Below are 232,986 nucleotides of genomic sequence, written 5' to 3'. Positions count from 1 at the left end.
AGTAGGTAAGTTACTTCCAAACCCTGAATTTCATTTCCAAAATGCCTTAGAAATTTATCAGTCTGTCATTGTAAGTCAGTGGGATGTAGTCTCCAATATTAGTTCTAAAAATGGTACTTAAAATTTGAAATTACTGACACTTGTTGAAATTTCTTTACCATCAGCTTTAATTGACAAACACACCTACTTGCAGGGCCAGGCTATGGTGCACAGGCATATACAAAATTGTCATGCTGCAGCTCCAGCAGAGCTCTACCTCACCAAGGGCAGTTACAGAAACAGCACATCACTTCCATGACAGCAATTCTCCTTTTTGACAGATCAGGTATTTTTTCACTGGAACAAATTGGTATGGTTTATACTTCCTTGGACTAGATTGCTGAAAAGTCCTTAACAAATTTCTGATGTCACAGACACCCATGACAAACAGGTAGCTAATATCTACAGTCTGACACATACTGCTTTTGTCAGCAGTGCTGACTTAAACCACCCTCCCTTGAGGCTCCTTGTTCCTCTCTTTTTATTTCTCCCTTGTTGCTCCCAAACAAGTTTGGAAGGATGGTGAAAAGGGTCTGGAGAAGAGGTTATTTTTAACCTATATCTACTCCCTACTCTGTTTTACCACAAAATTCCATGAACAATTTTACTGCCACAACAGAGAAAGTGATAAAGATGTGGGGAACGAACAATTGAGGAGCACTGACACAAAAATAGGTGTTCATCAAACTACAGCAGCCATCCTGTCTGAGCCTAAGATGTTTCTACTTATCCAGGCAGCCAATTAAGGGAGAATTCTTGGAAAGCAGAAAGGTGTCAGTTAAACATGGCAATAAAACTTGTCGTTTAAGTAATAAAACCCTCTTTTACACTGAAACCATAGGGGTGCCTTTAAATAGTCAGAGCCAAATTCAGTGACTTGCAAATCTGCACTTTTGGCTGCTGCTTTCAAATTCCATATTATAGCACATTTACAAAATATGCAAAACTGGGCTTGTTCACACAGGGCTTGTGTGGTAGAAATAGTTCTTAGTAAATTTAAAAATTGTTACAGGGCCACATTGCTCAATGTTACGTATTCAGCACTCATAGGTCAGGTGACATTTTGTCTGTACACAAACTACATGACATTGCCCTTTTCTTCCAAAAAAAGAACATCTACCTATAATTCACACTTGTGTTGTGAGGTACAGTGAGATAGCCACTCAAAAAGGGTCACACATAGTCAAGATCACATTGTAAGAAACTCACTCTGCTTAGTCTTCAAGGGGGTCTCTCACCGCAGACACTGTGGCAATTGCATATTGCTTTTGTATGAACAAGCTTCTTGTTACTGACTCTTGCCATTTATTGGAAAATTAAAAATGAAAATATGCAGACTATTTTATAACCACACATAAATCTACAAACTTCTAAGATCTAGTATGCTTGCCTGTTCCCAAACCAGATTACACAATACAGGTGTTTGTAGGGAAAAATTCATAGACAGATTTTTAAAAGCTCTGTAACACTCCGAAAAGAACTGTTAAGTAGATGCTTTTATGAATCCAGGCCTGAGTCATTACTCCCTATAATACAGTACTTGTTTTGGCATAAGGTAGGAGGTAATTCCTAATGCTTAGTCTGTTTACAGGTCATATCTGCTTTCTCAGTGATACTGCTGAAGCCTGGTAAATTTTCTGAAGGGCTGCGGGACTAGACAGTGTACCCTTCACATACTAATCAGTGTATATGTTCTCTTTAGAGATTCCAAAGAATATGCTTTTGTTTTAGGGAAGAGAGGGACATTTTTGTTTTGCTCCTCCCCTCTCAAATCTTTCCCTTTAGAAATGAGTCTTAGTAATCCTGCTTGTTTGGAGGGGGTTAATCTATAGACAAAAATATGGAGTGAGGAGTATCAATCTTTTTAAAGGAAATTCTATCCTACCTAAGCTTATACTGATGTAGCAGGAACATGGAGACTGGAGCCAGCCATACTGGTTTTGCCAATCTGCCTTCAAGTTCAACAGTGAATAATGTCAAAAAGCTTATATGCTTTTCCAGATAGCCATTATAATGATTCACAGATAACAATGTCTAGTTTGTCTGTCACCTGTCTCAGCAGATGTAAGAAGTACCTGGACCCATCAGAAAGACATCTTGTACAAAATGTCATCACCTCTTTAATTTAGAAAATAATAGATTTTCAGAAGCAGCATCAAAGAGTATTGAAAAAGGATTAGTGTGGATCCTGGAACAAGTTTTATTTCGATTATTTCCTCTGACCTTTGCCTTCTCCTTATATTTTTCCATGCCTTATGCCCTTTGGGACCAGCCCTGTATGGACCTTGGCTTCACTCCTAGCCAAGTAAAGCAAAGGATCAAGCTCATTTGCCTGTCCAGAGCAATCACAACTTCAGTTTATCATTCAGAGATCATATAAATGATAAACTGGGCATTTATTTGGCCTCCTTTTTTTTTTCTTTTTGAAAGAAGAATTGGTATCACAATACACCTTGAGGATGGAGTTTCCATCTCCCCTGCCTTGATCTGAGAGGAAGCACTACAGAACTTGAGGACACAGTCAGACTTGTGCAGCTGATCTCTGTTAAGAGGAGAACTCCTTCACATGGCCTGTAGTTGCCAGTCCTCTGCCAGTCTGGCTGTACATGGAGCCACTCCCTAATCTGGATCTGTCAAAATAATCTGCTTTTTTGTGGCAAATTATCAGACAACCATAGGAAAGGAATGAAAGAAAAATGTTCCTTTCATTGGCTCCTGTTACTCTAGGGACTGGACAATGTTCTCACTGACAGTTGGTTACCATGGCTATTAATACCCCGAAACAAAGTGAATGAATGCCATGATTTAGAAAAAAGGAGCAAAATCTCATTAAGAACCCCTAGGACTATCATAGCAGTAAGCGACAGTACAGCAGTTTCTTTAAAGAGAGAAACTGATGACCATCTGGGGAAAAAAAAGTATACATTTTAATGATCTGTAAAGTTTAGCCTCTGGCAGTTCTATTAAAAAAAAAAAAAAGACAAAACCCTTTTCCAATTAAAACCAGTTAACTCAGAAACTACTGAGAGATGAAATATATTTGATCTCTTGTCCGCGTTTTGAATTGCTGCAGACTAACCCCCCTCCAAATATTAAATGCTGTTATTTTATATGCATACAGAAGAGGCACTGCATCTGTTACTCAGTCAAGAAACAACTCTGCCTTGCTGCCAGGAAGGACAACTCACTTTGTGTAAGAATGCTGTTTGTCTGTTAGCCATGCACAAATCCACTTAGCTTCCATTTCAGCTCATTTGTAGCTGCCAGTATCTACTCTTTAAATACTTAACAGCTGCCACTCCTGTGTTGAAAAAGAGAGATCTATTTCCATCTTTCATTTAAGAGTGAGACACTGTCCAAAGCATTTGGTAATGTGAACTGTGGGGCCCTGCACAGCCCAGGAACTATCTAGCCTGGTTCAAAGTCATCCTAGATGAGAATAAGAGCATTTCATGAGCAGTTCCTCTGGCAGCAGTGGCCTTGGCTATATGATTATATGGTCCTGCTCTGGCAAGGGGGTTGGACTTGAAGATCTCCAGAGGTCACTTCCAGCCTCTACCATCCTGTGATCCTGGTCATCAAAAAATTCTACCCCAAAAACCACTCTGTTTTGCTGATTTGTTTTTACCCCAGCCTAGTTAGCCCAGTGGTTGCACACACATAGTTGCACTTGTAGAACTTGGAAGGAAATGCAATGGCAGGAAGGGATGTCCAGGATTACTCTTCTAAAACTGACTTCACAAGATGTGCTTGTAAAACTGACTTGACCACAGTGTCCAAACCACATAGAGAGGACTTCATCCTGTACAGACAGTAATCCAAATCTTTTCAAAAGCACTAATTACCTAGACAAACACATAGAAATGTGCTGTGGATCAAATAATTATTTCAAAATATCCCTCATCTTCAGGAAACAATAATGGAAGGTCAAAAGAGATAAAATAAGGTATTCAATTTTAGATTCTAGATTTGATTGAATTGTTTATCAGTTGCCATGATCCCTATTATGAACTAGCAAGAGGCTATAAAATATCTAGGGCTTAACAGTACAGTCTTACCTAAAATCACAGTCTGTGCTCAGAAATGGAGATTCCATCACAAGCTTGCATTGCTGCCATATGCATCAAAGTCAATGGGTAGTCCATCAGAATCACAACTATTTTACCATTAATGCAGATCCTAGCCTACCAAATTCTCCCATTGTGACTGAGAATGTATGAACACTGGAGGTGTTTTTAGAGCTACTGCTAACACCAGCAAAGCCAGCCTGGCCATAAAGCAGCTGTGTTAGCCATTGCTAACAGAACTCTTGCAGCACAGATTTCATTGCAGAGGTGCAGGATGTTCTATAAAACTGAATAAATACTTGAGAAGTTTACCCAGCCCTGAGATCTGTTTTGATCTGGCTGTTCTACCAGCAGCCAGTCATTTTAACTGGTATTTTAACAACACGACTTCAATTACATGGCAATAACATTTGTCTTAGTTGCTCTCAGAAATTGCAGAGCTTGCAAAGCCAACTGTTTATCAGAGTTCAGTGTTCTTATTCAGGAGGGATAATTTGAGGGGTAATTTGATCCCAAAAATTTACAACTCCCATCTGACTAATATGAACCCTGCTCATAAAGAAGACCCACAAATGCAAAGGTTAGCTGCTAGGAGGTGTCTTCCTGGGCCTGATGTTAATGGTTACACTAGCCTCTCCCAGGTGATGAATGCTTCAGCAGCCCCCATTTTCCCTCCTTAGACACTCTCCATTCCCAGGCACCCTTTCTTGCCTAGGTGCCATCCTTGCTATTGTGCCACCACTAATACTTGTGTAGTTCCAGAGTCAATCAGATCAGGGAACTGATTCGCCTGTAAAAGAAAAGCAACCATAAGCAAGGGTCTGTGCTGGCACAGAAAAGGAGGCAATAAATGATAGAGGTTGCAACAAGAAGCAGAGGGCAAAGAGTTGATAACCTGGTTTGAACCACAGCCTTGATAACCTAAAATGTCTCTATGCTAACAGAGGAACTGTAACTGTAAAGGGACGAAATTACTGAATAGCTCAACGAAAGAGCTCAGAACAGATGTCAAGTCAGCTTTCACAGTCACTGGACTTAAGATACATCTCCATACTTCCCAAGAAAGAAAGTGTTTAGTATGTTTCAATTCACTGCTACAGTAATTTATTGAGAAGCTTTAAGTGCCTCCAAGAATTGTGTATTGTCTCAGGAACAGTCCCAAGCATACACTGGCAACACAGTTCAAACACAGTATTCTAATACACGAGACTCATGGATAGGTAACAACTTCCTTAACTGACGGTCAGTCGATATCCCTTTCTGCCATTCTTCAGTTGGCCTCCCATCTCAGTAAAACAAAATACATTCCACAAGAAATCCCATGCAGTCCTCATGAAGTACTGGATACCAGATCCTTCTTTTAAAGCTGACAATTAAAAAATTTCAAAGAGAAGAGGGCTTGAGGCAAAATTCCTTGCCTAAACAGCTTTTAAGTTTGTGAGAACTTAGAACTAAAATATGTTGCTTTAATCCATCTAATTTACCCAGCATTTCATCCTTTATATGCAGTTCAGGCTAAAGCTTTATAGTTAACTAGTGAAAACTTGAAACAATGCCAATCTCCACTGTAAATAATCTCCTGTCAAGAATCACACATGAGAAAGTATGTTACTGCTTCCCATATTTGTAGTGGGTTGATCTGAATTCAGGACATTATCCAGCATCTCAGAACCATATCTAAATCACCAATAAAGGCACCTAGGAAAACAGTAAATCATTTTACTCTGACATTGATATGACTTCATGTAATCCCAGTTCCAGACAATGACTATTTTAATTTTCTTCTCACTGCTTTGTCCAAGAACACATTCCTTAAGCTGCTTTGTATTTTAAAGTCTTGGTTACGACATAAGCCTACTCTGAGTCCCTTGGCTTCCTCCTCCTTTACTACATCCATCGTTGTCTGTCACAGAGAGAACAAAAAGCATTGAATGATGTACTCCAACTTCTCTTGTGCAAAATGGGTCAGTCAGCTTTGTACTCCTCCCCACCTGCCACCTTTTGTACACGGTTATATCCTGTCTGTCCTAGCTTTCGTATCTGTTACTCTTAGGTGGTAAATTCTTCATAGTGCATGCTCCATATACTCCTAACTCTTAGCATGTTTTGGATGTTGCCATAATATAGTTAATCAAACTATATTCCACACAGACTTGAACTTCATCTCGCAACAAAAAAATCCAAGCCCAGTGCACAATTGTTACTGTTTTTAAGCCATAAAAGTCATGCTGGGATCTATTTTTAGATATTGTGTTAAGATTCACTCACTTTTGACAATCTGCATTTTCATTTTGTGGAGTTCTGTTTGGTTTATAGTTTAGAAATCGCGTGTTAGATCTCACATGATGACCTTTAAAGTAAACCGAGCTTAACATCTTGATATCCACAACGGCGTGGGAGTCTAAAGATGTGGTTGAAGATACTTGTTTCTCGTTAGGAGGAAACTAATGACAGATCATGCCACTTCCTCACTTATCAAAGGAAGATCCTCCTGGGGCTAGTTTTATGTTAAACTACTGCAGTTCACGATGCATTCTGGGTATATTTATAATATATATGCACATGTTGTTGACAGAGCTCAGTACCGTATACTGTTCATTAACTGACTAATACATTCAAATTTTAAAGCTTTTATCTGCTGTACAAAGGTCATGAACATGTCTACAAAATACTGAGCAGTCAAGAGATGGTAAGTATCCTGGATAGAAATACACCAGGTATTTTCCATTTCTTGAATCACAAGGAAGCATATCAGACAACTGCACATCCAGTTGGTCTCTATCTTCTCCTGACACTAACTTCTGTGCTAATTTGCATAGAAGTGCCAAAGTATGAAAATGAAGATATTCTTTTAGGAGATAGCTACATCACAGTCAGTAACAGTACAAACTCCACAGAAGCCCATATCACTGGCCCTGAGTCTTGATCTGGAGATACTGTACTTGAAAGGACTGAAAAATACTTGAATTGCCTGTTTCTTTTGCTGACACGGATACTTGTGCTGAGGTTGTCAACAGGATGTTTCATATGGAATTGAACTGTAACCAGCAGCTCATTCCACTTTAGTTAAAACATCCTTACTGCCTGCACAGGTATTATCATGAATGCAGGTTGTTAGAGCAAAAGGCTCCCTATCCAGGAGCGTTTGCCATCTTCATAACTCATCTGAGGTAGTCTCACTACACTGCTGTTCTACCCAATCTTTACATATTAAGCAAGGCACTTGAGGTGACTGACATGTTGTGGCAGATTTTGTTTAGGCCACTATCAGCTCTCTGTTCTGTCCCCGTACTAGTTGCCTACACTGAAAGAAAGTGTGCATGCTCTTGAAGGTCCCAGTGACAGCACAAGGAAGTAACATAATGAAAACCAACACTGACATCAGTTGAATGCTATCAGCTGTGCACTACTCAAGGAAGAAACATTTGTGTTTCATGGTCTCTACCTACAGAAGCAATCATTGCCAAACAAAGGCAGGAAGACAACAGATATACTTTTTTGTCATCCCTTCCTTCTTGAACAGAAGTCAACACCTGCACAATACTGTCCTAGTAACTCAGGTGTAACAGCTGCATCTCAAATTCATTTTAGTTCACCTAGAGATGCAAAAAGGCTTGCAATGGAAATGCAGGCATTAACAAGGTAATTTCATTCAGATAAAAAGATTGGTCACCTTGACATGCCTATTCTAAATATTGAGGTGTAAGAAAAGTGAGACATTTACAAAAGCTAACTTTAACTTAGTGAGGCTAAGAAAACAGTGAGCAGAAACCATTCTGGACTACCACTTGAAACCCCACCCACACTGACCTGAGTGAAGAGCAACCTCAGTAAACTAAGATTAGCTCTTGCCAGTATGCCACAATCTGTTAAAGTTACAGACAACTTCTCTAAAGGCCAAGCTCTATTTTGTGAAAATCAGTTTGTCACAGTTACATAAAGGCCAACCAAACCTACTAATCCTGCTTTCTGTGAATCCAGGAAGAACTGTAAAAAATAAAATAAAAAAGCGTATCACTGTAAACTAAACTGAGGAATGTCTGTCCTGTTTCTGATAGGCACTTTTATCTTTGCAACCAGAAGGAATAAACTAGAGATCTAGGTGAGAATTCTGGCCTTGGAACAGAAACATTTTCCATTAGCCCCAGGTACTCAATTTCTAAGAACATAATTAGAGGATTAAAATGTCCTAAAACAAGACAGCTACTGTGTTACCTCTCATTTTCCCAGAGGGGAAGTTTTCGTGGCTTGAGGATCAGGTTTAGCTTCCATAACTCTGTAAAATTTGTAAAGGAGAGTCTTCACTTTTTGTTTGTGCATTCAGACAGAAGCTTCATTATTGTCTTATTTTGTTGGGCCATATAGAACGTCAGCCCAATGCCAGCATGCATTGAGGTTCTAAAGCACAGGGGAAGTGAGAAGACTGAACTGTGTGGGCGAAATGTTCTCTCCGACTGGGTGATCCGGTGAATTCATGGGCTGGGCTGAGGGGAGATGGTACACATAATGTCAGTCTAGCAGTGATAGATGAAGATGTGAGATGTGTTTTAACAGGATGAGGTTAGCTCTTCCTTTCATGGAAATATATCAGCCCTTTCTGGAAAATCTCCTTTTCATCTTTTTTTGTTTTTAAATTAAGATGTATGAAAAAAATAACAAAGTGGGGGTGGAACAAATCTGTTTGTCTTCAGTGTGTTTCTCCACAAGAAGAAATTACATGGAAACTCTGTCCTCCATCATACCTGAGCTGCATTTGCTTCCATACTACAGCAGCATAGGGCATCATTTCAAATAAATGGTGTGTTATACACTTTGGTTCTAACGATGAACAGAGAATCCCTCTACTATGGACTCACAAGAGTTTAAACACTGGATACAAACATGCAGAAAATGGCTAAATGCTGACTCTGTGGGTAAATGTTGAACTGGTACTACTGTACAGAAAGATTTCGGTGTCTACTTGTCTTTTTTTTTTCCTCTATTTATCCTTCTACCTCAGCATCACTGCCATTATAGGATACCTACACCTTTTGGCTTCTCTGCATAGTCTTGCATGTTACCTATATTAGTCAGTGACTTTCCACTGATTTTACAGTCTATATTGCAATATTTGGCTTGCTGATGAAAGTTAATGGGAGAGAAGATAACTTAATAAATCTCTATTAATTCACTATTCATAATGAAGTATTTATATAGCCTGAGAGCTATAAACATTGTAAGTTCTACAAACTCTTTTCCATGCTAAAGCAGAGCAAAATATGAAAGTTGGTATTAGTTGTAACAGGCCAGTGAGACAGTAAATAAGAATTACTATGTCACTGATAGGTGATAGATAGGCATCATAGTCTAACCATACATGATTGATCCTGCAGTCTCAATGTTCCAGCTTTCTGAAACCATACCATTCTGATACTCCTGCAAGCATTCCCTCTGCCCTTCCCACTCACCTAAGGATCTGAATACTGAATGTTCAATTAACTTCTGAAAAAACCTCCACAAAAATAGCAGCATTGTATGCCATACAGGGAAATAAATGAATATTTCTGCTGAAGTGAAACTGTCCCATACTGTTTTTAACACTCTTAAGATCTCATGGGTTTTGTGGTTCATATAGGTACCTCTACCCAGACATGTTTACTTGTGCTCTGTCTGGTGTCCAGGATTTGGCTCTGTGTCAGCAAAGTGAGAAGAAAACACTTGCAGTGGTTTCAGCTTTTAAATTGTTTGTTGCCTCAGACTTAGACACGTATGCAACTAAAGGAGATACAAGGCCGGCCAGGAAATTTTTTTGACATCTTATAATGATTCAGAGAGCTATGAAACAGTGAAGTATAAATGGCACTCATGTCTTTGCTGTCTGAGAAGCTTTAAAGATAACTGCAGTAAGTCAATACGTGTGCACTGAATCAAATCAGGTAAATCACTGAGAAGCTTCCCAATTAAGTTTGATTAGAGCCTATTTTTTTTCCAACTCAAAAGAAGAATGTTGCTTGAAATTAATTAAAAAGTATTAGCCTTTAGATTACTATCTTTTAAAACCTTGCTTTTCTCAGACCACAATGAAGGAAACCGTTTTACTAGTTTCTGTTCAACAAGTCTCACATAAAGACCTATGATCAAATGCTAAGTCCTTGCTAACACCTGTGCACAGAACAGACAGTGACAAGGACACAGGCACGCATGGCACATGCAGCATCCTAACACTGAATAGATCATTTTACAGCTCAACAACAACAAAAAAATCTTGGGACATGTAAAATGTTTATACAGTTTTAAACCAGATAAAAAGTACAGATGGAAGATCTGTATTCAAATCTAGTTTTGTGGAATAGAATACTGCTCCCATGTCTACAACTATAGAGAGACTATAACCATTTCAGTTACAATCACCAAACAATGATTTTTAAAGGCAGTTAAACAGGAAGTTCATTTTTCATACCAAACACCATGACACTCTGAAGCATTAACAAATGTATGGAGACCATCAAGGAAAATTAAGTTAAAATGAGTAGTGTCAGATCTGTACTGCAGTGCATTGTAAACTCACAAGAGGGCATCTTGGAGACAGTAACTTTCTAAAAATGGAAAATAGACTCTCCCCCCATACTATGGCAATGGAATAATACTTATATTCATCTAATAGATAACTTCTATTAACTTCTATAATACAATTTAATTTGAGAGTTATACCATAGAACTGTATTTTTTAAGCCTGCTCTCATAAAAACACTGAGAGTAATGCTCCTTTCAGTAAGGATGACTGGACTAGACTCCCTCTGGACCTCATCAATTCTCCCTAACTAACCTAGCAACTGTTGTTTAACACTACATGAGGCATTCCCTCTCCACCAAAAGGTTTGCATCTTGCTTTTAATGTTTTTTAGCAGAAACTCTCAAGAGAAGGCTCAAACGTCAAGCCTCTGGCACTGTGGTACAAAAGAAAACTTAAGTCTTACAGGATTATCAACAGAGCTTCTTGACTTGAAGTCCAAATAGAAGCAGACAACAGCTCTGAAGTATGTTGAGCTTCTACATTTGACTGAAGAAGCAACGATAAAACACTTCTGTGAATGAAAACTTCCTTCTAGCTAACACCTGTTTGGGACCGCTTGCAATCTTGCCTGTTTGTGTCTTTGAAAAGCATGCCCTTCTGCAGGTCAGAACGTAAGTGAAAAACAAACCAAAACAAAACCCGTGCTACCTCCCCCTCCTGCCCAGCAACTCACAGCGTGCTTACTGCTTTGAATGGGAGAGCAGCTGAGCTGACATGTGCTTCAGTGGCCAGCTTTCTGAAATTGCAGAACTGGGGAACTCTAGGATTTTGACACTCAAACTCTGTATTTGCACCGCCAACATTTAACCTCGCATTCCAGGGCGGGGCTGGGCTCAGAGCCCGGGACATTCCAAAAAGCATTCCAGCCAGCAAGGCACTGGAGGTAGCCCCACAGTGAACACATCCATGCTAGAAGGCTAGTAAAAATATCTTTGCATTCCCATTCACATTTCTAACAAGGACAGCACTTGCAGGCAACAGGGGAAGACAAGTCACAGTTCTTCCCAAACCCATGGATCACACTTCAGCAGCTATTAATACAAGCAGTTTCTGCAGCATTGGTATCAAGAAACAAAACACAACTGTTTTTTGTTTGCTTGCTGTAGCCTTGTGACAGAGTTCCATGGGATTAACAGTGAAACATTTTCACTAGGCAAATACTTAAAATAGAGCACAGCTTCAGTTAGTATGGACCAAGTATCAGATGCTCGCCACAGTAAAATTAAAAAAACCCACAAGGTTTCTGAAAAGTGAGGCTAAACATCCTCCAACCCAACTGTGGTCTCAATTGCCACCCTATGCAAGAATGCAGAAGAGCAATGGCTGAATCATTAAATACTGCAGAAGCCAGCAATTTTCCTGGAAAAAAAAAAGAAAAATCTGCCACCTTCTGTTTAAGAAAGGTACAGCAGAAAAGAGAAGCACGGGAGGAACTCCTACAGATGTCACCCGTGCAATTCACTCTTTAAAGTCTATGTGAATAGAACATTTTCTGGGAGAAAAAAGCTGGTCACTGAGATACTTTAAAGCCAGCGCTGAGAAGGGAAGGTAGACAGTAAATACAATCATCCTATCTGCAGAACTGCTTAGGATGAATTGCATGATCAAAGTACGATAGTAAGTCACACATGAATTGTGAGAGCTAAGAGGAAGGAAAGCATGTAACAAAGTCATTAAACTAAAACACTCTTGACATGCACACACCTACGTATATACAGTTGCAACTCTTTCTAGTTCATTTTGGAACTGATGAAGGTCATCAAACACGTTACGCTTTCTAGCCATCTGCCAGAATTTATAGCCCTTCTATACTTAGCATTGATGTCCATTCCAACAGAATGACTCCTCATTTGCCTTTTCACTTGCTGCCTATGCCTGGCTGTGGCCAGGCATAATTACAGCACAGACAATCACATTAATGTATACAACTAATACAAGGAATTAAGAGAACTAAACTAAGCATTGGTGACCAGAGAATAATTTCAGTAAGGATTTGAAAACAAGGACTTAGGAGAGAACAGAAATACACTCCCCAAAACTTTTAGCACCCATCTATTTTAATATAAATAAATACAATATGTATCCTTGGAAGACTGGTGTTAACATGGTATTTGTTTCAGCTCACAAAGAAGTACATGTCCAGTATTAACCACTTCTCTCCATCAACCAACCAAAGGCACATATACTGTGACATGACTAGTGCCAGAGTATTCCTACAGTTTCTCTTTAGGTGCCTATCTTCAGCTACAGTTCATGTGAATTTTTGACAGCATGCTGCAGAAATCTGCTCAGCTGCTCAACAGAAAACCAAATTTTCGATGTTTTCCATTGACCACTGGAGTCACTATAATCTCTCACTACAATCACGTGCTCTGAACTGCATTTTAAGTCAATTGCTGGAAGGAAAAACGCAGAAAGTCTGCACAGGCTACACCTCACTTAAGGAGGCAGAAAGATGCATGGGTTCACATCACTCACCAAAATGCTGTTATAAAGATCTGGGCTCCTATAATGAATAATCTTATTTAGGCATCACTACCTGTAATAATTGGGGCTTATTCAAAGATTCAATTTTAGTTTTTGCTGACAAGAAATGAAGCCAGGTTCTTCTAAGTTGTGGGACAAGAGACAACAGGCACAAACTGAAATACAGGATATTTCATGTACAAACAAGAAGAACACAGTCACTTTTTTTTTTTTTTTTTGGTACAATAAGGGTGATCAAACACTGGAACAGGTTGCCAGGAAGACTTGTGGGTGGAGTTCTCAATCCCTCTTGGTAAGCAAAACCCAGCTAGACACAGTCATGGGAAACTTGTCTAGTTGACTTTGCTTTGAGCAGGAGGGCTGGACCAGATGACCTCCAAATACTCTATGAATTTCTAACACTCTCTGCTTCTATGATATCATATTTTGCAAGCTACATTGCTAGCGGGACCTCAAAATGTCTTTTTCTCTAGTGTTCTAGGGTGGCTCCAAATAGTCCTGAGAAAGACAAGATAACCACAACTACTCACAACTACTTCTGAAATTTCTAATACTGCAAATTCTTTAGCTGCTCCAGAGTAAAGTTCTAGCACTGAAGTTATATCAGATCTATTTAACTGCATTTACAACAATATACAAAATGAACAAGAAAAGCTTTCTTCTAAGACAGTAGAGATTTACTACAAATTACTCTGATTTAAAGAGAAGGTATTTTAAATATGAATACACTTGTACTTAAATTCACAAGTCTGAATGGTGAGATACTGTTCTTCTGTTGTAATAGAATAGTTCAAGACTGGCACTATTACCTGAAGAAAAAGGTGCAAACTTTTGAACAGAAAGACTGATTAACTACATTCAAACGAGTAATATTCTGTATGTTCTTTATACTTAAAGATCATGGCATGATATCCCTGTCATTTCGTTTTCAGACCAGAACTGAAAATCTGAAGATCCCTCACCCTGTTGAGGGAAACTACCATCATTTCAATAAACCATTAATAACCGAAGCCCCTGACTTTTCTTACTCTATTAGGATATTCTTTTGGGGATTTTACTAACTCAAAGCAGACAAGCTCAGCTGGATTTCCATGAAATCAGAATGGGTCTGCATATTCTCTTGGCATATAACATCTACTTGTAGTTTACTTTTAATAGGAAGTTATGATGATGGTAAATTCAGAAGACTACCAGTATCACCAACAGCTAAATACTGTGGCAAACTGGGTCAGCATTTCAAGAACAAACACATAATGCCATATTTGGATGCCCATCACTGCAAGTAATGTACATGTAGACCTTTACTAGAACTTCCAGTTCCAACAGTACAAAAATCTCAAAGGACATCCATTCAACAGACTTAACTCCACAATTTCTGACTGAAAAGACACAAATGTAACACCTAAAGCTGGAAATTATGGTTAATTCTATAGTCATATTTCTGGAGGGTAAAATGTAGTAGAAACTATGAAATAATATTTTTTTCATGCATAGTGTTATAATTTCTAAAGTCCTCTCTGCAAAAACTTTTTCTTGCTGTAAGATGGATGTAAATAAAGTCTGCAAGACGTGCATAAAACTCTTTTGACAAAACCATGTCTACTTGGCTACTAGCATTCTTCTACATTAATTTTTCTGATTAACTACACAGTTCTGTAATGAATTCATCTGCTTATGGATGATGTACTCAAACATCTCTTACCAGCACATTGTAGACTTCTTAAAAATAAAAAACAAGTAATAAAACCAATGACAAAATTGCTTTGAAAATATCTGATTTATTATTTAATTTATTATTTTGGGATAGCCTTTTCAGTGTTCTTTAAAATCAAGTTGCTAATTTATCCTGTCTGAAAGGCACCGTAAGGACAGTGGTGAACAGTAAACATCTTGTTGGCATTTTTCACAACTGGGAAATTTATCTGTCTCCGAGAGAATCCAAATGAAATGTGAACAGCAAGATATACAAATAGAAGCTAATCTGTAGCTGCATAGGTGTGAAACCACCAATTTCCATGCTATCGTGGCATCTTAGGCAATTTCATGTCAGAAGCTTCTTCAATAAAATTAGCTTTTTTCTGGGAAGGTTCAGCAGGATCTTCTCCACAGTCTCTGTTATTCAAGCGCTCCTGGTCTTCCCTCTTGCGTTTGTTAATCAGTTGATTTTCTCCTTCACACAGCTTTCCTTCAGGGACACCCAAGGTTCTCAAACAGACAATAGCTGCAGACTGTTCTGCTAGTTTCTTTGACTTGTCCCTGAAGAGCAAGCAGACAGAGCACAGGTAAAAGTAGAAAGTCAAATCTCTACACTGCCAAGAGACAACCAATTTCCTGCTTCTGATGCAACATCATGAAATAAAGAGCATCTGTAGTCTTCTCACAGCAGAACAACAAAGTCAGTCAGTTCCGGAAACTCAGTCTTGCTAAGTGTTGATGTTGATGGATCACTCCTGATGTAATACTCCTAGAAAATGTTTCTGCCAGGTCTTACATCTCAGACACTCTTCATTTCTAAGGTATGAAGTCAAAGTGTGTTTGGCCCAAGTGGCTGCAATTCTCTGGAAGTTAGCTTTCACAAATATGATCACAAAACTAAACAAATGGGGTTTTGAAGGATCACTTTTCTTGAAAGATAATCAGGCCTATATATAACCTCTAGTAGGCTTACAAGGTCATTGACACTGACAAAAGCAGGAACTATTCCATAAGAAGAAGTTAAAAAAAAAAAAAAAAAAAAGAGATTCTGTCACTTCTGAGGGGGATTGCAGATCACTTGTTTGTGAAATTCCGTATCTGAAAACACTTTCTTCTCAGCTTCATACTAGCTACTTAACTTTCTGAAGTCTCTGAACAGGAATGCTGCAAACACCAGAAATTGTTGTGTGTATTCGTCCTCTTTAAAATGTTCAATGCTGGACTCTAGCTTTGCTGTTATCAGCTTAGGTGCAAAAGCCTGAAGTCAACTCAAGTATTAATAGATGATCATACACAAGATGCCATAAAACTTCAGAGCCACTCTGGATGCAGCTGTTGATTAAGTGTGATTTCTGAGAAGCCAGCAAACAGTCCTCTGCTTCATTGTATATAGACACTTAATCCTGACTTGTTACTGAGGATTAATCTGCTGCAGTGGCAGAAGACATTACCTGTGCTGAGGCTCCCCTCTGCCTCTCTTGGTTAGTTTCTGAACTCTTCACAGACAAAATTGAATCTGATCACCTACACGCTCTCCTTCCAATACAATTTGTGGACTAGTGTACTAAGTGAATTAAAACCTGTAATGGGTTACTTGATTATGGTAAGGCTTACTTCCTCTTGTCACATTCAATTCTCAGAAATTTTTCATCCTTCTCCCTCCCAGAGGGAGCTTTAAAGAGACCTTTTAGTTGACTTTTATTGAGGTCAACTGGAAAAAACCAGAGCACCCTTTAACTGCAAATTTTAAGCAACATTTCAGAAACAACTACAACACAGCTACAGAAAACATTAAGGATAGCTTACCACAGTGTTGATCTGTATTTTTGCTCAGCTACTGTCACTACTGAACAGAATAACCTATCCAGTGGTCTTTGAACCTGGAAGAAAAAAAGTAATTAAAAAGGAAAGGGTGTCAAAACCCAGTCATGTCATTTACAGAACAACAACACTGGCAAGGTTCCTTGATAGTCTTGTCTTTATACCACAATTAAGTAACACATTTAAAATTACTGTAATTCACACCTCAAATATAACCTTGCATATTTAAGCCTAAAAAATAAGAAGAAATTGTCCAAACTCCAAGTATTTCTTCATTAGCAAAAACCTAATCAAATAATGTTCCTCTCCAGTACAGTTCCTAAATGTAACAGTGTAGAACAACAGAGAAAATATTCTGAATCTAAATTCTTTACTTCAAAGTCATGGACTCCTATGTAATGAGCTGTTGTGACAAAAACTTCCTTCACACATGAATCAAAAACAGAGCGAAGGTCTGACTTTAAATTTTCATTTCTAATAAAATAAGCTACTATTTTTGTACATATGTGTGTTGCCATTTCTGAAACAGCTTACTCAAGAGCCTGGGAAGCAGAATTTCCCACTACCCTGAGTCCTAAATCACTTAATTTCATAGAAAAGGCAGAGGAAGAGGTTTGAAAGGGTTTCTTCTTTAACTCACAGTTTCATAAACAGGCTGAGGATGCTTTTCTTTCCTACACCATTCCAGAAGACACATTTTTGGAGTAATCTGTGGTGGATATTCTCGCCTAGACAGAAAAATTTCTGGTCAAAAACTGTGTGCAGAGCTCTATTTTAAAACTTCTTATTATATTACTACCAGTGATTCTTTGTGGTCTAATTTTACAGCTCTAAGAAAAATGCTGCTTCTTTATAATTTGACTCATGTGTTGGACAACATCTAAAATTAAATCTAAACTTTCTATTAATTCTTCCCAAACATTCACATCCTGTAGTAATACAACTAGAAGAAAGATACTTATCAGAAAGAAGAGTCTACCTGAATGTATGATACAGAACAGAGATACAGTTTGGAACTGCTTATTATAAGCAACAATACAAGATTAAGCACTAGAAGCAAGAAAAAAAAAAGGTGTTTCTGTCATGAGACAGTAGAATTACCAAATAAAAAGGGTGGGAAAGGTAGGCATTGATTCATTTACTGGCAGAACTACAGCCTCATGTATTTTACAGAAAAAAGAAATACTGTAAAACCACTGTATTCAATCCTCAGAGGGCCAGCTAATAGAGCCTGTAAATATTAAAGCATTATGAATGGATTTGAGGAGCATTTTATATTACAGTTCTGGAGCTGACTTAATAGCAAATAGAGCAAAAATAGCAAATACAGGTATAATGTGGAAAATAACATCATTCCATGGGTTTCACAGATTATAATTAGAAAATAATACTGCACATAACCATGAATTAGTTTTTCAAGGAATACCTTATGAGTTCAAAAGAGCAATATGAAATTTGTGCAGAACTTCTTATAGAAAAAGTATTGGTTTAGTTAAATATAATTAAAAATAACTAAACTCTGTATTGCTGCAGACTCATATTCTTCTGTGTAAGGATGTTTGAATTTTTTTATGATCACTCAGCACTTCTAATAAGTTAAAAGAGAGAATTAAGAAGTCCCAGGAAGCCTGGACCAAAAGAACATCTTACGACATCCAAATGGCACAGAAAGAATGATGATGTTTGTGTTTAATTATGTACACAGATCTGCTTCATAAAAAAAACAGTAAGTGCTGTTATGCAAATTTTGTTTTCACAAAGCTGTAAGGCACTGTAAAATTCACATTTTCATTTACAGATGCAGGACAGTGAAAAACATAATTTATATGCTTACTTGTCAAATCTAACAGCCATTTTTATTACATCTGGATCTTCCATTTGGTCGTCTTCATCTTGTGTCTCAGTTTCTAAAGACATTTTCTTTGCTTCAAAAGTAGCTGTTGTTTCTTCATAGAAGTCAGCCATTTCGAAGGCTTCACTGTTCCAAAAGAATTACTTTGTGTTAAAGATCAGATCATGAATTCTTAGAGAAGACTAAGTATAGAAATCAACTGTGTTTAAATAGAGTATGCAACTACAAAGGAATCACATGAAAATGTGGCTATACTCTGCACAGCAACACATTGTTTCTCCTTCAAATCATATCAGATACTGTTGAGCTACAAGTAGAAAAAAAATGGTTTTATTTTCAGCATTATCTATTCAATTTGCAGCCCGAAGTCAAGGCATAATCAGGTCCAGCAACACTTAAGTTATTGGCTTAATTAATAACCTGCAGGTGGATGAATCAGCACAGAAAATGACTCCTGGTGCATCAGCTCCACAAGAATATGAGTGAAAAACAGTGACTGAAAAGTAGGAAATACAATTCTTCTAATTTTAGTTTTAAAAATACATCTAAACAATAAACACTGTAATAGCCAACACCTCATATAGGTTACCTTCATGCATTGTTCTGAGTTTATCTGTAGGTGTTTATTTATCTGTAAGTGTTCATTTAAAACAAATGTCTTGTCATAAATATTCCAGTAACATTGAAAACCCCAGATGCAAAAGGGATAGTTTAAATAAGTATCTCTGGAAGAAGACAAGTTTCCCAGTATTAACTTCCAGACTAACACCAGAGATGCTAAAAGTCTTTCATTATCCAAATAATGGACAAACACCTGTCACTCAGTGAAGCACCACTCAGATTAGTATGTTGAATATATAGACAGCTTTAGGGTTAAAGCTTTAACACCTGAGCATGGAGGACGCCTGGAAAAGGTTTAATGCATTATTTCACATCTCACTAACTGGATTGTTTTGTTTTGTTCATTTTGGGCTTTTTTGTAACTTCTGAAATGAAATGCCAGGCAGTGCTACAGACAGAAAAGTGGTTTGCAAGCACAACTTGTACTTCTGAAGCAGATGCTTACCAGATCTCCTGTGTGGACTGTGCAGCATGCAGCTTCTTACCCTGAGTAGTTTCCAACTGCTCTCTTAACATCTGACACAAACAGTATTTTGTGTTGGTGTAGTGATTATCATACCTCACTGCCTGAAGGAGAGAAGCAAAATACATAAATACACGTTTCTTCATGAACTTCAAAATCATTTTTGAAAGGCAAACCACAATGCACCATTTCCTCAATAACATATTCAAGACTACTCATGAATGTGAGGATAATTTGATTATTTTGGCATGCTTTTATGAATAGAATTCCACTTACTCGTACATTTATGAAGAAAGAGTTAACCAGTTAACAGAATTAACTAGCAATGCAGTGATATTTTAGTTAGCAATTAATTACTGACAGTTCAAACTTTCAAAACCCAAAGAATTTTGAATTGATATGATCAAACCCACAGATTTCTGACTAATTTCCTAATGTGTCATTAAAATGGTGTATTTTGAATAATAGAGAATGCTTTATATAATAGATGACTCATCTAATTAAGCTATAGTGCTACAAGACAGTATTACTTTATTGGCAAATCATTCCCTTTGCTTCCCTGCTGTTAAAAATCCTTGACAGTATTTGTGAAAAGCAATTAATTTCTGAAATTGAATCTAGCAGCAACCGAGTACTTAATATTCCTTCATTTTTCTGTTTCAACATTATTTGTAGCATCAAGAGTTGGCCAACATACCATTAACTTCAAATACCTAGGCACTTTTAGATAGCCTTGTGAGACTCATAAATGTTCACAGGAAATTAGGGCTAGAAAGCATGTTACATGAGAAAAAGAGCAATCAGAATATAGACTTCTGAACAAAACAAAACAGAAGAAGCAGTGGTTGATTTGCAAGGCTAGTGGCATGTATAGTAAGTTAAAATAACCCTGGAGCCTAAACCTTTGAAATGAAGAGGAGTTAAGATACTAGTAAGGCTTGGATTAACCATTCTAAATAATGTTAACTACAAGCAAGTTCTTCTAAAAACATACATATTTGATGTAATCTTGCATGACTTCCTTCAAGGGGAAGAAGCCTTCTTTTCTGAAGATAGATGGGTTCCACATGGCAGCCCGAGCTATCATTACTGATGAGGCAGCTGTTGCTTTCTGGAAGGTCTCAATGTCTGTATATTCTTTGATGAAGTCATGAGATCCTCCACTAAAAATTAACATCACTGTTATAATCACAACATGTGTATTTGCTATTAGTTTAACGCAGCCTTGCATTTTTTATGTGATACTGCATGACTCATAATGGCAGGCTAGGATACTATTACACAACTAAGAAAATAAATGGATCTAAGAGTTTTATTAGCAACGGCTCATTAGAACACTGATTATATATAATATTTTTCATTAACTGCATACTTATTTTTAAAACAGAAGATTGTTTTTACAAAGAAAAAAATGCAGTTTGAGTTTGCACAAACTGTGTGTTTTCACACAGCTGTAAAGTCACACAAAGAATCACTTCCATGCTGTTTGAAAAAAGATACTTAGTAAGTCTGTAACCTTCACAGTACCACAGTATCACAGTACAGGAGGGCGTGGAAGGGACCTCTGGAGATCTGAGATCCCTTCAACTGCATATTAATTGTGTTGGCATAAATGATACCAAAAACAAGTTAAGTAAGGATAGCATCATCACACTTTGGCACTAACATATGGAGAGAAAGTACAAGTAGTACTTCTGGATCAGTCACAAAGCACTTTAAAGTTAAAAGAAGGTTGCACTGCTTCTATTGTACTGTCTGCTTTCCATTTAGCAAATCAGACATGTAAATAAACAAAACCAACACTGAAACCACCTTTTTTCTTAAAAATTTCCCTATTTGAAATGTAAAATAGAAGTTGGGCTTTTAAACTATGGCATTCACAATGTGAATTTTGCTTGTTTTTTTCATTCTGTATTATTTTTAAAAAAATTCTGAAAATTATAAAGGAGAAGAACCACTGAAGAGTGGATCAACATCAATTATGAGCACAGAATATTTCCTTTGTTCAGTACAGGAACAAGTCTTCTAACAGGAAAAACTGATTTTCATTGTATTTCTACACAGACATGTGAACAGAAAAACAGTTCTCAAATTCCTGATCCAAGTATATGGTTTGTTGAGATACAACTTTTCCATGAAAAGATCAGCAAAGAATGAACTTTATTTAATGACCCTGCTTCTCTGGCCAAGGACATTCTACTGCCACGTATAAAGAGGTGAAGTATCTAAAGATGTTGGTCAGGCAGATCAGATACAATTCAGGACAGTTAAATACCTCTGCTTCCAAAACTGCTCTTAAAGCTTATCTGTTTGTAGCTAAACTTAATTCTAAGAGAGTTCCTTATTTTACTATCACAGAGTTACTGAAAGATCTGTCAAAACAAGCAGATTCACTGGGATCATGTCCTTACTAGAGGAGACTAGGGAAAACTTGAGACCATAGAATACAACAATGCTTTTGAGCAGCGGGACAGATCGTCTCTCATGTGCCCAAGATAAACAGAGGTAAGGTTATAGCCAGTCACTGCACAGGGCTTAAAAGCATAGAGAATTCAACAGCTGGATGCAACCAGAAACAACTTGCATGGCATAGACTGTGACACACAACAGCAGTGCTTTTGAAAAGTATGCAGAATTTTTAAACTAAACACTGAGGTATGGAGATATTTCACAAGGTTGTTTCCTGTCACTGCTACCTCCACTGAGATTTGATCTTTGTTAACAGGTCATGTTGTATTTGCCCTTCATGAAGAGCCTTTCTCATGCACTTGCAAAGCTTAAGTGAGGTACAGGCATCTATCAATAACCAGCTAATTAGTCCAACTTACTTTGCTATTACTGGAATGGAGACTGCTTCAGATATGGCTTTGATCACATCACAGTGGACAGGGTGCTGAGGCCTCTCCTCCTTCTTTCTTTCCAACAAACAAAAAAAAGACAAGACCAAAGATTTCCTATGGAATTTGCATCTATCTGAATCACAGCAGACATGACTCAAGGATTATTGGGACATACTTATCTCCACTTGTTTATTTTATATATTTGATATAATTTTCCTTTTTCATATTGTAACCACAGGAGAATCCTTTCATATCAAACACATTTTAAAACATTGTTACTGTCATTTCATATCCAAATAAGCATCACTCTTTAGATACAGAGTACTCAAGATCATTTCTAGTTTTATTCCACCTCTGAGACACAAATTTCAGAAAAATAGCAGCAAGAGGTTCAGTTCCCCAATTACAGAATTATAGAATGGTGGGGGATGGAAGGGGCCTCTGGAGATCATCTAGTCCAACCTCCCTGCTAACTCAGGTTTGCCTAGCTCAGGTTACACAGAAACACATCCATGCAGATTTTGAACGTCTCCAGGGAAGGAGACTCCACATTTCTGGGCAGCCTGGTCCAGTGCTCCAGTACTCTTCAAAGTAAAGAAGTTTCTCCTTAAGTTCAAGTGAAACCTCCTGTGTTATAGTTGGTACCTGTTTCCCCTTGTCCTGTCACTAGCCACCATGGAGAAGAGCCTAGGCCCTCATGACCTCCACTATTTAGATATTTATATGCTTTTATAAGACCCCCTATTATCTGCTCTTTTCCAGGCTAAAGAGTCCCAAGTCTCTCAGCCTCTCCTCACAAAAGAGATGCTCCAGTCCCTAAATTAATCTTTGTGGCCATCTGTTGGACTCTCTCCAATAGCTGCCTGCCCTCTTGAACTGGGAAGCCCAGAACTGACACCATATTCCAAGTGTGGCCTCACTAGGGCAGAGTAGAAGGGGAGGAGAACCACCCTTGACCTGCTGGCCACACCTTGACCTGCTGGCAACACTTCTTAATGCATTCCAGAAAACTACTGACCTTCTTGGCCACAAGGGCAGGGCACGATATTAGCTCATTGTAAATTTGTTGTCCACCAGCATTCCCAGGTCCTTCTCTGCAGAGTTTTTTTCCAGAAGTATCCTTAACATGTACTGGTGCAGAGGGTTATTCCTCTCCAGGTGCAGGACCCTACACTTGCTCTTGTTGAACTTCATGGGGTTCACCTCTGCCCAGCCCTCCAGCCTGTTCAGGTCTCACTGACCAGCAGCCAGGCCTGACTGGAGGAGCCAGCCACACCTCCCAATTTTACATCATCAGAAAACTTGCTGAGAGTACACTCTGTTCCTTCATACAGATCATTGATAAATACGTTGAACAAGACTGGACCCACTACTGACACCACTAGCCACAGGCATCCTACTAGACCCTGCATTGTTGACCACAACAGTGATCTGTGCACTCTGCCCTTCAGCCAGTACTCATCCACCTCACTGTCCCCTCATCTAACCCACACGTCCTAAGCTTCCCTATGAGGGTGTTGTGGGAAACAATCAAAGGCTTTGCCAAAGTCAAGGTAGACAACATCCACTGCTCTTCCCTTATCTACCCATCTGGTTACACCATTACTTGCCTGATTTTCTCTAACACTGTTTTAGTTAACAGCTGAAATCAGAACCACATATTTCATGTAGAGTATACTCTGGTCATACCTTACTGTGATATGTTCATCAGCAAACTACAACATCCTAAAATGGATTTACCTTCCATGGACTGCAATGGCAGCAATGCCAGTCTTCTCTATTCTCTTCACCAGATTCACAGTATCTTGAATCTGAGGGACAAGGAACGACATTTTAGTTCAAAGAAAAAGGAGTGACTACAACATGATCATTGCACAAACAAATGTTGGAGTATTTTCTCGTATGACTTCACCAGTAACTCCCAAAATGCGTAAGCATTTAATATACATTTCAATTTAAGAACTACATATTGTGACAAAAATAAAAAGTCCTTTTGAATGCCTGAAACCAAAGATCCCAATTCTTTTCAAATTAGGTATATAATACTGTAGTAGAAGAACATTTTCCAACAGGATTTTAGATTGTCACTTGAAAATGATACAGAACACTTTGTTAACAAGTACTCTCTGAAGACTACTCCGCAAACTGTAATGAAAATCCATCTTAATATGGGGATGCCTTCTGAAATCATTGCAACATGCAATCACACATCTACAAACATACTCCTGGATATGTCTCTAAAAAGTTAACTTACATCTAAACAATTCTATGATATTAATACATGACCACTGAATAAAAGGTACAGAGGAGAAAGGGGAAGCTCCCAGTGCATCTTCAAAGAGGTAAGATGCTGTTGCAAGGCAGAAAGAAATTTGGCGCACTGCTGGATTAGCCTGTTTTACGCAGCTTCAGAGAAAGAGAGAAAGAAAAAAGATAAGGCAAATTTTCTTTTCAAAAGCTGGAGAATCATTTGTGGTTCATTCACCAGCTGGCATGGACATAAGAGAAAGAAGCTCACCTGCTGTTCTGATGGATGGCATATAATGCAAAACCAGCTTGAAACAAAAAGGAAGAGGCTCTAGGATAGTTACAGAAAACAAAAAGGAGAGCTGGCAATTCTTTGATTTAGTACTTCAGAACCAAAATGATCGCAGAGATATTGATTCTTTTGACACAGGCTTCATTTGTTCATTTACTAATTTTAAGTGCATGTGTAAATGACTTTTGAACAATAACTTGCTCAGTTACAGTGCATCCATCTGCAGAAATAGCTATCCAGGTCATACGCAATCCTGGTATCTAGGCAGGTAATTAAATATACAATTGCAAAGTAAGTAGTCATTTAAAGAGATGCCACATCACCCCCTGGTAGTTTAAAAATATATAGGGAATTCAACTGGAAAAAAATATAAACCCATACAAAAACTACATCAGTTGTAAAAAAAGCAAAAACAATCTACATATTTTCAGTACATTCTTAACAGATACACTCTAGACAAATACTGAAAAAGTAAGATGTACCAGCTTTAGTGATGTCACATTCTTACAGAGTTTCTTCTAAATGACTGATTGTAGCCAAGAAACTACCCAGAATACAAGTCATGCTAACTGCAAGGAAAATGTTGCTTCTGAGAAGGAAGGTTATGAACCTCTTCGGTGCTTCAATCTATTGAAGAGTTTCTAAAAGAGCTGCAAAAGTTGTTTTTTAATTTGAGTATGGTTTGGCCCCCTTCTGAGATCTAATGCATTTGATATTGGTATCTTTACTGTGAATATACATATAAACATGCATATATCTGCTGTTACATTATTGATTTGCTTCACCAGTGGCAAGTTTGTACTAAGATATAACAGAGTATACTTGCTTGGTTGTTGCTATTATTGACTGTTGCTCTAATTGATTGCTGCCATACTAATCACTACTGTAACACTCCTGATTGTTACTACTACTAATTTGAAATAATTTGAGATAGACATGTCTATATCTAGCTTTATAAATCACAGATATATTTGCTATGGTGATTTTTGTAGTATTTGTGGTAATCTGTAATAAAGTTCAGAAATGTAGGGAATAAAAGCCTCTGTGAACTTGTGTCTTGTGGAAACCAACAAACCCACAATCATGATCTCTATGCACACACAAGTCACATAACCCTTTAGGCTGTGACAGCATCCCAAACAGAAATTATAATTCCAAGTGTTATTTCATAATAACAAGTCTCAAATGCCAATGTATTAGAATGCCATATATTCTAATTGATTTTAAATCACAGAAATAATAAACAACTAAACACTTTAATGATTAATGTTCTTACAGAGGGCAAAATGCGGATTTTGCAGGTTATTGGCTTGCAAATTCCTTTAACAAGGGTAGTCAGTATCTGTTAAAAGAAAAATAAAGACAAAAACATGATGAGAATGACATTAATAGTTCTTTCTCTCTTGAAGATATAAAGAAGTTACAACAATGTAACAGTAGCTACTGCTTTTCAATAAAGAATCTACATGCAGTCTGTAATTGAGTATATCACTTCATCCAATAAATATACAAACTTATTTCTAATCTAAGCCATTTTTATTTCCACTTCTTTTGGTTTTAACTGGATTTTTGCAGAACAATTAACTGCTGCTGGAGTTTCAACACCAGTTTTAATATGAAGTGACCAGTAAACTCTGATCATTTCAAACTAAACTGCAGAAGTTTTTCATTTTCATGCAACTGTTTCCACAGTCCTCTTTTATTTGAATTGTGAGTTTATGAAAACTAAATGTAAGCATACCTGATAAAGAGGGTTTTTTTGGAGAGAAGAAAGCATTTAAAATGAAAAAAAGGACAAAAAAAGATGAAAATGTCAAGTAACACCATTGAATCCTCTAAAGAAAACAAATATTGTAAACTGAATTCCATGCTTAAGAGAAAGCACATTTTATTCATTTAGCTCAGAACAAGCAGACAAACAAGCAGTTGTTTCTTTAACTATTTAAGAACTGAGATATGGGGAAAAATCTTCTTTTCACAAGCTGAATGTAAGTCCAACAGACCACACTTAAAAGGGTCATGTAATTGCCTATACATGTTTAAATACCTGAGAGGTGAACCGCAAACAGAGTAATAGAATATATAGAATATCTATATTATATATAGATATATAGAGAATATATAGAATATAATAGAAAAATGGTTATAAGAGAACTCAAAGATCATCCAGTTCAACCTTCAACCCAGGGTTGACTAAACCACACTAAAGGGATTCAGCCTTTTCATGAGCCTTGTAGCCCTTCTCTCAACATGCTCCAGCACCTCAATACCCTTCCAGGGTATTGTGAGGGGCCCAGAACTGTACACGATAAGCAAGATGTGGCCTCACCAGTGCTGAGTACAGGAACAGTACAAGAATTGCACTCAGAATTCTGAAGAAGGACACAGTGAGCTACTAAGAGCTAAGGGAAAGTAACACAAAGTTCACAGTCAAATCATCTGAACTGTGAAGAATCAGGTCTTTAAGAAGAAAGAAAATTATATGCAAACAATATCTCTGGAAATGCAGAGCAACCTCTGGACTCTGTTTCATATCAGGAAGCTTAGAAGTCTTTAGGGGGGAAAAAAAAGAAAGTATATACCTAAACCCTCCACATATTACATATCAATTTATGTTACATACAGGTAGATGTGCATATATGCATGTGCATCTTTTTCATAAAGGTTCATAGAGAGTTCTGTATGAATGAAGTATGTGCACATATACACCTATGTATGAACCTTTTCCCTACTAGTTCATGTAGGGTTTTACACAGATATATTACATATGCACATAAAACTCCTCCCTCTGCAAAAATAGCACCACATAGTGAAAGTTTTTAAACTGAAAAAGAAGGTGGCAACTTTCTAATTCAGCCAATGATAAGAAGTAAACAAGGATTCTTTACCCATAACCTTAATTTCAGTACTCAAACCTGATTATTCCACTCTAGCTTTTACAAATTTGTCTTCCATGCTTCCAGTAGAACACAATACATAATACTTTCCAAGGCAGTTCACAACACACAAGGTGATACTCACAGACTCTATTTTGTCAGGATCAGACAGCAGTGCTGCTCCCATACCTCCCTAGGAAAATACACACAAACTGTTACACACTAGGCAAACACATTTTTCACCTCAATTATTTTGCCTACTAGCAGACCACAACAAAAGCACAATGTTATATTGTGGAGGTATTTAAAATGCAGAAACATTAATGAACACTTTGCTGAACCGTTTCCTAGAACCGCAGAGCAGAAATTCAGGGCACCAACCCGCTCCCATTAAGGGGCAGACAAGATTTCAAAAAGCCATTTTTAGCAACTGCAATCACCCAGTTTCTGCTCAGTGACAGCTGAACAGATTTATTGTCTTAACATTACACACCAGATCTGAGAGGTCTTGATGTGAGTAGTTTCTGGATACACAACAGAAAATTATTCTTCAGGGGACAAGCCAACCTACAAAACTAAGAAGTACAGAAACAGAAAATCCCCTATAAATCAATCCATCCTATGCTCTTCTTGCAGCATGGCCCGGTACTTTCAACACTGACAAACTGCCAGACTGAGGATGAAGCACTATTAACTTAAAAGTGTAGATACTAAATATCTGAAAGGTCTCCAACATTCTCACACACCTCACATGCTCCAAAGGAAAATCAACCCTGTGATGGGAAAACATAATCCCTCTCATATACTCTGCATACAGTCATAAGGGCCCTTTGGTTCTTCTGTGTCAAAACTCCATGACATACTTTTATTTCTCTAAAGCGATGTGATCTAAACCAAACTCTTTATGAGTAGTCTTATCAAATAAATCCACTTAGACAAAGCATTATTTCATCTTGGGTGAAAAACAGGGTGGAGGATGACTCACTGCTGTGGAGATGAGTCTGTACAGCATAATGCATGGTACAGGCATGTTTGGCTGTGTCAGCTTTGGCTGTTACTATTCCCCTTTTAACAGTATTGCCTCCGTGCACCGGGTATCTCATTTCAATCAGCCATGTATTTATGCCCCATATATAATATATGGCCACAGAATTCCCTTTTTTTTTTTCCTACTGTGAAAGGGGAGAAGGGGGAAAAATAGTTTTACTTGGTCCGCAGGCAACTTGGTTTTCCAAAAGCAAATATGTAAGCTCTGTAAGTGCTTAGGCTGATACTAGGAATTAAGACAGATCTCAAGTCAGCATTTACATTTGTGCTCTTGCTTTAGTAAAAGGCCAGGAAAAAGCATCCAGATGTAAAGATGGTAACCCAGAATTAGGAAGTGAAAGTGCTGTATTTTTTTCTGTTTAAAGGATGAAACATTACAGCTTCACATGGCAAGGGACTTGCTCCAAATGCTAAAAATGCCAACACTGAAAAGACTAGAGAACAGAAAGCTTAAAGGAAATAGCCAGGCTTCTTCCCTGGAATAAAGTTTGAAGTCTTCTAAACTGAAGTTCTTTTTCTTTGAGAACAAGTGCAAAATTTTTCTTATCTATTCTGCAGGAACATCTGAAATAAAACTGATGCTCCATGGCCTAATATCTAATCCACTTGCCTTGGTAGAATATTCTTTCGGGCATCCCATGTTGATATCAATACCAGCTACATCACTCTCTCTAAAAGAAGAAACAATAAAAATATTTTTCAGCATATTAGAAAAAGAATCAGGAAATAAAGACATCTTTTCAAGAAAATTGTCCCATCATCATGAAGGCTTAAATGATAAGTTTTCATTTGAACTGCTGAATTTTTAGCTTCTCATTAATATATTGAACAGTGACCTGAAAATCAGTCTGTCCACAGGTTTCACCCAGTGCTGTATAGAAGCTGCAAATACTGATCTTAAATACGTTTATATAGGATGAAGTATATTCACCACCGCAGCTAAAGCAAGCCCTATTGAAACTTCCTTCTATTTAAAACAGAGGCTTGAAAACACCTTTTGAAAAGGTTTAAGACAGATTTTAAAAGAGATTTTCATTTCTGCACAATACTTTAAAGGGAGCTTCAAACCACAAATCGTAGGAGACATTTTCAGCCATACTGATCTTACTTGTAGCTGTGCAATAACCAGGGAAATTTCCTATTGGACAGATCAAGAACACACTCATTGCACTAGCAAAAAGCCATCAATGCCTGTATAGAACTTAAGCAGCTGCTGGTTTGAGCAAGAATTTAAATAGAAGCTGCAGTCACACCATTATTCCACTGGCCTTTTGAGATGCTATACTTTACTGTGCAGCTCCTACACTACTTTTCTTGATCTTATTAAGACCTACCATGACCTTCCCAATCATAAAAATCCATCTTCTACAGCAATTCCTCTGTACATAAAAAACCAAATAAATCCATGGTGTGAAGGGGTGAGAGAAGATGACTTACACAAGCTTAGCTACTGCCAGGGCTCTTTCAGCATCTGCTGAACCCTGTTGGTAAAACAAGAGGATTTATAATTATAAAATATGACCAGATCACTTGCCCACATGTACAACTATATTTTCTCTTAACAGTTTGTATAAAAAGACAGAGACCCATTCAAGGCACAACATTTAGCTAAAGCATATACTAGTGTCAGTCGCTGAATAATGAATGGTGATGCAAAAACGGTTCCAGAGAGGTCTGTCCACCTTCCTAACCTACAGCAGTATCAAATGTTCTCTGCCCCTCACCATCAGGTATTTATCATGTTTTTAAGAAGCTATAGTAGTAACAATTCCACAGCCTCTACATGCAGCTTACTCCAGTGATATTGTTACCTACAACAAAGGTCTTTTTCAGTATCTATTGCAGTCCATACTTCTCCCTAAAACCCTCACCATCTCTTGTTGTACACAAAGTGGTCCAAAAGAGCAAATTACTATCTATTTTTCTCCAGCAGCCTTTAACCCATTTGTGCACTGCAATGTACACATGAATCTTCTCATCTACACTAAACAATGCCATTTCATTCAGTCTTTTCGGGGCAACTGTTTACTGGGTGGTGCATGACTTAAATGTGATCAAACATCAGCATAATTTATTTTTTGTATCTGTATGTTTGGAAATCTATCAAAGATACCTATTACAAAGCCAAGCTGTGTCACAGAGCACAGAATTCATCTTAACCACCTCTTCTGAAAACAGCTCTACAGAGAGTTTATAGCATACTGTCCTGATCACATAGAACGGTTCAGGTTTGAAGGGACCATAAAGATCATCTAGTTTCAACCACATGCCACAGGCAGGGACACCTTCCACTAAACCAAGCTGCTCAAGGCCCTGTCCAACCTGGCCTTCAACACCTCCAGGGACAGGGCATCTACAACCTTCTTGGGCAACCTGTTTCAGTGTCTCCCCACTCTCACTATAAAGAATTTCTTTCCAATATCCAGTCTAAATCTACCCTCTTCCAGCTCAAAGACATGCTCCTTCTTAGCACTGCAAGCCCTTGTAAAAAGTTCCTCTACAGCTTTCTTGTAGATCCCCTTCGGGTACTGGAAGGCTACTATAAGGTCTCCCCAGCGCATCCTCTTTGCCATGCTGAACATGTGTACCAACAACACACACTTGTGGTGTGAAACTTAACCTCCACTTGAAGTATCAAGAACACTGCAGCACAGAGAGCTGCTTTAGACTTAATGTTGTTTATGTTGCCATTAGAAGAGCACCTGCAGTTGGTTTCTTACCATCTGAAAAACAACATGGTGCCTCTCCCTCTCACAAGTTCTGAAAACAACTCTTTCATTAGGTGCAACAAAGTCCACCGTTTCAAGCACTTCTATAGGAAAGAAGAAACAGACAAAAATTAGATACCAATGTAAGCACATAAGTCTAATCACTCTGCAACTTGTATATAAATGAAATGCTATTAAATAAGTTTTCTATAAACAGCAGAACTAATACTCTTGTCTGTCCTTGCAGTATTGCTGTTTCCCTCTCTTAGTGCTCCCTAATCACCCTGAGCCTATTTCTTGGGCAAGCATCAGCACCAGGTAAGTCTAATGATGAATCGGTCAGAGTGACCATAAAAGTACCACTTCTGGGAAGGACAGGAGAGGAAAGCAGATTTGTAGGGGCCTTGTGTCCCCCAGCAGGGACACTACAAAAAACTCTCATGCCACTCAGCTGGGAAGTCTCAAAGATGTCCTCTTTAAGAACTTTGTGAAAAATCCCATTAGGCTGAATCTAGCCCATGGAGCCCAAGATAATAAAATAATGCTAAACAGTGACATCCCGCATGTCTTGTTTCCTTATTGCAACAGACTAAAAAGTATGTACACTGTTGTGTCACAAACAGCTAAAATGTACAAAGTCTCGTGGTTGGAAACTGTCTCTGCTGCAGCCCTAATGAATTTTTTCTTGGAAACTATTAAACCGCTTTTCCCTCCCCAAAAAATAAAGGGCTTTGTAAGGTTAGTAGTTTTGCTCAGGAAATTTGATTTTCTATTAGCACATGTACACATAAAATTCCTCAAAAAAACCCCACCTCAAACAATAACAAAGAAGCCCCAAACGAGTTTTTACTGTCTGCTCTTTATTTAAATAGTACAGTGTTCAGTAGAGGCTGAAGCCAGTAGGTAGATCCAGAATTGAGGGAGGTTATCTGTTCATTACAATTTTATTAGTTATTTTAAAACTCATATAAAAAGCTTCAATGTGTTAAATAATATACTGGAACTTTAAAGCCCTGTCTATTCCCAGCTACTAGTTTCCTTCAGCTGCTGCAAAGCAGCATAATGCTTAAACATCAGCAATGAATTTCCAACACTGATCCCATTTTCCTTTTTAAAAAGAGAAAGATACAATGCCAGGAGCTAAAATTATGAAATCTTTTGCTTCAGAAGGCCTATCCCTGCACACCCAGTGACCTGACTTCTGTCAAAAATTTTAACAGAAAACTCATTGAATCCTTACAATAAACCAAGTCCAAAAACGTTTATGGTTTTCCTTGAAACACTAACTGACCTACTGCAAATCTTTAAGGGAAACTGAAAATTTCAAACTGCAGAGTAGCAGACAGATGTAAGACAGTGCTTCAAAGCTTATGTTTGGTCCCTACAGTTTAGAGATTGTAAGTACTGATACCTCCTTGTAAAATTACTTCAGAAAAATAATTCTTTTAACTAGGAAAAAAAATGCTTAGATATTAACAAAATAAATACTCTACTTGCCATTTATAACCCTTTTACACTGCAGCATCTTTATGTCAATCAGCTCCTGAGAAGAAAGAATATCTCAGTGAGTTGAAAGGTTTAAGACATCCAGCCCTAGCAGTTGCCCATTTTATGTAATAACTATCTGGAGATACCAAATATAGCAAAAGAATATAAATTAAACCAAGTATTTAACTATGCAACACACTCAACTGAAGTTTCAAAATATGAATAGAACATAGGAATATGGTATGTGTACACAATTCTAGAACTATCTTGTTCAAATACCTATCTGTCAAGCTGGAAACAAAGCAGAACCCAATCACCTAAAGTGAAAAGGGCAGTTAAGTTAATGCTGAAGAGTAAAGCACCTCAAGACTCAAGGTAGGTTTGTACTAGCCAAACACACAGATCAAAGAATTTATCTGGTTGGAAGAGACCTCAAAGATCATCCAGTCCAATACTGAAGGGTCAACACTTAACCATGACCCTAAGCACCAGGTCCACACATTGCTTGAACTCCTCCAGGGATGGTGACTCCACCACCACCCTGGGCAGACCATTCCAATGTTTGAAAACCTTTTTAGTGAAGAAATATTTCACAGTATCACAGTATATTAAAGGTTGGAAGGGACCTCAAGAGATCATCAGGTCCAACCCCCCTGCCAAAGCAGGATCACTTAGAGTAGCCCACACAGGAACGCATCCAGGTGGGTTTTGAAAGTCTCCAGAGAAGGAAACTCCACAACCCCCCTTGGGGAGCCTGTTCCAATGCTCTGTCACCTTCCAGTGCTCTGTCACTCTCACTGTAAAGAAGTTTCTCCTCATGTTGAGGTGAAATCCTCTATGTTAAAGTTTGAACCCATTGGTCCTTGTCCGGTGAAAAACTGAAGAGCCTGGCTCCCTCCACTTGACACCCACCCCTCAGATATCGATAGACATTGGTCAGATTCCCTCTCAGTCTTCTCTTCTCAAGACTAAGTAGCCCCAGGGCTCTCAGTCTCTCTTCATAGGGGAGATGCTCAAGTCCCCTATTCTTCCTCGTGGCTCTCCGTTGGATTCTCTCCAGCAAGTCTCTATCTCTCTTGAACTGGGGAGCCCAAAACTGGACACAGTATTCCAGGTGTGGTGTCACCAGGGCAGAGAGATAGTAGATCTTCCCTAGATCTGCTGGACACACCTTTCTTGATACATTCCAGGATCCCATTGGCTTTCTTGGCCACAAGAGCACATTGTTGTTCCATGGAGAACTTGCTGTCCACCAGCAATCCAAGGTCTTTCTCTGTGGAGCTGCTTTCCAGCAGGGCAGCCCCTAACCTGTACTGGTGCCTGTTGTTATTTCTCCCCAGATGTAGGACCTTGCACTTGTCCTTATTAAACTTCATGAGGTTTGCCTGCACCCAGCTCTCCAGCCTGTCCAGGCCACGTCAGATGGCTGCACAGCCTGCTGGGGTGTCAGCCAACGCCCCCAGTTTTGTATCATCATCATTTCCTAATACCTAGACTATCACAGGTGAATAAACCAGCAGTATTACTCTTAAGACTTTTTTTTTTTACCTCATTCCTGAGTTTTAACAATTCTCTGCATTTGTTAAAAGACAAAGCCTCATGTCGACCTACAACACAGTCACCTTTCTACAGCAATGTTATCAGGTAAGGCTGCCTAATCTGCCCATCCTTCATACCTCACAGTATACGATATCGGCACCATAGTCTAGAGCAAGAAGTCGCATTGGTAATGTCCCCACTCGCACCATTGGAGCCAGGATCTTCTTTCCTCTAAAGCGCAGCGGTGAGTTCACCGTCATTCCTGGTGCGGTACTACCTGGAAGAGACGATCCAGGGGCATGATCATGAATATAATTTCTCACTCATACTCCCCCAGAACTCTTTTTTTGTGGGAGGGGAGCAGTGCGTGATCGTGTCCCACCTGACAGGGTCTCCTTAGTATCAGGCAGCCCACATGCCGCACCACCGCGTTCTCACCTCCCGTGGCCCTGACGCCAATTGCTCGCGCCCCTCAGCGGCTCCCTGAGGCGGCGGTGCGACTGAGGGGTGTGTGTGTGCGCGCTTCCCGCCACACCAGCTCCTTCTCCAAGGTGGGGGGAGCCGGGCCGTGCACTGAACCCCTCTGATGCGACCGGGGCGTCTGTGTGGGTGCGCGCTTCCCGCCACGCCGGCTCCTTTTCCCGAGTCGGGGGTGCCGGGCCGTGCACTGAACCCCTCTGGTGCGACCGGTGTGTGTGTGTGTCTGTGTGCGTCCTTCCCGCCACACCGGTTCCTCCCCCGGAACAGGGGGAGTCGGGCCGTACACTGAACCCCTCTGGGCCAGCACGGGTGTCGGCCCCCACCCATCAGCTCAAACGGCGAACATGACGGGCCGCCGCCACCGCCGCTTCCTGAATTACCGGGAGCCGCCGCCACCGGAGCCTCCAGAGGTACCGACTGTCGTCACGGCCGCCTGAGGTACCGACCACCACCGCCAGAGGTACGTACCACCGCCGGAGATACCGGCCCCACACTCACCCTCCTCGCGTGGCTCCGCCGCGGCTCCTGGGGGCGGGGGAACCGGGGGAAGCGTCTCTTTACGGCGTCATCGGGAAGCGCCGAGGCCAACACGTGAGAGGCCGCCATGGCGCTGGGCTGCAGTGGGGCGGTGGTCATTCTCCCGCTGCTGCCGCGGCGCCTGGTATCCACCCGGGCGACAGAGGGCGCGCAGCCCCCCGGGGCTGTGGTGCGCATCCCCTGGGCCCTGCGCCTACGGCTGCAGCGGGGAGCGCAGCGCCGTCGGCGCGGGCAAGGGGAGGCGGCGGCGGCGGCGGCGGCGGCAACGCGGCCCGGGAAGCTGTTGCTGCGGAGCCGGCGGCCGGAGCTGAGCCAGCCCAGCTGGCAGACCGTGGGGCGTTGGGAGCGGCCGCAGCTGGTGTCGGCGGGCTGGAAGCACAGGAAGGCCTGCGGGGACTACTTCCAGCTGGAGCCCTCGCAGGAGGTGGCTCCTGCCCTGAAGGAGCCGCAGGCTGACGCTCCGCAGGGCCCATCCTTCGCCGAGATGGGGTTGCAGCCAGCGTTACTGACCGGCCTGGAGGGCCTCTCTATCAACCGCCCCACGGCGGTGCAGCGCCTCGCCATCCCTGTGCTGCGCCGGGGCCGCAGCGCCCTCTGCGCCGCCGAGACTGGCAGCGGCAAGACGCTGGCTTACCTGCTGCCGCTACTGGACAGGCTGCTTGCCTGCCCCGAGCTGCCGGCAGGCGTAGCGGGGCTCCCGTCGCCTCGCGGGCTGGTGGTGCTGCCGTCGCGGGAATTGGCGGTGCAGGTGAGCGCGGTGGCGGCGGCGCTGTGCCGGCCGGCGGGGCTGCAGGTGCGCGGGCTGATGGGCGGTGGAGCGGCGGGCGGGCTGCGGAGGCAGCTGCGGGCCCCGCCGCCCGGTCCCGCCGTGCTGCTGGGCACGCCTGGAGCGCTGCGGGAGGCACTGCGGCGGCGCTTCCTGACCTTGGAACGGCTCCTCTGGATGGTGCTGGACGAGGCCGACACGCTAATGGACGAGACCTTCATGGAGCCGCTGGAACAGATCCTGGCACACGCTCCACTCAGCGCTGGAGCTCCCGGGCCGGCGGGACCCGGGGAACCGAGGACCCAGATGGTAGTGGTCGGAGCCACCTTCCCCGCGGGGGTGACCGAGACGTTGGAGAAGTTCTCCGATGTGGGCCGGTTTGTCACCCTCACCACCCAGAGCCTGCACCGTCTGCCACCTCATGTCCAGCAGAAGTTTATCCGTGTCAAAGGCAAGGACAAGCTGCCTGAACTGCTGCAGCTACTTAAGGAGCGCTCAGCATCCAGCGGGGCTGTTCTCATCTTCTGCAAGACTGCCAGTACTGTCAACTGGCTAGGCTATATTCTGGATGACCACAAAATCAAGCACCTGAGGTTGCAGGGACAGATGTCAGCAGATGCTAGAGCTGGCATCTTTGCCTCCTTCCAGAACGGTGACGTTTCTGTCCTTGTCTGCACAGACCTTGCTGCACGGGGGCTAGACACCAGCAGCGTGCAACTAGTGGTCAACTATGACTTCCCAGACACAATACCAGACTACCTGCATCGTGCAGGGCGAGTTGGACGGGTTGGCAGCAAGGCGCCTGGAGCCGTGGTTAGTTTTGTCACCCATCGGTGGGAAGTGGACCTGGTACGGAAAATAGAGACTGCAGCCCGCAAAAGGACAGGTCTCCCAGGAATGGACTCTTCTATTAATAAGTCTCCACCTAAAGGAGATTGACTCAGATTGCTAAGCAGTAATAAATGGCCTCATAGGGACTCATTCACTGGCAGAGTGAATGAGATTTTGTAATTTAGACTGAAAGAAAAGAGAACTGAGTTTCAGAACCAGACAATGGCGTTAACTGTGTTAACTGTTCTGGAAGGTGCAGTAGTCGTTTTCATAGGCATGACAACTTTCTGTGAGTAGCAAAATGCCTTTGGAGAGGGCTGAGGAATCGTCAGGCTTTCTAACATAAATTCAAATGAGAATGAAAGTGTGCCTGCATGATGTGCAGCTCTGTTGCATTTCATCTTTCCCACCACCAGCAAATAAACATTAATTATTAAAACTTTAAAAATACTAATCTGTTAGGGGAAAAAAAATAACTAACTTCGATACAGCTTTGACCAATTCTAGATACATGTAGGTATGTATCTATCATGCTAAATGACAAATGTTTGATTTTCTCAGGATGTAGTGGTTCATTCAGAGAATTCTGGACCAGATGCCTCTAAAGTTTCATGGGAATGAGAAAGTACATAAAGCTTGAGGGTTTTTTAAGATCTTAATTTGTCATTTAATGGTTACCTTTCACTGGGAAAGGATCTTCTTGCTTCATATTCATAATTTAAAAAAGAAAATCTAGGTGTTTCTACTCATTTTTTTTCTGCATGCTGTAATGACATGTCTGGTCTCTGATTGTAGAATGAAACAAAAAAGCCAACCTGCCAAAAAATGTCTCCTGTTAAAGGAAAGAAGTGTGTTGAGTAATGGGGTGAATATGAGATTGCTTTTGAATGCTGTGTCATTGTTCTCTTCTGCTTTAAACTGAAAGGATTAAGGGTTATTTCCTGCTTAGCTGCTAGGTTGTATCCATGGTAAATAATAACACAAAAATAACATTTTGGCTCTGTTGCGGTGGTTTGTCTCAGCTTTTTCTGTTAGTGGTTGTTTTTCCCATGCTATCCACATAAGCCTGTGCTAAAAGTCCATCTGTAGAAATGGTAAGCTGTTAAATGAAAAGATCACACCATAGTAGCTAAATAATTGGTTTCAGAGGACATAAGATGCTGGAGCTACTCTTAGTAGACTGAAAGTGAAAACTAAAATAGGGAATTTGCAGAGATAATCACTTAAGGCTGTATACACTGTGCACGTGTCCTTCACATTGCATAGGTAAGGGGTTCTTAGGGGAAGTTAGAAGCTGCAGTAAAATTATTTAATGCAGTAAGAAAGCCTTCAGTTTTGGAGAAATGAAACAGAAGAGTGATCCACTCCGATACTGGAAACTGTATTTTGATCGTGTTCACTGCATGGACTACTTGCCTCTCCTCTGCAGTTTGTTTAACTAAAAACCAGGCATTTATGTGTTCACAAGTGGACACTTGCAATTCATGTATCATGTTACATGTTAATGTAGGGTAAATCCTTTAACAGAAATCTGGGGATAATGTTAATATGCATCTCCTATTGTATTGGGTCTTCTGAACTGCTGGGAAGTAGCTTCCTTTAACTGTAGACACATTAATTTAAATGAGATGCTTGGAGTTTCTTGAGTACAATTTAAAACGTTTTAATATTTGTCTAAGCAATTTCCAGCTGTCTCCATTTCAGCTGTCATATAATTTGAAAATGTTTCAAATTAGACAAGACAGTGAAATAATAAAGTTCCTTCAGACATAGGCTTCTTAATTTTGAAGTAATATGAATTTTTATGTCTTTACAAACCGTAACATTGAACTCAGTATGAATGCTCTAAACTGGTTGTTGCTAGGGCACTGTTCAAAAAAAGGCAACTTCCAACCCCAAATCTTTTGGCATTTACATACCAAAGTGGCCCATAAAAAGCTTTGGGTAGATATTCTCAGAGAACATTGTATTTACCAGTAGAGTCTTTTGTAAGCATTACTAAACCACAGTTCTTTTAAGCATATCATAAGAAATACCACTTTCCTATTCTGACTCACAAAGAGACAGTTACTAAAGGCAGTGATTAACAATAGTAGTTGCATTCAGGAGCACACAGACATTCAGATCCTGGGATATAGAAACTGATAACGCCACCAGATGCAGGCAGCCAGGTCAGTGACACATGTCATGGAAGAGTTTACTACCCAATAGGTATATACTATAGCAAAGCTTTCAAAGACATTTGGAGACCCTATCACAGCTAATGAGCTAAAAATATATGTAGCCCATCTCTGGCCAAACTTCTTTAAGAAACAAAGACATACTGAATGACTTGTTTGGGGTTTCCCCCCATGCCCCCCACCCTGAACTACTTTTCAGTGATCTCTAGACATCACATCACTCCTTGTTTGCATCCTAATAACTGTCTACACACGTAATTAACTGGTCTTTTCTTCTCTCTATATATTCTGCCTTCTGTGTAACTATTTTAGACTTTATGGACATAACTACATAGGAGTTCTCTCTTGTGGATGCTACAAAGGACATTTCAGATACTTCTGTTGTACATAGCCCAGTGTCTAGCAAGGTACCCTAGGACAAGCTCTGTCAAGTGTCTTTAACAGTCAGATAGAAAACCCCATCCTCCTATATTTCTGTAGGCTGCACCGCTCTTTTAAATGCACATGTATACCTGTTCTCCCAATCAGCACCCTTTCCCCTCTTCTCCCTCCTGAAATGTATTTGCTAGCCCAATTTACAGGTTAGTGGTCGAGTGTGTGGTGGATAAGTTCTCCATGCGTATTCTGACCAGTTTCTCACTGGGAACTGGCCGCAGGAAGAATTTGCGGGTGAAGACTTGCCGACAGGCCTTGCGGAAGTTTTCTGAGAGGAAAGCATAAATGATGGGGTTGATGCAAGAGTTCCCATAGGCTAAGCAGTGAGAGCTGATGCGGAAAGTGAAGGAGATGTTGTTCAGGGGAAACTGCCCAAACTCTGCCCACATCATGATGATGTGGTGTGGCAGCCAGGAGAGCAGGAGCACAGAAACCACAAGAAGCACTGTCTGCGCTGTCTGGAAAAGACAAGATCACAATGGTTGCAGTGATCAAGTGAGTCTGTGATACAAGTGAGTTTGCGTGTCAGTAGTGAAGGCAGCATAATGCAGGCACCACTGATAACTGCCAGGTGGGCATATCATGACAGTACAAAAAAGAATGCTAGAAAATAACTCTCCCTGGAAAACAAGGATTGCCCAGTTTTGGCTCAATCAAGTAACCCTATAGGCACTGGAGGTAGGATCCAAAAAAACTCAGAAGAATATAGAGACTGCAGCAGTATTGCTGCCTGTGTTACATGGAAGAGTGCAAATCTCTAATATTTGCAGGCAGAGGACCATTAAGGCTGTTGAAAATAACTGCAGAGGAAATCAGTCTGGATGCACCTGAGAGGAAGGAGAAGGAGAACATGAGACTGGCCTGTGTGCTGCCTGGGTTAGATACATGCCCCTGCAGCACTTGCTCTCCAATTAGGCTGGCTAGCCACCCTCATAAGCTGTCATTTGTAAACCCCAAAGCTCAACTTGAGGTAAATTTTTCTGGAAAACAGTGATTTTCGAAGTCACCCAAAACAAAGATTAACATGAGGTGAGCTGCTGACTGCAGATGTGGTAGTCCCACAGCTGCAGCTAGGGAGAAGGAAGAGGGTGAGGAACATGGTGGCACAGCATGAGAAGTGGTTGGGTGCTGCTAGGGTGAGAAGGGTGCAGGGAAAGGCAGCCTAAACCAAAAGTGACACTTGGTGGCACAAGTTGCTTGAGGTCTTTTGATGAGAAATTTAGCAGACTGTTTCTTTGGGATTTGTTCTTTTTTTGAGGTAGCTTGGAGAGAGGGACTCAGGCTGTGAAGCACCTGAGTGGGAAGAGAGCTGAAGGCAAGGACTGGGGTGCCTACATTTTAGGGCTGTGAATCCAGGCTGTCCACTCGCCCTGAAGTGGAGATCCATACCAATGCAGGCAACATCCCTTGCCCTATAAATATGCTGTGAATTTAATGTTTGGGGGATCTGCAGGATACATTCCAAGATATAACTTGGTCTTTATTTTAAAGATGTTTCCTTGCTCTATCTAACAAACACTTCTTAAACCAGTATAGTTAAGGGAGTGTGTTCCAACTATTTTTATTATTTTTTCCTGGAAATTTTTGAAAAGGATGAAAAATAACTTCCATTTACTGTAAGCTAGAGTAAAAAAAAAAATTTATAAGTCACTTCAACCTAACTTTTGTAGGACCCTGGGGCCTGTGGTAATAGGACCTCACTTGGCAAGTTTAGAAAGACTGAGGCTATTGCTTTCCTCTCTCTTTCTACTTCTAGCACACTCAGGGAATACCTAACAATGCTCAGAGGTTATTGACTTGAGGCTCCTCAGAGCCTTTCCTTATATTTGTGCAGGGCTAATTCCACCTGACTTCAGGAGTTTTAAAAAATACAAATAGTAATGCAAGTGAGCGTTTTTTTACGTATTTAATCCCTCCTTTTTGGAAGGGATTGCAGATGCACAGCAGATGACTTCCTTCTTCTCCCCCAGCCTGATTTTCAGCACAATGTGTACATTTCAACTTCAGTATTTCTCATTTGTATTTTGTCCTTTTTTTTAATAAATATAAATAATTTACGAATATGGACATTACTCTTCACCTAAAGAGAATTTTTGTACAAGTAGCAGAAAAGCAGCAGAGAAACATGAAAATTTAGGCTTCATTTTGGTTTAAGGTTTACAGCCCTGCTAGTCTAGGTCAGTGCTTCTGTCAATAATTCCCTTGCATGATTTCAAGTGAATAGAATACAATTACTTTCCTAGAAGAGGGATAATTTTTTTAAAGCTCATTTAATCAGTGGTTATAATGGCTACTTCTAGCAGTTGTTTTGTCTGCTAGAGAAGACCAGCAGGATTTTTTATTTCATTTTGAAGCACTCTATAGCATTCTGTCACCATACTTGTTATGCTGAAGGTTATATGTGTTAGATGTGTTACATATATCTAACATCAAAACATCTAAGCTGGAACGTGCAGGTAAAACATTACAATACAAGTTACCAAAAATAAAAAGGAAGTAAAAAACTATTTCTGTCCAACAGGTCTCTCAGTTAAGTTTGTATTCATTTTGAAAGGCAGTAACATGCAGGTTGACCCCTGTACTTGGCATATTTCAGGTGCTTCCTTGCTTTACCAACTAGAATGCAGTCTGACAAATGAGGTGGCAAAGTATGTTCATGCCAGTGAGCAACCTCAGCTCCCAAGTGTCCTCAAATGGAACCAGGTGCTGTCTTTAGAAATATTATGGTATGCTTAGAAGCTGATGGAACTGAAAGACACAGACAGTGGTCTTGTGAGGTCTAGCTTGCCAGTGTGGTATGATGGGTAGTAAAGAAATTATTAATAAACAGGTTCCATCGTTGGCTTTCACCAGCAATAGTTGTGCTTTTTTATCTTCTCTCAGTGTTAAGTAGCTTAGGCTTATTACCGAAGCAACTTTTAACAGCATCCTTCTGCTTAAATTAGGGGCCTACAAGCACTGAAATATTCTTCTGAATAAGGAATATATACCGAGATATTTTTCTTTTTGTTGTGAAATAATGAACAGCATATTTAATGCTGAGCTGGATATTAAAACACAGGTTTGCAGTTGCTATGTATTAGCACAAGGCCATTTCTGAGGTCCAGTTATTTGGGATTTTGCAGATGGAAAACACAGACAATACTAGAGCAATAATATAGATAATTCATGTCTGGTTTTACAAGTTAAGGAATATCTAGTTAAGATAGAGGCAACAGAAACAAAACATTAGCTTTAAATGTGGTAACTCCATTGTAGTTTAAACTAATGTTACTATAGACTGTGACCAGCTGCAGAGGACTGATCCAAATAGCTTGTATGCTGTTTGAGTTTGTTTGGTGGGCTGTGATAACATGCATTGTTAATGGATTGCTGTTGGTATAGCTGTGCCCAGTTAACACCAAGGTTTGGTTAGTCCATGATATGGACAATGGCCACTACTTGATTATCTAACTCTCTTTATACGCTAAGAATTCTTCCAAGCAGCTCCACAAAATAACTTAGTGCATTTTTGGTCATACAGACAAATTAAGTGTGCATAAGCTATACAGTGAATCAATAGCATGGTGGGAAAAAGATGTTGGGAGAGTCATACATGTTTTCTTGAAATACATAGATAACCTGCTCTCACTTCCCACCCTTATTGTTTCTACCATGTACAGATTGCCTAGAATTTACTTGCTTATTCTTTTGGGTTTTTTATAGGTGATCTCACTAATTTATGTTTTCCTGCTTTTTGTTTTCCCTTTGATTTCTTTTTTTCAGCCCTGAACAAGCTATTTCTTGCTTTTAGCCTTCCTCTGTCCTTCAAAAAGCAACAGGCAATGTTGGGAATGGACATGTTGTCCTTGATAAACTTCTAATGAAGCTGCCTCTACTTGTCAGGCAACTTGTCAAAGGCAAAATTAAGATTTCTTGTAATAAATTAAATGCTTTGAGTATTCCATGGACTTACCTATTTTTTCCAGAACTACCTAGTATGTTAGATTAGTCAACATTCCCAAGATTAAAATATATGCTAGACAGAGCAGTCTAAAGCTAGTTTGTCCCTTTCATGATCTATTCATAGTCTGACACAGCTAGTGCACATCTTTTTTTAGAGCTGGTCAGACCATCCATTTGTACTGTCTACCAAAGAACATTCAGTGAGAGATTTATTAAACAGAACATTCTCAGTTGTGTGCAGCAAAACTGAGCTTCATTAGTGAGACAGCCGCTGTTTTCTGAATATGATGGAAGGTTTATTTCCTCTCTTTCTGCACCGTCCTCCCCCCTGCCCCTCCAGGTTTATGAAGGAAGAAGCATCAAAAAGCCTTCTACACTGTCTTATCCGCAAATAACCACAGACCCTTCCTTTATTACTGCTCTCTGGGAAGATGTGGGATATAATGGACTTTGGGTCATCCTTCCCCTTACTCCCCAAAACTAGTCTCAATTAATAATGTTCTGCTGTGACTCCAAAGGTAGACTTATTCAATGTAGTGCTACCTCTTTGCACTATACCATAGTTCCTTAGCCTTCGTATGTGGGCTGGGACTTTTCTCTTGGCTTCTAATACAAAGCCTGTCTGATGATGTTTTTTATTTTCTCTTGTTACATGGATCTTGAACTTGCATTTCATTTTCTTCACAGCTTGAGAGACAATTGGTGCATGTTTTGTTTGCCCCAGACTTGATTTGGGTAAGCTACTGAGTTTAGAACTTGGCTATATATTGTACTTTTACAGTAGTGAAGGCTTGGCAAAAAAATGGTGACTCAGGGTGCCCTAAACTTTTACTTTTAGATACTGTCAATACACTATGTCAGTGCCCAGGAAGGACATGTGGCTTAGCACAATCTACCACTGTACTGATGGAGGTACTTAGTAGCTTCCAAGGAAAACAATTATTGTGGCTTTAGAGTCTCTCTGTTTCCTAAGACAGAATGCAGTCAAGATCCTCCTTTTTACTCCAGGTCTCTCTTTAAGCCAAAGGGCAAAGTAAAAACTGTCACTATCTTCTCTCCTCTTGCCAAGTTCTTCAGACCTTTGTTCACAAATCCAGCTCTCTCTGTTGCATTTGAAAACATTATTTTCCTATCTTCCTGTAAAGTTCTAACAGAAATATCCCAAAGCACCATTTGATCTCTAGAAACATGCTTATATCTTAGTGGTAAATGCTTAATGTTTCAAAGAGCTGGTTCAAAAATTGCCATACCTGTTCTTAACTAAATTTAAGTGTGGGCAGCAGCTTGCTTTGATTGACCACAAATGAATCTGTTAATGACTTCTAAAGCACTTCTCACTGTCCTTTGGTCTTACTACATTTGAGTGTAGTACTAGTCTTTAGTGCTCTGAAAACCATGCTTAAATTGTTCCTTTTCATTGCTCTGTATTTTCTTTTTGGCAATCAGAGGTGGCAATTGGCTGTCATGCAGAAGAGGAGGGATTGGATTTCAGATAGAATTTCAGTTGTTATTAGTTCATTTTGGTGATCCATGCTGTGACCTAAGAGATGGACCCTTTATTTCCAAGAAGCTTGATTGCAGTGTTCTAACCCCTCATCTGCCCATCTTTCGTTCTGTTATTATGTCACTAATCTCCTCTCTTGATGTCCTTTATACTTACTTTATATTCATAGATGCCTATGAGCATGATGATATTCCTATTATACACTAATTGGTAATGATGCTCTCTATTCCTGCAGCCCTGGGCTCTTGCTAGCAAGATGACTTGCAGGATTTCAATTCTGACTAATATCCTTTTGCTGGATGGATCTCAGGATCTCCCATGCTCATTTGCTGTACTTCCTGTTGTTAGAGTGCCAACCAAGGCCTTGAACATTGCATTCATTCTGTATGAAAACCTTGCCTTTGTGGGAAAAGGAGCTAAAGAAATAGATCAGCATATAGAAAAGCAGTTACAGCGCACTTTTTGTTTGTCTCTCTTGGCCAAGATCTTCAAAGAATATGGCCTGCCTTGAAGAAATTGTATTTTACCTCAAGCTGTTGAACGACCTTCAAAATGCAGTGCTCCAGGGAGTATCCCAAACGAGTTCTCTCTGTATTTGTGTGTACTTAGCTCTGAGAGCAATGAACACCTAATCTGCATGTATGTAAATGTAAGGCAGTGAATACATAAACTGAGGAAGAAAACTTCATAGATGTGCTTTGTACTGACCATTACAGTTTTGGAGCAACACCTTGGGCCTCTGCAGGTTTGTGAACAGCTTGGTTCTCACCTAGTGGCTAGAAGAGGAGAATTTTTTAAAAATAAGGCAAATGTTTGGGAATTATTGAGAAAGCAAAAGAGAACAAAAGAGGAGACACTACTCTTCTGCCAGGTAGGCAGGATACCCCTTTCTATTATAGCTATAAACACCAGAAAAGCGCAGTTAATTAGCTTTGAATGGCTCAGGTGGTCTGTTGATTTGAGCTTTTAACCTCAAGGTTCCACAATTCCTACTGTCCTTTCAAGGGAGCTTGCAAAATAGCTGTGACATTCACATCCTCAGAAACATTCTTACACTAGAAAAAGTGTTTTGGATTGTTCAGTTTGCAAGTCTTGTTATTTGTTCTTTAAAGATGTACAGGACAAAACCAAGAAAACATTGAGGAACCCTGGTGTGCACTCCAGAGGCCAGGAAAACACCACAGGGCTGTTTCATCATCAGAGCAGACCTTGGTTTGCATTAATTTCCATTGTTAAATCATCTTATTTACTGCAAACGTACGTTCAGAGTTCCTAGGGTTAGGCTCTTATGAAACACTTTTCAACACTGTCACAGGAAATTGTTAACTTTCCTTGGAGCCAAATCACAGACTTACTGTGTTCTGCATAACACAGAAAGCAGGAAATGTACCTCAAAGTAAAGGGGTGCACAGGATTTCTTAGTGCGTGATCTTGCTGGCTGGCCTCAAGAAGCAATTACCCAAAACTGCAAAGGGAGATCCTGCATCATCACACCATCTCAATTTTAAGGCTGCCAAACTTGTGCAGCTAGTATGGCGTTAAATGGAGAAACAGAGTCACATATCTCTTCTGCAAACACAGCGTCAGTGTCACACAGAATTCCACCCTAGGCTTGCAGTCCTAAACCTCTCCTTTAATCTAATGCACAGAATGAAATCCACACTGCAACCCCAGATATATCTTGTGGCAGTGTTTTCCAGGAGATGGCAGCAAGATCTTTAGATCCTGATGGAGGTGAAGCCTGGCATTTATTTAGAGAAGATGCTTTATATACCAGTGTGCACTGGGAACTTTTTGACAAGGCTTCCTTGAGGGGGAAGTTGGGTGGTAGCGTCTCTCTGTTTTAGGTGTATGTGTCAGAGCTCCTCTTCATTACACAGATAGCTAAAAAAATGACAATTAGTTTCACTTTCAGCTGGGTTTTGTTTCTGTACTGGAGTAACAGACAGCAGACATGCTTGCCTGCATGTGTAGTTCTGTTCAGTCCCTGGGCAGCTGGTGCCTCTTCCAAGTGCAGGCAGCACATACCAGGTAAGGCTGTGCAGGAGGCTGAGCACAGCACTCGGACAGGACCTGGAAGGCACACTATGCCAGAAAAGGGCAGTAGAAGCAGCAGAGAAAACAAGTGAGTTCTTGGAAGAACACTTGTTAGTTTCAGAAATGTCAGGATATTTTAAAAAATCTTGAAATAGTTCAAATGCCCTGCTAACTTGAAGTAATAGGAATGAAGCAGGAACTGAGGGGCCATAGTTAGAGAGTGTACTCTTTTGTGCCAGCATGACACTTGGGTTTCCATATCAGAATGGTAAAGATTAATTCACTCTGTGAATTAACAGATATGGATCAGGTGATTTTATCACCTCCTGTTGAAAGAGTTTGCTGTTATGCTTTCTTTTGATAGATCAAGGCAATTAGGGTTTAGCCACTGAAATCTCATATGTATTTCAGAACAAGCTTGATTTTTTTTGTATATGCTAAATTAACCTTCCAAATGTGGAGCAACTTTCATCTAAAGCAGGTGGTGTTCCTGTGGTAAGCAACACATAGCAGCTATTTATTGCATAATTTATTTCCTTAGAAAAGGTGATTAAAATAATGTTTCTTGGAACCTTCTTGAAATTAGACAAACTGACTAATAACATTAATAGCAACAAGGTTCAGGAACAAGCAGACGGACAAAGTGGTACTTGTGAGGCTTTATGCTTCTTTTGAGAACTCAGCAACCAAACAAAGTTTTTATAGCCTGAGTACCTTACTGGCTGCCAGTGTAAAAAGATAATATTTATGGGATTTTGTTCTAATCTAAATCAAAAGGCAGTTCAGCAGGCACATACAGAGCTTTCACAGCATTTCAATAATGGTATCATTAAGTACTGTGTCTATAAAAGTATAACAGACTGTCAACATGGATTCTGAGCTGAAAGACTTGTACATGAATGACAATATGTGGATGGAGCTTAGAAAGTCTTCGTTATTTCAGAAACCTGACACATAGATCATATTGTAGTCAGTGTACAGATGAAATCAAAGTTATTTACCTTCTTTGATCTCTCTGACTTCTTGGAAATGTTCTTTACTTTCATATGGAGATGATATAAAACCTTGCAGGGGAGAAAAGGAGCAATTTATTGAATGGAAAATTTAATTGTCTATATTAATATTTCAAATTCTTATATAAGCACCAAAAATTTAAATCCTTGTTTTATCAAGACTTCAACCTAAGTTTAATTTAATGCTCTCAGACTTTTAATTCTAAGCCCTCCACAGTCCTTTCTCCTTCATAAAACAAGGTTTGGAAGAAGCATTAAAACTGCTGTGTTTCTAGATGATGTAGTTAAGCGTATATTAAAAGCTCAGCTGGCACTATTCTGAAATCCACAGGAGTCTTTCCATGTATTTTGAGTTTTAGATTGTGCCTCAGATTATCCACATTTATTCTCTGGGCTGATTATGCAGAGAGGCAGAGAGCAGGCTGGCAGCATTGTGCCCTGATGTGACTGTCCTGCTGCTTCTGAACACAGCAATAATAATTGGGGCAGTCAGTGTGGGTTCTCCTTTCAGAAGGAGTCATAAGAAGTGTTAGAGCACTGTAGGGAAATTACCAGTTACCAGATCAAGCTTTTAAAACCTGATTACAGCATGGCAGTAACTCAGCAATACCTATTCTGTGTGCTTTGTAGTGAACAGACTAAATTTTCTAAAGCAATTAATGAACAAAAAAGGCCTCTGTTTAATGCAGCTGACCTTCCAGTCAGCTGCTGGAACTGCAGTGACCAGAGGTAAGAGTTGTAGTGGCTTTTTCCTATTGTGATAAGCAAAGCTTGAGGTTTAGCAATTTTTAGCTTAAATCTAACTGCATTGCCCTGTCCTTAGCATTGATGATAGCAGAACATAGTAGTATTGAAAGTAATGTAGTTTTTGATTAAACAGCATGAACTTAAATTCCAGGAATACACTTTTTTATTCCAAGAGGGTAGACCTGCAACTGAGTAGTGACAATGAAGTGACTGCAGTCTCTGGTAGTTCCATGGCACTCCACAGTAGGCTGTTAATTTAAAATTCCCAGGAAACTTATTTTGCATGCTAGCACAACTCCTAGACATCCTATCAGTCCTAACCATGCTAAAGATCTGTCAAGGAAACAAAAATTTGAGCAATAGCAATCCACAAAAAGACAGGAAGAGATTTCTTCACCCCAAAAACTGATTTGTTTTTGCAAGACACAGTGTCTGAGTTTCGTGTCAAAAAAGATATCATTTCTGTACACTCTCTGCATATGTGGTGTAATCACTTTTGTGACATAGGGTAATTTCATTCTCCATTTCCCTCCCCTTCTTTTGCCACAGGCAAGTATTCTAATACCAGGAAAAGTTTAGATCTGTTATTTATTGGCTGACCAGCTTGAGTGTACACATCCAAGCCACCAAGAGTTTGGGAGTGATCTTTCCCTTAATTTATATATTAATCATGTCCCTCTCACCCACCTTGGCATAGCAGCAGGTGATGAGCACCAGGGGCAAGAGGTATCCCACCAGCAGGATGGTAATCTTGTACATCCGCTTGGCTGTTGAACCATCTGCCCAGTGCTCCCAGCAGAAGGAGCTGTTGGGTGCTTGCTGATGACCATTCACAAGGCCCTGATGCTGGGCCACAGGGATGGCAATGAGAAGAGACAGCAGCCAAATGGCACCCACACCGAGGGCTGTGTTGCGCTTGCTGCGGATGTGGAGAGAACACTTGGCATGGACCATAGCAATGTATCTGTCCACAGACATAGCCACCGGAGTAAAGATGCTGACCAGCATTGTTGCCATGGCCAGGTAGTGAACCCACTTGCAAAAGAAGGCACCGAAGATCCATTCTGGCAGGGAGTAGATAGTGGCCTGGAAGGGGACACGGAAGAGCAGAAAAGAGAAGTCTGCAATACTTAAGTTCAGGATGAAGATGTTGGTAGCACTGTGTGATGCGCATCCCCTGGGCTGAAGACACCCCAAAACAACCAGCACCAGTGTGTTTCCCACCATTCCCAGGAAGAAAATCAACCCAAAAAGCACTGGTACAATCACCACCTCCGGGCCCCCCCTGGTTGCTTCTGACCAGCATGTTGGGGTCCCTGTTTGTTTAGTCTCAGGGCTGCACTTGCTGATGTTGGCTCCAAGGGAAACCACAAATTTGTCTTTCTGCTCCTCCATGGAGCCAGGCTGCTACCAGGCAGGTCTGTGTTTGCTAGCAGTGGCCAGAGGCTGAAAACGTGGTGGTTTCCAGTGCTCAGTATCTTCCCTTTGGGGAGCAATTTTCTTCAGATTATTCTTCCAAGCTCTGTCCTGTCTGTCTCTAGTGAAGATTTTTCCAGGTACTGGCAACAAAAAAAAAATGCTAAGGAATTTGTCTCATCCAAGATGTAAGTGCAGGTTTGGCAGTTGGTGCTGGAGAAGCTCTTATGGCAGAAAAGAAGTCTGTGCCAGAAGGACTGAGGATGAGGCTGCCCATGCCCCTCCTCTTCTGCTTCCCTCCCACACTAGTCCCTGGGTTTGCAGCTGTCCATACCTGCTTTCCAAGCTCCACTTGGTGCTGTAGCAGAGAGAACAAATGCTGTCTGTAACCTGAGCCCATCAGGAAACAGCCACTGATCAGCTCCATCCCCATACATTACTTACTGCTCCTGAAAAGGTGAAGAGCAGAGCAAAAGCCATTTCTCGTCCAGTGGGTTTGGGCAGAACAAGAAAAACTGTAGGATGAGTGGTTTCTGCTGTAGAGGAATCGAGACTATGCATACAGAAATTTCTGAACTGCATATATGTCACCTGAAGTACAAAAACTTCTTTGCAGATCTAAAAGATCGCGTGGCACACCAGATGGAAAATGAGCAGTGGGCAGAGCAATTCTAGCAGTAAGGAGGAACAGACCATAGAACTGTTTAGGTTGGTTTAAAAAGTGTCCAAAAATCTTATATATTGTTACAGAAGTGACATGACTAGCTTTTTTTCTCTATCTTCAGGGTTCTATTCAATTACAAAAAAAACCCCAAAACTGAACTGCTCCAGATTGGGTGGCTTTCAGATTTCAGTGAGATGCTGTTGCCTTTGAGTTGATGTAAGGCTAAATGAAATCATTGGACTCACATGCTAGGTCCTTGACTAAACAGGTGTCAGAGGTGTCTTGTTGAGAGAGGACAGCACTGTACCTCTATGGATAAATTGGTAATCCCATGGTTTACCATGGGAAAGGGGAAAAGAGTGACAATTGCAGCGCTAGGAACAAGGATAGAGGGGGAAAAACCCCAAAACATTAGATGGTTGTATTTAAATTGTAACATTTTTAGTCTGTGTAGATACAAACCAATTTGTCCACTTTTCTGATTGCTAATGGGTGCTTCAGCTCCTAATTACACTCCACATCAGGTATGTTGTAAATTACTCTTACTGTTTTGATAGTAGTGGCTCAGCTTTCTGATACTTGCAATTAGCTGTCTGAGCCTTTTGAATTTTGTGTGGAAGGAGGGCACTCAAGCATAACAGTGAGCAAGAACCTTACTGTCTCAGATACATCTCAGATCCATTTAAAGGAAAACAAACAGGCATCCAGCCCCCAGTTTGTGGTTTTGAGTTCTGCAACTTTGTACTGTGCTCTTCAGTAGACTGAGTGAGCTATCTAGATGCAACTCCTAGGAAACAAGCAATGGTAGGTCTGAAATCTCTGCACCTGAGTTGTAGCAACCCTCTCCAGTTGTTATCCTGATCTTGATTATATCCTGGTGAGGGAAGGTGCCAATATCCATTCTTCTTAAACTATGACCCCAAGAGGCCTTGCTGCCTGCTCTGCACATATCAGCTCAAAAAAATGAAATCCCAGATTCAATTCCTTTCCAACCCTGCATAATCTCTTTCCTGAGGAATGGAAACCTTTATCCCTTGAATACTAAGGTGCTTGTTCACCAGGCTATAGAACAAATTGTGAAGGGTAGTCTTGTTTGTGTAGGAACTATGATGAGTAGCTGCAACAAGTATAAACATCACAGCCCCAGAAGAAAAGAGACAGGCATTTGGTGGAGGAAAGAGGGGGTTCTGAAGTGTGACTTACCTACTTCATGAATTTTAAAGCTAAAAAGTCAATATAATGAATAATTAAATGCTTTCAGCTTCTGTACGGTTTGACTCTCTTGAGTGAAAGATTGGAACAGAACCTATGTGTCTCACTCTGGCCACTAAAATGTCAAACACTGTATGATTGGAACAGGCAGAAGCATCTTTTAATTGTTAGTGTACTTATGTGCACATGAGATTATCTAGGTTAACTATATGTACATGACAGGAACACTGGAGTACATTTTTCTGTGAAATCCAGTGAGTCTCTTCAAAAAGAGGTACAACCCAGCCCTACTGGCAGAAACCTATCCAAGTTGAATAACTGACTAGGAAGACTGAAACTGAACTGTTCAGCAATCTTTGATTTGTTGGTTTTAAACCTTTTAGTGAAACATTTCCCTTTTGGTAAAGACTCAGTTAAAATAAATTCCAATTACTTAAGAATAGGCTGCAAATATCCCCAGAGATCTTTTGCCACGCTGATGAATTAAACTGCCAGGAAATCCTTCAGTGAAAGTTTTTCAGCTTTAGCAAAATACTTAGTCAACAGTCTAAGTCCCACCAAATCCATTCTTGAAATAATGGCAACTTGAAAACAGTATGAATGCAGAAGTCAGTGACTTTTCTCTGTGTAAGGGGTATTACAGTTGCACATATGAATAAAAGCAGCAGTGTAGAAATATCATTGCTCTCTTTATCTAAACTGAAGTGTGTGATGCCACTGAATTCACTTTGGCCATTTTCACAGCCTCTTTGAAAGCACTGTAGACTAGCACTAAGAGCTATTGACTTCTCTGTCTCTCCTAAACTGGCTTTATCACAGTCATGATGAGGCAGGTCTAGTTAAACACACATCATTTTAGATCCTCCTTAGTGTGAGGATAAATCCTTCATGTGATGCTCCTCAGAGTGGGGATAAATCCTTCATGTAACTCTGGCAGGGGGGTTGGACCTGATGATATCTTGGGGTCCCTTCCAACCTCTGATATACTGATATACTGTGATACTGTGACTTTTTCATGCCTTCCTTACAGGCAGGCAGATGTGTGGCAGGTATTGCTGATTATAAATACTCTACAAATTACGTTTCCTTTCCTAGAGTTTGTAATAAAAATAAAACAACTCAATTTGAACAGCCAAAAGCATTGTTTCCACGCTTTGCAGACTTTCTTCTGCAGTTTAATTTTTGATAAGGCAGGTAGAGTTGTTTAATAAATTTGGTATTCATTTACAATAACAAAGTATGATCTTAGCTCTAATAGAAATTATATTGGAATAGAGCTACATAAAGAGAAGACTGTTGGGCATACGACGATGGCAGGTATATACAAAACTAGGTCAAGAAGATACCAAACCCATATTAAACCTCAGAACAGGATGCTTGTTGCTACTTTTTGCTTATTCTACAAAGTATAAGGAACGTGTCCTGGATTGTGTCACCAGATTCAAGACAAGACAACTCTTCCTGTGTGCTCCTGTGGTTTTGCACATAGCTTTTTTGTCAACTGCATGTGGTCAAAGTGATGCGAGTGATGTCTTGTGTTTTAGCCTTGCACGGAAGAAGAAGATATCTTGATTTGGGTCCTCATATGTGATGTATTTGTGAACATATATGTTATTCTGTGCGAAAGGTAATCAAATCCCAGTGCAGAGTCTGAGGAGACATACCATTCTGTGTGTGAAAGCTAGAAGCAGACCACCACCCCGGAGAGGCACTACTCCCTCTCATAAATACCAGACTTGCTGGTGTTTAGATAAAGAAAGGTGATAAGATATTGCAACTTCACTGGAGTTTGAGCTTGGTCTGCCCTGACTTGAAAAACAGATTCTATGACAGCATGAAAACACTTCATTATCTTCTCATGGTCATAACCCAGTTTAAAGGTGGTTCATAAAGCTATTTTACCAACTTGATCTAGCCGGTTACATAAGATCATTTGTTTGGTTCATCTTCTAATACTGCCCTTTCTGTAATAAGATAGACTCTCAGCTGGCCAGCTCTGGAGCATAACAAAATTCTGCAATAACTCTCCTGCGTAAATCCTGTTCTCATATTGTGTAAATAGCCCTTTTACTCAGTCACTCCAGACTGCATCAAATAATGCTGCTTAGTACAAAAGAGAAGATATAAGTGTACATGCTGCAATTTAATATCTTTGCAAAAAGTTTCCATGCTTTCCATATGCTTGAGCTTCATGTCAGATTCTTAGGCAGCTAACTTAAAATACTTGCAGCAAATATTTATTTATAATTTATTTATTTATAGATGTGATGTAATAACTTCTCTGAAAGCCTTTGACAGAACTTGCATGAGCGATTTTACTTAATTTCCAGTTTGTTCAGCACAATCTGAACAAAAGACACAACTAGTCAATTTATTTCCATGCTGCATTCATAAATAAGAACATAAGAAGTTCCATCTAAACATGAGGAAGTTCTTTACTGTGAGGCTGATGGAGAACTGCAACAGGCTGCTCAGAGATGTGGTGGAGTCTCTGTCTCTGGAGACATTCAAAACCCACCTGGGTGTGTTCCTGCTTGACCTTCTCTAGGTGAACCTGCCTTGGCAGGGGGGTTTCACTACATGATCTCCAGAGGTCCCTCACAACCCTTGCCATTCTGTGATTCAGGTTCATAATACTTCCAGGGTAGGAAAATAACCTCTACTTGTATGTATACCCAGTACAATTGTTGCACATGTATGGCCACAGCGAGGGAGATCATCTGTGAGATCTCCTGGGAGGAAGAGGAGGGAAAGAGACAGGGCAGAGGGACTGATGTCTGAGCTTGTGAATTCTCACTGTCTACCAAAAAGGCATGCTGGAGCTGACTTGAGTGGTTTAGGAGGGATGGAGAGGAGCAGTGGAACAGAGTATGTTTCCTTGCAATAAGTGTGGGGAAGTGGAGGTGAATTCACATAATGAGAATTTTCCTCCAAATTCTAGTCTTTGTCTAGTTTTCACTCTAGTCTTTACTCTGTGTTTATGTGTGTATAAATGCAAAAGCTATTGTTTTATTGGGAATATTAGTTTCAGGGTCAACACTTGAAACTAGAAGGAGTTTTAGAAGACCTTGGCTGCTTCAGTGTATTTTGTTAAACTGGAAAAAAAAAAAACAAAAAAACACAACACACACACACACACAAGCCCAAAAACAAACAAAACAAAATAACACCCCAAACAACTAAACACCGAAGTTTCTACTGTCTGCTTACCAGCATATTTCTGAGTGACTGATTTGGCTTTCTCCATGGAGCTGCATTTTGCATTGGCATCTTCAAAACACAAAGGGAGTGTGTGTGCTTAAGTGTTATACAGATGACAGATGACAGAACGCTACAATGAAAATCAATAGAACCTAGACTCTTCCAATCTTCTAGAGTATGCTGATGAGCTTGCAGAACGATTTTCTGGTTGAAATATCTGTTTCCCAAAAATTAAAAAAAAACGCTGCCCTGTGTGGCTGTGGGTGCCTGATTGTCACAAGGGCAGCTGCTACATTAAATAGACATGAGTGGCTTTGCTCATGCTGAAAAATTGGAATGGAAGGTGGCAGAAATAGAGCTTTGAGAATTCTGCTTTTAAACAGGAAAAAGTGCTTATATAGGAATCAGTCCAGAGTGGGAAAACATTTTTTTTCCTAAGTACTTAAAAAAAATAATTCTGGAAGCCTTTTCAGTTATAATTCTCAAACTGAGCAGGCAATGACAACTTCTGCTGTCCACAAGGCTTTGTGATCTCTTATATTGCTTTTCAAAAAGATTTTTCTCTCAATTTTATTACTGGGGTGGGGGGGGGGGGAAGAAACACAAAGAAACCCAAACAAAAACCTTCCTCATCTGAAGCAAGCATCCTGGTTCACAGAACTGGTTTAAAGTCCTGACAGTTGGTACTCTGCTACATCACAGCGTAGGTGTGACTTTTAGCTGGGAAGATCCTGCCACCTGGTGGCAAGAAATTTCGCCTTTCTTGATTCTAGAGAGTGAAACTGAATACCTGATACCTATGTAGAACGAATGTATAGAGAAGCAAACAGAAAGGAGACCAGACACTTCATTTGGTTTGCTTTGCCATTTGGGCATTATCACTTGTGAAATAAGCATCATTTAGATTAATAGATAGGCTTACTGAAACCCTTTTTTTTTTTTTTCCTTTATTTTTCCCCTCTACCTTTTCCTCTAACACACTATAGAAAATAATTCTGCAGAAGTAGAGCATTGAGCCAGGAGAATCCACAATGACTTTGTTATTTGTATGAACAGTTGTTTACAAGAGTCATTGATGGGTGTCAGCATAATACTAATTTGTGTTCATCCTTCAAGGTATCTGCTTTCATTATGCCACTATTTGCTTTCAGCTGTAGGGAACATTTCGCTATAGCTTTCTTCCTAGAGGCTACAATGCTTTTGTGACATCTTGATGTGCTTCACGAAGCCTTTTCTCTGTTCAGAACACAGAAAATAAACCTGGGATCTGTAAAGAGAAATATTTGATCTTTGTACTCCTTTCTGTTTCTTTTGCATTTAGCGATTGGTGCCAGATTATGTGGTTCTGTATGGACATATCCTGAGAGTACATGGCACAATCTAAACTGTTTTCGTGGATGCTGGTCAAACTAGAGTTATGAAAATGTAGCAGCTTCAGCCACCTACAAGACAGACTAACATGAGAAAAAGAGTTTTTCAGTAACTTGGTTGGGAACATTTTTGATTTCTCAAGTTTAGATTAATCCTTCTTGCAAGGTCTTATCTGAGAAACGTGTTTCAAACATGCTGATTTGAACAGATTAAGCCAACCAACCTCCTAGCACTACTGTCTTAAACTGTGAACTCACTCCATTTTAGGACCTACAATGAATACTGAGATCTGTAGAAGAAACAGATGGAATTTACTTTGCAATAGCTAAGACAATTGCTATTTTTATGCAAACAGAAATCTTGATACATGGAATTTCCTTTTCCTAATGTGTTGTAACAGTTTCTAATTAAAACTCTGATAGCTGTGCTCAAGAAATGCTCTACTGACAGTCTTGGAGATTTCAGTCTTTACAAGGAAGTAAGGCATGAAGTTTGGATACTTGATAAGCAGCATTTATAATACTATGATAATGTGGCTTGTCCCTAATCCATTTCGCTGCACCTAGGCCATATGCTGCAGTGCTGTTATGTAGGGTAGATGATGCCACAGGCTGGTAGAGTATAAAGATTTTATGGAGAAATCCAATGGCAGTTGAAAATGGCTGCTTTCCCAGCTGTAGTAATATACAGTTTTATCTGTGCTGGTAGTAAAATCACTAGTCCTTTGGACATGTAAGTACTGAAACAAGCAAGGCTGCTCTGACTAGAAGAAGCCTCCCTAGAGTGAAAGAGTTCCAACACATACTGTTATCCCTCGTGCCCTGACAGCAGCTGGTGTGAAAGTGCTACACTTATGTTGTAGCTTCTCAGCTTGCTCCAAAGCGTCTGAGGTGAATAGACTATGATATAAACATAGGAGTAGCTATTATCAGGGAGGGACAGCTGTGTAACAACATGCTGGACAATAACGACAGCTCTTAGGATATTTATTAAGAGAACAGTCTTGCCAGATGGACTCTGCAGGAAGGACATATATCACAAATGCCACATTATAGGAATTATTACACACAAACAGATGCTAAAGCTCATCCAGGGCTATTGGAATTAAAAGACAGAAGGAACGTGCCTGACAACCAAAAGAAGAATTTGGCTATAGGCAGCTTTAAAAACCAGTTACATCCTGAATCTGCAAAAAGGTGAGCTGTTGAAAGTCCAAGCAGAAGCTTAGTGGCTCAGCAAAAATTATTCTTGAACAAGGAGATTAGTTGTCCTGGAGGTTTGAGGAAACATGGACTTTTAGGCAGAAATCAGATCAGAGATTGAACTTGACTTGGTAAGCAGAGACAATTAAGAAAATAGGAAAAAGAAATTGCATGATGGCTATGTGATATTTACTTACTTTGGAAGAGCAAGATGAGGACTGGAAAAGTTGAAAACTGGCAAGGAAACATGAGCTCTAGAACTAGACTATAAGTGGGGAAATTAATCTAAGCCTGTTATTTCCTGCTTTAAATTTGGGAGATAGTTTCCTGTCACAGGCATAAGAACAGGCCTAGCCTGGATCAAGCTGCAGTTTAGGTAAAGGATATTTTCTAAAGAAAAAGATTGCCTTTTCCCTTGATACTACATTTGTATCATGTAGGGTTCTTCAGCCCACGTGATGGTAAAATATTTATGCCAAGTTCACCAAATTAGCAATGTACAGAAGAATTCCAAGTGATGTGTGGGTTTCTGTTTGCATTTTTTCAATTAGTGGGAACTAGAGGATTTGTGACTGAAGTATGTTCCAGTTAAGATATGACTTCTGCAACAGCTCTTTGGGCTTTTGATTGTGAGGCGTGGGGATTTTGATTGTGAGGCTTGGTGATTTCTCTGCAACAGAATCAGAAACAAAAGCATGTGGGCTTTTTGTTTTCTGTACAAAGTATGAAGTAAAATAAAACCAGTGATAAGCAAACCTAACTTCTTGCGAAACTGCAGGATCGTGTTTTTGCATGTATTCTTTGTTTCCAAACTGCCAGCTCCCACAAAGGGAGGGACAAGTCACAGTAGGTTCAGAAACATAAGCACCTCTGAAAGGTCACCTGTACCTTATAAGCCTTTTGATCTTTACAAGTATCATATAATATCAAAGCCCTGATTCAAATCCATCAGCTATAGTAATGAGGGCAAAATCAAGTTAGCAGTAAGGTGCACACCTGGACCTGTGTTTAAGTTCAAATCTAAGAGACTCTTAGAGCTCATCAGCAAGAGGATTAAGAGGCAACCATCACAGATTGCAGCAAGGGAGAACCCAGTTGAATGTAAGTGGAAAAAGAAAATAATCACAGTGTGAATAAGCAGCCACTGGAAAAGGAGCCAGGGAAGCTGGTATAATCCCTTTCCTTGAAGACATCAAAGTTCCAATGGACGAGGGCCTGAGCAACTTGATCTTTGAAGTTACCTTCAGCTGGATCAGCTGGCTGGACTATATGTTATCGCAGTAGAAATTCCCCCAAGCTAAATTATTCTGTGATGAGGGGCACCTGTTTCTCCACAGGACGAGGAGAGCAGCGTTACCCACCCTTCATGGCAGCGGGCAGATGGGCGCTGCGCTGCACGGGCAGCTCGCCTGCCGCCAGAGGGAGGAGGCGGCGGCTCCGAACGGCACAGCCCGGGGCGTGCGGGTACCCGGCTGGGCGGTAGCCGAGCTGAAAGCTCTGTCACAGACCTTGTATCTCTTACGGGGAGAATCTCCAAATGTCTGTTGCGTGTGAAGCTTGTGACGTTAGCGAAAGGGCTAAAGGACGCTTCCTGGTTGCTGCTCTGATGCCGGGGGGACCTGGTACCAGGCTTTAGCATCCAACACAGCAGCACGTGGATTTCGACCCCGCTGCATTTTCCCGAGAAGGTAACCTGCTGCAAGGAGCCTTTAGATAAACAAAGAAAAAAGCTGTACATCTCATGTCAACTTCCGTTTTGCAATTATGCTCAGTCAGCTGGGTGGGGTTTGTATTTTAAATGCTGTTTAATTAGGAGTGCCTAATACACCATGTTCTTAATTTTGTATAGTGCTTGCAATTCTCCTTCATATCTCAAGAAGTGTTTTCTGAATGACGATGTACTTATGTGTCTTTCTTTACCTAAACAGTTTCAAAGGCAAATAAGTCTGTCAAAGTATATTTTGCATGAAGCCTTAGAAGATACTGTTACATAGCAAATCTATAGGACATTTTCGTAGCTACCAAAACCAGCATTTTTGTTTGAATGCACAGAATGGAGATTTGGAAATATACACATAGTTGGAAATCAAACTGCTTAAAGAACATGTAGGTACAGTTCCTGCTTAAAAATCTTCATGAAAATGGCTATGGAATTCATATTGATGGAAAACCAGAAAATATTGGACTGAAATTTACAATGTGTAGCAGTTTTTAGAGCATCAGGACAGTGTTATTATGTGAACAATGCTTGCTACTTTCTCATTAAGCACTTCAAATGATGTGGATTTCTGGAAGAGCACTTACGCTGTACTATGCCATAGAGTACACAATCAGCTATAAAATCTTAGTGTTCCCTTTAGAGTCTTTTTGTCAGGATCTGGCACAATTCTAGAGATACAGGTTGCAGACCTGATCTACATTCTAATTTCAGGAATTTGAAACAAAAAATGTCTGCAGAAACTCATCTGCCATTGTAATGCCAGCTTGTCAGAATTCTGATGCTTGGGCAATTTTTTTTTAACTTTTCCTTTTAATATTTTGCATGCTGAGCTGTCCCAAGCAAATATAACATTTTCTAGAGTAGATACAAGGATTTTAAACTTTTTTTTTCATTGTGGTAACAAGGTCTGCATTTGTGGTAAAAAGTGAAGTTTGTATTTATGCTTTGACGTTTGAGGGAAATCTCTACAGTTGCCACAAAGCAGAAAGGAAACAACTTCTGATTGCTCTCTGTCCTTTACTATTCTGTAAAAGCGCTGTTTAACTGAAGTTTTTGGGTTTCACGATGCATGTGTATTTCTAATGCATGCTTATGGGATGAAAAAACTTCTCTGAGAGTGCACTCCCATCTCAGGAAGGATTTTGAGGATGATTGTTTCCAGTAACTGCTGTCCCTCAAAATCTTTTATTTCCATGCCATGGCTGGAAGAAAACAAAGTGCTGTCTTTTAGATTGGAAAAATGTGAGCACAAAAAAACCCAAACCAAAAAACTCTACCAAAACCATAGAGTTGTGTTTGAAAATGCTCTTTTTAAAACTGTTCATGGCCATTTCTACTGAGAGCTGTCACCTGAGTACTCAAGTACTCAAATGGGCTTTCTTGTGCTGAAGCAAAGTTTATTACCTCCTGTGAAAGCACAGTTTCCACAGGTTCCACCTATCATGGTAAAACTCAGTTGTTAATGCTTAGTAATGCTCATCCTTGTGGCCTTTGTCTGTCTCTCTCTTTTCCAGGAAGTTTGCTACAAGCCATCCTGCTTGTTCCTTTCTTATCCCTAGAAATCCTGGAATGCCTTCTGACCATTACTGTATTTATTCCCTTTTGTCCCTCTTTTAAGCACTAAGTTATCAGCACCCTGTAGTCTCGTTGCCTTGTGTCACTTCATTGCACCTTTGCACAGGCAGGAAAGGAGCAGAAGGTGTGAAATTATTAAATTCAAATACAGCACTAAGAAAATTTCTAAGCAGAGGAACAAGTAAAACTGACATTATTCACAGCTGGTGATGGTGGAAGGAATTGCAAACAAAAGTTGAGAGGGGTTGAAAGACTGTTTGGATGACAAGGTGAATTTCAGAGGGGTATGTATCTTTTCTTAAAAACATACTGTATGGTATAATGGGATGTTGCCTAGAATCCTGGTCACCTGCTGTTGTCTGCGCTGTTGCAACTAAGCTGCTGCCATGATCTGAGGTAGTTAATTCAGAACTACACCAGGACTATCTACATGACGTCTGAACATAACTGGTCTGTGGCAGGGGATGAACCCTCTCCATTTTCCAGGCTACGTTACTAACTTGATTGTGAGCTCTGTTTTATGGCACTTATATATTATATAAATTATATATATAATATATATAGTGTATATATATATAAAATTATATATATAATTCAACAGATTCAAGTATTAATATAATGGCTGTCATGAAGTGCCTTAATAAATAAAGACAGAATATTTGGACTTGACATGGGATGAAAGGAATGCCATTCTTAACTGAGATTTGCTGCACTTATATAGCAGCTATTTACTGAACCTTCTGCACTGTGGTCTGGCCTGCCTGCTGCAAAGGAGAAGAGAGGCTAGCAGCATGTCTGTACTTCCAAAGATGGTAAATGACAGAAGCATGCAGCAAAACATGCCTTTTTTTACTGTGAAACTTTCCATTAACTTATAGGGTAGATAGGACCATCTTGCCTCATTCTAGCTCTGTCGTCCCTGATATGGGAACACTCTGTGCAGTGCATGCTTTCTCAGAATTCATGTTTTACTGATAGCTGCTCATGAAGAGCTTAGGGAATGTCCCAGCATTAGAAGCCAACTAGGGTGAAGCAATATGCTTTGCGTGTCGCAAAGACTCACTCTGCACCTACTGCAGCTCTCCCGGGACTGTCACTGTTTATTCTGTTCTGTGGGCTGATGGCTTTTCTAAGCCAGATGACCTAAAATTGCTGTGTCTGTCCTGTGTGTAGGTATGGTGGGGATGAAAAGCAGTTATGCATGAAAGATGCAAAGGTAGATATGAAAAGATACATTTTGGCTCTGAAGTGTAATGTGGAAGAAGATAGAGAGCTGCATTTTGCACCTCCCTCCTTATCTCTGCCACACTCTGTGTGTCTATATGTTGCAAGCCTGTGGTATTTTGTGTAGCTTGGGGTGAAGCTGAAAGTAAGAAGGAAGTTTTCTTTGTACTCATTGTTCCTTGTAGTGTTACACATGCTCTTTTGGGACAGACTTTTGGTCAGTGGGAGACTCAGCTGCTGTGCCTAACTCAGAAGTGATGTATTTCATTTCCTGGAGTAGGATCATGAGGCTGCCTCTGGGAATTAATGGTGTGCTTTGCTACCCCAGGGCTGGGAGAGAGGAACTGGGCATGAGAAGTAGCAGGTGGTTGGGCCTGATTTACTATCTCGACTGCACAGTACCTTCCCATTTTCTGCATGAGGTTAATTAAAATAAATCAACTGTAAGCAAATGGATGCAGTTTTAAATGCAGGTAAGATTCTAGTAAAATTCTGGTTATCTTTTAATTTGGAATGTGCCCTCTTGCTTAAATAGATTTTATTGAAAAAAGTAAGAGAAGGAAATCAAAGACCATGTCATAGTAGCACAATAGGGCTCCTATTCTGAATGTGGGTTTTGCTGTACCCAAATGGAATTTAAGTTTAAGCCCATGTAACTGTGACCTGCCACATCTTGTCCCAAATATGTTATCTATAAATATTCAGTTTCTTTGAGTAAAAGTATTAAGAAAGGTCAACTTGTTCAGCATTGACATGTCCAATAACAGTTGTTTCCAATGACAAATCAAATATTTTTGTGCTAAAGGCAGCATTTCCAAAAATTTTATAGAAAAGGACCATCACAATAAATTTTTCCCTGTACACAAATACAAAGCTGTGGCAATGAACAAAAGGAGAAAAATCTCCCTTCAAGTCATGGGAAGAACACAGAAGGTTCCCTTGGTTATTGTGCAAACATGAGAAGACTAAGGGCTTCTTTCATCAGCTATGGTATGAATCCTGGACGTTAATCCTAAAATGTTGCCAGGGAAAAAGACAGTCTGAGAATCATAGAATTGATTAGGTTGGAAAAGACCTTTAAGGTCAAGTCCAACCATTAATGCAGCACTGCCAAGTCCACTACTAAACCATGCCCCTCAGCACCACATCTACATGTCTTTTAAATCTCTCCAGGGATGGTGACTAGGCAGCCTGTTTCAGGCTGTGACAACCTAGCATCCCGGTCTTGAAAGGTCTATTCCTTATTCTGACCCCAGGGCAAGTAGTTGTGCCTGCAGGAAACCATTCCCATGAGAAATCCCAGATGCATAGTCTTATGTAAATTTATTCTCATATTATCCTAATATTGGCCTAGCCAAAAACTCTTTAAGTTTCATACACATGAGAATAAGCTTGGAGTCAATGTGTCTGCTATGTTTGTTCATGAATGAGAAAATAGTGTGAAGCATCCTTGGAGGGAGAATCTCCTTCTAGAGTGCTTTCCTCTGTGTAGCACTACTTCACGAACACTCTCAATGCCATTCCGTACATTACTTTTTTCTTGAAGGAAGCATTAGGGAGTGAGGGTTATTAATTTCCTTTACGTAGTGCCACAGCTCCCTTGGTAGCATATTTGCATTGGATCTTCACTGGTGCCTGCATACTACTGTGTTTATTCAACTGTCCTCGCGCTGCTTTCTGAGACCACTTCAGGGCTGATTTTAAACCTGCCTCTCCATATATGCTCTCTTTTTATTAACTCGTATATTCTCACCGTTCAAAAGTACTTCCTGCCAAATGGTCCCACAGTTTAATGTGTTCTCAAATCTTGTGAAACAGAAAACACATGAACCAGATTCTCAAAAGGGGAACCTCAGGAATTTCTGTCAAAGAACTTTTTGTTCCTTCCACTAGCAGTTTGCAGCTTTCTAAACCAAAACCGTGAAGGCAATTTCTTAATAGTTTTCAATTTTGTTTTTATTTTTCCATTATTTTAATTTAGATATAAAATATGTGTAAAACAGACTCTAGTTCAAAAAATTTTAATTGCACAGCTCAGTTAAACTTATACTGGCTTATTAAATGTAAGGCCTTTATAAACAATACTTTTTACCAGGCATATGTAGGATAAATCAGCCAATCTTAAAAATATTATTTTCACTGTGGTGCTTTTCAATATCCTAGTTACAAGCCTACTCTTATTAAGGCTTGAATTTTTATAATCAAAATGTTCTAGTAAGAGGAAGAAAGAAATGTGTTTAGACAGGATGCCATCAAGAGGTAATCTGCTTAGCATGACTTGAATTTGCTTCCAATGCTACCATCACCTATAGAAGTCCCTTGAGATATCTGACCTCATTGATAAATATATGGCTTTCTATCAGGAAGCTGTTTCTGGGTTTATCACAGTATATCAGAGGTTGGAAGGCACCTCAAGAGATCATCAGGTCCAAGCCCCCTGCCAAAGCAAGATCACTTAGGGTAGTCTGCACAGGAATGCATCCAGGTGGGTTTTGAAAGCCTCCAGAGAAGGAGACTCCACAACCCCCCTGGGCAGCCTGTTCCAGTGCTCTGCCACCCTCACTGTAAAGAAGTTTCTCCTCATGTTGAGGTGAAATCTTCTATGTTCAAGTTTTAACCCATTGTTCCTTGTCTTATCACTGTGAACCACTGAAAAGAGCCTGGCCCCCTCCCCCTGACACCCACCCCTCAGGTATTTATACACATTTATGAGATCCCCTCTCAGTCTTCTCTTCTCCAGACCAAACAGCCCCAGGGATCTCAGTCCCTCTTTACAGGGTTTATGTCCACCTCCTGTTGCTGTAGAAAATTTGCTTAAATACAAGAGAAGCAAAGCATGCAGACAAGGTGAACTGCCTTGTAATTGTATCATATCTTGAATATCTGCCATTTGTTTTTACCTCTGCAGACAAGGAATACATAAAACCAAGTTCCTTTCCTAGTAAAACCAAACTTTTATGCTGTGATAAGAAAGTTCATAAATGTAAATTTCTCTGACTCATAGTGGAAAATAAATGAAAAGTCAACATTCTTTTATTCTTTTTTTTATTCTTGTTGTCTAACAGTTTGAGCATTGGCTCTGCAATATTAGAATTCTAGCCAAACATCTTTGATTTGAAAGAGTTCACAGGGCATATGCATCTAATTAGGATGTCACTCCAGTGAATGAAGGAGGTGTCAGTTCCTTAGCTTTACAGATAATGATGCCAAAACCTCTGAATGTAGGGGGGGAAAAAACCAAAACAACCTTTTCCCTGCAAAGGTGTGTTTACCTCCCAGTAGATCTTGTATTTACTTGACATAGCACAGCAGGTTTGTAAAAATGCACTTGATTGACATGTGAAAGACTGTTGTCCAAGTGTTTGAGTACTATATTTTGAAATAGAGCAGCAGGTGAAGTGACTTTCAGGTTTGGCACAAACTGGCCTTGCTGAGATGTGGGAAAGTGTTGGATTTCAATAGCTTTCTTCTGAAAATACTCTGACATGTTCTATGTTTTAACAAGACCTTTTACTCAGGAGCAGCTGATTTGTGGGATTTCTCAGAAACAGCTTCAGTGTTGACTTCAGTGTGAGGACTGCCAAATACTGACAACAAGGCAGTTAATGCAATGAGTAAACTATCTTGTTGTACTGTTTTGGGAGCTGCTTTTTGGGACACATGAGTCAGGGTCCGTTTGGCTCACCCTGCCAAATCTGACTGATGAGTTGGTTCCCTTCAGCAGTCAGCTGGTGGCAGCAGCAGCGTTTAAGGAGTGATTGTGCAAAACTACAGCCAGAGACCTTATGACCATTTGGACGGTAGTGGCTGGTTTACAGTTTTTGCTACCTTCCCTTCTGTTTACTGTTCTTTTTCTTCCTTTTCTCCTGCAGAATTCACCCCAGTCTTACCAAAAGGAGAGCTATTAAGCCTACAACTTCCACAGACCAGAAATCTTGCTGCTGCATTGCCATCAGTGAAAATTGTGGTATCTCTTTGCTTTAGCAAGCTGGAAAATGAAAATGAAGATAATTACAACAAAGTTGTTGTGGCTGTTGATGCTCTTCTCTGATATTGTGCCAATCAGCTTTGAGGAATCCATGAAAGAGCGAGCTATTGAGCTGATGCAGGATGCACGTTTAATCGATGGGTATATGAATTATATTAAACTCTGTTTGAATCTTGACAAACGAGAAGGAATGCTCAAGTATGTTTGGATCAGCAGAGCCATATACTAGCATATAGCAGTTAGTTGCTGCTGCATTGATTTATCCAGAGGTTTTGGTTCAGAGGATACTTACAACAGGATCAGGGTATTCTAAATGCATTTGTGATTTTCTGGTCAGGTTTCACCACTTAACTATTGTTGCCCTTTATACAATGTCCCTGTCTCCTCCCAGTAACTTAATAGCTTCTTTCATTAGCAATGATGTCTGTGCAGAGCCAGAAGGGGTTCACACCTTGAAAGGGTTCCCTCACAACCTGAAGGAATGGTGTCTGCAGTGAGTGTGTTTTGACATGGGAACACAAACACTCACTATTCTAGCACAGGCAGCACTGATTATTCTACCACAAGTACTTGCTTGTCAGGAGTGTGGTGGCTGATTTTGGGTCTTCCATTCCTTCAGAAACAATAGGGATATAAATAGATACAAACAACTATAAAAATGGGAGAAGCAAAAAAGTTGCTTGCTGTCCTAATTAAGAAAAAAATCTTGTTTGCAAAAGAAGGGAGAATTAGGCATATGTTACTGCAAGAATTATTGGCAATAAACAGTCTAGGGGACAACGAACACTGGCAGAAATTATATTTGAGTTAGAAGAGGAACAACTTATTTCTATCACAAGCCCTATTTGTTTTCAATTCTAGGCACAATGACTTTGTATTGCAGCTGAGAATATTTTACCAAAATAGACTCAGTGGAGTCAACTTAAGAACTCTCAACAAGACCCACACAAACCTTGCAAAACTTCAAGCTGGTTACGTGGGAGCTCAGGTATGTATTGCCATGGTTGTGAGTCTGAGAACATGTTTTTACATTTGTTGCTTTTCCAATCGCAAAAGTACTCCTGGCATTGGTTTTGGCTCTTTCTGCTGAAAAAGGAAAAACTATGAAACTAAAAAGCCGCAGACACTTTTCCATAACATTCATGTTTCAAAAGCTTGTGTTTTTTTAACCAGGTACCCTTAACCAAACCAGCAGCATTTGTTTTGTGATGAATATATTAAACTTATATCTGCTTTCCTGCATATACTGTGGAGTAGTGGAGCATGTCAGGAGGCTTTAATCATGTCTGGAGTGGATGCTCTTGCCTTGCATTGTAACTCTTACTTTGGGGTAAAAAACTATACTGGCAACTCCCTTGTGAACTGTAGGAATTTAATTTGGTCTGTGCTCATGAACTTCACTATTAGCAAATGAAAGTTCCAAGTTGAAACACAAGTGATCTGGTTTACTTGTCAATGTTTCTTTCAGTTTTGGTCAGTGTATGTTCTTTGCAGCGCTCAGAACAAGGATTCTGTGCGTCTGACCTTAGAGCAAATTGATGTTATCAAGAGGATGTGTAACAGCTATCAAGAGCTTGAACTTGTGACAACTTCCCAAGGTGATACTCTTTTTTGCAACAATCATTTTTTTAAATGGGACTGCAGGAGGTATGTGGAAAAGATAGAGAACTGCAAGTAGGCAAGTTACCCTAGTTTAAAGAGTAACTTTTACTTCATTTTTTGCACTGAGCCACAACTGGCTTTGTGCACAGTCCTGGCCCACTGCAGCCCTGAGGACAATTGTCATGTAAACAGGCACTAGTATAAGCTTCTGTTCTATGCAAACATCAGCATTATTCCTTGCAGTTTGCAGTAACAGTTGTGGCTTCTTATCAGTCCTGCAATGACTCTGGTATTATTTTCCTTTGCTGTTTTCAGGTATCGCTGACAGCAAAAGGATTGCATGTTTGATTGGGATAGAAGGTGGTCACTCCATTGACAGCAGCTTGGCAACACTGAGGATGTATTACGATCTGGGTGTTCGTTACATGACTTTAACCCATTCCTGCAATACCCCCTGGTAATTAATATGCATGTTTTTCTGTGACCATTTAATGCAAACTGGTGGCAGCTCCTAGATCTATGACTCTGAGTCAAGTCAAGGATGATAGGTTTTTGGGTTAAATCACTTGCCATGTGGCAAGTGGAAGACTGAAGGATCTGTTATGTAGTGCTTGTTATGCTGACAATTTGGGAACTTTTAAACCTTGCTACCAACACTAAGATGGTAAAATGGCTGTCCTCTTTGCTTTATTAGGAAAGTTGGGGTTTTTTTTTGTCTGTTTTGCCCTAAGTAAAAGCACTAAAAATACACATGATATATAAAAGAGAATAAATTCTGTGTAAGAACTCAGCAGCCAGCAGCCTTCAGCACTGTCCTGCCTGGCCATTTGAAAACTGTAGGTCCCATACGCAGCTGCACAAATGAGTACTTAATTGTTGTATGAGAATATTAGCACCTACTCTTTGCTGGATTGACAAAACCCCTTCTAGTACTGACTCAGGGGAAGGGAAAATGTGTGCTGAGAGGGCTGAAAAGCAGGATATGCATCTGACACGTAACTGACATTTCAGTGTATCCTCATTCTCTGATGGTTTGTTTAATCAGAAAACTTCTGACAAGCATCTCTTTGCTTTTCTTGCATTGCTTCACAAACACCCCACCCTCCTGAACCTTAAGGCACTGTGTGAACAAGATGCCTATTATATAGATCGTATCCCTACATTTGGCTATGTGATAAGGTAGTGATTTTTATTGTGTGTGGCACATGAAGTTACAGTTACTGATGTTGTCTCCACAACTATATGGTGTTTCTCCCTCCTCGCTCCCCCTTTTAAGGTCTGAATCATCATCTAAGGGAATACACAACTTTTACCCTGGTGTTACTGGTCTGACTGCATTTGGCCAAGTAAGGATTTCTTTTGAATGCTAACCTGATAATCAGGAGGTGATCAGGGTTCAGCCAGAACAAATGCCCTGTGCTGTTCCTTAGGGTAAAAGAAGGACTACATTTAATTATAACAATTGCTTTAATACAGATCAGATGTATGAATTAGTATGCATAAGTAGTGGGTTGTGAGTAACAGTTCAAATGACTTATCAAGGTCCTTTCAGTACTTAAAAGGAGCTATAAGAAAGATGAGGACAGACTTTTTAGCAGGGCCTATTATGATAGGACAAGGGGTTATGGGTTTAGACTACAGAGAAGAAAGCACTGCTTTACACTGAGGGTGGTGAGACACTGGCCCAGTTTGCCCAGAAAGGTGGTAGAAGTCCCATCCCTGGAAACATTCCATGTCAGGTTGGACGGAGCTATGAGCAACCTATTCTAGTGAAAGATGTCCCCACTGACTGCAGCAGCATTGGACTAGATGACTTTTAAATGTCCTTTCCAATCTAAACTATTCCATGATTCTATGATTTTAGACTGATGAAGTTTTAAGCATGAGCTATTATTACTATTAACTAATTGTGAGTGAATAAACTACAATAAGTAAATAGAAATAAGTAAATAGAAACCCATACAAGCATGGCATGTTTATGATTAGCTGAAGAATGTGCTTATCTCTTGACATGTATCAGCTAAAGAGTTTCCTTTAAGGAAACTTAATACTGACATTGTTGTCTGTAAATCTGTTTTAGGAAGTGGTAAAGGAGATGAATCGCCTGGGTATGCTCATAGATTTATCTCATACTTCATATTCCACAGCAAAAGCTGCATTGAGTATCTCAAAAGCACCAGTAATTTTCAGTCATTCCTCAGCATTTTCTGTTTGTAATCACTCAAGAAATGTTCAGGATGATGTCCTCCAGCAACTAGTGAGTGCTACAGGTTTCAGGGTGTTTTGCTGCTTTTTTTGGGGGGGGTGTTTGGGTTTGTGTGTTGGGGTTGGTTGGTTGGTTTTACTCATTTGTTTCAATGACAGATCCCTGAGCAGTTACATATTCGCTTCTGAGACATCTTCTTTGAGTTGTGTTTTGTCTTCAGTATAAAAATGAAATGTTTGCAAATACTTTGAAATTCTGGCAGAATTTGACATAGTCACTGGACCTCTGTTTACGTGAGAATATAGTGAATTCAGGGTAAAGGACAGAGAGGCAAAGCTTTGCATTGCCACCTGAGCTTTGACTTACAATGTTGTTATGCTCACTGGGGGATGGATGTAGAAGGATCCATATGAGATGCCTGTCTTCAGAACACACAAGTGTCCACTAATCACCTGTCTCTTCATATCTTTCAGAAAAAGAACAAGGGAATTATCATGGTGACTTTCAATGCAGATGTACTGGCCTGTGGCAGAAAAGTTGTTAATATTTCTACCCTTGCAGGTTTGAAGTTAATATACGGTAGTGTTTCTGGGTGGCTTCTATGACTTTCCTGTTGTCTCCATCATTTTTGAGACCACGTAAATTATACTGCTCATTTATTCCCTTCCACACTTTACCCTGGGTGTGGAAGGAAATAAAGAAGCAAAGTAATTCACATGATCTCAAAAGTACCTGTAGGTATTTTTGGAGCTAATACTCATTAAACAATTATTTACAAGGTATGTATCTGGAGGACATGATGCTCCTAAATGGAGCCTCATGTATTAATGGTACCATTAATCACAAAGTAGTTGTTACTTTCTGGAAAACAACTTAAACCTTTATAATTAAGAGTTGAAAACACAGGTCTGTAGTGGGTAACGTGTGGACTGCTTGTTGGGAATTTCTGTGCTATGATGATCATGTCTTTTTCCTCATTTGCATCTCATTAGTGTAGCTGTTATCTTGAAGATTGCTACCAATGTACTCAATGACTGATAATGTCTAGTTAAACATCAGCACATATCCAGAATAGGCCAGCTGCATTATGAAACTTCAACATGTATTTTCAGTATGTCTTCTGATTTTCTTTAACAAAAGAAAGAAAGATATTTGATTAAGAACCAAGAATGATTAAGGAGAACAGTCACCTAGTGCAAATAAGCCTGAAGCGTATTATTCCTTCTTGCAGGATGTTTAGACATTGTTTTCTTTGATTTTTTTTTTCAGATCATTTTGATCACATAAAGCAAATTGCAGGTTCAGAATCGATAGGAATTGGTGGTGACTATGATGGAGTGGAACGGTTAGTAAAACTGTACATATGCTGACATCTGCTACTTAAACTATGAAGATTTTGATTCCCTTTGGGGGAAAAAAGAAGACAAGCTAAAAGAGTTGTAGCAAATTGTCTTGGGATGAGTACTAAACCAAGTATGACAGAAGAGCAAAACGATTCATTTTTAGAACTGTATGAAGCACTACTATAAAAGTGGAGAGAGATCGTAATGCCCTGTGAACTCTGCAATTGTGTGTTGTCTGCAGTGGTTTGCACATATAAGAGCAGTGATAGAGGGTTCTGTCCTCCAGAAGCCAGTGATGAATGACAGAAAATCTGCCTCAACCTTTAGATGGTAAACGTGTCAGCTCAGGGAGATGCTGCAAAACTCTTTCCTCCGCTATTACTTTCTCGTACAGAAAGCCCAAAGCATTCTGGGGCTGTGAAACCACTCCAGCTGTTGGGGCTTGAGAAGTGTTTGAGGCAAGCTGAGTATGGTGAATAGTGTACAACAAAAGCTTTCCTGATCTTTCCTTGGCTAGTGTTGCTGGAAAAAAATGCAGATTGAGCGGCATTTGCTGGTGAAACTCTAAACCATTTTTTGTTTTTTTATCTTTCTGTTGAATCTTTTTTTTTTTTTCCAGACACACTTGGCTATGAAAGTCACAGTCAGGCCCATGTCTGTAAAGTAGGAGAACAGAAGCTGTGTGTCAGCTTCTATGAGAGTTAGCTAATCATAGCTCTGAAACTATAATGTCTAAAATAAAAACAGTTTGCCACAAAAGGACACATTTTATTGCATGCATTGTCACAAAGACTATCAGTTTAATTGCTGGAGGAGTTGTTTAACATCCTAAGTCCTGTGAGAAAATAAGGGCACAGATATCTGGAGATATGCCTATCACCACACCACCATGGAAAAGACAAATAACAGAAAATATTAGTTATCTCAAAACAAAATCAAAACCTCACAGAAATACAATTTAAAACAGCTGTTTAATGCAGGTTTTGCAGCCTCTTACTTCAAATTCCTTTTTATTCTGATAAGAATTTTCACAAGACGTAGGTAAATTTTGCGTATTGTAGTTTTTTTCTGTAGAAGATTCTGAATAGTTTTCTTTTCACTGCCTGAATTGCTGAGTTCAAAGCAGCATTATTATTTTCTTTGGAAAAACGACTTTGTAAACAACAGAGTACACAAGATTGCCTGCCACTCCTTGCTCATCAAGTTTTTGCAGGCTCCTTTTCTTCTCAGTTACACAAGTGGATTGCACCACCTCCATCTGTGATGCAGATGTTTCCTCTTACTTTAAAAGCCCAATATAAACAGTGGAATAACACATATATGAGTGTTTGTTTATTTTTTCCTTTTGTTTTTATGTCCCCCATGCTGTTCTGCCTACAGACAAGTGTATTTTCATTCCAGAATATGCAGTTTTGTTCTGATAATGGGATCCTCCGTGCAAAAAAGGAATTTCATTGTGTCGTGGTCCTACTTCTGTTTATGCCAGCTGAATTCTTAATTTTTTATTTATTTTTAACTCATCAGAGGAAGAACTGGTTCCAAAGTGAGCTCATTCCAAAAATGACTATGTGTAAAAGACTAATTAAAATGTTTTTCTACATTTTTTTAGTGATATGTATTGCATGTTCTTGTCTGACTTTTGCTAACAGCTTCCCTGAGGGATTGGAAGATGTTTCTAAATACCCTTCTTTGATTGAGGAACTTCTTAGAAGAGGATGGAATGAAACTGAACTGAAAGGGGTCTTAAGGGAGAACTTTCTCCGTGTCTTCAGGGAAGTGGAAAATGTAAGATTAAAAACTAAACTGAATCTTGATTCTAACCAAGAGGGAGAGAGGAACTGTTGATGCTTTGCTGCACTTTTTGGTTTTCTTTTTTCAATGAGGCAGCTATGAGGGAATGTAAGCGCTTAGTGCAAAAATTTCAAATGCTGTGAAAGAAACAAAGATGGCAATAGAGTGTTAGCAGAATAAAGGGAAGAGAGAGAGAGCAGACAAAGCTATTTGGAAGTTTTTCTCTCTGTGGTAATCTGATAAGTACACATCACTGACTTCTAAATAGAATCACTTCATGGTTTGGAGGAACTGCAGATGTACCAGCGTCACAGTCTGGCTGGCACAGTAAAGAATGCTGACTCCTGCAAATCGATTTAATTCTTCTCATGGGATTGGGCTGCTATCCAAAAGGCTCTTGTCATGACCAGATTACTAACAAGCCATAAACATAACAACTAGATCACAACAAGCTTTTCAAGGGTAAAGAGTAGGAGAAGGATAAGGGAAGGAGGGAAGGAGAGTGACTGCATCAGATTAGGGACCCCCAAAATAATAACCTTTTCAAATGCCTCTGTTGAAACTTGTAAACTGCTTGCCTCCTACTGTTTTTATTTACAGGGACAAGTAAACAGATATTATACACAAAGCCTTATAGACAACATATATTTTATAGTGATCTTATTTTTAGTTGCCTTTTGTGGGGGTATGTTAGATGAACAGAAATCAGGGAAGTTTGTGCTGTTCCGGTTAATCTGCCAAAATATCTGCCTACTGCCGAGTTGCATGTGGTAGACTGACATTATGAAGAGGCTGAAATTCATCACACTTAATCAATCTGTAAGATTTAGTAATTTTTTTTTCCTTTTAAATTTGAGATGTTTGAAACTCTCTCTTGAGACTGTAAGCTGACTTCAAAGAGAAAAACTTATCAGTGTTTTCGTAAGGTTTTCTAGCTAATGTATCCATATGTGGAGGGAGACAAGACAAACAACAGCCACACTTGTGACTCTTGCCTGAAATGTATCTGTACTGAATTCTGGGAAGTGTTTCACAGGAATGCAGACATCGGGATAATGACATTGATTTCCTCACTTTCAGACATTTTTGCAATACAGTTTGAGTTGGTTCACTTGAAATAGCATTGAATTTGATAGCTGCATTGAGCTTTCTGGTGTTGTGCCGGTCTGCCTTTCAGGGGTATCCCTTTGAATTTTTCTAGGTGAGGAACAACAGTAGACTAATGGATGTAGGTGAAAGTGAAATTCTGCAAGAAGAAGTACAAAATTCCTGTCGCCTAGACCTACATAATCATCAGCTTCAGAAAACCAAGTCCTTTGGATTCCCTTCTGTGGCACAACCTTTTAGTCTGATGCCTGTAATTGTATTATATTTAACATTGGAACTGCAATAATTGGAATTTATTTGGAGTCTAGGAAGAGATATATGGAGTAATCTGCAATGCAACTAGTTATCTCTTGGGGGTTTTGTTAATGTAAAGCTGTGCTAATGTTTAAAAATATAATTTTGATTAATTCACCAGCATACTTGAAAGTTAATGTAGATTTTAAATATTGTAGCAAAAGCATTTAGATTTTGAAGTGATCAATTCTGTGTCATCTTGGGTAAACCAGGACCAACATTGTTATTGGAAAGTATTCAAATCTAACGAATAAATTCTCTAATATATGAAATATATGACACATGTATTTGGTAAACATATTTTGGCACAGTGGCCATATTTTGGCAGTACTTTCACACAGAAAGTAGAGATTATGATTCAGGCAGCTGTGCTGAGATGTCTACAGATATTACTTATTAAATCATACAACTTTCATCATCAGTCAATGAGATCTAAGTCAGAGAAGACCCAGTCCCCTGGTATGTCTAGAAGAGATGGGTGATAAAATGGATGACATGGCTATTTCACTTCAGATTTCATGTCTACCACTAGCTTTAGGGATCCTTCTTGCAGCAGTAAACTCTTATTTTTGAACCCTGACCAGGACAATGGGCAACTGGAGAATTATGAAGGATGGAGTTAGAAGTCTTGCATTCATGTACAGGGGACTCAGAAATGTTGTATATACTTTGCTGTAATTTGGGGACTGCTGTTTGCAGCATGGTCATGAAGTTGGGAGCAAGAATAAGGGAGAAATAGCAGGAATTTTAACTACTCAGAGGGCAAGGGCTTGTTTTGATAATTTTATTGCAGTCTGAAAAGGATAAAATCAGTATTTAAATAAAACTTACTAGAATTTTTCAAGGCTTTATGGAAATTTTCATTTAATCGATGATCCTTATCAATAACAGGTTTAACTATTTTGTTTTTATTCTAGATGGCTAAAATCAGACCACTGTCAAAGGACTGATAGGCATGAAACTAAAAAGAAAACTTTTTATTATAAATCTTAGCAGTTTCAGCCTTTGGAACACATTTTCAAATACACAAGGTATGTGAGGTTAGAAGCTACTATTATACATACATTGAGATAGGCCTATTCTTGTTAGGCTGATACGGCTCTGATCTGAATTTTAATCAAATATCCTGAGATTCATGATGAAATTGTAAGGTGCTACATCTTTGTAGGATTTCCCAGTGTTTGCTGGTAAATGCCTTCTCATGATGCTTGCTGTTAATTGTGATTTCTATCCCGTAATATGTGCTATTTTTTACTGAGTGGACATTTATAGACTTTATCCTTAGTATAAAATGAAAGTTCTCTAACTGATCTAAGGCCAGCATCTGTAAACAAAGTATTTAACTGGAAGATAAGGCTATGCATGAACAGAATGGGAACAGCAAGTCTGTTGTTGGCTTAGTTGCTTGAGACTGTTCCTGCCATCCATTTCTGCACGTCATGTACAAGCAGGGATTCTGAAAGAAGACTGTGCTTATACTGCTTCAAAATGAAGCTTCATTAATTCTTTTGATAAGGTAGTCTCCTTGGTAAGTGTATTCTGGATATACTGCCACTTTACTGAGTTCTTTACAGAACTTGTTTAATAATCTAGATGCATACAAGGGCAAGTTTTTAAAAACAATTTCTCAATAAATGCTGATCCTGGTGATGCTTCTACAGTGGAGAACTGCTGCACAGACTCAGAAGTCTTGCATTCCTGGTACAGCTTGACTAGCATCAGAAATAGTGGTGTCCCCCAGGGATCAGTGCTGGGCCCCATCCTGTTCGATATCTATACTGATGATCTGGACGAGGGGATTGAGTCCATGATGAGTAAGTTTGCAGATGACACCAAGTTAGGAGCCCGTGTCAATCTGTTGGAGGGTAGGAGGGCCCTGCAGAGGGACCTTGACAGGCTGGATGGGTGGGCAGAGGCCAATGGGATGAGATTGAACAAGGCTAAGTGCAGGGTTCTACACTTTGACCAAAACAACCCCAAGCAGCTCTACAGGCTGGGGACAGCGTGGCTGGAAAGCAGCCAGCCAGAGAGGCACCTGGGGGTGCTGGTCGATAGTAGGCTGAACATGAGCCAGCAATGTGCCCAGGTGGCCAGGAGAGCCAATGGCATCCTGGCCTGTATCAGGAATAGTGTGGCCAGCAGGTCAAGGGAGGTTATTCTTCCCCTGTACTCAGCACTGGTCAGGCCACACCTTGAGTACTGTGTCCAGTTCTGAGCTCCTCAATTCAAGAGAGATGTTGAGGTACTGGAATGTGTGCAGAGAAGGGCAACAAAGCTGGGGAGGGGTCTGGAGCACAGCCCTATGAGGGGAGGCTGAGGGAGCTGAGGATGTTTAGCCTGGAGGAGGCTCAGGAGTGACTTCATTGCTGTCTACAACTACCTGAAGGGAGGTTGTAGCCAGGTAGGGGTTGGTCTCTCAGGCAACCAGCAGCAGAACGAGGGGACACAGTCTCAAGTTGTGCCAGGAGAGGTATAGGCTGGATGTTAGGAGGAAGTTCTTCACAGAGAGAGTGATTGCCCATTGGAATGGGCTGCCCAGGGAGGTGGTGGAGTTGCTGTCCCTGGAGATGTTCAAGAGAAGACTGGATGAGGCACTTAGTGCCATGGTCTGGTTGATTGGGTAGGGCTGGGTGATAGGTTGGACTGGATGATCTTGGAGGTCTCTTCCAACCTGGTTGATTCTATGAACTTGATTTACTAGTAAAATGAACAATTCAACAGGGCAAATAGATACTTCGGATCAGTACTTGTGCTAACAGCTTCATAAGCCATAGGAAACCTGTCATCCACAGTCTCTCTTCATAGAATTATTCCTCTGATAGTGAATTCATTGCATATTTGTAATGTAAGATGCTTTCTTACACCTTTTAGTCCTTTTCTTTCTAATGTGTTGTCACTTTCCTGCCTGCTATTGTTCTTTCATCCTACAGCATGGATTAAAAATTGATCATTTTTTTCTGAAAGATCAGGATAATACTTTTATATGACTTTTTATACCATAGATATTTGTAGCTTGTTTCCTTGTTTTATCTATAGTGTATTACACTTACTTGACTGCTTTGTGGAATGAGTAATTTGTAACCTTGTGGCAAAACATACAGATGAAATGTAAATAAAATACTGTCTAAAACTGTATATAGATACTGGTGTAATCTCACAAAAGAGTGTAAATGATCAGAATTCCAGGAAACCCTGAAAGTACCAGGAAACTGCTGCAGAAGGAACACAAGGATATTGTGAGGATTCTGGACCAGCTCTTCACAGGGAAGGCAGCCTCGCCCACAGCAGAAGAAAGTCAGGTTTAGCCCTAGAACATCCTGGATGTAGGCAGTCAGCCTTATCTTCACTCAGATACTGCCTAACCTCTAGAGAAGTCCGAGCAAGTGGGAACAAGGCTGACTTGGTCAGTGCAGTGAGTCCATGATGACAGTGCTACTTCCAGCAAATCACTTGGTCAAGGTAGTCAAGTTATAGAGAACAAGGCTTGTGGGGAGCTAGGCAGGTTGCCTGCTCTAAGGTTAGGATAACCTCTACCTCACAGCATTTCTTACAGATGTGTGATGACCTAAAAGCCTCTTTTCCCATTACTAATTACAATGTTAATTCAGGATGCTTCAAACAAGCTGCTTGTGTGAAACCAACCTCAGAGTGTAAAATCATCAAGAAATGAAATCTTATGCATCATGCAATAATTATGTACATGATATCTAACTTATCCAATAGATGCAATTAGTTTATTTTTCTTCAATGACCAAAATCACACAGGTTGAAGCATGGTAGCAAGGTGTCTCGTCAGAATTCCATTTCAAAAGTAAAATCATGTAAGATACGACTGTGACTGCTGCCAGGAAAAATTACATCGACCCCTCAGTCTAAGTGCTAGTGTCTCCAGTCCTGTCAACAGCAGCCTGTAGTAGCAGTCATCACAACGCTGCATTTCCAACAGCTCAAGCATAAAATGATTGCACTCTGATTTCTGCCTCCCAATGGAGAGGATGATTCATCATGAAATTGAATGCCTCTGCCCTGCACCAATTAATAAGGACAATTTGCATTGGTAATTTGAAATGCCTGCTAGCTCAGCTGACAGATTCCTTTGTGGCTAGTGATATCTGTTGAAGTATCAGATATAACTGAGATACAAACTTTGTATTGAGCTTTTTTTGGCTGCCAGATGGAAGAATGAAAGTCATTATTTACCTCTTCTAAATAATGAGTTGTGCTAACATGAATTCCGAAAAATAATTATTACTATTTCTATAAATCTCAAAATTTATTTACTATGAAGTACTTCAAGCTGATTTTATAAACAAGACCAAACTTCAAGGCATCTTGAACAATCCAAGGCTCATGCTCCGCCAATGTAATATGAAGAGCCAAAGACTACAGACGTAATATTGATGCACACTATTGATTTGGTTCCAAAAGGCTGACGCCAGGGCCCTGCCCAGTGCTATCCTTTTACAGACTAATGAGCTGTGGCATCCACAGAAAACAACTTCGGTTCTCCTTTGTCTCACGTGCCTAAGTGGTGATGCTAGAAACCAAGCCTAAAAAGTTTATTGCAGGTCTAACACATGTATCTGCTCTGTTACATAAAACCTGGGTAGTTCAGTTCACATATCTAACTTTTACTTCGTAGGTGACTCGTTTGGACCATGGAAGGACTTTTGCATGTTTTATGTTAGATATGGACTACTGAACTGTGCTGGTGCTTAACATCTGCATTCATTCTTGCGTATTGTTGTGTTTCTGTGTTTCAAGGCCAGGAAACACCATGCATTAAGTCTAACCACCTAAAAAGTTCAGTTGGCATCTGCATTACAGAATCAACTTTGAAAAGCTAGGTATCACTGCATCTCCATCATCTTATGGAGTGAAGTGCAGTGCCAGAGCAGCACACGCCAGTGTCAACTTCAGCTGCTGCAGTCCTACCTTTTTTCCCTGCTGCATGTTGTCTCCCACGTCTCTTGGGACAGCACTGCTATATGGTAAGCTGGTTCAGAGAGCTGATCTACCTGAAAACTTTTTCTTCCCTCAAGTCACTGGGGTAACCATGTTCAGAGTTAGGGGAGGGCAGGAGACGAAGAGCAAAGCGAGACTGCAGCAGCTTAGATGTCCTCCATTTGCTGTTTAAAGCAGCAGCTCCTCTGTTTCTCTGGATTTCTACATACAGAAATGGCCAAACTGCTTCAAATTCTGAAAATGTAATATTTGAATTACAAAAAGAATTAAACAGTCAGAAAAGTCTTCCCACTTAACAGTGCTTTTTTTTTGCTCTCAATATTTGATTTAATTTGCAGACCCAGAGCAGCAGGTTAGTGACTCTGCTGACCTGTGTTCAGGACAGATTGTGATGACAGATAACTCTTCTTGGAGTGTTTTGGAAGGTTTGATTCAGTGTTTTAAGAACTGAATGTTTTGTTCTTTTTAATTGTTTTTTATTTCCGTCTTGATATCTTACCTACAAACATGGAACAACCTTATAGGGTGGTGGCTGTTTGGTGCTCCTTTAACTTTAATTTTCAAACCAGAGAAATAGAAAAGCTTTTACTAATCTTCCTGTTTATTTATAAATTCATGATGTAATTTCTATCAGTAAAAAAAAAAAAAAAACCAAATGTGGCAATAGGAAGCATTTTCTGTATTTTAAGGATGATCTGGATCTTCAGTGATTAAGCTACAACCTCTCTTGGTCCAGTATGACCAGATGAGGTGTTCACAGCCTGTTTCAATTACTGGCACTCAAACTGCAGAGGTGGCAATTCTTCCTTCAGTCTCTGTGCTGTTTGAGAAATTATTACGCCCTGTTTTTTGTTGTTTTTTTTTTTTCCTTGCAAAGCAAAAACAATAAACAACCCCTCTTCTCTAAAGCAGTGACCTCAGAGTGATATTAGACTTGGTTCACCTGCTTCTGTCATGAGTCAACAAATAGTGGAGGGGCGGGGAAAGCTATGCAAACAAAGTTCATCATTTAGCTGACATCACAGAAATGCTGCTGCTTCTAATCAAGGCTTTAGCCCTTAATTTTGCTCTGTTTCTGTTGCTTCTCCTCAAATTGTTTTGTAAACTTCACTAGGATGATTCTTTCCCCTATATAATGGGTATTTTTCTTCAAAGCCTTTTCTCAGCAGCTGGGCTCACTGTTTTCATCAAGCATTTCTTTTGCTACTTCCGTAATGAGAGAAAAGCAGGGAGCCCAGGAGTGAGAATTCAAGTTCCCCTGGGAGTTGTTACTTAGAAACAAAAGAAAGATTAAACTAACTAAGATTAAAACTGAAGCTAATACAGGTGTTGCCAGATAAATCAAAAGAAGGTCCCTTTAGTCTGGAATACAAACATTTGGGAAAAAAAAGTTTAATACAGCTTTGAAAAGTCCATTTGGATCAACTTTCCCGAGTGTCCTACTGTAGTTAAATTCAATGTGTAAAGAATCTTGTCTAGGCCTATGCTCAGTTTCTTCTTTGAGCCCTTTATTAAAAATTAAGGAGACTGTTACAAATCTATCCGTGCTAAAAATGTAACCAACCAGAAAATAGATCCTTTAAAAAATTCAAACAAAACCAAACACAACAAACCACTGAGTAGTATTTTTGCAGTATCTTATATGTGCAGTATCTTAATCCTACCCTGAAAGTGACTGCAATGTTTAACTAGTGTAAAAAAACTTGATCCAATTCTTCCTATTTGAATTTATAGAATCTGATTAACCAGGAAAAAAAGAATCATCTCAAAGATTTGGTAACTTTGCAATCTCTAAAGATAAGATTAGGGTATCTCTGTAGGAATGGATATTCCATGCATCAAATACAGTTACGAGTAATTTTATAAGTGAGGCAGAAGTCCCTTGAAGTAAATAAATTCTGAAGTGGCACAATAGCGTCCTCTTGTGGTCTTTTAATGTCTAAGCTGTGACATGCTTTTCTAGGATAAGAGAAAAAATTTCAGTTGCAGTTAGCATATCAGCTCCTGTATAAATATGTGACCTCTCCTGACCTTACCGTTCTCCTGGAAATGGGACATGGAGGATTGCCCATTGCATCTCCCATAAGCTGTCTCCAGTGCTTTACATGTGGGTGTACATGTTGTAGTCCTCTCTGAACGACCTCTTGCAGTGGAATGCACCTTTGAAATGGATGAAGGAGACCCTGATCTCAGTTAGAGATCTTCGCAGCCAGGTTTCAGCCAGCTTTGTCTACAGGACTGGTGTGTTCCTCAGAGATAAAGAAGCAGGAATGGGCTGAAAACAGAAGTTCACTTTGGTGAAATACTGGCCACGAACTTGCAGAATTTTGGCCAAGCCTCACATCCATTGGCAGTGGCAATTTTTGTTATTTTTTCCAATGGTCAGCTCTGGGCTACTTGTAACCCACGGTCCACTCTAGTGGGAAAAAAAAAATCTTTCAAATCAATAAATAATAGCTCTGGATCCCCTCTTGTGCATATCCTAGCTTTTTTGCTTCAAAACTTGCAAGTATTTAATTCTAGGTGTCAGGGCTCCGCATCTAACCGTACAGGAGAGAAACTGAGCAGGGTTTCAGTTTCCCAGAGATTTCTTACTATGTCAGATGTATTCTGTCTATAAATCTGCAAACCTTTCTCTCATCAATAACCCTATTTCTATTCTAACTGGATTTTTTTTTTTTTTCAGGACCACTACCCTGCCACTAAGTTGATGACCCAGGATATCTCAGAAGTACTTTTCATATCATATGGTTCAAGAATTTCCCATGGTTCCAAAGCATCAGTTCACTGATTACCCTATTGTCAAAAAGAAGAGAAGCAATACTCTGGTCTGTATTAACAGAGCTACAATGATGGTTATCTAAAACATCAGCATGCACATATTCTACTCAAGAAGTTTTATGTATTTTGGATAAACACAGTTACAGATGTTATCTCTCAGGCTTCTAGGGTAATGCATCCTGTGCATACACCTCTAAGCAGGCCACTTATGCTGCCTGGGGACACGAACATTATGGTCAGCAGCAACAGCAATAACTGGGCAGGCTACTCTACCAATGAGCCATTTCAAAGCTTCATTTACAGAAAGTTAATGTAAACTTTGTAGAAAACTTTGTGGAGGTATCTTATTATCATAAACCACTCCAAACAATGTTAAGGACAATGTATTTTATAAATGAATTAAAAAAAGAAACCAAAACAACCCAACCAATAAAAAGAAAACAAAAAAACCCCAAAACCCGCAAACCAAACAACAACAAAAAAACAACACCAAAAAGTGCAAACCAAGGCATAATTTGAATTGTAATTTTAGGACATTTCTTTCTAAAGATGATACTGTTTTGCTTGGCCTTGTTTTCCCAAGTCAGAAAAAATAAACTAGCTTATTTAAAATTAGGCATCATCCCAAGAAGTTCCCAAGAAAGAAGGGAAGGTAAGAAAAACTGGCCTCAGTTTCAGATGCTGGATCTTTCTATCTTTAAACAAATGGCAAATCTCTTTCTGTGAGGAATTAAAATGATGTTATTTTTTGTTGTTTGATTAAGATTAACATCATCTGTTGCAAGTCCATAAACTAACAATACTCCAGAGATCATTTACAAGGGCCTTTCAATGTTTGTGAGGGCTGAGGCAGGCTGTTCCCTCTTCTATATCCTCAAAAGCCATCAGTAAAGCTCCTGTTAATCCTGTGTTCACTTTCTCCTAGGCTGACTGTAGGAGCAGCACAAGCTGTGAATTGCTGTCTATCAGGGGAGGGATGAAACTCCTTGCAGGTGTATCAGGCCTGTTTTATAGCTGATGCACCCAGTCTGATGCTGGGCTGCAAAACCAAACTGCCTTTTTTTTAATGCTTAAGTGGTGTCACCTGTAACACAAGATGTTAAAGGCAAGAACTTGACCTTGCTTGCCTGCCCTGAGGATTTATGTCAGGTTCTGCAGTTTACCCATCTTCTAGAAGACTCAGAGATTCTCTTTTCCAGAGTTGAATGGCATGGTTGTTTACTGGGGAAGCCTACTGTCTTCTCAGCTGGAAGTTTATACCTACTTAAGGCAGTTCACAAATACCCAGTAGCTTACTAATTAAAACATGAACTGTCTTCGCTTATATGATATGCAGGTAATAAACAAGCAGTTTTAAAAGCCCTTCCTGATCATGTATCAGAGAGGAGATAATGGATTTGTTGATCTTTAGGCTGCTGATTTCACTGATGCTGTTGATGTACTCTAGAGTACTGAAAATGCAGGCCTTTTCTCACCTTGGTTCTTCTAAGCTAGACTCAATGTTTTGTGCAGTGAAATCAACAGCCTTTTTCTTAGAAGTGCAGTTTTTCTCTCGGTGTGTGTGGGGTGTGGTGTATAGATGGAAAAAACCCAACAAACCAAACCAAAATAAAAAGGAAATAAATATTATTCTCTTTGCTGTTTTCCCTGACCAGTCTGTACCCACATGAAACTATCATCCCAAAGTCCATTTAGCTTTGTAGAAAACATGTAATTTTCAACCCTGTCATTTAATGAGATAGCAGTGTTGTCTTAAGTAAATGCTGTAGTATTGTAGATCACCTAATTTCATTTCAGCCTCACATTCTTACCAGGTAATCTTTAAGCTCATGATGGTGACTCATACCATTCCCAAGTAAAAATCAGTATTCATAGTCAGGGAAAAAAATGTGACCAAGGTTGACATTTCAGTTCTTTTACAAACCAGATGCTGAACAACAAAGTTGATACTGGTAGGTGACTTATCTTTTAAATACAGGCTTTCTACAAGGCAGTAAAGAACCATTGTCTTTAGATAAAAGAAATATTTTGCTTCAACTTGAATAGTTTCCTAGGACTAATTTCTCCCCTAAGACATTTGGATATAGTTTCCATTCCAGAGAAGGGAGCTGCTGGTATACTTGCCTGAGCTTGATTTTATTTATTTCTTCCCCTCCCTTTTGGAGTACAATTTCAGCACTATTGATTTCGTGATACTAAAACATTTTGTGGTAGCACAGGTGCATTTTTGGTGCCTGAAGAAAGAAAGCAAGCTCCTTGCCAGATCTGCTTTGAAAAGCAAGGTGAAGAGTAAGCATCCAGTTTAATTCTTCCTCCTCAATAGCTATGACTCCAAAAACAATATCTCGAGACTTACTTCTAATAAACTCTGTATCTTTTTTCTAGGACAGTTCATTTATATCAGACACTTTCACTCAAAAGCTTTTTAAAGTGGAAACCAGAGAAGAACAAAGATGACAGAAGACCAAGCATGAAGCAACTTGCTTAATGGTGAGTTACCACCTTGCCTTTTTTCCTATGTAAAATTATTCACCCCCTATCAATTAATACTTAATTTTCTTGGTGGATTCTAGCTTACTAGGTCAAATGTATTATGAACACTAATGAAACATAATTCAACCAAAGACTGATAAACAGGAAATGCTGCTTTTTGGCCAATTGTTCTACTTTGGGAAAAAAATATTGTTGCAGATAAGACAGTGGACTAAGTGGTACACCACTGTCAGAACCAGTGCTTCTAAAATCAGCAGGAATGCTTTCTAGATGATCAGAATTGGCCCAACCTTGCCTACAGACATTGCTCGTAAAACTTCACAGACCTCAGTGGGACTGTAGTTACAAATGGGCTCATCTTAGTGTTACCGAGGGAAAAAAAATAATAAACTCATCCCAGGTCTTCAAGACACCATGAGTTTTGAACTGAGAAAAATGTGGGGGTTTTTATCTCCTCCCAGACTGATGAAGCTGTTACTGAGATACATGACTGGGTGAAGATCATTGTTGTTCTCCTTAACAAAGAGACAAAACTAAAACGTAGGCTGTACAAAAACACAGGAGTCTTAGAAGTCTTTCCACCTGATCAATACTAAGAAGTGTAATTGCACTGGCTTTCCCCAGAGGTGGTCTACCAACAAGTTTCTGTTAAGTAAACTTGAGAGACCTGTACCCCCTTGGCAGCAGCCACTCCACAGCATGGATTCTTCTTATTTCAAACCCCAACTAATTAAAACTAACATATTACTCAGTTCTCATGAACAAAGCATTCTCCCTCTTGTCTTTCTTGTGCTCACAGCACATTCTTTTCTTCAGGTGACCTGGGGTGTGCTTTGTCAAAAGACACAGGACAAATTCAGAAAGCTTGGGATACGATTCTTCGGAGCACAGGAAATGTGTAGTCTTACCCTCTCCCTCTGCTCTAAGCTTTGTATCCTCCTACAGACTCCTGTGCAATCCAAGGACAAAGCATCAGTACTGGATGAATTGTCACTGTACACAGATTTTAGTCAAAAGTCTACTGAACTAGTTGGAATTAATATTCGATGGGAAGATCCACAAACTGTCCTCTAGAGTTTTTTTCCTGATTATTACATAAAGCATTAAAAAGAGATCATTTTACTTTTAAGGATAGCTTTCAAACACATAAATAGCATTATCAACGATTAATTCATGCTGAAACTCCACGTGAAGGCTACCGCATATAAAATGAACGGCAAGATAGCCATGGCTGGCACCAGCTTCTTCTAATGTAAAAGCAAAATTGATTTTTGCTCGCTCGAGAACAAGACGTTAAGGCAGGCATGCTCAAGGCTTTATGGACTCTACCGCCACCGAGGTGTCCGCCCTACCGCTGGGAGGGGTGGCACACCCCACTGCCCCCATTAACGGGACAAAACAATGGTGCAACGCCGGCTCCCAGGCCCCAGCCTGAACAGTAGGGCCACAGTTCATCTGCCCTGGCAGTCTGCTGCCTTAGCAACTGTCTGCTTTGCATATAACTAGAAATACCCTCGGCTCCAGCTAGCATGTAGATTTCCCCACAGCCGTGTTTCACCCCCACGCCTCGGCGCAGCACGTTCCCCGGGGCTCGCTCCTTGTTTCACAGGGTTGATGCAGACGGCGGAGGCGGGGGATGCAAGCGCAAGAGAACCAGCGCGCTGCCACCGCAAGCACAGGAAGCGGTGACAGCTGCCGCAGCTGAAGTTAACGATAACTTGCACAAAAATAGACCCGCTCCGCGTGGCTGTGCACCGCTCATCAGGTTGGTGTTGATTAGAAGCCTGGGATTTGGCAGGGCTACGAGTCGTCAAGAGTTTTTAATTGGCGCGTCCTGCTCCTTCCCAGCCCCGCAGCTATCTGGAGGCTCTGCCAGCTTACCGCTCGCTGATATGCTCCCCACACAGCTCTCTCCAGGCTTCTACGACCACCCCGCCTCTCCCAGGAAGCGCGGAGGATGCACAAACACCATTCCTTTCCCCCCCTTCCCTCGGCAGATCTGCCACATGGCCCGATGGTCCCTCCTCGAACTGCCCTGCCCGTCGACCCCGCAGCCACCCCCCCAGGCTTGGGTGCGGTGCGCCCACGCCCTCCTCACATCGCTTTAGCTCAGCAAATGGTGGCGGCGGGAGAGGGGGTCGAAGGCGGCTCGGGGCAACGGCAGAGGGAAATTTGCTTCCCAAGGCAGCCGAGCAGCGCCGGCGAGGGAGGGCCGCGGGTGGAGGTCGCGGAGGGGGCCCGCCCTTCCCCGCCCCGCTCTGCTCCCCTCCCAGTGCGCCGCGGCTGCTACCGCCGCCCCCGGGCCCGGCTCCTGTCATGATGACTGCGGGAAAAAGGCTCCCCCTTCCCCGCGCCGCCTCGCCGCCTGCGGCCCCTCCTCCGCGTTCCTGCTGCTGATCGCGCCCGCCCGGTGGAGAGACACCCCTCCCTCCCCTGCACCCGGTCCTCGCTGCGGGGCGGCTCCGGTCCCGGCCTGCCCGCCCGTTGGCCACGGGGGCGGCAGCCGCCGCGCCGCCTCACCGCCCCGGCGCTCGGAGGGGAATGGGTGGAGTTGAGGAGCGCGGTTTCCTGAGAGGAAGTGACCGCACGGGGCAGGAATGCGCCGCCGGCTCCGCGCCGCGTCCCGCCTGCCTCGCTGCGGTGCCGCGGGGAGCCCTCGCCGCCCCGCCAGCCATGCCGCACTTCACTGTGGTGCCGGTGGAGGACAAGCACCGCGCCGAGTATGACAGCGTAGAAGGGCTCAGCTGGGTGGACTACCGGGAGCCAGCAGCGGCGCCTGTCGCTGGTGACTCTTACGACACAGTCAGCTCCGACGGTGAGCGGACGCGGCAGGGGCGGGGGGGAACGGCGGTGCTGGCCGCTCCCGGGGGGATCCGGGACGAGCCTGGCTTCCCCGCTCCGCTTCGCTACTGCCGCCGGCGCAGACAAAGGCAGGGGCGCCGGTAGCGGCCCTCTAGGGCGGCGGGGAGCAGCGCGCCCGGAGGAGGAGCCCCCGCGAGATCCGCCGGGGCCGGCGGCGGCTCAGCAGTTGCTGGTGCCGGGACGCGCCACCATGGTGAGGCCCACGGGGGTCTCGGTCGCCGAATGAATGCTACCAGATGAATGCTGTGGGGGACTGTCATCCCCAGCGGCCCGGGCCGCGGTGGCTCCCGTGGGATGCGGGTGGACGGGGTGTCCTCCGGAGTCGGGGACAGCCTCCGCTTCGCAATCACTTGTTGATAGCCCGGGGGTGCAGCGACGTGCGGGGCCGGCTCGAGGAACGGGCCTTATCACTGCTCCCACAAACTGCAGCCTCCAAGAGGCGATAAGAGTATGTGGCGATGCCCTCAAATATTTTCAGTGCTGCACTGCCAAAATAAAGGAGTGGGAGAGGATTCAGTTAAAGTAGCCGAATTTTAGTGCTCTGCTTTTCTTGCTTATGTCATCTTAAAAAAACTCACCTGCCCAGCAAGGTCTCTCTCCCTCAAACCGGGCCTTGAGATACTACAACATGTGTATTGTGTCTGAGTGGCTTTTACAGCTGCCCGGGGAGACAGAGCTGTTAGTGCTTAATTTATTCCAGTTACAGAACAGGATCACGTAAATTGGAGGGGATTTTGGGTGGTGAGAGGTACATTCTTTTATCAGGCACCTAGTTGCTCTGCTCAGCCCATCTTTGTGTTTTGATGTGGCTTTTGGGTATAAATCAATTAAAAATCAGTTAAAAACCAGTGTTTCTAGTGATAAAATGAAGGAGACAGATTCAGAGTAGAGTAGTTCTGGTAAAAGATTGTTGTAGCTGTTTGTGAGATCTCTTCCTGTTTTCTGCCTTGGTTATATTTAGTACTGTAAACTTTAGGAAGAGGATCTTCCCATGGGCTCCGTGCATCTGACTTGCCCTCTGTGAATCATGTGTGATTCTAGGCAACAAAAGGAAAATCAGTCAACACCTGACCTATTCTTCCTCACCTTTGCAATCAGAGGTTTTGGAATACAAATGTTACTGGATGTACAATAATCCTTGAAGGGAGCTGGCACTGCTCAGGCCAATGCTTAAGGAAGAGAATAGCGTAATTCTGGGGAGCGATACTCAACTGTCATGAGATCGAAGTCCAGTGCCTGCCTTGTCACCTTACTCGGTCCTCTGAATCTGCTTCAGTCTTCAACATGTACCATTCTTTCATTAAATTTTATTTATTTTTCCTTTAGTTCCACAGTTTTCAAAGGAATTTTACATAATATGCAAAGTAACTTATGTAGGCCTCGTGTCCATTACAATTATTTCCAGATCTAGTGTGGGCATTTTGGAATGATGAAAGGTAGGTGCTTTTCTCAACATGTCTGTTACTGCAGACAATTTGGGACTCCAGCCCTAACGGCTGTGCGGGGCCTTGATTTTGTTTTGTACAGGCAGTCTGTTTTACTGTGGGGTTAGTTAACATAGAGCTCATATGTGTGAAAGTGACACGTGTTTTTCACCCATCTCAGCAGGTTGAGGTGGAGTACTTACTCCACTAGCTAGCTTTGTCCATGGGTTGGTATGTGTGATTTGGAGAAGCTACTGCTGCGGTGGATCTTTACTCAGGTCGATCAAACTGACTGTGCTTTGGATATGAGTCTACCTGTAGGATGTGTCCAAAAAATACACTTCAACGTACTCACCTCCCTGTCACAGCCTATCAGTAGCTGGCAAGCTGTGGCTGTTCTGACTGCAGCACAGAGCCATGCTGCTAGAAGTTAGCTAAGACTATTGTAAAACTGATAAATATCTACTAACATAGCTATTAATATACAGTATTTAGTTCTGTTTCTGTTTGAGGTATAACTGCCCTCTATTTTTTAATTTACTTTCAAAGTAATTAAGTGTTGTTTCATATCCCAAGGGTGTACATATAAAGATAAGCTGTCTTGGCTACCTGTCCTGAAAAGCGTGTACTTCCTCAGTAGCCTTTTCTGCCAGTTCTGGGATTTCTTGGGGTTATGGTTTTGTACAGGGGAATCTGAACTGTCTTGTGTTACTCCTTTGGGTTTTGGTGCTTCTTTCCATGTTGCATACAGAGACTGTAGCCTCTCATACTGGAGGAGTGTTGATAATACATCATGGTAGAGATTGAAGCTCTTGTTGAAGACTGAGGATTTCATATTTCACAGCTGATTAGTACTGCCTGGGAGGCAAGAGAGTGACCCTCCAGAGCCTTCTGTGCATCTCAGTACAGGGTTCTTGGAGGGATCTGTTGGTGTTGGTGACACTCCTGATTCCAGATGAGGCACAGTACCAGAATTTTGGGTTATGGCCCTATCAAAGTGCATATGATCCATGTTAGCACTGCGCAGAGCTGTCTGAACCATGTCGGTTTTCCAGACCTCCCATGCCATCCAAGTAGTGCCACTGTAGTCAGTATAAGGAATTGGCTGGAGTTGTTCTGGAGAATCTTTTCCTGGGAAGATTTTATCAGCTTGCCATTCAGAACCTTATTTAAAGACTTCTTCAGACTGCTCAATTTGATCAGAGATGGGTTACAGTGACTCAGTAATGGCATGGCCCTGCATGCCTATGGTCTGTCATGGTCATATAGCCATTTGTAGCAGCTCTGACACTGAGTAAAGCAGTGGCTTCATTGTCAAGTATTCCTTGCACAATCTGTTAGGCTGTTGCTTATAATTCTGACAGATTCTTAATTCACTGTAACCTTTTCACTCCAACCTTTATTTGTCGTAGCCTCAGTTTTGAGTGTTTTTTTCTGCATTTTGCTTTATTTGGGACATCAAGTGATATCTTGTCATCTAAACACTGCGGATGTGGAGCCATTCTGCAGAGACTTTATCTGTCAGCCATTTCCATCAGAAGACATTAGTCAGTGTGCAATAACTTAGCCTTCCCAGATAGCTCCAGTGCTTGCTTGTGAACAAAATCAGTCTTTATTTGCTAAGCAGGTTCCACCGAATTGCCACTGCTCGTAATAGATTTTGACATCTTCCATTTAGAAAAAGAAGTACAAAGAATTATCTTGTGATCCTGTGATAAACTTGTGAGTCTTGCTTTATGGATGGGCAGGGATGAGAAATGTGAATTTGGCATCTCATTGGTCTTTGAAATAATGCCAGCATGTTAGGTTCGGTACACAGGGTAAGAAGAGGGGCCTGACAGTGTGACAGTGGGGCCTTGAAAACTGTTTAAAAAACCAAATAAGCTTTGCTGTAATAGGACTCTCAGCTCCACAGTCATTGTGCACCCTCTTAACCAAAGTACAGCAACGTCATGTGCCCTGTGGGAAGTTATTTATCTTCCTGTGACTTTTGTTGGTGAAAACGAGACACTAATCAGCTTGGTGTCACTAACCAGCTTTGGTCAGCTGCCACCTTTGGTTTTTGCCAATGAATTACTCTGCTTATGTTCCAGTTATCACATGGCTTCTTTTGAGCCCAGAGTTGCTGTAACCAGACTTGAGACCTTTTCTTCATCTTTACAGTCTGCATCAGTATGTACAGTGTCCTTGTGCAGCTGCAGATTATGCTGATCATCTGCAAGAAGCTATTTTTGAGAAGACAGATGAAGAAAATTCAGTGCCCTTTTAAACTTGCTGCTTCACTGCTTTTTAGTATGTGGTAACTTACTAGTCTTTTTAATGTCTTTTGCAAGACTTGAAATAAAGCTCACATAAAATATATCTGAAGATACTTTCAATGGGGATACATAAATCATTCAAAAATTCTTTCTCAAAGTGCTTAATTCATATGTGTAGGTGTTTTGGCAAAGTCCAGAGATAAGATAAAATTAGTCCTATAACGATTTGGATGCTACAGCTAAAGAGGAGTGACAGATACATGTGTCCAAATATATTTTAGGTTATCTTAGATTCAGGAACTTCTGTTAGAAGCAGGGTTGGTAAACGGTGCTGTTACAGTATTCATAGCAGGATATTTTTGCAGAACTTCTGTAGCATGAGCGCCTTCAGCATTTTTCATATCGCCTCAGAACTGCAGAAGAATCATGGTGGAAGGAGCTTGGGGAGGAGTTGAGACAGAAGCTCTGAACTCTGTGGGAGGAAGGAAGGTAATCTGAGAGTAGAAATACACTGATGTCAGTGAATTGTCTCTTCTGGTGATTTGTAAATGATATGAAGACTGCATCTCCTTCAGTTTAGGTACATTTTGATAAAAAAGTTGGGCTTGTTTTCCTGTTTTGCTAAGCAGCTGTTTTCCATCTGTAAAGTTGAGTAGGTAAATTTGGAGATACTAAAGGTGTCCTGTCAGTGCTACATAAGTCAGTATTTGTTCCTATTCTATCAATACTTGCCAGATACACAGCAGTGGTTATAATTTGAAATCTAGATCCTGAAAAGGGTCTTAGCAGCAAGATGATCATTGTGAAGTTATTTTTTTCCTGTTTGTGCAGTTGGTATTTAGCAGGGCACTGATAACAAGTGCAAACTCCAGAATTGTTTTAATACAGGTGCATGGGTAAGTGGACTGTTGCTTCAGATAAGGAAAGATAAGAGTGAGGTATGTAAAAAACGAGAGTGGAGAAGTCTTTGTGACGTATTTATCTGTCCATAACACTTGAGCAGGTGAAAGAGGTGATACTTTCTTTGTAGCCTGTCAGCAAAGGAATTTCCTCAAGCTCATTTTAGTGGAATCCCTGGTAGACACCTCTGGTTTCTTTTAGCAGCAGGCAGTTTTGTAAGGTTTAATTAATCCATAAAAATGCTTCTCTAGGAAAAGGAAAAAGTTTATGTTGCTGCATAAACTGTTACTTTTGGTAAGCATGTCTTACATGTGCAGTGATTTAGAGCTGGAGAGGCTGCAGCTGTCGGGTACCAAAGGGAGCTTAGTGCTGACTGCTGTGGCCAGGAGACTAGGTTAAATATAGAAAAATATGGGCCTTTTTGTGGGTTCTCTGGTATTTCAGTTATTTGGAAGTGCTCTGGAAGAATCTTCATGATATATCCAAGTTATTTGAAAGCAGCTCCTGTAGCAGTGTGTGTCTCTGTATGGTGCAAGAAATGAAGACCATAACAATTTTCTTGTTGGTCTTCTGTAGCTGCTATTTTTTGTGTTTTGGAGGACACCTTTATTAGAAGACTAAGCAATTACACATGAAAAGACATGGATTTTCTGTTTAATTCTGCTTGTAAATGCCTGCTTCTTTGGACTTGCTAGGTGCCCATTTCCAGCTTGAGTTGAGACTAAGTTTGTGGAATTTTTTTTTATTTGCTGAGGCTATATGTTTAATTAAATCTCTTCACTTTTCTGAAGAAATTCAAATAAATTTTGGTGTTTCTTATGGAAAAAAAATGCACCATTGTAAGATATAGTCTAATGCCTGCTGGAACTGCATTTTAGGAACATTTCCATTGTCTTCACCAACCTTTGAATCAGAAATGTTGAATCTCTTCATTGTACTAAGCTGATTTTTAGTTTCCCAGATAAGAAAGTATCAGTATTTTTTTTGTTGTTTGATTTAGTAGAATCTCTTTATTACTAGTTTTCAGTAGGCATCTGTGTGAATGATGCCCTTGGCAATGAGTAGTACTGTTCCTGTTCTTTCAGTTGAGCTGCTTTGGACGATTTATTTCAGTATACTTGGATTTTGTCGTGCATGGAGAACTGTGCATCTTTCACAGGGGCTGCTGCAGTGAATGCTGAGCAAACAGTATCTGTTTTTTAAGCTATCAAGATAATCATAGAATCATAGAATAGAATCAAGAAGGCTGGAAGAGACCTCAAAGATCATCGAGTCCAACCTGTCACCCTAAACCTCATGACTATCTAAACCATGGCACCAAGTGCCACGTCCAATCCCCTCTTGAACACCTCCAGGGATGGTGACTCCACCACCTCCCTGGGCAGCACATTCCAATGGCCAACCACTCTCTCTGTGAAGAACTTTCTCCTCACCTCCAGCCTAAACCTCCCCTGGCTCAGCTTGAGACTGTGTCCTCTTGTTCTGGTGCTGGTTGCCTGGGAGAAGAGACCAAACCCCTCCTGGCTACAACCTCCCTTCAGGTAGTTGTAGACAGCAATGAGGTCTCCCCTGAGCCTCCTCTTCTCCAGGCTAAACAGTCCCAGCTCCCTCAGCCTCTCCTCATAGGGCTTGTGCTCAAGGCCTCTCCCCAGCCTCATTGCCCTTCTCTGGACATGCTCCAGCAATTCCACATCTTTCCTAAACTGAGGGGCCCAGAACTGGACACAGTACTCAAGGTGTGGCCTAACCAGTGCTGTGTACAGGGGTACAATGACCTCCCTGCTCCTGCTGGCCACACTATTCCTGATGCAGGCCAGGATGCCATTGGCTCTCTTGGCCACCTGGGCACACTGCTGGCTCATGTTCAGGCGGCTGTCAACCAGTACCCCCAGGTCCCTGGAAATGCCATACACAAAAAAATGTTAGTCTAAAAGCAAAATCAAATACTTGACATAAATGTAGTATGTTATGCCTTTAAATACAGAAAGTCCACGTGGCCAGGAAAAATACAGCTCTTAAAATGCATGTAGGGTAAACTTCTCTGGATCTTGAATATGATCTATCATAGCATTTCATATGCTGTAATGTGGTACAGCTCCCCTTTCTTCAGCCATCCTCTCCACACCTATGCAGAGGTTTGTAGGCTGCCCGCTGCCTATATGACCAAAGTGACGCCTATTTTAAACATTTGTTTCCTGAGTTTCTGTCACTTCTGAGCCATAAAAGAAGTTATTGGAGTAAAAGGAGTAGCATTTTTTGCCTGATAGATCGTATAATAGGGCTTTAGATTTTTGTGGTAGGTATTAGGTTTGGCCTGCAAAAGAAGGCGGTTTACTTTCCAGCTGCCTTAATTCATGTCTGAGCAGCAGGGGTACATGTTAGGACAGTTATGGAAATGTTTCAGGTTTTTTTTCCCCTCCAAATTTGTGTTGCTGTTCAAGGCACTTGGTGGAATTTTTTCTGAATCATCTTTTGGTCTTCATTGTGCTCTGTAGGACAGAGAGGTGGGGTTGGATGTGCAGGATCAAGTGCTAATTGCCCCAGAGGAGCTTTGACTTGGTTAGCTTATGGATGAATGGGGAAGGTTGGTAACTTGGCAGTTTTGCCAAGCTGGCTGTGCTTTGCTGACTGGAGGCGTCCTCAGACTTGCTGGAAATGTAGATGAAATGGCATTTTGTTGAGCAGAAGATGAGAGGCAGGCTGTGCTGGACAGCTTGGGGAAGGGGTAAGAAAAAAGATTACTGGTACTAGGGAGGAGATGGTCATCATCCCACCTTTGTATTGGTGATCACAGTGCTCTGACAGGAATCGGGGAAACTTGTTTGCTTAGGGCATGGCCTGGCAGCATTTCCAAAGGTATTTGGATTCTGGGTTTGCCAGTGTTCCCTGGAAGTTAGCCCCACAGGTCCATCCCTTTGAATCCAGAATGCTTCGTTTGGCCCCTTATCCCTGCTCCACCCAAGTGACCTACATTGTCTCTTTCATTGATTGACACGAGATCTGTAATATAATTATGATGCAATCCATTGATTACTTCGAAAATGAGAATCGGAGCTGATGTTGGAGGCTGCCTTGCTGGAAACCCTGACAGGGATTGTATAACAGGATCCTGGGAGAGAGGAGGTGACTCGGTGTGTAGGGCAGAGACACTCTCTGCTCTGTATAGGTTCAAGCTAATTATGCCAGAACAAAACTGTGTGTGTTTTTTTTTTTTCTACATTCTAATTACCAACCTTCATTTTCATCTCCTATCAGTAGCCAGCAATTTCTTGTGTTTATCTGAGGGGTTTAGAGTATTGCTCAGCCACTACAGTTACCTACTTACTGTGATGCAGGTTAGACTGTTCATACTTTGGCCTTTCACTTTCATGTCAATGGGAAAAAAGGACTTTTATGGTGTGCTATTAGAAGTGCCCATTTGCTGAGTTAGAGTAGTTCTTCAGGAGGGCAAACTTGTTGAGGCTTGCTCTTGGCATACTTGAAATTGCTGATTGATGCAGTAAAACAATTTTTATGCCCTGAAGTATGATTGTTTTTCATAAAATTATCTATAGCGCTGCTGCTGCTTTGTGTTATGCTCCTGTCTGTACTTGCAAGCTGAGCAGCCCTGGGTTTAGTTGCTGTGTACAAAGTCCACTTCTGGATTTCCATGTAGGAGGTCAGATCTCAGTCAGGACTTTTGAGTGATTCAAGAAGACGGTGTAACTGCTGCTGCCTCTGATGGAGGACAGCACATGATTGTTTCTCTTCTTCCTCCTACTTTTGCATTCAGGAGCTTTTCTTTCATGATCCACTTCTAAACAATAACTGATACCACTCTTACTAGTAATTGCTATAGGATATATTTGTACCCAGACCTGATGCAAATGACAAAGGCAGAAGTTCTTTAATAGTTTTGCAGGTCTAGTTTAAGAACCCTATTGCTCCCGAATCTTTTCAGCTTTCTTCTGCTAAGGTTTTTACTTTCCAGTCTCTGATTATACAATGTGAAGTGTTTAGCAGCAGTATGCTTGTCTGTCTCCCCACCAACAGGATCCTTTACTTCCCTTGATTGATATTTGTGTTCTGCACCATGTACTGGGCCTTGATTTCCAGGGCACAGCTGGTTTTAGAGCATCACAAGCCGAGCCTTGCCAACCTTATCCAAATTCTATTTCCACATGCACGTAAGTTATATCTTGGTTATTTTGCCTAAACCAGACACAAGCCATTCACTTCTGATGTGGAAGTTTGTTCCAGAGAATGTGGTGACAATGTCAGGGATAAATTTCATAGACATTGCAGCCAAACATGAAGGGAGGTATAGTTGAGCAGTGTTTGGTAAATCCCAATACTATGTAACTAGACAGTGGGTTGATTGTCTGCTTTGTATTAAGGTGTCTTCTAACATACATGGCAGGGAGCTTTAGAGCTGTTACTCATGGCAACACATGGAGAATAATTTAATTGCAGTATTTTGCATTTGCCCTGTTAGGAAATTGTATTCTGGGCTTTGTCATAGAAGTATGTGTTTAGCAGGAGTAAACTCACCCTTATAGGACCCTGAGTTTCTTTGGACTTAGATTCTTTTGCATTGATTTAATTCCTGACTGCTGGAGCAGAGGACAAGTGATCTAACATTGAAGAGTTTCTGTAAGAAAACACGCTGTACTCATTTTGCTCTGATGAACTTTTTGTAAAGTGATGATAAAAGCCACTGTGTCTTGATCTGTGCTGCACAGTGTGAAATATTTTGTGCTAATTTGGAAGACCACATGAGCTCTTTATGAATGTGTGTTTGAATATAAATGTATTTTACAAGTACTGTGGTTTGTTGTTTGTCGTGTGCAGTGTCAGAGCGCTCTCCACCCTCTAAAGTGTTCAGTGGGATGGAATGACTTCCTTTACTTGGAGAAGTTTCATGCTGACTTGTACTTTCTTTAAGTGTTATGACCCGAGTTACAGTGAGTTTTGGCTGTTCGTAGCACTTCACACTGAAAGGTCAGCTCTTCATCCTTGGAACGTATACAAGCTTAGGTGGTTTGTTTTGTTTTGTTTTGTTTTGTTTTTTGTCTTTTTTCCTGTAGTTAAAATCTGTTACTTTGTTTTCACATGGAACAAAGTAATTCTCAAATGTAAGAAATACCTGATATTCAACACTTTCCATGTGAAATAAGTAAAAACACTAATTCAGGGCTTCACAATAAGCAGGAACCAATCACAGATGGCTTCTTACTGTCTTCCAGCAATGGATAGTAGGTGGCTGTTAATGTATGTAATGCGGTGCCATTTTCAAACTAATTAAATCTCCTTTTTCTGTTGTGTTCAGTATGTCTGGAGATATTTAGCATCTTGGCTCATTTTTCAATTTCTTCCTTGTAGGAAGTGTTTTGAGCTGGTGGCAGTGTTGACTTGGGGGTCACTGTTCACATCTGCTTCCTCTAACTCCCTGGTTTGTGCCTGTGTACAATTGTTTCTGTGGCACATGGGGAGCTGGAGAAGGGAGCAGCTGTGTCTGAAATTATGTTCTGTGTTGTGGGGTGGGGTTGTTGAGTATGGATTTTTTTTGTTGTTGTTTTTCCCCATCTTTCTTACTGCACAGCCATGAACAGAGAGAGAGCTGAATGCAATTCTCTGTATTTGCTTTTATGAGAGAAAGGTGAATTGGTTATTACTTGGAATCCGCATGCTGGTCTTGTAGATGTATATTGCTGTCTCAGAGAGGTGTGAACACTAGACAGCAAGGTAAGAGGCTTTTCCTGTGGCAGGGAGAATGCTAGAATACTACTCCCTGTGCTGTACCAGAGGTGCCTTCATGCATGCAAGGGACAGAGTTTCAGGGAGGATAGTCATGACAGATTATTTGGAGTCATTTCACATGAAAGAATCTCTGAGGTGGATTATAGTGAAGTACAAAGGTTGTTTTTACAGTGTTTTGTTTGGTTTTGGGTTTTTTCTTTTTTTTTTTTTCTTTCAGCTGGCAGTGACAGGTTGTATAATGAAAGCTCCTAAGTGATGTGAGTTCCTAAATCCGATTTCTCAAAAGTGCCTTGGCATCTTTAATTACATAGGCAGTCTTGGTGACTACACCTACTGTTTAACCTAGGTGAGTGCCAGTGTGGTGTGTGCTGGTATCCAGTGATTTCCTCATGAAGGAGCAGAAGGGAGTGAGTTCAGGTAATTATGAACTGCTTAGAATCATTAAGTTAGTATTTACTTAAGTATCTTATATAAACCTTCATGCTGATGCCTTTTTTTTTTTTTTTTGTAATCTTGCATATGATTTGTCCATTAATGGATGAACATATTAAAAAGTATTGAAGATGGAAAGAAATGCATCACTGTTGTCACTTGAAAGCTGAAATGCCTGGAGGGCTAACGTCACAGAGCTACACTTTTCATGGCATTAGCAGGTTTAAAACGCTGTCTGCATCCACACTAGGCACACAGCAGATTTGTGGCACACACTTTCCTGACAAAGTGTGCAAACAGAGGGTAAGGTGCTTCTTCAATATGGCTACGTCTGGATTTCACAAATAGCATTTTCAGCAAGAACCTGACACTTGAATATTTTCACACTGTTGAAAGGATTATAATGCCTGGATTATATCAGTGTTAGTTTAGCTTTCTGTAAGAAACCATTTTGCTTCCTGAAAGAGATCAGTCCCATTCAGCATTGTAGCCAGCAGTCAGTTTGTCAGAGGAGGTGGAAAAAAGTTCTTTTAGGAATACAGTGTCATTAAACTTGTCCAATCCTCAAGACTTCACAGAGAAGGCAATTACTAGAGCATGTGCTAAGAGCAGAAAGAAGAATAATGGTGAACCAAATTACTGGAAAGGGCAAAGAGCTATTGCTAAAGGGTAAGTACTTCTTGTTGGTGTTAATACCTGCAAAAGATTATAGTGTTCTGAAAATACCAGTGTATCTTCACTGGGAATGAGATCATCACGCTTTCTGAAACACAGGATAATTGACTTGCTAAATCCTTGGAGTTGTATACTGTCAGTCAACTTAATTGGTAAAGCTGTTCTCTAATCTAGTTCTGCAAAGTACAGTAGAAGTCTGGTAGTAACTCCATACCTGTTTATCTATGCATAAATCAGCATTCTCTGCTCAGTTGTACACTTAATTCTGGACTGTGCTATTGCATAGGGTGTTGTCTGGGAAAGCTTTGGCTCTTTCTTTTGTACAGAACAACAACAAATGCAGTCTCTAAAACTCACATTGTTTCAGAGTGAAACTAATGTATTATCAGCAATATAGCTTTTTAGTTTACTTTTTGGTAAAAATCTGCTTTGTTCATGTCACTTCTGTAGATACCAAAGCTGATTATAACTATATTCATGGTATCTGCAGTGTACCATGCAAAGATCTTTAACAAGTGCACCTTGACTTTTTGGGTAAAATTCAGTTACCTCAGAACTTTAATGACAGCATCAATTTAACAGTGAAGTAAATAATATTATGTACTAGTCTTAACATTGTGAATGAACATACTGTATTCTTAAAGCCATGAATGTCAGTAGTTTGGCTTTTAAGCTTCACTTTCTTGTTGTGAGTGTGTGTTTGAGTCTGGCATGTGAGAGTTGGGTGTCATCAGTGTAACTGATAGTACTGCCTAGAAGTTATGCAGATAGAGGTCTGTCCTTTTATTCTGTTATTTTTTCCCTCTTATACAGCCTTATTGGAGCACAGGTTGTTACCTAGTGCAACGGTGGCTGTTAATTTCATAAAATACTGGATCTGCCTGGGAATCAAGCTCGTGCTTTCTGCCACCTTCATTGAAAAAGATCTGGTAGCCCAAGGTCTTAGGTGGATTGGTACTAACTAGCAAAGACCGAGGAACTTGTTTAGGATTTTCTATTCTTCAGCAATACTCAGTTCTGCAAAACGTTACTGCTGTGGGGGAAAGCAAGTTTTATCTCAAGTGCTTGGGAAAGGAGTACCATTGTTACATCTGAAAAGTGCTTTCTCAAGAACTGTAAGAACTGTCTTTTTTTTTTTTTTGTAGAAGCAGGCCAAAACAACAAAGTATAATAAAAATGGACATGTACAGCATTTTTTGTATTAAAACTTTATCCTTCAGGCTGTAAACATGTCTTTAGAAGTAATCTTGGGACTAATAAAATGACCTGGTGATACAGTGAAGAAATATTCTACCTGGAAATTATTCCAGTTTGCAGCAATCCCATTGTTCCTCTAACTCTCCCCTGGCCCTCCATGGAATACCTGTCTTGGGTGTATTCATTTGCCTCTAGGTCTTGTGAGAACAGTAAATGCAGCAAACCTACTTTCTTTTTGTGGTCAAAAAATGAAACTGAATAGTGGCCTAATTACCAGTTGTGTCAAAATTTGCAGAACATTTCGACACATGAAAATCTGGAAAAACATAAATACAACAGAACTGACTTGCTCTCCAAAATGGGATAAATTTTGCGTGTCTTAAACTGTCTATAAATTAGGGATTTAAGTTAGCTCTGTTTAGACGTAATTTGTAGCATGCCAAGTTGCATGCACAGGAGAGGCACTGGGGGGGGGAAAATCAGCTAATTGAGCCATCTCTGAGTAAGACAAGAGCCTACATGATTAGTTGACTATAACTGCCTGCTGTTTAGATAGCTGAAATCAGGTTAAAGCAAGTCTGTACCAACTGCTTGGGTATCAACTCTCTTTTCTGATCTTAGCATATGAATATTTTTTTGTTTTTTAAATATTTTTAATTAAAAATAATTCTAAGCTTAAGTGTTTTCCACAAATGAAAATGGCTCAGTTTGTGTCTGCCACTGTCACAGGCTTTGTGGCCAGGGATGTCTGTAAAATAGTATGTGACTGACAGAAAAAGGGGTGCTAGCTGCTATGCACACTATTACAATTGTTTTGTACTGTGGTGTACACAAAGGAGTCTGTACATGCATAGTGCACTTAACAGTGCAATATTAGCTCTTACGCTGCTCCAGAAATTAAATTAAATTACATTGAAGGGAGGAGTGTTGGGCTGTCCTTTGAGATGGTTTTCTAGTAAATAACCTGCTGTTTGTCAGTAATAAAGAGGCAAATAAACCACCAAAGTTTCTTTTTTTTTGTCAGGGTTAAAGTTCTAATTCTGATTTGTACTGATTCTTCATAAATCTCCTTGGAGAAATGTAGCCCCTCCGTTAAGATTTAGCTGTCAAGATTCCAAGTAGGAAGGATTAGGGCAACTCTGCATGCCATCATCGCAGGTCATAGCCACATCTGGAGCTTTGTCCAGCTTTGCCCAGCAAAGCATGTCTGAGAGTCTGTGTTCTGCTTTAAATCCATAAGCATGGTGTATGTGTCTCTACCAACTTGCATTTAATTAGCTGAGATATCTGTCTGTAAAAGCAAAGTGGCAGAAACAAAGTTAGTAATCAAAGTTCAGCCCTCTTGGGAATACTTCTAATATTTTAAACCTTACTGCTGCTTACGTAGCACTACTGTATTTTTCACTTCTGTTATCTGCTGTCTAAATGAAAGCTAGTCAGACTATGACCATCTGTGCCTTCAGGGTCTCTTCTCATGTAGGTAGGGCCTCCATAAGAACAAGGTGAGCATCGCTCTACATTGGTCATGTCCAATGGAAATACCTGAAGTTGTTATAAGACATACGAGTTTCCCCTTATTTAACTGAATATAATGAAGTAGGGGTGTGGTGGTTTTCTTTAAGAGAGTTCAGAAACTGACAATAGAGGAGAATAAAACGTTGACAGGTTGAGTCATGCAACCTGCTCCTACCTACCACCTTCTCACAGGGCTGATGATTCTTTTAGTAGTCTGGCTGAGTAGACTTTATCACTGTAAAGCTCCTTGGTCTTTCTTAATGGTAGTCTCACTGTGCCTAATTGTTCATCTTTCATTTATCCTCACTAATCTGTCTTCTGTTTACTTTCATATATGTGTTTTGCCTGCAATTCTATCTAAATTCTGGGTTTCATCCCTCAGACCAAGGAAAATACAATGGCTTGTGCAGAAGACTTACACTCAACATGTTCAAGCAGTGAAATTGTCTCTCTGGCCTAATACCCTTCCAAAAGGAGAACAATAATGTAAACACTGTCCTCTGTGTGCTTAATCTTTTTCTTTTTCTGTTTTATTTTTGTTTTGTTGGTTTTGAAGTAAAGAAAACACAAACCTTCAAGAGAAGTACAAACCAGAACCAGTCAATAGAATATCTGCTACAGTTTTCCACGGTGTTTTATCTTGGCACTGAGATAAAAGTTTGGACATCCATTTACTGCTTTTATTCTGTCTCTTGGGCTTGTGTGCTTGTATGTGTGGGAGTATGCACATTTATGATTTTTAGGTTTTGTTCCATGAACCGTCTTTGATGTTTTATGGAACTCAGGTCATCCACACCATGCTGAACCTTGTTCTGCAGACCTGAGTCTGTACCTGAGCAAGGGAACATTAAAAACTCCAGGGAAATGTTTAGATAAGCTGTGTAGTTGTAGTGGTGGCTACAAATAGAATTATTTGGTTTGGAAGAGAACCGGTAGTGTTCAGAAATAAAATGCCTTACTTATTGAAAGATAATGAACAATGAGAAGCGATGAAGCAAATGAAGAGGAAATCTTAACCTACTTGGAATATAGTTTGCCTGACTTAAAAATTGCAATTCATTAGGGACTAAGGCAAATAAATTATTCTCTGTTGCAGAGTGTATAGCTCCCTCTTTAAGAAATGTTCCTTGCATAACAGTGTTGCATGATGAAATCTAACACCACATAGCTCCGGTCCAAGACCAAAGACTTGATTTCTAAGAATGAGGAAAACTGTACGCATGTCACAAGATGGGCCTTGCCCAGGAGACTTCATGCTTCAGAATGTAAACTGTCCTCATGTGAAGCTGGGGCAAGAATTCCCCGGAGTAGCTTTCCGAGGTCACCTCTGCTCTCCTCCAAAACTGATGGAGATAACAAGCTCTTCCCATGCAAGTAAGTCTCTTTGAAGCTGCTGGTATTGCTCATTGGCAGATTGAAGACCGCAGACACATTTTTATTGCAGTACATATTGCATAGTGTGCTGCAGTCTCTTCTGTTTTGTCAAAGCACATTTGTGATCCTTGCTGAGGAAACAGTCATCTGACATAGGTTTTACTTGTGAAACTGGAAAAAGAATGCAGAAAGAGAGTAAATAAGACAAATTCTGACATGTTGTGATTTTAGGACATGACCGAAAAGTAGAGGTTGCACTGAACGTGCAACTGTAGTGAAGGTGATTTTGATCGTCTTTTAATTATCTGTGCTTAACTTAGCCATGGAGAATTCTTCCTGAATCCACACAGATCTCTACAGCACACAGTTGTGCACATCTGTGAAGTTAAAATCAGATGTCATTGCGAAGAACATACACTCCTTTGCTTCCTGTTCAAGTGTACAGGGTTTGAGAGGGGGTTAGTGCAGCACTTTGTTGGCTTAGCAGAATCATAGAGTTTGGAGGTTCGCCTTGATTTTTGCATTTTCCCCAGCAATTCATGATCCTTAGGTACTTGGAGGATAGTGGAGCTAGTGCTGTGAATGTGATAAAAAGCCAGCTGCATTTCTCCATCATCTGAATTTTTTTGCATTGAGAGAAAAATATGCCCTAGTAATTAGAAGAACAGTATTCTATTTCCAGTCACTGGCTGTGATTTGTCTGTTGCAGTTTGCCTTGTTTGGGCTTCCTGTGTGCAGGAAGATGTTTAAAGTAAGCACATTAAGGAATCAAATTCAGTGGGAAAGTCAAATGGGGGAAGGTATTGGGTAATGCTTGAAAATACAGGGAGAGAGAGAGAGAGAAGCTGGAAGCTCTGAGAGAGAGCTTGTGAAGAGACTGATTGTGAAGAAATTACTGGAGGCAAAATGAAAATATTTCCAAAAAAATGCCAGTTAACTTGAAGATTCATCTGGAGTCACTGATCTTTGTCAGGCTCGGGCGGTATGAAGTAATCTTTCTTAACTGGGGATAGGCTATACCAGTGGTGGTAATGAGAGCCTTGGTATTTTGAAAGAGCAAACCAATTGTCATCATGTATAGAAATATGAGCTTGAGTGTATGAGTTACCTTGACAAGAGTCTGATTTTATACAGGGTGAGAGTTTCTGTAAGCATTGCAAATAAGGGAACGCCCATTATACTTTTTTGAGACACTGGTAAGCTTCATCTGTAAGGTAAGGTTCCTGATGGAAGAACAAGGAGAACTAAGACAGCAGAGAATTGATTTAAAAATCACTCAGTGTTTTGAAAAAGAACAGGAATCAGTTTGATTTTTTTTTTTTAAACATTTAATTACCAGAGCTAGTATTTAGGAAACGAGAAAGCAAAACTAGGTTACTCATGGTCTTGCTGTATTTGCTAAGTTTAATGATAAGATGATACTGCACAGACCAGTCTTGATCAATCAGGTAGCCAGTATTGCTGTGGACGTCACTATTATTTGTGTCCAATTTAATGAGTAAAACCTATATGTCAGGAAATGAAGTTCCATTTCCTCAGCAAAAATTGCAAATGCTCTTTCACCGCATTCATACAGACCAGACTACAGCAGTGCTAACAATACATACTGCAACAAAATTCATCTTGCATATGCCTTCTGCCTTCTGTAGACAGAATAAATACAGCAAACGTGCTGATTTTTAATAAATACTTGCCTTTGCTGCAGTTGATAAACATTTTATTTTGAGGCTGCGTTGCTAAGCGTACTGATACTTTTCTAGCTGTGTGAACAATTCTACAATGTACAGCAGTGTGAACGTCTCTTGCATGTAGGTGAGGTCAGCCAACAAGCTGAGCCCACTTGTGCAAGGCAGCTGCTAATTAACATTTTGGTGTTAACTTGTCAGAGCTCTGAGAAAAGCAGCAGGCATGGAAATGCAGCAGACTGCTCTCTGCAAGTATTTTTGGTCAACTAAGTATTTCCAGAAGCCTAAGAAGACCTCTGTTCATGAATCTTGTTTTTTGGAGTTTTGTTCAAAACACCTGTGAGCAATGTCAGGAAAATTGTCCTGCTTCCATCCTCCCTGCCCCTCAGCAAGAAGAGGACTGAACTTTCTCATCATTGTTTTGCTTATTGCAATTAATTTTGTAACAGTGTTATATATGCTGATCACTGTAAGTAGGGGAGGAGTCTTCTATTTCCTATTAGCTTCATTTTGTAAGCTGATTCAGATTTCAGAATGTAGCAATACTTCGACTGGGATTATTTTAAAATAATTTAGTGTAGCCTTGTGGAATTGTTTAACTTAATCATTGAAAACATGCCCTCAAAAATCCATCTGTTTAATCTCTTGCCTTTTATATAGTCAGCATACAATACTTCTTTAACTTGCTATATTTTCATTTGAGATAATAAGGTTTTTCTTTAATTTTAGACTTTTTTAGTGGTTACTTTTTTTTTTGTAAATAGAAAAAAAAAAACTTATTCCTTGGATTAAGCCTTCCTTAAGGAGATACTCTTGGAAATCTCTTTAGTTTGTGTTGGCTGAAAGAGCAGAGAGTGAAGAGGCAAAAGAAAGGCATCTTTGTCAACCAGAGTGTGATGGGGGCCACAGGTCTGAGAATGCTGGAGTCAATTTAATCTTTTTTTTTTCCCTTCATTTTTTTTTCTTTTTTTTCTCCAGAGCTCATTTTACACTATAGTACCTTTAATTTTTTTTCCTACGTTACTACCTGTTAAAAAAAGCTGTGTTGGTCTTCACTGCATATATTAATGCTTTGCTTTTGCTGTGTCTAATGTTAGGCTATAACTTAAAAGCATAAGGAGCATGTGTCTAAAGAACGTGCAGTCTGAATGTACAAAACGCAGTAAGGTAAAGGCATCGTGAAGTGAGCATGTTTGGTGCCTGGGATTAGTGGGCATAGTGGAAAAAAACCCACATCAACAACAGAAGGGTGGAGGTTTTGATCGATAGTTGTATTGTAATAGCAGAATCTAGTCTTTGAATTGCTCGGTCTGACTAAATCTACTTAATCAGTTTGGAGTTACTGCTCAGAAGTTGTTCGAGCATGAGTAACGAATTTGAAGTGCTTGAGAACTGTCTTGTCATCGTCACTGCTCCATATAAGAAATAGTTAGGAAAAGGAACATGAGAGTAGTGTTGTAGCTGTGACCCTACCTGTAAGGTGACTTTTCGTTTTATATTAATAAAAACAGAGCAGTAGAAATAGAAAAGGCTCTATCTTGGAAGTGTAATACCTTTGCTATTACTAACATCACGTAACTTTAGATATTAAAAAGAATTAGATTTAATTGACCAAACAGTTTTATCCCCTACAGCTTTTGTAAAGGTTACAAAATTTCCTCAGGAGATCTATTTCTGCTCTTAATCAAAATCTCCTGCCTTTTTTTTTTTCTTTGCAGGTCATGGCAACCATAAAGAGAACAGTCCTTTCCTGAACAGTACAGAAGCTGGCAAGGGAGGTGATTACTATGACAGAAATCTGGCCTTGTTTGAGGTAATTTCTAACTGTTTTTCATACTTCTAATGTGATTTGTGATCTTCCAGACTGGGAGGGATTGAGCACATTGTGTTCAGTGGAGTACAGAGCATTGCAAAGATGCATGCAGTGGGTTGGTACCTAATTCTCACCTCAAGACAAGTCTAAAAGTCCTTGGTAGCAAATGTAATGGGACCTAAATAGTTTAAATAGTGAAGCTGTGGCACTGTTGGCTAATCAGTGTGGAAAATGAGCATGGGCTGATTGATTGTGATAAGAAGAACCATGTTTTTTTCTGTAATACAGTGCCTAAGTTCAGGTACTCAGCTTAGCCTGGGTCTCCTGTATTATTACAACAGCAGTATTTCAGTAATGCAGGTTTCTCCCTCGCATGCTTTTTTGTGTATGTCTGTCTGTCCAAAGTACCACTAGGCAGAGATACCCCATGTGGTGGTGAAGCTCAGGCCTTGTGAGGCAGAGAGTTACAACTGTTTCTGTGGGAAATGATGAGGACCAGAGTCTCATGTGGGAGGCCAGTTGCAGTCACAACAAGTTCAGCAGAGTCCTCCTCTCCTTCTTTACCTTGCTGGCACTGCATAAAGTACAGATATATCATGGTGCAAATATATAATGGTGGGGTAAGGCCAAGTCCCTGAAAAAATGTTTTCAGAAGCTTAGGTGCTGGGAAACAGTGTAGAGAGTCTCTGTATGGCTCTGCAGCTGGGCTTCTGAGCAGCTTCACAGCAAGACTGGAGGCATGTATCCTGTGTTTCTTGTTCTGGAACTTGATGTGGGGCGGCCTGAGCTGGCCCTGCACCCTGCCTGGCTGGCATCTGCAGAGCTCAGCTGTGTGGCATAGAGCCTGGACAAGTATAACCAACCAGCTGCTGGATAGGAACTCACTGGGCAAGTGCTGCAACCATGTCTGCAGGCAATGTGCTTGGAGATAAAGGGCTTTGAAGTGTGCTCCCAGCTGTGGTGTCTCCTTCCTCCAAGGCATGGGAAGTCTGTGATCAGGATAAACTCACTTGCAGGTCATGGAGGGTTGGCCTCTCGTGGCATGGCTGCTGCTAGTCAGATGCCTGCCTTTCTCATCAACAGTAACACAGTACCACAGCAGGGCTGCAGGCTCTTTCTTGTAGTAGTAAAGAGAGGGAGGAGCACCCCAAAGACCATGCTGCTCAGCTGAACAGCAGGCATCTTGCCTCAGCCTCTTTCTGGAAAGAGTTGTAATCAGGTTTTGAAAGATGTGAACTGCAGATGAGATCAGAAGGAGGAGTAAGAAAAGGGACATTCGGGGTCAGTCTCTGCCATTAGGTACCAAGCACGTGACACTACCAGAAACAGGAAGATAAGCTACAACTCCAGTATGATCTTCATTACTCAGGGTTTATTTCCTGTGTAGAAAGTGGTTTCTCTTTACCATGCATTACCCACTGTGCAGTTTACATGTAAGACGTTTCGATGCCCAAGACAAAGGGGAAGGAAGGGAAAAATTTTGTTCTGATTTTTTAATATTTATTTTTACTCTCAAACTTGCCTTCAGAAAGAGAAGTGGGATGGGATGAATGTAAAGGTTCAAGTACAGGTCCTCTGCACATGTGCCTTTGGGGGTTTTGTCTAGATCCACATCTATTAGATGGCAAGTTTGAAAAATGTAATAACATTATCAGAGTGATGCATGCCAACAATGAATAGAGTTTAATCACTAAATAAGATTTGTTTGGCAACTTGACCTTTGAAAAAGTCTGTCTGTTGATGGAAGCTGACATTAGAGATTTCCTTTACAGTCCCAAGGCTCAGGCTTCATTGCTACAACTCATGCTTTTCAGCACCTAAGGAGAAGGGTGCATAGAGTGCAGACTTGTTGGCATATAGGCTTTTCCTGTCAGAATTGCCCTTCTCTTAGAAAACTAAATCTTTTCCTCAATGGTTCAGGCACAATGAAATATTCTATCGTTCCCTGGATGATTTTTCCCTGGCATGCCAAGGAAAGCACAAGCCCAGATAGTCTTTATAAATGATGTGAATTGCAGAAGGTGACTAGTTGTCTTCTTCCACAGGAAGAACTTGATATACGACCGAAAGTATCGTCTCTGCTCGGCAAGTTGGTCAACTACACAAATCTTACCCAAGGTGTTAAGGAACATGAAGAAGCAGAAAGTACTGATGGCTCGAAGAAGAAAGTGTCAAAGGTAAGTAGTGATACTCTCCATGGCCAGCTGGTGAATGGAGTGATTTCCTGTGTGATTTCTGGAGACTGGGACTCCTTTGTGCTTTCTCTTAGCCTCTGTCAGGAGTGTTGCAAAGAAATAACATAAAACCCTGTAGGTAGCCAGACGTTACCAAAGAACTGGGGCAGATGTAGTGGTTTAAGCACTGTTCTCAACAGTGCAGCTTGGTGTGCTTGGGTATGGAGTTAGTTAAGGAGGGAGGGCTTTCAGCTGTGACCAAACAGCAATACCAAACACCTGCATTTTCTTAGTGCTGTTTTAGTTGCCCAGCAGTTATCTGACATAGCTCTGCAGGAGACAACGCCCTTCCAGAGTGGTGGGTGGAGGTCAGATTGGACACCCTGGGGCAGCTCAGGTGTCATTCCGGTGTTAGGCACTTAGGGAGCTGAATTCTGCCCCAGAGGATCTGAATTTAGATGGTTAGCCCATCTGGGCTGGCCTTGTAATAACTAGGTGGGATTTGATTGTTGGTAGTTAGAATGCAGCCCTCCTGATAAAACTCTTAACTGCTCTTACAGTGCTGTGGCAGCCAGGCAAATGTTTCAGTTAGTGCTAACTCTCAAGTGGAATGGTTGCATTTTATGGCACTTGCAGGCCTGTCACTTTGCATGCATGATTTTATCAAAAGAAAGTTTTCCCAAAAGCTAAGATAACACCTGAATTCTACAGGTTTTATAGTTTGAGCCATTTCAGAAAGAGAAGAAAGCCATAGTGTTGAAAACCAACAGGTTGTTCTCAAAAAGAATGCTTGTTACCCCATGCTGCATGCCAGATTCCAGCTCCTTTGCACCCCAGTTCTTTACTCTGCACTGTTTTGTTACTGGGGTTAATGAAGTTGTTTAGTCAACATGAAGCTTAAAATTCAGTTTTATCTGAGACCATGTGCAGTAGAGTGCTGTAATATTGTGGTTAATATGACATCATTGCAAGATGATGCATTCTTGTACTATAAGCTTCAAAAAGTAATTTAAATTTCTTAGTTGTGAATGTCTTTTGTGTCGTACTTGCTGAGTATGTCTGAAGTTTTTTTTACCTTCATGCCACTAATATATCAGCAGCATCACTGTTTTAGCATGCTTTTGGTAGGAATAATGTAGGCATCAGCACTAAATGTAGTGTTATTGCATAATCTAATTTTCAGCCTCTTCCTAACAAAAGTATATTGATTGTTACCCAATCCACGACACAATGCGGGGAGATAAAATAGACACCATCCTTACTATTTGGAGAAAGATCTGATCACTTTTTCTGTTTATTTCCTTATTAACTGCCTGCCCAGAACACCAGGGTGAGATGCAGTCTAGTGTGAAAGGGAGTCTCTTATGTCCCTATCGGAAAAAGCATTGGGAGAATTTGGTGAGGGTCTGCAGTGTAAAGTTTATTAAAGTAAATGCAGTATAGCTTCCTAAGGTAAAAATGGGGCAAGTAACAGGCAAGTTATACCTGAGAAGTTGTTTTAAATCGCTGGTAGAGTAATACATAACATCTAAGGTTTGCTGTTAGTGTTTCTACACCTAGGCATGATATCTGTAGACGCTTTCATATTTCCAAGCTGCTTGCTGCCATAAAAATGGACAATTGTCCTTGTTAAAGCTACAATTCTCTGTTAAATACAGCTTGGGCTTAATGCCTGGGTTGTCCTGAGTTATGCTTTCCCATGTCCCAAAGGAGCATGTTCACATACCTCTCTGGTGTTTTTAGTGGAGTGGGTTGGGTAACCGTTCCAAAAGTGACAGTACCCTCCTGTATTAATATCTTGGTGTTTTCTGTGTAAACGCTGCAGTGACTCTTTGCCTAGCATGTCAGTCTCTGGGATAAATTGCATCAGCTGCACTATCATAACTGTAGATTGAATTTCTTCTCCCTCTCTTGCCATAAGCAATAAGAAAATTTAAACATATTGTAAAATATAAGAAGGTTGAGTATTAATTTGGGCAATAATTATAACCATTAAACTCAGGAAATTCAAAAGCAGTAACTGTACAATGCTCTGGATTGAAGGTAGCCAGAAACTGTGTGGATGGGATTCTTCTACACATTTGTTTTCAGTCATCTTTAAGGTATAAATCAATGCCCTGCTGTTACTTTGTCCCACCTGACCATTAGTACAGAAATGGGACTATCCACCCCAGCACGAAGCAGGTCCTGGTCTTAGGTGGCAGCATTAGCTGACTCATTGAGTGCTGTTCTGGATACTCCCAGCAAATCCATTCCCAGCCAGTGTAACAAAAGGTAAGCTGCCTTGTTCTGGTGTGTCACTGTCATCTTTTAGACAAGAACTGGAGCAAGGAGGGTGAGCAGACTCTAGAACTGAATAGGAAAAGCAGTTCTTTCAGTCAGTGAATATGCAGTTCATCTTTCAGTGAATACCTTTTCGAGGCCTAGTACACCCCTGCCCACCAAATCATATCCACTCAAATAAAGAACAAGCAACCCAAAAATAAACAACCTCTAAACCACTAGAGAAACACAGTCACACATAAAAGAGACAAGACGGTTGTGTGCACATGAAATGGCCAATTCCCTGAGGGGCAGTACAGAAAACATGAGATCTCTCTTCCAAATTTTTAGATTAAAGGAGTAGAGAATGATGTGCTCTAGCTTATGGAGATCATAATTGTCAGCACCCGCTTTCTACAGTGGCAAGACCAAAAGAGACCTGAATCTTTCCACAAGTTCTGGAAAATATGTTGTGACTGTTCCCCTTCTAATGTCTTGGAATAATTGCTGCAGTTTGTGAAAGGTGCAAATGAAGATCAGGACAATTTTAGTGCAAAACAGCTTAATATTAACATATTGCCCTGTGTCAGCATTCCCACAAATGTTTTTCATAGTAGCATTTGGTGTTAGATACGCATCAGGTAAAAATCACACTAGTCAATGTAGTGTGATACCATCTTCTGTTGAAGCACTTAATAGATGCAGTGCTATAAAATACCCCCTTGTCATGCTGGAAAAAATTAAATTAACTATATTAGTTCATGTATCTTTAATAAGGCAGTTCGTTTCTGTACTACTGTCTGTCCTCACACTACAGAGCAACTGCAAGAGCTGTCATCACTGATCAATGTCCCTAAGCCCTGCAGCCAAGTGCTGTGATAACCTGTCATATTGGCACGATGGAAAGAGTGTCCTTCAGACTCAGATCAATATTTGTATCAATTATGTGTCTGCAGCTGATTAAAGCGAACAGACACATCATTTGCCTCACTGAAACAGAGACTGTTTTCGAGATGGTTCTCTCCCTTCTTGGTTGAGCTAACCCTGCATTCTTCAGAAGGTCTCTGTGTTCTTTTCTGCAGCATATGAGGTGTTTAAATTTTTCATTTGGTGTCTGTTGAGACTGAAGATAATGCCCCTTGTTAGGCCAGACTGTATGCTGTTCAGACCAGCACTGGTTTAGGATCACTCGGTGATTATAAGATGCTATTAAAAAAAATCGTCCCTGCAGGTTGCTGGTGTTAAATATTGCTGTGGGCAAGCTGGTTCAAGTAGTATTTGTGGATCGTTCTTTCATACCAGTATGTTTTATTGTACAGGGTAAGAAAATCCAGACTAAACTCTTATGCCTGAGGTGCAGTTACTAATGCTGTGGCTTGGGTTTTGCCTGCAGACAGGCACATACATTTCCTAGGCTGCTCCGCTCTGCAGTAGGCTTGCGGCTATACAATTTTTCTTCCTCTGTGGCTGAAGCTAGCCGGTAATTTGATCTGCGTAAGAGGCCGCTGAAGAGGGAGGGGGAGAAAAAGATGAACAGTAGAGCAAAGCTGCAGGGACTGCTGAGGGCAGAAGAACTGAGCTAAGGTGAATTCTTATGCAGGGGGAGCAGATGTTGGGATATGTGTAAAGGGCAGGCTGAAAACTCACCTAGTTTGCTAGTACTTGGAAGACTGTCATATAGAACATAAAAGAAATGTGCTCCACCTGCTTGTCGTGTGTAGGAGCAATAGCTTGAGCTTTTTTCCTTTCCTAGATGCCAGTTTTAACAAACCCTTAGAAACCCTTTACCTCTGAAAAAGCCGCTTTACTGCTGGGCTCAGAGACGGTGGAGAGGGGTAACTGACAGGTGAATGGTCAGAGAGATGACAAAATTACATGGAATATCTCTTTAAAAAAGGCAAAGAGAACATTAATGTGAAAATAGGAAGCCCTTATGGAAGGCAAAATTTGCCCACTGCCTGCCAACTTTTATTCCTTTCTCAGTTAGCAAACACTAATGTTGTTGATGAGACCATGTGAATCAGATGAAGGTGTTTGATTTAAAAGTATTTAAACCTTCCCTTTCTGAGGAAAGAGATACACTGTAAAGACTACCCTGAGAAGATCCTCCTCCAGTATAGTGCTGCAACCACTAATTTAAAATCCTTACCATACTCTGACCAGAATACTAATGTGCAAGTGTAATTTCCATTGGTATCAGAAGGCAAAATTATTTTTGTCCTTATGGATAAGCATGACAAAGCTGATGAGGTTAGTTGTGTAGGGTGGTAATGTTTGTACAAATGGCAGGTGATGTTTTAGGGTTTTTTAGTGCTGTGTCATTGGAACAGCTGAGTTAGAGCTCTCTGGCCCCACACTGGTAGGTCTCATAGGGTAAGTCCATCGCAAACTGTCAGTGTTTGTTGCCCACTTCAGGAGGTTCACCCGAGTTGAAATGTGTGTAGAGGAAGCTGATGTGATTTACCCTTAGTCACACAAGGAATTCAGCACTGACTTCAGAAAAAAACGTGCAGCAGTTCCTGGTGTTTCTAATAAAGAACTGTTTAGATCATGTTCTTGGGCACAGTGTTCGGTTGTCTCTAGTAGAGCAGATTCCAGATGAACATGAGGAAATTTCCATTTCTTACATGGAACTGCAAGTCAAAATACTAAATTCTGAGGCTGTTTATTTTGACCTGGTGATTTTGTAACCATTTGATTTTTCTAGGGTTTTGGTGTGTGTAATAAAATACACTCCTGACTTACCTTAGATAAATAATTTTTTTCCATAGTGAAGACAAGGCAAGAGCCAAGTTCTAGACAGCTATTTTATGGCTTTAAGAGCCATATGCTTGTCTTAAGTGCCATTGCATTTGATTCATGACTAATTTGTCTCTAATGGTGCATCTGACCTATTTATTTTCGCATTTAGTTAATGCTATGTGGAGTTAAATTTGAACAAGTGTTGTCATGTCCTCTTAATATCCTTCTCATTTAGATGACTGGTGATGGGTATCTTTAAATGCTATCTATCAGTAATATGTTTTGGAATTCATTTATTTATAGGTTTATTTATAGAAAGAAGTACGAAAAGCAATGAGCCTTTGAGAAGTTACACTCTCCGTTCCTGTGCTTCAGCATTCTGTATAATTTTAAATGCAAAAGAAAACTTCAGAAAGCAGAAGCAATGAAATGAATGAAATGTCTTGGTGTGAAACCATAGAGATCTGGGTCTCTGAAATGCTGAGTGTACCAGTGCAGGGAACGCTTTTGTATTCCTTGTAATAAAACCCTTAGCAGTGGCATTTTGACATCATCATTTTGGAAATGACCATCCTCTGACAAAAACTGTGCAAAAGAGTTTTACAAGATGCTGTGTTGAATGTCAGCTGTGTGCTTCCTGTGAATCCATGTAATTAACTTGGATTTTCCCAGTCACTCTCAGAAGTAATTCAGAGTCTGATGTTAAACAAACATCAAACATAAGAAAGGTTGGAATAGTTTGCTTTACATGGAATATATGAAATAGAACAAAATACATTAGACATAGCACCAAATTACATCCAGATCTTTTCTAGTTGTAATACTACAAAAGTATGTTTTCCATGAAACACAGAGATACCTCTGAGGAAGCTTAGTTGGGGTTGCACCACTCGGTTTTATACTAGAAACTCCCAACAAATGTGTGTGATCTGTTGTTATAATCAGTGTTAAATGCTGAGTATAATTACTTAAAATGTGAAGATGTGATAGGGTCAGCAGTTTGTTGAGAAATCTGTGGGTTTAGAGTTTGTTCCGTGTTCTGTACAGTATTTGTGTGTGTTTAGCTTATGTTTCCTAAATTTCTGCCATTCGAAACCCAAAAACTGTAGGGGTTTCAGTCATCTGTGTGTTGAATAATTCCAGTTAATGTATTTCAATGAACTTTCTTTTTCTTCTTTCTCAGTCACCCAGCATGGGCACCCTGATGGGTGTGTATTTACCCTGCATGCAGAATATCTTTGGGGTTATTCTCTTCCTTCGGCTGACCTGGATGGTAGGAATGGCTGGAGTTCTTCAGTCCTTCCTGATTGTGTTACTTTGCTGCTGTTGTGTAAGTATATAGGTAAAGTAATGCCTGTGACATAACCTCTGTGAAACTATGGAGGAAACTGGAGAGGCTGCATTGTAGATGCATGTGTAAAGAAAAGCCAGCTTTTGCCAGACCCTTCTGCTGTGTCTGTAGCCTTGTGCTAACTTTTTTTTTTCTTTTTTAAACTTGATTTTTCCTTCTGTTTTTGGTAGTATTTCTAAACTTGCAAGATGTATCTAGTGTAGATACAGTCTTAAAAATGGTGTTTATAAAGCAAACAGCTGTTTTTTGTGCCTGTCCCAGGTCACAGCTGCCTGCGTTGCTTGCTGGCCTAGCCTTTGTTGGATGTTAGCTCTGCAGATGGAGGGACACCTGTGCTCTTCTATCTTGTTTTGTCTGCAGGCACCCGTTGTTTGACCTGTTAAGGCAGTGGTTATCTCTCAAGCAAATGTCTTAGCAGCTTGATGATTAAAGTCATCCTACCCTTGTTTTCTTTCAGATGATGACCTGTGGAGGCAAAAGAAATAGAAATATTGTGTTGTGTAGGCAGTAGCAGCTTTGTTCCACCAAGAAATGAGTTCTCTTTTAAAAACTGTTACTGACACAATTGGTTCCTTTTCCTTGTTTTCTCCAGACTATGCTGACAACCATATCAATGAGTGCTATTGCCACAAATGGTGTTGTTCCAGGTAAGTCTAGTAAGCAAACCTCTCAGTTGTGTTTTAAAAACAACGAAAGAGTTGCTGTGAGCTGTTAACATGGCTTTATTCCAGATAAGTTTGCTTGAGCCAGGATACAAAATCTGAATTCCTATCTAGTGTGTCTGTCCATATCTAGTATGTCGTCTTAGCATCAGTTAGGGTAAAGGTTAATTTCTTTGGTTTGTAGTTGCCCTTGTGCTAACAAAAAATATTTCAATAGAACCCTCAAAAAATCAGACACACAATGTCAAATGTTGTATTCTTGCTGTGAATTTTTTATAATTTGTAACAATAAACAAATAAATAATTTTACTCTTTTGTTTTGTTTTATAGCTGGTGGCTCCTATTTCATGATTTCCAGGTCATTGGGCCCTGAGTTTGGTGGAGCTGTTGGGCTGTGCTTTTACTTGGGAACAACATTTGCAGGAGCAATGTATATCCTTGGTGCCATTGAGATTTTATTGGTGAGTAGTACTGCAGTACTCTTGCTTTTGTGACAAATAGCATGTGGAAATCCCCCAGTGTTCTTGTCCCACGTGTACGCACAGAAGGTCTCCGGTGTCTCAGTGTCCAGTTCTGTACCACAAGTGCTTCCCTTTGGAAGCTGTGCACTTTGTGGGTAGCCAGAGTGAAAACATAAATGGAGTGTGATTTAATCAAAGACACGTGCATATCATTGATGAAGCTGGCTCAGTTGTACTACTGAAATAGAATGGGCTTTTCCTGTAAAGTGAAGATTCCTGGTGAAGAGCATGTTACAGATTGGAAGGTGATGTAAATTTGTAGTGTAAATACGAGATCACTACAGTAATGTGGACAGAATTCTCTTCCTCTCTTCCTTCAGCTGGCTTTCTGCTTTTTTTCAGACATACATTGTGCCACAAGCAGCAATTTTTCATCCCTCCGGTGCCCATGATGCATCCAGTGCTATGCTAAACAACATGAGGGTCTATGGGACTGTGTTCCTCATCTTGATGGCAGTGGTGGTCTTTGTTGGTGTCAAATATGTTAACAAATTTGCTTCCCTCTTCTTGGCCTGCGTAGTGATATCCATACTGTCCATTTATGCTGGAGCTATCAAGTCCATCTTTGATCCACCTGAATTTCCGTGAGTAATACTTGTGGATGGGTAAATAGCTTTGACTACAGGTCTGGAAGGTGGAGTTCTATGGAAGTTATGTAAAACTTGTGCCTAATACGTTGTCGTAGTTACCTTTTTTGTGAATTATTTCAGATTTTTTTCAGCTGTATGTAGTGACCATGATAGTCTGCCATGTGCAGAGCTCATGGAATAGAAGTTTCGTAGGCTAAAATGAATGCATTATTATGTTCCCAAACTGTTTAGTAGAATGAAATCTTGTGAGTGTGTAGATTGATGGAGGCTGACACTTCTCTGCTTCCTGCAAAGATAATCCCATATCTTGGCCTACAGCTGTGGAGTTAAATTTTTGGCAAGAATTTTGCTGGGTTGTTTACAGCAGATGGCAGGAAGCAATTTGGCAAGTCCAGTTTCCCCAGACCAGTCAGAGATGATGTGCTGCCTTTGTGGTTGGAAAGTATGGTGGTGTGATGCAGCTGCTTGCTGAGAAACAGGGCATCTCTTAAGAATGTGGGAGGCAATGATGGGGCCATACTGAGGCTCCAGTGAAACTTTCCTAGTCTGAAAGGAGAGGCTGCATAGGAGTAGCTTTGCTCTGCGTACAGCAAGTGCTGCTTGACATGTTGGCAGCTAAACATGTAACTGGGTTTCTTAAACTGGGAGCTGTAGCAGCAATGTGGAGACGTGTGCTTGACCAGAAAGGCAAACAGCGTTTCCTGATACTGCTGACAAGAGGGGAATGGAAATAGAGAAGTTGAGTCTGCATAGTTACATCTTAAAATGCTGTGGCCATAACTAAGCACTTGCAACCCTTAAGTGCTCCCTTTAGATATTTAGGGCCCAATGATTATGATGTTTTACAGCAGTGGCGGGTTTACAGCAATAAAAATAAAACAATGTTTCTATCTCCCCCTCATTATCTCTTGGATTGTTCTCGAATGTTCTCCCTATCTTGCCCTTTTCTTCCTTGAGTTGTATTCCTTTTGTTTGAATGAAGTAACTAGATACTGTATTTATTTTTAATTCTGGAGAGGAAGACACTTCTGAAGTTACAGAAAAGTCTGAAAACCCAACAGAAAAGGACCTGTCTCTTCCATTTTCCTGGCCTTGGTGATTTATAAGACGTGTGAAACAATTAAACTAATTAAAATGGAAAAAAACAATATATTTTTCAATATTTTTTTCCTGTCAGTGTTTTCTGGCACTGGGAAGAGAAGTTGAATGGCAGCAGAGTGTGACGTTATATCACCATGTGCTGTGGAACCATCTTTGGGGAAGTGGATTACAATTCTTTAGTGCTGGAATAAACCACATTTGTGGTTAGGTGAAACAGAGCAGGCACAAGAGGATTTTAATGATTGTTCACAGTATATTATGACAATAAGAACATTTGCTTGTTATGATTGAAATTCATGTTTCTAATTCTGAAGCTAAAAAGTCAGCGATCATTTCAGTGCTGGTGTACAGAAACTGGGATAATGAGATTCCAAATATCTGTAGATACATTCAGTACCAAGTAACTGGAATGCCAGTTTGTCCTGCTGCCTGTATCTTTTTGAAACTGAGAAGTGATGTATGTAGCACACTAGAGCAATTTAAGGTCTTCATGATACGAAAGAATAATTATGGGGAAGGGTGAATTTTGCTTGCTTGGTTCCTTATAACACTGCTTTCCGTGTTTCCCTTCAGGATTTGTATGTTGGGTAACAGGACCTTGTCAAGAGATCAGTTTGATGTTTGTGCAAAAACAGTTGTTAAGGATAACATTACTGTGGCCTCCAAGCTTTGGGAGCTCTTCTGCCACACTACCAACTTAACCACCGAGAACTGTGATGAATATTTCCTATATAACAACGTCTCAGAGATAGCAGGAATTCCAGGAGCTGCTAGTGGCATTTTAAAAGGTATGATAGCATAGGGCTTTTTCTATTAGAAGAGGAGGCATGCTGAGCAGTTGAAATGGGTTGAACTGTTCCTTGCTGGTTCAGAAAGGACTGAAGAAACGTAATTACAGTGAAGAAAATTATCTTCAATAAAGAAACCCGAGTCATACAATCTTTAAAAAGAGCAGGGGCACTTTTGTCCTGATACAGTGTTTGTCTGCTGTAAAATTGATTAAATTTGCCTTGTATATCTCACAATTTCAGCAGGAAGTCAGCTCCAATTATAAGCTATACTATCATGAGCAAGTTGTTAGTTTTTCAGAGCTCTTTGTCACTGTGACTCTCTGTTTTAGACAGGTTAAGATCATGTCCTGAAAGATAAGAGTACTTATATAAAAACAAGTGTACCTTTTCTTTGCCTGCTCCCGATTATAATATCCTTGGAAAGCTCCTTGTTGAAAGGGGCTCCAGAGAACAGCTGCTCTGTGCCTGTGCTGAGTGCTTTGTGCCTGTCCTCACAGAGTGCAGAAGTCTGGTTTCTGAAACTGACTCAGCTTTTATTGGTGACGTTTCAAATGCCAAGTGTTTAATTCTGTCATTCTTTCACTATCTAAAAACAAATCTGTTTTCAGAACGCTAGTCGGTGTTGCTGCTTTGGGTTTTCTGAGCTCCTGCTCTGAAAATAGTCATGGTACTGCTTTGGGTTAAAACAGGTGTGAAGTTAAAATAAGGTTATGTTTAGTAATAATACAGGATAAAAAGCGCTTAGACTTCTGCAGGCTATCCATACATACTTACTGGCTTTGTTACAGGTTCCCTTAAAAGCCTGCAGCATAAATTTTCATTCATGTAACTTGTGTAGGTCTTAATGTGTGTTGATCACTGCTCGTGTAGTCGTGTAGTTCAGTTCTGGACCCTGATGATGAGAACAGGTTTGAACTAAAATGTGCTTTTCTTTTTTTTGTGGTGTGATAATAACATTGAAGACAACTTATGGAGCAATTATTTGGAGAAAGGAGAGATTCTGGAAAAAGCACATCACCCATCTGTTGATGTAGCAGGCCAGAAGAACAACCTTCACCTATATGTGCTTTCAGATATAGCTACTTCATTCATGGTGCTAGTTGGCATCTTCTTCCCTTCGGTGACGGGTGAGAATAATGGGATTGAGGGGGCATCTTGAGTCTCTCAGCTTTCTTTTCTCCCATGATCTTAAATACAAAATATATTTTCAGGTATCATGGCTGGCTCAAACAGGTCAGGGGACCTCAAAGATGCACAGAAATCCATCCCTGTTGGAACTATTCTTGCTATTGTCACCACATCACTAGTCTGTATCCTTTAAAAATGAGCAGAGTCCTGGCATGTCGTGACTCGGATGATTGACTGTGTATGATTTGTGGGAATGCTTTTCAGTGACTGTATGTCTGTGTGAGTAAGATTGGTCAGTGAGGAAAAGAGCAACCAGACCTGTTCTCTTGCATTTCCATTGCTTATCTTGGCTATGCAGTGATCTGTAGCTTTTCAGGCTGGTGGAATACAGGTATACATTTTTATTTAGAGTACCATGGACTATCAAGATGAGGGAAAGCTTTAAATGGGGAAAATAATAAATGTATTTTTCTTTAAAAAAAAACCCCAAACAACACAACAAAAAAAACAAACACATTTTAGTTGACTGACATCAAGGAGCATAGGCTTTCCTGAATGTTGGAAGACAAATGTGAATTAGAAATTCAATGAGATACTCCCCCCTGTGTGGGTTTTTTGGGAGGGATGGAGGAGAGGTTTGTGTGTAGAGTCAGCGGCTCACTGGTACCAGTGACATTATGTATTTATTTTGAAGTCAGTAAAACAAGATGATCTTGCATCAGCTTACAGAACTGGGTTGTTGGGTCTTTTCCCTCTTGGTTTTGAACACATTTGTCTGGTTTGATCCCGTTCCATGATTCTTACACACACTCCCATCTGGCAGGTGTGGAAGTGTTACACACACAGTGCTCAGCAGTGAGCTATGAATTACTTGTCCCCTGCCTGTTCCCAATGAGACTGTAGCACTTAACTTGCAGAATATGAGACAGTTTCTCATACCAGGTTTCTGGGTGTTGAGTGTGTGTTCAGAGGAACAGCCTTTGTCCCAGTTGCAGTTTCTGCATTTCATGTGTGGTTAGACTCGTGAGGGCTTAGGACCACAGGAACTTTGATTAAGAAAGACTGTCTTCATCTCTTGTGTCCTGCTAGGGAAGATGAAGCCAAGTTCTTTCAGCTTCATCTAGCTGTCTACAATTTACCAACTTAGGAAATTAGGAGAGAGAAGGAAAAAAAAAAGTGATTTATAAGAGCAAAGACTTAAAAGCTTACTTGTAAGAGCTTTCTGAATAATTCCCACCCAAAGGGCAGCTGGCCAAGATGGTGACTCCTTGAAATTCTGCTGTTTCAAACCTGTTTTCTGCCAAAACTTGCCAAGTTGTGAAGCAGGATCCCAACTGACTTGTCCCAGCTTCTTAGAAGCACAGCCTTTTCCACGTGTTGCTTTGGGAACTGACTCTGCATCAGGAGGCCTGCATTTCCTGTGAATGTAATAAATAATACAGCAGGTCACAGGTGTAATCCCAGCTTCAGCGTTGAAGTATTTGCAGCTCAAACCTGATTTTGTGGTGGGTAACTTTATACGTAGATATTCCTACGCCACCCAGTGGAAGGTTTACACCAAAATTCTCAGGCTTATTCATCTTCCCCCTTTATTACCCTTTGTACTTTACAATTGGATTTGTGGGATGGAGTTTGGGATTTAACCCTTCATGTGAATGTAAATCACAAGATCAAAAACCTCCCTGAAATGCAAGATCCAAAATCCTTCTGAAGTATTTCATACCCCTCAGCATGGAAATAGTACAACTTTGTAACTCAGTATTCAAAGACTTGGTGATGTGAATGCCATCAAAGACAACAGAATGAGAAAGTGCAAGGTGACTGTTTGCTGTGTGTTCAAAATAGCTTCAGACACAAGAGGAGGAGGGAGAAAAGGTATTTTAATACCAGTTTCTGTTCTACACCAGCTGATTAAATTGACATATCCTATAAAATTACTTCCTTTGAAGTTGTATCCCTTAGAACTTGTCTGTTGTAAAAAATGGAACTTAGAAAAGTAACTGTCACTGTGGTGTATATGAGTAGTAAGACATGAGTTTACTCACCAGTTTCACTGTGTACTTCTGGAAATGCTGCAGTGTGAATGCTCTAGGACAGAGGCATAGACTGAACGTTCCACAATACTTTGCCTGGTGGTTTTCATCTGCCTAATCAAGCCTGTTTCCTTAGCACTCCCTGTACTCCAGACTTCAGTTGTGTTTTACTGTTTGGAGCCTGCATAGAAGGTGTGGTCCTGAGAGATAAGTAAGTTTTACTTAAGTAAGTTTACCCCTCCCAGACCTATTCTCTTGTGTTGACATACACTTTTCACTTTCCAGGGTACTCCTTCAAAGATCAGATCCCTAGCAGAAACTAGAGTGAACTCTAGATTTTCACTCCTTCTCCTGAAAGAAGCAAGAAGCAAAACAACAAAATCTTTTTTTTTTCCCCACCCCTTTTTTTTTTTTTTTTTTAGCCCTCTTCTCCACATGAACCTTAATTTTTTCCCTTTGTTCTCATTCAGCAAAATTACTCTTTGCAAACTCTTTCCTGCCTTTATTGATATCTGAGGCACTACTCCTGACTTCTGTAAAGGTGCTGGTGGTATCAACAGTGTATGCCACATAGCTGAAATTATTTCAGCCTACGGTACATTATCAAATAGCTTGCAAAGCTGCTTCAGTCTTTCTTAGTTTGCTGACCGCAGTCCCCTAAGTCAACAGCCAGTACTTTCCCTGACCTAAACTAAAGAACAATGTGGAGACAGGCAGATAGCCCACATCTGTATCTCTGTATGTTGCATTGCTCATAGTGATACTCACAGGAAGTATTTTCTCACAGCTTTTCTGATTATTTTCTTGCATAGAAACCCAGTTAGACATCTGTAACTGCACAAAGTTTGGTATTGGGTTACCTCCATCTTCAGATTAGTAGTTATCAGATATTTCTGTCTGTAAAACCAGTAGCAGTGTGACCAGTACCACTGTCTGCTAGTGCTTTTTCTGTACACTTTCGTCACACTGATGGACTTTTTCCAGTGGGAGAAGCAATGTGGTGCTTGTGAATATAATTTTCTGGGGATGGGGGCGTGAAAGCCTGAACCAATCAAACTAAAAAATCCCAACGTCTTTTGTTGAGTTTTCTGATACTGGATTGTGTGGGCTGGTTTAAGCATTGTCTTGTTTGTTTGTTTGATTCTTTGAATTTTTTGTTGTTGTTGTTGTTAAGAACTGCATCTTTCCAGGTGAAAGTAGAAAATACTATTGTGATCATAGCATAATCAAGAGTGTTTGAATTGTTGAAATTTGGCTGCTGACACTTCCTGTATTAAAAGTAATTCAAATTGTTTGTTACTTTTATATTTTATAATCAAGTAAATATATTTAAATGGCATGTTAAACACTGAGTAAACAAAGTGTGAGTGTCAAGATCCTCCTGTGACTGTCTGTCGGCTGCTCTCTGCAGGTATGGCGATGCAGTGAACAAGAACCTGGTGGTGGGCACCCTTTCCTGGCCCTCCCCATGGGTCATTGTGATAGGATCCTTCTTCTCCACCTGCGGAGCAGGTTTGCAGAGCCTCACCGGAGCGCCCCGCCTGCTGCAGGCCATAGCAAAGGACAACATCATCCCTTTCCTCTGGGTCTGTACATGTTAAGAGGCAAAACAAATCCCCTCCAAAAGGCATTCTGTACTGACTAACTAACCGGCTATTTCACTTTATGCTCTTGGAAATCAGACCTAGTTTGCCTAGTTTGCGAGTATTGAAGCAAAGGTCGGCATTGTTTTTGGTTTTGTTTTTTTTTTTAATGCTTTGCTTTCTTTTGTTACAAGCTAGGAATATTTTTTAAGGAGTTTGAATAGACACAGTAATTTTATGAAGAAGTCTAATATTCAGTGAAGCACAGAAAGCCATTAGAATAATTCGATTCCTTACTCTAGGGAAAAAAAATAGGAAAATTACTACTATGTTTTTAAATGTATTTTTTTTTTCTATTGTAATACGAAATCCTTGGAAGATATGCTTAATGTTTCTCTTTCTTCAGATTTTTGGTCATGGAAAAGCCAATGGTGAACCAACATGGGCTCTTCTGTTAACAGCATTAATTGCTGAGCTGGGAATCCTGATTGCTTCTCTTGACATGGTGGCCCCAATTCTTTCAATGTAAGAAATAGAACAGTTACTGTTTAAGGGCAGGGAGGGGGGAAGAGAAGGAGTGATACTCTTAACTTTTGCTAATTTGAATGCTTTTCAGAACCATATCTTAAACCAATAATGCAAATTACTGGAGCCAGAGTTCCACTTTTATTATTTCTATGAGTTCTCTGACTTCAGGTTCCGCATACAAATCTGGTTCTGCTCTGGAGTATTCTGTGAATAAATATGGTTATAGTCTAGGTGGATTGTTACTGTCTGTGGGAAAACATTATTTTCATCACAGAGTGAAGGCCATGTTTATGTTATGGATAGATCGAACTCTATCCAGTCAAATAAACCTGTTCTAACTCCTTAGTTCGGGCTAATAAAAACCAGAGGGATGGTGACACATGGCGGAGCAGCTGTATTTTGACTGTAAATCATGTGTCTATAGTATGTGCCAGAACCTATAAATGTGTGTGCTAAAAGATTTTCTGCCTTTTCTTTCCTGCAGGTTTTTCTTGATGTGTTACCTCTTTGTTAATCTAGCATGTGCAGTACAAACACTTCTTAGAACTCCAAACTGGCGTCCCCGATTTAAATACTACCACTGGTAAGCAGAAGGCAGCTCTAACTTACAGCTCCTGTAACCTCTCTGTGGGGGTTGTGGATGTGTTTCATTTCTGTGGATACCAGTTCTAGACAACAGTACATCAATGTAATATTCATAGTGGACCAGAACCAGGTATTTTTATGGTGTGAGAGTTTCATTCCAGCAACTGTCAGGAACTGGGGAGATCCACTGGAAGCTTTACTTCGACTGCCAGCGCAGAATTGGCACTGTAATGAAAAAAGAGCAGTAGAATAATTAAATTGTTTTTAAGCTTTTCTGCCCCACTACTCACTAATTTAATTTTTGCTTTTTGTTTTAGGGCCCTCTCCTTTTTAGGCATGAGTATTTGCCTGGCGCTGATGTTCATTTCGTCTTGGTATTATGCTTTGGTAGCTATGCTTATTGCAGGAATGATTTACAAGTACATTGAGTACCAAGGGTAAGTATTAACTGGGTAGAAAAGGGCAGGAAAGATTTTTTTTGTGAATTATTTCTAGTTTTCACATTAGGAGAAGCAACTGTCCAGAGATAGGACTTAGTGTTTCCCATATGAGTTCACTTTTTTCATTGTTTTACTTGTGTCAGTGCCAAACAAAAGCCCCTGAAGTGCTTTTTTGTTAAGCCTCTAAATACATTTGGTAAAATTTAAGTAACAGGAAGCAGAAATCCTGGTTGAGATCTGTCCTTCTGCTGTCTATCACACATAATTACTTCAGGCCTAGAACTCGTGAAGGCAGCCAGTTTCTGTGGTGCAAAGGTCAGTCTGTCTAGAACAGTCCCTAAAAGCTGACTCTGCAGGTCATTCTTATCAGACAGAGTAGTCAGGCTGAAGAATGGTTGTATAACCTAATTTTAACAAATCAACTACTGAAGTTTCTGTTGTGTCTTCCTGCTTGGGAAGTGTTTCCTGCAGTGGGGTGTTGATTGCAAATTAAACAGGGTGGAGGTGGTGTGGTATACATTTGACTGAAACATTTGCATTTCTCATGTGATTTATGATAGGTATCACATATAACATGTACAAATGATAAACGTGCATTTGTGGCATGCTATGAATCACATTGTTAAACTTAGCATACGGTACTGATTTCTCTATAGCATGACTGTAAGTGTGCAATCAAATGCTCATGCAACCCCAGGTTGGCTAAGTGTGTGTTCTCCACAGTGCAGAGAAGGAATGGGGTGATGGTATCCGAGGCCTTTCGCTCAGCGCAGCAAGATATGCCTTACTGAGGCTGGAAGAGGGCCCACCACACACAAAGAACTGGAGGTACTCATTGTAGACTAAGAAAATGCACTGTCATGATTATCTGCTGACACTTAGGGAATTAAACTGGACTCCAGACAAGGTGCTGTGCTTAAAACAGCTGACAAAACAATGCAGCAGAATTCTCTGCCAATTAGAACCCCTCTGATGTGTAAGATGCAGAAAAAATGTGCTGTTCAGATTCAAGCACAATTGATGTGAGGAGAGAGGCAGATGTAATATAAATATCTGAGGGGTGGGTGTCAAGTGGAGGGGGCCAGGCTCTTTTCCGTGGTTCACAGTGATAAGACAAGGAACAATGGATTCAAACTAGAACATAGAAGATTTCACCTCAACATGAGGAGAAACTTCTTCAGAGTGAGGGTGACAGAGCACTGGAACAGGCTCCCCAGAGGGGTTGTGGAGTTTCCTTCTCTGGAGACTTTCAAAACCCACCTGGATGCATTCCTGTGTGGACTACCCTGGGTGATCCTGCTCTGGCAGTGGGGTTGGACTCCATGATCTCTGGAGGTCCCTTCCAACCTCTGATATACTGTGAGACTGTGATATTCAGAAGTGCTTTTTTTTAAAGACAGTGAAAAACATGTTTGCCTTTTGTTTTCTCCAGGCCTCAGTTGCTGGTGCTTCTGAAACTTGATGAAGATCTGCATGTAAAATACCCCAGACTGTTAACATTTGCATCCCAGCTGAAAGCTGGCAAAGGTTTGACTATCATAGGATCAGTGATCCAAGGGAATTTCTTGGAAACTTATGGAGAAGCCCAGGCTGCTGAACAGGTCAGTGTCTTAAATTGCTTAAGTGAAAAGGGGTGAGTGGGCAGGTAACTTAGAAGTTTCATAATCATACATGGGGGAAAAGCCTATCAGTAAAGCCTCCTTGAAATACAGGACTGGCCAGGTAATATTACAGCTCTTCAGGAAGGGCCTGCAAATGTATTTCAGCTGCCACTCATGGCTTTGGGAGTATAAGATCTATGCTTGCAACTTGTGTAAACGGCCTTACTGCATACAACTGTCCTAATTTATGAGAAATAATTAGTTGATGTGTGCTGATTAACAGAGGGAAGAGGACTAGTGAATTTTCTGAACATAAGAAGAAACATTTCAGTAACTGTCAGTTATCACAAACCTAGCCCATGCGCTGTGTCTCCTGCAGTGGGGATATAAATTTATTACACAAAGCATTGAAGGATGGTCCTGAAAATTAAGTAATAAATCATTTCATCTTCCTCACTATGTAAACATGACATCACAGCTCTGTTTATATCTGTATAGTGTCAGCCAGCACATCACTTTTTGTTCCCTAGGGGCATTTTTTGTACAGGAAATCTATTATAAACGGGAAACTAATTCTTAGGTCTATGTGTTGAACAAGTTTGTTTAGTTTTTAAACAAGTAAAGGATACGGTATTCCTGACAGGTATGTAGAGTTGGATGCTTATATTTGTAAATTGACTATAACACCACAGCATGTTCCAGAGAAATCTGAAACTGGAAATCTGAATGAAGTTAGCTTACCTTGGGTTTAAAATGGTGTTTTAGGATTGGAAAATGGAAGGTTAGATAGTAACACAGATATCACTAAGTACTGCTGTGAATAACAGCTTTTAACACAAACCAGAAAGCTCTTATCTTAATCTGTTGGGAATAATCGTGTTTGGAAGGGAATTATGAGTTTATTAAACAAGTATTGTTCAGTGAGTATTTTCTCTTCTGTTGTATTAAGGCAAGTGGATGAACAGAAATTTGAAATGCATTTTACCTGTCGACATGTGAACCAGGACTGTACACTGTAATCAGATGATGGAGAAACACTTAAGAGTCACTTTTGGTTGTGAGGTTTCCCCTTATCTGTCTTGCAGACTATTAAGAACATGATGGACATTGAGAAGGTGAAAGGATTTTGTCAAGTAGTTGTAGCCAATAAAGTTCGAGAAGGAATTGCCCACTTGATCCAGTCCTGTGGACTAGGGGGCATGAAACATAATACTGTGGTTTTGGGATGGCCTTATGGCTGGAGACAAAGTGAAGATCCAAGGTCATGGAAGACCTTTATAGGTGAGCTTTAAAGGTTATTTGTAATGAAACATGGTGAACAGAGATCTTTATTATACGCAGGGGATTTTAACACAATCCTTGTGAAATTGGTTTGGGTTTTTAGTCAGTTTTATCTAGAGTTGCTTGTGAAGTAGATCGTTTCCCTTAACACTGCTATTTGTTTGGAATATCAATTTTTTAAAGTAGAAGACCTGTGAAAGCTCTTCAAAGATTAATTTGGGGCTAAAATGCATCAGTCTAATGAATGCTTACAGAATTACAGACTTGAGAGAGACTGTTTTTATGGCGAACTATAAATTATTTCCTAGATAATGTCTGTCTTCACAGGTCCTAACCTATCCAACCCTCTTCACTACTGGAGCTAATGCTCTTCTTGCATAAGTCCCTGCCTTTTCCCTGTGGTCCAATTACTTAACTCTGTCAAATTAGAACACAGCAGATGCTTTCTCCTTATCCTTAGCTTTGAAGATTGATGCTTTTATTTCTAACATGAAACAGGGCTTTTGTTCTGTAATTCTGCTTTATCCTAACCTGTCTATCCAAGCATTGCTGTACGCACTTTTCTTAATGTAAGCAACAACTTCTATGGTTTGCTGACATTTTCTCAGTGAGTAACTTCTGTTGTTGTTTTAAACCATAGTTCACTCTTGCAGAACGGGAAGTAACTGTTTGTTCTTCCCCATTTTGGCAGGTACTGTTCGTTGCACAACTGCAGCTCATCTGGCTCTGCTGGTTCCCAAAAATGTGTCTTTCTACCCCAGCAACCACGAGCGTTACAACGAAGGCAACATCGATGTCTGGTGGATCGTGCACGATGGAGGCATGTTGATGTTGCTTCCTTTTCTTCTCAAACAGCACAAAGTAAGGAGCTAGCCAAAGAATGTTTGTCACCCAACTATGTCTGTGTGCATTAGCGTGAAGAAACATGGTGCAATAGTAGAGTGTGATGAATGAGAGTGGCTGTATTGAACAGTTTCTGTTTTGTACAGTAAAATATTATTAGTTCAAACATTGAGAGCTTGTTCCCTCACCAGGTTTGGAGAAAATGCAAAATGAGGATTTTTACTGTAGCTCAGATGGATGATAACAGTATTCAGATGAAGAAGGACTTGGCTACTTTTCTCTATCAACTCCGAATAGAGGCAGAGGTAGAAGTGGTAGAAATGGTAAGGCATTTGAGCTGGTTTTCATTTTATGATGCAATTGGTTGCTGTTTGGTTATGACCTGAGTACAAGCACAATTTTTTGTCTTATTTCTACAGCACAATAGTGATATTTCAGCATATACTTACGAGAGAACTCTTATGATGGAGCAGAGATCTCAGATGCTGAGACAGATGAGGCTGACAAAAACAGAAAGGGAAAGGGAGGTATGTCATTTGTGGTTGATTGCTATGAGCTGCTGAAGTGGATGGCACAAAGTGCCTTCCTAGTAGTGTTTTATATAGCTGCTCCTTAAAATATAAATCCTGTATTCCAAAGGTGTGCGGGAGTACTTTTAGCATAGCTTTATTTCCCAGAATTGTCTGTAGTCACTGAATAGCCTGGCTGTACCTGCAAAGCCATGCTAGAAATTACTAGCTTGGAGGGGAAATTATGGCAGTATATATGCCTGTAGAAATTATTTGTATTCCCCTTTTCCACGTAAATGATGCTCAGAGACTTGAGGATGTAAGTCTCAACCTTGCCCTGACCTTTTTATGTGATGTCCAGGGTTTGTCTCAATTTATAGTATATCTTATTTTCCTACTGAGGATTTCATTCCACTTTGGACTATTGGGACATGTAACTGTGAAAGGTGCAGGTGATTTAGTTTTTCTGCATGTGTTTGTCTAACTTTGTGAGTTTTGCATCAGCCCTGTTCATTGTTTCAGACCATGTATAGAATCATAAAATTGTTGGAAAACACCTCTAAGATCATCAAGTCTGACTCAACCAACACCACCATGGCCATCAAACCATGTCCTCGAGTGTCATGTCTACATGGTTTTGGTTTTGTTGTTTGTTTTTTTTTTTAACACCTCCAGGGACAGTGACTCCACAGCCTCCCTGGGCAGTCTGTTCCAATGCCTGGTCCCTCATGATGTGTGCTAGACTGTCTTTTCCATTTTTTCAGCTCTCTGTTAGTCCAAATTCTGCATGACTTACTCCCATCAGAGCTGTTTAAAGTCAGTTTAGTATGTCAAATTATTGGCTGTGTTGAATGCCTGGTATCAGAGCTGCCCTAAAGGCTGAATTGACTACAAAATAGAGGATAAAATGGAACAAAAAGTCTTTCATTGCTTAAACAGAACCAGAGAATGCAAAATCAAGTCTCTTGAGCTCACCTTGTTGTTCATGTTTAGGCTCAGCTGGTAAAGGACAGACATTCAATAGCACGTCTGGAGAGCCTCTACTCAGATGAAGAAGATGAAGGGGACCCAGTTCCTGAGAACATCCAGATGACCTGGACAAAAGAGAAGTGTGACGCTGAGAAGCGGAACAGAGGCAGTGCTGTGGGAAGCTTTAGAGATCTCATCACCATTAAGCCGTGAGTCTTGTCTAAGTCAACAGCTTGCACCTCCACAAACTCTAGATATGCTGTGCTTTTCTTATCTTCTGTCTCTTAATCCTTTTTTTAGGCTTGCATAGTAAACATTGAGACCTGAGTGCTGAGAAGTCAGCAGTTAACCTCCTTAGAATTCTGTAATCAATTGGGGCACACAGCCCTCAGTATTTTACTTGGTATAATCAAATTCTAAACTGGAGCTGTTAAATCCTGTTGTAACTTCCCTCATGTTTCCCAAGTACCTCAAGAAAACATATAATTAAAACCCAGGCTCATAATTTCACTGACCTAATCAGAATTAGAAACAAGACTAATTGAACTGTCTGATGTGTAGTGTGGATGTTTAATGTAGTGAGGAAGAGGCTGTGGAGATGGTGATGAGTGGCTGTGGATAGAGGATGTGTGTGATAAAAACCTCTAGGACAGATTTGCTGTTGCAGAAGCACTGACAAGAGCGTTAGTGTTGCCACATGTGCCACTTTTGACAGCTGAAAGTATAGCTCTCTTTTGGCTTTGCAGAAAAATGTGCAAATCTCTGAGACCCCTTTGGTGTACCACATCTTACACCAAGAGTTCACTCACTCAAGGTTTGCATACTTGGCATAGATCCAGATTTTTCTTCTTAATAGATTGGTGAGAATTCAAATCCAGTTTCGGCTGCATCATACTATAGAAGTTCTACTGAATTGGGTGTTAACTACCTGTACTTTTTCCTCTTCCATGCTTTCAGAGAGTGGGAAAACTTGTAAGTTTGTTATTTAAATTGGAAGTACATTAAGATGGCTGAGAGGGAAGACTTCACTTTCTCAACAAGAAGCAGAAAGCTGTATGTAATTATGGAAGAAAAGAAAAGGAATTATATTTGAGCAGTCTTAGCAATGTTTTTAAAGTGAGCAGGCTTAGTCACTTAAGCAAAGTATCATTATAAATAGCACATAACAAACTACAAGAGTTGTCCAGACAAGAACTAAGTTAGGATAGAAAACAATTACAGGTCTGAACCTATTTTCTTAAGCAGAATATGACACAAGAAGTGGGAAACATTACTCATTCAGAAAAGCTCTCATTCCCCAACACTGCTATGGTGTTATTTCTGGCAGTTTCTCGATGCTAAACATACCCTTTCTTAGAGCCTGCACTATCAAGTCACTGAGGAGATGCCGATTTTAAAAGTCACTTTAGAGAATAGCAAACCTTTAGTTTCCAATTCCTTTCCCAAAACTAGTAGTTAATAACAGCGTAGTTTCTGGTGCTGGTTTCTTCTTCGCTTCCTGTAAACACAATCTGGCCTCTGTGTTGTCCTTGACTTTCTGAAGCTGACATGGTGAAGACAGAGGATGTCCTTGCTCTGAATTAAATAAGAACATGAAATAACAGTGAGGAAATCCACAGGGGGTGAATTATGCTGTCAGTGTAATAATCATCCTTCTTACCATTACATCTTCTATTTTCAGTCTGTATAAAATATTTCTTTGCAAACCTAAATCTTTGTAAGAACAGCAAGGTTGCTGAAGACTTTATCAGTCATAACATGTAAAACCGATTTTAACAAAACTACAGGTTCATATTTGATTCCTTTCTACTAATACTTAGTTTTGATATATTAAAATGAAGAAGAGAAAGCAACAAGTAGAAAATCCTCAAAGCTGCAAATAGATTCTCCCTTTGATAAGTCTATTTCTGTGTTGGTTTTGCTTTTATGTTTCCAAAATAATGGTCGATTTCCTGAAGGAATGAAACATTCTCTGGCTGAAAGTCCCTGGAGGATACTTTCTACTTCTGTTCCTGCATGACTTTGTGTTGTTTTGAGATCATATATTCTGAATAATTCATCCTATTACCTCTCTTAGCCTGGATTCTTGAGGAGCAGAGGCTTACAACATCATGCTGTGTCTATTCCCTTTTCTCCCAGAACTTTTGAACCAACTGGCTACTCAAATTTGAATTTATGATTGAGGTGTTAAAGATACTTGGTTCATAAATGTTTTCTTGTTAATAGCCAAGCAGAGAGATTTATTGGTGTCCAGCTGAAGGGAAGGTTAAAATCCTTATTGTACACCTGCAGAAAGCCCCGTAAGGGAACCAGGTTTTCTCTGGAGCAGTCAGCTGCTGTTCAAGATGGAGATGAGTGTGCTCATGGGCAGTGTGGACTGACTGCAGCAGTGCTGGCCCCTGCTTGGTTCTGATGGGTCTCTGAAAAGGAGTTTTCCAGTATTGAGTCCAGAGAGATGCATGATCTGTGCTGCCATGGGAGTGAGGGGATCCAGAGCGGGCTGCCTGAAGGGAAGGCTCTGCAGTGACAAGTGTCTTGACTCCAAGAGTATTTCCCTCTGTGCAAATGCCTTTTAACTTCTTATACAAGACAGACTAAATAATCTCTGTTAAAACACGCTTCCTGAAGAGCAATATAACTTCACACACTGAAGACTAGGCTCCAGGGAATCTTAAAACCAATGGACTTGCAGTACCTCAACAACTCTGAAATGTCTTCTGTATCTTTATCATGAACTTTGGAAAAAATGTACTGTGTGTTGTGTTGACATTTAACAAGGTATTTAGGAGATTTAATGTGTGCTTCTAAAGGCCTTTTTTAAGTTATTCAGCTTTCAGAGGCATGTTTCTAACAGTAAGTCCAAATGTGCTTCTTTTGTAGGAACCAGTCTAATGTCCGAAGAATGCACACAGCAGTGAAGCTAAATGAAGTTATTGTAAATAGATCCCATGATGCCAGACTTGTTCTCCTCAATATGCCTGGTCCTCCAAAGAATACTGATGGTGATGAAAACTGTATCCTTTCAGGAAAGGCCTGGTCTACATAGAAGATTTTTCTTCAATCTGTGCTCTTGTTTTGCTACAAACACTGTCAGGCTAAGGTTTCTACTGAGTGGAAGGTTCTGGCTTGTGGCTCTCGTATAGCAATTGCCTAAAGCAAAAGTTGCCACTGGTTACTCTGGGAGCCTTGTAGGTTTGAATTCACTCTTGTCTAAATTCTTACTTGATTTTATTAATTTATTAAAATTAATTGCATTTATTTAATTGAGTTCTCAAGAGTGGGTGTAGCAGCTGCTTAAAGTGGCATTCACAGCAGGCAGTGCTCTGTCTGCACTGGAATGAACAGGAATTCCTGAAGGAGTGAAGGTAACTCAGGCATGGCTCCTAGTCATAGACATCACAGTTTGGGAGCTTAGCCCCCAGTGCAGTGCTCTGCTAAGACTGACATTCAAACCCACACTATCTAGGCACTTAGAGGGATGCTTGCACTGTGTCACTAAGCAAGGCCAGAGCTGTGGGTTGTTATCTGATGAGCATGTTGGTGTGGCAGTTCTCTGTCCACAGGTGCTCTTCAGCCTTGGTTTGTGCCAGTAAATTAGCAAGCCTTTCACTGGCTTGTGCTAATGTATGTTGGAAGTCACAAATCACAGACCAGATTGTTTTCTCCTAAATTACAGTAGTGGTAATGTCTGCTTCACAGTAGGGTGCTGGCCCAAGAAAGGATAAACACTCCTCTTAGCTTAAGGAGGTTTCATCCATAGCTACTACAGCTCAGGAGAGATCTTAAACTTGAGATTATAGGTGAGGATGCTTATCCCTCCACCCTTTCCTGGAGAGGCTGAGCCACCCTGACTGAAAACCACTCCATGTTCGTGGAAAGCAACCAGGAGGAACTTTGACTGTGTAAGCTGGTACCACCAGCACCACTGATGAGCTCAGCTTTGAATAGTGGCAGGTTTGATTTAGAGGTGGCTGAAACTTGCTCTGTTCTACATGGGGGCAGCCCTTGGTCCCTTCTCACAGAGGATGCCCCTGCAGCCTTCTGCTACCAAAACCTTGCCGCATAAACCTAATCCAGAGGCTAATCACTGTGCATTTTGGTTTTGACATTTCTTTTGTCCTTGACTTAACTGAAACAGACATGGAGTTTCTTGAAGTCTTGACTGAGGGTCTGGAGAGAGTACTACTTGTTAGAGGTGGCGGCCGAGAAGTCATCACAATTTACTCCTGATTTAGGACGAGCTTCTAATGCTGGTCTGCGTTTTCCTTCTTGGCGATAACAGACATTCCAGTTGTAAATGGAGAAGAAAAAAAGGTTTTTTTGCCTAACTTTCTCCTCATCCAGTCCTATTCATTGTCCTTCCATTTGCAACATAACATATCGCTTGGGATTGCAGTAGTGTTACACTACCAATTAGCAACATTGTTCATCGCAAAGCTGCCATGTTTCTCAGTTTCTGCTTTGGTACTCCAGCATTTGTGCATGTAGCTAACACTAAACCTCTTTTTAGTCAGCACTGCTATGTGCAGTATATTTAGTAACTGTATGTAAAGTTAGGACATGAAAGCCAGTTACTGTAAAATGATTTTAAAAGCTTTTTATATTAGGTTTGGGGGTTAAAATTACATTATATAGCAGCTAGTTTCTGCTGAAGTTCAGCTAAAAAGCGTTTTCTAAGAGCACACTAAATTGTAAGAGGACTGAAAACAAGCTCTGTTTTTCTGGGTTTATTTCCAGAACTAAACTCTCAGTATTGGGTAAGAATTTATACTTTTAATACATTTATTGATAGAGATTTAAATAAATTATGTTGATATAGTTGAAATTATGTATGTAGCTTGCTACAAACTGTATTGCTTCTGAGACTTGAGGTTCCGTGAGGCCAGATCCCTATTTATTTTTGTATTTATTTGTCAGAAATATTGGATATGCAAATGCAGACTGTTTAGGATAAGAGATCTCACCATAAAATTGGAATCATTAGTGGATTGAAGGACCAGTCCTGTGCAGTTCTTCCATGCTTTAAATTTCTTGCAGACCATCCATCAAAGTACATTGAGCATGTTGGAGTCCTGTCTATAGAGCGAAGTGCTATGCTGCACACACAGCGATGGGATTGCACTTGCACAAGTACAGGGGACCTGCTGCTTCATTGTATGCTTTATACCCTTAGAGGAAAAAGAAGAAAAGAAGACCCATATTAACCAATAAGTCTCTGGAGAGTTTATCAAGCCCATTAAGTTGTACTTTATGTACAGAACATTCGTATTTTTTCAATAAAATGTTGCATACACTTTGAACCTGTTCTCTGCTTTGTCTGCTGTGGTGAAGTCTGTAGGGAAGCACTATCTGCACTTCCCTGCTGTGAGCTCACCACAGTGTATCAGTGTTGGTGTGTGAGGGGAGGGTGGTGGGTTTGTATTGGTGCTCACTCAAATGGCACCTGTACTGCACACTAGAGGTGTCAGCTCAGTCTCTGAAGCAGCCTGGAGGTGTGCTGAAGTGAGTAAAGGCTCCTGGGTCTGGAGTTCTTACCATATGTATTAGCCAGGTGGACCTTCACACCTGTAGACTATGGAACACACAGGCTGGTACCCTGCCCAGATTTCCAGCTCTCTGGAAAAGCGCTAATCCTTTTTGAGGGATATACATGAGCTCACCCCTGTGGGGTGCATTTGTAGTATGGGAAGAAAGGTAGAGATGGACACATTTCTGACCCATGTGCTCATGGAGTTCGTATACTGGTTGCATCTATCCCTTTGTGACAGTACTCCTGGTTGTTTCACTGCTAACAGCATGGCCAATTTGTCTGAGATACAGAAATATGAGGCTTTTATCTTGGATAATGTAATTTTAAAATGCTGCTTGTGAGAGTTTTATAATTGGAGGCTAAGTTTGTTCTCCTGCAAAATGGAACCCACCTGATGGGAGCAGGATGGTTTTGGTGTGTGCAAGATCAACAGCCAGGAAACAACTTTAGGATGCTTGCTACTGGGTATTTATTCTTTTGTTTTGTTTTAAAGTCTGCAGTTTGTTTTGGGTTTTTTGTTTGTTTGTTTGCTTCAAAAGCTAAAATTCATTTTACTCATACTTTAAAACCAGTGTGAAGAATGAATCTTGCTTATTTGTAAATAGTGTGCTATTTGTAGAGGGATTGTTTTTACATCTTCAGAGGGGTGAGTAGTAATGTGTATGGGTACAGCAATTGTGACAGCTAACACCTGTTTGCAAGCATTCTTTTATAGGAGTCAAAGTTTATGACAACATTTTTATTCCTCAGACTTTTGTAGGTCTTACTTCATAACTTTCTAATACGACACGCACTTACCTATGTAGTTGGATGACATAACTCCACCTCACAAAGGATTTTAGCGCCATGTATTACCCGACCCAACAAACTAGTTTAGGGCTTGACTCTCTTTTTATCACCAAGACACCTGAGTGAGCATCCTCACAGATATATTAGGTGAGACCTTCAGAGGTGATTCTGTGCAGTGTAGATTAACACAAACCCAACTTCAGCACTGTGAGGACCTTAAGGATTTAATGGCCTCCATGTAAGACCTCTCTCTGTATAGAAGGCTGCAAGTTCCTGTGCGCCCTAGCTTATGCCTAAGGGCAGAATCTAAGGGTGCAAGTCAGTGAAAACTGGAAGTAGCATTGGAAAAGTTGTGTAAGCAAAAACATCAAGGGTAAAGATAATTTCTGGTTGAGACAGCTTATGCGAGGGTAACCAGATGGTCATCTTCAATTCTTATCCCTATGCTAACTTTTTTTAGGTGAGGAGATGAGAACATTGCAACTACATACAACCTGACAAAGTGGATTTAAGCTCTTTGTATATGGGTATAGAGAACTGCACTTAGTGGATTATGAAAAAAAAATCCTACGGTAGTGCAAAAATGTCACTACTTTGTCTTTCACCTCCAGAAAACTCGTTATCAAATAAACCTGGACTCAAAAAGCTGTTCGGCTTTGTGTGAGGGGCTGTGTGTGGCTCCCTGGCATTGCCTTAACCGCCGACACCCACTAGAGGGCGCTAGGCTGCTTCCTTTGGTGGCTCCCATCCCTGCAGACGCACCGCAGCAGATGCCCAGATGCTTCGGAAATGAACGTGGCGTGGTGGCTTTTCATGCTAATCATCTAAACAGTACTTCTCCGAATTCTAGGATGCATTGATAGGAAATGAAACGTGATAAATTTAAAAATATCCATTTAAACAATACATTCTCCTCCCCTGTCCCCATTTCTCATTTTTTTCAGCTGCATCATCCACAAAAATGTTTGCTTCATCAGTTGTTCCCTGAGGAAAGGCAAAACTGTCTTGTGCTCTGTGCTGAGGGTCAAAAGTTCCCGTTCCCTGCTGGAGTAATTATCCCCCTGTACAGTCCCAGGCCCAGGTCTGTAGGCAGATGCTGCCACTACAAAGTGCTGTTTTCTCCTGGGAGGAGGTACCCCTTTGCTGTAGATTTACACACCAGACAGCAGCAGTCAGTACTATACTGCAGTCTGACAGATGATGGGGTTTTGAAGACAATTTCCCATCAGAGTCCCAGTCTGTACTCCAGGCTCAAACAGGTCTTAAATAGAACGTGCCCTGCCAGTGGACAATCTACTAAAGTGGAGTCTGTGGTTTGCCACTTCTGTCCAGAGTTCTCTCTCCACTCTTGAAGGACTGCAGGCAGGCTTCTTGCTGGGAAAAGTGTCAGAAGGGCACATCTCCTCTTCTAGCTGTGGAAGATGCTGCTTACTTCTGGCAGGCCTGATGTTCATGTCTTCTGTCAGCTCCTGATACAAGCCTATCCTAGTGCTTCAGGAGGTGCTAGTGCATTTACTGTATGTGAGGGGCTAAATCTAAGCTGAGAAATGGGTGAGTACTGAGGTAACATGACAATTTCAACAGTAAAGTGGTACCTGGCTAGTGCTGAGTCGCAATGGGAGGCATTCCTAGTTTATCTCTGCACAGGGTGTTGAGGTTCTCTTTCACTTCTGTGTACCATCTCATGGGACTCCTGAGATAACTGTCAGTACTTGACACCATGAGGTCTGAGACTGTCCAGCTTGCAATGAGTTTTACTATTCCCTGGCAGCATCAATCATGTTAGGTGTCGCTATTGACACAGAAATGGGGCAGGATGTGTTGATGGCCCTATAGAGATGGCATTGCTATGGGCTAATAAAATTAGAGAACTCAGACAGGTTTAAACCTTTCAGAGGTCTGTATCCTGCAATAGGTTAGTGATTCTATGTCATTAAAAGAATGGATAGAGGGAAAAGATGGGTCTATGTGCTGCATCTTATCCTTAATAAGTAAAAAAAAAAAAATTAGCAAATAAAGTGTTTTTAGAGAACTGCTAGAAGAGGAAATACCAACTGGGCTGTTAATCTTCTAGGCACAGGCAGTCAGGAGCTGTGACAAGATGTTCTGGGTCAGCTTTAACAGGGAGATGAAAGAAGCAAGCTACGATTTTGATACGCAAATATCCCATGCTTGGATACTATTCATCTGCTTCCTTTAACCCAGCCCAGGAGATGCCTGTTTCTGCTCAATCTTGCTCTAGGCTGAAATCTAAGGAATTTCATGAAAGGTTTTGAACTGCCAGAGCTTGCTACTGCTTCCGGAGGCAGTCCTGTCTGGTCTCTCCTGCTGCACCTTGTGTCTTCTACCTCTGCCCATTTTGTGCTGGCAAAGGCAGTCATACAGCCATGCAGCAGTGGGATGGGAGCATGGCTTTTGGCAGTCACAAGTTAAGCCTAGCTAAACTGCAGCACTGGATGTAAGATGAAGTTTAAACACCTGGCAAAGTCAATTCTTGTAAAATAATGCTTTCAAAGATGAACCAAAGTAGACAAATCACCACATATTTTGCCTTCCAGCTCCAAGCTATGAGATGTCCTGTTGATGTAGGTTCTTTTCTTGCCTATAAAATACCACTGCCCAGAAGGACACAATGTTGTCCATACACCCCCCCAGACATAAGGTGATCTCCAAGGTGCAAATACAGTAATGTGTAGGAGGGATTCAAAGCCTGGCCAGCACAGTGGAGGGAATGTGACACATATACTCTTAGTGGGAGGGTTCAAGAGAACCACCATCTTTGTGTTTTTGTAAGATGGGTTGGCCTGTCCTTGGCACTTCTGTAGGAGGTCAGGACAATGAATCTGAGTGAAGTTCACTGCTTTCCAACCCAACCCAGATATTTAAGTTGCAAAAAGCAATACCTTTGAAAAGAATTCTCTTCATCAAACCGAAACATAGGAACTGAGATGACCTCTCAGCTAATGCTGTCTGCCATGTGACCATGCAAGAGTGTCTGTATCTATTCTACAGATTGTGACTTACACTGAGCAGCTGTGCATGTTGTGTATGATGTCAAAGAAGATGTGTGGTCACGGTCTGACATCTTAGTCCTTTGCATTGTGCACCAACAAGAGGCAAAACCGGCAACTAGAAGAGCATGTGAGTGAAAAAAATTAGTTTGCAGTAATAGAAAAAGAAATAAAGGACTGAAAGTCAAGAAGCTTATGAAATTATTATTGTCCTTAGGTTTCCATAATCTGTGGAACTTTTCTGATTGGGTCTTCCAAATGTCAGGCAGTTGCTACTTCTGCAGAAGACCTCTCAATCAGCAAGTGACAGTAAGGATTATAAGAATTGTATCTTAAAGTTGAGAAGCATAAATTCTAAATTCAGGACTTAATAGAGGTAATGATGTAGCAGGTTATATGCATGCAATACTTGGCCTAACTTGCCTATTTTACATAGCCAAATACATGGGATTTTCTTGTTACATATCTGAAACAATTTCCTAAGTGTAACAATTTAATTTGGCTTTTGAATTTACACTTATGCTAAAATACCTTTAATTGCTTTCTATTAGATTTTTAAAAACCCAACCAGTTATAATAAATCAGTTGCTGAGGCTTAAAAAAGAAATAAATAAATTCAACACAGAAACACTAAAGATCTAAATGGACTATGTAAATAGTCCCCACCAAAATAAGATGGATACAATCAGGACTGAATGTGTTTTAGGTTGGCTCCTTTCATGTCCCTCACCAGAGTCCATACAAGCTGTTCCCACAATACAGCTCTTTGTGGCTTATCTGCTCTTTTCTCTTTCAAGGACAAGTACAATGAGCTTCCTCAGAGGCCAGCTGTGCCAGGGCTGAAGCATGAGCCTGTTCATTGTTTAGGGACTTTAAAGTAGCACAACTCTTGTCAGAGTAGCTTCAGCTCTGCTTTCCTTAAAAGTGGGTTTGGTTGGGCTCCATTCATTACCATTTTCAACACTTGCTTGTGTTTATGAAGATACTCCTCACCTCAAACGAGCTTACTGAAGTGGTCAGCCAGGCCAGTTAGCTAAGTGAACACAGTGAAAATAAAAAGCAGAGGAACTTGACTCTGATGTTTCTTAGGTAGATTCAGTGTAACTTGCTTTTCACACACCAAATGTAAAGCTGGGCAAGATTCTGCTGTGAGCGAAGCTTAGCAACTATTTTGTTCCCAGAGTGGTGTATGGTTTCTGGTTTTGTTATTCATTTTTTCCTCAGATTTTAGAAACAACTTCTTTAAGCAGGCATGATTTACTCTTTATGTTTGCTGACAGAACACTCCCTATCAATTTTTCTGTCAGCTGTTATGTTAGTAATTAATGGAAACTGGCATAAAATCCATACCATTGGGTAAAAAAAGAAGTGTTTTACCTCAGCATCTGTGCAAACATGCCATACAACTTCATAATGCATACTGAGAGTACAAAACACTGTCCTGAAAGTCAGTATAGCTATATCCTGACATCCAATTCTGATGTTGGCATTTTTGCTGTCTTATGCACAGAATTACTTCTGACTTCTTGTACAGACTGTACCCTGGGCACAATGGCAGCCCAGAATGGTGTCTTTGGGGAAAGTAGGTTATTTTTCTGTAACAGTTAGAGAAGTTTCTCTAATCCCCGTGGATGTAAAGTTATATGCAAGATCAGGGAGATTAATTTGAAGTACAGCCTCTGATCTAAAGCATGTCAGTGTTTAATGTACATAAATAATTCTAGCATTAGTCAGAGTTAGTTACTGTCTCAGGGCCATAAAACCTTGTTGGAGAGGAGGTGGAGGAAGGATAGGTATGTCAGATGAGAATGCCAGGTCCTAAGTTTTAGACCAGGTGCCGTCTAAGAATTTATTTCCCCACATTTTCCCCTCATCTTTAGCTTTCCTCTGATAGCAGAATAGTGTTCACTTTCCTGAACCCCTGATTTTGCGTGAAGTTGGAATAAAAGTGGAGCAAGCCAGAGAAAACTTACTGGAAGACTGAAGTTTGAGGTAGTCTTCTCACCTCCTTCACCTCTGTCAGAGAAGTCTGCAAAGAAAACAATTTCTGTTAGTGCTTGTTTACTTGGACGTTTTGTGATTATGCCAAGAGTTCACTCTAGCAGGAGTATGTGTGGGGTGTCCTTTTGTCATACTGCAATTCAGTACTATGGAGTTACAAAATGAATATATTTGTGTGTGTGATTTCATAGCCAGCACAGCATTGTGCCAACATTTATCAGGCTACGTTTAGTGTCACAATCTAGTTAAAGAGAGGCAGCTCTTAGTGCAGAGTCTGTAAGGAGGAAAAAGTCACTCCTGTAATCTCTTCAAAGTCTAACATGATTAGGAGACTGACCCTTCTCACATCAGGCTTAAGGGTCAAAATCTAATTAGAATCTCATTTCTAACCATATGCCCACAATCAAATCCTGGGTACTACAACTTGCCTTTCAGTATTTTTAGGAAACTCAATAATGTCTTTAAAAAATGGGCAAGCAGAGAATGCAACTGAGAAAGTCAATAGTCCTACAGATAAAAGGTTTAGAAGAAAAAGCCTACATATTTTAGCAAAGTTGACCTTCTCTTGATGCTGACATTTATTTTGCCTTAAGGTCTATCTCACAGATACCAAAATTGGCTAAGAAATTGACCCTTTGTAACTAAAGAATTAGACATGCTTCAATCCCAGATTTCCATGTCATTTTGTATATTGGTATCATCAAAGACACCCATGTCAAACACTCATAAAGAGATTCCCAACCTGCTCCATTAACATACCTAGCCTGTGACATCTATACATTTCTTGGAGGTAATGAAGCTCAGGGAAGTTGTTGAACTCCTCAGGAAACAAGAACGAGATGTCATCCTGCTAGGCTGGGACAATTTTTCAGTTAGATTTTGGAGTTTAAAATGGACACCTGATGTTCAGTTTAAAATCAGAAATTACTCTAAATGTGATAATGTGAGTCTGAGTTACTGAATTAAAATGGAATTTGGATGACAATTTTGGAGGCTGAGAACACCTCCACAGGTTAGTTTTACCACAAATAAACAAAAAAAGAGAGAAACCTTAACAACATCCAGGTACTTCTGCTAAGCCAAAGCAGAGATTTTCTTTTGTTGAACTCCTTTCTTCATCAGAATTACATTTGGAAACCCTGTTTACTAGCACAAAGACCTGGTTGTTTCATGCTGCTTCTTTCACTGTTGAAAACCAAACAGACAGTAGCAACATAAAAATTCAGCTTCTATTTCATCAGCAGGTCCCACAGTCTTCCTGTGTTCCAATAACCATTCCTTTCAAAAGGACAGTTCAAATATTCTGGGTTTAATGTATTTTTGGCCATATAAGGAATGTGAAATAAAACTCATCTTCATCATTGCCTGATGGACCTTTTACATCCTCAGGGAGAAGTTGAGATTTTTCATCTTTGTTCTCAGCAAAAACAGCTTCTAACACCCACACAGATGACGTAGGGGCCACTATTAGTACAGGCACTAAATGAGTAAAAGAGCCTTTCTGCAGCCAGGCTCAGCAGCATGGAAAACCCCTGTGCTTTTTATTTGTTGGCTTGTTTTTGTAATAAACATGTTATGAATGGGCACGACTTCCACCGAGGACACTGGAAATGTGACATTACATATGTCATATCTCTAGCAGTGTCTTTTTCTACTTCTAAAATCTTTCTGAGTTATGAAAGAGAAGGATGTGCTCAATCTACCGAGTCATGTGTCTCAAGACATGCCATAGGGATAGGAACCTTGGGAATTTATGTAATTTCTCATTCACAACTGGAATTGTGCAATTGAATGTTGCTTATTCTTCCACATTTCAAGATGTGTTATTTATGTGTTTACTGGTAACTGCACAAAATTTCGTATTTGAACACCTGCTTTCTGGAAGAAGTTTGTTTTCCCCTGAACTGGTAAATGTCAGCATAAGGTCCCTTCAATAAAACTTGCCAGATGCTCAGCACATCACTGTGATAGAATGTGAACAGAGGGAGTCAGTAGTGCCACACTGTAGGGGCCTCTTTGCCTGGATACCACTGTTAAACTTATCAGGCTACTGTGTTTGTTTCTGTTCCAGTACATACTCCCAATAATATTAGTAGAAGGGCTCTCTTTCCTCAGTAGATGGCTGATCCTTCTCTGCTCCACATTTGCTTTTGCTGGGCCTCCAGCACTTCCTCTCCAGTACCTTCTCCATACTCTACGTTCACACTGTTGCTGAAATACCAAGGCTTACGCTGTGGCCTTCTGGTTGCACTCTGCATGTTACTTGGCAATAGGCCCTAGCTGCTCTGGAAGTTTTGGACCATGAGGGCAAATAAAATCAAGGATGTTTTGCTCTTTTGAAATTATGTGCTTTAGACAGAAGGAAAACAAGTGAGGACACTGTAATAAAAGGTAACAGAAGGGCTTTGCCTTGATTTGTTCTGGCTACCATAAAAGGGGAAATGAAATAATCCATTTGGGACGTATGTGCTTGAATTGCACTGTACATAATGTTGAATGAACTGATGAAAATTGAAAAGAAATTCCACAAATCTGAAGTTTGAAAAAAATGGACAGTACCTTTTAAATGATAAAGGGCTTCTGCTGCAGTGTTGGAAATACAAAAAGTTGACATTTAGAATGTCAGTAGTTGCAGCATTTGTCACAGAGTTCTGATGTTTTAATAGTCACTATTGGAACTTTTATTTATTCTAAAGTCTTCATTTAAATTTCCTTGGCAAATTATTGGCAATCTGGTCATCTTTGAAGAGTAGCATCCTCTTTTGGGACTGCAGCTATCGGGGAAATAGCTCTTAATTTTGTTTGTTATACTCAATGAAATAAGGTCAACTTTATAAAGGTGGCAAAGCTGGGCACTTATTTCCTACTGCTTGTATTTGCATTTTGCTCTGAACAGGAAGAAAAAGCTATTTTCTTATGTGGTTTATTTTCTTACGTGGTTATTGCTTGTTTGGTTGGTTTGGTTTGGTTTGTTGTTGTGGTTTGGTTTGGTTTTGGTTTTGAAAATGTGATGTGCATTAAAATCTTTCTTTAATGGCCAAAAGCAGTAGTCTGGGTCTTGGAGGGGATCTCATTCCTCCCTGAATTTGGCTGGCTTTTGCCAATTCCTTCCCTCTCTGTGGCTTAGTTTTCAAGATTTAAGAAGTTAAATGATAATTATTTTATTTATTTATATTTTAATAAAATCGTGTTGAAATTAGTGTCAGGAAGAAATTAATTTTTATGACATTTGTAGAAACTATAGAACTTCTCACAGTGTTTCATAAGACAGGTTTTGAAAGTCTCCAGAGAAGGAGACTCCACAATCTATCTGAGCAGCCTGTTCCAGTGCTCCATCACCCTCACTGTAAAGAAGTTTCTTCTCCTCTCTTCTGCAACACAGATAAAGAAAATGAAAGAAGCACACTTCTGAAGAGTGGGTGTCTGAACAATACCACTCATTTGTTTTGAGATCTTTATTTCTTTAGTTTTTCATCATCAGGGTAAAACTTTCTGCTGAGCCCAAATACATAGTATATACAGAATTTCGTATAAAACAAATAATTTCTGAAAATTTGGCATAGCAAAACACTAACCACATTCATGTGTGTGAGGTTCATACATTACAAGGGCAAGAAAGAGTTTGACTTGCTTTATTGAGGTCTTGTCCTGACATAGAAAGCTGTTATCTACCATGAGAGACAAAATTAGAGGGGTCTGTGTGTGCTGGATTATGGTAGATGAGAACAAAAATGTAGTTGAGAGGTCTGAATGGGAAACCAAACCAAGAACAACAGTAGGTAAATAGCTGGAATTCATGCACAAATTGTGTATGGGCCGAGGAAAACTGGGGTGACAACTGAAGTGACACAGAATTATCCTGGCTTCTTTGAAGAGACAGTTACAAGTATCAATGTGAGTAACAGATGAGAATGGCAGGTGACTCTGATTTGTTCATCTGGATCTGTCTGGGAAAACACGTGCTGCAGGTGGGCCACCTCTCTCTGAGTGGAATCAGTGAAAGGGAGCTGACTCAAACATTGACATTCATCCTCTAACTCCTTTGCAAGAGAAAGGGTGCTGGGTTTGTAGCTTCCCTCCCCTTCCACAGGCAATAAGTACTATAGCCTCGGCCTCTGAAATAATCTTAAAAATCTGAGGATACGCCAACATTCTGGTGCCTTGTCATAGCCCAAGTTCTGTTTGAAGTTTTATGTAACTGGCCATAGGATCCCTGAAGTGAAAGCTGTGCAACTTTATGTATTTCTCTGGCATTTTCAATTAGTTTGTCTCTTTCTTAAAGGCAAACAAAGCTTGGAGCATGCCTTCTGCACAGACCTTGGGGAGAAGTGGAGCTGGCGGAGACACTCATGCATGAGCAAGGAGCAGACTCCGTGCGCAGAATGTCATGAGAGGAAGGTCATTCAGGCCCATTTCTCACAGAGCTGTAACTGAATCTCTGCTTTATCCTGTTTCTCCCTTGATACTACTGTCCCCCACTTTTCCACTTGTTTGAAAGCCAAGGCAGCTGTGCTACACTGTAGATGTGATGTGAGTGCGCTGTGGTTAGAAGGGCAGCAGATAGAGCTGGGGTCGGATAACTTCTGTGGAATACACTTTGCGTGCACTGATTAATTGTGCTGTGTCAGTGGCCTTGAACTGCTGCTGGAGACGCTGTGGTGCCTGCAGGTTTTCCCAGCAGCTTTAGTCTCTTTGTGTCATGGAAAGATTAATGCTGTGAGACACATGATGTAAGGGTAGGAGCTGACCTCATATAGCCCATGATGACTTTTAGAATTGGTAGATGAGATTGTATTCCAGCTTTCTTGTATTTAATGAACTATTATCTTCCTGCAGGATCCTGCAAATAGTGCAATGACTTCTCAGTAATGCACAGGGGCTAAAAAGATGCCCTTTTATGGTAATCTTTTAGATATGATAGAGCTTTCAGTAAGGAGTTAATGCTGGAAGATTATTGTTACTGCTGCTGTGGATCACACAGGCAAGTTCCATTTTTTGGTGTCTTTGGTTATAAAATCCATAAGGAGAACAAAAACACCTGAAGTAAAGTTCTTGATGACATTAATACTTACATGACCTACTAATGACAGGGAAAAGGGAGTGTAAGCCTCATCCTCCAGACAGAGGAGTGAATACAACAGCTGTAATCAATTGTTCTCACTTATATTTTCAGAAAGTCTCATCCAAATCAAACTCTCTGGATGCTCACCCTTGGATAGAAGGCAAGGGAGAACCAGCTTTTTCTTGGGAAGGCCCTCAGTATACTAAAGGCATGATTTCTAGTGCTTTCTGTATTGATTATCAATACAAAACCATATATGACTCTTTTTTGTTGTCATTTTTCTTCTTGTTTTTTTAGCAAATGAGTGGGAAGGAAAGAGTTTGGAGAACTAGTCACAAATCTTACTGTGTTTTTAAACTCTTAGAATGCCTTTACCCAGCAGAACTATTTACAGTCTGTGATTTAGCAGGTGATAGCATACATTTTTTAATTTTATAAGGTGACGCTGCCACTTGCAGCTCTAGATGCTGTATAGTATGCAGTAAGTTCTGCTTATAAAGATTTATAAATCTGAGGAAAATTTCAACGTGAAGGGGCTGAATGTTGAAAAACAGTTTTCATTTCAGAACACACTTGTTTATACCCATATGTTTTTGCATTATTAATTTTTTTTAACTTCAGCTTGGTCAAATTCAGTCTGAAGGGAACAGATGATGACTTAGCAATCCAGCCTGTGATTCTCCCATGCTTTCCAGACTCAGCTGTTGTGGGTATTTCTAACAGTGGAGGAAAAAAACAGTGAGATGATATGGATCATAGCCATTAGTTTAGTTCCCACTTTTCTCTATTCATCTATTATGTCTGTTGTTTTCTCACCAGATGAAAGACCAGTGTCCTACCATCATGATGTAAATGAGTCTTATTAGCTAACTGAATAGGCAGTGAAGCTGTGACCTGCTGGGTTGTAAATACAATTTTGATTTGAACTTTCATATTCTTTCGTTGTGTCTAGAGTCCTGCAGGAATCTATATTATTTTTTGCAGGATTTTCTACTATTTTTTGTATTGGCTGAATTTACCTGTTGTTGAATAGATTGAACTGGAGGCTTCCCTACCTGGCTTGGATGTCAGTGCATGCCTTAGTTAAATAAGAGGACATTATCTGGTCTGAATGAAACCATATTAAATATTTGAGGTGATGGTTTTCTGGTGCTTTTGGCTTTTGCTTCTCACTTTCATTATTAGAGGTGTCAGGTGTTTCTTTGAATATAGAAATCTTGGTCTACACTTATTTTCCTGAAGGTACCACATTTCCTGCCTAGTAAGGATAGAAGATGCAGCACAGAGGAAGATTTCTGATTAATCCACCAGGAGAAAGGCACTGATAAGATATAAGAATAATTTTATGTGTAAACTGTTATGTAGGTGATCAGCAGATAGGGTAAAAAGAACGTACAAGTAATAAAATACATTTGCAAACGTACGGAAAAGAATAATCTGTAAGACCTTTGCTTGTATGTGAGAGAAAAGCAGTATTGCCCAAGTAGAAGGCTGCAGCTGAAGTGAATCTTGACTCAGTAGCAGCTGTGTGTTGTGTTATCCAGAAGAGCCAAGAAATTGTATTAAATTAACTGTTTTTCTGTTGGAAGGTTCATAGAACTTCTATGAATAAGCTTATTTCTGTGGGAATTAAATATCACAGCATTCACTTTATGAAGAGTGTTTAAGAGTAAGGCAGGGCAGAGTTATGTAAACCTGTGCCACAAGCCTGAAAGTACCTTCAGGTAACATTATGGATTTTCACAATAAGCATTTAAATTTGTGTAATACTTATTCCACAATAAAAAAACCCACATAACATTACACTGTAGGGTACTTCAGAGTCTGATCTAACACCAAATTTTGGTATCAGTGGGAAATGCTGGAAAGAAGAGCATCATGAAGCTAAAAAGTACTTATTTGTTATTGCTAAAGAGCTCTCTTCTGCCTCTAGATATTGTTGTCTAAATAGGTTTTGTAATAAAAAGCCCCAGTAGGTCATGTCAGGCTTGTTTATTATCATTACTCCTAAATTTTCTTTGCTGTTATTTCTATGAAGCCAAGCAGTGTCACAAATAGCTGTGGAGCCCTATGGTGCTAAGAAACTCTGAAAATGAGTCAGCCTTAAATAATTTTTAACAGACAACGATTGCTCTGTTTTCCAAATATGTGAAAACTATTAGCAGCTGTTACACAAGTTAATTTGACATTTAATTGCATGGCATTTGTCTGTGGGCCAGAAAATATATAGAGCAAGCTTTGTTTATTGTCATGCTATGCAGCAAAAGCATGTGTGATCAGCTTACCCCACCAGGATAAATACCAACTTCTGCAGCAAGGATTTTGCATTTGGGAACCATACTTTGTGGTGGAACTGCAGCTTGTAAAAACTTTGCTGTGTAGGAAATTACACATGACCTGACTTACTTTTAGTTGGCAAGACATGGGGAAAAGGGTTCATGAGTTGAAGTAAAATTGCTCATTGTAAGGGTTTTGCCATGTGGCTGTTTCTTAGGCATCACTGGTGCTGTGTCTTAGGAAACAGAAGTCACAATGTTTGTGTATCTTACACACCAACATAAAGCAGTGTCTATGTGTTGTGCTTATGTACCTATGTGCTCTTCCTCCTGGTCTAGCTGTGCCAGTTATACCACCGCAAGAATTTGTGAAGGTGATGGAGTTCAAGTATTGCCAATGCTGTTCTTTGGGACAGTGAAACCATTCTGCAGCTCAACACAGTCTTTATGTCTACAAACAAGTTTTATTTATTCAGAAGGAAGAGGGCATTTTGTTTTACAGGTTAGAATTTTTCTTGTGCTTCAGATTGGCTTGCCATGTCAGAGGCTTCAGATTCTTTGTCCAAGTATAGCAGGAATAGAGTTTCATGTGAGTTTCTAAACCCTTTAAAGATATCATTATGAACTTTTGGAAGCTCTGTTCATCTGCTTCATATATTAGGCTGCAAAACACAGCTGTCCAGCTGTTTGTGACTCACAAAACAACCCCTCACCTCCTCCCTTTCTTCCTGATATAAAACTTCTGTTAAAGAGAGAAAATCCTTGAATGATTTTTTTTTTGCTCAAAGTTCTTTCTCATTTTATGTTGTTTTTTTTTTCCCCAATTCCTTTAAAAATATTATTTGAAGTGGTTAATTCAAGTGTATCGTTACTTACCTGTATCACTCAGGAGAGTGCTTGTGTTCTCAGACTGTCCATGCCAGAAGTGATCTACATATCCAGCTTTTTCAAGAGGGCTGATGTTGGGGAAGGTAGCATTTGGTGGCTCAGTTAGGATGCTGTTCCATGTAAAACGTGAATCTCTCATACCCTAAGTGAGACTTGTAACTAGAGGTTCTAGTTGACGAAGAGCAAAAATATTTCCAAAAGGAATTCAGCCTATTAAAATTCTGAATCTTTAGTGCTCTCTGGTGATGCCTTATTCTGTGGACTGCAGAGGAAGTCAAAATGTATACATCACTACTTAAATTCATATCAGGATTACACATTTGATATATATTTATTTGTTTCTCCTCAAATGTTTCGGCTTGCATGCAGCGATATTAGGGCAGTCTTCAGTGCACCTTACCTTTTACAGTGGTGCCCAGATCACAGAGGTGGTGATCTCACTGTTTTCAATAAACCAGAAGATATTTGGCTTTTCTGATGATTTTAAAACTATATGTGGCATAAAAAATTTGAAAATCTTGTGGTCATCGAAGCTTGTAACCCCAGTTTTAGTGAGGTGACTGCAGAACTTTGGGGTCCTAAAGTATTCTGTAGGAGTTTAACATTATTGATTGGATGGAAAAGAGCCCTTCAGGAGCTTCCTTCACTCTTTGAGGAAAAAACCCCTTTCATCTTTGCAGAGACTTGTCAATTCATAATTTCATGTTGAATTCCAATGGATATTCATGCAAGACGTTCCCTCTGTATCTGCTGCCCTGTGTTTTATGTCTTTATGAACATTTCAAAGGAGATTGACTGTTTGGTGAACGACAAAGCCTGAGAATTTTCTGTAGATCTTTTAAATATATGGGTATGTTCACACAGCTGACTTCGGTTTTATTTCTGGGTGGCTATTTTATGAAATTATTGCTGCTGTGAAGATTTTTTGAAATAGTGAAAGCCCCATCTCTAGGGATGACACTAACTATGGTCAGTGGATTTGAGTTTATAGTTTATTACAGAGAATTATAGTTTATTGTAATTATTATCTTAGAGAACAAGTGTTAGGAGGAGCAGCTGAGGGAACAGGGATTGTTTAGCCTGATGCAGAGGAAGCTGAGGGGATACTTCATTGTTCTCTGAAACTCCCTGACAGGAGATTGTAGTGAGGTGGGAAGTGGTCTCTTCTACCTAGTATCAGGTGATAGAATGAGAGGAAATGGCCTGAAATTGTGCCGGGGGAAGTTTAGGTTGGGTATTAGGAAAAATTTCTTTACTGAAAGAGTGGTCAGGCTTTGGAACAGGCTGTCCAGGGAGATGGTGGAGGCACTGTCCCAGGAGGTGTTCTAGAAACATGTGGTAGCTTGATCGTCTCAAAACCGCTGTCACACGGCCTGATAGCGCCGCTTAAAAGAGGTTGTTTCTGTGGAGGCGGGAACGGCGCTTTCCTTGTTTTGGAAGCACCGCAACAGCGCCACTGAACGGCCGGTGTGCGCACCGCACTTTGCGCAGCTCTGCAGGCAGCGCCCCTACGCCGCAGGGTGTGATGGGGGGAAAGGCAATTTCCGCGGAACCAGGTGTTACTAGCGTGCCCGAGGGTTCCTCTCGGCCCGGTCTGCACAGTCAGCACGGCTTCGCTGCTCTACTCCGCATGGCCCGCGTCGGCCCGCAGTTCCGCACCGTGAGTACAGAGTTGTTTATAACCCTCTCAGTAGAGGATTAAAATCTGCATGGGGCCATTTTTTTTTTGTCTATGCAATCTAATAAGCATCCTTGTAGGTTGTTATCTCGTATTTGGCTCGTAAATGGAAATGTAGTATGGGTTAAGGGAACTCAGGATCCAGTCAAAGTCGTTTAACTTTATCATCTCTACTTATTCTGTGTAATATATTTTGGTCTTATTCAATACATGAGCAAAAATTACCTACTCAGTATACATAAAAGGACTATTTTTGCTGAAATTGTAGCAAAATGTTGTCCAGAAAGAAGCAGTAAATAATTTCTTCTTGGATTTGTAAAGAAAAAAATTCCGAAGTGAAATTTTGGGAGGGGTAGGTTAGTTTTCTTGACAGAGGCTTTGTCTTTTTGCCTAACAAAAACAGTTGGCATCTTACTAGTTAGTTATCTTATAAGCCTTTTGCTCACTATACTGAGGCCCTCATTTGGTCAGTTTGAATGTTCATCTTATGGAGACTGGTGTTGTTAAGCTTATTGTGGTGTGGCTACAGGATGTGGAGGTGGGTTGAAGGTGTTCCTTGAAATGGAGCTCATATTGCTGATGGATAGGTGCTAATGATAGCTAATGGAAAGTAGCAGTGATAACTCATTTGCCATGGATTAGAACTCAAAACCTAAGGAGGAGTAAAATAGGTCTCTTAAAAATATGAAGTATCTTAGAAGTCTTTGAGGCAGGTCCTGTATAATGCCTAAAATATGTTCGAAGGTTTATTCCTTAAAGGAAAACATCTAGAGTGGGTGGTAAGGTTTTGTCATAGGTGGGACTCTGATGTCTGAAAAAAACTCCACCAAAACCAATCCACAGAGCCTGAACTGAACTCTTCCTGACCTGAACTTGCCTGCTATCCTTATTCGTATTGTGAGAAATGTCAGAGCCAATGTATCTTCAACAGGGCTCTGCATGGAAGGGGTGAATGGGAGCAGAAAGGCTTGATCAGTATTAGTTTTTCTTTTCAGTTTCTTAATTGTATCTTAGCTTTGTATACAGTGACTTTTCAGTGCTACCTCTTTCTTGATGACAACAGCCTCATGTACTTAAAGGGTAATGTTATTTGGACTTTAGAAGGCATTGAAAAGTCAGTGGAAAATGTGAACTACTGAACTGGCACACTGTGAAGACAAAAACATTAAATGAGTAGAAAACAGTTTGTTCTGTTCTTGGATAACAAAGAATATTCTGCGTGCCTAGAAGGGACATTAGTATATCAGTTCTAATTTTTAAATAAAATAGATTTGAAAAATAAATAACAAAATAGTTCAAGGGATTCAGGGTCAGTTCAGTAGGTGCATTCAGTGATTTGCTCTATAGCTTACTTAACAAAAAGCAAAAGAGTAAAATAGTCACTTAAAGATAGAGCTTGCAATTCCTAGGCTTCTTAAGTGTTTTAGACTAAAGCAAGGCTAATGTGGGCAGGTGCATTGGCACTTAATCCACACCCAAGTCTTTCTTGTCATTCTTTGGATAAGACAATGAGAAATTTAAACATGATCTGTTCTTTTCCAGAATTAGGAAATAGGAGTCCTAGAACAGCAAACTTTCAGCCTTATTTATTGCCCTGATAGTAAAGGGGCTTACTGCAATAGGGAGCCAAATGGAGTATTTACATAATAAATAAAGCCAGCTCTTTCTGAAGTTCAAAGATAATAGTTTTCAAATGCAGAGCCTTATCTGTGGGTTTTTTAGATTATGGAATGTTCCGTGCTTCATTCTGTTTGAAAGGGATGGCAGGGATGACTGCTCTATTAACTGTACTTGAGCAACTGAACTCTAGGTTTAAACAGCATAAGTAACTTGAAGCCTCTTGACTAAAGAGGATTAGGAAACCCATACACAGGTTGCCTAGCTGGTAAACGAGAGGAGAGGCAAGGCATGTGGCATGTTGCAGTGCAGCTAGGGGACAGTACTCTCTCTGGTCTCTTCTCCCAGGAAAGCGGCAGCAGGACAAGGGGACACAGTCTCAAGTTGTGCCAGGGGAGGTATAGGCTGGATATTAGGAGGAAGTTCTTCACAGAGAAGGTGATTGCCCATTGGAATGGGCTGCCCAGGGAGGTGGTGGAGTTGCTGTCCCTGGAGATGTTCAAGAGAAGACTGGATGAGGCACTTAGTGCCATGGTCTAGTTGATTGGATAGGGCTGGGTGATAGGTTGGACTGGATGATCCTGGAGGTCTCTTCCAACCTGGTTGATTTGTATGATTCTATGATTCTAATGTAAGCTAGCAGAGCTGACAGCAGGCAGTGCGCCATGGCCTTACACCATTAAAGCTGTGTGTTCTTTCCGAGGGTTCTCCTTTCTCCAGATGAAACTCTGTTTTTCACCACACAGCCCCACAATGACTTTGTCCCCTTCAGGATTTTCATTACTGATGGTAAAAGCAGAATTGAAGTTGGCTGTAAAATTAAATCAATATACTCTTTACAATCAGGTTTAATTAACTTGATGGTTTGAAAGTAGAAGCTTGAGGGAAGCTGTCTGTGACCTCTTAGCAGAACATGGAAGACTGAATGTTGTTCAGCTCTCAAGACCAAAGTTCTAATGAAGACCGTAGGTGGCAGAAAAATCAATTCTAGGAACTAAAACCAGGACATGATCCGTTATCTTGCAGTCAGTGTCTCTTTCGCCTCAGGCTCAAAAATTCTGGTCTGTGATTCTTTTAATGTGTGTTCTGGAAAGAAGTTGGGAAATGGTTTAGATACACGTGTATTTGGTTGCAGGCAAGTCACCCATTATTTACTTTAAGACTTCATTCAAGGTAAGTTCCCCTTCTCAGGGAGGGAGGAATTAGCCTTGGTTAACTATGTATAAACAGATTTCACTTTTTTGTCCCTTATATGGCACTTGAAGAAAGAACAGAAGCTTTCTGTATAATTGGGTCACCTGTGCTCAGGAGTTCCTAGGCAGCCATGTTAATTTGGTCTGTTTTGGTGATGTGCCTCATAAACAGAGTCGATTTTTCTTGTCTTGATGTTGAGTGATGATATCTGAGCCCCTCTGCAGAGGTTTTCAGATCAGTATTTCTCATAGAGGGAGTCAGTGCTACCAGAGAATTCTGCTGTTGCACAAGTAGAGATTAAAACAGAACCACCTTTTCAGTTTGTATTGTTTTTTTCTGTCTATGATTTTTTTTGCTTTTCCAAATAACAAAAAAGCAATATTGATTATGAAACTTCAATTCTACAGCTCAGTAGCTGGAGCTGTGATTGTTTCCAGTCGCATTCAATGACAAAATACATTTCTCAATAGATTCACAGGCACCACAGAATTAAGTGTCAAGCTTCTCTTCTTTGAAAGGTAGTTTTATTGTTTCTCTGCAGAAATTGCACCTCTCTGTAATTTTTGCTATCTCTGGGTTTTATTTCTGCTGGAGGTGCCTGCAAAGGTTTAGGTAAAAAGTAGTAAGTTTTGAAACCTCAAATTTAATAGAAATGTATTGACATAGATGAAACTTCCAAGGGAATGTGATTTCTGGTCAATATTAGGTGACAGTAACAAGTACCAAGGAAATCTAAACTGCATAGTCATTGCCAGATTGAAAACAGGGTCAGGAACAGCTCACTGTAATATTTGGGCTGGGAGCCAGTCTGTGGCACTGACTCATAATGAATGCTCTGTAGACAGACAGACCTCTTAAAAGTGAGATTAAAACTGGGTCTGCTTGAATTAGAACAGGATTTGGACCTAGATCTCTTGCATTCTATACAGGTATCTACAAGTTGGATACAGGGAGTGAGGAATACAACCACCTCTGTGTATGAGAATATGCACATGCATGAAAATTGAAAGCAAGACATTTTAAAAAATAACAATTCTTGCTTTTTATTGAGTCCTCTTCTGTAATGTACAAAAAAGGTTGAGTATGCAGGTGATGACTAACACCAGTTTCACTGTGCTGTCTCAGTGTTGCCTTAAATCTGAGTTATTTTCACATGTCCTGCTAGGCTTCAGTTTTATGACATTTCGAAAGGCCAGTGGGAAACACCTTACTAACTTTGTGTGGTGATGATTCTGTTCTTGAAATTAAACTGCCAGCCCCAAACTTAATTGATATTTGGGAAATTAGACTGTCACTGTTTAGATTTTGATGTTTCTTTCTAAAACATTTACTGCAGCATAATTAATTGTTAGCTATAGAAGCAATCTATTACAGTCAGATTATTGAATGTGGTTTATATCTAATGGGATCTCAAAATTGGTCATTACATCTTCAGAGAATAAGCTTGATTGAAAGGCACTCATTGCATTTATATGATAAATTATTATGCATAGCTGAGAAAGATGTGATTTTCTTGTTTCTTTAACATGGTATAGTTGGTCGTTGTAGTGAATATGTGGATGTCTTGTGCATCTATCAATAAGGGAATGATTTGTGTAGATCATGAATTTCTGAAAAATCATCCTTTGAAATAGCACAGAACAAGCTGTTATGAACCCTTCTTTTGATGTGCTCCTTTTGTCTTTGGCCAGTTTATACAATAAACAAAGCAGTAACATAAATTGGATGTTGTCTTTAAAAGCCAAGTAGTGACTCAGGTTCCTTTGCGAGCTTACTTCTGCATGAAAATCAATCTTCTTAAAGTACAAATATTTCAAGAACAAATGCTTCCATGAACTGGGTTGGAATTATTGAATAGAAACATTCATGTTGGGAGTATTTCTTCCTTTTGACTTTTAAGTTCAGTCATTGATCTTTTTTCCTCTGTACTGAAATAATTACAGCGAACTAAAAAGACAACCTGTTTAAGCATGTTATTACTCTGTTCTTTTAAGTTGAAGGGCTAGGAGCTAATCGGTCAGATGGGACCTGAATTCTACTTGTCTTATGTTCACAGAGACCAATCAATCTAAGAGAAAAAAAGTATAATCAATTTGTAAGGTCTCTAATGAATCTTCATAAGAATTAGGCTGGTGTAGCTAATCCTTCACCAACCACAGTATAGCAGACCTGGAGAATAAATGACTGGTCATGTGTCAATACTGCTGGTCACTGGCAAGATCCTAGTCCTTGTTTGAATGCACAAAACTAAGACTCCATATGAAGGTACTCTGAATTCTTCCATGATCTTTGTGTGTTGCTGGGATGCCTAGATTCAGAGAATTGCAAAAGTGGCCTTACAGCAAAAATGGAGCGTTCTCCATATTTAGTTTGGCGGAAGGGCACAAGGGTTTTAATACTAAGAAGTATTCTATGTGCTAGAATAAAGGAGCTCATAATGAAACTGGGTTTCAGGAGTGGGTTCTGAGTGCAGATGTATACAAAGGGGATGTTCCCAGGGGACTAGAACGTTCTTTACTGCACTGGAAATGCAGCGTCAGCCACAAAGACCAAAAATCAACATGTCAAACTGAGTAGTCTAGTGTTGTACTCCAAGCTGTCCAACTTAGAAAGGCACAGCTGAGCAAATATTTCCCCAAATCAGTCATAAATAAACACTTGGACCAAAATGTCAGTTTTGTTCTCTTGGTAAACTGTTATGTTCACATTTATTAATACTGTTGCTAGTAGCTGCTTGCAGAAATGCATGTAGAGGCAATAATTATCACATTAGTATTTCTGGAAGGCAAATGCTTTTGTGGATAAAATTGGAAGCCGAATTCTGAGCATCCATCCCATGAATTTATCAAAAACAAAATATTGTGTGTCAAATAGTTAAGACAACTTGAACTTCAAGTGTTGTTTTACAAGCTAGTCTGTGGGAAATTTGTGATCAGGAATGTAGAAAAACAGAATTGACCAACAATATTCCCAGCTTGATTGTTTTCTGGCTTTGGAAGAGAGAAAGGAAATTAAAAAAATGAATTTTCATTTTTACGTGTTTCAGTGTTATGCAAGAATCTTGAATTATCTTTTGTTTTTCTGAGTCTCAGTGACCACAAGTAATAAAACCTCAACATTGCTTACTGAAAAATGTATGCAGTGTCACACATTCTGGTTAAAGTTGATGTCTGTTCATGTAGTTTGAGAAGTAATCTTTACTCAAATGAAAATCAATGGCTTGAGCACACATTTTCACCTAAAATGACAGTGAACTTCACAATTGTATTTTACCATGACACTGAAGAGAGGTGAATTAATGGGTGGCTGAACTTTTAGTCTGCTTATGTGTATAAGGAGAAATTGAGAGCAGTAGGTACTGATGTTTAGCTTTCCAGTTTGTCTCAGTGATGGCAATTTGCATAATGTGGACCATCTCTTCATTAAAATCTGTATATATTTCCACAGGCATTTTGTAGATGCCAAAGAAGAAAACAGTTGTTGTCTTTTGCTCTTTATTGCACACCATGGCAAGGGGAGAATTAGAGTTGGGTCTCTTCTTGCACAAGGGCTACTTACTCCGAAGTGATTTGTAAGAGCAGGGACTCTTTCTCTTCAACCAGTTTTCTATGCCTACATTGAACTAACCCCCCCAGCATCTGTATCTTTGCAGTGACTCAAGCTGTGTTCTTAAATGTAGTTTTGAGGAAATGTTTGCTGTTGGGGGGGGGGGATGGTTCTGCAGTTAATGTGTCACTACGTTTGATTTTTGGATTAAATTGCTCTAGCTGTCCTTTGGAGTCAATGCTATGCAGAACTGAAAGAAAAAATGCCAGGTGATAGGTGAGGTTAAAGAAATAAACTATTTAGCAAATGTTTTCCAGAGAATTTCCTGCTGTGTTTTGTAGTGGAGACAGCAGAAGTGTAGTGAGCACCAAATAGCTGTGCTTGCTTGTGTGAATAACCCAGGCCATCTCAAAATCACAAATTTCATGACTATGATTTGAACATCACAGGACCAGGTTACTTTTCTTGAAGGTAGCTCTGTGTGGGAAGAAGAAATGAATCATAGAGTGGTTGGGGTTGGAAGGGACTTTAAGGATCATCTAGTTCCAAATCCCTGCTATGTGCAGGGACACCTTCCACTAGACCAGGACACTCAAAGCCCCATCCAGCCTGGACTTGAAAACTTCCAGGGAAGGGGGGTGGGATCCACAACCTTTCTGGGCAGCCTATTCCAGTGCCTTACCACGCTCACAGTGAAGAATGTCGTCCTTGCATGGAATCTAAATCACCCCCCTTTCAATCTAAAGCCATTACTCTTCATCCTGTCACTTCAAACCCTTCTAAAAAGCCTCTCTCCAGTTTTCTTGCAAGACCCCTTTAGGTACTGGAAGACCCCAGAAAGTCTTGGAGCCTTCTTTTCTCCAGGCTGAAAAAGCAAAACTCTCTCAGCCTGTCTCCACATGAGAGGTGCTCCAGCCCTTTGATCATCTTTGTGGCCATCCTCTGGACCTGTTCCAAGAAGTCCATGTCTTTTATGTTGGGAACTCCAGAGCTGAACACAGTACTCTAGATGGGGTCTCACCAGAGCAGAGCAGAGTGGGAGGCCTGCTAGTCACATTTCTTTCAATGCAGCCCAGGATACAATTGACTTTTTGGGCTGCAAATGTGTGTTGCTGGCTCATGTTGAGCTTCTCATAAACCAGTACCCTCAAATGATTCTATTTGTTTGGTTTTGAAATTATAGCATTAGAACAGAAAATAGGCTCAAGATTCAACAGATAAACATGGTAGAATGAATCAAGCAAACATTGGAGCTGGCAGCATTGTCAGATGTAAACACAATAACCTGTGTTTCTGCATGCTCTTTGGTGCCTTGGGGTTTTGCTTGATTAGAATGGACCTAAAGCAGGACAACCAAAAGGCAATCAAGCTGGAAATTTTTGTAGTTTGATTTGTTGTATATTTAATTTCTGGTTTTGGAAAAAGGTTCGTTTCCCTCCAGAAATGTTTGGGGTTTAACTTAGTTGCTTATGTTTTCTGCTTTGTCTTCTTGGGTATGAGTGCACAGTTCTGTCCCTCCATGATGGAACACTTCGGTGTTTTAAACCTCAGCTTTCCTTTTCTTGTGTATTTCAAGCCCTTACAATGGTTATGCCTGGATACAGAGATAAGCATATGAGACTAAGTCAGAAGAAAAATGAATTATCTAGCAAGATTATCCTGACGAAGTAATTCTGAAAATAGTCTAGCACAATAATTTATTTGGTCATGGCACCCGCTATGTATTTCTGTCACATCTCATTCTGTTTGTGTATCTGCCCACATCTGATATTTTCCAGTCTCAAGTGAAAGCAGCCATGTAGATTATGCTTGGATTTAGCATAACAAGGTGGTTTGTGTTTTTTTGGGGGGGATAAATATAAATTTTATACAGCTCTAGAATATATCAGTTTATTTTGAATGTTTAGCAATGCGTGTTCCTTTCAGCAATTTGTTTGTGTGTGTTTGTGTAAATGCTCCTTTAACTGGCTCCTCACTGGCTCCAGATTTTCATTGTTGTTGGATAGTTTATTGAGCTTCTTAAAACACGAGAAGATTGATTCTGTGTCCTGTTACTATGAAATCTGAGAGAGCTGCGCTGCAGAAGGGAAATGCTAAATATAATCTGGTATCTAGAATAATTCAATGGAAGATACAAGATGTTTGGATGTATGGCCATCCTCAGCCTGTGAATATATTCCATGCTATTATTCCTGTATTTTGAAGGAACACAGTGAGCACTGACCTGTTCTGCCCAGCCAAAGAATTATTAATCTGGTATCAAGAGTATAAAGATCATATTATTTGAAGTGGTTAGATCATAAATTGTGGTAGCACAGGAGGAGATTATACTGCTGTGAGAAGATTGTACTGCTGTAGTAGTCACTCTAAATGTTATTATTTCTCTAAATTCAGTTTCACCTTTTCTATCCACAGCACTTTAAATACATAAGTGGATAACTGATCCAATTTTGTGTCTCCTAATGTGCATCTAGAAGCATAAGAGAAATAACAGAATATAGCTTGAGAGCTGCAGTGAAAGGTTCATTAGCTGAAGAATTGTGACTGGCCATTCTTTTCTTAATTTGTATTACACAGTGATTTTTGCAAGTCCACTGCTGGCCTTGAGAGAGGAATTACCTGTTGCAACTTTGACCAAGTTTGAGGGCAGAGCTGATAGTGGGGCTTGACATCCCAAGGCATATAGTTCTTCAGTTCTTGACTCTCATACTGGAATCCACAGAACTGTGTTAGGCAGTAAGTTTCCGGTATATGTACGTGCATACACACCTTTGAGAGAAAGTCTCTGAGAGGAGGTGATGGACTTTGGATACTGTGGACCAAGGCATGTCCAAGGGGTAGCTGTGGATCTGGACCTCTGTCTGCTTGGGACTTTTGTAAGTGGGGCTGATAGGTTCTTAAGAGGATGTTAGGAAGATAAAGGCACAAAGAGGCTGCTTGGTTTCTATCAGGAGGATACTAAAAATCCCATAAAATTCAGAGGTGACTCTGAAAGTAGTGCTGAAGAAAATAGGAGTAAGAGAAACAGGCATATGGGTGGATTGGGAGAAGAGGAAGCAGGCAGCAGAAAATAGTTTTGTGGGAAGGTTGAAGTTGCTTTCGGAACCAGATCAAATGCAGACTCTTTCAAAGGCACAGTGGTTTTGCCACTCATACAGTTTAAAGTCCTTGACTGAAAATAATGCTCTTCAGTGCAGAACTGAAATAAAACTAGGACAAATTTCTTTCCAAAATATGGAAGTTTTTATAGGAGGGTGCAACATTCTGGGAGTTTTTGGTGCTTTAGTAAGTTTTAGTAACTGCAAGAGTGAAGGGTTGTAATATTTGGCTTGTGTATGCTGTAACTGTGATCTGTCAAAGGTCTTCCAGATAACTTGGAGATATGCAGATGGAGGTTTTACAGATGAGGAAGCAGAGAGCCTTTCTGTTATCTAGGAATTATTTTTGATTTATAGCTGGAATTAGGCATCGGAGGATTATACAAGTGAGTGTTTATGGTTGTCAACTATAGCAGTACATATTTCAGTTTTAAAATGGTTTTCTCTGTGAACTTTTTAAAAAAGTGTGTGTCACTTGTTACTACTTTTAAACAGACCACATCTGGTTTTCTCCTGTCATTTGATTTGCATTCACAAGAGTTACCATCTGAACTTTTTGGCAGCACTGTTGATTTATGTTGTAATGACAAAAGATTCAGATATATTCTGACTTTTTTCCCAGCCTTCAATTTTCTTTTCCAAGTTGTTTGTTTGGTTTGTCTTTTTTTTGTTGTTGTTGTTGTTGTGCTTCTGTTTTAAAAATTAATTTAGGTTATAAGTATTAGCTTAGGGTAGAGGGCAAACTGAAATTTCATGTTGACATCTACAGATCTGAAGAATTGTGGCTGAAGCAGTTGCCTTTACTACTAGTACCAGTAATACCTAGTCTACTGCTTCTCTTTTGGGTGTTGCAAAAGGATGTAAGTAAAGTTCCTGCTTTTAGAGGAAGTTAGGGGAATATCAAAAGAGATGATGTAGTGATCCAGAGGCAGAGAGAGAACTTGTTTTCTGCAGAGCTTCCAGGAGGACAAAATTCCTCTGTTTCTTTAAGTAAGCCCTGTCTATGTTTACTTTCAGAATAGTGCTGGCCTACAAGACTATTATTGACTGGAATTTGGTGAAAATAGTAAATAGGAGAATGGAGAGTCGCGAAAAGGAAAATGTTGTCATCAGGCTTTTGTTGATTAACAAAATAAACGAAAAAAACTTCTGTGAAACACCTGAGGCTTTGAGAATTAATTTCATTTGCATTACTTTAATACTAATTTATGGCTTCAAGTGCTGTACAGTATTAAAAACTAACATGCAAACATTCAGTTTTTCAGATAATGGAAAAATAAATTGAGCCATGTTTTTCTTACTTGCTTGAAGGCAAGTAGAGGAATAGAAATAATTAATAATAGTGAGATCTGCTTAAAAAAAGTGCTGAGGGAAGTAGATTAGTCTTTGTATGGGCGAAGTGAAATTAGTATGTAGATAATTGAGACTGCCTAATGAAGTGTACCTTTGGAAAGCATACTTCTTAACATTTTGTGGTGTTCCATGTGGAAATAAAAGAAAAATTATTTTTGTAAAGCAATCATTATCCATTCTTCCTTCATATTGGGTAAGAGTAGCTGTTTCCTGGCTGACCCATGAATTAAGGATGTTTGCATGCTTGTTAACTCCTGGTAAAGTTAGACGCAAATGGAATTGCTTGTAAAAAGGACAACAACATAGCTGTGGGGGGTTGCATCTTTTGTGCTGTGCATTTTGATTTGTGTTCCTAAAAAAATCTTATTTCCTTTCAGTGTGTGGTTGTGAAAATGTCATTGCATTTCTGTAATTAAATTCCTGAAAGGAGTTCATGTGTAGAAATTAATCTGTTCGCTGCACCCACTGGACGCTGAAAGGCTGTGAACTGTCTCATGAACTTTCTTAGGGAGAAAAAGAGAGTTTATGGTCATAGGAAGAAGGGGCAGACTACTCAGGAGGACTACATAGTTGTTGTGCAGCTATGCAGGGAGAATATTAGAAGGGCCAAAGCCCAAGTGGAAATTAATTTGGCTTCAGCTGTTCAAGAGAACAAGAAATCCTATTAGCAACAAAAGCAGGACTAAGGGGAACCTCTTTCCTATGTTGAATGCAGAGGGGAACATAGTGGAAAAGGCTGAGGTACTCAATACCTTCATTGCCGTCAGTCTTTAGTAGTTAAAGACCAGTTATTTGCTAGATATCTAGCCCTCTGAGATGGAAGATGGGGATGGGGAGCAGAATGGAGCCCCCTAAATCCAAGAGGAGATCGTTGATGACTTGCTGTACCACTAAGATATACTCAAAGTCTATGGGCTGGAACAACAACCAGAATTTCATTTCAGCTTTTAATCAACAGTCATAAATAAATTCTTGGTCCATAAGATTTTACTTTATACTCTTTTTATGTGCATATTTGCCAGATTTTATTTAAATAATTTTGTACTCATTATTGGAATAAACTGTTACATTAATGCACAGCTTAAAACAGATCTTATGTACACTGACCACAGAAAGACAGAGGAATGAGGACAAATACTTTACATTCACCATCTTTATCAGCATTTTAAGTATAGTTAACCAGCACACATCAAGCACAACCATAGCCATAAGAAATGTACTTGTTCCTAATTACACATGGGCATGTAGACATCTCCCTTTTAAAAAAAAAACAACAAACCAAAAGAACTGAAGTGCCATTCCCCCAGACAACCAAAGACTTGCCAAAAAAAACCCCAAAACCGAAAACCCAAAAAGGGCAAACAGACAATGGACCTGCAGACTGTACAATGGAATCGGGCATGGGAATGTGGTAGCTGTATTTGAACACTTTTGGTCACTGGGGCACTTTGGGGAGTTTGTATTTTTTACTAGTGACAAGTTTTGAACTCCCATGAAAATTTATTCCTGACAATTGCAATGTGATCTCTTGCTTTGGAAGTGGACCTAGTGGACACCAGCACATTTAGTTTAATGTTAAATCATCTAACAACACAAAATTGCAACCAAAGGAGGCTCTGGATGTTTTGGGGTTTTTAGAATATGAATTAAACCCACACAACTCCTTTTAAGATTAAGGCAGCAATGGAGAATATCGCACTACAGTGTGCATTAGCTGTAGATAATATTCTAGTCTCCTTTATCACATTTTACATTTATAAGCAAAGGCCAACATACGGAACTAGACTGCCTGACTACAATGTTTTATAACGGAGAAATAGATCTTGTGTGATAACCTTGTTACATCAAAGCTGCATTTTTTGCCTTACAATATACACTTAGATTCTATGAAAATTAAAAAAAATGGTAAAAATATTAAAATATTTCCTATAGAGGTACCCTTGTCTAAGGTAAAGTCTAGTCACTGCTATAAAAAGGCATTAAAAATTAAGTAAAACATTGGTGTAAACCAAGTAAATGCTCACTATAAAGCTTTTATTTGTAAGGCAAATCTTCATCACACCTATTAGAAATGTATTATTTGGAGATTCTCCCTTTAACTGGTACTACCCATAGCTAACAACAGCTAAGTCTTGCAGATAGGTTCACAGAAAGTGCAACACAAATTTCAACTGCAGGTCACCTGCAAGTTTGAGGCCTCTTGGCAGTGACTGAAGAACACCAGTACATAAAGGGTGGCTACCACGAGAATGGAGACTCTCTTTTTACAAGGAGTCACATGGAAAACACAAGGGGTGATAGGGACAAGTTACTGCTGGGGAGATTCCGATTGGAATCCAGAAGAAAACTTTTCACCATGAGAACAGACATTGGAATCTTCTTGGAGGGGAAGCAGTAGATTCCCCTGTATTGAACAGTTTTAAGACACAGCTTGACAGGGTGCTGGGCCAGCTCATTTAAACCACACTATCACCTAGGAAGGTTGGACCAGATGATCCTTGGGGTCCCTTCCAACCTGGAATTCTGTGATTTTTGTGAACTTGACACCTTTAAGAGAGCCAGCTTAAGGCTTAGTTACTTTCTTAGTTCACTGAATTAATTCTGTTCCCTTATTAATGAAATCAGACAACCAAACAAATACTTCCAGAAGGGAGGAAAGCAAAGGACACAGCCTTATCTTGCTGTCAGTGCTTAGGCAAAAAAGGCCCGTGTTCTCATCATGAAAATGAGGGGCAGCAATGGTTAACTTGCATGAAGGCTGGATTGAGGCTTAAGCCTCTTGGTTCTTCCCCTTCTTGGCTCCCTCACAGGCACTTGCATCTAGACACCAATATTTTCTTCTAAGAACAGATACATTTAATACAATAATATTTAACACAGTGTCTGTGTACCTTAGCAGTCTTCTGACTGTCTTCTGTCTCTGCATACTGTCATTGCAACTGGTCTAAACATTGTTTTTAAATTGTCAAAGAAAACGGATCAAATTCTGTACTTAAAATTACACCAGTATGCTTTCCTGCTGGTTGCTAATTCTCTGTAGTAGTCTCTGCTGTGTGTAGATCCATCTAAATTCAGTCTCAGTCACTGAACAGTACTACTGCAGAAATTAAGCACCAGCTATGGAACTTTGTGGGGAATCTTGGTCCTGTGTGGATTTAATTTTTGTTGGGAACAATGTTCAAAGAATCTGAAATTCTCTGGTCTAGGAAAAGTTTCTTTGTGCATGGCATAGCTTCTAAGTCTTGTCACTAGCCAGCTAAGATTAAGCAGGCAAACCCAAGTAATGTCAGTGCTTAGGAACGCATGCATGCCTACTCGGTTAGTCTTGGTCTTGGCTAGTTGTCAGCAAGTGCTTGGTGAAATGCTCCAACTGAAGTCTAAGTTACAACAAACTTAAACGACTGAGCAAAATACCATTTTCCACAGTATAAAACCACTCAAAAATGCATGTTTGAGATACAGCTGTTCCCTGTGAATAGTGATGCAAGGTCGCAGATGCAACAAGGCTTAACTGGAAGCTTGACGTCTTTAATTTCTAAAAGCTTTTTTAGAGAATTTCACAGTATACTGTACTAAGGTACCTTTTTCCGAAAGGAGGCCAGAATGTGGCTGTCTTTCTCATGTACCAGCTAACAGCTTAATAAATGAAGAACTGCAATAGTTCAGGTGCCCAAGCAGCTCACAAATTCAGTCCTGTATGGTGACTTCTGGTCAGCGTTACTTGAAACAGTCCATATACTGTTTTTTGCTTGTGTATAGATATGAACCTAGTAAGGTCACTTCAGGGTCCTGTTTCTGACTTCTGTGATGTATTGTATAAGCAGTTTAGCTTCATTTTCTAACAGCTTTCTACTGATTAGCGAGGTCAGCCACACAGTCAGCAACAGGAACATGTGGGTCAGAGGAAGGTACACTGGAAAAGTATTTTACAGGAGACTTTCTGTAGGTGTTTTGAGAAGATCTGTCTCCCTGTACTACAGCCAGAAGGTTCCAAACTTGTACAAGGGTCTAATCTGAAACATCGTGTGGACCTTTAAACTAAGAAGATTGAGTTCTTGCACGGGTTGATCTGTGGACCATAGATATTCTCAGCCCTGAGAAAATAGTGTATTATAACAAAAATACCCTATTTTGCTGCTCTGAGAGCCGCAGACTACAGACCTAATTTCTGCAGGTAGATTCTATTCTGTCTCTTGTTGAGCTGTGGTAACTGTCTTTGTCTGAGTCATTCAGGCTCATTGTCAAATAATTTAACAGGGCACTGCAAATAAAACATTTTTAAATCTCGTATCTTTAAAAATTTCTGATCTGTGGTTTACATTTGCTTCTTAGGAAAGACATTCTTAAGCATTTGCCAATGCCTCATGAAAGTTACTGAACCTGTCTAGGATGTGAATGAAAGCTTCCTACTGCCCAAGAAAGCAAGAACCTGCTAATTGCTGCTCTATGAATTGGAAGAACTGCATAAGAGATGTGAAAAGCAAGAGAACTTACTGTGTGGCCACCTACAACCTAAGTGCACAAAATAAACTTAACTCATGTCAAAACAACAGTATAGGAGTTGGATCTATATACAAAATGTCTGGGCTTGACCTTTAAATGGTATTTTGCTGAGAAGAAATGACCAATTATAGGAAATTTCCTGTGGGACGATTACATCCAACATACATTGCACGTGCAATTATGGAGCATATGCAATAGTAACAGCCAAGTATTTCTCCTACATTCTCTACTTAAAAGTTTGATCCTGGATTTCCTGCAAAATCCCTCACTACGGTAAGATGTCTTTCAAGTGTTGCCAGGATGTATGCCTTGGGACACAGCAGAACAAGATGGACTGACAAAATGGGGCTGAACACTCAATAATAAGTGCTTTTTGGACTACTGCCTATGGAACATCCACTGCTGACTAACTTTCTGTGGCTTGATGAAGCAATATGGGTCACAGGCAGATCTTTTTCACTGGCAGGGTGGAAGGTCAGAAGAGATGCTGATGTGTGACAGCTGCTTCCTTTATCCAATTAAACAAAACACTTTCAAGAAAATATTTTCTAGAACTGACAAATGAGCTACCTAATTGCTTCACTGAATTCTTCACACTTGTTTACTGCTTAAAACAGCCAACATAATTAGCAAGCAAATGGTACTGCATCTTGAATAAACTTGTATTAAAAAAATGTTATTCTGTTGGAAGCAGACTGCCTTTTCCATCTGCATACTCTTGTCCCACAGGGATAGCTGAGAAAGCACCATTCCCCAGAGCAGGTCTGTTTCCACACTAGGCATAGCTGAGGGAAGGAGTGAGCTGCTTGGCTGAAAATTCAAGACTGATTTAGGGGAAGACATGCAGTTAAGCCAGGTGGGTAATAAGGACCTGAACTGAAGGGAGATGAGTATCTTAGTGGCATCTGATATTGAAAATGTGTTTGGGAGCTCAAAGCAGGTGCCTAAGAAGAGTTGGCTGCCAGACCTGTGGCTTCTTATTGGAATCTCTGTGCCATATCACTCAGTGGAAGAATGTAACCTGGGCTTTATGAAGGTATTGGTCATTTGAATGGATGCTAGTTTGTGTTTAATGGTATTATCTATTGTCCAAGAGGCATGAGGTAGTTGAGTATCCTGTGGAGAACTGAAGATGGTATTGTTCATTTCTGGGACAGAGCTCCTAGTTTTTGGAGGGAGACTTTTGGGCAGCATCTTGAACTTAAAGCCTAGCTGTGCAAATGTGTATTATCTTTCTTTTTCGTTTGGGCTATTCCTGGTAGTAAGATTCTTACTTTTTCTGATTTCTGTGGTCTTCTGTATAGATTGCAAGTTGCCTGTCTATAAAACCTCAAAACACGATGGCAGTAGTGCGATGCAGCCCTGAGCTTTAAATACTACACTAAACCAAGGAAGTGATACAGTAATAGAAGTAAAAAATAATGCAGTAGGTAATTGCCTTCGTTGTAGCTATTAGAAATATAATCAGACCCTAACATGGTGGGTAAAGATGATTTCACTCCCAATGTTAAGATAGCTTTGCTCCTGTTTCAGAGTGGAGTGGTGATGAAATGGATCTTTTCCTGCATGGGTTTTGTGATATGGCTGGTGGAGATGGAGTATGAACTAAGTGAACATTGATGTAGGTTGTTAGCATTTCCAGTCATGAGCAAAACAAATAATGTGACAAGCTATCAAGCCTCCTTGTTAAAAAGCCTCCCAGAGCTTCAAAATGTGGTAATTCTATGTATGCTAAGAGGCTTTTAAGCCATGCCAAGCTAGTGACTGAAGAAGCTGTATAATTGAAAAGTAAACTTCATAACAATTAAAAGATTGTTATGTAGTTAGTGAACAATTAAAATGGGATTAACTATGAAGTTGGTGGGGTGGCCTTTTTGAAGGCCTCAATGTGTTTTCACTCCTTCACCTCATGTAATTACAGTACTAGAACCATGACATTTGAAATTCCTTTATTATTGAATTGTTTTTGACAAGAAGTTGGCCATCAGCTGGGCCAGAAAAATATGACTTCTTTTATAATTAGAAGAAAAATGTGTTTGGGTTTAAACCCCTGTTTAAGTAAAACTTCTCTTGTTCACAGAGACTCTTTTTTAAGAAAAAAATAGTACTTGACATGTTCCAAAGTATTGATTATATAGGAGGAAATAGATTTCTGTTTTCTTTTGAACAGAAATCAATGCTAAGTGGAAAAAGCCCAAATCACCTGGGGCTTTTAAACTGGGCTATTTTAAAAGAGAAAAATAAAAACTCTCAACAAAAATAGTTTTATAAATAACCCTCTCAACCTTTGCAAAAAACCCAACAAAACAAAACCAACCAAACCCCAAAAATCCAATCCCAAACAAACCAAAAAGAAGCAAACCCAACCAAACAAAAAAACAAGAGAGGAAGCACTACTTACATTTAAAAGACAAGTCGAATTGAATGTATAGAGGCAAAAAAACCTTACAGGTCCTGAGGCAGACTCTGGGCTGGATTCAGTGGAGAAGCTACTGCCTCTGAAAATTACTGCAGTTCTAGTGATAAAGAAATATAAGAAATAACTCAAAACTTGCATCAAATGTAGTGATCACTGGGAAGATACTACAGTGTAAAGTGACCACAGAATATTAACAGCACCCAAATGCAGAGTTTGTTCTCTTATCTTCTACCTTGCATAATACTACCAGAGAGAAGAGCTGGAATAGCCTTAGAGAGCTGAGTATGCCTAAAATATCCTTCTAATTTATTCAACATAATCCTACTATGTTTTGGTAGATGAATCCATCTTAAATTATAGTAATAGGATGTTCACAGCAGGGGAATAAAGCCAAAGCTTGGTATTTTGGTGCCTCTGTAGACTGTGAATTACATGATAAAGCCATTTCAAATGTTGGTATATGGGACTGCGTTTTTCAGTAAGTACAGTGTGGTATCAAACCATATCTAGTACTCAGTAGCTGTAACAGAAATTCTGCTCCTGCTGTTCTTCAGCTTGTGCGGTTACATTAGACAGAGAATGGCATACATAGCAAAGACGACCTTCTTCACCAAGAGAAGAAACTAATAAACCACTCAAAATGAAGCACTGAGTCTTCACTTCAGAAGAATGCAAACTCATATCCCAAAGGATAGTATGGCAAGAAAGCTAATGACATTAGTACACAGTTAAAATTGCTCTTTTCTCACAACTGAGATGTGCTCTTTCCTTACATCTAAGAACGTTCAGGTGTTGTTGGTTTAAAACAGGTTATGACATGAATATCTGAAGTAATTATTACTGTCAGAAAAGTTTAATTCACTTCTTCACAATAAAAGAGCATTTAACTTATGTTGATTGCTTTTTTTCTCTGGTTCCCCCTCCTCCACTTCTGCCAATAGCAAAACTCACAAGTTTTGGTCAATGTAGGGATCGCATGGCACCAAAGGATGTAAGAAAAATTAAACTGAGTCTTTAAAGATCATTTGAAGCCAAGTAATAGAAGGGAGGCATTGAGAACAGAGAGCAGATGTCTTCCCTCAAAGAGTCTATAGATGAGCTCTGAGCCCGCCTGGTCCAAGCATAATCGAGGAAGCTTTGAACTTTCTGTATTCTCAGTTGAGCTTAAAGTATTGGCTTTTTCCTCAGGCTGTCAGTTGTCATATTGTTAGCCAGTGCTGAAGCTGTAAGGAAACAGAAGTAGTTGCTTAATAACATTATTGATTCAAATTATGATAATAAGAGATGTTTTAAATACACTGGCTGACAAAAACAGAGTTACAAAGAGGTTTCAAAATAATGGATTGTAACTAAATTTCTGTGGTTTCCAGTTTGCAGTGAGAAATGTGCTGAATATAAAACCTATTGAGTCAGTTTTCATTTAAGTTTTAGAAGTTTTAAGACTGCTGACCGTATATGAGAGGAAAACTTTTTACTTGTTTTGTTAAGGTAGTGAATACTTTATATAGATACTACAAACATTGTAAACAAAGGACTAACTATGCTTCAGAAATAAAAAAAAGGTGTCCTTAGGTGTTTGTTGAAGACAGAAACGAATTAATATGCCCTGGTGTTTGTCATGGTTTGAGTTATCACTAGGAATTTACTTCTATACACAGTCTTTTCTAATGTAAGTGAAATCAATTTCCTTCATTTTTGCCATTATAGATTTAGGTTCAAAAGATCAGTACTGTGCAGGAATAGTTGTTTATAGCCCATGTGCACAGGAACATCTGCCTCTGGAACAACCAAGTTATTGCTTACAGCTGGAATATTAAAGCTGTAGCTCAGACAGCTGAGGGCAGAAATAAGGGAAAGAGAAAGCAGGAAGAGGTGCTGTTTTACTACACATTCTTGGCCACATCAAATAAATTACAGTCATGAGAATATGAAGCCTTGTCTTTTTCCTTCCATTCTGCATCCCAGAAATCTACAGTTAGATTATTCTTTAAAAATCAAAATTATACTTCAAACAGCTTTTTTTTTTTTGAATAAGCAAATTTATTTTTTCAACAGAAACCACCACTATAAAATCTAGGTCATGTTTTGAGGTGATGTGCATAATTCTAGCTGCTTTCAACTTTGAAGGCAGAAAATGGTCCAGATGAATGTAATAAGCTTCGTATTTGCATCCTTTTTATCTTCTACAAACAGGACTTTATTCAGTAAGCTCATTTTATTTGCTAAAAGGAAAGCAGTATTTGGGAACCTGTAATGTTTCCTGGCTGCCTAAGAAGTCTCCAGCAGTGTTTTTAGTCAACTGTAGGCTTGTGGGGAAAGCCTGCCCCTCACAACCTAGCATGTTTCATCATGGCTGTAATGTCCAAGCTCTGACACGATACTTGTTTTGCTGTTTACCACTTGTTATGGTATGTGATTGGAGTTTTAGGAAACACAGCTTCAAATTTCTATGCAATAAATGAGGGAGAGGCTCTAACCTGTGCTCATGCACATAATAGTTTGGAAATACCTTCGTCTTTTAGTGACATCTCACTGTATGTGGATGCAACCTAAAATACTGGATTCAGGTGATTTGTAAAATTGTGTGTTCTGCTTAGTCAAAGAAGGAAGGTGCCTAAAGCTTTCCAACAGAGTTGGTGCATGTTGTACTGAGCTTCCTGCATCTTGTCATCCTGGTAGAAAAAAAGAACCACAGACCTGTGAAGGTATCCACAATGATGAGCAAACCTGTAGGTGTTGCTTAAGACAGGAAGGAGTTGGTATTGGGAGAGGAAGCACGGTGAAAGGAGCACAAACCTTAAATTGCCTGACATTTCCTTGGGCCACAAGTTGGTGCTCATTTTCAGGTGTGATGCAGTAAGCTAGTCTCTAAACCAGATGGGAAGAAGAGGAAAAAGTCAGCCATATGAAATGAGATTGTCTGTAATCCCCAATCTATAATAGGAAAATAGCATGAACTTTATTTAAAACAGTAACTTAAATCTTTAATATCCCTGCATCATGTACCTTTCACTTTGTTCCTGAGAGAACAAGCTTATTATATGCCCCTTGGTATTAGCCTTTAATATAAGAAGTAACAGTAGAAAGTTTATGCAAATACTAAGTCCAAATATTTAGCAAGTGCATATGGAAAAGAACATCAGGAATAAGTGGGTATCGTAGACATTACATCCTCTAAATGCACCCTTTACTGTTAGTGCTGAAAGGGGGTTGCCTAGTCCCAGTGGGAAAGGAAGGAGGTACTATTTCCCACCTCATCTCTCTTGACTGCTATGTGCTGTATCATTTGGAATCATGTGTAGATTTTGGTTTGTCATGAACTTTCAATCAACTTAAGGAGTTCCCATTAGATAAGTGTACCTTTTCCCATGCTTTTGACAGCCACAATTTAGGGTACCATATCTTACAGTAGTTATTTGGATGCAATAGACTGGCCCTTTGCTACATTTCTCGTGGAAGAACTGGAGAGTTGCTGTCTATAGAAGCTGTAAAAGACAAATCAGAACTTGCAACACTACAAAATTATAGAATCATAGAATGCAATGGTTTGGAAGGGATGCTTGAAGGCCAACAAAGGCTTCTATATCCCAATATCACTAAACTTGTAAAAGCGTGTCGGTCCACTACAAATTATTCTTTGACACTTAAATGGTACTGGAAAATGGGTTTGTGAACTACCAGGTATGGAAGAAAACAAAGGGCTTACAGGGTTGCTAGAAATGAGAACTAAAAATTGTGTGCACCATCGAGATATTGGAGCTGATGAAAACAGGGCAGATGAAGAGGAGTTCCTGCTTTAGGTTGCTTTTCTGAGGTGACTATTAAATGAGGTGACTGCCAGACCTATAAGGAGGATGAGCCTTATGTAGCTAAAGGGTCAGACCATACTTTCTGCCTAGTTCTCCCTGTGGTATGCCCGGTTCAGTGATTTGCCTGAGAGTGCCAGTGTCTTGCTATAGTAGGAAAGGAGAACAACAGAACTAGGTATGAGTCAGAGAGTCTTAAGTTATAAACTTATATGTAATGGGATAGAAAATGATGCTGTATAATGGTAAGGAGTCTTAGTTTTGAGTACCAGTAGAGGTTTTAAGACTACAGATAATTTACTATGACAGTGGAGGTAAAATTAATACGATCAGTAAATCTTAATCCTGTGCCATTTTGAGCTGATAAATAAAGTAGGGAGGGGGTGCAGTGTCTGGCAATATAGATTCCACCCCCCTTAGAAACTGGTTCTTTTAAATAGGATCAATACATTAATATAAAACACAAAAATGAATTTAAAAGATCGTAATGCTAAACTTACTGTTAGGCAAATAGTTTGAATAAGTTGGGCACAAATTGATTCTCCCTCAGTTTCTGCTTTATTAATGCACAGACCAGGCATGAAGTGAGGTGTTTTTTTTTTTTTTTTTTACTGAAGTAGTTAAAACAGTCTAGATGAGACCACAAGCAGTGCCTATATCAGAATTTGCTTGATTTCTAGACTATTTCAGCATCTTGATCTATCTTGAATATTAAGTTTCTTCAGGTATTATGATACCTGTGCTGAACACAATAGAAAACAGTAATTCTAGCATGGGCAGAGATTTGAAACAATACCAGTAACTAGAGGATGAAGTTACATACTTGGCAGAGAAAATAAAATACTAAGTGTCTGCTGTTAAAGACAGAATATTGGGCTAAATGGATCTGTTGCTGTGACCCAGTAAGGCATTTCTTCTGTCCTTGTTGGGTTCATATTAAATAAACAAAGGCTATTCTGAACACAGGGCACATTCCCCCTCCCCGCACGTGGATATATCTTTAGAGACTCTTATAATGCTAAGAGAGATGTGAATTAACTTAGTACACTTAAAAGTTTGCAACACTCCAGTATAAAGTGATAAAGCATACCTTGGACTGAACTCTTTTTAGATAGAACTGAGTGAAGGCCATACCTCAGAGTGGAATATGAAGATACCATAATTTGTGTGGGTTTTTTGGTTAATAAGGAAGATATAATCTTACCAGCTGGATTAATTACATCCATCAAAAATAATTTTTTGGAATTATTATGGTGCTGCCTGGAGGGCTAATTCCTGTCTAGAAACTCAAACAGCTTGCAGTAATCCTACATCAAAACTCTAATTCATCTGATGATTGAATCTTAAAGGTCACTCAGAGTAATAAGTTTCAGGAGTAAGAGAAACAAACTGCCAACTTAGATTCAGCCATTTCATTTCATAGCAACATTTCATGATACTTTGTTAGCATTCTACTTACTTCTTTAAAGGTCCCACGTGCATTCATAAATTTATAGATAATATAGGCAGGCACAAGTATCATTGAAGATAATGCTATTCCCCAGCCAATGCGATTTGCCCAGAGAGGGAAGGTGTAGTCATCATAGGTCAGAGGCTTGAAGTTTATTATGCTGACTATCACAACAAACTAGCAAGGAAAGAAGAAAAAGAACCACACTTTTGAGATCAAGATACTTAATGGAAAACAGATTTCATGTGTTCAGTTAGGCAGCCACCCTAAGGTATATTCCAACCTAGCTTTACCATTTACCTTCATCTTTTATGCCTCTTACTGTTTAAACTGTTGAAGTTCTTAATGCATTTACTAGTATTAGTAGTTCATTTTAGCTACTCTGGACTTGGACTATTTTAAATTTTAGTAGGAATATCAAGTGATTGTTATTGCCTCATTTAAGCTAATGTTACAGATATAAAACAAGATTCTGTACTCAAGAAAAACTGGTTCCACTGTTTTTCCATTCTTTGTTTCTCAGAGGCAGTAGGCTTCATTTAGCTTTGTATCCATTTTTCAGTGAGAGGCATAACACATACTCCAGCTTGTTACATTTACTGAGGAAGGGTCAGGTCATGCAACCTGAAGGCCTGAAAAACAAAGCTGAGTTTTTGTCTGCTGCTGTTACCCTGTCCAGTACTAGATGGAAGAAGGAAAACGTGGGGAACCACCATATTTCCCTCCTGTTAAATCCATATAGTTTGTGTGATATACACAGCTCCTTAATTTGGTTCTCTAGGCCTATACATTTTGTCCCATGTAGCTATTTCAAATCAGAGTATTTTGAGCCTAGAGTTTCAAAGACTGTATAAGGAGAGTAATGGAATGGGTTAAAGGAAGCTAATAGTATGAAATCTGGTTAGAAAATACCAATTCCATCTTGAGATTTCTCTTGGAATGATGTATGTAGCTTCAGATAGTATGGAAAGAAAGCATCCAAATGGTATTTCCTAATTTCAGATACCTGACCCACTCCAACTTACCTCTTCCTTATAGAGAATTATTATTTATCACTAGTCATGTCTATAATGCGTGTTGAGTCCCAAACAGGGACCACCTTGCACTAAGCACACATGGGATTGTTAAACACTACACCACATTTTCCAAATGAACCAAAACTACATACATGTCAAAGAATCAGTATCTGTTTTTTTTTTTGTTTTTTTTTTTCCCTTTAATTTCTATTTACTGTGCTATGGTCTGGTGAGGCAGTTTGTGCTTCATACAGGTGGAGTAAAAATGCTATTTCTTACATCAAGTGACCAAATTTCTAGATTTTTGTAGTTTCTAACCATGGAGGCTAATGTTGGACTATCTCTTTTCATGGTAGTGACTGTCTTTATAGTTTGCACTTTGTAACTTCAACTATGTGGGTCAATTTCAAGTAATTTGTTTTATTTTCTTAATGTGTGGAATAATGAACCCAAAAGGCAGGCTATAAGAAGGTAAATTATATTCACGTTTCCCCAATAAATCAAGATTGTGAGGTCCTTACTGCTTTTCAGAAAACCGAGAAAATGTACAACCATAACAAAACTGCTCGGTGTTGTATCATTCCCATGGGATTTAAAATGAATTAGTATCCAGTAATTTCATTGATGTGTTGCTGGTTTAGCACTTGCAGTTGGAAAAAAAAATTGTGCATTGTGATGGCCAAAAGACGCATTACCTAGATTCATTCTGACCCTTTGGTTTATAGGCTTCAGCAGGCCTAACTTAAGCTATGTGAAGGTTAGAGTGACAGTGACTTCAGCAGTTGCTAGCTAGTTTGCTGGAACTCATTGTAAAATGTAAATTTTGAAGTCTCTTAGAGTGCAAAACCTAAGGTGCTTAGTGCAGCATTTTTTCATTCTATTTGAGTTAGCCTGTCTGAAGTGCTGCAGAATATAGTTCCATGCAAGCTTCTTTATAAAAAAGTTTAAAAGGACAATTAATACTTTTAAGTGCTTACTGATAAGTTTGGGCCAGAACCTTTGATATTAAAAAAATAAGTTCACCTGAAAGCTGTCATAAAAGCCTAGCCAGTGTACTTTTAGAATACCAATACCGCTTTAAGGGTCTCCTGAAATCATAGTGGAGTCAAATTTCCGTATTATTCATCCTGACCTTTTGATTTACAAATATGCTTAGGAAAAGATCCTAATATAAAACTAGTTTAGTTCTGAATCTAACCTTTACACAAAGCAACCCATTTTGGGATTTTTTTCCCCCAAACGAAATGAAGAACCTGTTTTTTCACACCAGACATCTTGGAACGTGTATTTAATACATCTCTTCAGTGTTTTACAGAGCTAGTAACTGGGTATAGTTGTATATTTTTTTTTTTTAAGGTGTCATTCCACAATTCAGGGATCTTGGCATCCTCCAACAGAAAACAAATTCTTGCTAACACCATCTTTTATCCCAGGATAGTTTATTTTCCCAACAGAATGATGTATTTTTAATACACAGATATTGGGGGCACAGAGAGGACACTGTCCAAGCATTCAGCATTCCCTAAGAAAAGCTGCTTTATTTAAATCCTGCTACAGGGAAGGAACAGAATATGACCAGAGTCACAATTTGTTTCTCTTTCACAACTAAACTGTATTCTATAAAATATAACCTATATGATTGAGGAGAGAAAAAAATTAAATTTGAATGTCTTCTGTTCATCCTGACAATATCTGACCTAGCAAGAGGTACTCTAGGAAATGATGTACTAGCATTTTTTCCCCAATAAAATCATTACTTGCACTTACCAATAAAAAAGCAGGGCTAACAAATTTCCAGCACAATCTCCAGTAGAGGCCTGGCTTGAAACCCATCATTTGTTGGATATCTTCACTAAATCTGTCCACACCTAGAAGGGATGTGAATATCAGACTGGCATAAATCCAAACTGATGAGATACTGGCACACCCCAAAATATCTGCTTTTTCAGAAAGCAGTCATGAATGATTTCCAAATCAGAAGACATATGAAATAATGACTAGATGTGTCTGATATCACTGTACACATGAGTACTTAGGGCCTGTTGCAAATAGCATTGAAAAGTGGCATTTCACGATTACATAGAGTTTAAGTTGTGAATGAGATGCCTTTTTTTTTAATAGTTGTGTGGTACTGTAACCTAATTATTCAATATTATGAGTACACTGAAGGAAAACCCAGACCCTTTGCTCAATAGACTGCTTACTGATAATGAGGTGAATTCATATGATTCTTAATTTATCAAAGGAGGCTTATTTGTGCCACTTAATGCCATATGTTACTTATCTCTCAGTGTTCTACTGAGTATCACAGAATGTTCGTTATGTCTACAACAAATGTAATTTCATCTTTTATTACCCTTCCAAGGAACTAGGAAGATGCTTCAGTGGGATATTTCCCATCTTCAGTGCTTACAGAGCACATTCTTGCATTATGTACTAGAATTACTATGCAAAGCAAACACGCATTTTATAGTGACTGTAGTACATTCGAGTGGTGGCTACTTCTCAGGGTTTTTTAATTGGTTCTAGTCTGGTTGGATTTACCAGTATGAGGTGTCTTGTAAAAATTAAGCCCAAGCTGTTTTCCAACCAGTGTTTTAGAATGGGATGGTTATCACTGATTATAAAAATGAGGGGGAAATGTCCTTCTCAGTTTTCCTTAAAAAGAAAACTATCTCTGTGTATATTCCTTAGAGGCACAGAGAAGTAGTTCTCTCTGGTGCAATCTGTCATATCAGACTACTAGTTTGTAATTTATTGTACTTGATGTGTTGAGAAAGTTTAATTTTAATCCTGAACCCCATTAGGTAAATAGCTCATGACTATATGTTTGTTAGAGAGGATGTATAGTTTACCATAATAATTGTTTCACTTCATGTGGGTTAGGTCAACTGGATTTATTTAGTGTATTTAATGTACAGCTTGAGTTAGTCTTTCACATGCAGCCAGGATGTAATGTATTTACAAGGTTTGTACATTTGAGTGTAAACTTCTATTTGATTTCCATCCCCTTTATTATCTACAGGTGAAGAAAAATAGCCAAAGGCATCTGCAAATGCTCTTTCAATTTAATCTAATTCTATTTGCAGTGCCTTCTGTGAACTTCACAGTGACTGAATTTCCACTGCTACGAATACTGAGTGAAATTTATTAGTGTAGAAGGTCAAAGACAGGACTAGATATCTTCAAAAATTTTATTTATAGGTTTCTATGCAAGCATATCCAGAGCTCAGATAGTGCTTGGTGCTCAGTTTCTGCTGAAAAGGGGAATAAGTAGGCCATATTCTCAGACTGTTTTTGCAACAGCATGCTCTTTCTGTACTATGTCTTCAAACAACTTCAAATATGTCTAAGAATTGACCTCTAAAGCAGAACTTAGCTATAGCTAGAGATGATGGCACCCACAGGGCTTGTATTTTTCCAGTTCTTGAAAGCATTCATCTAGTTTCTTAGAACATTCACCAGAGCAATGATATCAGGGTTGTAGAAGAGGAGAAACGGTAACGAGCTAGCCGGCATAACTGAAATAATGTCTGTACAATAAGCCAAGCTGGCACTCCCTTCTCTTACATGTACAGTTGGCCTTTGCAAGAACAAACTTCACAGTAACTGGTCATACGTATAATTTGGACTGAATGTCCATGGTTTTGGTCTATGCCAAAATGTCAGTGGTTGCCTTCAGGCTGGCTTAATATTTGTCTGGGTCATTAAGGCAAGTGGGGTCTATCAGAAGAAAGAGGTGGACAAGACCATGTCAGATTTAATCAGTTTAAATAGCACCCCAGGCTGTTATAAATTCTTTATAAAGCAGCAGGTCATGCTGTAAAAACACCTGTCAGCTGCTAAGACAAATGAATGGATATTTTCTTGGTTATGGGGAGGGAGGGAGGAGAAAGGAAAGGACGATGAAGGACATAAGTTGCAAGAAATAAAATTTGACTAAGCTTGCCTTAGTCTGTACAAATCCTAGCTATTGTCAAGTGCAGTAAATCCTCTTTTAATAGTAGCAGAGGATAACTTGATCTTACTAACTGAAGAATATTTTAATCCCATCTGCTTCCAAGCCATGATCACTCTTCTGCATTCACTTTTTTTACAGGAGTTAAAGACACTTGCACCTCTACTATTTTCAGAGAGAACAGCATACGAGCTGTTAGCTTCATGCTGATGTTGAGTGACAGCATTAGTACATAAAAGCTAAAACTGTTTTTTTTTTAGTAGGTAGAACAGTTTTATACATGAGTACCGTTCTCATCAGTCATCAACAGTTTTTAACTGCAAGAAAGAGTTTGACTGGAAGAAGATGGTGACACAGAACAGATGGATAAATAGTGATTGCAGGAGGTAAACGGCAGTAAGAATGTTTACGTCCAGGAGTTTTCTGAATCATACATTAACCATAAACAGAGATTAGAAAAGAAGATTAATTTTTGGGGAAGAACAATCTTACTGGGAATCAGAGCAGCCAGTTCAATACAAACTTCAGTGGGGAGGATATTTGCAGGCTGCTATGACATTGAAACTGGTAGTAATGAGAGACGTGACCTTCCTGAAAGAATGACATGAGAATTAAGAGGAAATCAGAGGGAAAAAAAAGCTCAAGAAACTTAAATAATCTAGCAGCAGGCGATTTCAGATGTAACAAGTAATTTGAACTGTTGCAGTGAGGTGACTTGGAAAGGATATAAGATAAAAAGGTCCTATTGCTTTATTTGGAGAAAATTAGATATTATTTTTGAAGGTCTTGATAATTTTACTAACCCTGTCTGTGTATGAAATCCTTTCACTGTATGAAACCTGGCTTGTCATGGTTTCATGTATACAAAGGCGTACTGTTTTCCCTTAAAACAATGTGTAAGATTGTCATGAGCACATGGAGTTTAGAAAAAAAAATTTGTTAGATTTTTTTTTTTAATTTTGAAGTGCAAAACGAAGTGCTTACCATAGAACCAGGAAACTCCAATTGCCTCCATTAGAACCGCAAACAATATTGAAGTCCCAGCTGCAAATGTGTCCAGCAGTGTGAGGACATAAATTCCACCCTAGCGTTGAGGAGTTAAAAGATGAACAAAAGGAAGTTAGAATCACCTCAGTAATTTAGTGTCTGGTTAATAGGAATATGCTTCACTTGAAACACTATCTTAACCTATGTATCTTACTAGAAAGCTGATGGTGCAGACAGGTTCACATTTGCAACTCTTCTGAAGAGGCTTCCTTTCACCTATATCCTCTCCTAGGTGTGGAAAAGAAACCTCATCTTGGAATGAATCATGAGTGCTCTTGGAAGCTGAAGGCAGTGCCTGTTTGGGGAAATGGTCAGCAGCTTGTAGAACTGTCTGCAGCAGTTAATGAAGGTCTTCCTGAATTACTGTCAGGAATGGAGCACTGCTAGGGTTTCCTCAAGCCATTATCACTCAGTTTCTTCCTAAGAGTCCTTATTCTGTAGTCCAGTGAATCTGTCCAGGGAATCCTGTCTCTCTGCTTGCATCTCTCCTTCCCAGTGTTCCTGCAAAGGGAGTGGTTCCATGTTACCAGTCCAGTGTGGAAGCACCTCTGCTCCCTTTTTTGGATGTGGTATTAGCAAGCTTTTTTCAGTGGAAGGAGCAAACCAGATCATCTTCCTTCACAACATGTCTCTGTTCTTCAGTGGTTCAGAACTGAGAACTGAAAATGCTGTTACTGAAGTCTTGACTCATTTAAAAAAAAAATAAAGGCAATTTGACTACTTCTGGTGTCATTTTATGAAGTGGTATGAATTCGTGTACACTACCTCTCATTTTATTTAGTTTGGGCTTAATGAGGAATGGAAGACCATGGTATGTTTATTTGTTTCAAAATGAACCTGCATCAAGAGTTTCAGGACATTTTGTCACGGGTAAACAAGTGAAATGTTAGCAGTCGCAGCAGATTTTTATTAAAGTCTTCTCTTACAACTAAACTTTATCTGACTAGACCTGTTCTGAATGGGAGGAACTGTTTTGAACAGTGGTTTAACTAGTGCTTGTACTGTTGAGATCTCTAGGTGATTTTTATCTCCGCAGTCTTTTTTATTTTTTTTAACAAAAAGATGGTTTATGAAACAGCTGTGCATATTTACAAAAATAGAGAGAACAGTGCTTAGGCCTTGTCTAGGTTTTAAATTCTCTGGGGTCTTGTACGGAAAATAAATGAACTTTGTTTGTTGTGTTGGAAAGAAAATGTTGCTTATTGACTGACGTTTGAGTTTGACCTCTTGTTTTTGCTCCTACACCTGCTCTAAATGAATGTTATCACTATCAAACGTAGTGAAGTGAATGGTAAATATGATTTTTTATGAAATGAGTTGAAAACAAACTCAAGCAGATTAGTTTAATGCAAGGGGATTTAATTTTGTACACATTAGAAATGTTCTTCTTCAGCTACGTGAACCAGTATCTTTGGACAAGTCTGGGTGGTGGTGTACTTTCCAGCTGGAGGGGTGAACTTAAGTCTAAGCAAGTGCATTACTTAAAAGCTAGAGGTAGGTTGTTATCTTGAACTGCTTTAGCTCACTTGAAGACAGTGGAATTGCACTGAGTTCAGGTTCTTAACCGCTGAGTTCCTTCTGATCATGTGCTTTGGGAAGTTTTATTCTGTTTTAAACTTTGAATAATGAAGAAACATGTTCAGTTCCTTAGATAACAATTGGGATAGCATGGTAAGAAAAGGACAGTCTTTAAATTGAGATACCTGTTTTTAGTGTCTCAAATGTTTTCTAGTTTGAGGAAAAATATTGGGATATTTTAGGGAAGGAGAGATTCAGCACATCTGCTTTCATAGTGGCGATCTCAAGTTTCAGTTGTGTTCTGACACTTTTGGCATCTTGCTTACAGGGTTTTTTCATAATTTTTTTTTTCTTTTGGCAAAAGAAATCAGAGTTCTCTCTAACCTAGAACTCTATGACTGATCCTTCAGTTAGTTGTCAAAAGCCTCATTAGGCAAATCATTCTGGATGGTGGTGGTGATAAATAGAGGTTATTAGATGTTCAGGGTAAGTTATCTGTGTGCTTTCCGTGGTGTTAGGAATAAGAGATGAGATCTAGGTTTACGAAGGAACATTAAGAAGCCATAAGGGAGAGGAGATCATTATTCTAAACTGCTTTCACAAGAAGTGAGTGCTTAGTATTTGCTTCAAGAAGAGAACAGCAAGATGACTAAGGATCTGGACACTTGAAATTCTTAGTTCCTCAGACTAATAAGATGTGTAGGAGTAAGCACTCAGCACCTTCCTATTGAAGGAGTTTAAAAAAAACCCAAAACACATAAAACCAAATGAAAGAAGCAATAGCTCAGTTCTTTGGAACACAGGCTTGTAGGTTCGGTTGATAGCTAATGGTCTTGTACAAAAAAAGCATGGTAGCCTCATGTAGGTAAGACTAACAGTAATGTTCTGACCATAAAGTTGTCTAAGAATTAAAATTTATAACAAAAAGAGTCGCCTGAGCCTATGCAGATTTCTGATGAGGTTAACTGAATTTTTAAGGTATCTTTGTTGCACTTACATTGGTGATGCAGAAAAGGGCTAGTAGGAAAGTGCCAAAAGAAACACCAAAGGTGAAGAGCTTTCTGTGCTGCTTCAGAATTTGGAAATCATCTGCCAAGCCGGTGATGACAGCCTCCATTCCTCCCATCTGAGAAAGGGAAGGCAAGAGCTCTGGTTAAACACTACTGACCAAAGAACATAAAGCAGCTTGTGTAATTAATTCCCAACCACTACATGATTTCTGACATTTCAGCTGTAAGTAACTGGCGTTTGCTTTCTCATGGTAGAGAACTGAATCAGGCAACTGGACATCAATGCCATGCATGTTGCCTTGAGAGCTGTATCCTGCATGGACCCTTTATTGACTCATCAGGACAGTTAGCAGACAGTACGTTGGGAAAAATAATACACATCTTAAAATACTTTGGGGGAAAAGCTGGTAGCTTAAGGAACAAACTCCTTAAGAGATTTCCAATATAAAGACAGACACAACAAGCACCTGGGGAAAATGTACTGAACAAAGATTCAGTTGAGCCATCAATTAACCACATGCAGTTTGGCAGAAGTCATTACAGACCCAGGAGAATCACTGTGTAGCTATTTATTTATTTATTTACAGCATGAAAGAATTTTACTTTTGTTTTCTAGAAGTTAATGATGGTTAGCCATTATTTTGTAACACAGGAAAGTTACTTTCTAGGTCTTAATGGAAATTGCTGGCTAATGTACGTGGTTATGAATTTTGATTTACTTTCTGCCCCCTTCCACCAAGAAGCTTTGAAAATGAATTCTAGTATCCTGTCATAGCAAATAATTTTATTATTTTGTGGAGGCTGGATTCCATGCTTTTTCTGATGCTGAAAGATCATGACAAGGCCTGGAGTGCTTGGTGCAGTACAATAGTTGGTTAGCAGGTGCTAATGTCCTTCCTGTCCTTCCACTGTAAAAAATTTGATGAAACCCACATCGCTGGTTGAAATCAGTGGCAGAGAGTTACCTCTCTAGAATTTGAATGATTCCTGTCTAAAACCTAATTATTTTAGGCAGTACATTTCTTTCTTTCTTTATTAAGGTAACTGATGTTCACAAGTAAAATGTCCCAGAACCTAGTGCAGGCTTTTATCTTCTAATGTTTAGTGGGAGCATCGGTGAGTGGCCTTCATTTAAGATGGGTTAATATTTTACATTCTTAGAAGTTATTAATGTGTCGGTACTTAAAGATCTTGAAGAAGGTGGGAATGGAAAGATGTAGCTTGTCTTATTTTGGCAAAGGACCACTTCTTAATGTATTATGATTTACACACCTTGTTAATTCCCTATGTCAAGCTAGATATCTACTCTAAAAACTGTTTGCAAACATTTGTTCCATTTTCTGTCCTTTTCATTGCTGCTTACTCAAACTTGCATGATCAGATTTCTCTTAGCTTAAACATTTTGACAGTTACTTTTTTGTACAGATGTCTGTATTTCTGTGCCAATGCAGACTTATATGCATGAATAAATATATTTATACATTATTATTCCCCTCTAGCTTTAGGGTTGTTTGATTTTTAGCTTTAAAAATTTACATTTTTCTTTCAGGGCTTGAGCAGTCAAATGCTGGAGGAGAGTTGAAAAGACCATCATAAAAAACACTGCTTGACCTAAGTTTTCTTGGGTAAGTGATGAAAAATCCTAGACAGATTATTTCTTTACACTGCCTTAAATGTATTGCTGTTGCTAAGTTAACTCTTTTGGATCGAAACATTTCTGAGCCTGTATTTTCTTCTTAATTCTGCCCTGTTCTTACTGGTCATTTGTATCCTTTCACTGTGCCAAACTTTTCCCTGCCGTCCTTCATGTTTGCTTACAGTTGAAAAAATGGCTGGGCTACAAACCCAGACGTATTCTTGCCTCAAACTTCTGAATAAGGATCCAGATCTTGGTGTCTAAAGAAAAACTTAATTGACCCTGTGCTGTAATCCAAAAATCCAGGCACTTTGGAAACGTTTGGAACTGAATCTGACACTTTACAGCTCAGATCTAACTCCGTAAGGTCACATTCAGCTAAGTGCCAATGATTATCAAAGTTTCCTGCTGCAAACTCCTTTTTTTTTTTTTTTTTTTTGCTCTGTTGTCCTCCATGTCAACTCATTCTTCTCCTTTCTTGTTTTTTAAAATGAATGAAGTTTTCTGAAGTTGTAAGCAATGGGATCGCTGCATTTTGCCATTTCCAGCAAGGAACTCCTAGGCCAGCTTTGTACATTCAGGGCTACAAAAGATAATTCTGTACTTTAGAGTTGCAGGAAACCCCAATGCTTCTGAAAACATTTGTTCATGGTTCACTATCCTTTAAAGATTGTTTTCCCCAGAAATTAATCAACCTTTAGGGTTAGGGTTCTTTAGCAAGAACGAAGCCCTACAAAAGTTGTCAGGAGACTTGTGATATTTTCTGGGTTGATGTTTCTGTGATCCTGAATATCATGGTACAGTAAAAGTAATCACATTATGGAAAGAGTGAATGTATTTGTTAGACTAAACATTTTACAGTAAGATAGAAGCATAATGAAACCACTATGGAAATATTTAGGTGTGAGTTTTACATTGTGGATACATATATAGGAAATTCTGATTCATTGCATGCAGGAAAATATTAGATTGCCTTCAGTCTTTGTCTGCCTTGTGCAGATTAATGAATTTCAGCATTTGTACAAATCTCTTCTAGAAACCACTCTATGGAAAGTCTTACTGTGGCTTATGTTTTGGAAGTAGAGTTGAAAACCTTCCTGCACGATTGTAGTAGTAATAGTTCATAGCATTGATGTTATGTCATACCTTTAAATAATAATTGTTGATGAAGAGCCCCTCTGTAAGGTCAAAAAAAAAAGTAGCAGTGAGTAATTATTTGTGGGCTTGTTAAAGATCACATCTTTTCCTAGGCCTCTTAAATATTGTGAGTCTTTAAATATACTGCCAGGGGAAATACTATTGGTATGTTGGCTGTGATGGTGAAAACAGTTTTGGGGAATGTACAGAATGCTTATTTGAAGCTTAATGAATCCTCTGCTTAAGGTTGATACCCCTCCGGTTCAGAATGTAAGTAAAGGAAAAATGTCAAGGCTGAAAGAAAAAAATACTTACAGAACTGTCGATACCGAGTGTGAGGAGCATGATGAAGAATACCACAGCCCAAAATGTAGATCCTGAAAGAGTTGAAATTGCCTCGGGATACAGGATGAAAACTAAACCAGCTCCTGAAATAGAAAAGAAAAAATATTTAATAAATTATGTTTCTTAGCTTCAGAAAAGTGTTATTTTAATACGGTGAAAGTCAATTTAGCTATAATTTATATCAGTCCACCTCATACTGAGTAGCTGTTGAAACAAAATGTGCATTGTACCAAAAATATATCCAAAACGTTTTAATAAGGTACTCATTACAGTTTTGTATTAAACAAAAGAGAGAAAAATCTATCCCATTGTTTCCCCACTTCTAATAATGTTACAGGGGATTCACAACCTTACTAGCTGTTTTTCAGTGATGTAATTGCAAAGAAACCTTGTGGATATGGGCTCCAGTGTTTTGCAGGAGACGTCTCAGATATGATGAGAGATTCAGGAGCTCAAATAATGAGTGACCTGTTACCCGTGAAAGGATTCTACAGCTAAGTTTACCAGAACCATCCAAACCAATAACCTATGGCAGTAAACAGCAATACCTTCACAAGATACTGTGTAGTGATAAATGCCTGTTGCAGAGGCCAAACTTGTGCAGATGGGGAACTTCAGTAGGTAAGGTGCATCAATACAATTCAGAGTTCATTTTTCAGCAAGACATTTACACACAGAGTTCTAGTTCCAAGTGAGTTAATTCAGGTAATTTCCATGAGATTTTCACATGCTTATTTGTAAACACATTTGCAAAGAAATGGTGGACAGAAAGGGATAAACCTTGTATAAAATTAACTTCCTACCTTCAGTAGCTACATCCTCAATTTTAACTTTGTGCTCATGAGCCATGTAGCCCAGTATGGAAAAAATTGCAAATCCTGAGATGAAGCTTGTGACACAGTTTATGGTACTAGTCAGCAAAGCATCCCTGATGATGGAGAAAAGAACATCCCAGTGAAGAAAAAAGCCAAACACTTTAAGAACTAGATGGGATTTTTCTTACAGCAACAGGAAGAAACTTGTGAAAATGCTGAATCCTGATGATCAAAAGTTCAAATCAGCATACAGTGCTAGGAAATGACCTACTTCGATTTGCTATTTTGATTTAAAACTGAATTCTATTAAAAAAAATCCACAAAGCTATAGCAAATACTGTTATTAAAGGGTAAGGTCATTATCGTAGCAGGTGGCTATAACACAGCAAGACTGTCCTGAAGTGTCAGAGCCTTACTATTCATCAGTTGGTGTGAGCAGATAATATAGGGAGCTGCTGTGAGATTAATGCAAAACTACTTGCAGAAGACAATAAATGTTATTTATGAAGACTGCTGTGGCAGGGTTCTCAAACCTGGCAATATTACCTACAACAAATAATCAGCATCTTAAAGTTGCTCAGGGCTAAGTTTTCTGAAGTTATCCAAAGTATTCCATGATTTTGGCTTTTGATCTGTTTAAAGCAATTCAAGTCTATATATTTTCTTGTACCTTTTCACTTGATTTTTTTTTTTTCCCCCCATCCTTCAGTTCACAGTGTATTTATAATGCATGTACTTTCTGAATTTGTATTGCATGGGAAAATTTAAACTGATGCTTGTTTTCATTCCAAAATGGAATGTTAACAAAACTTGAGCAGTTCTGGTTGAATTTCCATGGCGGTGATTCAGCAAAACACTTACAAACTGACTTGATTTAAAGTGCATTCGTAAATTTGAGCTCAACATAAAATACCAGAAATGTTATCCCAAAGCACAGAAACACTTTTGGAAACTGGAATCCTTCTGCTTTTCATTCCTGGACCAATAAGATTTCATTCTGCGTTCACCGTTGCACTTAATGGTACTTTTGAAAGGCAAACACAAGCACAGTTTACACAGCTGTCTAAAGTGCAAACCTAATGCCAATCTGTTTTGCTGCACAGCAGATATCTTGGCAGGTTCCTGTTGATCTAACTTCAGTAAGATGATGGTGTTTCAAGATTTGGGTTGGTTGCTATGTCTGCACAAGACTGACCATCATTAATAAATGACTGAAGATAACAAGATAGCTTAGTTTTTAATCCAGTTGCATTAAAATAGTAGCATTCTGAAGCAGTATGAAAGAATAGGCTGTCTTACCTGTAACAGTTGTTGTCAAACTTATTGTAACTGGCAAATGCAATTAAAACACCAAACCCGGCTCCTAAGGAGTAAAATATCTGAGTAGCTGCATCAATCCACACCTGCATAATGACACCAACATTATCAGTGTCAGTTCAGTCCAAAAGATACATGCCAGAAGTGTACAGAACAGCTGTCTATTGAAAAATTGTTACCATTCATGCTTTTGGGAGTGGAAGTGCTTCTCAGCCCCCATGAGACATCACAGGGAGCAGAGTCATGGTCTGGAATGGCTTAACCTGTAATCCTAAGGGCCAAAGCAGTGGGCAAGTTCTCAATGCATGCACTCTGCTACAACAGTGGAGTGTGCCGGTTGGGTCTGTATTTATGAGCATTTACTGAGTACTGAAATGATTACATGATTTTTCCTTTGGGTGACTCAAATACACTTGCAATAGTTTTTGTTCCAAGTGAGTTTGGAATGTACAACTACAAACCCCAAAACGGCTAATGGGTCAAGAGTAATGGGATGTTTTCTTTCCCATAAGACAACTTTCTTCATGGGACTGTTAGTATGCTTTATGTGATGCTTTCTTATTTCAGAAGCTGAAGAAAGACTGACATGCTGTGAACAAACCTGTGCAGGTCATCTGTCACCTTTCCCACAGGAGTTATTCCTGTGATAGTCACTAAATGTCAGTTTAGATGCAGTTTGGTCGTTTGAAGGATTATTCACTAGGGAACACATGTTTTTAATACTGTAACATTTTCTAAGTGACCCTTCAGCCAAACATCCACTCACTCAAGGTATGCAGACAGCAGTCAAGAGCAGTGCCACAGTGCTGGTCTCCTCCATCAGAAGCCTGAAAATAGCCTGCCCTGGCTAGTGAGGGTTTCACTTACACAGTTGTTAAACAGAGATATTTAAATAGATATCTTCAACAAGGGTAATAAAGCCAGTGGAGTGAATAATACTCAACATTTCTCAAAAGGTGCCTTTCAATGTTAAATCTGCCATGTGTTCGAGACTATGAAAAGCACTTAATCTCCTTCCATCTTTACAAGTCAGATGCAGTCTATCTACTCAGCAGCAGCTTTCAAACAAACCTAAGCTTATGAGCTCCATCTGTATTGGGATTTTAGTCCTAAGCTTTCCCATTTGGCCCAGTGGAAAAAGAGAGAATGCCATGTGAACCCATTTATGCTAGTGAGCTGGGTTTTTTCTGAATGTTGCTGATTGATGGTTTCAGGTACTGCCTGCTAAGGGCTGTGAATCATTTATTAAACTCCGAATTTGTGGAGAAACTTAATTTTATGAACCATTGAGAGTTAATTACTTAAAGGATAATATGTTTATTGAAAAGCAGTAGATGAGCATTATTTTTACTCAAATTGCTATTTGGGGCTTTTTGGTATCATGGATTTCTTTTACTAAATAACAAAACAATCCTGTAAAATTAATTTCATGCTCATTCCTTTTATATGACCAGTTATGTCATAGTCTTCTATCTCCCCACAAAGACTGAGTTCAAATAGGATTGTGCTCTCTGGAGAGTGTTTCTGTGGATGAGAGTGCAGAAGGAGGGATGCAAAGTCTTCTATAGTTGTTCTTGTTTTTTTTTTTAAATTTCTCATAACTCATATTATTAATGAAGTTCCTGACATTTTCTTAGAATAAATTTTGCTTAAAGTGTAGCTAAATCTCCATGCTGCTACCATAAGGTGATTTTAGTGGTTCTCTATCTCTTCTGTGTCTTGCTAGTGGAGCTGTACTTATATGTCTCCTTTCTTACTATCCGAGCACTGTTAAACATGTGCTTAAGACCTCTTGATTCAAATAAGGGGCAAGCACCTGCTGCCTACCAGGGGAGTTACACATGTGCTTATGTATCTGTTGAGTAAGTCTTGGCTCATAGTATGTGATTAGGAAACAAATTGAGAAGATCCGGATGAACAGAAAAAAAAAAAAGAGCAGAAATGAAAAATTCCTTTAGAAATAAGACCAAGTGCAAAAGATTGCCTGGGTTACAACAAAGCAGGATGTGAAATAGAAAGTGGGGCTGATCGTTCTGCAGTTTCCTCCCACGTTTTCTGGTCACTTCAGCTGGATGGTTTCTGATTGACGGCACAGGCTAATGGATTTTATGGTTCAGTATTGTCTTCACATGCAGTCTTTCCAGCTTTCTTCATAGTTGTTCATGCCATTATAACTTTTGTTCATATTTTTTCTTGTGTACATGGGTTTAAAGAATTATTGTTCTTTGTGGGGAAGAAACATTTTGTGCACCTCCAGATAGCATGCAATCTTCAGGAGACTTGTGAGGGTGTACGAAAGAGCAAGTGTCTGATTTAATTCTGTATTTAACACTGATCCTTTAGCAGCGTAGCTGCTGTTTCACACAGATGTTTCATGTGTGCATTTGTACAGTGGAGATGAGCATCGTGACTTTATAGCTCCTGGACTTTCAGCAAGTAACATAGCTAAGCAATGGTCTGGTTAAGAGATCCCCAAGTGAATAGCTTTCTCCCCTTTTTATAGAGATACCCTGTGGATTCAAAACTGAAAACTGAGGTGTCTCAGGGCTTGCTAACTGTAGACCTTGACAGTGATCAGGATGCTCTAAGATTTTTTGAAGAGCAGTGGCAGGGCCCTCTGTTGGTCATTACTGTTTGTAATTTAAAATATTTATTTGTTATATTGTTTATTTATGGAGAGAAAAATCATACATCAGAAAGAATCAGGAATGCATTGATGTAGAACTGAAGCAGGAGTCTTATTTGCAGCCTGAGGACAAAGATTAAACAAAGGCTTATTGCAGCAGCAGAGCCAGGTATCCCAGCCTCTGAACAGGAGAAAACCTGATGTAACAAAGCAGTCTGTGCAACTTTTAATAACTTATCTTTAGTCTTTTATTATTCTAGAGCAACTTGGTTTTGTTACTGTCTGAAAAATGTAGTTTTAGAAACATACCTTTAGGCTCATCCAAATAGCAGCTGCAGAAATGTTAAGGCAAGGAGCAGTTCATAGAATATCCTTCCAAAAGCAGAAGGCAGCTATGGTTATGGAGGCCTAGATTTTGAGGTGATGCAACCTGGTACAGCTCCACAGATTTCTAGTTGTAAGTCACAAAAAGTAATGACCAATAGAGGACCCTGCCACTGCTCTCCTAAAAAACCTTAGAGCATTCCAATTACTCACCAACAATTTGTGATTCCACTCCCCAAACGGCACTTAACATCTCTAAGAAAAACTTAAGCACCTCCTTTGTTCACCCTTGTGTCCTTCTATTTATACTTGTGCATAAAAGTGATCTACTGAGGTGGCTTCTTGGTGACAAACCTGGATGCAAGTCCCATATCTGAAGTTCGGTTTGTCAATTCCAAAATAGTGTGAGATGGAGTCTGACTTCTTGTGGTAACTTCTGTTGTTGAAGTTTCAAAAAATTTAGTATTACAAAATCTCCAGTTACCAAATTTAATATTACAAGGCCAAGGAAGGATAGGAGTAGATAAAAAAGATCTGTATTCTAACACTCAAGGTCTTTTTAATAATTCAGAAAATTCAAGATAGGATGCATAGGAAATGTACAGTACAACTATGTCCAGACTACAGCCGTCTCTGAAAGCTGCAAGTATTCAAGATAGCCCATTTCTTTCTAGTAGAATGATGTTTTTGCTTTTCAGTTTTGTAATCATTTGGATGGTCTTGTGACCCCTCCACAGAGATACCCCTGTCTTCTCAATGATTTATGATATTTGTCAAATACCACAATGGCAAGATCTCTCTTGAGTTGTCACATCAGTGTTCTTGATAGGTCTGAAATGCTGATAATTCCATGAGGTAGTGACTATACTTGTAGATCTTGCTTTCTTGATGGATAAACTAGTTCTTAGTTCCAAGATACTCCGTGAATGGGGTTGGTTTGGATATATTTAATGAGTTGCTGTATGTAATAACAACATCTCACAACATTGTTAAATGGCATGGCACAATGTACGTTACTTTCAATATTAGCATAACACTGTGCTACTGAAAATCTCATTAATTTGAAAGACCATGATTTGATTAGGTGAGTTAGTCCTTATTTAGTAGATTTAGCAAGGTTTTCATAGGCCAGGACTTTTGTTCACTAGGTTAATTTCTGTGATAGGAAAACTGGGGTCAGGCTGAGATAGTCCTGTTACACTGTTGGAAAGGTAGACCATCACGGCAATGGGCTAGTGCTTATGCAGAAGTGTGGCTATATAATTTCAGAAATTTGCTCAAATTTTCAGTTTTAATAACGAAACCAACAGGCTTAATAATAACAAGGGAGTAAGAGCAGAAGACTACACTTACTGTGGCTTCTTTTAATCTTCTGAAATCTATGTGCAGGTATGCATTTATTCCATTGTAGGCACCAGGCAGGGTTATTCCGTGTATTAACAAGACAAATAATACAACGTAAGGCAAAGTGGCTGTTATCCAAACAACCTGCAGACAACAGAGATCCCCAAGGTTAATCAACTGTTACAGAAGATTTTAGAATGTGTGAAAAATACAGCTGGCCCTGTCTTGATTTTGTCCATTCAGTTCAATGGAGAAACTCTACAGGATGTTTTTGGGGAAAATCATGAGTTTTTATGTACATAATGTTTAGAGGTACAAGACAGTTTTGACAGAAGAGTGCTTAGACATTACTGTTATGTGTTAGACTGCTGATTAGCTGTTCAACACATTATTTACTAAACAAGAGCGGTCATTGCCTGGTGTTAGGTGATACTTTCATGGAAAAGTACGAAAAGCTCTCAGCTGTATCCAATCCTAGAACTTCTGTTGAGGTGTTTTCTGAGGGATGTCAAAGTAATTTCCAATGACTTTCATGAGCTATGTCTCTTGTCATGGCATTTTTTTATCTAAACCCGAAGCATTTTAAACTGTTGGAACCTTAGTACACATGGCTAAATAGGAGGCATGTTTAAGGCAATTTACAGTCTTTCAAAATACCTTCTGGATGAGACTGCTAATGTTGAATTGAACACCATATACTAATAAAACCTGCAGTTGGAACATCACAGAAGGCAAACTTGTAAATGAAATAAAGGCTGAAATGGGATTGTATGTTTTCACTGTAATATCTGAAGGCCTCTCACATGGTTTGCTCCCTGAGGATCCCTCAGAAGCAGTCATTTAGTCTCTTGCTTTCTAAAATTAGGAGGCTTAAAGGAAACAAAGAATGTAGTTGAGATAGAAGGACAATATGAGCTCTACCTTTCCTGAAGTCTTCACACCTTTCCACAGACTAAAGAAAAGAATGATTACCACCACCAAGAGGCAGAGAGAAAGTTGCCAGCGAGGCAAGCCAAGGTCGTGGATTCCACGGCTTTCATGCAGGTGCAGAACTCCTCGCCTACATACCAGATACAAGGAAACAAAGTGTAGTTACTGGGGGGAAAAAGCTTTTCCATTTCTCACCCTGTGGGCAGCAGAAATAGATTATGTCCTGCAGTCGTAGTTACCCTACTGACACTACTAGCAGTTGGTGAAATCTTGTTTTGTGAAGCCATGTATCCTGCTTCTTCCCACAATACCTTTATGGTCTCACTGGCCCATCAGTGTCTGTTTAGCACCACAGTGCTGTAATGATAGCCTTTTCTCCTTCACTGGAAGTGTTTGGGGATTTTGAAGGTGCCATTCCTTGATTCTTGCTTGAACACTGAACAGATGCCCAGAGTGACTGCAGAACCTTCATTCTTGGTTGATTTAAAAACTTGGCCAGTAAAGGTGTTAAGCAGACTGATTTACTTTTGAAGGTAGCCTTGCTTTTAGGTAAGGAGTTGCTAGATGACCTTCAGAGACCTCTTCCAACCTAAATTATTTTGTGATTCTAGATAAGCAATTTGAGCAGTTCCAAAGTCACTTTCAATTTGTTTGATTAAGGCTGTTATGAGACTGCATTGAAGTGACTGGATAGGAAAAGCAACAGTTGGTAAATTTAAATCGGATATAGTGCTCTGTGTGGTTCACCAGACACTGGAGTGATAGCAGAGAAAATTCTCTTGCTTCCTGGGGCAGGCTAATTCTTCTGAGATCCACATCCAGTGAAGTGGATTGCAGCAAACAAATGTGTTTGTCCTCATGTCTAGAGTTGTCAAAACACGTTGTGTGCCACAGACAATGCAGTTCTGTGCTGTTGAAGTGTTTCTTGTTGCTTTTACAAATCTAAAAACTGCAGAAATCTTTTCCTTTACTGACAGCTGTATTTGCAAAGAGGAGCAGCATTGCAGCTGGAGCCCTGCACTGGAGGTGAATTGCTAACTTCTGGTTCTGATATAGATCTACAGGATGCTGGCTCAGGGATTCAGTTTCCTAGTATTGCACAGCCCAGCCAGATAAGATGGTCATGACCTTCCTTGTCTCCTCCCCTTTCTCTGTCACCTTTTATTTGCTATGCACTGTGGGTAAAACAAAGTTGATCTCTGTCTTCTCTTGTTACCATGATAGTACAAACAAATCAAGGAAGCCCTTTTCACTGGAGGAGCTTGACATGTTTTATAGAGGTAACTATATTTTAGAGAGACAGAAGTACTGGGTGTTTTGTCCTGTGTGACTGCAGACAGGTAGAGACTAAAAGCCTGAGAAGTCTACTTCTAGCCCTGTTGGCTGTCCCCATACAATCTCTTTCTGGATAGATGGTGCTCTGGAAGCCACTTAAGCAATTGTCTTATCAAGTCAGCTATAAGTGAGGTAATGGAAGAAGTTCCCAGATAGGACAGACCTATGTCAACTTCAGTGGGGAAAACTGAAAAAATGCAACTGTACTACTTAAACTGTAGAAATGTGTTGGGAATGTTTAGACCCATTAGAACAATCCATCTAGTAATAGAAGAGAGTTGCATACAGTTCCCTTTTGATCTATGAAGTATCAAGATATGATCAGCTAAGAATTTTCATAGTTCTGCTTCTCACATTTAATAAGGAACACTGTATAAGGCTGGATAAGATACTTAGAGAAAGCACTCTTCTAAATGAAGCAGCTGATCTGTCTTTGTCACATTATAAGGCTAAGAACAAGTCTGTGGCATACATTTAGGGATGCTCCTGCTTAGAAGGTATGAAGTGAGTTTAACTCTTACTAGACAACAATAGAGATGTATAACAATATAGCTGTTACTGTGGAAACAGTAAAACATAGAGGCAGAGTTCTTGATACCTCTTCTAAAACCCTATCTTTAATTAAATGTAAAAAAAATACCTAGGTCTCATTCAACTTTTGCTTAGGTTGTGAGTCAAAGCTACTTGTATTTAATAAAGTAAAGTTTGCCAGAGGATCCAGAGGTATGAGTGAATCCTGAGTGGGGATGCTTGATTCCATTTTAAACTTACCAGTTTGAGCAATGATAAGTATAGCGAGAAAAAAAGCTTCACAGGTTTCTGATCAGAACATTTGTCCAGGATTTTGGGAGGGGTTTGGCCAACTGTAGTGTGAGCAATTCAGAACATACTCTTTATGGGAGTGGTGAGTATTTGAGTGTATGCAGGAACAAACTGAAGGAAAAAGCAATGCTAAAGGTCATGATCTGAAAATCGCTCTGTATCTTGTTCAATTCAGAACATTTAATACACAGACAGAAAAGAGGAAGCAAGAGTTTCATGTCTGGAAATCTCCTAGACTTTTTTGTCAGTCTGGTTATTTCTAAGGACTTTCAAAGGAGCCTTTTGTATTATTCATTCCTAGGCAGATTTACAGCATTGGATTTTGGAAATTTAGAAGGCTTTCTACAAACAGATCAGTTTAAAGGTCTTGGAGTAGGCTTTGGTTTTCTAGTCCCAAATCAATTATAATTTTATGCTTCAATCCAGATATGATTACAGGCTCATTCTTTCTCTTTTTATGAAAGACGAAAGTTATTTGCTTCAATGTTATATGATCAACAGAAAGATGTCTTTCATCCAAACAATTTTTAAATGTGTTGTATCAGATTTCTTCAGATTGCAAAAATGTTATCAACTTGTCAGCAAGTTACTACGCTAATTAACAAATTCCTTTATTTAGTTAACTTATTAAGTACTTCCAAAGTCTTAAGTACTTCCAAGAATTTTGAAGTATTTCTAAAAGTTAGTCACTTTTATGGGATCAGTCCCAAATGGCTTGAATTATCTACAAATTGGCTAAGCTATAAATAGTTCTAGTCCTGGTCTCCTGAGCTCCCTCCCCTCTTCTGGTAGTAGTGATTTAAAACTTGATGCAAATCATAGCTTGAAGATGCTAAAAGGACTGTCAGTGTACACACTGTGCAGTCTATAGAAATTCAATTACATACTCAATTTAGAAGGCAATTTGAAGCATGATAATTGTGCCCAATTAAAAGGCTCTCCTACCTGCATCTCCTGCACTGTATGTTTGGGCAACTTCAGTTCAGCTGTCATTGCTGCCAGTTCCCTTCAGAGGGTGAAATGGATTGGTTCCTTTCTCCGTAGAAGCTCAGGTATCTGCATTAAGCAGTAGTGGATAGAATTCTTTTTGCACAGTTTTCTAGGCTCCAGGTATTTTTGCTTCAGGTACAGCTTTGCTTAAATTCAGCTGTTATGCTCTATGGCAGTTTGTGTCCATAATGTGTATATCTACAGCTGTTTGGGGCAGAGTTTGTGGTGCCAACCCTGCACACCTGAGCTGGCTCCGTGTAGATGGAACACCAGTGTCTCTTTGCAGTGAAGTAGCAGAGTGGCTTCTACATGAAGTCAGACAAATTCATCTGGGTTAGCCTGACTCACACCTAACTCTGACATACATACAGCTGCTGTCTGAGCTGCTTGGGTACCTCTGGGTTCTTCATAAAGTGCTCTGGGTATGGTGTCACTGCAATGCAGAAGGACAGCCTGGCTGAAAGAAAATGCTCTCCTACAGCCAAAAACACAGGAGCATGAATGGTGCCAAGCTAGCTGAGGCGCATTACTACATGTGCACTACAGACCTCTTCCCCATCTTAAGTGGTGAGCACGCTTCAGAGGGGTGTCAGGGACCCTGCAGCAGCCACCTTGGGTTCAGATGGACATAACGACTCCAGGTTTGTCAGATGCTGCATTGTCTTTTGCCAACATCTTTGTGGTTTGGATTTTTCTGTTAAGGTATTTCAGCTCCCTCTTGTGTTGGAGAATGGACTTCAAACTAGATTTCGGGTATCACTCATAGAAAGGTAATTTACCAGTGACATCCTGGCTGGCCTATAATAAATTATTTGTACTGAATGAAATGGTATTTCTTTTTGGGTCTTCATTATTCTGAAATTATATGGGGCCACTAAATCTTTAATTTACTGAGGATGTTTAACTCAACTCATTGAAGTTGCTTAATTCTCCCATTAACTCAGTAATTCTGACCTTCCCTGCTGTTTGTGCCGCACTTGAGCACATTCAAGTCTGCACAGCATTCATGAACCAGAGATTTTTTCAAAATATGTTTTAAAACCCATTATAATGGGGTCTGCAATTATAGGTCTAATGAATACTGAACTCTTGAACAATGTGTGTTTGAAGATACATGGCAGAGTACTTAGAGAACATGTGCTCCCTACTGCCCCAGCCCTTAGTCAGCAAGTTGCATAGTCCTTCCAGCAGCATTCTCAATGGGTCATGTGCTGCCCTAAACAGGAATGTCATAAAAGAACCCTAGCCTCTCCAAAGAAGCTGCTGAGCTTTCAGAAGTTTTACTGGTTTCAGAAGAGCTGCATCAAAAGGCACAAAGCTGCTGGAAGAAAGTCAACCATAGGAACAGGTCCCTGTTCTGTAAGCTGAGGTCCACTTTATGGTTTGATATGTTGTATATTGCTGGGTCCTTTACAAAAGGAGGTTAAGGTTGTAACCTTTTCACTGATGAATTCCTAGAGGTGATAGTTTGGATGAGCAAACACTTTCCCTATAAGAAGCAGTACGCAAAACACTAGTGGTGATACTATATCAGTACAGTGTTGCAGAGAATGCTTGATGAGAAACAGGTGCATAAAAGAGGTCTTTGCTGTACGGAGTGAGGTTTTTCCAGCACAGAGTCCTCATAAATTTATGTTTGTAAGTATAATAGATGTAGACTGCTGTGAGTGAACATTTTCTTTATTCTGTGTTCTTAGATAGCTTTTTGCAGTTACTCATAGCTGGGCAGACTTCTGAATTCTGTTTTTTCTGACTTTGCTTTGCTGAATCTGAGAATTTCCCTGTAAAAATGTCTTTTCTATGCAGAAAAAAAGATTACAGATCTAAGAAAAAGTTTGATAGAGGAAAAGATAGCCATAGCTCAGTACATTTTTGACAATTTTACCGTTTTATTTAACACTACCCAGGATTTGTTCCTACAACACATGATGGTATTATATGGGCACACTGCCTCACGAGAAGAAGAGGGCTTTTGTTCCTCCAAACTGGTATTTTTTAATTGTCAGTGCAAATGAAAGCAAGATGGTAACAAACTTTTCCCAGATGCAAGAATAGAGAGAACAAATACAAAATTTTCCTGTATTCAGATAAACTATTGAAGTAGGAGTGATATAGAGTACCTGGGGGAATATTTTTTTGCAGTGATGCACTGGTACTCTTTCAAAAAAAAATAAAATTTGTTCTAACATACATTGTAAGGATAGAAGGTCCTTTACATTTTGTGTGTTTAATTCCAAATCACTGAGGAGGGATGTAATTAACGTGTGTCTCCAAGGAAATGTGGAACTGACATTTGATTGCTTAACTGGATTTCTCTTTTGACTATTACTAGCAGAAGGGCACCAGTTGTTATCAGACTTTGGAGTGTACTTGCTTTGCTAAGTTTGCAGTGTACAAATAGTTAAGAATTGACTTTAACCATCTCTAATGAAGCACTTCAGAGCTCCTAATCCTTCCTGTTGTAACTCTTCTGTTGACATCAGTAGTACCTTCACCTGAATTAAACCTGAATGACTGAAATCAGACTTAGTAAAGTGAAACACCCTAGAAAGCCTAAGTGTAGAACTACTTCAACCTGACTTATTGCCCAGCTCTTAAGGCTTGAAAATAAGCCAAATGTTTGTTGAAGTCTGCCTCTCACTGCCTTGGCATCGAAATTGCAATTTCAAGTGATTTCTTCCAAGTCTGAGGCTTAGAGGTTACTCCCTGCTTTCCTTCCTTGCCAGCTGAAGGAGTTGGCCAAGATTCCTATCAAGTTTTCCCTTCTCTCACTCAGATGGTAAATGGTGAGAATCAGCATACTGCTGTTGAAGTTAGAAGTGCCTTTCTTCAAGTATTAGATGAACTATCACATATGCAGAACTCCCACTGCTTCCTACAGTTTATTCCTGTGCTAGGGGAGATAGAGACAGACAGCTCTGGCAGCTGTATGGTTTTAGTAAATAACCTACTCTAAACACAGCTTTGTGTGAAGGAATCAAGTCCCAGAGGGAAGTAACTCTTTCTCTGAAGGGTAGCTACACCTCCTTTTGCTTTTGGCCTGCTTTGGAAGTACCTCTTTTCATTATCCAACTGCAAAACATATGTTTGTCATTTCTTGTCTCTCTGTCCACCAGAAGGCAAGATTGCATATGCTTTTGATGTAAATGTACACCTAGAGAACCATGTTCAAGCTGTACCACTTCTTATGTCATCTTGAGGCTGAAGGCTTAAGTGCTATAAGGAATTTTACATATATCGTGGTGTATCCCAGTAGCATAAAGCCACAAATTACACTAGTTACTGTAATTAGAAACACTGCCCAAATATGCCAAATTGGATGGTCTCCCATAGGCCTTGGTAGTACAGAGGACAATAATAGAACTTTCTGTCACTTCCATTGGCAAAATCACTTACTTTGTGATATTCTTAGTAGGTACCAGTGCTATTGCTGTTTGAAACCCCTGTTTTAATAACGCTAATCATCATGCCTTGTGTCAGTGCAGAGGTTGGGCTTGCGTAGCTATCCCACTGAAGTTTGAGTGGCAAAGTTTGATTTCCTTCTGGTATAAAAGCAGCTGCTCTACTTCCTTGTTTCTCTGTATACCTGATCAAAGCTCAGAATCTAAAATCTGCCATACTATTGCCCCCAAAGTAGCGAATTTCTGTTATTGCTAATACCTTGCACCACTGGATAGGACTTAGAAACCTTAAGAAAGTAAGCATGATCATAGAATTTGGAAATCTGTGCCTTTGTGATGCTATTACTTAAACTATTCCTCATTCACAGTATTCCTGAGGAAGGATCAATTAGCTACCCAGTTCATAATTCATTATTTCTGACTGTAAAGAATAGACTGACCTTACACAAACTATTGGATCAGGAACTGTCTGTCTTCTGACTGGTTGGTTAGGAAGTGGTTGGTGGCTACTGACCATGAAGAATCAGGTATGCTTTTTACATAGACACTTGGGTCAAGTTCAGCAGGAGTGCAATATAGAATAAGGACACCCAGTATTCTTAAAGGAATATTCAGCCTTTACTTGTAGGGGTTTTCAGAGGGAATGTAGCCAGCCAAGACCTTTACTTGAACTGTTACTTAACATACTGCATCCAAAAATGGTGTGCCATTTTGTAATGTCACTACACTGATGCAATATTGAATATTGTGTCATCATTTCTATTTCTGAACCTGTTGCACATCATATGAAGCTTTATAATAAGATTCAGCTTTCTCTGCTGTACAAACACCATGGTGTTAGGTTATTTGCTGTAAGACAAGAAGCACTGTTCTCTGAATTGGGCTGTCTCCACTAGGTTAGATCTGAATACGCTAAAGCTTTGCACAAGTTTGGTTCCACACCTGAGCTGTACAGCTGGACTTAGTGAGTGAATCCAAATATTGGATAAGTGAACACAATGCCCCTTGTGAATCCCTGGTTTTACAGCTGGGAAAACAGATGTTACAGATTATGCGAGTGGTTATTCTTCTAATTTTTTGCAATATAATCTAGTTCCCAGTAAGTACAGGGCCTAGGGACTGAATTACAGCCTTAAAATTCAGGAATCAAAGTGTAATGAAATGTCAATTTCTCTTTTTATTCTTACTTTCTGAAACCTATACCTTGAATCTATTTCGTGGTTAGGAAAGAGCTCTGATATTCAAAGTTTTAGTGTACAGACAGAATCACAAATTGAGCTGTTACCCAGCTCAGTGGAACTAAATCAAAGCATTGATTCTATCACAGTCTCACCAAGTACGAAGTCAAAATCATACCCCAAGCACAACATGGTAATGGAAAACACATACAACCACTTCAAATCATAAAGGAGAAAGGCAAGAACATAGAGACTACATTTTGCTTTACGAAGGCTTAAAGCACAAGGACATTTTAAAGACAATGTTTAACTGACTGTATGCATTTACAGCCTTTTGCTATAAATGGTCTGTCTTTACATTTGTGTTACAAATACATATATTGTCTCTGTCAGGGCAGTAAATTGCCTGACTCTCATGATTTACCATTGTAATGAGTTCCATTAAACTCACTGCCCCTTACTGTTGTCAAAGCACTGAGTTTAGTTTACCCAAACCCCTGATAACAGTTTGTGTATCACTACTGACCTGTCACTGTGCTGTTTTTGACAAGAAGTAGCAGCCACAAATGTTACAGTGGTATAAACACAGAGCTCATGATCCCTACTGTAGGCAGGTATCGTGTAATACACACTAGGTTATTTATGGTAATGGTAGTGTCCCTTGGTTTCTGCAGTGTTGAACTGTCAGCCCAGGAGGTGTGTGCCCTTATAGCCTTCTATTCCCAACACAGAAATCTTAATTGACTATTCAGATTAATTCAACAGCTGATTCAATTAGCCTGATGCTCATCCTCCTTTCTTTATCCTAATAAAATCCCATTTTCTTCTGGAGGTCCATAAAGCAACTACTGATACACAAATCTTTGCTATATAGTTCAGTTGTCAATTTATGTACCTCTGGTTTTGATTCCAAGTGTTTGATTTGAGTGTGCTTTTGCCTTTCTTGGCCCATGCTGCAGAATGCTCTTTTGCTTAGGAATTAAAAAAAGCCCATCTTTTTATGACTGTGGTGCTCTCCTCCTGCTCAGTGCTTCATCTCACTTCATTGAACTATTGAAGCAGCTGAGCAAACAGAAGTCTGCTTTGAGATACCTCTCAGGTGAAGAAACAGGTCAAGTCTGTTGAACAAATGATTATTTTAAAGCCTTAAAGTCAGCTCAGTGTGGCATGCAGACATCTTTGCCAGAACATTGCTGTGTTTCCTTGCCTGGCAAAGTTTGTGCAAGCCAGAGAGGTACATCAGGGAAGATTTGTATCTTTTGTCCAATTCCATTTTCCTCAGTGGCAAGTAACAACTGCATTTTAACCTTAGACTTTTGATGCCTGTTCTAGAGGTTGCATTCTAAGTGATTTTACTGTCCAGAGGAAACACACTTAGACATAGTATTTGGAATAAATAGCAAAGTGAAGTCAACACTTACTCATAAAATTCAGCTGCAGGAGTGAGCTTGTACTTTGAGTATTTGGTACCATTGCCAAGCACTGATGCATTGAAGAGTTTGGGATCTGTACAGTTTGGACTGTTCCAACTGTTGTGGCAGTTTGTCCAAGGGAGCTCAAATGTGAATGATGAAAATAGATAATACAGAGACCAAGCTATGATAACATTGTAGTAGAAGCCCACGTAGAGAGCAATGAGTATCACTGCATAGCCTACACCTAAAGACAAAGGAAAAGTAGATTATGTATTGCGTTACATGCAACAGTATATGCAGACACTTTAATTGAACTCAACCATACACGGCTGCGAATTTGTTTTAGATCTTCAGACCAATAAAAGGAATTTTTGACATTCACATGTACAAATCCAGACATAATCACTGGCCTGAAAAAAAAAATGTATTACTGATTTTAGAAAATGACTGTCTTTCAGCAAATCCAGTTGTCTGCCAGAAAAAGAAATCAGTGCAATGCCAATACTTGCTCATGTACAGCTCTATTGCTAATTTACTTCCAATGCAGAAAATTGCAAGCCCATGTTAGGAGTGGAACTCACTTCATCTTCATAATGTCAGAATCCTTGGCAACGTTTCTTGGAAAAGTAAAGCTTGAGACTTAAGTGAAGTTTCCCTGTGGCTCATGTTCCCACCCTGAGCTAGTTTGGAACAGACACCAATCCCTCTCCTGTTTCTTTCCCATTGTGACTCTCCAGACTGGCTTCCATCAGCATGTAACTACATCCAGAACACAAATTAAATAGTCTGTGCTCTTCCACCCGGGCTCCAAGTGGTTGTTTGGCCAGTAAATATTGGTGAATATCGAGCTTGGGGCTAAACTGTATGTGGACCTTCAGACTGCTTTATAGTCTCCACAGGATTACAGAACCCCCACTGTAAGCACTGTAAGCATTTTCTTTTGATTTTCAACATTTGTTTTGTTTTTTTGCCTACTCTCAAGTGTGCTTGGAGGATCTCTTTAATGAGTCTGTGTTCTTCTCATGAAAGTGGACATTTTTCAGTGGTTTGGGAGAAAGCTTTGGTACTTATGTCAGAGTACAGCATAAGTTTGTTATCAGAATCATTCAGGAAGCTTGCTTTACCTTGGCTTTTATCATCTTCCTTCTCTGAATCCCACCCCAGAGTTGTATGTATTGGATACGAGGTAAACACTACAGCTGTTTTGTGACTCTAATCACTGTATTGTCCCAGCAGGCACCTAAGTGTAAACATTTGCCTCTAATTTTCTTTGGCTTTTTTGTTGTTTTTGAGGCCTAGCAGTGGGAGATTACTGGGCTTTCATACTTCTTGATAAAACAGGGAAGTGGCACACACTGAGTATTAATTCTTACTTTAAAATCTGCATAAGGAACAGATGCTGACCCTGAAGAAGCTGGCAGTTCAAAGGCTGATGCATACACCAAAGTTACTCTGCTCTTCAGGAGGCTTTTAAATACATAGACCAGTTTGCTCAATCCTAACAAAAGATTGTGCAAAGGTAAAACTGTATCTTCAAATTCTTGGGGCTAATATGAATCCCATACATCTACCACTAGAGTTTCAGTGTTAATTATGATCAATAGAGTGGAGCAGAGGAAAGAATCACCCAGGGGTATAATTCTGAAATATTCATGTGAATGTTAAAATAAGTACAAACAACTGAATGTTGCTCTGAAATTCAAAAAGCACTTGTGAAACTCTTCCAATTGGACAATGGTAGATATTTAATACCAGGATTAAAACATACTGGATCAAGTGTTTCTTAAATGTCACTGCTCTGAAGTCATAAGAACGTTCAGGAATTAATTTGCTTTCCTGTTTCTAAGTCTAGCTTTTCTTTAAAGGTAATACTGCACCACCCACTCAAACCCAGAGCCTGTAAAGCACAGAGATGGAAGCAGACTGTATTGCAAAGGTTACAGGGTATATTTTTAATTGCATGAGAGCATCTCATTTGAAGTAGAGCCCTTAGAGTTCACTGCAATAATATTCATAGCTAAAATTAGTATTATAGTGCTGTTCATTTAGAGATGCTGTTATAAATTTGTGTAGACTGTGTACTTCTCACTTGAGTGAGAGGTTTATCCCAGAAATGACTCAAAAGAATTAGCAGTAAAATGTGTTTGTGCGTTATCAGACGACTTGCCCAGAACTTTAAAAGTGCTGAGTTTATTCTAGCACTGAGGTGCAAATACAACTCAATGCCTATTACTGTTTGAGAATCAAATAACTTATGCTAGTCTGTATCCTAGAAATAAGAACACTTAAAAATCAACAGTAATGTATGTTTAGTCCACCTTGAAAATGTCAGCTTAAAAACACAGCTGGAATGTCAACAAGACTATACATGAAATAAATTCTGTTTTCGTTTCTCATCATCTTTTCAATCCTGAAGTCAACAGATAGAACATCTCCAAGCACAGTGGTATTTGACTCAAACACTGAGATCCTTCAGGTCTAATTTTTGCAGTTAGGTTTTCAAAACCCTTGTTACCATCCAAAGGTATTAACTGCTACCAGCAGGAATTCTGATAGAGCAAGGGTCTTCAGGTTCCGGGGTGCTAGGATGAATTGTCTCCCCCGAAGGTATTATAAAAGGGGTAGGTAAATCTATGTGGATGGCACATATTATATAAAGGCTTGCTTATTTTTAATTATATCTCTAATTTTCTGTGAGCTTTAGGTTTGACTGTTTGAAAAAAAGCACACAACCTTGCAGTTTTCTTATTCTATAGCACTAGCCTCCTTGAAGAGGAAAACTGTATTTTGAGAAAGAAGACTAACATTTACTCAGTGTAACCTATATCCAAGTGCTGGATCCGCCGAGTTTGGATTGCTGTTGTTAAGCTCCTTAGCTTTTGACAGTGGCGGGATGAACATGATCTGAATTTTAAGCTTCTACGTTCAGCTAAGCTTGACTGGTTTCGTTTCAGATAGCTCTGTGTTGAAAAGGCTGCTACCTAAGATTTTTACATACAGTCTGGTGTAGATATAAGGGAATTTAAAGTTTTTGCTGGTAAGCAATGCTTAGGAAAATTTTTGAGGCTCCTTAGAAAACATTTGTTTCATGTACAGAAAGTATATGGCCTCTTTCAGCCAGGGAGATCCCTTTTATCCCTGATGTGCCAAGCGCACTGATCCAAACACCTAACCTCAGCTATTTTTTTGCAAAATGATTGCAACTCAATGTACATGACACCACTCCATAGTTTTTTATTCAGTGATGCTGGAGAGTTACCTCTAGTTGAAAACACTCGACAGTAATAATAATATTCATGTTTTGATAAGTGCTTTTCATTGCTGGATTTAAAAAACACTTTACAAAATCAGAATCATTGCTCCCTTTTCATAGGCAGGAAAACTGAGCTAAAGATCCACAGATAACTTGTGTGTTGTTCAAGTCTAGTGGTTGAACTGCAGGCGTCACCACTCCATTTTAATGTTCTAGCTGCTGTGCTACACTGACCTCTGCAGAGAAAACTCCACACAAGAAACTGGAGTCAGTGGTTTTCTTAATCCCTGGGGAAGCAGGGCTGAACTGACCTGGATGGGATTTGGTGTTTCTAAATGTTTTGTATTGCCAGCTCCTTGCACTACCTAGAGATATCCAATTCCTTGCAGTCCCCAATATCCAGGGGAAAGGGAGCACAGGGATAAACTGCTCCTGCATGTTGCTCTTTGCTGCACTCCTCAGCAATTATCCTGAAGATGATTTATGTGTGTTTTCCATGTTATGCTCCAAAAAGATTTCTGGTTTCAAGGGTTGGGGAAAGGTCACCAAATACCATACTGTCTGTGGAAATATGGGAGACCTTCGTTTTGTTTGTTATTGTGAGTGTTTGGCACCCTCACAGTGCTGTTCAAGTGAGCAGAGGGATACTTACCTTTGAAAAGCGGGCAGATTTTCCACACAGTGGCAGCCCCTTCTCGGTTATACTGTCCCAGTGCTAATTCCATGTAGAAGAGGGGCATTCCGGCAATAATTAAGAAGAGAATATAGGGAATAAGAAAAGCACCTGGAAAGAGAGTAGTTACACATTGTAATCTGTGTTTGGGCAGCATTTTGCTTTCTCTGTTACTTATACTGGCTAAAGACAAAGCCTCTGCCTTTAGGAAGTAGAAAGGAAATACCAGCAGGGAAGAACCCATGCTCTCTTGTCCCTTTCCTGCGTTTTTGTTAAGGTCTCAGAGACAGAACCCCTGAAATGAGCTGTAGACCTTGTTTGTTTTGGTTTGTGTCTTGTGGGGTTTTGGTAGCTCCTATTTCCCCCTAATGCTTCCCCTCTGCTTTTTGGTTTCAAAGGGAAATCAGTGATCCTGCAAATTAATCCCTAACTGAAGAAGAAATGTTGCTGAAGACACTTGCAGTGCTGAAAAGGAATGGGACTATGAAAACTTTGAAGTGTAGTATGTTCAAAAGGGAGCATAGAGGCCAGCAACAGAAGAAAGCAAATGTAATGTGAATTTCTGTTAAGTGTGGCTTAAATCATACTATGTGTGTCTGCAGGAACCTCTGGCTTGAAAATGGATCACTGCTGATCAGTCAATGTGGAATTTAGGCTTCCATGGCATATTTTGGGTTTTGCTATAATATGATCCCTTATTCTTATGAAATGTGTTAGACTAACACACCCCTTTCCAACCTAGTGATACTGTTTGCCATTTATGTGGAATATGTACTAGGTTACACTGTTAGGCAGTAACAGCATTCTCATATTGCAGCAGGATGGTGTTGGGGTTGCTTTGACCTTTCTGGAATACATTACTTGATTGAGGATTTCTCTGTGAGTTCATGCCAGGGAAACTGTCACCTGTGGAAAAAATCCTGATGTGTTGGTGCCACTATCCAAGAGTATTGCCAAGTGAAATACAAGAGAATCATTGAATGTAGAAACTATCTGAAACTGTAGTTATTCTACATAATCCATATCACAGAAAGAAGACTCCTGTAGTGTATGGCTGCTGTAAAATAACTATAGTTGGTGGTGTGTTTAATGAATGCTTTGTTAGTCCTCTGCTAAGTGTAGCTTTTATTTTATTGCATAGCATACTTAGTCCAGAAGAGTCCAATTCATCTAACATTTGTCTGTATAAAAAATGATTAGGTTATTTTGATAAATAAGGAGCTGACAGAGTAAGTACATATGCTGAATAACCAACTGCTGTCCTTAGGAGTTATGTATGAAAATAAACTATATTGTGGAAATCATACTTAAATTACTCAGCAAAAGAAAGCAGCAGGTGTCTATTTCTCCCAAAAGCAAGCAGTAGGAACTCTTGCAAACCTGAAAAATCTGCTGTACTGGTTTAATAATTTGAAAGCCTCCCTTGGAAAAGGAAGCAGTTTTGCATTGCTTCTCAATGTATAAATGAAGAGAAGGTATATGTAATTTGTAAAAGTATAGAAGCTAAAAACATACCTGTAGCTATCTGTAACATGCCAGTCACCAGAACAAATTGCATAGTTAAAAAGTGCTTCTGAAATGACTGTTGTGCTTTTAAAAGTCTGAATAATTGCTGCACCTTTAACCTTTCATGTTAGTTTTATCACAGATATTAGTAGTGTAAGCCGCCCAGCATGGCTGTTCAGAGAGGGGATTTTGAGCATTTACTAGGGAATATGAACAGGAAAACAAACTGTTCTCTTAGTCATACCACAAATCCACTTCTAAAAGTAACATGCTGTAACATAATGGTAACGATAATGTAGTCAGAGTTAAGTCCTAAATTTAGGTATTTCAAAGTTGAAATCTTGCAGTGAAACAGCCACAAGGTATACCAACAGAAATAAAGAACAGTTTAAAGCTTTGAGAATGTATTCTGAAAGCTGAAGTGCATTGGATGGGGACAAGAATCTTATTCACCGTGTTTGTAAGGAGTGTAGTGTGAATACAACACGAGTTCACAAAAGCTGCTGCAGTACCAATGAGACACATTTTAATAATATGTCAGTGTTGTTGACAAGCTGCTTTCTGTGATCATCAGGCTGAACTGTCATGTGTTTGAATATTGTGGAGAAAAGATTTGTATTCAACAAATACTTGATACTCTGCAGTTCTGAGCTCTGTTCAGTGATGAAACATGCTCAGATAAACCAATCTGGGATACCAGATTTTGCTTTCACTTTATCTGGTATCTAGAAAAATTATTTTAGGTGGTTTCCCTGTCAGATTTCCTTGCAAGTGACAGCCTTTGAAGTGTCTTGCTTCGATAGTATTACAGTGTGTGGAGCTGACTCACCAGCCTAGCTTGTTGGGAGGTATGGAGTTTGCACAGAGTGCTGTTTGACTAACTTTAATGTCAAGAGACTGGAAAACATGCCACAAATGGAATAAATTTGTGTGAGAGAAAATTAATCCTGGAGATGGGTAGTGGACATACCTATTAAACGTTAGTTTAAAATACATGGGTTTTAAGTATGACTAACACCATGATGAACTGTGAAGTGTACTGTACTTAGGCATACTTGCTTAAGCGTCATCTATTTGGCTACGAGTCATTCCAGGCTTTAGTTAAAGGAGGTTTCTTTCTTTTTTTCCTTCCCCCGCCCTGCCCCCGCAAGGCATTAGTAAATGTGGTGTAATTTTCAGCAAAGAGCAGTTACAGTATAGCAGGGTTTCATAGCAGGGTTGCTTTTCAGGTAACTAAATGATTGAAGTATTTTGAAATTGAGATAAATATCAAAGTAAGGGTGCTTAGTCACATGAAGTTGACTTTGCTTCAGAAACTTCTGGAAACTTCTTGTTTAGCAGCTTTTGCTCAGGTAAAAAATAACCCCACCCCACCCCCTCCAAGTTAGGTATTTCTAAATATCTAGCTATTTCCTCTTCTTTTTTTTTTTTTTTTTGAGCCAATATCCAGAATCAAACTTCATGGTGGTCACTGAACCCTTTCTGAGATCAGGGGCACTTCAAAGGAAAATAAATGATGGTCAAAGTATCATTCAAATTCCTGCTAAACTGAACAGTATGTAAATGCTTGTATGTGTGATACATGATCAACCTCAGTCATTTTGCAGGTCTCCATCATAGGACTCTCTTTTTTCAGTGGTGCTAAGTGACAGTACAAGAGGTAACAGACACAAACTTGGACATAAAAAGTTCCATTTAAACACGAGGAGGAATTCTTTACTTTGAGGGTGGTAGAGCTCTGGAACTAATTGCCCAGAGAGGTGGTGGAGTCTTCAGCTCTGGAATCATTTAAAGCCCACCTGGACATCATCCTATACAACCTGCCGTAGATGAACGTGCTATGGCAGGCATGTTGGACTTGATTATTTCCCTTCCAACCCTCATCACAGAATCATAGAACAGCTTAGGTTGGAAGAGACTTTAGAGATCATTTACTCCAACCTCCCTGCATGGGCAGGGATGCCTCTCAATTAGACTCAGCTGCTCAAAGCCTCAACTCAGCTGCTGAAGGCCTGACCTTGAATATCCCCAGGGAAGAAGCACCCACAACCTCGCTGGGTAGCCTATTTCAAAGTCCCACCAGCCTCATACTGAATCATTCTGTGATTCTGTGACTGGTTGGTTTGTGTACAGTGTCTTAAGAACAGAGGTACTGCATGGAAGGAGACCTCATACCATCCTGCATGTGTGATCAACCTGTGGGTCAAGGGGGAGGCAAACTGATGGTGGATCTCTTGCTTTAGGTCCAGTGGTGTGAATCTGAGCATCTAGCAGTCTTCTCTGAAGGAGCAGCCTTGCTGTTAATGCCTACCTGCCCTATGAAGTCAAAATGTGGAAGAATGACATGATGCCAGCTCTGTCACTCCTGCCCATGCCACTGGCCGCAGAAACTGGTGTGCTTTCCTTGACCAAATCTAAGGGGCCAGTTGGATTTATGTAGCCCAGACAGCTGAACTCTGAGGGAGCACACATTTTGGCTAACGCTTCAGACTAGCTGGCCAAGATCTACCTACCTCAGAGAACTGAGGGAGTGCTATCTGTAGGATTGCTGTGTTGGCAGTAACATATGGATAGCACTCAAGGGGGTTCCACTCCCCCGCTGTGTGGTGGGATGGGGCTGAGCACACAGCTGCATCCCACAGGGCAGTACTGGTCTCAGCAATCCCTAATGGTTCCTAATTTCCTTTTACAGTTTAAAATCTGGAGAAATTAACATCTGTATTACAGCCCTGGCATAGTAGCCAGCATACTTGACTTGCTGCTGAGTCACATGCAGCTCAAAGGCCACAGGCTGGACTTGGACTGTTACAAATTTCTGCATCTCTCTGTTAACAGATTTCGTGGGATCCATATACATCCCCTAAGGTGTATATGTTGAGTTGAGACAGCCTTGTGGTTTACGCAAAACTAGAAGAGGTCAAACCTCATCTTCTACAAGAACCATCTGTGTGAAACTTCAAGTGGAAACTTACACAGAAGGTTTTTTTTAAAAACAACTATTATGTGTAATTAATGAAGGACAAAATAGAAGACAGGGTTTGCATTCCTATGTTCAGTGCCATAACAACTTCTTAATTTTGGTCTAGCAGAATCCATACAAAGAACATCTCCTCCCTCTGTTCTTCAGCATTCACAGCATCCTAGGGAGTGGAATGCAAAAAGGAATAAAGCTCTAAATACTGCTCTCAGTCCTACAGGGAGGTCTCCTCTCACTTTTAAATGGCAGGAAGAAAGAAGCATTAATCTACTAATGACTGAAAAAAGATAACTTAAACAGCTGCTGTTATCCTAAAAGGACTTTTTGCTGCAAACACAAGAAGCAGGCCAGGCCAGGGGTAGTTGAGACGACTTTGAACTGTTTGTGCTTGTTAGCCTTGTGCCTTTGTTACCATGGTTATTCAGTCAAAATGTTAACTGGCAGTAATGTCTGCTAAAACAACAAACTTTGAGCAAATAATGCAGTATATTTTCAGATAGGACCGTTTCTAGTATTTGTGCAGGAAAAGGGTCTAAAAACAAAGATCTCTCAACTGGTGATCTGAAATACAAGCCAGTCTCCATGTGTGATCAACAGTGTTTATTTCTTTCCTATGGTATAAATAGGACTTCAAACACTATCAGCAAACAGTTGATAGAATGCAGTACATTTGCTTGAACAACAAGCAAAATGAGTGGAAGCTCTAATCTGTGGAGACTCCTGTGAATGAAAAAGAATGTCCCTGATGCAGAGGGACATTCTTGAAATCTAGACTGTACAAGATCAGCATAGGTAGAAAAACTCAGTAATGGGAGAGGCAGGTGTTTCTTAGTTCTGGCTCTGCCACAGACTAGCTACCAGCTGGCTTGCACAGCCACCAAAGGCACTTCTGAAGGAGGCAAGCTTGAGCCTGCTGCTGACTCCTGGGAAAAAGGGATGGAAGGGCAAACCTTTACTGACCTGAGATTTAAACCAACAAGGGTTTGTGTGGTACAGCAAAGAGAAGTTAGAGATACAAAGGAGCATGGTGTAACCCCAGTGTCAAGGCTAAGTGTACGATTATAACAGCTGCTGTATAATGACGTTGAGCCCAGCCAGCAATAGATTTTAATAGTCAAAAATAAGATTTTTCTGCAGAAGAAATCGCATGACATCCTATAAAATCTTCAGCAGCGCATATAAAATCCTGCAAATATACCACAAAATCTTCCAAGTATGCTACCTCTTTCATGGAAAGTATTTCTGAATCATAAACCCAGTGGAGCTATACTATGGTGAGTGACATGTTTCTTTTGAAGCCTTTATATTTAGTTACTCTCTCCAACAAACTGCTGCTAGGTTTCAACCTATTTATATTTCTCAGAGCCTTCAGTTTTTCCAGAATTCCAATTTTAAGTGTTCCTTTTACTCAAAAAAAAAAAAAAAAAAGTAAAACCAAATACTTTCCAGCAACAGTCAATCCTGTTTATGGGCTGATACCAAATGAACCCTACATTTTTTGTCTTGAGCAGTTAACTTGCTACTACCTTGAAATCACTTAAAGTGACTTGAAGTGCAGTGGATTTATAAACTGGTCAGTAGGTTGTAATAGTGAGGATTATCCAAGCCCTTCCATGCAAACTCATTCATCTCTTTGGCTTTTCGTTACAAGAGTAGTGAGCTAAAGAAACCCTCTAGTAGCTATTTTGAACAAATTAATGAGAGTTAAATACAACAAGCCACTCAGAGCAGCATGATTCATTCATAAATAACCCCCAAGTTATTGGCCAAGGTTCTGTTTGCATAAATTAACGAAATGGTCACATTTACAACAGTGTTTATTTTAAAGATAATGGCAGGCATGTATAAGAAGAGAACCCTGGCCTTTGTTGTTTGATAGGAAATTAAAGAATACATAGAGATGCAATGGACTTGAGAGAATATAAGTCAGGTTGGTTCAAGATGGCCCAGTGTGGCAGTGAGAGTTCTGGAGCTTTATGGGGGGCTTCTGTTTCCCTCACTGCTGCTAGCTTAGGAAATTTAAGTTGTTCCTATCTTCTGCCATGAGGGTGACTGAAAGTCCAAAAGTCTGCTTTACAAGGTTGCAGTGATGGCTTTTATTTTTACACCATGCCTCCTTATAGCAGAGGTACTATTGGAGCTGGCCTCTTTGCTTCTAAATAAATGAATTAGCATCTAGGTGAGTTTTGCCAGTGCTTTATAGTTTGTAACCATGTGAAGGTCTAATTGCTAACATTCCTGCCTCAATCCATCTTGTTGATTTTGTGCCTTTTTTCTTTTTTAACTACCTGACTGTTTTAATTGAGAAATGAGTAAGTGAGCTGCAACAAGGAGCCAGCTTTTAGGCTATTCCGTGATGTGATTTATGAAATCCCTACTACTAAGGTTCAATAGGATAGGGTTAGAAGGAGTAGGTAGTATGCTCTTCTGGAGCAGCTAACACTATTGGGAACAAAGCATCAAGCTTCCTAGTTCACAAGCTCTTTGGAAGCTGATGGTCAGGGGAAGTCCATAGAACTGGACTACCAGGTCAGAGTGCAGGTGACTAGCTCCAGCATGGTGCTGCTTCACAACAGACATGACTGTAAGCTTAAGAGATGCTAAATTAAGAGGAAAAAATACTATTCTACCATTTTATTAATAGGAGCATATATTTGTGCTTTTCCTCCAACCTTGAAATTATTGGGGGTGACACAAGGATATATTCACCTGCAATTGCATATCAACAAAACCACCCATGTAAGGTGTAGGCTGTACGTTTGATGTGCAAAATCAGGTGTCTGTCAAAATGTACCTGATATATTGGTGGCAGAACATCCATGACTAAATATAGCTCTGAATCAAGACATCAGAAGCTATTTGCCGTGAGCTTATGGATCAAGGTAAGCAGGTTTTGCTGGATTCCAGCACTAGAAAATTTGTAATAACATAACCACATGTGATAGTTTTTCAATACACATATTTCAAAGAAAACTTGTTTTCTGTGAGGTACAGAGTATAGCCATGTGCATGAGAGGAAATCCTATTTTATCAGCTTTACGTATCTCTTAATTGTAGGGAAATCCTTGCTTGGTGCCAGGAAGATTTTGACAACTAGTTTTATTTTGTTTCGATATAGATTGTTAGTCTTAGCTTTCTCTTCATTCTCAGAGAACTTCTGTGTTCACTTACGTTTGTTTAGCTTACAGATGACTGAGATGAAAGTGAATGCTTTAAAAGTTCATGGATACATCCAAATTGATGTCAGAATGGACTGTCAGATACTTCCTGTCTAACATATACCAGAGTTTCAGCCAGGAAAACATACAGTACTGATTTGAATATACCAGGCAGATCTTCAGCTTTTTTGGTAGTTGATTTCATAGGTTAGTAACTTCTGTATTATAACAAATACTCGTTTGTTTGTTTTTTGAAGAAAATAATTATTTCTAACCTGAATATACCTCACATTTGCCTGTGGTAATGCCTTCCCTAATAAATTGCCCTTCACTCTGAAGATGTTTAAGCACTGCAATCAAGTATTTCAGATCAAGAAAAGAAAGTTGAAGAGACCTAGTGAACTAAGCTAGTACAGTGTAGTAGTGATTCCTGCTTTTCTCTCTGCAATTCTCAGCTTATGGGTATTTCTTGGTGTAGCAGGCTCATATATTGGCAGGCTGAAGAGTCACGTCAGCACTTCTTGTACCCACATCATAGTACTACATCTTATGCACTATACACTATAACCCAAGTTATAGTACCCACTTCCTGAGCTGTGCATTAGTTGCTTCAGGAATACCAAGTTTATACCTCTGACATGCTCTTCCACCTACTAGAAAAGCACCTGGGGTACTGTTCCCACCTGTGAATCTCTGTCCTTCATTTAGGCAGTCTTTGTTTTGGTCTTTCTGCTCTAACTTTCTCAGGATTGTCTTTGATGGAGCTGCTCACTGTCTTGTGGATGTTGTACAGGGTACACGGAGAGACTCGCTTCCTAGTTGTGCGCCTTGCCTTGGGTGCCTAATATGAGGTGATAATCATGCCCTGGCAGAGCTGATAGGTACCACACTAGTATCTAATGTGCACAGTGAGACAAGGTGTGTTTAAATGTGCTTTGGTTTTCACGTGTAACAGTGAAACAGTGGTTCACAACAACCTCATACGGAGCGTGTTTCTCTTAAAGACTGCTTTTCTTTGGCAGTTGTCAGAATGAAAAATAATCCCAGAGTTAATCACCCTCTGGAGAGGACACAGTATTCATTTTAGGCAGTATGAGATTCATAACTCTGCCAGGGTAAAACAAAGTGCTTAAGACATCTTAAATCAGCTTTAGACAAAGTGCCAGGCAGCTTTCAAGAGGATTAATGTGCAAACTAATAGAAAGTAAATGCCTTGAAATTCTGCAAGAGAAGAAGCAAGTATAAACACACTGAGATACTCTTAAAGTTGCCTTACCGTTTAATGATTAATCCAATCATAAGTTATAACTCTAATTTTTTGATTCAGCGACCAAAGCAAGAAAATTCTTGTTCTTCCAGATTTATCTGTAATAGTGTAATACTTTTCTGTGCTATCTTACATTTACAAACTCTTTCACAACAGCATCCTCTAAATTCTTGCTATCAATAAATGGTTATGTTCTGTCACTGAAGTCCGAGACAGTTACACATTCCTAGCTCCAACAGATCTAGTAAATCTCTTTACTCTCTGTCATTATCAATGAAGCCTTCAGGATGAATATTTTTTCTGATCCTACTGAAGGAAACAGATTAAGTCTGCTGTAAGCTACATATAATGCATGTCTATACAGAGCTTTAAGGCAGGGAGGCAAACACTTGCATACCATATAAAGCTATTCTTAATTTTTTTTTATTAAAACTCACCTGTTTTCTGTCAACACTACTGGGAAGTATTCTTGACGTAGTTTTCTGGTACACCTGTATTTCTTAGACGTACTATATAAACTACAAAGTACAGATTTCACACCAATTTTGAAATTAATAGTATGGTATCTAACCATAAATAATACTTTCTTATGTGAGGCAAATGTTGCATCATTTCAATTTATTTGTACGATTCACTGGCTCTGTGTGATGCTGTTAGCAACAGTTTTGACAAACTTACAGTGATGGCTATGACGGCATAATTGCCTAGAAAAGTGAAAATCCCTGTGTTCTTATTAAAGATTATGGTTTCTATTAGATGGTTCTAAGATTTTGGACTGTCTGGGTGAGGATAACTTCCAAATGACTGTGGCTTTGCTATGTTGTACCTTTTTAGTAGCACTGACCACAAGAATTTCACAAACTGTCGCAGTGTTCTTCATAAAAACCCTTTTCATCTGGAAAAATACCTGTTTAGCCTTAGGCAGTGCTGGTACTATTCTGTATGCAGTGCAGTGCCATCAGGTGTGGTCTCTGAGAATTTGGGCATTGTGGGCACAAAGCAAAACTCTAGTGTCATCCCTGCATGAGGAGGACTGTAAGAACTTCTCTGGACATTCCCCTGCTCTAAAGGGCAAAGTGAGTCTCACCTAGACCAGTATGAAACCACAACAACACAGCAATCTAGTTGTACTGGGTAGCAACAGCTTCTCTGCCTTCTGTGACAATTAATCAGACTTTTTTTTATTTATTTCAGTTTGAAACCCAAGCTTTATGCTTGTTTTTATTTAGAAGACTGCTTTCCTAATAGGCTTCAAGCAACGAAATATATTTTCCCCTCAGTCCAAGCTGTCCAGTACATACTTCATCACTGCCATTCTACACAGGGCCTCTTGGCTTGAAATGCCATAGAAGAATGTGAAAATGACCCCAGGGGCCATTGTAGCTCACTGCCAAGATGAAGCAGAGGCCTATCAACATTTGAAGCAAAATCCTTCTTGGTTCATCACAGTACAAACTTTTGCTGGGGCAGATTGCGGGTCAATTTTGTTCACTGATTACTCAGACCTTACGATAAGCTGAGCTTGGTGTTTTCAGCATATCACGCAGCTAATATACTTTTTAAAATTCCTAAACAGCTTTTAAAGGCATAATACCTCATGACTTTAAAATGGTAATTAGAATAAAAAATGTAGGTGGTCTTGAAGATCTCAAAATTCTTAATTTAGAGATAGAGACAGTGGTTTTGTCATCAGCCTCTGTATGTGTCAGTGGAGAATTAAATTTCAATTCCCAGTAACTGTTTTCTTTCACTTTCTTAGAGGGAAGGGTCAAACGAGAGAATAAGTAGCTGATGCCAGCTACATTCCTACAAACACCGATTTAAAAAATTAAAAAAACATGGATTAGGCCCCAGAATAACTTTAAAAATCTTAAAATGTAAGATATTGTATTCTAATCCTTTTAATTACCTACTGGCTTTTACTCTAGAACTTGCTTCTTATTTTCCTAGCTTTTCTCTTTAGCCTTGAGAGCTAGAAAGAGATTCTTGCCTAATCGTTTGTCTCTATGAAAGCGTGAGTGTAAAAGGCACTTCTTAAAATAGTACTTTTTTATTGCTTGAGCCCGACATAGGAGAATGCTGAGGTCATAGTTTAACTCTCACAGAGTAAATTCATTTTGTGCAATAATGCTCTTTATCTGTGTAAATGCTGACATTTTGTTTATTAGGTGAAGTACTGAATATGGCATCAAGTGATGATCAGTTATTTGTCAGTGGAATTCTTCTGTATCAGTTCGGTCTGAACAGTTTTTTATTACTTCACTCTGTTTTTCCTCTCATACACTTCTTAGTCTGGAAATTCTGTCTACTTAGGAGTCCTTAAGAGAGAGAGACGTCTGTTATTTGGGTTGAAATCCTGGCTCTGGTGACGTCAATGGAAAAAAACCACCCATTGACTTCAGCTGGGTCAGGATTTCTCCCTTGTGGTTTATGAATCTATTAACTAAGGCTGTAGAGCCACACATAAGAGAGAAACAACCTGCAGGAAAAGAGACAATGATTAAACTCTCCCCAAAACAAAATCCTGGAGTGTCTCCAGTGTTACCACACCTGCCTCATGATCTCATTGACATATCTGCATCCCCCTTTAGAGAGGAGACAAAAGCACTGCACAATACAAGCTATTCCTTAGTTTTGGGATAAATCTTGTGAAGAAGATGCCTATGTACAGTTAAAATCACTCTGCAGTTGGGAACATGAACTTCTGAGCTCCCTTCTAGCATCAGTCTTATTGGACATCAGTAGACAGATACAGTCCTGCATGCTGATGAAGAATCATATAGCAAAGTTACTTTAGAGTATCTTCTAGGCTGTGAACTTGGTGTTTTGATAACATTTGGTCATTCATTTTCTAATATCACGGTTAGCCCAATATTATTTTATATACCTATACAATAAAGTTGTTCACTGAAACTCTTTGCTTTCTCTTACTATTGTTGTGAAATCATAACACTTTTGAGGGAACTACAGAGAACTACCTCCTATACTTAAAGAAATTGTTTTCTCCTGTATCATTCCTTGAGGGGAGGAGACTGTATCTCCATTTTAATGTTGTGTTCACGGGGTAGCATTTTCTTATCAGTGACTGTCTCCTTGCTGTCATTGTGGCCATGCTGAAAAGTAAGCTCCTCAATGTGAATTAAGCGTTACTAAAAGGTGCCACTCATATAATATCCTAATAAATTAAATGAACCAGGAAATCCAAAATGGTTTGCTTGGGAGCAATCATTGCTCTTACTGGGCAGCTCTGAATTTGAAAGTCATGAGCCAACCTGTTATATCCTCCAGTAATTCTTTGTTTTCTATAAATGCAGTAGGTTGTTGTCCCTTTATTTACTAGGGTAGGACCTGCCAATATCTATAAGGATCTGCTGCTCCACCTCGTGGTGTGAAAAAAGTTTTCTGTTATTCTGCTCTGTAGAGGGGTGTGCTAGAAAAAGTCTGGCCTCTCGTCCTTTTGTTACTCAATTGGAGTTTGACTGAGATCTGTATCATGCCTTTCCTTGAGACACTGATGTTAAGGGCAAATAATGCATTGTCACCTTCATCATGCTTCAGGACAAAGAGTGCAGGAGGTGTTTGAGTACAGAGGAGAAAGAAAAGTCAGTGAAGAGTGTTATTGAGTACACATAGTTCACAATGTGCAGGATAGATGATAAATAGCAGTAAGACAGACACACAGCACTTGGCTGCCTTCTCTAGCCCTTGGTAACCATGTTTGTGTGGTCAGTGAGGCATTTGGGGTGTATTCTTCTATGCTGCTGCTGGGTCAGAACAGCAAGCACCCTCCATGGGTCTGCAGGCTTCAGCAGAGATGAATGCTATGGGATTGCCTGGCCACAATCCTGCCTGTACATCAATGTCACAAAAGCTGTTTCTTAGGCTAACAGGAGAGCTATAGCAAGACCTGACTTTTTATTCACTCTGTCACTAACTGCAGTGCTTGGAAAGAATGCCTGTAAAGGAATAATGTCCTTTTGCTGCTAGAATCACAGCTCCTGTGTGCTTCAGTGCGGTGGGATCAAACCAGTACTGTTCTTCTGATGCTGGGTTTGTTCTAGGGAAGCAGTTTGTAACAAAGCAGTCCAAAAAAGCTTTATATTTATGTAGTCAGGGAGTGTTGGATCCTATTATGGACACTTAATACATATTCCTGAACAGTAGTAATAGCCAAAGAATAGCAACTAATTCATACCTACATTAAGGGCACATCTTCTGTCAACCACTTGTGCTGTTGGAAGTGAGTGGTTGTGCTCATAAAGCCTTAAAGAGTAGGAGCACTGGGAAAATTACCATCTTCTATAAAAAGGTCTCTTGTATTATGAGGGCAGCTTGTCTTACTGTGTACCAGCAATCAAAATGCTAGTCATAAAAAACATTTATGGACTGGCAAAAGATAACTGCCTGCCTAGTCTTGTCTTACTTTTGTTTAGTAATGCATTGTCACGGAGTTCTGCACACTGGAAACCAGTTGTGTTTGGGATGAATAGGAGTGCAAAGAAGTATGTGGCTTATGTAGCCAAACCTCCCTGCTGACAGTTTCTGTTTCTGAGTGGTAGACCCTTGTTGTCAATGGTGTACTGTGCTGTCACCTTTGTCATGCTTCAGGAGAGAGATTGCAAAACTGGTTTAAGCAGAGAATAGGGGAAAGGAGAGGGAAGAGTGAAAATAAAACAAAGGATAGCTTTGGTAAGTAGTTTAGAGGTTCTTTCCTCTTCATGAAGAATAATACATCCTAAGGCAAGGAGCTTAACTGTTTCCTTTCCATTCCTCCCACCTCCTTCCCCTTTCTTTATGGATTAAAGGTTTGCAAATCTGTATAGCTGAAATGAAGTACATTGAATCTATACAGAAGATGTTGAATTATGCTACAATACTCTCTCAAGAATTTCTGTGAGAACAGGGGATTGTTCAGCATTACTGGGGGTCTGGGCTCTTTTGGTGCTGATTTCCTGAAGGACTCAGATACCCATCTTTAGGAAGTCAAGTTCCAAGTATCACTAAAACCTTTCAATCAAAACTATTCTGACTGGGCATGAGCATACAAGACTTACATGGTTAGGGTGAAATCTTGCCATGAAAGGTTCAGGACTTGGAGGCAGGGAGAAGGAAAGGGGAAGATTAAGCAGTTGTAGTTAGAGAAGGGAATTGCAGATTGTCAAGACATGGGTAATAGGCTACTAACAACAGTACTTTGTCCCCAAATGCTCTGGGAAAGGGAAACTGCAAGTTTATAATCAGCATGATGTTCCTGGAATCTTTACTTACTGTTCATTGAAATTGGTCTGGGGCAGTGGAGTTGTCCTGATTGTAACTTACAATAATTTCCTGTTGTCACATTTCAATTTGAGAGATTTGCAGGATTCCCCCCCTGATTTATTCTCCTGGGTTTGTTTGTTCTATATGAAGCATATATACAGAGAATGGAAAGTACTAAGAGCAAGGTAATACTGAAAGATCTAGAACTTTATTACAAAGACACTCCATTTAATTTGTCTCCTGTCTCCTGAATTACAATATTTGAATATAAATATATCTCTAAGTGAATTTATTTTACGGCTTAATATTTTTAAATGTGGTTGAATGCAGTCACATACAACACCATCCAATAATTACAATGTGTGTAAAAGCTCTGAAGTTTACTGTGCAAACTGCTATTGGAGGGCCATAGTACAGTTCTTAACTATTTAATCAATTAGTTAGCCTAAGACAAAGGCTTTAGAGGTGGGAGTTGCTGATGTGCTTTTCACACACAGACAAAACTAAAATGAAGGCTTGAGCTACTTGATGTTGCTTCCCAGAACTGGTCAAAATTCTTTAAGCCATTTATTTCCATTTTAATTCACAGCAAAAGGTTCAGTAATTTGTGGGCTGATTTTAATCATTATTTCCCTCACAGTGTATCTAAACACTCACTAAAGCTGTATGTTCTCTTTGATCTTGTGTAAGTAGTTGTACTAGCATTCTGTTTCATACTGGTGTAAGTATGGAGAGGAATGTATCTGTCTTGAAATAAGCATCTTCAGACTGCTGGAGATGTATTCACGTACTCACTGAACTGACAGACAGGTTTGTGATACTTCGCCAAAAGATGAAAGGGAAGTTCTGCCCCAAAACCACATCTCAGTATCCTTAGTGATATTTTGGGTTCTTCAGTAAGGAAGGGCTGTTGGCTATTACACTCCTAATATGGCCTTTCTGTTTTCCATTGCTCCCAGCAAATTTAATGAAGAGCTTAAAAAGATGTTGGTGAGAAAGACTAGAAATGCATGAAGCTGAAGTGTCTGTTCTTTCAGGTGTAATGAGTATCCAAAACCTGGGATTCCTAGTCAAGCCACAATAAACTCCTGTTTCTGTTTTAATAGGTCTTAATACGAATGTGGAAGGCTTCCTAATGTGACTTCTGGAATTTACTTATTGGGAAGGGATATATATCCTGTTGTACTTTGGTTTCTTGGCAGAGCTGAGAAGGGTATATAGGAATAAAAGCGGAGGGTGTGGAAAGAGAGCTTCAGCAGAGATTTTCTATTTCCAAACAACAAACCAAAGTGTATTACTTGATGTCTTTTCTGCCTCTTTAGAATAAAGTGCTTCTGAGTGGTAATCAAAATGTGTTCATTCAGCATGCTTAGAGAGGTATCCGTGCTTTGGTCAGAACAGATTATTTGGTTCACATCACTATTTTTTTCTTGCCTTAGTAACATGGAGGTGCAAAGGTGGAAAACTACTTTTACTGATTGATTGGAGCACCCCATAGATAACTTCTGAATGTTTGGTCACCAATATAGGCTGGGCAGTGACTGGATTGAAGTAAAGGACGTGGGGGTGCTGGTGGATGAGAAGCTCAACATGAGCCACCAGTATGGATTTGCAGCCCAGAAAGCCATTTGTATCTTGGACTGCATCAAGAGAAGTGCAGCCAGCAGGTCGAGGAAGGTGATTCTGCCCCTTACTCCACTCTGGTGAGACCCCACCTGGAGTACTGTGTCCAGTTCTGGAGGCCCTATTACAAGAAGGATATAGATGTGCTGGAACATGTCCAGAGAAGGACCACGAGGATGATCAGAGGGCTGGAGCACCTGTCCTATGACGACAGGTTGAGAGAGTTGGGGCTATTCAGTCTGGAGAAAAGGAGGCTCTGAAGAGACCTTATTGTGGCCTTCCAGTATTTTAAGGGAGCCTACAAGAAAGCTGGGGAGGGACTTTTTAGGGTGTCAGGTAGTGATAGGACTAGGGGGAATGGAGCAAAAGTAGAAATGGGTAGATTCAGATTGGGTGTTAGGAAAAGATTCTTCCCCATGAGGGTGGTGAGACACTGGAACAGGTTGCTCAAGGAAGTGGTAGAAGCCTCATTCCTGGAGGTTTTTACGGCCAGGCTGGATGTGTCTCTGAGCAACTTGATCAAGTGTGAGGTGTCCCTGCCCATGGCAGGGGGCTTGGAACTAGATGATCCTTGAGGTCCCCTCCAACCCTAACAATTCTATGATTAATTATAAAATGGACCCCTTCAAGTGCAGCATCAAGCTAAATACTCTGTGTCTTATCTAGAACCTTTCTTTGCTTGTACATCTCTGGCATCTTTGTAATATTGTCAGTTGAAGGGCTGATGAAATTATTCAGGGACAGATAATTTCTCTGCTCAGCCAGGCATTTAGCTGAAGTCCATATAGTGTACCACTTCTACACTAGTGCATGGTATCTTATGCCAGAATCAGCAACCAGAATTTTAGAACTGACAAAATACTTGAGTGAGAAAAGTTCAATTCTTCCTTATCAACTATTCATAATGCATCATATGTAGTACTTACATGACCTAGTGGCTTTTAGCCCTGTAGACATTACACTTCTGAAGATTCATTTTGTGGTGCCAAGAAGATGTAGAGGAGAACAGGGATTTCAGAGAAGTAGCTGCCAACTGCCATGTGCTACATGTGAGCTGGTTAGTGGCTGATCAAGGACAGAAAGACAAGTGATGAAGTTGTGTGGGAAGAGATCAACTGTGAGCTGGCCACTAAGCCAGCTCTGGGGAAGGAGGTGCTGTCACACCACACAGCTGAACATCATCCCCAGTGTGACACAATGTCCAGAAGCCCAAAAAACATGGCCACAGTGTGGAGATCAGTGTAACAGTTTATCCTGTCTGAGGTCACTGATTCGATGTGCTAACAGGAATTGAAAACCCCTTATTAGGAAACCAAAATCACTAGATTTGCATCTAAGCTTTGACTGATTGATGAGTCAAACTCCTGGCGTAGGCTTTGCAGTGAGATTAACTTCAACATTGATTTATTATTATCATCATCAGTGCTATTTTGGAATGTAAACCCTGATATTCCAAGGCAAAGGTCATCCACCTTTGAAATGTGAAGTGCCAGATCGTATTCTTTCTCAAATCAGTGATTGATGTGGTGGCAGACACTTGGCAAAATGCAGGGGGCAAAGCCAAGTACAAAGGCAAGGTGCTGCTGGCCAGCATCAGAATTTGTTTTTGGTTGAAGCGGTGCACTGGCCAGACTCAAAGCTCTGTGGGAGGTTGTACTTTCACAGGTGGCATTCTCAGTGTGTGATAGCTCTTGGCTCCTGGCTGTGCGTTGGCCTTGTTTGGGGACACTGAGATTTGGTTTTACACTCTCTGGTAACTATGCTGTGGATTGCTTGGTCCTACATCACGGCTTATAGAAGGAGGAATAGGAAAGGCAGCATTAGGATAAAATGTAAGATACTTTTCTTCTAAAGTGTATTGATTGCTGGCGAACTGTTCTTGGAAGCAGATGATTTCTTCTAGAAATACTGTGGTCTAAAACCACTTAATGCTTCAGAGGAGATAAAAGTTTATATTATGATAGCTAGAGAACTGCTAAAATATTTATCTGCAGCTATTCATGGATTCATGAAAAGCCTAATCTGATTCTTATGATACAATAACTTTCCAGTGACTAATCCGACAATTACATGCTTCCTAATGAGTTCCTTCTGAACATGACTGACCTTGCAAAGTGCTTTGGCTCACAAAAAAAGAACTTCATGTTGGTAAATCCTTTTTCCACAAATTTCAGTGGGAAATAGTAATCTTGCCTATGCAGGGAAACAAAACAAAAATTAACATTAATACTGAAAGTATTTTGTACAAAAACTACAATAGTTTTGTTGAGGAAGCCTGAGCATCATCCTCCCCCACTATGAGCACATCAGTTAATCATACAAGGTATTACTCAACTTCATTTGCCATCAGTAACATTTTAGATGTTATCCGCATATCAGTTTCCTTAAGTTGATAGGAGTCTAATTTTGCTACTCATTCTTTAATTCAGCACAGCCTCTTGATGAACTGGGGACAACTTAAAAGGCTGTGTTACAAAGACTTGTTTTGAGTACATTAATGTTGACCACTCACAGGGAGAGTCATGCAGCTAGGGAGTCTCTTCTTAGAAAAAGGGCTCTTGCCAGAAATCAGTTTAGTGAGAATAGCCTGCTGAAGTGACTGCAGCTGATCATTTCTCCAGTGACATACCCTGCTCCTTGAAACTGTCACATCTGGACTGCACAGAAATGATTTGTGCTTCTCCTTTTTCTGCAGTGTGTTTCAAACACATGTAAGTTGTGGTGTTTATCGATCAGCCAAATAGACGAGGTGATGTTTCAGAATTTCCCCTTTTTGGAGCCTGGTCTTACCTGCTTAATGACAGCTTGCAGAATTTTGCCATCTGTACAGAGCCCCCCCATTTTATAAAGTAGTTTAAAGCACATAGTGGACATATCCTGCTTCCAAGAAGCCAGTGAGTGCAAGGTCCTATCCAGTATGTTCATAGTAAACTGTTGTGGAAGTTTTCTGTGGCCTGTTTAGTGTTATAATAAAGCCCCTGGATCGGTCTCTGCCCTTGTAAGGCAGGCAAGTCCTGTGGAAGTAGGCAACTGATACAAAAAAAAAAAACTCTAGCTTTTTGGATTACTAAAGTTTGAGCTTTTTTTATTATTATTATTTGTAACAGCAGAAGAATGTTTCCAGTTGCTCACAGAAGGGTTACATTCTGCCATCTATCTTTGTGCAGAAGTCCCATTGGGGGTCTCTCAGCAGGCTACTCACAAAACACAGATGTTTTTTGGCTATTCATTCAGCATCTTACTGTTGCTGGATACTTCTTACTCTCTAGCTTTTTGTTACTGGGAGCTTGTTAAAATACAAATAGGATTTTTGTTAACACCACTGGTGCTGTTTCCCAGTTACCTGCCATGAAGTCTGTGTAACTGCCACTGGGTGGTGTATGCCTCGTGTAAGTAAAACTCCCTGAAGTAAACTACTGGAATTCTGTAGCTGTGGAACTTCACTGTCTAACCCAAAAGCCTGTACCTGTGTTTTTCAATCAGGAAATTTCCCCTAAGTTTATCCAAGAAGGAAACTCAAGACTTTGAGTAGTGTAAGAAAGTGGGTGTATATATGCATCCATGTCCTTCAGCTTTGAATGAGGGAAGGCAGTGTGTATTTATACTTTCCTTCTGTTCCTGTAAGTTCTCATGCTTTATTGAGAACCACCTATTTTTACAAGCATGGAAAGGCTCTTACTGTGTCTGCTGACATCTTAAATTAATCATAGCCAGTCTTAGGAACACATAACAGTCCACACGTCACCCATATCACTTTTTTCAGATGCAAAGGGGAGTGTAATTTTCTACCACTTCCATGTTCTCCATGATGTTGTTCAACATCTAAGAGCAGATGGGTGTTAATTTTGGAAGAATAACACAATTTCTTTCTGCTAGATAGCACAGGCTATGCTGAAACAAGTTTTAGAATACTTCAGTGGCTTAGGACTTCTGGCATGGCAACATGCTTCCTTTTTACTACCTATTTGTATCAAATCTGTTTAAGACAGATGACTTCATAACCCACATTTGACTATGTAAATTCAGCGCTAGCTGAATTTCTGATATGGAGTAATTGCTGAGGCTTTCAGAGTAAAGAGAAAAAGAAACGTTTTTCCTTCATCAATTTACATTATACAGGCCATCCAATTCAACTTGAATCTATTTTGTTGTGCTGGGGTTTTTTAACATTTACTTAGTAGCTCCTTATAAATATCAAAAGGCAAACTGTAATCTTCCTGTGAGCATCTTATAAAAACTTCTTAAAGAGCAGGTCTGAACATGCTATACAAGTAGCTGATACTGTCTCTTCAGCTTGTTGAGCAGTCCAGAAAAACTAGTAAGATAATGAAATGAAGATTTCTTCATGCCTACTACTATGCTACTATGTTTATTGTTATTATATTTTCTGTATGGAGATATGTAAGCCAGCAGTTACATAAAACCCGTTGGATTACTCTTTAGAGGTAGCAAAACTTGCTCTAGTGCTAGAAAGGTTCTCCCTTGTAGTAGCAGTGTGAGGGGGAAAAAATGTTAAAGAAAATATGTGATTTGGGACTGTAAAGATACCAACAAAATTTGACACTATCTTATGGCTTTACACGTTGCTTCTTGTTCTTTGGTCTTGTAGGGAAATGTACCCACACAGCAAACAAGCTCCCAAACCCAGTTTTAAGGAGAGATGTGGCTGAGTTGGCTTGAAACTCAGGAAAGCACTTTTAGAACCTGACTCATGTACAGGAGTTTCTATTAAAGAAAATTGGTATCCATGTCCAACATAGGAGGGAATAGATCAAAATTTTTAAGATACCATTGAGACAACTGTAAAGAGAAAGCAAAGACCTGTTAGCCAGTCTGTGGCTATGTGTCCATTTCCCACTTCTCAGCACAGGGTCTGCGCTGGAAATTCTGTTGTGACTGAATGCTATTAGCTGACATGCTGATGGGTATACCTGATCAATCAGTGTAGAAAAAGAAAAATAATCTCACTATGTACATATTAGTAAACTTCATTAAGCCAAACACAATCAAACTGTAAAAATCAGTCTTCCCTACTGTCAGCCACAGCCAATGTGTCTTTGTCCATGTTAGCTAGCATATGTCTTCCATGTGAACCAATGTTAATGGGTTTCAACAGTCATCTTTCATTTTGTGGTGAAATTAAGAGGTTACTACCAGTAAAGGATGTTGTGATACTACCTATGTGTTCAAGATTGACATTGTAGATGCTTCATAGTATGGTTTGTTCTCTGTTGAAGAGCAGAGTCAAGGAGTGTTTATAATCTCTGTATCATTAAGCAGTTCTCAGTCCTTTCTAGACTTTGGCAGCATAGGACCTCTCTAATTTTGGCTATAAAGGGCTGATTTCCCTTGGGTGGTTTGGAGCAAACTTTTCACCAAGAGGTGCCTCTTGAAACTGTATAGTAACTTTCTCTTGATTGCCACTTGGAAGTATTTGAATTAAAAGATGCTAAGGATGACCCAGGTTTCTCTAGCTGAATTGACATGATGTAAAGCACAGAGACTGACCAAAATGCACAAGAGCTGCAGACTCTTCCCTCATGTGCCTGAGCTAGCAGCAGATGATAAAGGAAGCAAGTTAGGAAATTAAGTGACCTAAAATACAAAAGAGTTTCTGAAGCACTCATGTTACCTTGTGCAGTGTAAAGTAGGGGAATATATCCTTTTCCCTAACAATGGCCAGATGACCTGGAGATCTGGCAGTAGAGCATATGTACTGAGTGGCATCAGTGATGCTGCCACTATGTCTGCACCTGACAGTGTGGAAGTCTGCAGAGCTCGTGCTGCTGCACTGTGCTGCTTTGGTCTGAATTGATAGAATTGGTTCTGAATGTAATGAAATAAGAGTGGAGATTATTTTTTCAGTACTAACTACTTTCTTCACCCTGTCTGGGTGGTGAGCAGAGAGATTTTTTGACTCCCCTCAGAAGTTTTGGAGGTGCCAAACTAGACCAAGTGTTTAAGTACCAGCCCTTTCTAGTATCCTATTTAAAGGATGAGTATAATTCCATGTTAATTGCTTGGGATTTTCCCATCCTGCATTCCCCATTTGACAGAAAGCAAGTATTTTGTGTTACAAGTGTGAACCATTAGCCTTTATCACCAGGCAACCACATTACGAAGCCATACATAACTATCTTGCAGAACACGCTTTGCTCTAGCAGTTCTTCTGTATCACTCACCATCCCCGCAAACAGCTCTCCATCTGCTAAGCAGGCTCTGTTATTCCTATGTGTGATTTGAGAGCACCCCAGGCACCTGCCCGGCTTGCAGATGGTGTTACTCCATCAGAGTGGGGAGTCATCGCAGTATGTTGCAGGGGGATGATGGAGTTAAGGTCTTACTGAAGATGTGCCAGACAATCTGAGCTAACTGTAGTTATTGTGTGGGGGGTTTTTTTATTGCTGTCATTGCCAAACTGTGCAGGAGGTGAGGTTTTGTTTGTAATAAGTCTCCCGCCTACTTTGGAGGGGGGAGAACGCCCAGACTGCAGAATGGAGGGCAGAAAGCCTGATGAGAGACGCTAAAACTGCCCCCAAGAAACCTTTTAGTGGACCGGTGCTAACTTTCCTAGCTGCCGTATGTCCGCTCAAGTGTTTTTGGTTGGTTGTGGTTTCCCACCCCCCCGCCCCTCTCGACTCTAACTTTTGCGAACGAAAAAAAAGCGTTAAGCGGGCTAAATTGGCAGCAGAAGGCAAAGCCGCCTATGCTCCAAACTAAGTTGAACTCGGCGGGGTGTGCGAGCAACCCTCACCGTGACTGGTGGGAGCGGCCGCCCGGCTGCTCGGGGGTCGGGCGGGGGAGTGGGGCAGCGCCGGGGCAGTGCTCCCGGGCACCGCGGGGCAAACTCTAGGCTCTCCCCCCTAAACTCTGGGAAGAAGGCGGGGGTGGGGGGGGTAGTGGTGGAAGCCGCCCTTGCGGCGGTGCGGCTGTGGGGCGAGGGGCCGGGGAAAAGAAGCTCGCAGGCGCGCTTACCCCCTCCATTTTTGTAGCAGAGGTAGGGAAACCGCCAGACGTTGGCCAGGTCCACGGCGAAGCCGATGACGGAGAGGAGGAAGTCGATCTTCTTGCCCCAGGTCTCCCTGTCCTGGGGGCCGTAGCGCGGCGCGGGGGCGGCGGGCAGCAGGCTGCTGCTGGTGTACTGCACCCCGTTGTGCTCCTTCACCAGGATCAGCTCCACGTCCTTTCGCGGGGGCGGCGGCCCCGCACGCTCCGCCAGCGGGGCCACCACCGACACTTTGCGGTCGGGCTGGCTCGGCTTGTTCATCCTCGTCTTGAACATCCAGAGACGGGCCGCTTGGGCGGGCGCCGGGAGCGGGAGCGCACTTCCCGCTGGAGGCGACTCGGCGCTCAGCCCGCCGGTGTCAGCGCGGCAGGAGCGAGGCACGGCCGTAATAAGAGCCATGCAAATGAGGCGAGAGAGGGGGGACCGGGGTGCCCCCGGGGAGCGGGGCTGCCTGCGCCCTTCCTCCGCGGGGGAGCGGCCGGCAGCCGGGCGCGGTGCCGCTGCCCACAGCTCGCAGAACCGTCGGCGCACCTGAGGCCACGCCGCTTCTGCCGGGGCCGCCGGTGGGCACCGAGCTGCAGTCTCCCGCCCCGGCCGCCGGCCGGAGCCCCTCGCTGTCCCGGGCCCACCGGCGGCAGTTTCAGCCGAAACCCGGACAGTCAGGGCTCGTCCTGCCGCGGACTGTCGAGCTGTGTGTCCCGCCGGGGAAAGCGCACACCCCTGAGCGGGAAGCTTGGAATTGCGTTAGTGGGCAACAGGTAGAGATGATCCAGAGTGCCCGCTGCCCTTCTTCTACAGCAGATTGCTCACTACCCTTCTTTCCGAGCAGAATGCCTGTTCCCCTTTTTTTCTCGCAGATTACCCACTGCCTTTTTGTGCTGGCTGAGCTTCACTACGAAGGCACCTTTCTCCTGTCTGTTAGCGTGGCTTTAGTTAAACAGTGGAATTTGGCTTTTGACATCAGAACCTGGTTGGATGCAGGCCGAATGGCAGAACTGGACCCTGCTAATACTCCTGTGATAGGATGTCCAGCTTTTTCTGTTCTGGTGAATGTGGGGCTGAGGTATTTGCAGAACATTAACTACTTTTGCTATTCCAAATGGGACCAGAGCCTTTTACATGTAAAATGAACAAAGAATTAGCTGGCAGAGCAAAAGTGATTGTTGCTGAAAGATGGCTAAATATAGCTGCAGAAAGGGGTTTTCAGGGACTCTTCGTGTTACAGCTGTGAGCAGTAACTCTACGTTCAGCATCTGTAAAGGGAATAAAATTTGAGCGCAAAAGGCAGAAACTGCCTCCCCCTCCCCAGTGTTAAATAGATTCAGTTCTGCCTGGCATCAATAAGAACAGGTCAGAATGCAGAGGATTATCAGTGGTGCTGCAGCCTACTAAGTCCTTATTCATTCTGCTAGGACTTATGAGTGTTGCAGTATATGAAGAGGTGCTAGTCAGAGTTCAAAAAGGAATACCAAGTTTCTCTGCAAACTTGAGATGTCAGAAAGTATCCCAACTTAGAGTTAAAGCTCACATATTGACATCTTCCTCCTCTCTTTAGGCCGCAGACTACAGGTATGCTAGAGATAGCTACTGACAGTTTGCAGATTTTTTTTTTTTTGCTTTCACAGAAAGCTCTTGGTTCAAGCTCCAAGATCTAAGCTGTGACTTGGATCCCAAAACACTCACCTGGATGAAGTAGTTGAGCAGTGGCTTTACTGTTTCAGAGCAACTGTATGCTTAAACATGCAGCTCATGTGTTCTCTTTTGTCTGCTCCACCATATCCTGCCCTCATTTTCTCCAAGTACACTACATAAGAACATTTTATCTATTCTTTTTTTGACATTCATGCTAAACATTCTGCAAGTACTTCCTCTGTGTGCAGTTCTGACAAAGTGCCCTGTAGACACTTGTAGTTTGATCATGCCTTGCAACCCCTATGGTATGAAGTGCTCTTCATACCATCATTCACTGCCACCTCATGCATCAAATACCCATGTTCTTTGCAGTGCCCCCAGATATGCCCCTCATCCATGCGTTTCTGTCAGCCTGAGCTCCTATTCTCTCATACCAAATAAAGGACAAACTCTTCTCTGGGTGTGAGGAGAGCCTCTGCTCCCATCCTCAAAGCCCTGAAACCACCTTGCTGAAACTCACCAGGTAGCACTGGGGATGTCTCTGTCCCATTCCCTGGTACCTATGGGGAGGGGGAAGATGACTGATAGGGGATTCCTCCTCCTTGGTTCCACCACTCTGGGACTGCAGTCTCTCTGGGAGCTGAAGGTGTTAGCCTAGCCAGTAAGGAGCTTTTAAAACCTGGTTCCTCTCTCTTCACGTGACGATTACTGCCTTAATAATCTGCAAAGACTTTCTATGCTAGACAGCAGAGCTCCCTTATTGCTTCTGGAAAAATAAGGCCTTGCTAAAGAACACCCTTTTCCCCACAAGGTCTCAATTAGCTGAGCTTGATCATGATGTCTATGGTGGGAGGAATCTAGAAAGCCCCCACTTATTTCCTGAGAGAATTAAGTCACTGTGCATATATATATGCCTTTAGTTCTTGCATGGAAAGTGTGCACAATCTGGTTAATGTAATACCAACTGCACCCTCAAGGTAAGAAAGTCCTCAATTGGATTTTATAAAAAAGTTGCTTAATCTTCAATCTGTCTGGATCTTGTTATGCCTAATGGAGCCTGACAGCAGGTAGAGTTCAAGTCAGAGAAGGGAATATTGTATTTAGAAACCTCCATGGAGCCAGGCAGGATGGTAGGGTATTAGTGATATTCCACTGCAGACTGGGAAATAGGCTATAATTTACTTAAAAAAATAGTCAGGTGTTGCTAGCTTAGTCACCAGTTACTCAAATTCTTGTCTGCCATTCTCTCTGCAGTGTACAGGAGAACATACTGTAAGCTGTAACATTAAGTTTGGATTGTCACTCTCAAACATTGGTGTCTACGAAGGAAAAAAACTCTGTGAACAACATGTAGTGTGTACTTCTAGATCTCTGTGCTGCTAGTGTGAAGGCTCACTGTGCTTGTTGGCAGCAG

General features: G+C 40.0%; 6 protein-coding genes across 14 annotated transcripts; 3 read left to right on the top strand and 3 right to left on the bottom strand.

Moving 5' to 3' along the window:
• Nucleotides 1-15,143: 15,143 nt before the first annotated feature.
• Nucleotides 15,144-34,925, bottom strand: DUS2 (dihydrouridine synthase 2). 2 transcript variants are annotated; one of them, XM_054389771.1, is made up of 15 exons: nt 34,773-34,925; nt 33,106-33,151; nt 31,621-31,712; nt 30,338-30,381; nt 29,511-29,571; nt 27,999-28,046; nt 26,254-26,319; nt 24,179-24,249; nt 22,427-22,513; nt 20,593-20,761; nt 19,581-19,702; nt 18,497-18,640; nt 17,303-17,390; nt 16,648-16,721; nt 15,144-15,402 (listed from the first exon to the last, which is right to left on the bottom strand). In XM_054389771.1, the coding sequence occupies exons 1-15, from the start codon at nt 34,893-34,895 to the stop codon at nt 15,165-15,167; spliced, it is 1,473 nt and encodes a 490-aa protein (XP_054245746.1). In that variant the 5' UTR covers nt 34,896-34,925; the 3' UTR covers nt 15,144-15,164. The 2 variants fall into 2 exon arrangements, with proteins under 2 accessions (XP_054245746.1, XP_054245745.1); XM_054389770.1 differs by lacking the exons at nt 29,511-29,571; nt 30,338-30,381 and having other exon boundaries at nt 34,773-34,895.
• Nucleotides 34,926-35,719: 794 nt separating this feature from the next.
• Nucleotides 35,720-37,357, top strand: DDX28 (DEAD-box helicase 28). The gene has a single exon (XM_054389851.1). It carries the CDS (start codon nt 35,720-35,722, stop codon nt 37,355-37,357), a length of 1,638 nt encoding a protein of 545 aa, XP_054245826.1.
• A 2,647-nt stretch (nt 37,358-40,004) lies between these two features.
• Nucleotides 40,005-50,505, bottom strand: LOC128973519 (galanin receptor type 1-like). Its single transcript, XM_054389850.1, has 4 exons — nt 49,798-50,505; nt 48,352-48,414; nt 47,923-47,925; nt 40,005-40,322 (listed from the first exon to the last, which is right to left on the bottom strand). The coding sequence occupies exons 1-4, from the start codon at nt 50,503-50,505 to the stop codon at nt 40,005-40,007; spliced, it is 1,092 nt and encodes a 363-aa protein (XP_054245825.1).
• A 16,169-nt stretch (nt 50,506-66,674) lies between these two features.
• LOC128973339 (dipeptidase 2-like) lies at nt 66,675-75,233 on the top strand. Its single transcript, XM_054389630.1, has 10 exons — nt 66,675-66,824; nt 67,545-67,671; nt 68,152-68,281; nt 68,601-68,742; nt 69,562-69,631; nt 70,366-70,542; nt 70,965-71,052; nt 71,761-71,836; nt 73,484-73,619; nt 74,827-75,233. The coding sequence occupies exons 1-10, from the start codon at nt 66,691-66,693 to the stop codon at nt 75,016-75,018; spliced, it is 1,272 nt and encodes a 423-aa protein (XP_054245605.1). The 5' UTR covers nt 66,675-66,690; the 3' UTR covers nt 75,019-75,233.
• Nucleotides 75,234-87,923: 12,690 nt separating this feature from the next.
• Nucleotides 87,924-136,114, top strand: SLC12A4 (solute carrier family 12 member 4). Of its 8 annotated transcripts, none has more exons than XR_008489286.1 (25): nt 87,924-88,080; nt 107,045-107,139; nt 109,185-109,316; nt 115,501-115,647; nt 116,261-116,315; nt 116,661-116,791; nt 117,194-117,435; nt 119,116-119,330; nt 120,296-120,460; nt 120,545-120,643; nt 122,648-122,705; nt 123,906-124,080; nt 124,484-124,602; nt 125,090-125,188; nt 125,508-125,627; nt 126,354-126,458; nt 127,063-127,231; nt 128,317-128,512; nt 129,204-129,373; nt 129,547-129,678; nt 129,775-129,882; nt 130,858-131,042; nt 133,714-133,847; nt 134,972-135,147; nt 135,871-136,114. XR_008489286.1 is itself a non-coding variant. In XM_054389783.1 (25 exons), exons 1-25 carry the CDS (start codon nt 87,939-87,941, stop codon nt 135,061-135,063), a joined length of 3,300 nt encoding a protein of 1,099 aa, XP_054245758.1. In that variant the 5' UTR covers nt 87,924-87,938; the 3' UTR covers nt 135,064-136,114. The 8 variants fall into 8 exon arrangements, 7 of the variants coding, with proteins under 7 accessions (XP_054245758.1, XP_054245757.1, XP_054245763.1 ...); XM_054389783.1 differs by adding an exon at nt 131,791-131,805 and having other exon boundaries at nt 134,972-136,114; XM_054389788.1 differs by adding an exon at nt 91,382-91,391 and having other exon boundaries at nt 87,939-88,043; nt 134,972-136,114.
• Nucleotides 136,115-170,997: 34,883 nt separating this feature from the next.
• SLC6A2 (solute carrier family 6 member 2) lies at nt 170,998-232,122 on the bottom strand. The gene is made up of 15 exons (XM_054389917.1): nt 232,093-232,122; nt 229,910-230,207; nt 207,124-207,255; nt 203,225-203,462; nt 194,069-194,207; nt 193,157-193,291; nt 188,836-188,939; nt 187,525-187,649; nt 186,692-186,804; nt 183,591-183,719; nt 181,013-181,112; nt 177,838-177,938; nt 175,064-175,231; nt 172,595-172,666; nt 170,998-171,021 (listed from the first exon to the last, which is right to left on the bottom strand). Exons 1-15 carry the CDS (start codon nt 232,120-232,122, stop codon nt 170,998-171,000), a joined length of 1,908 nt encoding a protein of 635 aa, XP_054245892.1.
• Between the last annotated feature and the right edge of the window lie 864 nt (nt 232,123-232,986).

Source organism: Indicator indicator, chromosome 19 (genome assembly GCF_027791375.1).
Source record: "Indicator indicator isolate 239-I01 chromosome 19, UM_Iind_1.1, whole genome shotgun sequence".
Lineage (NCBI taxonomy): Eukaryota > Metazoa > Chordata > Aves > Piciformes > Indicatoridae > Indicator > Indicator indicator.
Note: the sequence above shows the minus strand (reverse complement) of the source record. Positions and strands in the feature narration are given on the sequence as shown.

Coding starts and splice junctions, on each gene's coding strand:
- LOC128973339 (XM_054389630.1), top strand. CDS start 66,691: ATGAAAATGAAGATAATTACAACAAAGTTGTTGTGGCTGTTGATGCTC. Junction 68,282..68,600: donor ACTTGTGACAACTTCCCAAG/GTGATACTCTTT, acceptor TGCTGTTTTCAG/GTATCGCTGACAGCAAAAGG. Junction 69,632..70,365: donor GTCTGACTGCATTTGGCCAA/GTAAGGATTTCT, acceptor AATCTGTTTTAG/GAAGTGGTAAAGGAGATGAA.
- SLC6A2 (XM_054389917.1), bottom strand. CDS start 232,122: ATGGGACAGAGACATCCCCAGTGCTACCTG. Junction 203,463..207,123: donor AATCTGCCCGCTTTTCAAAG/GTAAGTATCCCT, acceptor CTTTGTCTTTAG/GTGTAGGCTATGCAGTGATA. Junction 187,650..188,835: donor TTTGACAACAACTGTTACAG/GTAAGACAGCCT, acceptor CTCCATCATCAG/GGATGCTTTGCTGACTAGTA.
- DUS2 (XM_054389771.1), bottom strand. CDS start 34,895: ATGACGGTGAACTCACCGCTGCGCTTTAGAGGAAAGAAGATCCTGGCT. Junction 33,152..34,772: donor CCGATATCGTATACTGTGAG/GTATGAAGGATG, acceptor CTTTCTTCTCAG/GAGCTGATTGACATAAAGAT. Junction 19,703..20,592: donor TGCAAGATTACATCAAATAT/GTATGTTTTTAG, acceptor TCTCTCCTTCAG/GCAGTGAGGTATGATAATCA.
- DDX28 (XM_054389851.1), top strand. CDS start 35,720: ATGGCGCTGGGCTGCAGTGGGGCGGTGGTCATTCTCCCGCTGCTGCCG.
- SLC12A4 (XM_054389785.1), top strand. CDS start 103,470: ATGAGGAAAACTGTACGCATGTCACAAGATGGGCCTTGCCCAGGAGAC. Junction 116,792..117,193: donor GTGCCATTGAGATTTTATTG/GTGAGTAGTACT, acceptor GCTTTTTTTCAG/ACATACATTGTGCCACAAGC. Junction 129,883..130,857: donor AAACAGAAAGGGAAAGGGAG/GTATGTCATTTG, acceptor GTTCATGTTTAG/GCTCAGCTGGTAAAGGACAG.
- LOC128973519 (XM_054389850.1), bottom strand. CDS start 50,505: ATGGAGGAGCAGAAAGACAAATTTGTGGTTTCCCTTGGAGCCAACATC. Junction 48,415..49,797: donor TCACCTGCTGCTATGCCAAG/GTGGGTGAGAGG, acceptor CTCCCCTGCAAG/GTTTTATATCATCTCCATAT.